General features: G+C 36.8%; 3 protein-coding genes across 5 annotated transcripts; all 3 read right to left on the minus strand.

Moving 5' to 3' along the window:
- Positions 1-6,824: 6,824 nt before the first annotated feature.
- On the minus strand, positions 6,825-95,560 carry BTBD8 (BTB domain containing 8). 2 transcript variants are annotated; one of them, XM_045847158.1, is made up of 18 exons: positions 95,249-95,560; positions 89,556-89,753; positions 75,374-75,606; positions 64,491-64,611; positions 48,206-48,295; positions 38,045-38,125; positions 36,688-36,784; positions 31,619-31,707; positions 31,077-31,179; positions 21,518-21,700; positions 20,716-20,853; positions 19,693-19,822; positions 17,174-17,235; positions 14,021-14,723; positions 13,674-13,761; positions 13,140-13,279; positions 8,941-11,223; positions 6,825-7,682 (listed from the first exon to the last, which is right to left on the minus strand). In XM_045847158.1, the coding sequence occupies exons 1-18, from the start codon at positions 95,395-95,397 to the stop codon at positions 7,216-7,218; spliced, it is 5,355 nt and encodes a 1,784-aa protein (XP_045703114.1). In that variant the 5' UTR covers positions 95,398-95,560; the 3' UTR covers positions 6,825-7,215. The 2 variants fall into 2 exon arrangements, with proteins under 2 accessions (XP_045703114.1, XP_045703115.1); XM_045847159.1 differs by lacking the exons at positions 64,491-64,611; positions 89,556-89,753; positions 95,249-95,560 and having other exon boundaries at positions 6,826-7,682; positions 75,374-75,452.
- An 11,219-nt stretch (positions 95,561-106,779) lies between these two features.
- Positions 106,780-146,184, minus strand: EPHX4 (epoxide hydrolase 4). Of its 2 annotated transcripts, none has more exons than XM_045847131.1 (7): positions 145,752-146,184; positions 143,415-143,500; positions 130,813-130,970; positions 128,491-128,619; positions 123,694-123,797; positions 120,740-120,888; positions 106,780-107,445 (listed from the first exon to the last, which is right to left on the minus strand). In XM_045847131.1, the coding sequence occupies exons 1-7, from the start codon at positions 145,968-145,970 to the stop codon at positions 107,214-107,216; spliced, it is 1,077 nt and encodes a 358-aa protein (XP_045703087.1). In that variant the 5' UTR covers positions 145,971-146,184; the 3' UTR covers positions 106,780-107,213. The 2 variants fall into 2 exon arrangements, with proteins under 2 accessions (XP_045703087.1, XP_045703086.1); XM_045847130.1 differs by having other exon boundaries at positions 145,740-146,184.
- Positions 146,185-158,746: 12,562 nt separating this feature from the next.
- BRDT (bromodomain testis associated) lies at positions 158,747-215,867 on the minus strand. Its single transcript, XM_045847127.1, has 17 exons — positions 215,679-215,867; positions 214,251-214,388; positions 212,087-212,201; positions 207,003-207,181; positions 206,027-206,380; positions 199,014-199,142; positions 197,963-198,154; positions 197,205-197,377; positions 196,771-197,060; positions 196,566-196,679; positions 196,355-196,486; positions 181,307-181,365; positions 178,881-179,052; positions 172,610-172,707; positions 168,732-168,937; positions 167,876-168,050; positions 158,747-158,815 (listed from the first exon to the last, which is right to left on the minus strand). The coding sequence occupies exons 1-17, from the start codon at positions 215,865-215,867 to the stop codon at positions 158,747-158,749; spliced, it is 2,784 nt and encodes a 927-aa protein (XP_045703083.1).
- Positions 215,868-264,985: the final 49,118 nt, after the last annotated feature.

A 264,985-nucleotide genomic window follows, 5' to 3' on the forward strand; every position in this document is an offset into this window, starting at 1 on the left:
TTCTGCTCACCTTTCAACCCATTGCAATCTAGTTGCTGCCCTTACAACTATTTAAAAATCTAAAAAATATCAATAAAACTACCAATAAAATGCTAATGTCCAAATCCAATGGACTAGTTGTGCACCTCAATTGACACCTCGAATATCATTTGACACTGTTAACCACTACTACTTATCTATAAACAAATATACCAACTCACTTATTTTTGTGCTTTGTAAACATAAAAAATGTGTTAAAAGATAAAAATAATAAGCACTGCTTAACCATAAGCATCACTAACATTTTTACTTATTTCCTTCAAGTCTCTTTTTCTATGTACCTATAAGTATAGAAAAAATGGATATTACATTTATAAATATATATTCTACTCTTTACTTATAAGTATCTTCCCTTGGCATTAAATAGATATTTGGGAAATGATCTTGATCACTACATAATGTGTTTTATAGACGGACCATAATTTACTTAGCCTTTGTCCTGTTGACATTTAGCTAGTTTTCAATTTTCATTAATATATCTAGCTCTCTTATAAACATTTTGAGAGACAAATCTTTGCCTCAGATTCTTACTTTATTTATTGATTTTAGAGAGAAAGAGGAAGGGAGAGAGATAAACATCGATTTGCTGTTCCATTTATTTATGCATTCATTGGTTGATTTTTTTGTATGTGTCCTGACCAGAGATTGAACCTGCAAGCTTGGCATATCAGGACAAAGCTCACTGAGTATGCTCAGGCTTTTCTTTTTCTGGTTATTCCACAGTATTTTTGTCCTCAGCCCCTTAAATGCCCCACAGGCATCTCAGACTCATAATGTCCTAAATTAATCTCATCCTCCATCTTAAACTTGCCTCAATTTTTGGTTAATGACATCATCAACCACCCAGGTATCCCAGTCAGAAACCTGTATCTTTTAAGATGACTTCCTCCTCTCATCTTATCAGTGACTAAGTTTTTCCAATTCACATCTTAAATCTCCCAAATATATCCACTCCTCTCTATCTCCACAACCAGTGCCCAATCTCAAGCCTTTATTATTTTAACACTCATCACCAGTCTCCCTGCCTTGTCACCCTGCTCCATTCCATCCTACATACTGCTTCCACAATGCTCTTTCTAAATTGCAAACCGGACGGTGTTACTCTTTAGACTGAACATCCCTATTCAACTTCGTCTCTTGCCCTTTCCATCCATTCCCTTCTCTTCAGTGATATGGAACGATCAGAATTCCTCACTACATCTAAACTCTTTTTCTGCCAACAGTATGCCTCTTCCTTTGTCTTGTGAATTCCTGCAAATCCTAACATAGTAAGGTAGCCTATCGGAGTGTCACTGCATCCTTTTCCTCACCTTTATCCACTGATTACACTTTATATAGAGTTTTATTATGACACATTACAGTTTTATAATTCTTGTTTAACAATCTCTCTTCTTCACCTGAGATGCTGAAGGTCAGATACTATGCCATTCATTTTTTCAATCCCCAGCACTAGCATAATCTGGAATGTATTAGGCCCTCACATGTATGGAGTAAATGTTATTTTTGATAGCAACTTAAAAATTTCTTTCCATCTTCTCCCATCATCGAATTATTCACCAAGTTCTATAATCTCAGTTCTATCTAATATCTCTGTTACTAAATCCTCCTCCATTTCCCATTTCTAAAGTTAACAAAACTATTGTAACTGCATTCTGAGATTTGGGCGCTTCTACAAAACAGGCCATCTTCAGATACTGCTGACAAGTATCTTTCTAAAAACACTTGGTTACATTATGTAACTACTTAAAGAAAAAACAACTTGGATGACTACCCACTGTGAGTTGGAGGTGGTTATTTCCCAAGAAAAAGGAAACAAATCATCCACTGAGAATTAAAAATAATTAAATGAAAGCATAATGGGAAGACATAGCACCTACCAAATCAGGGCTTTGTCTATTTAAACATAGCATTTAGTAACATTCAGAATTCAACTCCAGCTCAGCTATTTAGCCTGATATCCAACGCACATCCTGGTCACCATCCTTCAATGTGCAGTTGTGGCTAGAATGCCCCATCACCCAGCAAATTCCTATTCATACTTGAAAGCTAGTATCAGTTATTACCTGGTTGCTCCAAGAGATAGTGTAAAGGAACTTTAGGCTCTCTCCATAATGTTCATCAATCCTCCCCAAGCAACCCAAATCAAAATAAATTGAATAAGATTATATTTTGGTATGGATTTGGTATAGAATTTTTGCAATCACATCCAAACTAGTATAAAACCATCTTTTAAAAACATTTCTACTTTTATTGACTTGTAAAATACAATCTAAGTAAAAAGCAAAGTACTTTTTATACAAGTGCATCTTCAAGACAAGTCTCCTAGCCTATGCTTCCAAATAGATTGCAGCCACTAAGCCTCTTTATAGAAATTCTGAAGCAGTCATTATTACTTGCTCTAAGAAGCTTTCTGTAATCTCTGACAAGCTGTTCATAGCTCCTCTGTCTGAGCTCCCACAATTCTTACCATCTATAGCTGTTATCTTACCAAATAATAGTATAATGTTTTATTTCTCTCTTAGTTGCTTTCACTAGGGTAGTTCATCCAGGGTTAGAACACTACATCAATTTTCTCATGTGTAAAATAAAGATAATAAGAAGACATTCTCACAGAACTGCTGTGAGCATTAAATGTTATGCATATTTAAAGCACTTGGTACAGTGTCTAACATAAATGCTAAATAAATGTTAGCAATTATTTTTCAATATGTTTGTTGAATGATGAAGAACTAGCCCAAAGAGTCCCACAACAAACAAGCTGGTAGATGTACCATTTACAAAAGAGCATGGTAAGAAAACACCCATGTTCTGAAATTACCGAAGGGACCATTCCCTATAGTCTATTTGCAGATGAGAGATGAAATTGAATAGCTTTTTAATGTATAGTAGTTTTTAAAAAGTTTTAAAGACATTGATGCTGGGAAAGAGATAAAGTTTCAATTATAAATTTCGGAACTCCTGAGGTCATTTAATGAAAATAACACTTGATCTTCTGGCCAAGATGGAGGCATAGGTAGATATACTTCCTTCCTTGCACAACCAAAAGAAGGATAACAACCAATTTAAAAACAAAAACCAAACCAGAACTGCCAGAAAATAGAACTGTATGGAAGTCTGATAACCAAGGCATTAGAGAAGAAAATTTCATCCACATAGGTAGGAGGGGTGGAGAGGATAAACAGCAAGGCAGCAGCTGGCAGAATGGACAGTCCCACATTCATGTGTAGGTAAACTGGGAGAACAACTCAGGAGAAAGACAGACTGAGCAACCCAGGGTTCCAGTGCCAGGAAAAGAAAACGTAGAAACCTCTGGCTATAAAAACCTGTGGGGGTTGTGGCAGTGGGAGAAACTGCCAGTCTTATAGGAGAGTCCATTGGAGGGGCCCACAGGGTCACAGAATATACACAAGCCCACCTACCCAAGAATCAGTACCAGGGCAGCACCTGGAAGGGTGCAATTCATGTGAGGGAAGCAGGGGAAGTGACTGAATGTGGGTGAGAGATGAGCAAGCAGCATTGTCCCCTCCCTGACCCCTCTAGCACATACAGCACCACAATGCTGCAAGGTGGGTTGCCCCACCCAAGCAAATACCTACGCCTCCGCCCCTTACAATGTAACAGGTGTGCCAAGACAAAGAAATATGGCCCAAATCAAGGAACATATCAAAGCTCCAGAGAAAGAACTAAACAGTAAGGAGATAGCCAACCCATCAGATGCGAAGTTCAAAACACTGGTAATTAAGATGCTCAGAGAAATGATTGAGTGTGGCCACAAAATAAAGGGAGTGAAGGCTACAAAAAGTGAAATAAAGAAAAATATACAGGGAACCAACAGTGAAGGGAAGGAAACCGGGACTCAAGTCAACGATTTGGAGCAGAAGGAAGAAATAAACATTCAACCAGAACACAATGAAGAGACAGGATTTCAAAAAAATGAGAAGAGGTTTAGTAACCTCCAAAACAACTTTAAATGTTCCAACATCCAAATCACAGGGGTGCCAGAAGAAGAAGAAGAGTAAGAAATTGAAAACTTATCTGAAAAGTAATGAAGGAGAACTTCCCCAATTTGGCAAAGGAAATAGACACACAAGTGCAGGAAGCTCAGAGTCCCAAACAAGTTGAACCCAAATAGGTCTACACCAAGACATTTCATACTTAAACTGCCAAAGATAAAAGATAAGGTGAGAATCTTAAAAGCAACAAAAGAAAAGGAGACAGTTACCTATAAAGGAGTGCTCATAAGACTATCAGCTGATTTCTCAAAAGAAAGTTTGCAGGCAAAAAGGGGCTGAAAAGGCGTATTTGAAATCATTAAAAGCAAGTATCTACATCCAAGATTACCCTATCCAGCAAAGCTATCATTGAGAGTGGAAGGGCAGATAAAATGCTTCTCAGAGAAGGTCAAGTTAAGGAGTTCATCATCACCAAGCCCTTATTATATGAAATGTTAAAGGGATTTATCTAAGAAAAAGATGATCAAAACTATGAACAGTAAAATGACAACAAACTCACAACTATCAACAAGCAAACCTAGAAAAACAAAACAAACTAATCAAACAACTAGAAAAGGAAGAGAATCACAGAAATGGAGATCACATGGAGGGTTATCAGCAGGGAGGGGTGAGGTGGAGAATGGGGGAAAGGTACAGGGAATAAGAAACATAATTGGTAGGCACAAAATAGACAGGGGGAGGTTAAGAATAGCATAAGAAATGGAGAAGCCAAAGAACTTATATGTACAATCCATGGACATTTACTAAGGGGGAGGGAATGGTGATACCAAGCAGAGGGGGATAAAGCAGAGAAAAAAATGGGACAACTATAATAGCATAATCAGTAAAATATACTTAAAGAAAATAACACAAAATGATTTCACATTTGGAGAAAAAGAAAATGCAATATCTTGGGAATTTATGCTGTCTCTGACATCATATATTAATTCTTTATACTATAAACTATCTGTAAATGTATTTGTTCTCACATTTTATAATAAGAATCAAATGAAGTGTGTTGTGGAGTAGAAATACCATCAAACTGAAATGAGAAATACTGGATTTAGCCCACAATTTAGCTGTGGGATCTTGGGCAATCTTTTAAATCCTCTGGGATTTAGAAAGTCATCCTTTGGAATTTGAAAGGATTAGACTAATGCCTAAATCTAGCTCTAAAACACAAGTTCTTACAATAATGCATTTAACCTTTTTCTTATTTGTTTTTTAATCTTCATCTGAGGACCTGCTTATTGATTTTAGAGAGAGGGGAAGGGAGGGAGGAAGAGAAACATCAATGTGTGGTTGCCTCCTGAGTGCCCCCTCCTGGGGACCTGGCCTGCAACCCAAGCATATGCCCTGACAAGGAATTGAACTGGTAACCCCTTGGTTTGCAGGCTGGCACTCAACCCACTGACCCACGCCAGCCAGGGCCAATGCCTATTTCTTGACTCTTTGAATGAATGCCCACTGCAGAACTTTCAGTTAAAAAAGGCATAACAGATTTATGGTATAACAGGTTAGTAGCTAATATTTACATAAGTTTTTAAGAGTAACAACTGGTGTGCATTTATGATTTTTGACATTCAATATACAGATTCTCTCTATTGCTAATCATTTGAAGATTTGTTCATTTAGAAAAGAAATTCTAAACCAAAAAGTTTCTTTACGTCTGACATATTTTAGAGAAATTATCAGTTACAAAGCTTTTCAGAGAGGCTAATTCTACTAAATGTCATCATCAGAAGGGCCATGTCCACCAATATCAAATAGGCATCCAAGTGTTTACTCCCCAGTAGCATTTTTAGGAAAAAAATTTTATCTTTGCCATGCTACAAAAACTGCAGATTGAAAGACAATTTGATCAATATCTTATGGAAGCACAGTATATAGACACCTGGAGAAGACAAACATACATGTGTGCATACACAGTTTAACTGAGTAACTTGAGTGCCTCATGTATCCATTTCTGAGTTAATATTTAGTGCAGGCATTTATTGCAGGTGCAGTTCCAAAATATCTCTACCATGGAATGTAAAATGGGAGTAATTAACTAACTATAAAGGGAGTCTATATTGGTAAAACAGAGGGAGAACTTTCCCACTTCTTTTGAAAAGGGCAGATGTCTCTCTCTGGATATACCCCCAAAATTTAGAGATAAAAAGAATTCCATTTCTCTGTTTTATAACAATGTAATTGAAATTTGAGATGCATTTACTTCACAATTTCCTAGACCTGAACTATTAGGAAAGTGAAGGTTTTTTTCTTTCTTTTAAAAAATTATTTAAAAAAAATTTTTTTTCAATTACAGTTGACATTCATTTTATGTTAGTTTCAGGTGTGCACAGTATAGTGGTTAGATGATCATATACTTTATAAAGCACTCACCCTGATAAATCTAGTGTGCATTCAACACCACGCATAGTTATCACAATATTATTGACTATATTCCCTATGCTGCAATTTACACTCTTGTGACTATTCTGTAACAACCAATTTGTACTTCTTAATCCCTTCACCTTTTCACCCAGCCCCCAACCCCTGTCCCCTCTGGCAACCATTAGTTTGCTCTCTGTATCTATGAGTCTGTTTGTTTTGCTTGTTCATTTATTTTGTTCTTTAGATTCCACATATAAGTGAGATCATAGGGTATTTGACTTTTTCTGTCTGACTTATTTCACTTAGCATAATGTTCTCAAGGCTTTTTTTCTATACTCAGCCACCAGCCTCAACCACACCAATTCACCAAGCTAAGTCTGAATGTTACTCACTGGTTAACGTTACATAAACTGACACAAACACAATATATTTTTTATTGTTAAATTATTATGTTACCATATGCAGAGCAAAAAGTAAAAGAACAGATCTACTTGTGCATTCACATTTTCAGTTCTTGAATGGTAAGTGAACAAATGATCAGTTAGGAAAGGAAACTGAAGGACGGGCTTCCTTATAGTCTTCTAATTTTTCCAATAATAAAACATGCTAAAAAATTTTAGAAAAACTTGTTTTCTACATGTGATATCATATTAATAAACAAACTATGTTTACTTCAATAAACTGTAAAGACTCCCTCAATAGTAAGGGCAGTGCATCTCTAGCTAATGTAATTATCATTTGGATATAACATAAACATCCAAAAATAAAGGGGTGGTACAGTTGAGTATTTTCCAAAGTGTTAGTACTCTTAATGCTGAGTTTCCAGTTCCAGAATTGTCCATTCCCCTTGGGGTGAACAATCTTCAGAGGAAAAACTAGCCATGGTGATGCTTGCAGAGGAATCAAGTGGAGAGGTTAGTTCACTCCATCTGTTCAAAGTGTCAACATGTGCTTTACCCTGAGGTTTTGAGCTGTCTCGTGCTAAAAGTAGTGTCTGATTGATTAGATACTGTGCTAAATTTAAGTCTTCAGGAACAGAATTTGTAATATTTAAGTTTGAATCCTGTTCAGAGAGCAGTTGCTTTAATAATGTCCAATCTTGTTTTGCAAAGTGTTGATCATCTTCCAAATCCATGTCTGTGATATGTATTTCTGATTCCATTTTCTGCTCAAATGCTTCTATTACATCCATCTCGTACATTGGAGAGAGGGTTTTTGAAGGTCGATGGTCATACATGTAGGTTTGTGCCAGTGTATCACAATCATCTATGTCTCCTGAAATAATTCATAATACTACACAATGTAAAAATTGCACATGTTGGTACCCTCAGAGTTCTGTAACAATGTAATAGTTACAGTCCAAAAAAATCAACAAAAAACCCAGAATGGGAAAAAATAATATTTATACAAATTGACAAGATTTTTGAGGCATTCCTTTTTCTATCTTAAAAAAACAACTCAAGAATGTTTAGCAGCAAAATCAAAATTGGCAACTAACAATAATTTTCAATAATTTGAAAACTTGTGATACAGAAAACAACAGAAATTATTTAAACATAAGCATAGAATATGCACATATATCTAATTCACTACAATAAAAACTTAAAGAAGAAAAAAGAACATGGTTATTTGATGGTGACTTTTAGGGTAAGTCAGTTCCAAAAGGAGAATGAATACATTTTATCTAAAGCCTTATTTGTATATTGCACATGCAAAGGAGGATGCAAGCAAGGACAAACAAAAAGGTACAACTTTAAGGAGCTCCCTATTCTTGTGATTTTGCTGAACAGGGGCTATTGATCCATATTTTTCTTAGTTCTAATATACAATAGCTACTCGGTCAGTGACTATTGCATATTTTAAATTACTATACTAAGGAAGACAAACACAAAACAATTAAGACAGAAAATCATCTATACATATGAAGTAAGCCTGGTCTATTTCATATATTATCATTGCTTCTAAATATAATCTCTTTTAAGGAAATTTATCTTTTTACTTGAAAATTTTAGAATAGAATTATAGTGACCCTTAAAGTCTTGATCTTTGTAAAATGTATATAAATTGTAATAATTAATCTAGTTAAAATAGTTCAATGTTTTTAGTTACATAGTACTATAGTTATTGCACAGACTTCTTAAGATATATACTAGCATAGTCCATAAATCATATCTAATGTATAATAAAATTTCTAATAGTCAAGAATTCCTATGTTAAATTAGATAAAAATAACTAAATAATAGCAAACTAAGTTTTTCTCTTTATTCTTTTATGTAAAATCTCTTATGATTAAGTTAGCTCTAATAATCAAAATTTTTACTAGATATTGATTCTGCACTAGGATTTTAAGTGAACAATAAAGAGTAACTAGTTAATTTTAATATTAATAGGAAATTAAGTTTTCATTTAAAATTTGAATCTGTTGCTTAAATAATTATTCTAACTAAAATATAACATTCAAGGCTAAATACAACTTTAAAATTTTGTAAACTAATTTTCTTATGGATTTAACATTTCTATTTCTGTACATTACCTGCAGATAAAGCAATATTAGCTTTTTCGGTAGCTGTAGAATGGCTCTCTTTCACTTGACCTCCCTGAGGCAGAAGCTGACTCCGACAGGAGTCCAGAGATTTTGTAGAGCTGTTCTTTGGTATGTCAGAATTGGGTTCTCTTTGATGAAGCTCCAAATGACATGGTCTTTCTTGAGATTTTATATCACCATCTGAGAGTTTGCTGTGTTGCTGAAAGTCATTATCTACAGTGCTTCCATTGCTTACTTTTTTATTTTCCATAAGAAGATGCCTGCCTTCTTTGGGCAGGACATCAATGGTATACTTTTTTTCTGTGACGGACGTACTCTGTTTATCTTTTCTTGAAGGGCCAATACTACTAACACCCAAGAGAAAGCTTTCCTTTTTACATACATTGTTGCCTTTATCTTGTTTACATTCTACAATACTACCTTCATTTCCCTGTACATTTCTGGAATAGCAGGTCCTTCTAGGATGTTCATGAGAAAAGCCATCAAAAACATCAGAAGGTGAAAGAGAATCTACAGAAGGCCGAAAGGGAGTATGGACTTCCCCTTCATCAGATCCCAGTTCTTCACATTCATCTACTGAAAGTAAAACTGACCTTTTAAATTTTTTGCTTGTAGAAAACTCATGACTTTCGTTTTCAGTTGCATCTTCAAAAGCTAAGTTAATTATCCCCTGAAAATGCTGAGGAGCTGAATTAGACATAGAAAAATTTTCTGCAACATTTTCAGCTTCAGATCTTTCATCTTCTGTTTCATCTGCTGAGGAAGAAACTTGATCTACTTCCTGAGCAAACTGGACACTGCCTCGTAGAATATTTTCTTTTTCCCTAGGGTGGACTATTGTAGATCGAGACCAAATTTCTGGCCTTTTTCTAGGAATCTCATCATCACTTGTCGAATTAACTTGGAAAGGATCATTACTACTTTGCTTTTTCATTTTCACTTCAATTCTTAAGTTACTATCATATATTTTTAATTCTTCAGGAGTACTAGTATCACTGCTACTTCTTCCAAGAAAATCATGGCATAGCATAGTGCCACATTTAGAAATACCTCTGTCATTTGACCCATCATCATCCTGAGACCCTCCAGCATCATAATCTTCAGACCTGGGCTTTATGTCATCAGAGGATGTGGTAGCACTGCCACTGTCAGATTCAGGACTGTCTCTCTGATGCAGAACACTGGTACTCAAATTCCAGTCACTCGTGAATGGAGCTTCTTTATTTTTCTCTGGAATTTCTGTTGCTTCCATATCTTTAGGAGAATTTTTTCCTGATATTTGTTCTAAAAAACACTTGGAGGAACTATCTGAGTCTCCTGTAGCGTATTTGTCTTCATTCATGGCAGAGTCATCAGATAACTGACTAGGAATTGTCTGCTCTACATGAAATGTAGGTTTTCCATCAACTTGAATAGTATGTAAGTTATCCATTGTCCTTTCAGGAACACAAGGTACATCTTTCACACATTCAATGCTTGATTTTTTGTTCATGTCTTTTCTCTCTACGTGTTTCTCCTTATCTAATACTGAATGGATTTGCTCTGCATTTGTTGAATCCAAATCACAAACTGGATTAGAGTTCAAGAGGTTTTCATTTGGATTTAAAATCATGGATTTTATGGCAGTGGTGCTATAAAATTCTGGATCTATATTTTCACTTCCATTAATATGACAGTGTAGTTGAGCTGGGTTGCAGTGATCTATTTCTCTGTGACTGGACAATTTTGTTTCAATTTTTCCAGAACAAATCTGTCTTGATTCCAATTCATGTTTTATTGATTTATCCATATTTGAAATCTTTTGGCATTCTAATACCAATTTCTCTTTTTCTTGATTGTTTAATGGCTTTTGTGGGCCAGGTATGCATAATGACTGGAATGCTTCTATATCAATGATTTCAGCTGTGAGGTTAATTAGAGGTTCATGAGGCTTCTGTTCAGTAACAATGCCACTGTTGTTACTTTTTTGGACAACAGATGTTTCACTTTTTAAAGACCTTTGAGAAGAAGATTGAGCCTTCAATATGACCTGTCCAGGAACCATTTTCTGTTTTGAATCTTTATTATTTAAAGTTTCACCTTTCTTAGATTGATTTACGTTTTTAGGTATTGCCACCATTTTTGCATTAACTTTAGGCAAAGTTGTGTGCCCTTGCTTGACAATTTTTCTCTTAGGTGTTTGTTTTTCTGTTGTACTGTGGTCCAACTTCGTTACATTTCCATCAGACTGCCTTGAAGATTTCACTGAATTTGGTGAGTCTCCTTGGCATCCTATGAAAAGAAATTCAAAAGTGTAATATACCTTTCAATTTTTGAATAAAATTATTTGTTTTTCAATTATTTTAGAAGAAATAAAATAAATAAAACAATGGAATGGTAACATACCTACAATCAAATGGACAATTACAGAATAGGAGTTAGTCACATAATAAAATAAAAAAGGAAAATATTTTTTTCTTATACCAAAAGAACAGCCAGGGACTTGCCTTTGAAGTTTTTCTGGGGGGAAAAAGACTATATTCCATACAGCTAAAAAGGGGGATCAAGATTAACATAAAATAGAAATATTAAAACTGCTGCATTTTTTTCCCTCAACCATGAAGAAAACCAATTTCTTTCTCATAACCAAATCATTATTATTATTGTAGCTCATTAGGGTTAACAACTTAGATATGCAGTTGAAACTAAAACTGGTAACTGAAAAAAAAGAGGATTCATTTTGGGAATCTACTTGTTTATACTGGTTCAAGTCCTAGAGATCACATGTTGAGCCCTGTCAAACAGAATTACCAAATATTTTGAAATATTTAACTTTAACTAGAACATGAATAATTTTTCTCTGCCTTATTTTTTATTTACTTTCAGTATTATTCATTATGTAACTCAACATTGTTTTTAGGATTTTACAAACTACTAATGCATATAACAAATTAATTTTTAAAATCAGTTAGTATGTTAGCAAATTATGCAATTTGACTGGCACTCTTTTCTTTCTTAGAATGGGGAACAGATTCCAAAGGAAATATTCTCCCTCCTGTGAGGTTGTGGAGAAAAGGGAACCCTAGCGCACTGTTGGTGGGAATGCAGACTGGTGCAGCCACTGTGGAAAACAGTATGGAATTTCCTCAGAAAACTAAAAATGGAACTGCCTTTTTATCTGGAAATTCCACTGCTGGGATTATACCCTAAAAATCCTGAAATACCATTTCAAAAGAATCTATGCACCCCAATGTTCATAGCAGCAAAACTCACAATAGCGAAGTGTTGGAAGCAACGTAGGTACCCATCGGTAAATGAGTGGATCAAAAAACTGTGGTACAGTGTAAACTGTGGTACAGTTACACAATGGAATACCACACAGCAGAGAGAAAGAAGGAGCCCCTACCCTTTGCGAGAGCATGGATGGATCTAGAAAGCATTATGTTAAGTGAAATAAGCCAGGTGGTGAAAGACAAACACCATGTGATCTCACCTTTAACAGGAACCTAATCAACAAAACAAACAAACAACAAGCAAAATATAACCAGATACATTAAATTAAGAACAAACTGACAGTAACCAGAGGGGAGAAGAGAGAGGATAATGGGGAAAAGGGGAAGGGTCATTAAGGAACAGGTCTAAAGGACCCATGGACAAAGCCAAAGGGGGTTAGGATTGAGGGTGGGAGATGAGGATGTGTGGGGTGGGGGGATTGGTGGGGGGAAATGGAGACAACTGTACTTGAATAACAATAAAAAACTATAAAAAATAAAAAGAAAATTTAAAAGTAATAAAACTCAAAACAGAGAGAAAAATTCTTCCTTCTATGTATTATAGCTCTCTAGACTGCACCATTACTTTTTAAAGAAGACTTTAGTGCTGATTTTGCAGATGGAATTCCTAGTTATCAAGGAAACTTTGAAGAAACCTGGCCATAATATATAAAAGGACCAGAAATGCAGACAGTAGGGACTCCCTTAATTATTTCTCTCACAAAAGACAATAAAAACCAAACCAACACCCCAGAATACCAAAATATTGCACTTCTTTGAAATGTAAAAATATAAAATCTCATTTCTACAGCATGAAACAAATGTAAAATGAGTGAAACCATGTTATATATTGCTTTTTTGCTGCTCAAGTTCCAATCAGAGTTCTGCTTATTCAATTTAAACAAGGAAGGAACACCAGGATTATGTCAGGTTTACCTTGAGTTTTAGCAAGATTAGATGGGGCATTCTTTGTCCTCTGCTGAGCTGTAGCGCATACATTGTCATGTCCTCTTTTCTTCAAAATTGCCTGTGGTACTGGATCACTATATCCTTTGCTAGTGACCTTCTTTAGCACACTAAGAAAAATGATTTGCATTCAGTATTATATTGAAATTCCCAAACATGAGCTTTTAAAAGACCCATACACGAAATAATTTTTTCTCAAAGAAATAAAAAAATATCTCATTTTTGAAAATAAAAAGACCAGATGCCCATATGTCTTTAAGGTTATAAAACTGTAGATCAAGTATGATAAAGCAATGTATAATCAAGTATGACAAATGTAACTTATTTGCATCAATCATTTTGCATAAATATACTTTTTAGTAAATAAGAAATGTTTTAAACTGCTATGTAAATACTTTAATTTTTCTAACAAAAAAGAAGATATTTAAAAATATTTAGCTAGAAGTCAGTATATAATTAACTTTCAGAGAAAGCTAACATATATGTAAAACAATGAAGACTTACCTATTATTTATATTAGTTTCTTGTTCATGAATGCTTTTTTTATTGGAAGTTCCATTGGTAACTTTTGAAACAGGTTGAGATTTTACAGCTGTAAGTTAAGAAAAAGGAAGTCAAGAGACAGAACACTAAATATGTAACAATTATGTACAAAGTCATTGATCAGATAGATACTGTATACAAAATTAAATGGCAACATGGGAAGAACTGTTTTCTTTGTTTGCATGAATACATGTAAGTAAATACTTTTTTTTTTTGCATTGAAACTAAATAAAAGTCCCAAACAAGTCATTTTTTCTAGGAACTTTTAACTGTCATAAGGTATTAAAGATTAGAGTGCTAAAACCCACCTACAGTGGAAGTTTTGATACTTTCTACACTGTTTTTCACTGTCTGTCCTGGAGATGCACAAAAAGATAGTTTATGACCAGATGGCTTCTCTTCTGTTGATCCATTTTCTTTTGGTTCATCCAGACTTTCAGTGGAAACCAGTAATTCCATACTTGAATTTGTAGATCTGCTGGAGCGTTCTATTATGCCAAGGCATGGAGAATCTTTTCCTGTCTTCAAAGGCTTTGCTCTGGCTTGCACATTTAAGTTTCCAGTGAGTACCTTGGGTCTGGCACCTGTAACTTGTCCTTCTTGATTTCTCACTCCTTTTCCGTTTAATGTGTTTTTGTATCCATTTGCTGCTGCTGTTGCTGATCTTTCCACAACTTGTCTAGATGATATGTTTGCTGACTTTGCATTATCACTGTTTTCTGTTTTGGGTTTTATTATTGCTTTGGGCTTTCCAGAAACATTTTTCCCTGCAGATTTTAATTCTTTTGTAATCTTAGATGCTGTTTTTGTATCACCCTTCTCTTTTAAGTCATCATGCTTCGAAGTTTTATTTATAGTATTTCTATTCATACTTGATGAATGTCCAGATGCTCCTAGTCCATCAGATTTCATCTTTTGATTAGTAGAGGGACAACTCCAACACTTTTTCTTATTATTTTCTCTCAAAGATTTGTTTTTTATAACACCAGAGTCAGAAAGTTGTCTTCTTTGCTACAAAGAAGAAAAAGTACCTTGTAACTTGACTGAATTCTTTGACATACAAATACTTTACATTTTAATAAGCCCGTTTTGCAAAGAAAATGAACCCTAGCAAAGTTTGTATTATAACTTAGATCTACTCAAAACTTGAATTTTCTTTGGTCATTTTGAGCAATACTTTCAATGTGTCTTTGATCACATTATCTGAATCAAATGTAAAATACAGCACAAAATATTTAAGGTCTATACTATTTTAAAAGACATGTCACTTTATGAAGTTAAGATAGGGAATTAATACCTAACAGGGTCTAGATGCCTTGAGTGAACGATAACAATATCCAGTACTTTTAAGGGTCCAATCCCAGGTTCTGTGCTAAAAGCCTTTTCATACATCATCTCACTTAATCCTCACAACAGTACCATGAGATAGCTCCTGTTGCTATCTCTATTTCTTAGGCAAGGAACTGCGGATTAAAGCAGGTATGTGATTTATTCATGATCACATACTGATAGGGATGGAACAGGGACTTGACCCCATGATTTACTGCTTTAAGTAGGTAGTCATCCTTACGGTATAATTTGAGAGACTATCTAGATATTCACCAAAAATTCTCTCTTTAACCCAAATGCCAGAACTTTTATCCTCTGTGGTAAGAATTTTCTTGGAGTCCTCATTTAAAAAACAAACAAACAAACAAAATTCTGAGAACTATATCACATCTGAAAAGTCTGATTTTTAAGAGAAACAAGATAGTAATACAGGAAAAAAAAAGGCAGTAATAAAGGATTGGTTGTCTGGAGGAAGTGGAGGAAAAGGGGTGGCTCCTAAAAATAGGTGAAATAGGTAGAAAGGGGAAAATGGAAAGGCACTGAAGACAAATGCACCTATTTCATCATTTTGTTTAGAACCAACATTGATATGGAAGGGAACAAAAAATTTTTAAAAACTGGTAGGAATTTTATACAGAGGGTAGAGACTGATACTATTAAGTGCAATTTCTAGGATTCTGTGTAATATTTATAAAGTGTAAATAGGCTTAGGTCTCATTTTTTGTTTCCTTAATAAATCTTAGCCAAAAATATTTTTATTTAAAAAAATTCTTTATTTTATTCTTTATTTTTAGTACCTTAAACCAGGTGGACCTCTTCCCACCTATAAAACCAATCCTACTTAATCTATTTTACCATATTCTATCTATTTTAAAGTATCATGTTATGGGCAAGATCTCTATTCCACTCTTTTAGAAATTTTACATTAACATAAGTACAAAATGATGATGATTCAATGTATATGCATTTATAGGCATCCTCTAACTTAGCTCTAAAAAATTTACCTATATTACCTATACACAAATGGACAAATTATAATGGTCACCATATGCTACTGACAAATGAAGAAAAAGTAGGTAATCCCCTAAAGCAATCCTCTTGGACACCTTTTAGGTTCTAGTACTATTTCCTCTTGTTTTGATTTTTAGCTTTTTGATATAGAAAAATTTAAACAATGAAAAGAAGATAGAACATTATAATGAATCCCCATGTACCTATTACCCAGCTTTAACAATAATCAACTCTGGGTCAATTTTTTTTAATATATAACTACCCCTATTTTATTTTAAAGCAAATCCCAGACATCATATATTGGTACTAGCAATCTTTTAAAACTTTTTTCTCTGCCTTATTACCTTTACTTTTTTTGGAGAAAAAAGTATTTCACATTATAATAAATACACCAAGTAATTTATGTGTGTGATAAAAAATAAATAACAAAGTTTACCATCTTAACCACTGTTAAGTGGGTAGTACAGTACTGTTAACTATACACTCCTTGTTGCACAACAGATCTCTAGAGCTTTTTCATCTTGCAAAACTAAACCTACAGCCAATGAAAAGCAATTCTTCTTTTCCCTGTCCCTGAAGCCGCTGGCAATCACCATTCTACCTTCTGTTTCTAAGGGTTGGACAACTTTAGATACTTCATGTAAGTATACTAATTAACTTTTAAAGTAAAACACAACTTGGTACTAATTGACTTTTTCACATGAAATATTTACCACATGAATTAAAATCTTAGTGTAGAGAAAACTGGGACAACCAACATTTTTCTCTTGTAAGAAATAGGTTAATTAGAAAAATAGACATTGAATTAGGTCTAGAATTCTAGACAGTTTCTGATCTACTGGAATAGCTCCAATATGTTCATTGCCAAAAAGGTTTTCAAGGAAATAAAGAGGGTGCAGAATATTACACTTTCTATGCCAGCTGGATATCAAAAATTAACATCATTTAAAAATGTATGAAATGTTCACTTGATTAAAAAAGACTCAAAATTATTTCTATTAAGAAATAGCTTTAATTAATGTAAGAATAAATTTTAAAAATTATTTTGAAGTATAAGATAATGAAATTTAAATTATTTACTATCCTTTTTCATTTGGACCTGTAAAATTTTAAAAGTTTACCTGAGAGCTACTGAATATAGGCTTTTTACCAAGTCTTCGATTATCACCTTTGTCAAATGCAGCTGTAAAAAGAAACAGCAATATATTTTTATAGAAGGCAGTATTATGAACACAGAATTAGAGAGAAAATATATGATTAGAAAAAAGTTATCTCTCAGTAGAAAATAACTTTAAAATAGCTAAAACCAATCTAACATACAGATAATTCCCTACTCTAGTAAAACAAATATTTTTAAAGAACCACACTTTCATTCTTATTTTCTGATTCCTATGAATTTTGTTATTAAAATTAATAAATGAGAACTATAAAATCTTACAGAAAAGATTCATACATTTATAAAACAAAAATTTTCTGAAGCTGTAAAATTTTAGAAATAACTGGTTTCATTTAGTATTCCAAATTTTAAAAAATTACAGATTGTGGCAAATGTAATATTTTATAAACTATTAAATACGACAAAAATGTTTATCCTAAGTTATAAAATTATTGTTGGAATTAACCATAAATATTATCTGGTTTATAGTTATAGTGTGAGGAAGGAAGAAAGAAAAAAACATAAGGTTCTTTTAAAAGTAAAACAAGAAACAATTCTCAAACTCATATTCTTTTTAGAATTACATAAACATTCATTTTATAGATTAGGTTGAATGGCAACTATTAGAGAACTCATGTTTACATTCTTCAAATAAGAATTTGAATGACATCAGGAAAATATATAGGAATAATGGTATAAGAGCTATGAATACAGTTTAGCTAATGCATTTTTGCCTTTTGAAAGTTATGGGGCTCTAAAATATACTTTGAAGAAATACATATAATTTCCAAAAATTACTTTTTTATTAAAGCAACTGTAGAAAAATACATTAAATTATCTGTAACTCTACCATGCATCTTCTAATATTTCTATTCTATAGAATCTGTCCTATACGATAAAGCAGGATCCTAGAAATGGCACTGTCAGGACTGACTTATAGTTAGCAAATGACTTTGCACAATAATACACAGGAAGAAATTAATGTACAATTTCTCCCAAAGATCAGTAACTCAAACTAGAATAAAGAAATATTATAACAAAGACAACCTACAATCACCCTTTCCTCTGGGGTTTCTCAATACATAATTATCCATATGCCAGGAATCACTATAATTCAACACACTTAAGATTTTAAAAACATTATTTTTATACTGGTGTAAATGTAATAGATTGAAAAGTTCTCTTTGACAGTTGGATTACCAGTATTTTGTTTTAGATATGTGTATATGTGTGTATATACATACGTATTTACATGTCATTTTAATTAGCACTTTGAAAAATTAAGAAAAAATACTGAAGCTCAACTTAATTATGAAATCCTCTCAAATGAAGAAAAATAAAGTTTACTGCCAATCACAAGAGAGTTAAATGACATCTGCTCATGGAATGTTAATCTTTTTCTTCACATTGTACAGATTTCATAGTAAAGTTAAATTGTCATCTAAAATCAGTATAGAAAGAGTCACAAGGAAAAAATGTCCAGTTTCTAAAGACTTCATGATTTTCATTGTTTCATGATTTTGTTGTTTTATTTATTTATTTTTTTAATTTCTTTGAAAAGTGTTCTCAAGATCACATCTAGGTACACAGTTATGTTATACTAATAACACAAGACAGAGCAAATCATATTCTGACCAAATCAGTAAAGAATTTAATGTATCTATGAACTATCTAGAATGTATTATGCCACATATGGCTTCCATGTTTTATAATACAAAAATGTTTGCTTCATAAAATATAGTCTCTAGTCTCTCAACTTAAAATGTTTAAAAGTATACTTGCTCAGTCTGCCAATATTTTTTCTAAGGCACCTGCTTTAAGCCAAAAATAGTCATGAAGCCATTTTTAGTTCCATATCCTCAACATTTTATTTTAATGTTTTTGAAACAAATACACATTTTGAGCAATATACACCTTTTGTTTAATGCTAATGTTTCAAGTGGTACCTATCAGATGTCAAAGACCACTGTGTGGCTCCTGAGGGACACCCTGCAATAGCACACACAGTATCACTGAACCGATCAATTGTGAAATTAAGCCATCTAATGTAGGCAAAAACCACAAGAAATGGTATCATATGCAAAAGACGGAAAAGCTTTGTGGAAAAATACATTTTAAAAGGGAGAGAAAGTGTGTTTGGTGATCTGTTTTATATGGATTATATTTTCCTACACTTCTAATCTCTCTAAGTAAAACAAGAATGCTTTTAAGCAAATTTGGAACATTATTGCCAATATAAAGTAAGATAAAAAATTTATACATACATATATATGTATATATATATGAAATGAGTTTCATTTTCTACAAACAGCAAAAAAGCATGATTTATTACAACTGCCTAAACATACGATCAGTAGTTTCAATCAGGAAGCTATTATTGAACAGAAGCAAACAAACATTAATCCTACCACTTACTAGAATCCTCTCAAAATATTCCTTCTCACAAAGACTATAATATAATAAAAAATCTCAAAGGTAACATACCTGCTTGGATTTTCTGTTGATGATCTGTACTCATCAGCTTCCAGCTTTCTGTGTGACGAACAGCATAGAAAGACTGAACCAGGAAGATCCACAGCTTATCACGCAGAGCCTGGATCTTGCACGTAAAACCCTGCGTTCAAGCAACAAATCAGCAGCTGGTGAGAGCCACATTGTCATAGCAACCAGTCATTATTCCTTTCCGAATCTACTTATTCCTAAGCTAGATCAATGATGTCATACTTAGATTTTTAAGATTGTCAGGTACATGTTATTTATGAAGCCTTACTCTTCACAACAGAATTTTACAGTGAACATGAAGCTAAACCTTATTCTTTCAACCAAACATTATTTTAAACCACCAATGCCTTTACATGAATACCTTACACAGCCGTTTCAAATCCACTATGACATTACAAGGTCAAATACTCTATGCAATCGTAATAAATATGATGAAAATTTTAAAATCATTATTGTTGAATACAAAATGTCAGTAGGTTACAATTAGTTTAGTAATTACCATTATTAACTGCATTTAAAAATAAGTAATATTTTAATTTTTGCTTTTCCCCAGTCAGTCCTTTCCCCAGTCATTGCTTTATTTTAAATGTGATTATTTTAGACAGAAAGGAATTAAGAATATATTATAAAATAAAAGATACTGATGAATAAAATTTCTAAAAAATTATTTTAAATTGTTCTATATTTAGGAAGTTTAATGTAGTGATCAAGGAGAAATACTAGAGTTACACAATACCAATTAATATTGTTAACTACTAAATTATGTTTAGAATTAACCAGTAAAATTGCCAAATTCTAAACTTTCATAATATGCTCACTTGGAGGTAAATAAAAATTTAAAATGTATTATAAAAAAATTCCAAATATACACAAAAGTAGGCTATAACCAACCCTTAGGTTTCCATTGCTTAGTTTCAATAAACCATGGAACATTTAAAATGTGCATATATTTTAAAATCTTAAAAATAATTCAAATGTTTTAATGAACTATATTACATTCAATACCATTTCTTTTGTACTGTCAGAGTTCAGTAACATGTCCAGAGTCATAAGAAGAGAGGAACTATTCTCAGTGGTAATGTTTTCTTCAATTGCTTTTAAAATTTTGTCCAACAGATCAGTTGTGCTGCTCATTGCTTGTGACTATAAAACACAGAAATTGATATTTAATAGGAATACATGTAAAATGTGTAACAAATGTGAAAGTCTGGCATAAGAGCAGACCATCATAACTGGCTGTATGAAATCAACCAGAAATATTATTTCTTCTGTTAATAATAATATAGTAATTATTATAATAGTTACTATGATTATAATTCTTTTCCTTTGTTAAAAAATCTGCATACCTGCATACACACAAACTGTTATGAAGAGCCTAATCATCCTAAAAACAGAGCTTGGAAGTAAGTAATATCAGTTCTTTTTAATTACTAAATTTAGAAAAAGTGGATCCCCAGGAAAACAAAGAATTTTGCATGGACCATAATTGTATTAGCGACCAAAACAATATCTTTCTGACTTTGGTTTCTAAAATATGGCTTATGCTGATAGAGAGCTAGAGTTGGCCAGAGTTACACTGGACCTTGCCAGGGTACTCAAACATGTCCCCTCCTGCCTTCATTATCTTGTGAGCCAAAAATCCTGTCCATCACTGCTCTAAATCCTATGCAAACCTGCCATCTGCTATGGAATTTACTTAAGCCATACTAATTTAATCAAAGACAACCTGCATTTAAAAACTCTTGCATAATTATAATCAGAACACAAAGATGGAACTAAATATAGGATATAATCTTCAACATAGTACCTGTAAAAAAAGAGCAAAATTTTCACTTTGAACGATCTTCGGGAAGTTTTCTATAATAAATGCAATACATTCTTCTTGTAGCCGAGATGCCATAGTCAGTGCTGTTTCTGTCCACTTCACTCTGGGTAAACTGATGATTAGCCTGTCACTTTCCATCAGAAGAAATGCAGCATTCTTATCATTCTTACAATTTAAAAAATATTGAAAAAAGTTAGATTACTGCTCATAAAGTAATTTTCTAAGCAAATCAAATACTTCTGTTTTCTTGCAATGTTTCCTGCAAAAAAACAAAATTTCAGACAGGTAATATCTTTATCATTAGTTTCACATGTAATATTTATTCATTCATTCAAAATTACCCAAAAGGGCAAACTTTGAGCTTGTTAGAAAAGACCTTTAAAGGGTAGCTGAAACAAACCTGAAAGCAAAGTTATAACTACAAAGAAAAACTTGACTTTCCTGAGATTTTTCACTACTGAATTAATTTTTGTTCCTATAGACATCATTCATAATTGCATGGCTATACCAGCATAGCCTTAATTCTTTTATGACTGTAAAATATGTGTTACTACAAATTTAGAAAGGCTAAAAATTACTTATAATATGCAGTGATTTTTTTCCACCTCTCTAATTAGGTAAGCCCCCTCATTTTATGTTTTATTCATTTAATGATGACTCACAAATACTAATCTCTATGGAAAATGGAATGACAAATATGCAAATATCATGGGCTTCAAGGAAAAGAAAAATAGCAACTAATAAATTACTATATCTTATTCATGTTTGATTTTCTAGTTGTTTTTATCAGTAATTACTTTACTATTTATTGTATTTTTCCATTACAATTTATATTCCCCACCCTCTTCCACCTCCACCCCACCCCCTGCAATCACCACATTGTTGTCAGTGTCCATGATTGATTTCTAGTTGTTAAAACAATGCTTGCTAATAATTATTACTGAATAATTACCCAACAGAGACTGCAATAGATGGAAAAACATAGCCACAATTTTGTTGTACCTCCATCCATCAAGAGGTGAAATCTAATTCCTCATCCTTTGTGTCTAGACTGTGCCTTTTCACATGCTCACACAGAGTGGTGTTGTCCAAGTTCCAGAGCCTATGCCTCAAAAGCACTGCAGCTCCGCCTTTACCCCCCTAGATCTTCTGGGACCATGAGGCCATGGAGAAGCCTCATAAAAGAGACCACATGGAGCAGGAGGCCCAGCCTCCTACCTAGTTATCAGTTGAAAGCAGGCACAGGACTAAGTTCAGGCGAGATCAGCAAAAGAGTCACCCAGTCAAACCATAGAATTGTGAAAAATGAACTGCAGTTTTAAGCCACTTAGTTTTGAGGTGGTTTGTTACTCAGCAATAGATAACTGATACATGTGGAAACAACAGCCAGAAATCCTTAACATACGCTGTCTGATGTAAACTTTGCACACCCTCTGTAGTTTTCAGATCTCAACTCAAGCACTATTCTTTTCTTGGTTCCTGTACCTACATCAGGACCTTTTTACACATGCCATCAGAGAATCTGTCCCTTACTAATTCATTTTCAATTGTTCAATAATTAACATAACTATTTGATTAATATCCATCTCTCTCATTAGACTGTATGTTTACTGAGTGTGAAACCATGTTTTTGGCTCACTCTTGTATCCCCTGGGCCTAATATAGAAATGGGTCACAGCAGACACTCAAATATTTGTTGATCCCTTGGCATTACCAGAGACTTCAAGTCTGTAAGTGAATTCCTAAGCTAAATTAAGTTTAATTCTTGAACATCAAGACTTTAAAAATTTTAACCATTTATCAAGAATTTTTAAAAAACATATACTTCCCCTGCTTTTATTTATTAGAGTTAAAAACATACTTTGCTAATTCAAGTCTTTTTAAATCATTTTAGTACCATCATCCTTTTCTCATCTGGTGACTTCCTGAGTAACTGCAATTACTAAGAGTTTTAGGCAATAATCCCAATTTGATCTACTATAGGTATTTTCCTGGTAATAGTACCAAATATAGGGTATTCAAATAAACTTGTCAGGTATCTACAAAATGTGTACTACATACACATGTTATGTGCTCTGACAGTAGTATCTTTTTCAAAATACAGATATAGAGTACAGTTGTCACAATTTTGCTTGTAATCTATTAAAAAACTAAAATATAAATATAAGTGATAACACAGGTGGTATGTGACCTTATTCTATACTGGTCTGAATCTACAATAACATTAAATGTCAGAGTAGCGTGAGGTTCAAAGAAGAAGGAGAATGTAATACACTTCTAGACCAAACACATAAAGTTTTAATAGTTAACAGAACACATAATTAAAACTTCAAAAAATATATACCAGGTATTACCAAGAAAAGTCTTCCTCTCTCCCAAGCTACCCATTTTCCCTTGTTCCAGTCAATATTATTTATTTTCTATTTCTTTCCAGAGTTAGGTACATATAAACACAAATAGATATAATTTTTGCCTTATTTCACTCAAATGGAGGCATTTATATGCACAGTACTCTGTACCTTTCCTTTTACACTTAGCATACATCTGAAATATTTTTCTTCTCAGAATATAAGGTACTTTGTTATTGTTTTAACAACTGTGTAATACTCTATAGTATGGATGTGCCCTAAGTCCTTCAACCAGTCCTCTTATAGACATTTATGTCACTTCCATTTTTTTTGCTACTTTTAATGTAATAACATTGTAGATAACATTATTTCACATACTGTAAATATATCTATAGGATAAGTTCCTAGAAATAGAATTTCTGGGTCAATACTGCTTGTCTTAGATTGGGTCTGCCTAATAACTGAGCCTGAGAAACAGGCTTGTATGCACACAGTTTATTTTGAGAAGTGATTCTAAGAGAATCTGAGGCAATGGGAGAGGGAAACCAATGCAAGGGTATGTTTTCTAACTCCTTGCTACTCAAATATTATCTCCAGCATCAATACCACCTAAAGCTTGTTGGAGTTGAATCTCAGGCTCCATCCCTGACTTAGCGAATTAGTATCTACATTTAACCAAGATCCTGAAGTGTTTTAAATATACATTAAAGTTTGAGAAGCACTGATGTAGCAACTAGGGCTCAGTCTTTCTGGGGCCTAGTTGCTACATCAGAGTCACAGAGACTGCACTTAGATTATTCTTCCAAAAGACAGACTGGGGAACATTTAACCACCGGCTCCCATATCACACTGGTCAGGGCTTGTCCATTGGGGTGTTAATTTCCTTTTACTTCTAGGTTTACAAGGTATCAGAACTTCAGAGTTGTAGGCACCCTGTGTGGAGTAGCAGTTAAGTCTCAGGTAAGAAATAAGTGTGATGTGGCTGAAAGAAAGGGATGTCAGATTATACCCGTGTGATGATGGATGCTGCAGCAATGGCTGAAATACACATGTGGGCCGAGAGGATATGAGGAGGGGCACTTGAGTACCCAAAACATTAGCAACGTGTCCTCAATGGAGCACTGTTTTCCAAACTGTAGATTTCTTTCCTGTAAAACTGGAGAGCATTATGCTAAGTGAAATAAGCCAGGAGGTTAAAGACAAATACTGTATGATCTCACCTATAAGTGGAACCTAATCAACAAAACAAATACGCAAGCAAAATATAACCAGAAATATTGAAATAAAGAACAAAGTGACAGTAACCAGAGGGGGGGGGGGAATAGGATGGGGGAATATACGGGAAGGGCCATCAAGGAACATGTACAAAGGACACATGGACAAAGCCAAAGGAGGTAGGTTCGAGGGTGGGAGGTAGGAATGGGTGGGGCAGGGGGCTGTGGTCAGGTGAAAATGGAGACAACTGTACTTGAACAATAATAAAAATTATTTAAAAAATGAAGTAAAATAAAATGTCAGGTACATGTACTAAAAAAACCACTTTTATTTTCAAATTCAAAAAAAAAGAAATATTTTTAGTGATTCACAACCAGTGTTACAAGTAAAAAATGAGAAAGAAAAAGAGACAGAGAAAGAAGACAAAAATAGAAAATATCAATACATTATATATAATAATGGTTAGTATTCTTCTAGAAAAATTATTTCCATTCTACATGTGTGAATGTACTGGGTTACACTGTTGAAAAAAAAGAAACTACTTACTTTGGGTCACAGTCAAAAAAGTTTGAAAAACACAGCAAAAGGTGTACTAATTTATACCCTTCCCAGAAATGAATAAAAGTACTTATTCCCTACATCCTTATTAACTTAGTAAAAATTTTCTTCTTTTTTCATTCTAAAAGGTAGAAAATAGTCTGACACTGTAATTTTAATATCCATTTCTTTTTAATAAATAAAGTTGATAATTTGTTCATCAAATTAAGAGATGTTTGTATTTTCTTTATCAAATCTTACCCTATGTCTGGCTGTTTTTTTAATCAGGTTGTAGGAACTTTGTACATTAGAAAATTAGAAGCATGAGTATGATATGAACAGCCTTTTAACTTTGCTTGTGTTTTTTTTTACTATATAAAATTTTTGCATTTTCATGTAATCAAATTTTTTATGACTCCTGAATTTTGTATTACTATGCCCTACTGAAGTTATAAAATAATGCTCCCAGGACTACTGCAGTATTTTAAATGGTTTTTCTTACATTCAAATCTTTGATCCATTTGGAATACATCTTAGCATACCAGGATGTGAGGTACAGATTCAAATTAAATTTTTTACAACTAACTTCCTGATTATCCTAACACCATACACTGAATAAACCCAATGCTTCATATTATTTCTTAATCCTTATTGTGTTAATCAAATAGGACTTCAGCTATCCTTTGGTCTTAAGACTCACAGTAGTACATGAGGTCTGTCTGGAAAAAGTCCAGCCATTGTTAATACAATAAGAAGGGTTTGTGCAACACCAATGTAACCTGGCAGCCAAGGAGAATGGACTGGAATGTGCGCATGTGAACAATGATAACTTCACTATACTACTCGATGGGGGCGGTAGACACCGTTGAGTGAGTATGTGTACTGTGTGGCCCTTGTGTTCAAATTGACTGAGTGAGCAATGAATCTACATCAAATTTTGCATTAAGCTTCAACTTCCTCCACAGCAACTATATGAATAGTTCAGGAGGCTTATAGGAACGATGCAATGAGTGCAGCACAAATAAAAGTGTGGCACCAACACTTCAAAAATGGTTGAGAATATTTTGAAAGTGATCCATATTCTGGAAGGCCTAAAATAATCAGAACACCTGAGAATGTTGAACTGCATCAACAAAGATCAGCAACTGACAGTATGAGAACCAGAAATTAATCTGGGGGTTCCAAAAACCACTCTGCCCGAGATTTTGATGCATGATCTTGGCATGAAACGTTGTGGCAAAATTCATTCTACAGTGACTTGATTCAAACTGCTACCACTGAACCATATTTCCTCAAGAAGGTCATAACCAGAGATGAATCATGGATCTTAATGCTATGATTCAGAAATGAAGGCCCAATCATCCCAATGGAAGTTGCCAGGTTCTTCACACCTGAAGAAGGCATGGCAAAGTTGCAGCAAGATCAAGACCATGTTAACTGTGTTTTTTGATTGGGAAGGTGTTGTTCATCATAAATACACCTTTCCAGGCCAAACAATAAGGAGTATTACCTCAATGTTCTTCATCAACTGAGAGATGCAATACAGCAAAAATGGCCACAGCTATGAGCAACTGTTGATTGGCAGCTTCGTCATGACAATGGGCCTACTCACCTATCCCATCTCAAGCAGAATTTTTTGGTGAAACATCAAGTCACCCAGGTGACTGAGCCCCTCTACAGGCCAGGTTTGCTGCCCTGTGTCTTCTAGCTTTCCCCAAAATTGAAATCACCTTTGAAACGGAAGAGATTTCAGACTATTGATGAGATTTAGGAAAATATGACATGGCAGCTGATGGTGATTCCAACAAAGAATTTTGCAGTGTCTTAAACAGTGGAAGAGATGCGGGGAGAATGGTATGAGGTCCCCAGGTGCCTACTTTGAAGGGGACTGAGGCATCACTGTCTTATGTACAATGTTTCTTGTATCTTCTTCAATAAATGTCACTATTTTTTGTATTACATGGCTGAACACATGGCTGGATACTTTCTAGACAAACCATTATATATACAACTTTAGTTTTACCCTAGTGATCATCCCCACTTACATATAACTCTCCCAAATTTAAAAACTTCATCATTTGTCTTTTTCAGGGTTTAAAAAAAGCATTTGAAACAGAAAAATGTAATCATGTTTTGAAACAATTCAAGTAATTACATTATAAAGTCCTAACTTTTCTCTGCAGTCTCTCTCTCCCAAAAGCAATGGTTTGCACTTGGTAGAAAGGAGCAGCCACATCTCACTGAAATGTTGTATAGTGACCAAGAAAGGGAAAAACCTTAAAGTTGCTCACAATAAATTATATACATACACACACAGACACACACACACACACTCTCTCTCTCTCTCTCCCTTTTACCTCCCCCACTCCCCTCTCTCTGATAATCATCATACTGTTGTCTATATGATATATATATATGTATAATCTCTTCTTTCATTCAGTCCTCCAACCCACATTCCCTCTGACAGATAATCATCAGTCTGGTCTCTATAACTAGGAGTCTGTTTCTACTTTGTTTATTTTGTTCATTAGAGTCCACATATAAGTGAAATTATATGGCATTTGTCTTTCTCTGACTGGCTTATTTCACTTTGCATAATACTCCCCAGGTCCATCCATGCTGCACAAAAGGTAAGATTTCCTCCTTTTTTATGGTCAAGTAGTAGTTCATTGTGTAAATGCACCACAGCTTTTTTATCCACTCATCTACTGATGGACATTTGGGTGCGTCCAAATCTTGGCTATTATAAATAATTCTGCAATGGATATAGGGTTGCCTATATTCTTCTGAATTAGTATTTTGGGTTTCTTCAGATACTAACATATTCCCAGAAGTAGAACTGCTGGTTCATAAGGCAATTCCATTTTTAATTTTTGAGGAAACTCCATACTGTTTTCCACAGTGGCTGTACCAATCTGCATTCCCACCAACAGTTCACATCCTCACCAATATTTGTTTTTTGTTGATTTATTGATGATAGCCATTCTGACTGGTATGAGGTGGTATCTCACTGTGGTTTTAATTTACATTTCTCTGATGATTAGTGACACTGAGCATCTCTTCATATGTCTATTGGCCATCTGTATGTCTTCTTTGGAGAAGTATCCATTCAGGCCCTTTGCCCATTTTTAAATTTGATTGGTTTTTTTTGGTATTGAGTTTTATAAGTTCTTTATAAATTTTGGACATCAACCCCTTATCAGATGTTTCATTGGCAAATATGTTCTCCCATTCAGTGGGTGGTCTTTTCATTTTGTTGATGGTTTCCTTTGCTGTGCAAAGCCCTTTGAAGGCTGTAGGGAAGGCAGTTGAGAAGGGAAGATGGACATAAAATGAAGAGTAAGAACAAGTTGATACTCAAGAGCACAAGTGGTAATCCACAGGTTGGACTCATTTCAGCTCTTACTGACTTCAACATGCATGAAATAGGTATCCTTCACGAGATGTTGGCACTCTTCATCAAGGAGATAAACATATCCCTGGCCCGGGGAAGAGGGTACAGGGCAAAGTGAAGCAGTTGCAGGCCTGGCTGCTGTTCCATGCCAAGGTGAGCCAGTAAACATGCAAAATGTATAAGCTAAAAGAGCCTGCTCCAATCTTCCTACCAAAAAGACTGCTGCTTCACCTCTACTGTACAAATCTCATACTAAATTGTCTTTTGTGGCCACTATAACTGGAAATATACAAAGAAAGAAATTCTGAGAAGTACAGTTCATTCAATACAAGCTGATACATTACAAAACCACTAGAGTCCACCCCTTGTCAACTGGCACCCACACACATCTCTTTAAACTGTATTTAATTCCCAAATGGAGATAATAACGAAGACATGCTTTTGCCTAACATAACTATCTCCTATACAACAAACATGCTAACTCTTTCCTTAAAAGAAGATAAAAATTCTCTTGTGTTGTCTGAGTGATGTTCATTGTTCTTCAAACTGACTCACACTCCCCTTTGGTATCTTGTAACTTACATATGGAGATATAAAGTTAACTAATATTACCATGTCATATTAAATGCTAGGGGAATGGGACTGGAAAAAATATAATATTTGGTTATATATATATATATTCATATAAAAAGGGAAATGGATTAGTTTATATCATAACTATTATGGTGCTCATTTCTATACCTGATCACTTGCTCATAGGTGGTATTTATAACTATATTTTCCCACTACCACTGCATATTCCCTTAGCCCTCAGCAAGTACCTCTGCTACTTGTTGTTCTTTATCTGGGAGGGTGGCCCAAACTTTTATTCCTCAAGAATCTGGGTCATTATCAGTGCTGCCTAAAGTGGGTTGTTAGTTTTCTATTAATTTTAATCATAGGACATGGGAGTACAGCATTCCAAGTGTACTCCTCATTATCCACATTATATAGTAGCAACACAATTTCCCCTTGTTAGGCTCAATCTACCAATAATTCCCCTTCTTTGCATATTAGTTTACAAAGTGTCCAGAAGGAAGAAGTCTCAATGGAATCATTGTTGTGCCCCCAGATGGAAGGATTTTCCAGGATCCACAGAAACTAAAGTTGCAGAGGCAGGAAGCAAAAATTTTGCTACTGGGTCACTAGGAATAATGGTATGTGGAACCACTCTCGTTTCTAGTTTCCTGACCCATGTGTTCTATTATGGGAGAAACAGCAACATAAATCAAAAACTAATTTAGCATATACAACCTCCTAAAGGGCACTGCACCAACTCTAAGAGACACTGCTACCTTGCTGGTGCTGTGAGTCTTCAAAAGGCCATTCCTCTGTATTATTAAGCCAGCTGCTTCAGGATGACAGAAAACATAAGGCCAGTGAAATTGTGAGCATGAGCCCACTGCTATACTTCATATGCTGTGGAGTTCCTTAGTAAGAAATGATGCTGTGTAAAATACCATGATGGTGGAAAAAGCATTCTATTAAGTCCATGGATAGTAGCTTTGGCAGAAACACTAGGAGCAATGAAGGCAAATTCATATCCAGAGCAAATGTTATGTCTATTCCACTGAGAGCATAGTACTGCCTTTTCTATGATGGAGTAGTCCAATGTAATTAACCTGCCAGCAGGTAGATAGCTGTTTCTCCTTTCAGGAATGTTGCCATAGAGAAGTTTCAATGTTATACCCAAATCCACTTTAGTGAGTAGAAGTTCATGTTGCTGAGTCAATGCATAACCTCCACCCCGGTACCATGTATCTTTTGTTCACAAAACATTATGTGTCTCCCTGCTTCTCTGACTAAAACTTGACCAATGAATTTGGTACACAGAAACAGAATCATAAGGATAGGTCCTCAGAATTGGTTCTGGGTTACCTGGAATTGGTTCTCTAATTTTCTTTTATAATGTTTCTACATTTATATTTAAAATATTGAAAGTACCTATACAAAGCTACATAAACTTTTTGAAGACAAACACAAACAAGGGTATTCAGGTTATACTTACTAAGGACTGAATCAACATGTTAAGACAACGTTCCTGAATCTCAGGAGGTACATTTGCAAAGCTTCTCTCAGACCAAAACCTTGCAAAATGTTTTACAATCCACCTGTTATAAATCAAAGTATCACAAGTTAGAAAAGTAAAAATATTTGTATTATAATATTTCATTATAATATTCCATAATATTTGCATTTTAAATTTATACATATATGTTTTGACTAACCCTTATAGTTAATTTTGTTAGCTCTGTAATAAACTTAAGTATGCTTTCTTTTTGGTAAACATATATTTTAAATCCACTTTGGGTTCATGTGCATGGACTTTAACATAAGTAACAATGGTTAAGCTAACATAATATTGACCCCAAGCATCCTGACTAATATCTAAATCAATACTTCTTTTCAATTGTTACAACTAGTTAAGCATTACACTACATATATTGTGCCTGAGAAAATCAGCCAAGTCTAAAATTTCCCAGAAAATGAAGAGAATGGAAGAACAAAATCCCTAAATTAACAGCATCAGCACTACTTCAGATCACTTACTTCATGCAGTCAGCAAAAAGACTTTCCACTCCAACTGAATGAGTAATAGTCAGGCATTCTAGTATAGATGTCAGTCTTCTGGGGACAGGCTGAGATTGACAAAAAACATCATATTTATTCTTATTCAACCTACAGAAGCTGAAAGTATTTGGTTCATACAGATGATCTGACTTATGTACCTAAACTGCAGAATAAATATATATAATTGAAAATGTACTATTCTTTTAAAGAAAGTATCACTAATAACTTCTAGTTTTATAGAATAGCATTTCAGCTCTTTTAGCTACCAGAACGCATACAAGTTCTACTCTAATTTCATTTAGCTTAAATTTTCTAAAAAGTAAAAGTGGTACAATAATTTCTAGCACATCACATTGCAAAACAATCACTTGATTTAATCTGTATTCTAAAGTAAAACCTTAAGTACATGGGTAATGGAAGGTCCAACACTAACCTCAGATAAAATGATAGAATTTAATTACATTGTAGTTATATAACATATATTTTCAAAGCACATATATAGAAGTAATGAACTAAAATAACAAGTAAAATGTAGACACCAGTAGTGAAAACAACTCACAGCTCTTGGTGTTGAGCCTCTGGGCTACAAGTTGCCCGCGTCACATATTTTCAGTTTTTGGACTATGTTCCTAAGCACATCTATTGCCCATTAGGGTGAACAGAGTTAAACCTCTGTTTGTACACATTAATTAATTGTGATTTAGGGTTCATTCACTTAATAAATACCAGCAATCTATCTATTTGTGTGTATAGTCCCTACATGTGTTCTACTGAAGATCCCCTACTCTCAGAGAAGAGCAAAAGTTTCTTCAGAAATGTCTCCAGCAGAGTCCTAATGATGACAGTGGTTTACAACTTTTTAAATTACAAATTGCTATTAATTTGATTGTCTAATACTCTTCTCCTTAATGTGCTATAATAGTGTTTAAGAAATTTAAAATAAATAGTTTGCATTGCATATTAACAACTGAGTTGTTCCCTTTGGATAACTGGAGGTACTGTAAGTTGTCCTAAAATCAGAAATGACTATCTCAGTATATATAGATTTTACAGTGATAACTCTATAAAGTTAAATATGTTGGCTTTCTGACCCACTTCAGACAAGAATATTACACTAGTATGAGGCACTGTGGAAAGCAATATAGAGATACCTCAAAAATTTAAAAATGGATCTGCCTTTCGACCCAGCTATCCCACTTCTGGGAATATATCCAAAGGAACCCAGATCACTAATCTGAAAGAAAATAAGCACCTCTATGTTCACTGCAGCATCATTTACAAGCAGTCCAAGTATCCATCAGTATTATGAGTGGATAAAACAACTATGGGACATTTACACAATAGTATACTACTCGGACATAAAGGAGGAGAAAATTTTACTTTTTCAGACAGTATGGATGGACCTGGAGAACATTATGCTGAGTGAAACAAGACAGTCAGAGAAAGACAAATACCACCTGATTTCACTCATATGTACAATCAAATGAGTAAACTGAACAAACAAGGAAAATGGGGACCAACTCATAGATGGAGAGCAGGATGTCAGCTTGGGGGTGTGGATGTTAGGGGGTGGAGGGATTGAGCAAAAAGGAAAAAGGACTCATGGACATGGACAACAGTGTGGTAATTGCTGGGCAGGGGTATAAGGGGACTAAATGGTAATGGGAAAATACATAATAAAGATTAAATTTTTAAAAAATTAGTGTGAGGGGACAGATTACTGGTACACACGTACTTGACAACCTAAAAGCTCCCAGAAGTCTGAAAAATTGTAAAAGTAAATACAAGAGTTTAAAAGCCCAACAGTCTAATTTTATTTAGGAATGGCCAACCCTCTACAACAAAGTCTACTAACTGATACACAACTTAAGAATAATTTCCATAAAATTATTAAAATACAAAATAATTTACTGCTTAAAGCAGAGACTGGCAAACTGTAGCTTGTGGGCCAAATCTAGCCTATCTTTGTTTTTGTGAATGAAGTTTTATTGGAACACTGCTGTGTTGTTTCATTCACATACTGTCTATAGCTGCTAATGCTCTACAACAGCAGAACTGAGTACTTATGATAGAGACCATACCCACAAAGTCTAGAATATTTACTGTCTGGCCTTTTACAGAAAACGTTTACTGACCTCTGGCTTAAAGGGTTAACTTTAGCTTACTGAGAAGTTTACTTATATGAAAATGCTGATTCCCAAGTGTTTTTGTAATAGGATAACTGACATTTTGTTATTTTCAAAACCTGCAGGTAGAATGTGAAGATATATATTTAAATCATTACCTAAAAAAAAAATTTAAATTAATGGCCAAAAAATGCAAATCCCATTATAATCCTATAAAGTCCAAAAAGTCATGTAAAAGCAAGATAATAAAATTAATAAAATGACTGAAGCTAGCTTGCCATGAGTTCCAGGACCTATTAGTAAAGAGTGTGCTATTAAAGGTTTACTGTATTTAAGTTGCTGTCAAGAAACTGAGTAACTGAGATCTGGAAGGTAAAATTATATATCAAAGATATGCTCACACAAATATATACTTATTATCAAAATATGTAAAGCAAATAATTTAAAAATCAGGTCAATAAAAACAGAAATTGTTATCTCAAATATCTGTTATTACTACAGTAATATAGACTTTATTAAAATAAGAAAATGAGGTAAAAAGTTTAACAAAATACCATGTTAATAATTTTTTAAAAAATTGCTTTTCTGTTGTTTTAATGACAACTAACATGCCTTTTGTGTTTTAAGAATTAAGTGGACCTGGCTGGCGTAGCTCAGTGGATTGAGCGCGGGCTGGGAACCAAAGTGTCCCAGGTTCGATTCCCAGCCAGGGTACATTCTTGGGTTGCAGGCCATAACCCCCAGCAACCGCACATTGATGTTTCTCTCTCTCTCTATCTCCCTCCCTTCCCTCTCTAAAAAATAAATAAAATATTAAAAAAAAAAGAATTAAGTGGATTATTGAAAGCAAAATATAATAAGTTGCATATAACCTGTAAGACCATCTATAAAAGAGATTTTTTTAAAATGTTAGATTAGTTGGTCTATTATGGACTCTCAGTTCAGAAGAGATACTAACATAAAACTTATGCTCAGCTAGCATCGTTAACCATGCTGTGTCAAGGTCCCCACTTTTCCACCCCTTAATGCCACTGTATGCCGATTTCAGTACTTTGTGGTCACTGTTGTATTGACATTCAGTATAGTACTGTTACACACCTATCTCGTATCTGACTTAAATCACTGACTACCTTTATAGTGGGACATATGGAATAGGGACTACAGCATGGTCTGGTCACCTGTTCCTGCATTTTCTAGGTCTAACTCCTGTGGAAGAGGACAATGGATGGCTATGGTCACCTTACGTAACTAACGAGGGATCAACATGGTAGTAAGGAGATGTCCTTGACTGCTCTAATTCAAATGCTGGTGGCCTTTGCTGATGTGGTGGCTCTTTTAGGGACAGACTGAAGTTCACCCTAGTCTCTCAATAGACAAAGATTCTTCTGGTGGTTCATGATGTATAATGACTCCTTAGGTGGGACACAGTGTCACTTGCCCTCTATCAGTGTCCTCTAATCTTCATGAATTACTGAGATCCTCCTCCTTCCCTGTGTGTGCACTGTGTGTAACAGGTATAAGGTGAACTACCCATTCTTTCAACTATTTATAACAATAACTATTGTCCCTAACCACCAGGTGAGTGCTGGCTTACAGCAAGCCTCCTTTTCCCTTTAGAAATCTCCACACTCAAGTATACTCTCATTGGCTTCTGAGGCATATTCCAGGCTCTCCCAAGAAATCTCTTACCACTTTTTTTTTTCTTTAATAGAAGCTCTGGAGTGGGCTGGTTTTACAAATACAGCAGAAGCCCCTCTGGGGCATGAGAAGACATTATCTCCTCATTACAGATAGCCTCTGCCTTTAATCTTTATTTGGGTTATGCTTGGATCTCCCTCCTAACTTTTACTTGGCTGCAAAGATGAGAGAAGCAGATGAAAGAGAAGGGAAATCTTTCACCAGAATGCTTTACTTTCTACAAAGCTGAGGATACCACCACCAAACTGCCCTCCTTCTTCTAGACCCCTTATCTATAGAGGGTAGAATAAACACTTGAGTAAAGGTAGCTGAGAAGTCTCACTGTTTCTCAGTAAACCGTAAAGGGTGGTGGTGGTGATGGTGCAGGACCCATGATTCCTGTTTTAGTGCATGGGGTGCTTCCTTGTATACAACCTAGAGAGAACTAGGAAAAGTCTACTGAACACAAAAAAGCTAAATTCAAGTATCATTGAAATTATTAAAATTACCAAATTACAATTCATACAATGTATATTGTGACTTAGAGCACCCAGTAAGAGGGGAATATTGACATAAACAATTGTCTTTTTTTATTATAATAATAAGTAATATGTATCATTGTAGAAAATTTAGAAAATGTAGAAAAGTGTAAATAAGAAAATAAAAAAATAACCTACAGTCACAGAGTAAATTAAAACAATAAAGAATCTAAAAGTGATGTACAAAATGGCATCTATACAAATATATGGCACGGGAACTTTCTCTAGACAATAATTTAAAAGTCAGTATTTATATTATACTTGGGCACACAGGGAGCAGAAAAATATATTCCACCCCAAGCACATGGTATAAAGAGAGGTGGTAGAAAAAGAAGTACAATTTCAGGGAAAAGAATCGATGAAGCACTGTGATAAATGCACCTTGATAAATAGAGAAGGTAACCTTGGTTCCCGATTTCCTTTCTCTTAGTTCCAAACCCTGAGTACTAGCTGTACACTCCACCTTTGAAGTTATAGAGGAAACTCCTATATCCTTTTAATAACCTCCTACCTCAATTTCATATAATTTAAAATGATTTAATTTATTTTTTGTAAGTATAGCACATGAGGTTTTCTCAACTTAAGTCCTCATTAGTTAAATTAATTTAATATTCTTAAGATTTAAAGAACATTTACTACCAGAGTTAAAGTGAGTAATAATGGGTGACTTTAAGCATTGGGTAGATTTTTGAGACTCAACAATTACCTTCTGAAAGAAATTACAGTAATCTCTTCTTAAAATATAGATTGCTACTTCTTTTAATCCTTCTAGTCCATACATATCAGCCATATTGAGTATTTTACTAAAATAAAAATAAACATGGTATTAATTTTCCAGTTTTAAAACCAAGGCATAATACACAGTAATTTCCTAATAATATATAGTCTGTTTAGAAAAAAGAAAAATCTGAATTATTTTAATTTTTAACTCTCTGCCCTACATAATAAATAATCTTTAAGGATTATAAAAAGGCCAAAAGTTGAAAGCTGTCACATGATTTGAATAGTGGAGAATAACAAGAAAATTTGAAAATGTTTCAATCAAATTCCCCTCAGATTCTCTCTCTCTCTAAATACATATATACACATATATATACACATATACATACATACATACATACATACACACACACCAAAGTCCAGGGCACTACTTTGAAGGCTGTTTAAAGTTAAAAAACTCTTTGCAACAAATTTGTATAATGAAAGATTGGGAGGAGGGCAATTAACTGATGCTTATCAGATTGAAAATGTTTACAAATGATCCTAAGATTAGAGACAGCATCCAATTATTCGGAAGGTTTCCATTGCTTCTTTCACTTGGCACCCATACATACTTTAGGTACTTAGGAAGCCTACAAACCTTGACAGCATGATAAAGTTTATCTAGGTTTCCAGGAGAAGCTTCAGTACTTAATCATTGTGATTCACGATATTTTCTCCCCCAAATCACATTTATTCAGTTGCAATTAAAAGAACCAATGAATATTTAAAATTAAAAGAACAGCTTTTCATTTTGATGTAAGAATAACAATTAAAGGAGAGGACATCCAGAAAATTACAAGAGCAGGACCTCTCCAGTAGGATTTCAGCAATTTAAGTGACATTTCACTGTAGATCACTTTAGAATCACATCATTGTTGATCTTTAGGATGCTTATATTTTTTAATTAATTTTAAGGTTTTTCTTTTGCTGTTTAAAGAGGCAGCCTAAAGTTTAAAAATAAAGTAGTAAAATAATTGTTCAAAATTTGATAAAGGTTCATTCAGTTTTATTTTATAAAATCTCATCTACTTTCTCATCTACTTTCTAAAATACAAGGTTTTTCTAACATAAGTCTAATAAAGACTTTTCTTAATCTTATTACTGTTAGTTGCTAGAACATTTTTACTTCTAAAAACAGTGACACTGTTGATACAGTACTCCCAAATGCACACAAGATCAGGCAAAAGGGGCAATAAAAGTAAAGTTTCCACTTCACTGACACTTTGAAACATAGATCAACAAAGCACAAGTCAAAAATATTAATACTTTTATATTTAAAATCATTAAAAATTAATACATACCCAACATTAGCTTTGTCTGGAAAGTCCAAAGTTCCTCCATATATAAAATGCATCATAACATTCATTTCTACATGGTTTATACTGAAAAAAAAAAAAAAAGAAAACTCAAATCCAGAAATAATTAAGGCTTAACTGGTATTTATGATACATTCTATTTTCCCATAAACTTTTAGTCAAGATAAAGTCTTAATCTCATTTTTATCTAAAGGATATATTCTTCAAATACTATGCATGCAGGTATGCCATAAATTTAATATGAAGTATGATTATAGCTATGGCTTTTTATATACATTATAAAATGTTATTCATACATTATCACATCATTGATTACTTATTGAGCATCCTGTATAATAGACTAGGAGTTAGAAAGGACCTTAGAAGTCACAGTCCTACCTCTGTCTGACTAAGAAATCTTCTCCTCAGTATCTCTGACAAATGGCCTCTGGTCTTGCTTAAATCCTCAGATGGACATCTCTACTCACTAGAAAGATTCTTGTTAGGTTTGTACAGATTTCTTGATTAGTAATATTTATCCAGTGGTTCTAGCTTGACCAACATCATTATATTTTTATGTGCTACTGACTACTGGATCTCAAGCTCTGAATTCATAATCACCTTCCTTTTCCCTGAATCTCCCAACACCCCAAGCTGGCCCTATTTCTTTTATTCCTATTTGATTCATTAAGAGACTTGTTGCTTCTTGTCCTGCCCTCTATATCAGTATCAAGTGGAGCGAATCATCTGGCTTATGGACAACCACCACTGGTTGTTGGTGAAACTTGAGAAGTAATTTGGTTCCTTTTATCCTTTCTTCTCTGCTGAAGCAGTAGGAAGAGGTGTTGGGGGAAAAGTGCTTCTGCTATCCAAATTCAGACCTTCTTTTAAGTGGGCTGTTTTAGAAGGGAAATAGTTAATCAAATCAACTCTGGCTCTTGCATTAAAACACATTTTACTGCTTTAACAGCTTTTATCAGTAATAAAAAAAAGTTTTCTTATTTCATCTCCTGATTCTTTTATTTTGAACAGGAAGAAAGTATATTACTACTTATTAGGCCCCCTCAAAACTCCAACAATATCTAGGTTACTATCTAGTTACCTAAGTCAGAGCCTGAGGTTCATCTTAATCCTCTCCCTCATATTCCATCATCTATACCCTCAAAAGTTTCTTGAGTTCAGCCTCTGTTGTCTATTTCCCCTCTCACTGCCCTGGTTTAAGCTCTCATTTTTTCTCATTTGTACTATGACAATATCCTTTCATATGGGTTTCCTGCCTAAAATAATCTCCTTGCATCTCATTTCCCACATCACTATTAGAGTGACTTCGCTAAAATATAAATCTGATATAGTCCTCCACTTTGAAAACCCTTCAACAATTCTCCATAGTCCACAGAAAAAAAAGTCCAAAATCCCTTAGCTTGGTGTACAGTGTTCATTATCATCTGACCTCTGGCTCTCCCTCTCTAGTAGCTGTTCCAAGTGAATTACTAATTTCCTATACCTGAACTGCTTATTATTTCTTATATATCCATGCCTTAACAACATACTTTTCACTTGGCTTACAATGCTCTACCCCTCTGCTTACTTCATCTTTCATATACAAGACATGCAATTCTTTACCTCTGATTGTTTCCTTAATGTCCCTAAGGCAAAAAAAAAAAAATCACTGACTGTTATACACAGTAATAACTAACATCCATATTGAGCACTTATTATGAGCCAGTACTGAGCTAATAAGCATTTTGAATGCCATTAGCATATTTAATCATCTTAACAGCTCAACAGTAGATACCATTATTAGTCTCATTTTATAGATTAAAAAAAGACTAAATTAGGTAACTTGCCCCAAGTCAAATTGCTAGTGATGTACTGGAATTTAAATCCAGGCAGACTGACTCCAAAGTCTGCGTCTAAAGAAGTATGCTATATATACTTCCATTATCACATTTATCAAACTGACTTGTAATATCTTTGTTTACATATTTGTTTCTCCTTCTAGACTGAGTTCTGTGAAGGGAGGGTCTATATCATAGTTATCCTTGCATCTCTAGCACCAGTAGAATGTCAGCATTGATTCACTGTTTCCAGGATGAAAAGATTTTCCATTTCCTACACAATACTGGAGCTATACAGTGGAATTAGAATGTGGACATTGTTGTAAGACCCTCATAGTTTGTTAAGCATTGTGCCTAAACATCTGCCAAAAGAAGAAAAGGAGGAAGGCAAGAAGAAAAGAAATGGAATCCCACAGGGCAGTACTCAAAAAGGTATTTGCTTTGAGTCTATGGCCTTAAATAATACATGCTTAATAAATGTTTGAGGAATGTTTAAATAAATGGCTTACTAGGGCACTTACAGCATCTTACCAAACCTTCAGAGGAACACACTGAGTTAAAATATATAAATACTTTTCAATTAATTTTATAAATATAAACTGGCCCTTACTATGGCTTCTGGTTTCCACTAATTCAAAACTCCAGGTGTTACAAGCAAAATAATATAACCAAAGGCACTGAAATTGAGAATAGGCTGACAGTGACCAGATGGGAGAAGGGAGGGAATTTCAGGGGAAAAGGGTGAAGGGTTTGCAGGAACAATTATAAAGGACACATGGACAATACCCGGGGTGGGGGTGGAAACAGGGGAGGGAGGTCGGGAAGGCTGGGGTGTTGGGCAGGGGTGGGAAAAAAAGGCAGAAAATTGTACTTAAACAACAATAAAAAAAAATCAGTAAACTAAATGAACTTTTTAAAAATAAACTTCAAAAAACCCCACAAAACTTCAAGCTTTACTTAAACAGTAAAAAAGTCAATCTCTAAATATTCTCATTTATATACTATCAATATGACAAGGGTAATTATAACATATTATCTTTAGTCTGTTAATTTAAACACTAGCATAATTACTAGAATATATACTACTCCATACACTTTTCCTTAAATATACAGAGCCATTCTTGTCAACATTACTGAGAATTGGTCATTTTTGTTGAAAGGATAGTTCCTTTTAACATTTGACATATTTAAGCAAAAAAAATGACCAAATAAAAACAAAAGTAGTTTTATTAATAATAAAATCTAGAAATTTGGGCCTTTGTATCAGTACATATGATAACTATAAAAACAGCAAGAAACCTTTTTCCTGCTGTCCTGACAGATGTTTTACTAAACTGCATTTTCAGTATTGTGTTGTAAGTCCTTTGTATTTTTATTAAAAGCATTTTTATAAAGGCATGATCAACTAACCTAGAAAAACGAGTTACTCTAATAGCTCACAGTTTAAATGGAAAAAGTTGAAGCACTATTATCATTTAAACATAATCACAATAAAAGCTTGTAGGAGATGACAACATTACATATACTCAGAAAAAAGAAAAATGCATGAGAGGACAGAAATCTAAGATCAGAGAGCAAACACACCTCTAGTCTAGAAAGTCTGTGTGCTTCCTAAAGTTACAGGTTCCCATGTATGTGGGCTAAAGTAACATAGGGACATTCATTCATTCACTAACTTCTTCATATTCAAAATTTACTGAATAACAGGCTCTATTCTAGACCTTGAGGACACAAGAAGCTTGCATTCTAGAGGGAGGACATGGACAATACATATGTAAACAAATACATAAAGAAGATAATTTTAATAGTGAAAAGTGCCACAAAGACAATACAAAAGGATAACAGACAGTAACTGGAGATTTTGGCTGTAGCTGCTTTAGGTGGGATATTCGGGAGAAAATCCAGGGGCCAGATCATACAGGGTCTTGTAAATTATGGTAAAGGTTTGGGTTTAATTCTAATTGCAGTGAGCAGGCATCAAAGATTTTAGTCAGAAGAGAAATACGATCTGATTTATAGTTCAAAAGATCATGCTGAAGGTGCAGAGCATCCCAGGAAATCTCCCAAGGGAGATGAGTAAATCCAATTTCATGCTTCAAAGCCCCAAGCCACCACTGTAAGAATTCTATTTATATAAAATGGAAATATGTGGGGATTCTTTACAAAAATATTGTCTGCAGTTCAATTTTCAGTAGAGGAAGTGGAAAATTTCTTCCGGCTTCTACCCAAACAGGAGAACTTATTCCAGCTATACCCTTCCACCTCCCAACTATGGGGCATGGGAAGAACTAGACTGTAGGACTCTACTATTCCTACCTCAATTTATTGAAGGCCCTCCCACTTGAAAAATATTACATACATTATGTCTTGGAGTTCATTAAAAATTCATTAAAAATGCTGTGGTTCTTTTCTGTGAGGACAGACAGGCTTTCATGTTAACCTACAGCATAAAAATGTCCTGCTGATGTGCAACAGTGGCACAGTCCCAAAAGAGGCTGCTGCTGAAGCAAAGCAGGCACTGCTGTTCTGGTATTGGTAATGACCCTGACTTGAACCCACTTCTCTCTAGAAAATGAGAACAATCTAATTTAGAGAAAGAAAAACATAAAACAAATATTATTGAGCATTACATACAAGTACTATGCCAGCTTCCTTTCTTGCTGCATCTCATTTAATCTTTTCAACAACCTCAGGAAGTTCAAGGAAGGTAAGCAGTGTTCCTAGAGTTATATACAAAGCTAGGACTGGATGTAGGAGTGCCTATAAAAACACCATAGTCCACTAATTTCCTACTATACCACACCACCCCTGGAAACATCTACCCAGGTTTACAATGTAAGTTAATATGAAAACAATTTGTTTTGTAGGTTACTTTGTTACAATATAAAAATTCCTAAAAGATGCGATTTTTTTAAGTAAAATTCCTAAATCCCTTTTACTCTTCCTATGGCTTTAAATACCATGATACTAACAACATTTTAGGTAGTAATCTGAGACAGTTAGTTTGATATGTGATACAAGAGAAAAAAGAAAAACATATTGTGTAATAATAATAATAATAAAGGATGTAGAAAAAACCCAATATCTGTCAGGAGATAAATTCTTTCATTTTAGTATTAGAAAACCTTGCTTTATCAAGTAAGATAAAAGGAATGTATCTCATTTCCAACGTGCTAGCATTAGAAGTGAATAAGCTGATTAGGAGTGAGCCCCCACTGCGGATACAGCAGCTCTGGTTAAGATGAACCAGTCAGGAGCAGAGCCTTGCTCACTGCAACAGAAGTGAAGGTAAAATAACATAAGAAGAGCAAGCCTGGTCATTGGTGGCACTACTGCATGGTACAGTCTACTCATTTGGATGACACTTGAAAACAAATTTCATTACTTCTATTTGGCTTTCCCTTAAACAAGCTATTAAAGTCAGTTAGTAGTCAAGCCACATTATAAGAGGAGATATTCATTACTTCCATCATGATCAAACACAGAAATTATAGGTGAGGGAATAGAGACCAATAGTTGATTTCACTAGTTCTTTCTTGTCTACTGAACTCTTAATGAACAGACTTCATTTTTAAAAGCCTGTGTATTTTGGATGTTTAATCTGAAGGCTCATGAGGGTTGATTAAGGATTGCCTTTATTCCAATAGCTATAGTCAGAAGTCATCTTGAATATAAAACAGATAAAGGTGGAGCAGCTCTGCTTGAAGAGGTATGCCTTTCCAAAAGGCCTTTCCCTCAGATCCCAATCCCACACCTGTGTTCCCTAATATACCTACCAGGATCTTTAGGGTCCTGTGGGATAAAGTTTGAAAATCACTGATTTAAACAGCAGAGGACTATTTAGCTAGTTCAAGAATGCATGCCAAAAGGGAATTTCTAACATCTTTAGTGTCTGTGATGGAATGGAATCTGGATAAAAACATGTAATTTATATTTAGCATAAGCACTTATTTATCAAATGACCCCAGGAAGACACTGTACTTAATCTGATCTTGTTTTCATCTGTAATAGGTAAATAGACCTGCTCTCTCAATGACTGATGTTAAAAATTAAAGGGCATACTAAATGTGAAAGAAGTCTAGAAAATATATGATGTTATTATAGGGATGTTCTTACTGATGCTGAGGACAGAGTCTATTTGGAGACAGAAACAAAGCTATTTAATTGCAGGTATCATTAAATATAAAAGGATGTAAGATTTCTTCCAGGAAAAAATCGGACACGTGATTTCTGTAAATTACTTTCCCCCTCTGTGGAATAAAGTTCCATAATCATATACTTTTTTTTGAGAATTTTTAAAAATGTTTATTGCAACAAGATTTCAACTCTTTTAACAATAATTAATACAAGGCATTAATTGGCAGATGTCATCATCTTTGACTTCCAGCATAATTTTTCTTAAATTTTGTTTTTCAGTCACCATATTATTTTATATTAGTTTCAGGTATACAACACAGTAGTTAGACAATCATCTACTTTACAAAGTAGTCTACCCAGCTGGTACCATACATAATTATTACAGTATTATTGGCTATATTCCCTATGCTGTACTTTATATCCCCATGATTATTTTGTAACTATCAATCTGTACTTCTCAATTCCTGCACCTTTTTCACCCCACCCCCCAAACCCCTTCCTGTCTGGTAACCATCAGTCTGGTTCTCTGTATTTATGAGTCTGTTTCTGTTCTGTTTGTTCATTTATATTGTTCTTTAGATTTACATATAAGTGAAATCATATGGTATTTGTCTTTCTCTGATTTACTTCACTTAGCATAATACCCTCTAAGTCCATCTATGCTGTCCCAAATGGTAAGATTTCAGTTTTTTTATGAGTAATATTCCATTATATATAGGTACTACTGCTTTTTAAAATGTATTGTTATTGTTGACAGTATTACAGGTGTTCCCATTCCCCCCCACTTTGCCCACCTCCACCCAGCCCCGGCCTCCCTTCCCTAAGGCCATCACTGCACTGTTGTCTGTGTCTCTGGGTTGTACCACCACTTTTTGTATCCATTCATCTACTGATAGGTGCTTGGGTTGCTACTGTAAATAATGCTGCAATGAACATAAAGGTACATATATTCTTTTGAATTACTGCTTAGGGGTTCTTCAGCTATAGACCCAGAAGTGGAATCACTGGGTCATAGATTCCATTTCTAATTTTCTGAGGACTCTCCATACTGTTTTCCACAGTGGCTGCACGAATCTGCATTCACACCAGCAGTGCACTAGGGTTCCCTTTTCTTCAAATCCTCACCAACATATGTTTGTTAATTTATTGATGACAGCCATTCTGACAGGTGTGAGGTGATATCTTACTGTGGTTTTAATTTGCATTTCTCTGATGCATAATCATGTATTTCTTTTGACCTTTATCTTACTACACAGAAGCACGTGATTTCCAAAGAATGCATGCCAAAAAACTGCATCCTGAGTTAAGCTAGTGTTTTCTCTCCATTTACATTTTTATTGAATCCAGTTCTAATGACAGTGGATTAATAATTTTTTTAAAATGATGTCTAAAACATCTGAAACATAGTTGTCCCTGGACAAATTTCCAAAATTACACCACAGTGATTATCCCTAGGACTGGCACACTTACAGAGACTCTGATCTCTTCTAGTACTATCCTCCTTCTTATACTCAGGGGATACTTTAAATTTGTCACCAAGGAAGAGATCTTACTAGTAGGATACATATGTCTTTTAGGTTATCACTACTTCATCCATCTACACAGTACCTTTACCCACAGGATAAAAACTTTTTAGCTTGTTGTTTAAAATCTCCCATAATCAGAAGCTATGTGGTTGCCAGAGGAAGGGGGTAAAGGGGTGAACAAAATATGTAAAGGTAGTCAAAAGGTACAAACTTACCGTTACAAGAAAATTAAATCCTGGGGATGTAATGTGCATGGTGACTATAGTTAACAGTACTGTATTTTATATTTGAAAATTGCTAGGAAAATAGATCCTAAAAGTTCTCATCACAAGAAAAAGAACTATAACTCTGGGGTAATGGATGTTAACTATCATTTCACAATATATACATATATCAAATTATTTGTATCCCTGTAAATAATATGTTATATAATGCCTCAATAAATATTTTATTTTTTAAATACGTATCTTAAATATTTATTTATTTATTTTTAGAGAGAGGAGAAGGGAGGGAGAAAAAGAGGGAGAAAAACATCAGTGTGGTTGGCTCTCACATGTCCCCTACTGGGGACCTGGCCCACAACCCAGGCTTATGCCCTGATTAAGATTCAACCAAAAACCCTTTGGTTTGCAAGCTGGCACTCAGTCCAGTGAGCTACACCAGCCAGGGTTTCAATAAATATTTTTAAATGAATAAAAGAAACTCAGATACAGAGATAACAGGGTTACTTAGATGCAAACTTTTCTTAACATCATCAAGAAATTCATGTTATATTTTGATGCTATATTAGTGGGAGAAAAACAGAAGAAAAACAAACTTTCCATGTGTAAGTATTTTATGCATGCAGGGGATAGATTAGGGAAGAAGTTTATTTCAGTAGTAGTATCAACTAAAAACTTAGTGATTATATGTGTGTTGTATGTGTGTGTGTGTACACACAAGGTCTGGTAGAAGTAATGCCTGCTTGAGTGTGGTTTGTAGGGTAATAATATGGGTGTAATAATTTATAGTTTTAATTTGAACATTTCATGTAAAATGTCATATGGTATGGCTGAGTGTGATATGTTACAGAATTACATGCTTGTGATTTTGTTATAAAAAAGGGGTGTTATTTGTGCTGGACCCTGTATATTTATACCCTACATTATTTTTATTACTATTTCATTAATCTAGCATTTTTGCTTAAAAAATACACTTTAATAAAGGAATACAAGTGATTCCATGGATACATAATTGAAATCACTAACAGTGGCAGTTGCTGAACCTACACCCAAAAGTTAGGCTGCAAAATATTTCACTGTGCTTTGTGTATTGTGTTTATTGAAATTGTGGTAATATAATTAAAATGTGACCGTGGTATGAATGAAAATGGCTTGGGTTCTCTTTTATATGTGTTTCATTTTTATTATGTAAATAAAATATGAAAAAAATAAAGTAAAAACACATTACATATTTTTACAAATGTTTCAAAATTCTATGTTTTATAGAGTGAAACATTATAAAATGGGAGGCATTTGGGGCATATAAAATCTCCCATATTCAGAAACTACCTAGTTGCCAGAAGCAGGAGGTAGAGAATGAAGGTAGTCAAAAGATGCTTTTAGTTAGTAAATGGAACCAGATTGTTATAACCTAGAAGGCTCAAGATTATAGGCCTGTTTGGAAAAAGAAATGGTCAGTAAAAATTTATTAATACTTTCTATGTATCCACTGCTATGGAATTCCAAGTATCACCTCGAGCCTCTGGCTAAGTGACCCAATCAAGGAAACATCTATGGTGAAAATGATGCAGAACTGAGAAGCTCCCTCAGAACTCCCAGCAATTTTCCTATTGAGAAAGCCCTCCCCCATACTGTACACTATAGAATCTCACAGTTATTACTATGACCAAAAAATGTTCCATTTCACCATTTAAGGAAGTAGTTCATCTCTTAGTAATAGTCTTGGCAGTTTAAATAAACTGCCACTAAATGTGTAGATGCACCATTGTACTATCATAGATCACTGAAATCCATACCTATTCGAATTATACTTTAAAGAAGAAAAATAAGGGAAAAAAAGGAAACTATACTTGTTACAGACTGAATATTTGGTTCCCCCACCCACCAAAATTCATATATTGAACCCTAATTCCCCAGTGTGGCTATATTTGGAGATGGAGCTTCTAAGGAAGTAATTAAGGTTAAATGAGGTAATAAGGGTGGGGCTCTACCCTGATGTGATAAGATTAGTGCCCTCATAAGAAACACCAAAGCACTCTCTTCCTCCACTTTCCTTTCACTGCCCCCCAGACCCCCGTACACTGAGGAAAGGCCATTTGAGCACACAGTGGTAAGAGGCTGTCTGCAACCCAAGGACCCAAGGTGAGACCTCTCACTAGACACCAACCTTATTGGCATTTTGATCTTGCAGAACTGAGAAAATGAATTTCTGTTGTTTAAATCACCAGTTTGTGGTACTTCATTATTGCAGTCTGAAAAGACTAACACACTATCATATTATTACTAAATATTCCCTACTTCCTCATGTTTTCAGAAAATATACTTTGTAGGATTCTACCACATGAGAAATAGCTCACTGAACTTACAGGGAAATCAGATTGATAAAAGTGCTTGTATCATTTGCAATCATTTACAGACAAACTGTCTTGTAAAAATCATGCTTACCCTTGAAGAGGAATGTACTCTTGTGAGCTTTCAGCCCAACAGCCACTCAGCATTGCAGCAAAATAACTAGACCTGGCACTTAAAATGGCTCTAAGGGAAAAAACACAAGTAAACACTTATTTATTATGTGAAACATAATTTTAATGAAACTCTACATTTTTAAATATAATCAATTTGTTGTTTGTATTTACTGATAGCATCATTATAATAAAATTATATTTATACCTAGGCATTTTTGATTGCTTGATTATAACATTAATTCCAATGTCATCCTCATTTTTTAAATAAAATTGAAATTCTTTCCATTAAGAGTAATAAACCATCTAAAAATAGAGAAATAAAGACCAAAAGATGTTAATTTCTTGAGGAAATATTTTATCAATAAGAGAGAGATTAGCATCCTGTAGGACCTGAGTTCAAATTCAGAACTTACACTAATTATGCTCAAGAATGGCTATATTTAGATTGGTGAAAATGATAGTAAAGCCATTTTCTTTTGAATTTCAGTACTATCTTCTCAGATAAAATACCAATTCATTCATTCTTTAATTCAACAAGTATATACTGACTTCTACTCTGTGCTAGGCACTATTTTAGATGCTGGAAATACAGATATAAATGAGATACTACAAAGAACAATGTTATATACTAGTGGAAAATGGGCTCACATAGTGGAGGGGGAGAGGGAGAAGAGAAAGACACTTTTGGCAATGGCCTACTAGGTTGTCTCAGACCAACACTCCTGCTGGAAACAGCCAGGAGAATAGGCAAAATATATACCTTAAAAAGTAAAGAAATAAAGCATGATTTGAAGGCATCAAAAAGCTACTGTGGTAGCAGATTTTGAGACAAGTTATGAGAGAGAAGACAAAAGAGGTGATCCAAGTATTTGAGGTCACCTCTTTGATCGAGGTAACATTTTCCATTGAGGCAATTGCCAAATCTGAAGGCAAAAGCAATGGTCGACAGGCTAAAAGCTGAGCATGGCTTCTAACAACCTTCATAGGCGTACAGGTACACAAGTTGGAATTTGGTGTCTATCAAAGAGGGGAGGCTTTCTTTGGTGGATATCCATGATTACAGTTGGACTCTGAAGGGCTACACATTAGAAAGAAGAATACATGGGAAATAGACAAGCCCTTATTACAACTGAAGTCCTGCTTTGAGTCAGCTGAGTCCCCAACTGGATGAAAGTGATCTGCATCTAGCCTAACTGCTTGCCAGAAGCAGAATGAAATCTAGTATTCATGAAAATAACTTTACCCAGAGTGTCAAACTATTTTTATAAATTTTTGATAAAATATCTAGCAATCACCCAAAGGTAATCAGGAATAATAATCAACAAGTAGAAAATAAAGGAAATTCATTTACACTAATATCTAAAATGTCAAATAGAATAAATAAAAAAGCAATACCTCTACATTAAAAGCTATAAAACACTGTTGAGATAATTTTAAAAGACCTGAGAGCTAAACTGTACTCATGGATTTGAAGACCTAAAACTGTTAACATGTCCATTGTGCCTAAATTAATTTCTAGATTCCACACAATCTTGATCAAGTTTTTTTCATGGCAATCTTCTTATTTAGTCCTCACTTGGAGACATGTTTTTATTATATTTTGTTGACTATGCTATTACAGTTGTCCCAATTTTTCCCTCTTTGTTCCCTTCCTCTTGGTACTCCCCTTCCTACCAGCATTACCCCGTTAGTTCATGTCTACAGGTCATACATATAAGTTCTTTGGCTTCTCCATTTCCTATACTATTCTTAACACCCCCCTGTCTATTTTGTGCCTACCAATTACACCTCTTAATCCCTGTACCTTTTCACCCATTGTCCCTCTTCCCCCTCCCAGCTGATAACCCTCCATGTGATCTCCATTTCTGTAATTCTGTTCCTGTTCTAGTTGTTTGCTTAGTTTGTTTTTTTTTATGGTTCTATTTATATGATAGTCTAGAAAAGGCAAAGCTATGGAGACAATAAAAAATTGCCAGAGGTCTCGGAGGGGGAAAAGTTGAAGAGTTCAATTATAAGAATTTTTAAGTTGAAACTAGTCTGTATGATATTATAATGGTAGGCATAGGACAATATGCATTTATAAAAACCCATAAAACTTTATAGCACAAGGGAATCTTAGTGTATACAAATTAAAACAAAAATACTAAAAGAAGATCAGATCAGGGGAATCTCACGATGAAATGCAGACTGTGACAAAAGAATCTAACTGTATTCCAAATATATAATAAAATGACCTCACTGAAGGGAATGGGACAGAAAGGTGCTGGCCCAAAAAACTTTGGAAATGAGTAGAGATTATAAGAATAAAAGCAAAGGAACTTTATACAAGCCACTGTACTCTGGTTGGTAAAGTTATTTCCCATGGAAGTATGGGTCAACAATTCTGAAACTGCCATACATGAATGCTGGAACTGAACAATTAAGTTCTACATGTTGGATAATGAAAGCCAGGTTTCTCACTGCTATAGTGGAAGATTACAGACAATCAAGGGAGTAAGACTAGGATGATCCATGTGCTAATAGATTAGTGTTGGAGACATCAATATGAACTCATGTTTAGCTTAATATAAAGAAGATTCACATAGAAATATTCTTATATATGTACATATTTGAAGACTAATATATATACACATATATTTTCTTGCTCTGTCAGCTGAGAGGGCCTAAAGGAAACAACAAGCACCCCCAGTGTCCAGATATTAGTTTCTAATACCATTAGAATAAAAGTAACCAGGGTTTATCAGAGAAATGGTTGATGCTGGGACAGATAAGCCTAGACTATCTTTTAGAGTTAGGAAATAAGAAGATGCTACACAGACACACACACACACACACACACACACACACACACACACACACTGATGGGGGGGTGTATATCTAAAACCAATTGAAATGAGAACATCAGATAAATTCAAATTGGGGGACACTATACAAAATACTTGCCCAATATTCCTCAAACCATCAAGATCATCAAAAACAAAGTCTGAGAAACTGTCACAGCCAAGAAAAGCTTAAGGAGACATAACCACTAAATGTGTTATGGTATCCTCAATGAGATCTAATAATAGAAAAAGGACATTAGGCAAAAACTAAGGAAGTCTGAATAAACTATAAACGTCAGTTAATAACAATGTCTCAATATTGGTTAATTATACCAAATGCAATATACTAAGATCTATCTTTATCTCTATCCATATCTATGTTAATAGGGGAACTGAATGTGGGGCTTTATGGGAATTTTCTGGGTTCTCTTCTAAATTTTTCTGTAAATTTATAACTGTTCTAAAAATTATGTACACTAAGAAAAATTAGGGATTCTGCTCCATCCCATGAGAGAGAAGTGTGAGACTTGCCTAACCTCCATTAACAAGTAGAAAAATAAATAAAGTATGACACTAAAAAAGCAGTATAGGAACTCTGCTTCCTAAGAGAAGGAAAACTAATTAGGTAAATCCATAATCATGGTGCTTTTCTTCCTGAAAACAATTTTTACATCATGGCACAGGGAGGACAAACAAGCAGAACCAGGCTGTCTTGCTGGGTTGAAAAGACAAATACAGAAGCCCTGGGAGGATGGGTCAGTCAGAATTTATGGGGAATATTACTATAGAAGAGGGAGTTTTGAAGAAAAAGAGCTACATAAGTTAGTGGGGGGATCCCTTGAGTCTTTGTCTGGACATAATCTGAACATTGGGTGAAATTCCATGAGGCCAGGCAAAGAGTAAAGGACCAGGGAGCTATAAGCCTGATCACACAGGGCTGGCAGACATTCAAGTTCCTATTAGCCAGAATAGAATATGCGGGGCACTCAGAAAAGATCCCTGAAGGATCACGTCTCAACATTTAGAGCTATACAACATTTAGAGCAAAAGCTACTGTAAATCCACACTAATGATGTTTAAAAAACAAGTTTCATAAAGATAAAGCTGATCCACAATAACTTGTCTGCTAAAACAAAGTTCAACACTCTTATAGAAGAAAGGTAACAAAATTCAAACACTTAACAATGTAATATTCATAACATTCTGCATGTAATAAAAAATTATCAGGTATGTGCAGTAGTAGCAAAATATGAACTATAACTAGCTGAAAATAAGTCAATAGAAACAGACCCAGAAATGAAAGATGTGATGAAATTAGCAGGCAAAGAATTTTTAAAGCAATTACAGATATGCTTGAGGATTTTTAAGTAAGAAACATAATGGAGAAATAAAAGGTGTTTTTCTTAAAAAAAGAACTTTTAAGAGATGAACTACACAATATCTGAAATTTAAAAATTCATACATGAGCCTAAAAGAAGATTAGATACTAAAGAAGAAAAGATCAGTGCCTATCCACATAGCAATACAAATTATCCAAATAAAACATAGGAAAAAAATAAACTAAAAAAGAAAGAACCTTAAGTGAGGTGTGGGACTAACATATATATATAGTTGGAGTGCCACGTAGAAAGAAGAGATAAAAAGGGGACTTCAAAAAAAATTTTTTAAATGATGGTTGTAAATTTTTCAAATTTCTTATAAACTACAAACCCACAGATCCAATAGCTCAATAATTCAAAAACAGGACAAACATAAAGAAAAGCATAAATGATCAAACTGCTGAAAACCCATTATAGAGAAATAAAATTAAAAAGCAGCCATAGAAAAAAGGCACATCACACACTGACAAGCAAAGCTAGGCATGATCACAGACTTCTTATCAGAGACAATGCAAGCCAGATGACAATAAAACTACATCTTTAAGGCACTGAAAGAAATAAAAAACTGCCAACTTATAATCTTGAATCCAGCAAAATTATCTTTCAAAAATGAAAGCTAAATGAAGACTTTTCTAGTAAACAAGAGCTGAGAAAAGTCATTGCCAGCTGACCTGCATTACAGAAAGTTTTTTAAAAGTTCTTAGGCTGAAGGAAAATTATAACAGAAACCTGGAACTGCACAAAAGAGAAAATGCTAGAAATGTGGGGAAATATGAAATACGTTCTTTCTTATTTAAAAAAGAACTCAAAGATAATTACTTGAAAAAAACAATTACAATTTATAGTGGAATTAAAATATATATGTAGAAATGAGGTGACTCCCAGTCAAGATGGAAACATAGGTAAACATGCCTTGCCTCCTCCCACAACCACAGCAAAAATTACAAATACATTACAAAACAAGTATCACCCACAATTCTCAGAAAATCAGTTGTATGGAAGTCTGTCAACCAAGGACTTCAGGAAGCCACATTCATACAGATGAGTAGGAGGGCATGGAGAGGTGTGGGAGAGGTGTGGGAGAGGTGGAGAGGCACTGAGACATGGAATGAGTGGTCTCACATCCATGTGTGGTGGATAAAAATCAGGAAGAATACCTCTGAGCAAGAGATCCCAGACCAGACCACCGAGCCCAGGATTCCAGCACCAGGAAGATAAGTCCCCATAATTTCTGCCTGTAAAAACCAGTGGGGGTTGGGACTGCAGAAGAAACTGGGATGCTCAAAAGACTCCTCATAAAGGGCCTGCAACAGATGTAGGACTCATGCAGACTCACCTCCTCTGGCATTCAGCACCAGGGGAACAGCTAAAAGGGCACCAGTGGCAAACAAGGAGAAATTGAAGTGACTGGTAACAGGGCAAGTGCTAGGAGACAACTTCCTCCTGGGCAAAACTCCAGAGGCCAGGTAGCAGCCACTGTCCCTTTTCTTAGCCCTCCCACACACAGAGCCACAGAGTGGTAACAACATATCTGAGACTCCATCAACCCGGTTCACAAAGGTTGCCCCATCCTGGTAATTACTTAAGGCTCTGCCCCATCCAACTTATGGGTGTGCTTTTCTCCAATAGGCCATGCTACCGAGATAGGGAGTCAAAGAAACTCTACCTAACACTAGAAACAAACACAGGGAGGCTGCCAAAATGAGGAGACAAAAAAACATGGACCAAATGAAAGAACAGATCAAAACTCCAGAAAAAGAGCTAAATGAAATGGAGATAAGCAATCTATCAGATGCAGAGTTCAAAACACTGGTTATAAGGATATTCATAGAAATGACTGACTATGACCACAAAATAAAGAAAGAAGAGAATCCTAGAAGAAGCAAGAGATAAGGAGACAGTTACCTACAAAGGAGTTCCCATCAGGCTGTCAGCTGACTTCTCAAAAGAGACCTTGCAGGCAAGAAGGGGCTGGAAAGAAGTATTCAAAGTCATGAAAGGCAAGGACCTACATCCAAGATTTACTCTGTCCAGCAAAGCTATCATTTAGAATGGAAGGGCAGATAAAATGACTCCCAGATAAGGTAAAGTTAAAGGAGTTCATCATCACCAAGACCTTATTATATGAAATATCTAAGACAAAGAAGATCAAAACTATGAACAGTAAAATGACAACAAACTCACAACTATCAACAACTGAACCTAAGGAAAAAAAGGACAAAAACAAACTAAACAAATACCCAGAACAGGAACAGAATAATAGAGATCACACGGAGGGCTATCAGTGGGGAAGGGGAAAGGGAGGGTGGGAGAAAAGATACAGGGAATTAGAAGCATAAATGGTAGGTACAAAATAGACAGGGGGAAGTTAAGAACAGTATGGGAAATAGAGGAGACAAAGAACTTATGTGTATGACCCATGGACATGAACTAAGTGGGATGGGCCATGCTGGAGGGAATGGGATACCAGGTAAAGGGGACAAGGGGGAAAAAATGGGACAACTACAATAGTACAATCAATAAAATAAACTTAAAAAATAAATAAAACCTTCAAAAAACCTAAAAACAACCCACTTACATATATGCACACACACAATACAACTATAAACAGTATGACAAAAGTAAAAACAGCTCTGGCTAGTGTGGCTCAGCTAGAGTGGCTCTATTAATATCAAACAAAGCACTTCACAACAAAGGACATTATCTATGGTAAAGAGTGATATGTTATAATGAAAATAGAGTCAATTCAACAAAAGAAAATAGCAATCCTAAATGTATGTGTACCAAATAACAAACCTTCAAAAGACACCGAGCAAAAACTGATAAAGCTGAAGGATGAAACAGATAAATTCACAATTGTATCTGGAAACATCAACATTCTCAGTAATTAACAGAATGAGTAGACAAAAAAATCAGTTAAGGGTATGCAAGACTTGAGCAACATTATCAACCACCATAACATTTACAGTCCCTCTACCCCAGTATAGCAGAACACACATTCTTTTCAAGTACATGTGGAACAGTCACTAAGATAGATATTCTGGGTCATAAAACATGTTTCAAATTTAAGTGAACTAATATAGAATATATTCTATGACTACAATGGAATTAAATTATGAATTAATTATGGAGAAATATCTGTAAAATTTTCAAGTATTTGTAAGTAAATCATACATCTAAATAATCCATGGATCAAAGAGAAAATTATAAAATGTTTACTCGAATAAAAATAAAAATACAATATACCAAAATTTGTGGAATGTAGTTAAAACAATACCTAGAGATAATTTTTTAGCTTTTAAATGCTCATCTTAGAAAAGGAAAAGGTTTCAAATCTATGACCCAAGATGCGACCTTAAAAGACTGTAAAAAGAAACACAAATCATACCTACAATAAGCAGAAGGAAGAGAAAAAGAATCTGACAATCAAGTGCAATATTTAATTCACTAAGTTTGCTATGGAATTTTAATTTTTCTATAAGAAGACAAAGATGTTAACCTTAGAGTATGATTGAACCTATACAAAAACATAGAAAACATTAAGCAGTCTACAATTCTTTCCTCAAGCATGGAAAGCTAAAATTAAAAAAAAATTAAATTATAAAAATAATTTTTGCTTGTGATAAACTGTAATACAGAATCTTAAAAAGTAAACATTTTAAGTCTATAGAAATAACCACTATTAACAATTTATTGGATATCCTGCCAGACCCTTTTCTATGGCAGTCTCTTCTAATACATCAATTATGCTGAATTTTAATAATCTATCTGATCCTCTGCACTTCATTCTTTACTTCTGTATGGATCTCAGTCTAAGCACAAAACACAGCACCTACCATATAAGTGCTCACTAAATAATTATTTTTAGTTGAATTTATTGGGTTGACATTGGTTTGCAAAACCATACAGGTTTCAAGTATACAACTCAACAAAACATCATCTCCACACTGCTTCAGTTTCCCATCGTCCCAAGCAGTCTTTTTCCATTGCCATCCCCCCTTGCCCACCTCCACCTACTCTAAATAATTCTTAATGAGGAATACTATTAGAATTCTATCCCCCCATCTATTTACTTTATCTGACTATACCTAATGGCAAAGATATATAAATATACAGTATGTCATGATTTACACATGTGGCTAATCACAGGAATGCATCTCTTTGATCTTTGACTATATAACTGACCTATGTGGCTCAGCTACAGCACTCTGAAATCTATACCACATTGGTCCCAAGCCTACTTCTCACTGCCTGTTCCCTGCCCAGTGATTGAGCTTATCAGGGATACTGAAGTAGTCCCATTCCTGGGAGACAGAGTTGCTCTGATTGGTGACTTTGGCTTGTAAATTTTCCACCAGTCTGTTGACCTTTCCTTAGAACTACATTGCAATCTAAGATTCTTCTACCCAAGCTTCCTTCCTTTCCTTTCTCCTTCACTCAGGGTTAGATTAACATTTCAGTTTAACAGCTCTCCTAGTCATCTCTAAATTCCTTCCCATGTCCTCTCACATGCATTTACCTTAATAAATTTCTTGCAAGTCTAAACCCAAATTTGTGTCTTGCTTCTCAGAAGACTTGAACACAGCATGTTAGCTATTTCCATCGAAGTAAGAATAAAAGCTTAAACAATTACCCTCATTCTGAGACAGAAACTTAGAAAACATTCCAATTTAATCAGAACACAAGTCTAAGTTTAAAAAATAATGTTGTAGATTGCATGGTATGTTAAAAAAATTTTGCCAGATTTTTTCATTTTCCAGCATGCCAAAAACTATTTTCTCCTTTTGATTAAATTTAATTTCAACTGACAAGGCTGCTTCTGGCTCTGCTGAGATGCCCTAATTTTCCCCTTGTTCTTGCTTTAGTACATCACTATTCAATACTTCCTGGTGTTAGCTGAAGTAGATTCACTACTCCAGGCAGAACAATGGCCTGGATTACTCAGAGAAGCTCTAAAGAAGAAATTTTTACCAGGACTATTTTCTAAAGTACTCTTGCTTCCAAGAATATACTTTTCCTTTTTATTTCCACATAAATTCATAAGGATTAAACCTAGAGTAGTGAACCCAACTTTGTGGAGCTGTCACTATTACTCAGTCCACTTCTTGGCAAATATTTTAGAGAACATAAACTTTAATACAATACTTTTCCTTTAAAAAAGGAAAGTTAGCCTTCTTTGGAGACATCCACTGACTATAGCTTTCACAGGATTAGCCTTTCTAAAGTTAAACAATTATTTATCAAGTGTAGAGGATGCTGTATAATCCAAGACAGGACTGATAGTTGCTTGGGTAATCAAAAAATCTGGAAAGAATTTAAAAAATAATTTTTATATATCATAATCATTTTATTCTAATTTAAAATATAAATATGTATTCAATCACAAATCTTTCATCATAAGGCCAATCTTTTTTTAATGTGGGTTCACTAATGGGAGCCTCATATTTCTTGGAAAAACGCTAGCCATATATGCTCTCTAGGATTTCTAAACTCTTCTAAAGTGACGAAGAAAATTTAAAATTTTTTGAAGCAGTCTAAATTATAGAATCATTTTATATTTTTATAACTTCTCCTCAAACTTTTATAATCTTTCATCTATACTGAATACAACATTTTAAAAGTGCCTCTCCTTTATTAAGTCATTCCCAAGCATTCAGTTTAGTTTTCACTGGAACAGTAACTCTCCTTTCCATTGGTTTACATGCTATGTCATTAAGTTATGCCATCAAAATAATAAATTCAAATGGCATCAAACAGGTTTGGTAACCTAAGTGACCCCTGGAAGACACAAACTCAATAATAGGAATGGAAATGTGTAGTTATGCTAGAGAACAGCCTCCTCAGCCTTGAGGGCTCTGCAAACGTTGTTAGCAGGTTCTATAAAGAACATCTAAAGGTCTAGTCAAATTTAGTTAAGGAGCTTCTACAATACAGAGATGGTTTGTTTCCTTTCAGGCACCCAGTGCCTTTTGCTTTGCCCATTACAACTGCCCTCAAATACCTGTGACCAAGGAATTTCACCTGTTTCCCCCCTATTGTTCCCACGCATAATTTATTGTTATTGTAAGCCTCTCAAGTGGACAGCATTGACCATTTGTCACTAATAATTAGTATTAAGACATTAGTAACTCACTTTATTTTATGGTAATTTGGAAATTTATTAAGCTTGCTGGCAAACATAGTAAGAGAGGGGATAGCAAACTTTTTCTGTAAAGGGCCAGATAGTAAATATCTGACATAAATACAGACTCCTGTTCCATATTCTCTTTGGTTTTTGTTGTTTTTTATTTTAAAAAGGGCCACTTTTAGGATTTGGGCCATGGTTTGCCAATCCCTGCTATAAGGTAAGGTACAACAGCCAAAAATGTGCCTCCCTTCCAAATATCTAGTAAACATTCATAGCACCTAACATTCACTGAAAGTTTACAGTGTGCCAAGTACTGTGCTAAGTGTTTTGAGTGCATTATCTAAGTCAATCCTCTCAGTCATTCTATACTATTAATTACTATTGTTATTTCTTTTATAGACAAATAAATTAAGACCTGGAGAGATTAAGTAACTCTCAACCATTCCACAAACAGTGGAATCAGAATCTAAACCTAGAAAGACTGACCTCTGATTCATTACACTACATGCCTCTGAAAGCTTTCAGTTGATGTACCCCAAGAACATACAGATAATTAGTGGCATAGTCCAGACTAGAACATTGACCTCCTGACTCAGTGACGAACTACTAGTCAAAGAAATCTGCATTTTAAAGGGAGATTTAACAATGTTTTAATGCAATGAATGAATATCTCTAATGATATAATATCAGGTACTGAAAAGAAAGGTATTTTAGAAGGGGTATCAGACCTGGAGTGTCACAAAGCTAAAATTAGGAAATCATTGCCCTGCTTTTTCAATAAAAGCACAAATGAATCTTAACTATGGAACATAGAAATGCAAGAAATAAATTATCTTAAAAATCTAACAGATTCAATTCCTCTCAGAAAACACAAAAATAATATACAATAATATAAAATGGGAGAATAGCAATAGAGTAGATCAGATAGGTACTTAGGGGTAGGCTGAAGGTGACAGGAGGAAATACAAGCAGAGAGAAATGCGTAATATCCAGATGGTATTCATCTGGTGATTGAGAGCAATTCAAGCAGGAAAGTAATGTTACAGAGATCTACGACAAGGAGTATAATGTGTGGCAGTGTCCCAGGAAGTAATCCAGAAACGTAGTAACATAACAACAAATGGGATCAATGAACTCGAATAGATCCTTCTTTTATAATATCCTCCTTCCCCTCAAATAAAAAAAGCTCTCTTCATTTCTTCCTTAAACAGAAGTATTGGAGTTAAACAGCACAACAAAGATGTGGGAGGGGGTGGAGATGAATGCATCAGAGAGAGAAAGGTCTGTGTAGATGGAGAGGAATGTGATTATGTGACTTTCCCTGGAGGCCTAATGCTATCCCATTCTTTCTTGGATTAGGGGAAAAGATAAACTATTCAAATCACATTTCTCTGCTTGCCCCATATAAGTAAAGGTCATACAGGCAGTTTACAGAAAAGCTTATAGCAAAGGCCTATCATTGGGATGATGATATCAAACACTTCCATAGTAGTTACTATGTGCCAGGTACTATTTAAAAACTTTAAATGAAATAAGTAATTTAGTCTCACAATCACCCTGTGACAGAGGAACTTCTATAATACTCATGTTTGATAAGGGCCCTGAAGCACCGAATGGTTAAATGACTTGCTTAAATTCACACAGCTCAAAGATAGTGGAGCTAGAATTCAAACCCAGTTAGACAGGCTCCACATAGTCCACATACTCTTAACCACTCTGTTATAAATAACTTCTTGGGCTCAGTTGTGCCATCACAAGCAAGTGATTGGCATCAAACTGTCTTGCAGCATATAAAGGGCTCCAGGCACTGGGCTGGGGATCAAGATGATGACTGGAAAGAGCAACTAGCAATTGGAGAGAGATTCTAGGAAAAACTGGGGTATCAGGGATGTTTTCCAGGAAGGAACTTGAGCATGAGAGGAATACAATGACTCAAAGAAAAAAACACCTCATTATCATACCAATTTGAACATGTTTAACTAACAACCTAAGCTGTTCTAAAAATTGAGACCTAAACTGAATGTAAGTCTGATCTTAAATCCTGGTCTTTGTGAGTACTTGCATTGATCTTTCAATATATAAGTACATATAATTTAAAAATTAAAGCAGGCACATTACAAATGAATTTTTAGCTATACCGCTATAGTAGAATCAATGTTGACATCGATCTAGCAGAAAGTTCTATGTTGGGCTTCAGACTATATTACATGACTATGTATTTTCAAAACTATTGACATAATATTCCTTGAACTAAATAATAAAATTAATATGTATTAAACATAGAGATGTTTGAGTATGGACTACAAAGGTAATCTTGGGATTTAGAATTTGCCAATTTGCCACTGTAACTCAGGTATCTGCATTATAGGGATGCCAGAAGGAGAAGAGAGGGCACAAGAAATTGGAAGCTTATTTGAAAAAATAATGAAGGAAAACTTCCCTAACTTGGTGAAGGAAATAGACATGCAAGTCCAGGAATCACAGCGAGTCCCAAACAAGATGGACGCAAAGAGGCCCACTCTAAGACACATCATAATTAAAATGCCAAAGGTTAAATACAAAAAGAGAATCTGAAAAGGAGCAAGAGAAAAGCAGATAGTTACCTACAAAGGAGCCCCCATAAGACTGTCAGCTGATTTCTCAAAGAAACTTTGCAGGCCAGAAGGGAGTAGCACAAAATATTTAAAGTGGTAAAAAGCAAAAACTTCAACCAAGATTATTCTAGCCAGCAAAGCTATAATTTAGTGTGATGGATACTGTCCAGCAGTATCCATCAATGCTACAGATGCTCGTCGAAACACGAGAAAAACATACACACGGACAACCGAGTCCTATGGAGAAATAGGGATGAAATGGCCACTCTCTAGTGGAGAGCATGCCGTTCTCCTGCTTGAGCAGGTTTTTATTAAGAATACAGATACAGTTTGTGAATTACAGTCTGACAGGGAAGATAAAACAAGTAGGTAGTTTTCAAAGGGGCTGGCAGATCTCCTGCTGAGATTCTGGGCTGAGATTTTGGGGTTTTATCACTTAAAAAGACTATAGGACCTAAAAGGCTAGTTTCGTTTCCTGCCCGTGCCTTCATATTCTAATTCAAGAGGATCCTCCAGCAAGCAGATCTCACAGGATCTTGCATATTCTATGTCCCAGGCCTGATTATCCTGGAGGTCCGCCAACTCTGGTCTGAACTGCACTGCCTGTGTTATTTCTGCAGGCCTGAGTCAGGCAGAGGAGACAAAGGCAACTGGGAGATTTGGATTTCTCAAGGACTCAGGCCTTGACAAAGCCGAGGAGGCAGGGGTCAATGTTGATCACCCCTTCATTTCCACAGCCCCTTGAGTCTCTTCCCTGAGACCTCCACATGATCATGCCTGTCTTAGGCAATTCCCCCCTTGGGAAATCTTACCCATCATTGGCTAACTGATCAAGCATTGGGGTCAGGCACAGAACAGGCAGCATTCATGCCAGGGAAATAAGTTTTGTCTCCTTAGTGTCTCTCCTGGTTTGGAGGTCTCTTACTCAGCCTTAGCCACGGGGGGCGTTACAGCTTCCTGAGACCAGGAAGGGCAGACCTCAACAATTTAGAATTGAAGGACAGATAAAGAGCTTCCCAGATAAGAAAAAGCTAAAGGTGTTTCATTATCACCAAACCAGTATTATAAAAGAAATGTTAAAGGGTCTTCTTTCAAAAAAAGATCAAAACATGAACAATAAAATGGTAATAAAGACATATCTATCAACAATTGAATCTAAAAAACAAAATAAACAAACAAGCAGAACAGAAACAGAATCATAGATACAGAGAATGCTTTGATGGTTGCCTGATGGGATGGGGTTGGGGGAGACGGGTGAAAAAGTTGAAGGGATTAAGAAGCACAAATTGGTAGTTATGAAATAGTCATGGGGATGTAAGTACAGCATAGGAAATAGAGTAGCCAAAGAACACATATCCATGATCTATGGCCATGGACAACAGTGTGGGGATTGCCTGAGGGAGTGGGGAGGGGTTGGGTGGAAGGGCACAAAGGCGGAAAAACTGGGACTTTATTAGCATAAAGAATAAAATATGCCCTTGCTGGTGTGGCTCAGTAGATTGAGTGCCAGCCAGCAAACCAAAGGGTCACTGGTTCAATTTCCTGTCAGGGAACATGACTAGGTTGTGGGCCAGGTCCCCAATAGGGGGCAGGCAAGAGGCAACCATACACTGAGGTTTCTCTCCCTTTCTTTCTCCCTGCCTTCCTCTCTCTCTGAAAACAATTTAAATCTTTTTTTTTAATATAATTACAAAAATAATTCTCCATTGTAACTCAGATAAGGGCACTAACAAAAATGTAGGAACACTTAAACCAGATCCTCTTGAAATATATCCTTAGGAAATTGCCTAATTAATGTGTTCATTTTTTATTGGTAGATAAATAAAATAGGAATGTGAGCAAGAGATGCCCTGGAATACAAATATAATAATATTCTAGACCCAGCTCCTAAAACACAGTCCATTGTCGAGCTGCACAAAAAGAGAGGCCAAATACAGACACTGTCTGAGGACATATTGCAAATGGTCATAGGGTCCCGCTTTCCGTGTGATAACAATAGTCTTAGGACTCTATCAGTATTACTTTATTAGGATGCCCATGTTGTATCAAGAAAAACCTGGACACAGAATTAAATCTATTTTTAAAATAAAATTGTGTGGGCTCCTCCCCACCAAAAAGAAACACACACACACACACATACCATTAACTAGGAAATACACTAGTATATCCAGGACACAGAAAATATATTGATAACTCTGTATTATACTGTCTTTTATTATGTATAATACAGACCTTATAAAAATTAGGGAGGTGTATATGTGTATACATGTAATTAAAAACATATGTTCCCAGAGAGAAAAGTTCAAATTCTGAATGGTGAATAGTCTGGATCAAACTGGCAAACTTCAAGTTTAGCAGGGTACTGCTGTCGATTAACTGGCAAAACCAGTATGATTTTTGAAAGCACAGACATCACTACAGTTTGGCTTGGCGGATTCCTGAAATCTAAACCCACTGCTAATATTATTAAGGTCATGCACCCTTGAACCTTGAAGACTGCTTCTTGCCACTGCGAACAGTCTGATTCTTCCTCTTCAGGAGCACCAGAATAACTTACCAACATTCTATCTGAAACAGAGAGGGAAAGAGAAGAGCTGTCTGGTTTCCTCAGATTTCTGGTTGCAACTCTAGTCCACTGTGAGGCCCAACTATACTTCTTTCTCTTGAGTTCCAACAGAAAATCTGTATTTCTTATTAATTTTTTTTTTACTTCTTTTAAGCTGATTTTAGTTACTTGCAAAAAAGAACATGACCAAAATAGGCAGTAGGCTTTAATTTGAAATCTAAAAGCCTAGAATGTCTAAGCAACCCAATTTTAAAGGAGAATAATGTTTTTTTAGTACATTGAAATATTAGACCTCCTAATCAATGCTATTCATGAGAATCATCCATTTTGAATGAAAGACTCAGCCAAAATGCATTCAGAGAAAATACATGTCATTCATGTGGAAATAATCATTCTCAATACTACAAAGCCTGTGAAATTAAAAACTGTATTTAATTACATATCTGTGACTGTGGCTTTCAAACCTACTTTAGGCAACAGAATATTTTCTTCTAATGAAATCTTAGGTTCATGCCCAATGCAAAACATAGATCTGCTCTGGCTGAAGCATATGCATGTCTGGGTAGGGGCACGTGGACATGTGTGCACCTGCAGGCAGAAAATCCTGCCGGATGGCCGACCTCTTCCCTCTCAGAAACCCCCTGAGGCAATACCATGGAACCCGTGTGGCCTGTCTGAATCACAGCTTGAAAGCCACTGGGCTGGAAAAAAAGAGTCACCCTTTTACACTTTATACTGTCACAACCAAGACACCAAATCAATCACATGCCTATTTACCTGTGAGTTTTAAAACTTTTTCCATCAACATAAATATCAATATCTGGGCAACAATGTTTCACATAAAGTTTCAATAAGTCTTCTCCTAATTCAGATGCAGGTTCCAAGTCATAAACATCTTCTAAAAAGAAAAAAAAACTAAAAATTAGTTTAATATTAGAAATATCCTAGAAGTGTGTATTATAATATCAACAAGAGATTTTTCCACATGGTTACACTGATTAGCTATTGAAAAAGAGCAAAACTGACTGAAATATTTAAGTGGTAAATTAAAAATAAACATTTGCCCTGACTGGTGTGGTTGAGTTCGTTAGGCATCATTCCACAAAGCAAAAAGTTGTTGGATCGATTCCCAGTCAGGGCATATGCCTGGGTTGTGGGTTTGGTCCCCAGTTGGGGTGGGTGCAAGAGGCAAGTCATCGATGTTTCTCTCTCACATTGATGTTTCTCTCTGCTTCTTTCTCCCTCCCTTCCCAATTCTCTAAAAATAAATAAAATCTTTTAAAAATAAAACAACATTTAAAAATCATCTACACTTTCTGCTTTGAAATAAATATTTCTACTTACATTTAAAAATACAGTTATACATTTAAATTTAGGTAATGTTATCAAAAAATTATACACCAAAATTGAAGCCAATGCATGAACATCTGACTTAGAAAGTTAGAAAATTTTTCAATTTTGGTATTTTTCACTCTTAATCCCTTCCTATTGTTCCTATTTTCATTATAAATCCCTTCCATTTATAGCTAGAATGATGTGTGAACCAATAGAAATTCAACTGAAATTAATGTAATTTACAATACTATGAGTTTAGTACTATACACAGTATGGAGAGGTATACAAAATAAGTTATTTTACAAACTACCTCTAGTTCAAAGGATTCACAGTTTAGGTAGTGGGAAGTAAAATATAAAACATGTATATATTCATATGTAGGTATACGTTTATGTGTGTATGGAAGAAACTGTGAGGCAAGGGAAACAGCTGAGATTTAGGATTGGATAGTTTGAATAACTCTGTGTCGGGGAATGGGGGGTTATAGGCTATATAGGTGGTCTCTAGTTGTCTGGTTCCTGGCCCTGGAATGATTAAGGCAGAGAAATACAAGGTCTGTCCAGAAAGTATCTAGCCATGTATTGTGAAAAATTGGGACATTTATTGAAGAAGATACACGATACAAGAAACATTGCACATAGGACAATGGCACCTCAGTCCCCTTCAAAGTAGGCACCTTGGGACCTCACACAGTCCTCTCAATTGCCATCAGCTGCCCTGTCATATTTTCCTGAATCTCATAGATGGCCTGCAATCTCTGCCCTTTCAAAGGTAATTTTAGTTTTGGGAAAAGCCAGAAGTCACAAGGCACCAAATCTGGGCTACAGGCGGGGCTGAATCACCTGGTGATTTGATGTGTTGCCAAAACACTCTGCACAAGATGTGATGCATAAGTGGGTGTACTGTCATGATGAAGCTGCCAATCACCAGCTGCCCATAGCTGTGGCCTTCTGAATCATACAAATAGTTTCCATGGAGAATGTTCAGTTTTAATGCAAAATCTGATGCAGATTTGTTGTTCTACTCCCTCAGTCATTTTGAATGTGATGGCCACACAGTACACACACTCATTCAATACTGTCTACTACCCCCACTAACTAGTTCAGTGAGGTCGTAATTGTTCACACATGTGCATTCCAGTCCACTCTCCTTGGCTGCCAGGTTACATCAATGTCATGCAAACCTTTCTTGTTATATTAACAATGGCTGGACTTTTTCTGGGCATAATATATACATATGAAAAACACTACACTGTATATTATGGCTTTGGCAATCCAAAACTTTCATCAGTACACCTGGTAAGCACCAGTCATGTGGGACAGATTCCTACTAACCAAATTTACAAATTAAGTATTTATAAACCAGAATGCCAATATTGGCTCTACTACGAAAGGAGATCCATAATCTGACCTCTGCTCAATATCTCCACTGCTACCACCCTAGTCCAAGCCACCATCGCCACTTGCAATTTGATTTCTGCAGTAACTTCCTAATAGGTTTCCTACTCTTGACCCCAACAATCTCTTTTTTAATCTTTTATTCATTGATTTAGAGAGGAGAAGAGGAGAGAGACACACACACACATCAATTTGTTGTTCCACTTATTTATGCATTTACTGGTTGATTCTTGTATGTGCTCTAAAATAAGGGATCAAACCCACAACCTTGGTATATCAGGACAAAGCTCTAAACAACTGAGCTTCCTGGTCAGGGCCCCCCACAGACTATTTTAAACACAGCATTTAGAGGCATGTTTTAAAATGTAATTTAGATCTTGGCCCAAAACCATCCCTGTTTGAAACCATTTGGCGCTCTCCATTTCTTTTACAGTAAAGCCAACGTCTTACAATGGCTTACCCGGCTCCACAACATCTGACTCCTTATTATCTCCTTGACCTCACTGGCCACTCTTTTGCTTATTTCCACACTGAACTCTTCCTCATTCCTCTAAGTGGCAGGTTATGTTTCTATGTTAGGATATTTTCACTGCCATTTCTTCTGTCTTGAATCTCCTCTCCCAGATAACTACTTGGCTGACTTTCTTACTGAATTTGTTTTTATTTATTTTTTTAAATTTTCTTTTATCATTGTTCAATTATAGTTGTCCCCAATTTTCCTCTTATTGCCTTTAAGCTTGGTCTAAATGTCACATTTTCAATGAGCCTGACTCTGACCACCCATCTATAATTACAACTCCCATCACTAGTGCTGTGTTGGGGAGAAAAAAAATTACTCTTCCAGATTATTTCAGCTGGTCTAATAATTACATCAAGATGAGACAAATTAACAAGAGAAAATAACCAAATTTAATTACATACATACACATGGGAATACCACATACATGAGAGGTTCAGAGACAGAAAGGTAAAATGGGTTTAAACTACATTCTGAGCTAGGGAATGAGATAAAGTGCTTGGAGCTTCAGAGGAGAGAACAATAATTAAAGGGATGATAAAAAGAGCAGATGCTCAGGAATTAGATGTTTGCCCTGTAACATAGATAAGTCATAAAAAGTTATTTCTGATAACAACTCTTATTATGGGCAAGGCCCACAGTTTAAACTGTTTAAGGGAGAGGTAAAAGTTTCTCTTTACTGCACAGTCTCAGTTGCCTTCAGCTCCAAACAATCCACATGCCAAAGTGGCACATCTTGGGGATGCCTGTCCTGCACACCTTCAACCCCCCTTTCTTTGTCCTGTTTTTATCACAGCATGTCACCTTCTAATGTCCTTACTATGTTTATTGTCTATCTCCACCCCACTTTACCTTCTTTAATCAGTATGTAAGTTCCAAAAATGTTGAAAATCCATTTTAGTCACTGAAGTATCCCTCAGACCTAGAACAGTATCTGACACACAGTAGGTCCTCAATATATATGTGTTGAATAAATTATGTAGTAAATTCTACATAATGAAGATTTTTTAAGGAAAAACATAAAAGTACCACCAGAAATAGGCAGGGGAAAAGGAAAGATCCTACTATTCCTAGATATTCCTATAGAAAAATTAAAGCTCATAAATTAATGGGGTATACTTAGAAGGAATAGCCTTCATTTTGATGATTCAAAGATTGGAGTCTGACTTTTGACACAAAGGAAAAATCCAGAAACTTTTCAAAAGGAAACCAAGTGCCCTGGCCAGATGTCTCAGCTGGATGGAGCATTGCCCCTATGTGCCAAGGTTACCAGTCTAATCCCTGGTCAGGGCACATTACATGAGTCAACCAATGAATGCTTGAGTGGAAAAACAAATCAGTATTTCTCTCTCTTCCTTCCTCTCTTTCTCTAAAATCAATAAATAAAAAAAAGAAAAAAGAACAAAAAGAAAACCAAGTTAATTTGATAGACTGTTATCTATCTCAAGTGCCATTATGTATTCAAATGACCTACAGAACTTGAATATAATAAAAATATGTATTTGGTCTTCATTCTCTGGCTCCTGGCACAGAGCTCCTAAAACTCTCAGCATTTTCTAAGTTACAAGAAAACCTTTTGGTATTCATAATAAACCCCTTTCAACCACACCTGAGTTTATACTAACGAGGTGACCACTAGATGACCCCTAGATGAACTCATGATGGGGGCTGGTCACCAGAAAGACCAAACATGATTTCAAAGTGGGAATTCTCAGTGCTGATTGGTGTAGTTTATTTGGTCGGGCACATCCTGCAAATTGAAAGGTTGCCAGTGTGATTCTCAGTAAGGGCACATGCCTGGGTTGCGGGCCAGGTCCCCATTTGGGGGTGTGCAAAAGGCAGCCAATTGATGTTTCTCTCTCTCCCTTTCTCTCTCCCTTCCCCTCTGAAAATAAATAAATAAATAAATAAATTTTTTTAAGTGGGAACTTTCAGCCCCAGTGCCCCCTACCCCCCCACACTCCTGGGGATGAAAAGGGACTGGAGGTTAAGTTATAAAAACACTTGCTCAATGAGATTCAGAGAGCTACTGGGTTGCTTAGCACATTGACATGTTGGAAGGGTGGCACACATGGAGAAGGCATGGACATTTGTTCTGTACACTGTCCTTTCCCGCCCATACCTCACCGTATGCATCTTTTCCATTGGGCTGTTCCTGAGTTGCATGTTTTAAAATAAATAAACTTAATGAAATGTTTTTATGACTTCTGTTAGTCCAGCAAAGTATTAAACCTTGAAGGGAAGTTGTGGGAAATCCTGTATTTGTAATTGCTGGGCATAACTGTAGGTAGTGAATGTGTCACTCCAAAATATGTCACTTTGACTTGAGCATTTTGAGCTAAAGGCAACTGGGAACCAGCAAATGCAGGAGAAGCTCTTTATTGCACCCCACCCCCCAAAAACAAAGTATAAATTTTCCCTCTGGTAAAGAAAATTTATATTTATAAAGCAAAGTTCCATTTGTAAACATATCTCCTTACTAGGAAGAAACAATTCTCAGCACTTGGCTCATCTACATAACAACACAACCCTTATTTACCATACATTTTCTTCTCTCACCTTTCCATAATTTGCTTCAACCACCCAGTAGCTCAAAACTGTTTTTTTTTTTGTTTTTTGGTTTTTTTTTTTTTAGCCTCACTCATCTGGCCATCTCCTTGAATCTCATTTTTTTGTGAAACTCCTGGGGCAAAAATAAGTACATAATAAAAATCTTTTTTCCCCTCCAGTTAATCCATTTTATCTCAGTTTAATTCTTAGGCCCGCCACAGAACTCAAGGAGGTAAAGGGAACTTTTTTCCTGTCTTACAGTAGCCTAGGCGCCCCATTTGTGGCTTGTTGGGAACCACCCTGCCTGGTTTCAGAAGCTATAACCCTCCCCCCCCCATGGCTAAGGCTGAGTAAGAGACCTTGGGACAATAAGCCACTAAGGAGACAAAGCTTATCTCCCTAGCAGGGGCACTGCCTCTGCCCTCTTTTACTTCACCCTGCTTGGCCCCAGGTGGATGACCAGTTAGCCAATGGCAGGTATGATTCCTCAAGGGAGGGAAGACCTAAGACTGGCATGGTCGTGAAGGGGCCCTTAGGGAAAAACTTGGAGGGACGATAGAAAAAGGGGGTGATAGACCCTCGCCCCTCAGCTTTGACACAGCCTAAGTCCTCATTCTGTCTGCAAGAAGTCTCCTAATTTCTTGGCTGCCTTACTCCCCTTGCCTGACTTAAGCCTGAAACAATGACAGAGGGTGGTGCAGCCCTGGGAAGGAATGGGCAGTTCCCTGGGGAAATAGGGCCTAAGAAAGAATGCATAAAATCCTGTGAAACCTGCTTTGCTAAGAGTGTCCTCAGTTTTCTGATAAAGGTCCTAGCATGAAATGAGTTTGTTTCCCAAAGTTTTATGGCCCTTTAGCTAACTGACCCTGACTCAGAATAAGCCCTCAGAGTTCTCTGAATGTTATCTATTGTTTGATCCTTACTGCCTGACAATGATGAATGAAGACCTTCCTTGAGGGAATGCTCCCAGAAAGCAAAAAAAGCCTGTCCAGGCAGGGGTCAGGGTACTCTCACACACAGAGAGTGGCCACGCCCTCCCTTTTCTCCACAGGACTTCTGCAGTCTGTGTGAATTTGTTCATCTCATCCACAACATATGGACCCTGCTGGACGGAGTCTGCATCGGTGGCTAGCATCTGAAGTGGGCACAATCTTCTGTGAGTAAGCCCTTAATCTGTGAGGTCTGTGGTGACTCTGGATAGTTAGTATCAGAACTGGATTGTTGGGTACCTAGTTAATATCAGAGAATTGGTTGGTAACCACACACATTTGGTGTCAGGAGTGGTAGCAGGGAAAAAAGACAGAGTCATAGAAACCCAAAACTCAATGTTCTTCAATTTGAAGTCGCCAACCCACTCTACACTTAACTTACTCTGCTTATACTCTATCGGCCTGCAAAATAGTACCACCCAAACTCCTTAAAGTGGTTTATAAGTAAGGTGACCAGATGTCATGGTTAGCCTGGGACAGTCCTGTTAATGCCTGTTGCCCTGGAACATTTGTCAACAGCAATAATAATTTTCTCCCTTTCACTCTTTCAAAAGGGTCCCAGATTGGACAATAAAATATAAGGTCATCCTTTATATAAGGCTGTTGATGATCTGCCTTCTGCTTATATCTCCAGGCTCATTTCTTTTTGTGACCATTTCTATCCTCTACTCCACTCTCACAACAAACCATTTCCAATTTTCCAAATATGCTATATACTTTGATCTCTCTGCCTCCAGGCATGTTGTGTCCTTTGCCTGGAATAGTTCCCAAAACTGCTTTTTCTTTTCGGACTCAATTCAGACGTCACTTTCTCCACATAGTTTTCTCCAGAAGCCTGAGTCCAGGTAACACGTGCCCAACTTGTGTCCTCATCACACTCTGTACATAACCCACCTAGCTCCTACTAAACTACAGGACAGGAATGTTTTGTTCACTCGAAAATCTTCAAAACCTAGCACAAAGTCAATACTCAATTAATTAATGTGATGAATAATTAGAATGGTATTCCAGGAACAAATAGCAAGTGCTAAAGCAAATGGTAACTAAATATAGTTCTTTGGAGGGCAAAGCAAAGCAATTCAGTAAGACAGGAGAAGACAGGAGTTTACGAGGACTGGGAGGGTTTTGAAAACAGGGTAACATGGAGTTCTGAAAGGCAGCAGCCAGGTCACAAAATCCCTTTATACCACAGGAAAGAATTTGAGATTTATATTAAGGCTATGGGAGACCTCTAAAGAATTTTAATGAGAGGAGTGCCATGATCAGACTTGCAATGAACAGACATTGTTCAATGATATTAATGGAGGGTGGCTCAATGAGAGGCCTGGCAAGTGGCTGGCATACAAATTTTCAAGGTAAATAGCAAAGTCCTGAAATAAAGAAATGGCAAGAGAATATAAAAGAGACATATTTAAGAATACTTAGGAGATAAATCAATATATATGGTCATGAATAAAGAGAGTAAATGAGTAGAAAACAGTGATAATTCACACTACTAGAGTATTCAAACAGAGCAGGTTGGGAGAGGCAGGTGACTAAGTCAGTTTGGGAAAAATTAAATTTTGAGATATTTAAGATATACAGGGAGGAACAAAAGTAGGTTTACACTTGTGGGTACAAAGAGGTTATTCTTATATTGATAGTTGCTAATTATTTTATTATTTTCCATACAAACAACTGTAAACCAACTTTTCCCCACTCTGTATTTAGACAGGTATATCTATTTAGCAGTTAGGTATAAAGCTCAAAAAAAATTGGGAATATTAATTACTTAAAGGGCAGAAAGATGATGTGCTGGTAAAGGAGAATGAGGAGTGGCCAAGATGGGAAATAAAGAGAGCACAATGTCACTGAACACAAAGGAAGTGTTAAAAAGGGCAGCACTGACAGTATGAAAGACTGCAAAGAAATGAATGAAATACGGACATGTGTCTGTAAACTGGTAACAGGAAGGTTTCCATGGAGTGATGGAGAAAGTAGTAAAAAGGCAGGAGGTTGAGGGGTAAAAGAACTCTTTTCAGTTATACTTACACTTTGTTTGCCTGCTTTAATGGTTGTGCTGGGGCCATGGCAGAGCTCTAGACTAGAGGCAGGAAAAATGGGTATCAAAATACCAGCTCCACCAACTGGTCTGTATGTATGGCCTTGGGAATATCTCTTATACTTTGAGTCTTAGAGTCCTATTTATAAAATCAGTCTGTAACCACTTACTCTTAGGGTTATCTGAGACTAAAGGAGATAAAATATATGAATGCATTTATCTCAAGCCTAGAATAGACATATATTCATTCATTCACCATAACATAATTAGGTATGGTGAATGTATATCATAGGAATCTGAGCTTAAATCACTGTTAGTATTATTGCACTAAACTTCAGTAACAAAAGCCATTAGTTTACTGACACTTTCATATAAATACATTCAATTCTGCTGTAAAATACTTGTTTTAAAAACATAAATGTGATCTAACACAACTGATATATTAGGGAACATTCTGAGCATAAGATGGAATTTGCATTTGCTTAGGTGCAAGTTCATCCATGAGAAACACTAGGTCAATGCAGAACTGAGTCATGTAAGGATACACAAAACACACATAAACACCTAAAACATCAGACCCTTTTCATGAAGATGGTGCCCAAAGCAAAGAAGGAAGCCCTTGTCCCTCTCAAAACTGAAGCCAAGGGAAAGGTTTTGAAGGCAAAGAAAGCAGTGCTAAAAGGTGTCCATAGCCACCAAAAAAAAAAAAGAAGAAGATCCACAGGTCACCCTCCTTCCAGAGGCCTAAGACACTGAGGCTCTGAGGGCAGCCTCAATATCCTCTGAAGAGGGCCCCCAAGAGAAACAGGTTTAACCACTACGCCATCATCAAGTTCCCCCTGACTACGGAGTCAGCCATGAAGAAGATAGAAGACAACAATACACTTGTGTTCATTGAGGATGTCAAGGCCAACAAGCACCAGATCAAACAGGTTATGAAGAAGCTGTATGACATTGACATGGCCAAGTTCAACACCCTGATCAGGCCCGATGAGGGGAAGAAGGCCTATGTTTGACTGGCTCCAGACTAAGATGCTTTGGATGTTGCCAAAAAAAAGTGCGATCATCTAAACTGTGTCCAGCTGGCTAATTCTAAATATAAAAATTTTATACTAAAAAATAAAAAAAAAAACAATAAACACCTAAAACATCTACTAGATACCTCAGTTCACCGCATGTTAGGAGTCACACTCATCCATATCTGGTTTTACAAATCTCCACCTTATTTTAGATGTATTTCAACCAATATTTGGGAGATCATTTTCTATTAATATATTTGTGCTTCTGTATGGTCTGGCCTTTCAGAGAAGAGCACTGGCAAATTTAGATAAAGGATTATTAAACAGTAAACATGCCTTAGAAGCTAGAGATAATGTGATACATCCAAAAGATTTAGAGACTCTCCTCACGCCCAAACTGTAACAGAACCACTGGGTTCTATTGCCTGCTGCCAGTAAGAACCGTGACTCCCAATGCCAGAGTCTTATGAAAAGGAAAGGAACTATTTATTCAAAAGTTATACAGGTTTAGAATAGTGACGGAATTAGGCCATTAAATCCCAAAATCCCTTTAGAAACAAAAGAATACCCATAATCACACAGTCCTGCCTCTGCCTAGGTGCAGTAACCTGGGAACCTCCTCCCAGGTGCATCATGGGTTAGAATTATGCATGTCTCCCTGGCTCTAAAAGTAGCAGGCACAGCTACTTAACATTACTAAAACACTGGCCAGTTTCTCTAGATATGCAAAGTAACTCTCAATGGCCCTGCTCTGCTTATGGCCCTGCTCTGCTTCCCTTCCCCTCAGCCATGTTAGTAGGGGACTGTTGTATATTCCTGGGCACCTCAAATTCTGAATACCTGTTACAAAACCACTTATTTCCTTATACACCAGGGTAGTGAAGCTACTTTCCTCTCCCCTCACCAGAGAAAATTTATTTGCCTTCCAAAGTGAAGTTCTATCTGCTCATCTGGTCTGTCTCTTTCTCTTTTTAGGAGGATAGGCAAATCTGCCAGCAGCCTATAAAATCTTCCTAATTTCTGTGCTTCTCTTTGTGGTGTAATACCACCACATGTCAAAGATCCTCACCACATAGCCTAATGGGGGCTGGGGATTGGGAACTAGCACTAAGATGCTCTGTAAGCAATAAACAGTTTGTCTCTGATCCAGAGATCTCAGTTTCCTGTTACCATATTTAATATATCTATATATCTATACATTTCTATCTTTAGTATCTTCCTTCCATCAATTCACAATAACTCACAAGCTGCAACCCCCTGACATCCACTTCCACAAACAAACTAAAGGTCCTTTTCAAGGTCAAATACCATATTTATTCTAGTATTTATAGATTTCTTCACCTTTTAACATGTTTAAAACTAAGTTACTATTTTCATTACGTTCCTATCTTTTTAAAATGTGCCGTGACAAAATTTCCAGTAACTTTTTGTGTGTCATGACAAAAAGTAATGGTGATTTTTGTGTTGCATGGTGTTTTTTAAGAAATGCATATACTGTGGAACAGAACTGAGTCTATAGCCTGGTAAAGCTTTTATTGGCATAGATTAGAATAAGGATTATAACATGTGAAAATTTAAAAGAAGAATTGTAAATTATATATATATTAATTCATAATAACTCCATCTTCAATTATTGGTGAATGCTGAGAGTTGACCATACTATTATTTTCATTTACTCACAAAATTTACTTTCATTTACTTATTATAAAAAGAACAGTAGAGCTGGTTTTTGAAGTCTGCTTTCTCTAATGTATCAGAATATACTTTCATGTCTATAAAGTTTTATAAAAATCAACAAATAAAATGACTCACCACTGGATATAAAATTGTCCTCTCCATCACTGGTATCTGGAGTTTCATGCTTCAGAAGAGAACAACCAGGTGATTTTTCATCTAAGAACTCTATAGGTGGTCTTCCATCACTGTCCGTATACTTTTGAAAACTGAAGTCATGTTCTGTTTGTGGTACCCCACTCTCTACTCTCTTTTTCCTAAGAATTTCATTTTCATAGTTTTTTATGTTTCTGTCTGATGAGTATACAATCCTAGAAGACAAAATATAAAATATCAATTAAAATAATGGTGATTCTTATACGCTAGTTTCCCATGTGCAACCTTCATATACAACAATTACATCATTTTAAAACCATTTAAAATCTGGACCAACTGTAAAAAAGTCAATCTAAAATAGCAGAAAGTTGAAAAAGCAGTCTATAAAATTTTTTAATGTTAAAAAGGAATATATAATGCCGACACATTAGATAAGCTGGATGAAGTGGACAATTCCCGGAAAGGCACACATTACAAAATCTGACTTAAGAAGAAACAGAACACTGAATTAGTAATTGAAATATTCCACAAAGAAAGGACAAGGTGCCCTCACTGGTGAATTCTACTGAATGTTTACAGAATCAACACCAATCCATCACAAACTTACAAAGAGAATAAAGCACTTCCCAACTTATTCTGTGAGTTCTATATTATCCTGATACAAAAGCAGATGCAGACATCACAAGAAAACCCTAGACTAATATTCTTTATTAATACAGATGAAAATATTCTCAATAAAATAATAGCAAACTGAACCCAGCAACATATAAAAAGAATTATACACCATGACTAACTGGGATTTATCTTAGGAAATCAAGGGTAGTTCAACATATGAAAACCAACATTATACATCATATTCTACGATGTGAATATCTGTGTCCCACCTCCAAAATTCAAATGTTAAAACTTCATGTTCAATGTGATGGTATTAGGAGGAGAGGTAATAAGGGCAGAGCCCTCATGAGTGGGATTAGTGCCTTTAAAAAAGAAGCTCCAAAGAGATCCCTTGCCTCTCTCCACCAAGTCAGGGCACAGTGAAAAGTCAGCAGTCTGCAACCCAGAACAGGGCCTTCACCAGAACCCTACCATGCTGGCACTTAGACTTCCAGCCTCTAGAACTGTGGGAGATAAATTTCTGTTGTTGATAGCCATCTAGTCTGTGGTATTTTCTTATAGCAGCCTGAATGGACTGAGACACCACATCAGTAGGACAAAACCTACATAATCATCTTAATAAATACAATAAAATGCATTTGAAAAAACCCAATGCCATAGCATGATAAAACACTAAATGAACTAGAAGTAGAAGGGAATATGCTCAATCCGATAAAGGGCATGTTTTAAAAAATCATAGCTGCCGTGGCTGGCGTAGCTCAGTAAATTGAGTGCGGGCTGTGAACCAAAGCATCGCAGGTTCAATTCCCAGTCAGGGTACATGCCTGGGTTGCAGGCCACGGCCCCCAGCAACTGCACATTGATGTTTCTCTCCCTCTCTCTTTCTCCCTCCCTTCCCTCTCTAAAAATAAATAAATAAAATCTTTTTTAAAAATCATAGCTAACATCATACTTAATGGTGAAAGACTGAAAAGTTTTCCTTCTAAGATCAGCAAGGATGTCTGTTCTCACCACTTCTACTCAATATTTAGTTGGAGATTCTAGCTGAGGCAATTAGGCAAGAAAAAGAAATAAAAGGTATCTGGATTGGAAAGGAATACATAAAGCTATCTCTATTTACAGATGACAAACCTGTACACAGAGGTTAAATTAATTGTCAATGGTCAATGACTTGCTCATTCACGCCTCCATAAAAACCTTAGAGGATGGGGTCTATGGAGCCTTCAGGCTGCTGAACACATGAAGATACTGGGAGGGTGCTATGCCCAGAGAGGGCATGGAAGCTCTGCGTCCTTCCCCACATACCTAACTTTGTTCATCTCTCCCATTTGGATATTCCTGAGTTATACACTTTTATAATAAAATGGTAATCTAAGTAAGTAAAATATTTTCCTGAGTTGCATGAGCTGCTTTAGCAAATTAATTGACCATAAAGTAAAGAGTCATGGGAACCTCCAAGTTACAGCCAGTTGGCCAGAAGCATAGCTAACAACCTAGACCTGACATTGGCCTCTGAATAGGGGAATAGGGAGCAGACTTGCGGGAATGAGCCTTGAACCTGTGGTATATGTTGTCAGAATTTAGTTAAATCTAAAGGACAGCCAGTATCTGGAGAATCTCAGAACTGCTTGGTGTAGGGAACCCCCCCCCACACACATCTAGTGACCAGAAGCGTCAGAACTAAAGTTTTCTGTGAGTAGAGTATTAAGAGTGGAAGAGACACACAGGAGAGTGTTCTTCCTTTACAGGTATCCAGATAATCCAATGGGAAAACAACAGCCTCTTCAAAAAAAATGGTGCTGAGACAACTGAATATGCAAATGTAGAAAAATAAAGATGGACCCCAGGTTCACACTATCTACAAAAATTAACTTAGTCAAAGATCTAATGTAAGAACTAAAAGTATAAAAGTATAAATCTTTATGATCTTGGATTAGGCAATAGTTTCTTAGACACCACATCAAAAGCACAAGTAACAAAAGAGAAGGTAGATAAAATAGAAATCATAGAAATGTAAATTTTTTATGCTTTCAAGGATTCCACCAAAAAAGTTAAAAGACAACCCACGGGCCCTGGCTGGTGTGGCTCAGTGGATTGAGTGCGGGCTGTGAACCAAAGGATTGCTGGTTTGGTTCCCAGTCAGGGCACATGCCTGGGTTGTGGGCCAGGTCCCCAGTAGGGGGTGCATGAGAGGCAACCACATATTGATATTTCTGTCCCTCTCTTTCTCCTTCCTTTCCCCTCTCTTTAAAAAATAAAAAAATAACAAACTTTAAAAAAAAATTTAAAAAAGACAACCCACAGAATGGGAGAAAACTTTTGCACATAATTTATCTGATAAGAGACTTGTATATAGAATACATAAGAAAATTTGACAGTAAAAATAAAGACAAAACTCCCAATTTTAAAATAGGCAAAGAATAGATAATTCTCCAAATAAGATATATAATCAGCCAATATAGACACTAAAAGATGTTCAAAATCATTACCCACCAGTGGAATGCAAGTCAAAACCATGAGATACCACTTCATACCCACTAGGGTGGCCATAATAAAAAAGATATATAATAATTTTTGTTGAGAATATGGAACAACTGGAATCCTCAGACACGGAGGTATGAGTGTGAAATGGTGTAGCCTCTTGGGAAAACAGTCTGGCAATTCCTCAAAAGCTTACCATATGACTCAGAAATATAACATATGTTGACCCCAAAACTTGCACATAATGTTCACAGAATTTTTCATTAGGTCAAAACCACCCAAATGTCTATCAACTGATGAATGGATAAACAAAATATGGCATATACACATGTACATAAGAGTTAACATAGCAGTTCTATTATCCTCTGTAAGACTTGCAAGATCAGCCCTTGGCTGGTATCTGAAAACATGATTTTGGGGGTATTCCTAGCATTTTCTAAATGACAAGGATGGCTCATTATGCATATAAATAATTGGCTTATACTAAACATCTCCTCTCCTTCAAGGAGTCTGGAATATGGGTATGTGTTAGGCAAAGGATGCATATGTAACCAACCCCCAATAAAAACCCTGGGGTGTCGAGCCTTTAATGAGCTCCCTGGTTGGCACCATTTCAGAAATGTCACAACTCACTGCTAGGGAGATTAAGCATGTTCTGTATGACTCCACTGGGAAAGGACCCTTGGAAGCTTGTGTCTGGTTTCCTGTGGACTTCACTCTATGTGTCTTTTCTCTTTATTTTGTAATAAGTTATAGCCTAGAGTATGACTATATGCTCAGTCTTGTGAGTCCTCTTGAAATCGTCAAACCTGAGACGGTCTTGGTGATATTCTCAGCCATAAAAAGGAGTGAGGTACTGATGAACCACCACAACGTGGAGGAACCTTGAAAATATACCAAGTTTAAAAAGCCAATCATAAGAGGCCATATACTATATGACATCACTTATATGAAATGCCCAGAATAGGCAAAACCATAAAAACATATATTATTGGCTGTCAGGAATTAGAGGGGAAGAAAGAGTGGGAAGTGACTGCTCATGGGTATGGTGTTTCTTTTTAGGATGATGAAAATATTCTGGAATTAGGCAATGCTAAATTGTTGCACAACATTGTGAATACAGTAGACTCTTGAATAGCCTGGGTTTAAATTAGCGTTTAAATGGACCTGTGCTATTCAAACCTCCATTGTTCAAGGGTCAAATGTATTCTAAAACCACTGAATAATATACTTTAAAAGAGTGGATTTTATAATATGTGAATATCTCAATTTTTAAAAAGGAGAATGGAACTGGGAATGTGATAGATAACTCTTGAGATCTGATATGAGAAGGACCAGAGCATTAGGGTATTAGCTGGTAGAGTATTAGCTGGAGGGGAAGTGGGGTAAGAAGGTTTTGGTTTTTTAGGTGAGGGTATGAATACCATGTTTATATGCTAATGGTAAAATCCAAGAAAAAAGAAATTTGTTTTTTTTTTAAAGTTAAAATTGCTGAAGCAATATCTCTGAGTAGATGAAGAGGAATAGGATGAGATATAGTGGACAAGTGGAGGAATTAATTTTAAAAGCTCTGACAGCTTATCAATAGTAACATGAGGAAAGACAAAGCATGTGGTAAAGATGCAAGTGAGTAGATGTGGGAGAAATTTGTGCAAGTTCTCTGGCAATTGCCTTGATTTTCTCAATGAAGTAGAAAACAAAGTAATGAAGTGAGAATGAAGGTAAGGGAAGAGCAACTAAAAATTCAGGAAAGAGGAGGCATAAAATATCCTCAAGGATGGTGGGAGAACAAATGAAACTAGGGAAATATAATACGATTGCATGTAGTATGACCAACAGCACTAACTGCCTACTTGAGGTTCATGGTCAAGATTTAAAGAATGAATGATTAGGATGTGTTTCTCTCCTGTCTTATTCCACTATATGGATATAGGAATGGGATAGTCAAAGAGTTGCATTTAAGGTTTGTAGGTTTAACATGCAAATAAGACAAATTCAGAGGGGACAAGGGAACAGAGGCTGTATGTAAAGGAAGTGATACAGTAACAGGAATATAAGTAGAATAAGGATGGAAATGAGAACATGAGAGGATTGGAAACAATAAAAATGTGGTAAGATTAACTGCAAGTCCTGGTGGAGTTGATTAATTATTAGAATTGGAGTTTTAAGAGAGTAAGGTAGAAAGATAGAAGGTAGAAGTCAAGAGAGTGAGATGCTTGGAATCAGATTGTGCTGGGTTGCAGTTATTGATAATGACTTAATTTAGGATTTCACATGGTATTGAGTGGCTGAGGTATAACAGAAAACAAGATCACCAGAAGACAGGAATTAAAGGAACTAGAGGCCATGATAGTAAAAACACCATCTATGTGGCAAATGTGATTAGCAAAATTTGTTACAAGAGAAACTGACAACAGTCAGTTTCATTAAGTAATGAGGCTGACTGACCAGGGGTCTCTACATGACTGGCTAGTGGTATAGACTTGTTAAGATGAGATTCAAAGATGGGGGTGGGGTTCAGAAGAAGAGAGGGAAAAGGTCTGGGGACAGTATAAAGTTCACAAGCATTTTGAAATGTGCCTGGGAATTTGGTTTTATTGAGGTATGGTGAGGTCAACAGATCAGGAGATGATTGCCACTGAAAAAACAGTTACAGTTCCCAAGAGGAGTGGGGCACATCATACCAGGCAGGGCCAAATGGGGAAACAGAGTGGGTCTAGAGGCAGAAGGAACAAGGGCAAAGTGTGGGCAAAAAACTTTACTGTGGTTTGGTTGGAAAGAACCATGAAGCAAGGGAAGCAGCTAAACAGATTTAGGATTGGAGAGTTTGAATAATTGTGTGGGAGTAGGGGGTTATGGGCTATAAAGGTAGTCTCTAGTTGTCTGGTACCTGGCCCTGGAATGATTAGGGCAGAGGAATATGAGGTCTGTGCATAAAATATCCAGCCATGTAATATGAAAAACAGACATTTAATTGAAGAAGATACAAGAAACATTATACACAGGACAATGACACTTCAGTCCCCTTCCAAGTAGGCACCTTGGGACCTCACGGTTCTCCAAATGCCATCAGCTGCCCTGTCATATATTCCTGAATCTCATCGATGGCCTGAAATCCCTGCCCTTTCAAAGGTGATTTTAGTTTTGGGAAAAGTCAGAAGTCTCAGGGCACCAACTCTGGGCTTTAGGGGGACTGAGTCACCCGGGTGATTTGATGTTTCGTTGAAAAATTCTGCACAAGATGTGATGCACGAGCAGGCACACTGTCGTGATGAAGCTACCGATCACCAGTTGCCCACAGCTGTGGCCTTCTGAATCATGCGAATCATCTGAATAGTTTCCATGGAGGGATGTTAAGCTTAATGCAATATTTGATGCATATACATTGCTCTACTTGCTCAGTCATTTTGAATGTGATGGCCACATAGTACACATGCTCGTTGAATGGCATCTACAACTCCTGACTAGTACAGTGACAGCATCATTGCTCATGCATGCACCTTCCAGTTTATTCTCCTTGGCTGCCAGGTTACATCATGTGGAGCAAACTGTTCTCGTCACATTGACAATGGCTGGACTTTTTCTGGACAGACCCCATATTGCTTTCTGGAGTGTAAGAACCAGATAAAGGAGATGGGTGTCCAAGTGAACTCTGGATTGGTTGGTTTGCTGATCAAAGGCATGCTTACAGGAATTTGCTAACCCTGGGAAGAGCAATCTCTCCTCCATCAGGATCAGTATTCCAAATGCCAAAGCATCAAGCACTCAGAAAATAAAAAAAAAATCCAGTTAAATATAATTAATACAATAGTGTACCTATTCCACCCACTTCCAGCTCTAGTAGTATAAAGGATATGGGAGAGAAAATAGCTACCACCTGAGAAAACTGCAGGGGAAATGGAATTCTTTGTTTTGTGTTGTTTTGTGTTTACCTGTATTACACTTTATTCTAGCATCTCCCAGTAATTGACGTTAAACTGAAAATTCAGAGGTCTGCCCTCTTTTCTTTCCTTCATACACACACTCACACAAGTACAACAGGGGAAGTCTTATGAGAAATCAATGATTTTTATGATCCTGAGTTGAATTTTAATCACAAGGTCATAAAGCAAGCACTACTTTGCACTGTTAATTATTTGATCTACATCTGCAATTGGTGTATAAAAAACAACTTTTTGAAGACCGTATTTCCAGTCTAACTGTAGTATACACCAAAGGACTCTAAAATAAGTAGAATATTTCAAAATCTTTATTGATTATTTAAAGAGAAAGAATGTATACTGAAGACACTTAAAAGGAGTACATTTCACACAGTAAAAACTCAAAAATATATTTTATCAGACTTTTTACTAAAAAAAGATTGTAAAGATTTAAAGATTTTAATCTCATATTTTACATTATAACCCTTTACTTATGCCTTGTATTAATATAGGCAAGTTTCAATGCAAAGAGCTAAAAATGAGGGGGTACATTATGAACACTTTCTATGTGCAAGAGAGTACATGAGATACCACTGGGGTTCATATCAATGAGATTATCTAATCTCAAGGAACTTACACAACCACAGATATATGTGACTAAACAAATACAAAACAGAATGTGATCAAGTGCTTAAAAGAGACTGTGAAATGCTGTGAAGCACAAAGCCATTTACTCCAAACTCCTGTTCTAAATACATATGAAAAAAACAACTAAAAGAAATCATAAAACAAGAAAATGCACAGCCAGAAGGCAGATCTCTACCTTGTCAAGTCCAGTGCTTCCTCTACTCTACCATGCTGTCTCTCATTCCATTTTTTTCTATCAGTTTTATTTTAACTATATTATTATTATTGTTTTATTATTAAGGAATCCACTTATACAACGGTCATGAAGCCCAGGCTGGGTTAACTAACAAGTTCTGGAGGTAATTACACTCCACTCTGGACTTTCTGGTTACAACCACTATCTTCTCTATCTCAGCTGAAAGCCAGACTCAGGAAGCCTCAATCTCTGCCCTCCCATTCCTATACGATGCCAAAGGCAAATATATAGGAGGCTTTTTCAGAGGAGATTACTGTCTTCCCAGAAGACAAACCCTCTACTTTGCTTTATAAGGTAGATAGCAACCCAAACCATAGAGAGGTTAGGACCTGCAAAGATCTCAATTCCATTACTTTTAATGATAACAAATAAAAGATAACATTGATGCAATTTCTTCCTTTCTCTAATATATAAAAATTTGACCTATCCAAGCATCTTCTTATAAACATACACTTAATAGCTGAAGAAATGTATAATTTCATAGGGCCAACTACTATGAATAACACTTATTAAAATGTAGTCAGTGCTTCCAGGTCACTGTGCTAAGTGCTTTATGAGAATTATTTAACCTCACAACAACACTTTGAGGTAGGTATTATTATGTCTATTTTTCAATTGAGGAAACTAATGACAAGTGATTAGTTCAAGTTCATACAATTAGAAGTGGTAGACCTGGCTTGACTACAAACCTGCTCTTACAATGCCATACACTACCTACTAGCGGAAAAAAGTATACATTTAAAATCAGTAAGTCTATGATGTATACTAGAAAATAACAATGATTTTCTAAATTGCTCTTAAAGTATCTGTTTAAATTACATATGTCACCCTGTCTTTACACATGGAGGGACACCAAGAATAAGCAATTTTCCATTTATACTTATAGGAGCTTCAAATAACAAACTCTGAAATAAAAAAAAATAGATAATTCAAGTAACAGAGAGAGCATAAAATGAAGAAAAATAAGCTAAATCACACAAATATACTAAAAATTTTTAAATGATTTTATTTTTATTTATTTTTAGAGGGAACAGAAAGAAGGGAGAGAGGGAGAGAAACATCAATGCACAAGACTGACTGCCCTCACACATTCCCAACTGGGGATCTGGCCAGGAATCGAACCGGTGACCTTTCAGTTTGCAGGATGACACTCAATCCACTGAACCACATCAGTCAGGGCAAATATACTTACTCATATTTTTCGGACCATAAGGTGCACCTAGGTTTTAGAGGAAGAAAATAGGAAAAAAATTTTTGAAGCAAAAATTGTGGTAAAATATTTAATAACATAAATAACATAATATTTCACCAATGTAAATATAAACAGAACTCAGCAGCAGCATTAATAACCATTATTCCTCCCAAATTTTTTTTTGGGGGGGATGCATCTTATAGTCCAAAAAATATGGTAAAACTTAGTCACCCAAAAAGAATTTTCTATACTAAAGTCAATATAATTTTGATTATAGGCGAGAACTATGTCAGCAAATAGTTAAAAGACTAGCATTTAAAAGACTAGCATTTAAAAGACACCTAGGATCCAGGACATAAACACACAAAAATCCCACTAATTTCTCATAAAAGTTAAACTGGTAACTGGCACTGGCATTAAGGACAGACATTCAGACCAATGGAATAAAACTGAGAGACCAGAAATAAACCCTAACATTTATGTGTCAGCTTGGGCTGCCATAACAAAATATCATAGACTAGTGGCTTATACAACAGAAATTTACTACTCACAATTCTGAAGGTTGGAAGTCCAAGATCAAGGTGTCACAATGGTCAGGTTCTGGTGAGAACTCTCTTCATGGACTGTAGTTGGTCTCCTTCTTCTGTGTCCTCAAGTGGCAGAGAGACAGAGCAAGCTCTCTGATATCTCTTCTTATAAGGGCACAATTCCCATCATGAGGATCCCATCCTCATGACCTCATCTAAACCTAATTACCTCCCAAAGGCACAGTACAGTCTCTGAATATCTAACATACAAAGTTTGGAGTGAAACAATTCAGTCCATAGCAATGGGTGACTGATTTCCAAGAAGGATGTACAGGCAATCCATTGGGGAAAGAACAGTCTCTTAAAAAATGGTGCTGGAACAACTAGATATCACACACAAAAGAATGAAGTCTGCTCCCTTCTTTACACTATACAAAAAAAATTAACTCATAATGGATTATAATCCTAAACGTTAAGAGCTAAAAGCACAAAACCATGGACATGTTGCCTGCTCTAGCCACCTAATGCTGTTGCTTGCTGGTGGTTTAGATTTCATACCCCAGAAACTGGCCCTTTCCTGAGTAGTATATGATTTCATAAACCAGAAAGAAGGAAAGAAAGAAAGGAAGAACATAAAACCATAAAATTTTTAGAAGAAAATTAAGAATAAATCTTTGTGATCCTGGATTAGATAGTAGGTTCTTATCTACTATATATACCAAAAGCACACATGACAAAAAATTAAATAAATTAGACTACATTAAAATCTAAAACTTTTGTGCTAAAAATACTATCAAGATAATGAAAAGACAGAGAAACATTTGCAAATCATAGATCTGATAAGAGACTATATATATAAAGAACTCATAACTTAATAGTAAAGACAATCCAATTGAAAACTAGACAAAGGATGTGAACAAACAGTTGTCCAAAGAATATACACAAATTGCAAACAGGCACATGAAAATCAGCCATCTGGGAAATACAAATAAAAACCACAATGAGATACCACTTTATATTCACTATGATGACTATTATTTGTTAAAAAGGCAGAAGATAATAACTAGTGTTATGAGGATGTAAAAAACTAAAATCCTTATACACTGCTAGTAGGAATGTAAAATGGTATAGCCTCCTTAGAAAAAGAGTCTGGCAGTTCCTCAAAAAGTTAAATACAGAGTTACTATATGACCCAGCAATTCCACTCTTAAGTATAATATACCCAAGATAAATGAAAACACAGGTTCATACAAAAATCTGCATATGAATGTTCATAGCATCATGAGTTATACAGCCCCAAGGTAGAAACAACATAAATGTCCACTAACTGATAAATTAATAAACAAAATGTGGTATACCTATATAATAAAATATTATTTGGCAATAATAAATAAAGTGCTGATACATGTAACAACATGGACAAATCTTGATAACATAATGCTAAGTAAAATGTCAGTCACAAAAGACCACAAATTGTATGATTCCATTTACATGAGAAGTCCAGGATAGGTAAACTCACAGACACAGACAATAGATTCCATGCTGCCTAGGGCAGGGGTTGAGGGAATGGAGAGTGACAGATAATGGGTAGAAGGTTTCTTTCTGGGGTATCAAAAATGCTCTAAAGTTAAATTATAATCATGGATACACAACTGCAGAAATACTAAAACCATTGAATTGTACACATTAAATGGGTGAATTATATTTATGATACGTGAGTTTTTTTCAATAAAGATGTTTTTGAAGTACATTTCTAGTCAATAGATAGGATGATGCCCAATTCATGAATTACTTCAAAAGTCCAATTAGAGCTTCAAAAAAATAATAGTAAAGGTTTTTTAAAAACTGGTAACTGACAAATTTGTAGCATTATACAATGACATAACTGCCAGTATTAGCTCCAAAACTTAGTTCTTCATTTATTTATGTGGGGGGCTCAGAACAAGCCACCCAAGATTTGCCTCAGTTATATCTGGATTATTTTGAACTAAGGGCAATTTTAACTTCAGGCTCAAGAGAAACTTCTACCTCTCCCTTTAGTTACCTAGAACTTGAGGCCTTGCCCATAAAAAAATATCAGCAATAGCCTTTTTGACCCACCTATATGGCAGTGCAAACTTCAATTCAATAAACATCTGCTCTTCTTATAATCCTGTGATGACCCTTTGAGGCCCCCAAGATGTATTATCTCATCCCTAGCTCAGAATGTCTTATATATTGCAATCCTCCCTTTCTATCTTTGGACCTCTCACGTATGTGGGGTCTCTGACTCTCTCATGTATGTTGGGTTCCCATGTGCATGAGAGTAAATTTATTTTCTCTTGCCAATCTATCATCTGTTGATTTGATTATTTGGCCAGCCAAAAGAACCAGAGGAGGGAAAGGGAAAATCTTCCCTTCCTCACACTTATTATCATCAGTCATCCCCTAAATCAAAAATCACTAACCAGCCCTGGCTCATGTGGCTCAGTAGATTTAGTACTGGCCTGTGAACCAAAACATCATTGGTTCGATTCCCAGTCAGGGCATCCCCAGTTGGGGGTGGGGGGTACGAGAGGCAACCAATTGATGTATCTTTTGCACATTGATGTCTCTCTCTCTCTCTCTTGCTCCCTTCCCCTCTCTCTAAAAATAAAATCTTTAAGAAAAAAATCACTAACCAGTTCAAACCTAGCCCTTCACACAGGGCCTCACCCAAAACAGGGCACAATAAATATCTACTGAGTAAGTGTATGCAAAGGATGGTAGAACAGAAAACCACTAAAATATTATTAGAATGATATTAACTTCAATGTATTAGAGAAAGGGAAGAAATTATAGGATGGCAATATTTAAATTACCAAAATGAAATACAAATAAACACCTCAAGATTTACATGCCTAAAAAAAACTTAGTTAACAATTTTTATGGTACTTACTGTGTCATGACCGACAGCTGGATCAGTGAGGTCCCGAGGGAAGGTGATGGGGGGTTAAGAAATAAAGAGACATTTCAGGGGAATTTCAGGGGATAAGGGCAAGGGTTTATAGGAACAAGTATAAAGGACACATGAACAAAAACTAGGGGTGGGTGAAAATGGGCAGGAGGTGGGAAGGGTTGGGTGGGTGGGCCGGGATGGGAGTAAAAGACAGAAAATTGTACTTGAACAATAATTAAAATAAAAAACTTTTTAAAGAAAGAAATAAAGAGACAGAGTCAAAGCAGGGTCAGGTGGAGTCCCTTCTCTGGGATGCAGAGGAGGGAACTGTTTATTGGTGAAGTCAGGTTGTATATATGGAGCCAGCTTTGAAGCAGAGCGTGAGAAAGACAAACCACAAGGCTAGGTACATTTTATTTAAGAACATTTGCTGCTCCTTCTTGGTACAGTGATATAGCAAGCAGCCAAGTCATTCTTTCCTTACAACAATCTATCAGGCAGTCTTCTGTGCCCTAGGGCAGCTGTGCTGAACCTGAGGCCTGCTTCCAACTCACCTGGCATGCATTATCCTGCTTGGCTCTCCACATTATTGTATGGCAGGCATTTTACAATTAAAGAAAGTCCAGGCACACAGGGGTTAAGTTTAAGGCACATAGCTACCAAATGGCAGAGCGGGGAATTTGAACCTACGCATTCTAGAGTTCTTAAACACTAAGTTATTTAAGACCTCTCTAAAATAACTTAAATAGGTTTTTAAAAAAGATAATTTTGAGGAAGTACTCTAGAAAGTACTTCTCTCCTGGATACATTAGCAAAAACTAGTGTCAAATAATTACACATTTATGCAGATAACAGCAAAGCATTAAAACAGAATTCTATTCAATTAGAAATGGGAATTAATATAAATTAGTTTATCCCATTATTTAGCTAGTGACAATTCTTTAAGTTCACCAAATACCAGTTCAATGGAAGTCATTTTCAAAAATTTTGACCACATATAAGCCATGAGAATGAAAAGTTATGATCTCATATTTTTATAAACATAATTTACTTAATGCTTTATCAATATCAATAATATAGAATTCAGTATAGCAATGGTTCTCAACAGGGGGCAATTTTACATGCCTCTCCCCTTCCCACTCCCACCCAGAGGTCTTCTGGCAAGGTCTGGATTCATTTTGGTTGTCACAACCTGGGGGCGAAGGGCTCTAGGAAGGGAAGGGAGGGGAAGTGCTACTGGTATCTAGTGGCTAAAGGCCAGGGATGCTGCTAAACATCCTAAAATGCACAGCACTGCCCTCATAACAAAGAATGATCTAACCCACAATGTCAATAGTGCCACTGTTAAGAAATTCTGGCATATAGTAATTCATTCAGATTTACCAAAAGCACACTATTCATTTCTTCTATCTCAGGCTCAATCTCAAGTTAGTACTTAGTTTCTCCCAATACTAAGTTTCTAATACTTAGCCTCTACTAATACCAATTTAAGATAATTTGAATTTAAATGAATGGATTTTTCTTAGAAGTTTATAAAACAGATATAAAAATACATGAAATAAAAACACATATGTTTTACAAATAATTACATTAGACTTAAATATAAAAGAAAAGAGATAAAGCACTTACTGTAAAAATGTTCTAAATTCTGAAGCTTCAAAGTTCTCCACAGCAATAGGTTCATAATTTGTTAAATTATTTGATGTCTGTCCAATACTATGAAAATAGAAGTTAGGAACTCTCGCTAAAAGGACAGCTCTGTGCGCTTTGAATAAAGTACAACCTACAGAAAAAGTAACATCTGTATGGATTTCTTCCCTTAGAAGCCTGTCAGGAATAAAAAGAAACCCTAGTTTAATTAGTGTTTCTCATAAGTACATATGATACCTATTTTTATAAAATAAGTTTTAAAAATAACACCAAATAAAAAACACAGAGGTAACATAAAATAAATGGTAATAAAAAATGAGTATGTTCTCAGTTCATTTCAAATAATATTTAACATTGGTTTAGAATCTAATTTTCTAAAAGTTATACATGAAAACAAAAGTAATTTCACTTGAAGAGTAGGACTTCTTTTTTAAAAAAATCTTTTTCATTCCATCCCATAATTAAATTTACCTTCTGCTATTTATGTTGATTTTCTATTAGAGATTTTGAAAAAATAATACAAAATAGTTATATAGTTGACTACTGTGCAGAATCATTTTTTTTAAATCTTACTAAAATGGAAGTAACAAAAGTAAACAGTAAACAACACCAGCAAAGCAGATGTTACAACAGACAATACAGATTAGAAACCGGTACACTTTATTCTAACTATTGTTAAATACCAAGTCTGAAATGCATGCTTGGCATCAAGAACGTGATGTTTAAGTACTTTTCCATTCCCCCCACCCCAAACACAACTAACCATGTTCTAATCTATTATTAAAATGATTTGAAACCCATTCAAATCCCTTTACTAATGCGCAGACACAGTACATATGCCCACTGATTACATATATAAGAAAGTGATGGAAGAACAGAAATCAGCATCATAATCGAAACTGTCAGAATATAATCTGTCTCTGTGGTTAACTACATATTTTTTCTCTCTATATTAAATACTTCATATTACTATAACATTATCATCAGCAAGGTATGTATTCTCAGAGGACTTGTACATTGCGGAATATACTTGGCAATCACACCATTCACTCTAGGAGGTACAAGAAATGGATAAAGCTATCCATTACAATGAAAGCTTAAAATGCTGCCGTTGACACACTCCCCAAGACCAAGTTAATAGCTCCTTCCTCTGATCTCATCACACTTATTACATACCTCTATTACAGTACTTCTGTCAGTGCATCATCATTTTTATGTGTCTTTCTCCGTATTAAACCATGAACTCTCCAAAGGCAAAAACTGTGTATCTCTAGTATATAATAAGAGCTCAGTATGTGCTTGTTAAATTTTGTTGTATTTTTATACTGAACAAAAAAAATGCTTCAGAACAAAGCTTTTAGAATCTTGGAAACAATGTACAAGCAGATGCATTTTAGTCAATATTTGCATCAGTAAGTTATTTTCATAAGGGATTTTCAAAGTCATGCAAAAAAATTAATAAAAACTCAAACTGTACAAATAATTTGTTCCTCCCTTCCACCCACTTTCTTCCCATTCCCCACATCTTCTCATCTCCCACTTTTTCCCATCCCCCATCTCTTGCCAAGTAAATAAGGAAAATTGCAGCTGGTCTGTCTTGCTCATAATAGTTACTCACCAGTATTTGTTAAAAAAAGTCCGTTTAAAAATTGTTCATATGAAAATATAGTGCTTTGTTTTATAAAGCTGCTTGTATCAGTTATAAGTAACAATATCTGATTCAGACCTCTTAAACATTAAGGGAAGTTTATTGGCTCATCTAAGAAACGATAGGTTGGCCCAAAGCCTTAATGATGTCAAGGCTCAGCTTCTGTCCACATCATTTCTCCGCCAGCAACTACTGTATGACCCTATCTAAAGCATTTTAGACTGCCGACTGAACCTAGTTATCACTAAAAATTTATTGAGCAAGTACTATGTACTAACCACTAGGGACATAAAGATGCCTAAGCCATAATATCAGCCCTCATTGAGTGTATAGAATAAAAGTAGGGAGGCCGTGCCTGAAAACTGAAGAGCATGATATATTCAATAGCACAAATAAGAAAATTTTTTCAGAGACAGACATAAGAGAAGATCTTACAAAGGACATGAAAATCCAATGGTTTATTTAAAGATTGAATAAGAGTTGATCAGGCAAGCAAAGCAAGACAGCAAGGTGTCCCGGACTCCGTATTTGTTATAATGGTATACGTGAGGGTGGAGCTATAAATTGGTCAGCATGGAGTATTGAGAAGATAAGAACTGGAAGATGAAGCTGTAGGGATAAAGAATAAGAGGCAAAGAGCTAAACTCTATCTTGAAGTTGAAGAGGAATCACCAAATGGTTTGAAACATAAATTTATTTTTCAAAGTATCGCCTGTTAGTTGCGTAGAAGAGGAATTAGGGGAAAATGAGAATGAAAATTAGAAAACAACTATATAGCACAGATGAATGATATAAATTAAAGGGCTTGACCCAAGAGAAGATGAATAGTGACAGGGAATAAGGATGAAATTAATATATATTTAGGCAATAAAACTGGCAATAGTTGGTGACTGGACGTAGAAGGTGAAAAGAAAGGAAAAATCTAGGATCTCTCCAATATTTAGTTTGAACAACTGGGTGCTGGTGATGCCACCAGCCTTTAAATCTATCTGCTCTTCCAACTATGCTCCTAAACTCCAGACATATTTCCAACTGTCTCTTTGATGTGGCTTCCTGAACATTCACCATGCTCGTCCCTTTCAAATGTCCTAAGATTTGGCACCACTTTCTATGCTTTCCTTTCCTTCACCTTCCACATGTAATTGATCACCAAGCTCATCAGTTGCACATAAGAATCCCTTTTACCTTTTCCATTTCCATCATCATTATGTTTCTCTCAACTATTACAAAATCTCCTGGCTGGTTCCCTTGTTTACAATTTCTCTTTCCTCAATTTGAGACCCAAATATGTTAATCCTCTATTTAAAAACAAAAACAAACACACACAAAAAACCTAACAGGTATACCTGAAACTAATATAATACCAAGTATCAAAAAAACACAAAAAATAAAAAACCCCACCAATGGCTTTTCACTGCCTCCAAAATATATTGCAAACTCTTCACTGAAAAAAGGCCTCCATGATGTACTGTTAGCTTAGCCATTCATCCTCATCTACTGTCACTTTGACTGCCTACCATACCCACAATTCCTTCCCAAATTCATTTATTATTTATCTATGGCCCTTCTTTGTACCACATGACCCTGATGTTCTTAACCACATATGAGTGGGCAATAGACAGGGCCAAGGTTAGCCATCAGCCAACATGGTAATTAAACAAGTAAACTCTGGCAGAAATGTTCTATAGTAAATAGCGACCAACTGATCGCACTCAAAGAGTTGCAAAGCTAATCCAAGGCAGAGTAAGAAAAAGAAATGTTTAAGGAGAGAAGCAAAGATGAAGGAACAAAGTAACCAGAAGGTAAGTTTATATAACTACTGTAGAGAAGGCAGACTGGGATCAAATTCTGGTTGTGTGACCGTGCGCAAGTCACTTTAACATTCTTACTGACTCCCCACTTCTTCTCTACTGCTGTTTCCTTATTTGTTAAATGGGAAAAATAACAATACTTACCTCATAGAGGAGTAAGTAGACCATTACATGTCAGCCCAAAGTCTAGTAGGATGGCAATAAGTATTAGGTATTTTTATTTTTACTACAGTTGCCCTGAATAATGGTTCACTTTTCAATGAGGTCGGAATCCTGTACAGGTGCTGTCAAATTCCCAGCAACTTTCCAATTCTACGTCAGATCTGGCTTTTTTTATTCTGAAACTGCTTCCTGTTTTTCCTTACTTCTTCACATATCCTATTACCTCAGGTAACCCAGAGGTGTCTCTGTTCCCTACTGTTTGGAAGAATCCAATACAACTTGCCTTCCCAAACTATATCAAGCTCTTTCAAATTTCAGTGCCTTTGTAAAAGCCATTCTCCTCGTTTAGATCCCCTCTGACTTCTCCCTCCCTAACCTCTACCTAACCAATTTTAATCAGCCCCAAGAGATAATTCAAATGTGACCCAATAAAGCCTTCCACAACACACCTGGGGCCCAATGTTTTAGTTTGGTTATAATCTCGCACTGCAGTGTAAGCACAAACACCAAAGCCGTGTCTTATTAATCTTTGATTTATCAGGACCTCGTTCAGAGCTAGGTATATAGTAGGTACTAGCTATTTTATTAATGCTTGTAGAATAAAATGATGATACTGCTGTGCTTAAAGACTACTAGTATTTAAGGTTGCCGGGTGAGTATATTACATTTTTTTACAGTTAAAAAAATGCGCCCTGGCTGGCGTAGCTCAGTGGATCGAGCGCGGGCTGCGAACCAAAGCGTTGCAAGTTTGATTCCCAGTCAGGGCACATGCCTGGGTAGCAGGCCACGGTCCCCAGCAACGGCACATTGATGTTTCTCTCTCTCTTTCTCCCTCCCTTCCCTCTCTAAAAATAAATAAATAAATCTTTTAAAAAATGCTACACCTATTTTTCTTGTAATAAAAAATTGGGAGTTCAGGGTCCTAATCCTTAGTTGTTGTTAGGATGAGGATAAATAGCCCACCTGCTATACTTTAACCTCATTTTCTTTACATAAATTAGATGTGTTATCTTCCTTTTAAATCCATGACACTTTATGCTCACAATACAGCCAGAAGAATAAAGCCACTGAAGAGGAGCACCTCATCCTCAGAGGCTCACCCTAGAAACAGAACAACTTGTCTTTTTTCCATCTTTTACATTAATCCACCACTGGTGGAGACAAAGGAGCCTCTCTGGTAGACAGGCCCAAATTAAAAGGAAATATTTTTACCTTATTAAGTTCAGTTTATAGCTACTGGACCAACTGGATCAGAACTATGGCCTGGGACCCAGTAAATCTAAATTTTAACAAGCCCTCCTGGTGATTCTGATGCACACTAAAGTTCAAGAATCAATGTTTGGGTGAAAATGGAAATTAGCTAGGAAATACTTCTAAGCTTCGTTTTCTTTATAAATTGAGATGACTTTAGCTGGATTCACCATAGCCTGGGGCAAATTCCACAACAATCCTCCATCTGCTTGCATCTTCACTGAGCTAGGAGTTGCATGGAGCTCCAGGGTGTTCTAGGTGTACGTGGGAAGCCAACTCGCAATCGGAGGTATTTCTATGTAAGCGTTTCCGGTAAATTATTTAAAGAGTGAGAAGAAAGAGACCTCCAGAGCTCCAGCAATTTGTTTTTCCTCATTCCAAATAAATATTCATTTTTTTCTGCCTAGTTTTATCATTTTTCTTAAAATTGCTTAAGCTTATAAAAACTTATGTACGTTTCAGGACCTAGAAACCTGGAGGCACCTGACCTTAGGGTTAAGTCTTTGAAGATCTAAACCGTGTTAGAGTACTTTGGCATAGACTGGTGCTGCCCGTAAATACCTATAACATTGATTTTGGTTTTCTCTTTGAACCTGGTTCGTGGTTTCTGAAGTAGTAGGGGTCGGTTGTTTAGGGAGCCCAAACCCACTTCACAGGGAGGGGACTGGCGAACCTCCCGAGGCGGCCTGAGGCAAGGAGAACACGGTGGGGAGGAATAGAGAGACGGAGGAGCCACGGCTTCTGTGGCGGAGGTGGGCGCCTTAGGAACTGAAGCAGCCAGAGTTCCCGCCTCCTCCTACCTGAGCAGATCCTGGCTGAGCTGCTCCGACACCAACGCCTTCAGCCGGCGCCGCTCACACTGCCCCTTCCTTTGCAACCCCTTACTGCAATCTCCAGGGGACCCCCAAGGTACCAGCGTGGCCGCGCTACCCTCCCCACAGCGGGCCATGTGCCACAAAAGCACCGCGACGCCCTGCACGTTCCGTACTGTCTCACTCTGAGCCTTAAAAATAAATGGGCATCTCCGACGGAACGCTCGGCCCCTACCGAAAACCGCCCCCTAAAGGAAAAGGTTGACGCCTTTTGTTCGTAGTTCGTAGATGGCCCTTACAGCCGCCGAACTGCAATCCGGGAAAACCTGGGAAGAGCGGCTGCGCTGACACGTGACCCGGGAAGGCTGTGCGCAGGCGTAGTAGCTCTGTTTACTTCTGCCGGCCAGTACCCCGCCCCTCAGGGCGCCGGGGGCAAACAGTCTTCGCAGGAGTAAGGTCTCCTACCAGTTCTTTTTTCCCGTTGATCTTAGCTTTCGCTTGGTGCTAAGCATCCATTTTAGTAGGTGTTTTATTGAGAGCCAACTTTCTACACTATGTGGGATGTCAATGCTTTTTTCCCCCAGAAGAGACGGGTTCACAAGATCTTTCCAGCGGCGAGTGGCACTCCCTTAGTTACTGGCTTTCGGCAAGAAAAGTTGGGGGAAGAACATAAAATCAGAAGTCAGAACACTCCTGACTCTCCTGCAAAGGCTGTATACGGCATCTGCAGTGGTGCATATAACTGCTCTTTGCTTTCCCAGGTTTTCAAGACCTTTCCAGCAGCGAGTGGGGAAGTGGGAGGATTGATGAGTTAAGAGAATTTTGAATATTTTGGCCTGAAGAAAATAACTGGAATGGAATCATTTAAAAGGTCTTTTGTTTCTTTTAAAAAAATTTAATACTTCCACCAAAGGAAGAAAGCTCATTCATTCTACTTTATTCAGAAGCTCCGTAGAAGGTGACGAACGAAATACTAATTGCTTGGAAAACATATGGACCTTGTACCATAAGATTGGCCAAGAAGTAGCCATTTCTCCAAATAATACAGATGATGTATTATAGAATTATAGACCTTAAACCTATATAATTTTATTAACCAATGTCACCCCAATAAATTCAGTAAAAAAAATAAAGACCATGTTAAAATAAGAAAATATAAAAGTCAGAAAAGTAGTTTAATTTTGGGAAGAAGGGGAAGGTTGTAATTATGAAAGGGGATGGAAAAGTTTTACATCTTACCCAAGTGTTAAACTACTTGGAGTGCCAGAGTGTTCATCTTAATAAAGACTATATTTGTTGAATATATACTTATATATATAATTATTAGCTACAGATTGGTTTCACCTGTATTTGATTTGCAATAAAAAGGGTTTTAAGTGTTATGAATTGAAGGATTAAATAAAGTTATGTCAAACATTTTGAGGTTAAAATCTAGAATATAATAGCCCTGGCTGGTGTGGCTCAGTGGATTGAGTGCTGCCCTACAAACTGAAAGGTTGCTGGTTCAATTCCCAGCCAGGGCACATGCCTGGGTTGTGGGCCAGGTCCCCAGTTGGGGGTGTGCAAGAGGCAAGCGATCAATATATCTCTTGTACATCAATGTTTCTCTCCCTTTCTTTCTCCCTCTCTCTAAAAATAAATAGGTAAAATTTTTAAAATATAATAAATGCCTTGAAATTCGGCTTTCAGTCAGATGGAGGTGGCTTTTCTGAGGGTCACACTGATCTGAAGTGGCTTCAGGGGCATCTTTAGGAATCAGCAACACGGCAGAATATATCAAGACCAAAATCAGGAACTACCAGACTGCCTCTCTGGACAGCCTTTTCCCCAGTCAGAAGCAGACCAGGAACTGTTGGCAGAACTACCTGGACTTCCACCTCTGTCAGAAAACGATGACCCTAAAGGACGTGATGTCTTTATGTGCAAGTCCTTCTGCCCCATATCCTGGGTGTTGGCCTGGGACGGCTGCCAGGCAGAAGGCAGTTTCCTGGGAAGATATGAACTGGCTACACCCCACCTCTCCTCTGGGGGGCCTGGGTACATCCCACCCTGGAACCTGAATCATGGCTTAACTACTACCAAATACTTGTGGGAGCAGTGAAAAATCAAAAATAAAAAAAGACCCTGATTTTGTGTATAGCTCATTTTCTAATTAGAAACAATTTTAAAGTTAAGCTGATGTTTGAGTAATAGTGCCATTGTTATAGTACCAAAGATATATATAACTTGGCAAGTAATTTTAAGTAAAACTCCCTTATCTACATGACTATTTTCCAGTACATCTTAAAAATCATTGTATTTAAATTACATGCATATGCATTACTATCGTGGGAATAACAAGCTGGGTGGATGCAATAGAGTGAATATTTGTGTTCTCCCAAAATTCATATATGGAAACCTAATCCCCCATGTGATGGTATGGGGCCTTTAGGAGGTAATCGGGTCATGAGGGTGGAGCCCTCATGAATGGGATTAGCACCTTAGGAAAGACACTTCAGAAAGGTCTCACTGCCCCACTTTTACTATGTGAGGACACAGGGAAAAGATAGCCATCTGCACCCCATGAAACAGGCTTTCACTAGACACCAAATCTGCCAGTACATTGATCTTGAACATCCCAGCCTCCAGAACCATGAGAAATGAATGTTTAATCTACCCTTTTTATGGTATTTTTGCTATGGCAGCCCAAGTGGATTGAGACAGGATTATGAAATATGACTTATTCATATTGCTACAGAACAGAGCGGGGGGGATGAATGATATAAAAGACCCCCACTTTTTCTCCAGGGGTTCCTCCCCACCTACTGGGTTCCTTTTGCCTGCCGCCTGAGGAAAGATGTCTCTTAATACCAGAGATCAGCGAAAAGGAAAGGAATTTATTATTTATTTGAAATAACACAAACTAAAGTTCCCCATAAATGCACACAGTCCCCCCCCCCCTTTCCACATGACAAAAGGGAGCACTTCCAAAGCCTCGTGGTTCTGACTCCCACCCAAGCTGCATGGTCCCAACCAAGACACCAAAGCCGCCTGGTCCTAAACAGACACATAGTCCCCAAAACAGAGATGCCCAATGGCTGCCATGCCTTCGTTTAAATCCCAGCACCAATCTTCCTCTGCAGCTCCATTTCCAGCTCCTCTCACAATTGGACACAGCTGCCAGCATTCTGAGCAGGTGTGGCCCTGTGGTGTGGAGCCAATTATCTCTAAGTTCTTCTGGACCCTATTTCAAATCCCTATTTGGGGCTCTCCTCTTGGTTGCACCCTGTTACAATATCATCTCTTCGGGTGAGAAATACAGGAAATGATCTGAAAACAATATTTGACTTTTTTCTTTCCCTTTCCTTAAGCTTTCCCCATCTGCTCACCTTTCTCCCATTCATTCATCTCTTCTGCCTTTCTGCTCAAAATACCAGGAAGGTAACAAAGTTTAAGCTTTAGGGCCCCAACTTGCACAAGCCCATTATAAGTCTCTAGTAGTGTCCCTAGCAATGTGTCTACTTGGGTATGTTTTTTGTAAGTTTGCAAAAATAAGAGAGTTTGACCATAAATGATTGAGACTTTCTTTTCCCTTAGTCAAATGTCCCCTTATATCTGGTGACACTGAATGACTATAGGCATTTTGGGGATTTAGCCACAATGAAATTATAGTAGTTTGGATTAGCAAGACATATTTATTGATTCACAATAACTTCCACATCTGGATAAGTTGCTCCCCATCCTGGTTTAGAAATGGCTTCTAGGAATACTTCACTGATTCATCCCACATGGTGACATGAAGTGATAGAGCTCATGGTCACATCATTATATGAAAACATCTTATAGTGAAGGGTGCTGGAAATATATGCATAGTGAAGGGGGTACACTGATGTGGAATCCGGCCTGCAGGGTCCATATGTTGTGGCTGTGATGAACAAATTCACACGGATTGCAGAAGTCCTGTGAAGAAAAAGGGGTGGCATGGTTGCTCTCTAAGTGAGAGAGAGGGCCCCAACCCCTGCCTGGACAAGATTTTATTGCTTTTCTGGGTACATTACATCAGGGATGGTCCTCATTTACTATGCTCAGCTTCACTGTAGGTGATTACCTTTTACAGATAACAAAGGAAAGAATGTTGCTAATTACTTCAAAGACAAGGATGTTGCAGATCAAGAGGAAAAGTGGTTGAACTGGGTATACTCCATACTTGGGAGGTTTAGCACAGATTTTAGGAAGTTACTTTAGAGATATGCAGTAAACCTTTGCTGCCTCAATTCAAGGTAAGGGAGTTTTAGCAAAAGTAAGCCTCAAAACAGCCTAGGTATAATGCAGGCCTGTTTTCCCATGTGAAAGCTGATCCGTGGTTTTGGTTTCCTTGTGTGCCCACTCACACCTGTCAGTTTTCCAGTATGGCTAGGCTACATTCGCCACACCAAGCAGATTGGTTCCCTATAATATGCAACAATAAGTAGAACATTCAGTTCTCATTGGTGCCTAGTTAGAACAAAAGGAATGTTCTCAGTAATGCAGAACATGGAGTTTTCCCTTTCTTTGAGAATCATACAAAATAGAATTTGTTAGAATTCTTGTTTTTAAACTGTGTTTGTGATATTAGCTTTCCAGAAATTGTACTTGATTGTGATTTTCTTTCTCATTCTAAATAACCACTCTCATACCTAAGAAAATAATAATAAAGAGCAGCCATACCATATATAATTATTTCAGTGGTATTCCCAATACTATATCATCCTCTTGTTTATTTTTATTTGGTCTTACAAAATAACATTTGGGCTACTTTGAGAAACAGGAAAGAGGCATTTATCCAGCACATATTTTTAGAGAGAATAAAAAAAAGATAATTTAATATATTTATTTATTGCCAGTGGAGTTTTAAAATATTTTCTCTGTAAAAAAGGTGTGGTGATGGATGATAATGTTCTTCTGGCTTTACTTGAGCAAAACAAAGGCCCTAACTAGAATGATGGTGAGTGAACAAGGTTTATGACTAGAGCTCCTGTTCTTCTACCATTAAGTTCACGATATAGAACAAACATTTCAAAAATTTATATGGAACCCCAAAAGACCCCAGAGTCTCAGCAATCTTGAGAAAGAAGAACAAAGTTGAAGGGAATCACAATACCTGATATAAAACTAAACTACAAGGACACTGTAATCAAAACAGCCTAGCACTAGCATAAGAACAGATACATAGATCAGTGTAACAGAATAGAGAGCCCAGAAATAAACCCAGGTCTCTATCGTCAATTAATATTCGACAAAGGGACAGGAACATAAAATGGAGTAAAAATGGCCTCTCCAACAAATGGTGTTGGGAGATCTGGACAGCTAAATGCAAAAAAATGAAACTTGACCACCAACTTATACCATCCACCAAAATAAACTAAAGATGGATAAAAGACTTAAATATAACTCATGACACCATCAAAGTCCTAGAGAACATAGGCAGGAAAATCTCAGATTTTCCATGCAGCAATATTTTGACTGATATGTCCCCTAGGACAAGGGACATAAAGGAAAGAATAAACAAATGGGACTTCATCAAATTAAAAAGCTTCTGCACGGCTATAGAAAATATCAACAAAATGAAAAGGAAACCAACCATATGAGAATATATTTGTCAATGACACCTTGGACAGGATTTGATCTCCAAAATATATAAAGAACTCACACAACTTCACACCAGGAAGACAAACAATCCAATGAAAAAATGAGTAAAGGACTTAAATAGACACTTCTCCAAGGAGGACATACAGGGGGCCCAGACATAAGAAAGGATAATCAGCATCACTAGCCATCAGAGAGACACAAATTAAAACCACAATGATACCACTTCACACTGGTCAGAATGACTATCATAACCAAATGAAGAAGCAAGTGCTGGCTAGGTTGTGGAGAAGAGGGAACCCTAGTACTCTGTTGGTTAGAATGCAGACTGGTGCAGTCACTGTGGAAAACAGTATGGAATTTCTCAGAAAACTGAAAATGGAACTGCCTTTAAACCCAGCAATTCCACTGCTGGGATTATGTCCTAAGAATACTGAAACACCAGTTCAAAAGAACCTACACACCTCAATGTTCACAGCAGCACAATTTACAATAGCCAAGTGCAGGAGACAGCCTAAGTGCCCATCAGTAAATGAGTGGGTTAAAAAACTGTGGTACATTTACACAATGGAATACTATGCAGGAGAAAGGAGGAAGGAACTCCTACCCTTTGCAACAACATGGATGAAACTGGATAGCATTATGCTAAGTGAAGTGAGTCAGGCAGTGAAAGACAAATACCATATGATCTCACCTATAAGTGGAACCTAATCAACAAAACAAACAAGCAAGGAAAATATAACCAGAGACATGGAAATAAAGAACAGACAGTAACCAGAGGGGAGGGGCAGGGAGAGGGGGATAACAGGACAAAGAAGGGGAAGGGTCATCAAGGAACATGAGTGAAGGACCCATGGACAGAGACAAGGTAAGGGGTGGAGGATTGAATGTGGGAGGTGGCGGTAGGTAGGGCAGGGGAGAGTAATGGGGTAAAATGGGGACAACTGTAATCACACAACAATAAAAAAAGTTACATTGAAATAAGCTTATTGACCCAAGAAGTATGGCATTTGCACTGTGGAGAGTGACTCAGCACAGGGATCCTTGTGGCTGTTGCTTTGGCTTTCTTCCAAGAGCCACAGGCCCCAGTCTCTCCTCACAAGACTCCCGATGACCTTTCTCTGCCAGAGCCCAGGATGCCCAGAAGTTGTGTTGCAGCACAGCAAAGTAGATTCCATTGAACTAACCATCATACTGATAATAATTTAAAAAGCTGAATAAACAAGTGAAAAAATAAAAATTTGAATGCCCTAGAGAGGAGCCCAATTAAATAGAAACTGGTGGCTATGATCCAAGAAAGGAAGCCCATAGATGTTACAAATAGAGTCCACGTGACCAAAGGAGATGTCAACCCCATGCATGAAGAAGCGGAGAAAAGGTAACAATCCATTCCATGTACATGTGTCACAATAAACTTGTAGACTGACAGAGGGTAGGCACACACAGACTTTACATAATGGGAAGGAAACTGATGAACAACTGGTGATGCTATTGTAAGGTACTTTTCATATGGAAAAAAAGTATAAAATGGACTATAGAATTGAACAACTAACCTCACATGATAGAATTTTAAACAGACATATATTTCAAATGTCCATATACTGCTCATTTGCTCAGAGTAAAAACAAAAGTTTGCAGTTCACATGTATAACATTCCATTGGCCAGTCTGTCATTACTACTGAGAACATGTTTCCACCGTGTACATTTGTTAGGCTGTCAGTTACTGCCAACAATCCATAATGGTAGAGCATCAAAACAATCTAATTAAAAATAACTTTCATGAGAAAAAAAACTATTATCTAGAATCAATGAGCATTAGCTGTTCCGGACATATGAGAAGGGCAGAGAGCTGATGGTTGGGCAGGCTGCGAAGACGGCAATGGTTATTGAGGGTGTCAGGGTGACTCCTGACCCCTTTTCTGTGTCTGAGTGTGCCACTGTTCTGACTCTTGGTCACCAGCCTTCTCCTCAGACATGCATTTACTGCTTCTCATTGCCACACATGACACTTACCTGTACTTCTTAGATTCTAAAGTATACATTTTCTCACATTTTACACATCTAAAATAATTATTACATACCTTTTAAAACAGGTATCGAGAGTTGTTTTATAATAGGTGTACACATTTGAGGATCTCTTTCTTCTTTTCCCTAATCTTACACTTCTTAGTATCTTAAATTTTTAAAAAATGACATATTTACTAATATTGCTGCTAAAGGGGCAATTATATCTAACTTAAGTTTTACTGCTCAAGAAAAAAGAAAAGAAAAAATTAGGCACTATAAAATTTTTTATATATGTGTATATATATGCACGCACATATACATATATACACACATATATATATATGTATTCCTCAAACACATTTTAAATATCATAATTAAGTGCCCAAGCCACTAGAGTAAAAACTGTTTTGTTTTTTCTCAAATAAATATTTTTGTTTCATAGTTTCTGCCTGGACTTGCACCATTTTCAGGGCTGATTTTAACATTTAAATACAGTGATTAAACTTGTATTTGTGTTAATACATGTATATATAGGTTGCCTGGAGGTCTAAGTATGACTTAAATAATTTGGCATATTCTGCATGCTTCAAGGCAAATTTCTGAAAGTTCTTGTATGAAATGTACTCAGGGTTCCATCTAGCTATTCCCTTACAGAGTCTGGAAACATCAAGATCTGGCACTCCAACAGCTTCCTAAAGTATAACAGCTAACTCCTGTTCTGTCGTGAAACCATCCTCATCCAGATCAAAAAGCATAAAAGACATTTGCAGGATCTTTTCAGTGTCAGCAGGATTGCATAGGACAATCAGGACCTATCACATACTCTCTGAAATTTATGCTGTCATCCTTATTCCTGTCAAAACGGACAAAAGATTGTCTCGAGTGTCCTGTAATTAGGAGTTTTAAGTAATTTGAGAATTCTTCAATTTCTGTCTTCCCTCCTTTTGCGGCAACTGAGATTGCAGCATATTCATCCAAATGCTGATGGATATTAACCCAATCTAATTTCAATTTCTGGCTAAGTTTTGTAAATTCCACCAAACCAGCTTCCATGAGTAGTTGAAGGTTACCTGTGGTAATCATCAATCTGCAGTCTTCAGAAGTATGGTCTGTCACAGGCACCCCGGGGGGCATTTGCCATGTTGATCCTCACTGTATTGGCAGAAAGGATGGGTCTTTTTTTTTTCCTCCGTCAATTAGGATGTAAACAGACATGAACTCTACTTCTTCCCTGATGAAGAGTTTACTCAGGGTCCAGCGACCAGACACATGCGATGGGGTACACCCTCTTTTTAGGAAAACCAGGATCTGTGGCTACTTTGTTTTAGATGTCACTAGCTTCAGGATTTCACCCCGGGTAGTCTTCCTGGAATTGCGGTCCTCTCTAGTTACAAGCACCGGCTGTGGTGATAGCCATGGGATCTGTGTGTTTTGACTTACAGACCGCCAAGGGTAACCCTGTCCCAACACACATGACGGCGCCACAGAAAGTGGAGCGTGATGCCGTACGGAGATAGGGGCTTCGTCTCCAGACGCCCCTGCACTTTAACCTGGAACCGAGCTACAAAGAAAGTCACCTGAAACAAGCATCTGAGGGCTCTTTTCACAAATTTTCTTCTCCAACTCTTGGCAGGCTTGGCTGGGTGAGCAGAACAGCCTGTGGTAGACAGCACAACCACAGGCCAGGGGATGGTGATGCAGGCAGGACACGTGCACAGGCACCCAGCACGGTGCCCGTGAAGATGATGCAGGCCCAGCGCCATGCACTGATGTGCTTTTGCTGCACCAAGGGGTTGGCCATCGCTGGCAGGAACAAGGACTTGCTCTTCCCCAGGTGAAGGAGGACTCCCACACCTCCAACTCCCAGTTCGGGGGACCACTGGGCCATGAGGCTGACTCTTCAGCAATCTCAAGACATAGGTAGCTGGGATAGGGGGTCGACCCAAAGAGCCAACTCCTTCCAAGTGGTGCTCTTTCTATTCACACATAACTAGAACTTAGAGGCAGTTGTATATTAATAAGAAATGATGTATTACCTTTAAAAGTTGAAAAATTAAAAATGGTAAATGTTGCAGTAGGAGAATTAGAATCGTATCAATAATATACTTTGTTGCTTTTTGTAAATATCTTCCTTTTGATATATATGCTTAATAAATTATTTTCATATATATAGCAATTTCTGACACTTATATTGAGCATATAGTATATAGCTACTAGGGATATATTAAATATATGAATATTTATGACAATTTTTAAATTTAAATGCCATTATTATTACAGTTCACTTCCTGCGAGATGCTTTGGCAGCTGGTAAATCAAATTTATTTTCTCTCCCTACAAATTGATTTCTACAGAGACAGTAATATCCCTTTATGCTAAAAGGTTTAACTGATGGCACTCTCTAGCCTTTGTATCTGTTACAGACACTCTTCCACATCCATTGAGAATTAGAATATACCATTATCATAAGCCAGAATCAGCCGTGGTGTGATTGATTCACATACTTAACATTAGTCCACATGCACCAGTCAGCATTCCAAACTGACGTAAGTAACACCAAAAAAACCTTAAGATCACCTTTGTCAGTAACAGTTTTTCATTAAAATAAGTCAGGATTAATTCATCAGTTCATTGCATCAATACACACAGTCAACAGACTCTGTCCCTTCCTTTTATTGCTATACTTTGGAAATGATCAAGAGGGATGCATAATCAAAGCTGTGTGAACCTCTGTACTTTGTAGCATTTGCAACTCTGACAGTGCTGTATGGAATATTCCTGTGTTTGCTAATTGCTTATTTAAATTCCTTTTCTCAGAATTAAAAGTCAAATTGAAGGTTTCTGAGAGATGTTTCTATTTCTTGCAGCACACCAGGATAGCAATAAACAGGAAGAGCAGTGTGGACACTGGAACCAGTTAAACAGACATAATCACAGTGTAAAGATTATGGGCTTTACACCTGATGCCTCTAGGTCAGATCCTGGTTCCAACACTCAACACTGTGGGCATTGGCCAACCTCATTTTCACATCTGTAAACTGGTGATACTCCCTACCTTGCAATGTTGTTATGAGGCAAAGTATAATATACATAAAAAATGGGCTTTTATTAGTAAACACAAGCTGCTAGGTACAATGATAAGAATTCTTAGGGATATTCCCCTTTCTTCTGTCACTGTCAGAACTATATTAGTGAAGGAAACATTCCTTCGGCCAAAGAAACACAGTTGTAGTTTCTAAGGAGCCATGATTTGGCAATGTTATTGGAGTCTCCCTTGCCAAGGAGAGCAACCCAAGAGAATGAGTAACCCCTTGAGGTGGTATTGCTCTCAATTCTGTAACTCTTTCCACTCTTATTCGTATACGCACTACTATTCTTAAACCCTGTTTAACTGCATTCTGTGTATACTTTTTAAGGGAAAGTTCTATATGACCATGTCATCTTTCCTTTATCGTTCTCCCACAGTGCTTAGCAGTGCATCAGATACATTATTTATCTATTAAGCAAATATTTGAGTTCCTACAATGAGCCAGACCCTTTTGCTAGGTGCTGGGTATAAGTCAGTTAATAAAACAATAAAAAGTCTCTGCCCTGTGGAGCTTAGACTCTAGAGCACAGGGGAAGTATGGTATTCGATTCTTGTTGCACTGAGTGGGGCAAAAGGACATTTTGATGCTTTTCCTAAATCTCTGACCAACTTAGCTGGAGAACTGAGGTAAGTAATCTAATAATGGATACGCTTCCCTATTTTGCATTGTTAAAAAAAACACATGTATATATGAGAATCTTCACATTATCTCTTGTTAATCTTCCCAGTATAAGTAGTACTTATGACATATTTTAAGAGTGCATATTCATCTAGTCATATCTGGCTTCAAACCAATTAATACACTATATATCCAAGAGATTTGAAAATAGAATTTTTAATGGTTAAAAATAGTTAAAAGAACTTTTAACCAATAAAATAAAAATTTATACCATTGCAGATTTGCCTTTCAATATGGCTAAACTTTAACATGCATATGTAAAAGGCACTATATGTTAACAGGGTAAAAAACACAAGAAACCAAAACTGAGCCTTTCCCCAACTTCCTTTCTGTACAAGTGTATACATTTTAAGGAAGGTGTTTTTCTGTGTGAAATACAACAGAAGAAAATCAACATTATGTTACAAATTCATACACATTCTCAGATTTTTTTCAGTAACATTTGTCAGGGTACTTATTTATAATAAAGCATGTTAAAACAATTTTTCCTAGTGAAGGTTAAAGAAGTTGATGAACAATTTTAAAAAATCACTTAGACATTTTATTACAGACCCCTCATACAAGATATAGAAAGTCAATCTTTTTTTCTTGTTTCTTCTTTCAGAAATGTCCAGATCAATTTGTTCACTATGTCAGGTTGTTCCTGTTGAAGCCAATGGCTGGCTTCTGACAAAATAATTAGCCTGAAATAGTTTTTAACATAAGTCTTTGTGACTTCAGCCATCTCAACCTCCATAAATGTGTCTTTCTCTCCCCACAGCAGCAGTGTCGGAGTGGTCACCACGTGATGTTTGAGCGGCAGGCAGCTATAAAAACAAAACATATGGGCTTCAGATTCATTTTGAAAGTTAAAACACTTTTTTCATAATGTTCACTTAAGGCACACATTCTCAGAGGGGGATATATCATCACCAAAGATGAAAATGGGTTCTTGTGAGAGTGAAAAAACATCTTAGTCTCTCTCTGTATAAACTATAGATATATATGCATTACATAAGCAGATATTACAATTTCATGGAGTGGGGGCAACTAGGGGAAATGTCTACAAAGGCTCCTTAGAGACGTGATGGTGAAAAAATGGTTGAGAAATACTGCTTTAGACAATTGATCTACACAATGAAATATTCAAAAAGCTATTCAAGAAAGAGCCCAATAAAATTTTTAATCAGATGAGGCTAGCAAAATTTATGAGACCTATAAATTAAATATGAAATTCATCACTATGAGGAATAATTTGCTTTAAAAGGATACTAGAATTTCTCAATGGTGTGATGAAAGAGAGGTTTAAACAGTGTTATTGTTTAACTATACTTTAAATTGTTTGTTTGATAACCTAATGTATTTTGCATGAAAATTGGAACTGGAAAGTCAGAAAATATATGTTGACTGAGATTTAATATTACATAATGCTATATTTTGTAAGAAGAATCTTTTTAAAGCAAAGTTTTATTGTATATTTTCTTAAATACAGAAAAGTATAAAAAATAATATCATGCATAATTCCATCACTAAAAGATAATTTTTGTCATTTTCTATGCATATATTTAAAGCCATATGATAAATACAATGCAATAAATATACACAATATACATATGCAAATTTCACATTAAATTGTAACTTTAAAACATTCTCATTTCATAAAGTTTTTCAAAAATAACTGTAAAAGATACTATTTTATGGCATAATAATTCATAAACAACTTGACTCTTCTCTTATAATTGAATATTTAGATCACCCTGTTGTTTTAAGTGATAATATCATGATCATTCTGTGGACAAATCTTTGTTGGCATTTCAGATCATTCCTTTGGGTAGCCCTGAAAGAGGAATTTCTGAAGGAACCAGTATACATATTTTTAAAGCTTTGACACCTTCTGCTACACTATTTTTCAGAAAGGTGGGATGGTATTAATCACACTCCTATTGATAACAAAGGAATGAACATCTAAGTAGACATTCTCCAGTACTGACTTACATTTTCTCTACTTATCAAAAAGTTTGACTTGTGGCTACTTGGGGTTGCTCGGTGCTGCTGGAATGTGCAGGACCCCAAGGACTTACCTTTTGCCTCCCATGCTAGTCGTTATTATTTGGTTGTAATGCTCCTAAAAATTCTTTGTGAATGGCTAAACTGATAGAAAAATATATTCTATACTTAATTATTAAGACATGAATTACTATAAAAACTTGCAAGCCACTTAAATTCTAGAGCTCATAAAATGTTCAACGATAAAACATTTTTAACAATTGTCTGCATATTTAACAATATCTGAGCATGTTATAATTGAATCAGTAAGATGAGAGTTTAAAAAGGCTATTAGTTAAAAAACAAAGAGAAACATAAATTCCTCACCAGATCAAATTGAAATTAAAAGGGAAGGGTTTCCAGAAAACTAAAAGAAACACATATTCTCTGGTCCTGTGATTTCAAATTGCTAAATTTCACATGAAATATAAGTTACATGTAAAACAATGTATGTATAGTTTGGTGGCTACAGTTAACAATACTGTATTGCATATTTGAAAGTTGCTAAGAGAGAAGGTCTTAAAAGTTCTCATCACAAGAAAACTAAATTTTATAACTGTGTATGGTGATTAATATTAACTACTTATTTGGTAATCATTTTGCAATATACAGAAATACCAAATCATTTTGTTATATACCAAAAACTAATATAATGTAATGTCAGTTATACCTCAATAAAAATAAGCAGTAAAATAAAACAAGGTAAAACGTTAAATATTTTAATAAAGTAGCATTTAATATGTTAAACTAAAGAACATATTGGGAAACATGATAAAAATTTCTGACTAACAATGATTGATCTTAGTAAGTATAAAAACAATTTGAAAGACCTATAAAACTGTAACAAGTAGTAACAATTATTGCTATATATTATTAATCACTTAACCTGTAAAAATGTATTTTAACATATTTCTTTAAAATTAGTCTGAACTTAACATTACTCCTCCAAAGTCTGAGTAATCAGCTGATTTGTTAGTATTGAGGCAGTATTTTCCAGAGTGTTACATACTCCATCATTACTTCTGTGTGTGGAAATACTTATCTTGATTAAAAAGAAAATGTAGAAAATAGTAACACCCACCACTCAGCCCAAGAAATCAAACACTGAAAATATAATTACATCTTTCTGCTTACCTTTCCTTGAAACCATTTCTTTTCTTCATCTCATCCTAAGGCAGTGGTTCTCAGAGTGTGATCACCAGACTAACACCAACAGCATCAACTGTGACCTTGTCAGAAATGCCAGTTCTTGGGCCCCATCCCAGATCACTGAATCAGAAATTCTAAAGGTGGGGTTGAGCCATGCATGATTTAACATGCCCTCTAGGAGATCCTGATACGAGCTAGAGTGAGGAATCACTGCCTTAGGAGTAATGACTACCTTGAATTTGGTTCTTAACAATCCCCACAAATATTTTTGAACTTATATGTGTTAGGATATCTCTACCCCATTCCTTTGGTTCCTTAAGGAGAGATTTTCTTTAAACCTTCCTGGATCTTCATCCTACCTTTGATTGGTGAGTGACAGTTGCTGGTTTGGGGTTCTGGGCTAGATGGTTTGATCAAATAATATGTCCTCAGAGTAAAAGATTTAATTTCTTTCTCCTTCCCTTTCTACCTGATTGGTTAGAGGCAGTGACCTGAGAGGCAGGGGAAGTCTAGTTTGCTGCGCAAACTTTCCTACAGGCAAACTGCTCTAAAGTCTGTACTGGCAGTAGGGAGTTAGCAAGACCTTTTCAGTTCTCATATTAAGCCATAGCCTTCAACCTATCCTTGGTCAGTAATGAAGGGGATATTTTGGTTTTCATCTATTGACTCATTTGATTTCTCAACTAGTTCAGAAATTGGGCAGGAAAAGAAGGTGCTATTTGTCAGATCCCCCACATACAGTACATATGTTTCTGTAAACAATATCTGGCAGTGTTTTTGCATTTTTAAAACTTTATGAAATAGTATATTGCACATATCCTTCTACAACTTGCTTTTGTGCCCCAATGTTATACTTTTAAGATTTATTTGCTGATGATACAGGTAATTCTTCATTTTCACTCTCATGTGAAATTCCATCATATTATTGTACCACAATTGATCCATTCTCCAGTTAATGAGTATTTAAAATTTTCCAATTATTTTGATAATTCAAATAATATTGAACTCATTCCTGTACATGACCACTTGTATACATGTGGAAGAGTTTCCTTACAGTATATCGCAGAAACAGAACTGCCTCCTCAGAGAGTATGCACATCTTCAGCTTTACTTGGTATCGTCAAGTTGTTTTCCAAACTGATTGTGGGCTTCACAAGCAGCATATAAGAGTTCACTTTGCTCCACATCATTGCCAACACTTGTTCTCAAAAGTTTAATTTTTTCCCAATCAAATGAGTGTGAAACACTCTTCGTTGACCTGATGTGGTGGAGAGTGCTCTCCCCAAACTTCTTCCCTTCCACTATAGTGATAGAAAATCCAATTTGTAGCTGGACAAAGGGCTACCCAGAATAATGACTGACAACGTTGCCAGGCTTCTCGCAGCAAAGTGAGGATACATGGTTTTATCAGCAGTAATGTGTGCAATTTCTAACTTGTGCCCAATTGACCCCCCTCCTCACTTGTCCCACTTTCTACTGATTAAAATACAGATCTGGTGGTAAACCCTCTTGGACCACACAGACAAGGGCAACACCTAGGAATGGCAGAAGAACAAGACAGAAAGTGCCTGTCTCTGCCAAAGACTGATGTAACAACTTTGATAATTTCATGGAGCACAGCCTAGACTTTCACTTGTGAGAGAAATAAATTTCCTTTTTTTAATGCCACTATTGCTTTAGCTCTCTATCACAAGCAGTAAAAACTATGTTCTATATCTGACTACCAGTAAGGTTGAGCATATTTTATGTTACTGAGCATTAGATTCCTCTTCTGTGAATTATCTTTTATTGTCTTTTACCCTTTTTTTGATTGGGCTTCCTTTCTCTTACTGCTTGGAGGCATTCTTTATAAACTCTAGATATTAATTCATTATTTATTATATATTTCAAATAACATCCCTGTTTGAGGCTGCTTCATTATTTTATAATATCTTTTGATATATAGATCTTTTAAATTTTAATGTGGTCAAATTAATCAGTCTCCTTCATAATTTGAGCTGTTTGTGTCTTATTAAAGAAATCTTTACTACTTGAGGTCATGAATGTTTTCTCTTAATATTATCTTTTTGAAAAAATTTACTTACTGATTTTTTAGAGAAAGGAAGGAGGGGAAAGAGAGAGAAGTACTGATTAGTTGTTTCACTTACTGATGCATTCATTGGTGATTCTTTTGTGTGTCTTGACAGGGAATCAAACCTGCACCTTGGTGTATTGGGATGATACTCTAACCAACTGAGCCACTCAGACAGGGCTCTGAGATTATCTTCTAAACATTTAAAATTTTGCTTACCATATTCAGTTATTTTATTTTATTTTATTTTATTTTATTTTATTTTTGTTTGGTAAATGGGATCTAATTTCATTTTAATCTATATGGATATCCAATTATTTCAACAAAATGTATTGAATCCTTTCACCACTGGCTTAAAATTCTCTCTGTTACACCAAATTTCCACATACATGGTTCCATTTTTGGGCTTTCTTCTCTGTTCCACTAGTCAATTTGTCTATCTCCAAGTCAATACCTCATTATAAGTCTTATATCTAACAGGGCTAGTTATTCTCCTATTTTCTTTAAAATTATGTTGGACATTTTCAATCTTATGATTTCCCATACAATCAGCTTGTCAAGCTTCATGACAAACTGTAGTTTTGATCAAAATTGCATTAAATTTATAGATTTGAGAGAAATCAAGAACTTTATGATATTGAAGTTTTTCACTCATGAACATGATAAACTGGGGCTAATTTTCAGTAGTTTACACCAGCAAGTCTGTATCAACTATTAAAATATTAAAATACTTCTCTACTTGTTAGTAAACACCATTGCCCTGAGCCTATGTTCTTTACTGCTTCCAATAAATTTTGATAATCCATAAAGGTTACCTTTTTTAGTCATTCCTATGGATATAATATTTTTATTGTTATGTAAGCATATCAGTTTTTAAAATATATTTTCTAACTGATGGTTTATAAAATCATAATTTTTATATATTAAACTTATGTACATCAACTTTGCTGAACTATTTTTGTTTTAATAATTTTTCTATTGATTCTCCATTTTTCTAGATATATAACCACATTGTCTATAAAATATCATGGCTTTGTTTCTTCCTTTCCCAATGCTTACACTTTTTCAGTTTCTTTTTTTCTTATCCTATGTGCTGGCTAAGACTTCCAATACTGTGGTGAACAGAAGCAGTCATAGCAGCCAAGTCTATCATTACCATATTCTCCCATGTATAATGTGCACCCACATTTTTGGCCCATACTTTCAGGAAAAAATCTTTTGATTTAATTTTTTAATTCAATGTTTTAGTTATTTATATTTAGAAACAAAACTGATTATCATATTCCAGGATATTATTTTGCATACAGATGTCATTATTGTTTTCTAGAGTTACACTTTTAGTGCATAAGCACAAATAAATGAATTAAAAACACTTGTATAGATATGGAATTAGTACTACCCATGTATAACCTGCATCCTTACTTTTCCCTCAAAAATTTGTGCAAAAAAGTGCACATTATACACAGCAAGATACAGTAGTCTTTATTTTTAAAGGGAATGCTTTTAGTGTGTTTCATCACACAGTAGGATATTTGCTACAGGTTTGTGGTACACAGAGGTTCCCTTCTGCATTGTTGTCACAATGAAACCACAAGATGATAAATAGAGAGACTAACAGATCCAGAGTTTATCAAGTTTAATGGCAAAGGAAAAGGAAACTTACAAAGATGGTTTTATAAAGCAGGAGATATGTTTTTGTCTTAGAGAGAGGTAGGACTTCCCAGATCTGCCAGTTTCCCATGGAAATACAGCTATGGACAATGCCATAAAGTATTTTGCCCTTTTAATGGAGGTTTAAAAAAAAAAATCTCCATTTGTCTTCTTGTTCTTGACTCCTAAAATACCTTTTTAATGTGCCTAGCAGCTCTCCAGGAGCAAATAAGCACTGCAAAATACCTTCAATATCTAATTTTTTTTCTTGGACAATTGAGTAAAACTAAGGTCAATTTCCCAGAAATATCCCTTCAGGAGACTCAAGTTTACCTGGCCTATCTGAGGTCCACTCTTAAATCCTCTATTTCTAGATTTCTAAGAGTTGTGGCATGAGTGTCTATCCTTTACCAAATGCTTTTCTATATTTAAATGATCATATTTTCTACTCATTCATTAAATCTGTTAATGTGGTGAATTAAATTAATCCTTTATTTATTAATGTGGTGAATTAAATTAATGGCTACTTAATGCTAAATTTGGTTTAATTTGATACATGCTGGATTCAGTTTCAATTTATGGATCTATATTTATAATTTAATTTGACCAATAATTTTCCTGTTTTATACAATCTTTGTCTTGTTTTGGTATAAAAGTTATACCAGTCTTATAAAACTGAAGCCTATACTTTCTTTTTACAATATCTGAAAGAGTTCTCTTAAGAATGGGCTTTTCTGTGGTAGAACTTACCTGTTAAACCATCCAGGCCTATCTGTGTGGCTGTGTATTTGTATGTGCGTATGTTTTTCTAGACAAATAGCTTTAAATTAATAAACCAATTTCTTTAATGGCTATGTCCATTCAGGTTTTCTAATTTTTCTTGAGTCAGTTTTGGGTGTTATGTTTTTCTTAAAAACAGCTCATTTTATCAAAGTTCTCAAATTTGTTTACCTTAATTTTATATTTTAATGTCTGTTATGTTTGTAGTTAGGCTTACTTTATATCTCCTAATATTGTTTATTTGTGCCATTTTTTTACCAATATTGCCAAAAATTTACCTGTGTTAATAGTATTCAAAATATCTGTTTTTGGCTTCTTTGATTTTTCTCTACTGTATTTTTTAAATTGTATTAACTTCTGCTTTTTATCAAATTTAAATTATCTCTTTCTAATTTATTATATTTATACGTTGCTTTTCTATCTTCTTGAATTGGACTCTTAGCTCACTAATTTCAGAACATAATCTGTATGATACTGACCCTTTTTGATTGGTTAAGATTTGCTTTCTGGTCCAGTATTTAATCAATCTTTGTAAACATTTGTATGTCCTTAAATATATTGAGTATGCCCCATTTGTTGGGTACAGGACTCTAGAATTGTTCATCAGATCAAAGGTCTGATGGAGTTGTTCAAATTTTCTATACCCTTATTACCTTATTTCTGTTTGAGTAATTCAGTGAGAGGTAGACTAAAATATCCAATAGTAATTGTGGACTTTTATTTTTCCTTGTAGGTCTACCAGTTTTTGCTTCATTACTTGATGCTTTGTTATACATTTATACTTATTCATCTTTTTTGCAGGCTAGGTCCCATTGCTAGTCCAGTTCCTAGTTTATTTTGGCTCCTTAGGTTCCAATTTTGAAAAGTCTTTGATGAGGCTATAATCCTGGGGAACCCTAGTGTAATAAATAAGGGTGATTTTCACATCTGAATATAATACAGTATACTTTATTTATAATAATTATATATTGTAGAACCCTGTTTTAAGTGATGTACTTGATCTTGATTACCCTACATAAAGAAAAGTTGGAGGGAATCAGTTGAACTTGGAGAAATTCTGATATTACCTTCACCTGGCTAGATTTAACTTATAACAATCCAAGCAAAAACTGTCTTCACTTTTATAGAAAATTGTGAGTTTTGACCTTCACAGGCCTGCTTTTTTACCCCCTTTCCATGCTAATTAACAGGATTCTAGAGCTTATTCTTGGGAATGCAGGTCCTCCTAACGAACAAATTGTTAGTAAAAGAACCTCAGCGAGATGAAAATAATTTCCCTCCTTCCTGAGAGCTGCTTAAAACATATGGTTTTGCACCGCAAAGCTAGCTCTGATAAAGGGATAAACTGAGAACGTTTAAAAACTACCATTCCTGTCTCCTGTCCAAATTTAGACTTACATGAAAATGTGTCATTCTATTTTTCACTCATACTTGTCTTTACAAATGTTATTTGTAAACAACAACAACAACAACAAAACAGAACATGGACTTCAGACAGTGTTGCTATAGCCTATAAAATGTCACTGTCTGTAGACATAGACATAGACACAGACATAGAAATAGATATAGATAGATACAGATACAGATATAGACATAGACACAGAGATATATAGACATAGACAGATATAGATACAGATACATAGACATAGACACAGATATAGATACAGACATAGATATACAAGTCTTGTTGTTTGTCAAAAAAGAAAGTTTGGATTTTCCTTTTCTCCCCTCATATAATCTCATGACTCCCCTTGAATTTTATATTCAAAGACTTTGAGAGATTTATTTAAAATAGCAAGTGCTATTTTTTCCATACACTTACTTTCAACTGTGTGTGCCCTTATGCTTTAATTGTGACTAAATCCAAATGCTATTTTCTGTTTTTTAACTGGCAAGTTTAATACATTAATATTTATTAAGCATACTGATATATTAAAATTGTTGTTGTCATCTAATTTTTGCTTTCTATTTATCTCACTTGGATTCCTTCTTCTCCTTTCTTGCTTTTTTTAATTGATAGTTTTCTTGTCCTCTTCTATGAGTTTGAAAATAATATATCCTATTTCTATTATTTTATTTTGTCAGAAAAAATTATTAGTATATATGATATATATGAATGACTTCTAATTATGTACCTATAATTCTATCCTTCATGTCAAATATAACCTTTCTTTTATATTTTTCACTTCTTTATCTCTCTAAGCTACATTTTAGGTAATTTTTGGAAGATCTACCTTCCAACTCATAATTCTGTTTAGTTTGTCTGATCTGCTATTTAACTCACCTATGGAATTTTAGATTTCAATAACTGTATTTTTCATTTCTAGAAGTTCTTATGATCCTTTTTCAAATCTTTCTGGTTTGTCTTGATATTATCTTATTTTTTCTCATATTTTTTATTCTTCCATGTATTTAATGATTCAAATATGCTTTGTAGTCTCTGTTAGTTCTATTATTTGAAATTTGTAGGAGTCTGCTGCAATTAGATTCTGACTCATTAATGGTGTGCTGGTATCTTGGGTAATTTGGATTATGAACTAATCTTCAGGGAACTTTATCTTGGGGAAGAGAGGGAGTCTGAGTTGAGATGTATCTTCAAGAAAGGCTTTTTGCATGTTTGTTTGTTTCTGCCAGGCTTCTTACAGAACATTACTAACTTAAGACCATTTGTTAAAATATAGTTTTCCCCAAGAATTCCAATATTATGGAGGTAGCATAAATTCAATCTCCTAAACCTTTTTAAGGCAGGCTGTAGATTCCAATTCTTTTTTAAAATAATATATTCTACTGATTATGCTATTACACTTGTCCCATTTTCCTCCTTTTATTGTCCTCCCTGCACACCCCCTCCTACCCACATCCCCCATCCCCAAAGTTCATGTCCATGGGTCATACATATAAGTTCTTTGGCTTCTACATTTCCTATACCATTCTTAACCTCTCCCTGTCTATTTTCTACCTACCTTTTATGCTACTTATTCTCTGTACCTTTTCCCCCTCTCTCCCCCTCCCGCTCTCCTGTTGAGAGATCTCCTCCATGTGATCTCCATTTCTGTGATTCCGTTCCTATTCTAGTTGTTTGCTTAGTTTGTTTTTCATTTTGGTTTGGGTGTGTGTTAATAACTGTGACTTTGCTGTCATTTTACTGTACATATTTTTTATCTTCTTTTTCTTAGATAAGTCCCCTTAACATTTCATATAATAAGGGCTTGGTAATGATGAACTCCTTTAACTTGATCTTATCTGAGAAGCACTTTATCTGTCCTTCCATTCTAAATGAAAGCTTTGCTGGATAAAGCAATCTTGAATGTAGGTCCTTGTCTTTCATGACTTGGGATACTTCTTTCCAGCTCCTTCTTGCCTGTAAGGTCTCTTTTGAGAAATCAGCTGACAGTCTGATGGGAACTCCTTTGTAGGTAACTGTCTCCTTTTCTCTTGCTGCTTTTAAGATTATCTCCTTATCTTTAATCTTGGGTAATGTCATTATGATGCTCCTTGGTGTGTTCCTCCTTGGGTCCAACTTCTTTGGGACTCTCTGAGCTTCCTGGACTTCCTGGAAGTCTCTTTCCTTTGCCAGATTGGAAAAGTTCTCCTTTATTATTTGCTCAAATAAGTTTTCAATTTCTTGCTCTTCCTCTTTCCCTTCTGGTACCCCTATGATTTGGATGTTGGAACATGTAAAGATGTTCTGGAGGTTCCTAAGTCTCTCTGGATTTTTTTGAATTCTTGTTTCTTCATTCTGTTCTGGTTGAATGTTTCTTTCTTTCTTCTGCTCCAAACCATTGATTTGAGTCCTGGTTTCCTTCCTGTCACTGTTGGATCCCTGTACATTTTCCTTTATTTCATTCAGCGTAGCCTTCATTTTTTCATCTAATTTGCGACCAAATTCAACCAATTCTGTGAGCATCCTGATTACCAGTGTTATAAACTGTGCATCTGATAGGCTGGCTATCTCTTCCTCACTTAGTTGCATTTTTTCTGGAGCTTTGATCTCTTTCCTTTGGGCCATTTTTTTTTTTTTTTTGTCTTGGCTCATCTGAGCCACAAAAGGTTAAGTGCCTAAGGCAGGTTTCCCTGAAAGGACTGATACGCCTGACTGACTCAGAATGTGCAGGTAAAAATGCTGGAATAACTCATCCCAGTGTAAAAGGTCTATCCACATCCACACAACTGCAGTTCCTTAGAAGAAAGTAGGTTCTCGGTGGAAGGGATCACAGATCTTTTCTTTCCAAGTTTTCCTGTAGTTCCCAATTCTCAAGGGATATCCTTTTTCTCCTATCTGGAGTCCAAACCCAAACAGAGAAGCCTCCATGTCTTACATTTTACTCTATATTTTCTCCCTTGATAATACCTTCTGAAATGAAACCTTGAGTTGTTTCTGTCAGTGATTCCAAGGTTTTACATATCCCAGATTCTCTTCTGAGTTCCAGACCCTAGCATCCAACTACCTACTTGAATGTCTAAGGTACCACCTCAAATTCAATTAGTTTAAGATCAATAAAATTCATGACCTTCCCTTCAAAAGTAGTTCCCTTCTAGTGTTCTCTATTTCAGTTAATGGTGTGACTACTCATAGAGTTTGTTCATTCCACAAATCAGGAGTCATTCTTGACATCTCTCTTCTCATCACCTGACCCAACCTATCACCAACCCCTATCAATTTTACCTCTTAAATATCTCTTAAATCTACCCATTCTCCCCATCTTCACTGCTTTCAGACTAGTTTAAGCTGCCATCATCTTCACTCTGCTGGTTCCCCACATTCATTCCTCCAGTACATTCTCCATGATGAGTGAATTCAAACACAAATTGGATTGTTTCTCTTTTGCTTTACATTCATGGCTCTTAAGACTTTAATATGGTCTACTTGGCTTTGTGAGACCAAGGCTGCCTTCCTCTTGGACCCAGACTCATGCAATTCTCTTCTTCCCACTCTCACTTTCTATACTCCAGACACACTGGCCCTCACAGTGTTACTTAAAACCATAGCCCTCCATCTTCCCACATAGCTCTGATACAAGCTCTTTCTTTTTCCTGGAATGCCAATTCCCCTACCCCAAACTTGGTCTAGTCAACACTTAACTCATCCTTTATTTCTTTGTTCAAACATCATTTCTTCAGTTTTCATCCCTTCTTTCAAAGTCTTTATGTTAGTTCATAACCGCATATTCATTACTGTAAATGTTTGCTTGATGTCTGTTTCCCTCACTGTTTTATGAGATCAGGGACCTTGTCTAGTTCTGTTCAGGAGTATACCCTGAGTTTTGGGATGGCCATAACACAAAGACTGCTTAGTAAGTATTTCTCGAATGAATAAATGATCACTAAAATATATATGTATTCAAATAATCTCAAAGGAGAGATGAAGGGAACAGAATTATGGACAAAACTAGTGACAACTATATTGAGATCCATTATATTATTCTATCTACTTTTCCATACATTTGAAATTTTCCATAAAAAGATTATTCAATTTACTAAATCAAAATACTTAATTTGAGTTTAATAAGTGGTGAATTTAATATTAAAAATAGGTATCACCTCTTTAGGAAATGTTTTGGAACTGCCCTGCCCAGTTTCAGAAACTGTAACCTGCCATGGTTAAGGCTGAGTAAAAAGACCTTGGGACCATGAGCCACTTAGGGACCATAAGCCCCTTTAGAGGGGAGCCACCTCTGTCTGCTTTACTTCACCCTGCTTCGCCCCGGGCAGATGACTGGTTAGCCAATGATAGGTAAGATTCCTCAAGGGGAGATGACCCAAGACAGGCATAGTGGTAAAGGGGCCCTCAGGGAAGGACTTGAGGGGCTACAGAAAAAGGGGATGATGGACTCCTGCCCCTCAGCTTTGATATAGCCTGAGTCCTCATTCTGTCTGCAAGAAGTCTCCTAATCTCTTGGCTGCTTTACTTCCCCTGCCTGACTTAAGCCTGAAACAATGCTGGAGGTGGGTGCAGCCCTGTGCTGGAAAGGGCAGGTTTTCCCTAGGGTGATCAGACCTAAGAAAGAATGTGTAAAATCCTATGAAATCTACTTTGCTAATACTCTCAATTTAAATGATAAGGGTCCAAGCATGAAGTGAGTTTGTTCCCCAAAGTTTTATGGCCATTTAACTATCTGACCCTGACTCAGAATAAGCCCTCAGAGTTCTTTGAATGTTATCTATTGTTTAATCATTTCTGCCTGACAATGACTGATGAGTTTTACATATATGCCCTGTATTCCTATGCAAATTAAACCCAATAAAAGCCCATTGAGGAACAGGCTCTTGGCCCTACTCCTTTGAGAGATCAGCCACCTTTCCTCCCCAAGCAGATCATATCTTGGTAGACTTATTCTCATCCGTGGCAGCTGGTGGGACCCTGTGGGCAGAGCCCCCCACCACAGAAATGAATATTTTATTAACTATGAAGAAATTATACTGACCTGAAAATATTTCGGTAATGATTAATTGGACCACTTAATGCTCCAGGCTGGGAAAATACATAAATATGAGCTTCAAGATCTTCTGTTGTTAATCGAAATCCTTTTCTTCCAATGCCAGTGCTATGGCTGGTAAACAGGTGTTTCAAAGCCTAATATAAGTGAAAGAGAATAATTAAAACTTGTTTGTTACCTAATGATACACTAAATCTTTGGCTTTTGAAAGAGAATGATGGTCAATGTGCGTTGACAACTCATTCCTGTTCAGTAGAGGTTGAAGACCTCACTGGTTACAAACACATTTTACAGATTTCTGCTTTACTGGCTTTACTTCTCGTGTTCCCTTCTAATACCCCATGCACACTTCACCTTTTTGAAAAGTGTCCTGTCTTCTTGGTGCCCATTCGCATTCTACAAGGCCAACCTCAACTACTATCCCAACCCCGAAGTCTTCCTCAACACTCCAGCTAACTGTGGTTCACCCGTTTACGGACAACAAGTTCTCCCCCCAATTGTATGAACTTTTTTTTATTACCGCCCAGAGTAACAAACATATTTTACATCTTGATCCAGGTCATCCTTTTAAATATATATCTCTGAAACAAAAGTTTTAAAGAAGTATTTCTTACTCTCATTATACTGTGCACTGCTATTGTCAATTCAATTCTGTTCTACTTTATTTTTAAAAATTCAAACTGCAAGCTACTAAATTGACTTCATGACTCACTAATGGCTTCCCCATCTTCAACTTGAAAAACACTGCTCTGTACAAGCATTTCTGAAAGTATGCATCTAAACCATCTGCATCAGGATTATTGGGATTCTTGTTCAAAATGCAGATCCTTTAACCCAAAACACACTTAAAAAATATGAAATGACATATGTATGAGGTGATTAACTGTAACATTGTAGTAAAAAAAAGACTGGAAACAAATCCAATGTCCATCAATGGGAGATTAGTTGAATAAACTATGGTTTAGCCACACAGTGGTGCATTATATGTTCTTAGTACTTCAAAAAAGGGTAAAGGTAACCTAAATGCTGAAATGAAGTGATCTCCAGAAAATATTAAGAGGGAAAAAAAACAAGAGTGGGAAACAGTGTTTATAGGATATTACCTTTTGTGTAATAAGAGGGAGATAAATATATATATTAATATATAAATAATATATTAGAATTAATATAACACAATATATTATTGCTTATATATTAATAAATTAATAACCAATTGATATATTAATTGTGTTGATAATATATGAAATACATATTAAAGATTTTATTTATTTATTTTTAGAGGGGGAAAGGAGGAAGAAAGTGAGGGAGAGAAACACCAATGTGTGGTTGCCTCTGGAGTGCCCCCTACTGGGGACCTGGCACACAGCCCAGGCGTTTGTCCTAGACTGATAATCAAATCCACTGAGCCACACCAACCAGAGCATTTGCTTATATTTTAAAAAGAAAAAAGAAAAAGGTGAAACAAAAACTAATGAAATTTTTTTTTGTGAGACAGGGAAGAAATAGAGAAGACAGAGGAAATAAATACGTAAGTGGACCTCTCTGAATGTACATTGTTTTAGAGTTTTGACTTGAAACCACATCAATGTTTCATATAAAATCATAGAAGTTAAGTAATAACACTGCAGTCATAAATTTGCTTTGGAAATATGAGTAAGAACTCATGATTGTGTGTACAAATTTGGTCCAATGGAAAGATCTAGAACAATGAAAAGATCTAGTAAAATAACAATCACCTGGATACCCAGAGTATGGCCTCTAAATACCATTTTCTATTAAAAGGAGCCAAAGTTCCTTTCCTAAATGAATGGTTCCAGATGTAGGGAAGAAAATGAGAGATAAACCTAGGTCATTAAAGAAGCAATCTATCACTGACAAAAGGGCTTTTGTCAAAAGGACACAAGAGCCAACCTGAAAGAGTTTCCACTTTCCTAATATGAGATGATTTGGGCACCAAAGAGAATAATGACTGTAATTGATGAGTACATATTAAATATTAAAAAAACACTTCATGAGCTCACAATGATATGAAAAAAAAACCCTCATTTCTAAAGCACCAACTCATTACTCTGGAAAGTTGCTTAACAGAAGAAAAGAAGAAGCATTTATCCTAACATTCTTGTGTGAACTGTATTTCAGAATAACCAAATAGTACATGAGCAAAATTCTTCTTTATAGAAGAATTCCAGTTAATAAAAGCAGAAAGAATGATACAATTTGAAAATCACCATTTTGCAAACCCTAATGAAATAATGGGCCTAACCAATGATAATGAAGTTGTGCTAAAATTATTTGGTGAAAGGTTGTTAGGAAGTTTTTGGACAGGCATGCCTACTTTGTGTTAGGGTTTTGTTTACCTCCCAGGGCTTCTGCTTCTGCTGCTGTCCAACTCTCTCCCCTGGCATTCCTGTTCCCTTATCTCCCCATGGAATGTTCTCTAATAAGAGGTATGCCTGGGGGAACAGGCTCTCAAAACAACTGAACAACAGCGAGGCACTCACATATACAAACACAGATTTTAAAAATAAGTAAGCCTATAGATGAAGCCTTAGAAGCATTTATTAAGTTTTAGTATTTGTCTATTTTTCTTTCTTAAGTACGGACTTTAATTTAAAATAGTTCCTTTTTTGCATAGGAGGAAATGCCTAACACAGTGCATAGCATATAACAGATGTACAATAAATAAGTTTAGAACAAAACAAAACAAAAACATAAGTGGATCAGTTCTTTTCTTTTTTTAGTGCTTCAGTCTGTATTTTTAACTTCCTAATTTTGTCATTCTCTTGGGGCACCAGCCTTTTTTTTTTAAAATTGAGATATAACTGACTTATAACATTAGTATTAGTTTCAAGAGTTTAGCATAATGATTTGGTATTGTATACATTGCAAAATGATCACCACAATAAGTACTGGTTAACATCCATCAACTATGTTTGACTTACCTTGAAATCATTTATTGAGAACATAAATTCTGGGAACCATGGTATTTGGAAGAAGTAATAATAGCCGGATTTGAATAGCTGAGCAGGGTGTTGTAAAATGTACTCTGAAATTAAAATGCCATGTTAGACCTTATTCAAGGAGTATAAATCTTTGAAAGAAATTTTTTAAGGCAATTTCACCTTTGAGATAATTCCATAAAAGAATCTATAAACAGGATTTCTGTGTATTTCTCTTTGGAACAATTTCTATGTTCTTATAGTTTATTATGGGTATTTCTGGTATTTAGAAAATTTATAGCACTTTAAATAAACAGAAAGTTCCACTTGATGAAGTCCTGACTCAGAAAGGAAGAGGAAACCCAAACCCACTGCCATCCTTTAAGGTCTGACCTATAAGGTCTAACATTTTTCCTAGGGATACATAGGGAGATCATTTTCTCTTGTTCAAAAGATTTTCCTTATTGGTTGATTTGAATACCTTATCCATTTGACTTAAACAGAAAACAAAGTGTTTCCTATAAATTCACTCATGTATCCAGAGAATTCATTCATTCAATTAATATTTGAATATCTACTGTGTTTAAGGAGGTTTGGCAGTGAACAAGGCAAAAGATGTTCTCATTAACTTATAAAATAAATGACTAATAAATACTTAAAAGATCATCTTGATAGCAATAATACTATAAAGGAAACAAAACAAGGTAATCCGATTAAGAGTGACGGTTGGGTAGTATGAAGGGACAAGTATTTAGCAGATGTTGTCAGAATAGGCTTCTCTGGCCTGAGCCCTGAATGGTAAGAAGGAATCAGCCATGCAAAGATCTAAGAAGAGCATATTGGAACAGGAGTTCCTGGGTCTGGCACACTCAGGAAGCAGAAAGAGGCTAATGCGGCTGGTGTGTAGTGAATGAGGAGGGGAAGTGGCATGAAATGAGTCAGAAAGAAAAGCAGAAGCTTGATCAGATAGGGCCAAACGATAAGGATTTAAAGTGCCTTGGGAAGACACTCAAGTTTTAAACTGAAAAGTAATGAAATCATACATATTAAATGTGTATATTCTCAGGTAAGTGGAGCATTGTCATCATTGGGCAAGATTTTTCAGCCTGCATTAAAAAATATGCTGGCTGAAATACATATTAGAGATAAAATATAGGCACATTACTTAAAGACCCCATTTTGACCTGACTCAAGTTGAACCTATTACTGATAAAATAGTTTCAGAAATATTCCAAGTATGCTTTTGCTGAAATGACAAGCTGCAGTTTGTCCAAAATAGCATTTACTCTGTGGTCCTGATCAATTGAGCAAGCATGTAGCATGACTTCTGCTGACTAATGGAACTGAGAAAAACATGATGTTTCTCAGTGTGATATTTGAATCCTAAACATCCATCCTATTGCCTCAACAGAGATAGGTCAGATGGATATGTATCTAAAATTAAACTCTTACACTTATAATATTTAGGCATTCACAGTCCCTTTCTCCTTCAATTGCTCAATTTTGAGGAAGAAACAGTAAAATGTTGTTTTGAATTTTTTTCCCCTGCTGCTGTGGGTTGTAACAGTACCTGAACCCCAGAAAACATGACAAAGCTAGTTAAAGAGGACAAAATTATAATTTATGCCAAAACCAAATAAAAATGTTCCTGCCCATTGTTCACAGGCTTTTAATTACTTTTAAGATTTTATAAATTCCCTTTATAGAAGAGGTTCTCAAAGTATAGTCCATGTACTCCCCTGGGGATCCCAAGGACCTTTTTAAAGAATCTGTATTGTCAAAACTATTTCATAGGAAAAAATAAGACATTGTTAGCTTTTCTCATTTGTTTGACATTTGCATGGATGGCACAAAAGCAATGGTAGATAAAACCATTAGCTGCCTGGGCACAAACCAAGGCAGCAACACGAAACAATGCTGGTAGCCACCACATTCTTCACTGGTGCACACATGCACTAAACAAATACATACATCAAACTAAATACCAGTTTCACTAAATAACATCCTTGATGAGACAGCAAAAATTATGTTTATTCTATTTCAACCTTTGAGTGCAGGTCTTTTACATTGCAATGAAATAGAAAGTACACATAAAGCACTCTTGCACACTCAAAGACAATAGTTGTCTTGAGGAAAAGCACTTCTGCAATTATTTTGAGTTGATAAGTTGAATTACCTGCATTTTTTAAATGGAAAACTACTTTTAGTTGAAAGGATGACTAACAAACTATCACCAGTCCGACCTGGATATCTGGCAGATAGACTCTTGAAAATGAACAAAACAAGGGAAATAGAACTTCCAGCCAAGATGGAAGTGTAGGTAGATATGCTTCATTTCCTTGTACAACCAAAAAAAAGGATAACAACCAATTTAAAAACAAAAAACAACCAGAACTGCCAGAAAATCAAATATATGGAAACCCAACTATCAAAGTGTTGAAGAAGAAACATTCATTAGACTGGTAGGAGGGGTGGAGATGGGCAGTCAGGGTGCAGAGGACATGCAGCAAGGCAGCAAGGTGGCAATGGTGGACTAGGTGGGTGAGGAGGCAGCTGGTGGGCTGAGTGGTCCCACATTCTCATGTAGATAAAACAGGAGAAGCAATGGGGGACAGACTATGCAACCCAGGGATTCAGCTCCAGGAAATAAAGCCTCAAAACCTCTGGCTGTAAAAACCTATGGGGGTTGTGGTGGCAGGAGAAAGTGCCAGTCTCACAGGAGAGTCCTTTGGAGGGGTTCTTGGGGTCTTAGATCATACACAAGCCCACCCACTGGGGAAATCAGCATCAAGGCAGCACTTGGAGGGGTGAAAATCATTTGTGGGATGTATGAGAAGTGACTGAAAGCTGAGTGAGAGCTGAGCAAGCAGCATTGTTCCCTCTCTGACCCCTCCCCCATATACTGCACCAAAATGCTGAAAAGTAGGTGGCCCTGCCCTGGTGAGTACCAAAGGCTTTGCCCCTTACAATGTAACAGGTGCTTTGAGACAAAGAAATATGGCCCAAATGAAAGAACAGATCAAAATGCCAGAAAGAGAACTAAGCAACAAGTAGATAGCCAACCTATCAGATGCAGAGTTCAAAACACTGGTAATCAGGATGCTCAAAGAACTGATCAAGTACAGCTGTAAAATAAAGGAAGAAGTAAAGGCTATACAAAGTGAAATAAAGCAAAATATACAGGGAACCAAGAGTGTAGGGAAGGACTGGGACTCAAATCAATGATTTGGACGAGAAGGAAGAAATAAACATTCAACTGGAACAGAATGAAGGAACAAGATTTCAAAAAAATGGGGAGAGGCTTAGGAACCTGAGGGACAACTTTAAATGTTCCAACATTGGAATCACAGGGGTGCCAGAAGGAGAAGAGGAAGAACAAGAAGTTGAAAACTTATTGGAAAAATAATGAAAGAAAACGTCTCCAATTTGGCAAAGGAAACAGACATACATGTCCAGAAAGTTCATAGTCCCAAACAAGATGGACCCAAAGAGGAACACACTAAGACACATCATAATTAAATTGTCAAATATTAAAGGTAAGGAGATAATCTTGAAAGCAGCAAGAGAAAAGGAGAGTTACCTACAAAGGAGTTCCCATAAGACTATAAGCTGATTTTTCAAAAGAAACCTTGCAGGCAAGAATGGGCTGGAAGGAAGTATTCCAAGTCATGAAAGACAAGGGCCTACATCCAAGATTGCTCTATCCAGCAAAGCTATCATTTAGAATGGAAGGGCAGATAAAGTACTTCCCAGATAAGGTCAAGTTCAAGGAGTTCATCATCACCAAGCCCTTATTATATGAAATGTTAAAGAAACTTATCTTCTCCCTGGCTGGCATAGCTCAGTGGATTGAGCACAGGCTTCGAACCAAAGTGTCACAGGTTTGATTCCCAGACAGGGTACATGCCTGGGTTGCAGACCATGACCCCCAGCAACCACACATTGATGTTTTTCTCTCTCTCTCTTTCTCCCTCCCTTCCCTCTCTAAAAAAAAAATAAAAAAAATAAATAAAATTAAAAAAAGATTCCTCCCTTTTCCAATTACAAATCTTTGAAGATTTCTTCATATACTTCCATTTAAACAACATGTTGCAACAGATTGAATGCAAAAGCAGATATGAAAATTTAGCTGACTTCTATTAAGTCAAAATTAAAGAGGTTTGCAAATATTGTAGACAATGACACTATTTTCAGTAAAATTTTGTTTTGAAAGATGTATCTAGTTTTCATTAAAATGTTGTGTTAACATGTACTGAAGTTATTATTTTTTGATAAATTAATACATATATTTAAAAAATTCTCATTTAAAATTTCCAATACAGTGAATATTTATAGATATAGCTCATATAAACAAAAGCTCAATGGGTCTATAATAATTTTTAAGATATAAAGGAGTTCCAAGAGTAAAAATTTGAAACCTACTACTTTAAAAAATACTGTCATTTTTTGATAGCCAAAGCTGTCAGGCCAGAGGAAAAATTTATTTCTAGGCTGTCAAAACTTATTGCCATCAAAGTAATGTCACTGCATTTCCCCCCTTTATCCCTTTAACCCAAAGTTAACAGTAAAATGTTTTCTAAAAATAAATGAAATTATGCAAGTAAATACGAAGTGACTGTTTCTTAGACTCTTTAAATATTAAGTGTTTATAGCACACTTTCATGTGTTAATATCATATTTTAGTCATTTAATTTTAAAAATATTATGTTAATCAAATTTTGCTGTTTGTAATCCAAAGTGTCAGGAACAATAGTGAATTGTCATGTTGGCAGAGATACTTTAATGAAACTTTAAACTCACCTGTAAATACATTTGGATGAGGGAAGTTAATGACAATGAGCTTCATCACCATTTCCGGATAACAGATGGCAATCAGCCAAGCAATCATGCCGCCCCAGTCATGGCCAATAAGAACACATTTGCTATAGCCTGTAATCAAGAAATAAATGCTGACATTGAAAAGAAACAGGTGGGTACATCACTGACTCACATAAAATAGGTACACTTCTGACGCTAATCTTTCCACTCTTCTACCTTAATTATGCAGTTTGTACAGACACTGAATTTGGTATTGTTAAAACTCGTATGTCCAAATCACCTAGGTAGCTTTTTAGAAAATTCAGATGCCCAGGCTCCACTCTAGACATGCAAATTCAAAATGTGTCCCAGGAATGAATATATACTCACACATACACACACATCTGAAATAGTTTGGAAACCATGATTAAGACTGCATAAGTAGGTCATAAGCAAGAGTAATTTGAGTTATTTTTGAATGCTGGAAAATTTTTAGTTACAGTAAAATTGTAAATGTCTTATCTATGTCCAACTGGTAAATCTTTATTTCAAAAACCATCTATTTTCTCCCTAATGTCACAAATTCAATGTTACAATTCAACACAGTGAAATATCAGTAATTTTTTTTTATCCTCATCCAAGGACATTTTTTTCACTGCTTTTAGAGAGAGGAATGGAGAAAGAGAGAAAGGAGAGAGAGAGAGAGAAACATCAATGTAAGAGAAAATATTTACTAGTTTTTTTCCTGTAGGTGCCCTGACTGGGGGTTGAACCTGAAACCTAGGTATGTGCCCTGAATGAGGATCGAACCTGTACCTTTTCAGTTTATGGCATGACACTTCAACCAACTGAGCCACACTGGCCAGGAATAAAACATCACTAATTTGGAACTGTAAAGTCAAAGTGACTTAGTGGAAAGTCTTAATTACAGTACCAATTATAAACAAGTTTCATTTCATGTAATCAGTATGGTAATTTAAGTTAGGTTAAAATATTGATTAGTACTGATTCCTACAGGATTTCCTTTGTATGGATAGATAAGATTGATTTGTAATTTATTTCTACAGTACTTAAAATTAATTTTTTCAAGTAAGTATTTTTCACCATAATCCCACCACTACACACACACACACACAGAAACATCTAGTTTATATATTAATTTGCCTAGAAAATTGCATGATAAATTTAGGCCAGGTCTGGCTGAATTACCACAAAATGAAAAATGAATGAAAAATGGCTGTTGGAAATTAGTGTCACTGAGTCTATTTTATTGTAATCAGACTAAATGACAACACTGCACTGACACCCCCAGACTCATCCATTTTTTTCTCCTCTAAGAATATTGACCTGATGTATGCTTTCATTAGATTGTTATAGAAAGGGACTTTAATTTGACTTCATGGATTTCTCACTGGCTCCATTACATACCAGTGGTATAGCTGGGTTTCAGTCAGAAGGGATGTAGTGAATTAGACTGTTGTTAAAAAAGCATTTACTCTCCCCTTTTCCCCACTGCCATAGAAGGAGTGTACTTTGCTGCCCCTTTGATGTTAGCCTAGACCATGTGATTTGCTTTGCTCTTGCAATGGGTATATGACTAGATCATGGGCTCAGCCATACGACTTGCTCTGGCAAGTGGGCTGCTAGTAAAGACCTAAAACATGTGTATGCAGCTGAGCTCACACTCTTGCCATTTCTGCCACTGCCAGGAAAAGAGCTTCCCTCAGGTAGCTTCTCCCCTTTAGCTTGGGTTCTAACCCAGCTCACAGTGGGAAGCCAGTCCCAGCTACAACTACAGGCCAGCCTGAGGAAAAAACCTAGAAGTGTCCAGCCTACAGTTGGTCTGTAGATTTATGAGCATAAGAATAAATGTGTATGGCTATATGCCATTGAGTATGGGGTAGTTTGTTATCTAATATTACTGTGGCACTAACTGATCAATACAAGAAAGATAATGCAAATGCTATTGCACCTTGTAACATTTTGAAATAAATATTTAGATGTGTTTTCTGAAGACAAATTTTCTGAGTATAAGACTCAAATTTCCAATAATTAGTTCTGAAATTAATAAATAGTAACATTTGCTCTATTTTTAAAAACAAGTTTTCAAAGTCATTCTTGGCTGGTGGACTGAACAATTATTCTGGATGTATTATTTTAAATGTCCTGTATTTATTAGTATTTTGGTCTATATTCCCGAAACCATGGTGACAGAATCCAGAAAATAACTTGAGAAATGCATCCTCTCAAGAAATGTTATCAGTTCACAATGTCTTGAATGTTAGTCCTTTAAAATAATTAATATTGTTTTTTAATGTAACCTACCTAAAGAGTCTAAAATATCTCTTATATCTGTAATTAGACAGTCCAATTTATAATTCTCTCGATGAATGGGAGCATCTGTTTCGCCATAGCCTCTCAAATCCAGTGCTACAACTCGGTATTCACTTTTAAATTCCCTTAGCTGATGACGCCAAGAATACCTGCAGGATATAGGAAACATTAAAAATACCACAGTAACCAATACAAATAGCAATATTACAGATATTCTAAGTGGAAAACTATAAGAAACTCCTTGTTTTGAGAAAGGCTGTAGAGCTGAGCACAAACAGAAAAGAATTGTTTGAGAAGAGAGCACTGACATTCCTTATTAAAATTATTTTATTTCTTTTTACCAGCTCCAGTGAGGTGTAACAAAAGGCCAGTATCTACAAAAACTACAAAATATCAGGCACTAAAATCAATATATATTTTATGTACTTAATGAATCAATTTTCTATAATTTGTGCAGCTATCAGGGAATCTATATCTACAAATGCTTCTGTATTGCAGAACCATTTGATTCTCTAAAAAAAACTTATGAAATGAAAACTTATTCCCCTGAAAAAGTAGATTTGACTCATCTTACTCCACTGTCAAACAGGGTTCAGTGTTTTTTTAGTAATAACATTTTGCTTATGAATGAAAAAAATCTGTAGATTACAGAAAGGTTATGACTTAAAGAATCCAATAAAACAAATGGTTAATACAAACCCCTTCTTGCTAAAACAAAATTCTCCTGTGGGAAAGATCCTACACCATGAATACAAGCAAGCATGATAGTAAAAACACGAAACGACCAAAATGGCACTGGCGCTGACCAATTAAAATGTCCATATGCGATTCATCTCCACTCCGAGCTGACTTCTCTGGGCGGGTTTCCCCCAGCTCCTCACTTCATATATCATTCAATATTCAGCAACTCTTACAAACCGTAGGGGCATGCAGAGCACATGGTGCAGCAGCTATTCTGTAGTAGTCCATCAACTATTGGTTTATTGGTTTATAAAATAGAAGATAAGAAGGCACAACTGTAACTGCTATAATGAGGATAATGCAATGTCAGCAAGAGACACCCAGGAGGCAAAATACAGACAATGAAAGAATTAAAAGAGGTTGAAAAGGCCAAACTGCATGCCAGATTCCCAAAAATTCAAGGCAATTTGTGACTCTAAAAGAGTGGCTTAAACTGCCTTCATGCTACATAGGAAGTGAATTTTGTAAAAGGAGCAGAAACAGAGTCATGCTTTCTTTAAAACAAAACAAAACAAAACAAAAAACAAAACAAAACATCTCTACGGTCTCAGGAGGGAAATAATCCAAGTCCCAAGGAGACCAACTCTGAAGGGCACTTTTCTTCCTTGAACCTCAGTCAGGAGGTAGAAAGTAATGAGGAGCAAGATGTGGTTTTAGCAACCAAGGAGCATACACCCTGATCCTTGGCTGGTAAAAGAGGACACAAAAGAAGGTTGCTTCAGAGGAAGCCATCTGCCAGCAGGAATCATTCAGGGTGAGAACCAAGGAAGGCACTCGAGAATTTTTCTGTATCTAAGAAAAAAAGAAAAAAAGCACCTGCAATAAACTTCACTTAAGTTTTGGAGAAAAAAATGTCCATATAGCTATAGCTGAGTCCTGGAGGCCTCTGCTGGGCCAGGCTTTCCCCTTGTGTTTGATCATGGAATAGGAGATTTAATTTAGATACAGAGATCCATGAGATTTTCTTCTTCAAATAAGCAAAGTGATTTTGGATAACAAACAGAAAAAAAGACATAGCTTTTTCAAACTGATTTATTATGTTATGGAATGCAAAATATGTTGGGAACTGCCCTGCCTGGTTTCAGAAGCTGTAACCCCCCATGGCTAAGGCTGAGTAAGAGACTTTGGGATCATAAACCACTAAGGAGACAAAGCTTGTCTACCTGGGAGGGGTGCTGCCTCTGCCCTCTTTTCCTTTATCCTGCTTGGCCCCAGGTGGATGACCAGTTAGCCAATGACAGGTAAGATTCCTCAAGGGAGGGAAGACTTAAGACTGGCATGGTCATGAAGGGGCCCCTCAGGGAAGGACTTGGGGAGGGCTATAGAAAAAGGGGGTAATGGGCCCTAGTCCCTGAGCTTTGACATAGCCTGAGTCCTCATTCTGTCTGCAAGAAGTCTCCTAATCTCTTGGCTGCCTTACTCCCCCTGCCTGACTTAAGCCTGAAACAATGACAGAGGGTGGTGCAGCCCTGTGCTGAAAAGGGCAGTTCCCTGGGGAAATCAGGCCTAAGAAAGAATGCATAAAATCCTGTGAAACCTGCTTTGCTAACAATATCCTCAGTTTTCTGATAAAGGTCCTAGCATGAAATGAGTTTGTTTCCCAGAGTTTTATGGCCCTTTACTAACTGACCCTGACTCAGAATAAGCCCTCAGAGTTCTCTGAATGTTATCTATTGTTTGATCCTTACTGCCTGACAATGATGAATGAAGACCTTCCTTGAGGGAATGCTCCCAGAAAAGCAATAAAAGCCTGTCCAGTCAGGGGTCAGGACGTTCTCTGTCTCAGAGAGTGGCTATGCTCTCCTTTTTTCTCCACAGGACTTCTGTAGTCCATGTGAATTTGTTCATCTCATCCATAACACCATGGACACCGCTGGTTGGAGTTTGCATCAAAAATATGCATTAAGAATTTGTGTGCACATCTGTTCATGAATACACCATGTAAAATAATCTGACATAAGCCAAATAAGCAATTATTGTCCGAAAAGATTTTCAGAGTGCAACAGGCAAGTGAACACAGTGATCTGAGACTACAAACCAACAGTGAGAGGGGACTGCAATGCAAGATGACACAGAGCAAAAGAACCAATGAAGCAAATCAACCACTTTTCATCAACAGACATTATTAGGAAGAGTGTCAGACACAGATTTGGAATTAATAATGGATCCAAAATATTTGATATATTAGTAGGTTATCTATGATTTATGAAAATCTGCAAAATCATTACCAATTAAAATGGATTTGAATATGTTAATAAAAAGTGTCTTTCTTAGGTAGGCCATAGCAATATTGCTAGTCTTGCCTCTGGGTTGTAACAAACAAATAAAGCACTTTGTTTCCTTAAAGATACTCATCTGTCAATGCATATGATATTATTTTCTCATTAGCCTTACTTAAAATTTTGAATTGATTTTTTTATGTCTTTGTCATTGAAGCCCAACTCTTCCCTGCATATAATCCATCATGCCCAATCAATAAAGTTCTGGAGACTTAACCTCTTAAATATTTATTTAATCACTTTTCTGTCCATCTCTGCATCATTGTCTTAATTCAGGACTCCATTAATGCAGCAACCTATTGATTGGTCTATGTCCATTCCCTTCAGTTCTGCCTTCTATGAAACCAAAGTGATGTAGCAAAACCACAAACTCTCGCATGTAATTTCCTGCTTAAAATATTTTCTAAACACCTTATTACTCATAATGTGAACCCAACCTCCTTCTGGCAGACAAAACCTTCAGGATTTGAGTATTACCCAATCTTCCAGCCTGATTACTTCACTCTCAGTCATTCACTATAATAAAAAGAGTTGCATCTGTATCATTCTCACAGCGTGCCTGACACAATGCTAAGTGCTTCACATATAGTAGTGTTGATCTTCAAAACAATACTATGAAGCAGGTATTATTATCATCCCCACTTTAGAGTTGAAGAAACATAGGCACAGAGAGGTTAATTGAAGTACCAAAGTTCACAGAATTAGCAAATAGCAGAGAGCAAGATTCAAATCCTGCTGCTTCTGGGGCACTAAGTTACTTGTAGTAAAGAAACACAGCACTGGTTTTTTACTTTTATAGCTTTGTTCCTATGATCGCCTTTGTCTGAAACATTATCCCTCCCCATCATATCCCTACTCCCCCAAATCCTAACCTTCATGCTCACAGAACTCCTCTTCACACTGTACATCTCCCCTTCTAGGAGGCTTCCCAGGCTTCCTCCTTTACAGGCAGGCTGGGTTGCTCCCTTCTATCCTCTCCCACCTGTACATACAGTCTTCAGTATACTGGCCATGTGCTTTATAATGATTTGTTAGTGTCTGGTGCTTCTACTCACTTGTGAGCTCCTCAAGTTGTCTGGTGGAATATCTAGATCATGTACATGCACAACAGAGATTTGTTGAAAAAGTGAAAGAACAAACAAGTGGAAGCACTGAATCATGGTAGTACTTGAAACAAAGACAACAAAAGTCCCCAAATTCCTGTTAGGGAATTTATACTCAATTTCTGTAAAAATGTACATTTATTTTTCAATTAAAGTTTAATTTCAATATTATTTTATACTGATTTCAGGTGAACAGTATAGTGGTTAGACTATCATATACTTTATGAAGAATCCCTGCGATATTTCCAGTACCTACCTGGCACTATATATAGTTATTGTAATATTATTGACTATATTCCCTATGCTGTACTTTATATCCCCTGACTGTTTAATAACTACCAATCTGTACTTCTTAATCCCTGCCCCTTTTACCTAGTTCCTACCCCCATAAAAATGTGCATTGTTTTAATATTTTAAGTATCTGTGTCTTCATTTAGAATTCATTTAATTAGAGATTTCAAGGTAGAAGTTTGATTGAATATAATGTGTACAATCTCACAATATTTTACATTTAAAATTGTATTAGAAATTATGCAAACATAATACCTACATATTTCATTACCATAGTAATAATTTAAATTGCCTTACAAATAACTATAACATTGTCATTATCAATGAGTGGAGTCAAACAATACCTTAAGAAATAGGACAACTGTTATCTTAATACACTGCAAAAGAATAATTTTTAAATATAATCTTCCTGGAGTTCATAAATAAAGTGTATTTGATTTATACTTGAAACTGAAAAGGAAATCACACCTCTGCTAGACTGATGGGCATGTCATTCTTATGATTAAAACAAAACACCCCCTTTGATACAAGAATGAGACATATTACAAAATCAGTAACTGATAAAATATTATAAATAAACAAAACAAGCTATTTTCATCCATATTTTTTTTCAGGTAGATTTTGGTGAAACAGGGAACTCTAAAAAAGCAACCTCAGAGATTCAAGATGACAGAAGAGTAAGTGGAAGCTACACTCGCCTCCTCCCAGGACCAATCTGGAATCACAACTAAATAGTAGAGAAATCATCCTGAATAACCTACTAAACACTAGCTTGAGAGAGGTCTTATAACCAAGGACAGACAGAAGAAGCCACATCACCAAACAAGACTAGTAGGGAGTGTGGAGGAGGCATGAGAGGGCTGACTGGGCTCCCACAGGCATCAACTGAAGTGCTAGAGGGATATTTCAGAGGCCAGGGGTTCCTCCTGAGAAGTGTGGGGTCTAAATCCCAAGTGAGGCTCCTAGCCTACAGCATCACAACTAGAAAAGAGCCCAGAAACATCCAGCTGTGAAAAGCAGCAGGGTTTCTGCCTGCCAGGGAGAGATGGCTGGAGAGGGAGAGAGCCTCTTAAAGAGCCAACACACAGAATTTCATTTGCAGCCACTTACCCTGAGCTCTGGCAGAGGGAGGGCAGAATAGATTAGAGATGTTTGAGGGGATTCTGGGGTTGGTGGCTCTAGGAAGAGACCTGAAGGAATAGCCACCAGGATCCCTGTGCTGAGTCATTCCCTGTACTGCAGAAGCCATCTTCCTCAGGTGGAGTATTCCTGAGGGGAAGCAATAGCTCCACCAGCAGGAATTACTCTGCCCCACTCTGTGGAGCTTAAGCAGGGCTCCTGATTACAGCATAAGGATATTTTATTGATTAGTTTAACAACTAAGGTGTAAAATACAAAGAAGCAGCCAAAAAGGCAAGATAAAGAAATGACCCCAAATGAAAGGACAAGAGAATACTAAAAAAAAAACCCCAAAAACAAACAAACAAAAAAAACCCCTAGATGAAAGGGAGGCAAACAATTTATAAGATAGAGATTTTAGAGTAATGATTATAAAGATACTCAGCAACATGAAAAAAAGACATAGAAACCATAAAAAAGGGTTAGCAATCTCTTTCCAAGTAATTACTCAATGTAAAAAGGCTTTCTGGCTTCCCAGGCTAGCCATTTTCAGATGCAGAATATCCCTTTCCCCTTCAGTGGTGATCAGCCTCTGTGCTCAGCTGTATGAAGAGCCCTCATTTGCCTTAGCACTTGAATAATGATGAACGCATTCCATACAGCTGGTGATGAACATGACTCAAAGAAATTGCCTGCATCAGCTCAGAATATTTTTAAAAGCAATGAAAATATAGGTAGAGAGAGAGTGGTGAAAAAAGTCATCTTTTAACAGCCTTATTTTGGGTTAATTTAGGTAAAGTTCTCACAGATGTGTATCTTGTTTGATCTTTCCTTTCAATTTTAAAAACAATGACCCAGGATTTTATTGTTCCTGTATAACATCTAATAATATACATTGAATGTCACCAATTTTCAATGGCTGTTCTTAGGTCAGGACAACAAATTCGGATAATGCTTTTCTATTTAAAAAGCACTTTTACACACATTGCCAATTTATGATTACTTTGTTTTTATTATGTCAAATAGTTCGATGTACTTGATCTACAAATAAGGTTATTATTTCTTCTGTATTTAGGCCAAATGACTAATAGAGGAATAATATTTACATGTATAATGTACATTGAAATTGGTTTGAGGAAACTCCATACTGCTTTCCACAGTAGCTGCATCAATCTGCATTCCCACCAACAGCACAGCTGATGGTTCCTTTTCTTCCACATCCTCACCCACACTTGTTTGTTGATTTACTGACGATAGCCATTCTGACAGGTGTGATGTAACATTTCATCATGATTTTAACTTGTATTTTGCTGATGATTAATGACATTGAGCATCTTTTCAAGTGTCTCTTGGCCATCTGTATGTCCTCTTTGGACATATTGGACCTCTATTCAGGTCCTTTGCCCATTTTATAATTGGATTGTTCATTTTTTGGTACTTAGTTTATAAGTTCTTTATAAATTTTGGATATCAACCCCTGATCAGATGTATATTGGACCTCTATTCAGGTCCTTTGCCCATTTTATAATTGGATTGTTCATTTTTTGGTACTTAGTTTATAAGTTCTTTATAAATTTTGGATATCAACCCCTGATCAGATGTATACTTGGCAAATATGTTCTCCCATTCTGTGGGTTGTCTTTTCATTTTGTTGATGGTTTCCTTTGCTGTGAAAAGATTTTTTTAGTTGATGTAGTCCCATTTTTTAATTTTTTCTTTTGTTTCCCTTGTCTGAGGAGATACATTGTAAAAAATACTCCTATGATCAATGTCCAAGATTTTTATGCCTATGTTTTCTTTTAGGATTTTTATGGTTTCGAGTTTTACATTTAAGTCTTTAATGAATTTTGAGTTTATTCTTGTGTATGGTGTAAGAAGTTGGTCTAATTTTATTTTATTTTTGTATGTATCTGTCCATTTTTCCCAGCACTATTTACTGAATAGACTATCTTTACCCTATTGTATGTTTTTGCCTCCTTTGTCAAATATTAATTTGATCATAAAGGCATGGGTTTTTTTTTCTGGGCTCTCTGTTCTGTTCCATTAATCTATATGTGTTATCACACCAGTATCATGCTCTTTTGATTACTATGGCCTTGTAGTATAGTTTAATATCAGGTAGCATGATTCCTTCAACTTTGTTCTTCTCTCTCAAGATTGCTGTGGTCATTTCAGGTCTTTTGTGGCTCCACATAAATTTTTGGAATATTTGTCTAGTTCTGTAAAATATGTCATTAGAATCTTGATAGGCATTGCATTGAATCTATAGATTGCTTTGGGTAGTACAGACATTTTAATGGTGTTAATTCTTCCTATCCACTTCTCAGGATATATCCAAAGAAATAGGAAACACTGATTTGAAAGAATATATGTACCCTTTGTTCATTGCAGCATTATATACAATAGCCAAGATTTGGAAGCAGCCCAAGTGCCCAACAGTAGATAAGTGGCTAAAAAAGCTAAGGCACATTTACTCAATGGAATACTACTCACCTTTAAAAAAGAAGGAAATTTTGCAACAGCAAAATTTTGCAACAGCATGTATGGACCTGGAGAGTATTATACTAAGTAAAATAAGCCAGTCAGAGAAAGACAAATAGCATAGAATTTCACTTATATGTGGAATCTAATGAACAAAATAAGCTAACAAACAAAATAGAAACAGACTCACAGATACAGAGAACACACGGATAGATGTCAGAGGTCTGAGGTGTCCAGGGGCTGGGTGAAAGAAGTGAAGGGACTAGCAAAAACAAAACAAACAGAACAACTCACAGACACAGACAATGGTACACTGATCACCAGAAGGAAAGGAGTTGGGAGGAGGTAGAAGACGATAAAGGGGGTATAATCGGTGATGGAAGGAGACTTGACTTTGGGTGTTGAACACACAATACAATATACAGATAATACATTATAGAATTGTATACCAGAAACCTATATAATTTTACTAACCAATGTCACCGGATAGATTCAATAAAAATTTTTAAAACTAGATTTGTTGTAAACTCCACTTTGAGTTGACATTTTCCTGATTGGCGCTCTGAATGAAATTGACTAGAATCCATAATGGATAATAGTGGCAATTTGTTTGGAAGGAAAGACAGAGTAAGCCTTGACATAAAGGCGTTAGTTTGGGTATGACATAGTCAGAGGGTTTTCATTACCAGCAATCTCCATGTAGTTGTTTTTGGAATCTCCCTGAACAATTAGGTAGTTTTCAAACTAATGGTCAGCAAAGTTTGGTGAATTCAATATGGCGTATTTGAGTAACTGACTTATCAGGAATTTGTTTTGTTGTTTTAACTCATAGCAAGGCTCTGCTGGAGTAACAAATGGTGGTTTTGGTGACTAGAATGGACTCATTCCTGTGATCTGCTACTACTTCCTAATCTATGCTCTTCAGAGTGAAAGCATCTCTAGGAGTTTTTCAAAATTAAACCATGCCTCATAATGACCAGATCCCTTTTGGACACATCCAAGACTTGAATTTGCTGGAGCAAATGGGACTGATTGATATCCAGGAACCAGTGCTGGGCCCTTCCTAAGCTGTTTGATCCAATGAAAGTTTTAGGACAAGTACAAGAATCAAGAGGCATTTTCATTTTGTAAAAGTGCTCTCATAAAGAGTAAATAATGGGATGACACTTAAAAAAGTGCAAAAGTATAATATCTTAAAATATGAACAGCATCCACTGTTCCTGCATTAAATGGATATTGTTGCTGTTTTCTGGAACTTCTGAACACAATTACCAAGTGGCTTTAGGTTTGTTTTATCTTTGCATAGATTGTTTCACATGTAAAGAAGTGAAGTTCCAGGAGGAAAAAGATCACAGACAAGTATTAGAGTTGGTATGAGGTAGAAAGATAGAATAATCTTTAAATCTTTTCTTTCTAAAAAGTTACATATCAACCCACAATTCAGATCATGAACTGTATTCAGAATGATGATATAAAATATTATGGTAAGATACCATTATATTGTTGGCTTTTAGTACCCTTTTGGATGTTTCCATAAGGTGTGAAATTTGAAGAGTAAAAATCCATGTACCACTGTTTCTATATACTGAGAACCAACAGCAGAGGTCAGCTGTAAAGTTTAAGAACAAGGTGTGCCTTACTTTCTGGCACTGGCAATTTGGGAGGGTAGCTATGAGGCTTAAATGACATGATACATGTAAAACATGTAGAAGAGCCCCTGACAGTTCCATATTCCCATGCAGATAAACTGGGAGGAGCAACTACGGAGCGAGAAAGACTGCATGACCCAGAGTTTCAGAGCAGAGAAATAAAACTGCAAAGCCTCTGACTGAAAACACCTGTGGGAGTTGAGGCGCCAGTAGAAGAAACTCCCAGCCTCACAAAAGAGTTCCTTGGAGAGACCCACAGGGTCCTGGAACATACACAAACCCACCCACCCATGAATCAGCACCAGAAGGGCCCAATTTGCTTGTGGGTAGCCTGGGAAGTGACTGAAAACCAACAGAGAGTGGAGCAAGCACCATTGTTCCTTCTCGGATCCCTGCCCCACATACAGCATCACAATGCAGCGGCGTGGGTTGCCCCACACTGGTGAACACCTAAGGTTCCTCCCCTACTACATAACAGGAGCACTGAGACCAAAAAAAAATAATAATAAAATTTAAAAAAGGCCTAAATGAAAGAATAGATCAAAGTTCCAGAAAAAATACAACCAAGCAACAAAGAGATAGCCAAACTATCATACGCACAGTTCAAAACACTGGTTATTCGGATGCTCCAGGAACTCGCTGGGTACTTAAACAGCATAAAAAAAAAAAAAAAAGACCCAGGCAGCAATGAAGGTTGCATTATGTGAAATAAAGAAACATCTACAGGGAACCAACAGCAACAGGGAGGAAACCAGGACTCAAATCAATGGTTTGGAGCAGAAGGAAGAAAGAAACATACAGCCAGAACAGAATAAAGAAACAAGAATTAAAAAAAATCCAGAGAGGCTTAGGAACCTCCAGGACATCTTTAAACATTCCAACATCCAAATCATAGGGTAGCAGAAGAGATAGAGGAAGAGCAAAAAATCAAAAACTTATTTGAGCAAATAATGAAGAACTTTTCCAATCTGGCAAAGGAAATAGACTTCCAGGAAGTCCAGGAAGCTCAGAGAGCCCCAAAGAAGTTGGACCCAAGAAGGAACACACCAAGGCACATCATAATGACATTACTCAAGACTAAAGATAAGGTGACAATCTTAAAAGCAGCAAGAGAAAAGGAGACAGTTACCCACAAAGGGGTTCCCATTAGACTATCAGCTGATTTCTCAAAAGAAACCTTACAGACAAGAAGGGGCTGGAAAGAAGTATTCCAAGTCATGAAAGACAAGGGCCTACATCCAAGATTGCTCTATCCAGCAAAGCTATCATTTAGAATGGAAGGACAGATAAAGCGCTTCTCAGATAAGGTCAAGTTAAAGGAGTTCATCATCACCCAGCCCTTATTATAAGAATTGTTAAAGGGGCTTATCTAAGAAAAAGAAGATAAAAAATATGAACACTAAAATGACAACAAACTCACAGCTATTAACAACTGAACCTAAAACAAAAACAAAAACTAAGCAAACAACTAGAACAGGAACAGAATCACAGAAATGGAGATCACATGGAGGTTTATCAGTGGGGGCAGTGGGAGGGGGAGGGGGGAAGGTACAGAGAATAAGAAGCATAAATGGTAGGTAGAAAATAGACGGGGAGGTTAAGAATAGTATAGGAAATGTTGAAGCCAAAGAACTTATATGTATGACTCATGGACATGAACTAAAGGGTGGGGGGAATGTGGGTGGGAGGGTGTGTGCAGGGCGAAGGGGAATAAAGGGGGAAAAATGGGACAACTGTCATAGCATAATCAATAAAGTTTATTTCTTAAAAAAAAAAAGAAGAGCCCCTGGTACATAGTAAATGTTCAGTATATGTTAACTATCATCACCACCATCATCATCTTCTGCCAGAATTAGAAAATTAATTTTTAAAGGTCTCAGACAATGCCCTGTCCCCAAATTTCTCCCTTACTATTACTTTTACCACTTAGAATCCCACAATTACATATTCACCTCCTTTAGAGTTTTGAAGGTTTTTAAAATATATATTTTATTTATTTATTTTTAGAGATAGGGGAAGGGAGGGAGAAAGAGAGGGAGAGAAACATCAGTGTGTGGTTGCCTCTCACATGCCCTCCACCAGGGACCTGGCCCACACCCCAGGCATGTGCCCTGACTGGGAATTGAACCAGCAACTATTTGGTTTGCAGGCCAGCGCTGGATCCACTGAGCCACACCAGGCAGGGCAGAGTTTTAAAGGTTTTGTGCTATCCAAAGTCCTGATTTAAAATGTACCTAGCTCTGGAAAAGGCATTACCTTGATACACTCTAATATTTTATTAATAAAAGGTACTTTATTAATAAATGCATTGAGGATGTTAGTACTGGCACACGGATCTCCACACTGAATGAATGGAAATGAAGAAAAAACTGGACACTTAGTGAGTATTCACTGGGGCCATGTGAAAGGTCTTTCATATATTTTGACTTTCTTTATCCTCATGACTCTGCAAGCAACTAAGTGACTGAGCCAAAATTCACTGCCTGTGTTACTTTATGCAGATTTGACTAATGCTTCAGACTTACCTTTTGTCGTGAGCCAATTATGTCAAATACTCCACTAAAGAAGCCTATATATATATGTTGGTTTGCATGGGCTGTTTACCACCCAATTAAGTTGTTTCCAGATGAATAAAATAAAAGTTTGACATGAAAAAGACTTATGTTTATTTAAGCAGGTAAATCCAGAGTGGAGAAAAATCTTTACGTAGTAAGTATTTTCTCCGGAGAGTATCTTCTCCAGAGAGTATCTTCTCAAGAATTTGTACTCTGAAAAACTGAAGTAGATGGGTTTTTGCCATCCTCCATTCTTTTCTTTAATGCCTAGTGTACTAGCCTCCTCAATGCACTTATTACTAAAGTCTCAGTATGTATAACATTCTGATAAGCAAAGTCTTAAATGCAAATGAAAAAGTTAATTGGTGAGTTTACCAGAATTCTGGAAATCCATGAAGTAGCAGCATAAGTGGTTTGCCTCTTTCTCCAGCAGCAACATAATGAAATCTTAACCCCGAATCCTGCCGTAGCAAATAGAGGGCATACAATTTTAGTGCTGATTTGTGTTGATTGTCAAAGCAGTACATTTAGTATTTTTATTTCATTAAAAACACACTTGTATTATTTTTAATAATGAGCAATAAAATAAATATTAATTTTTTGAGAAGAAAAACCTTCATGATTTATCAGGAGGGTAAACTGACAGGTGTACTTTTGTCAACATTCCCTTTATAGTACCTGCCTTTCTTCTACGCACAAGGGCAATTTCTATATCATGAGCTTCTGAAACAATGTCACAATCTGTGACTTTTCTCTTACTGCTGTGTCACATTTCATCTCATTCAAATTCTACAGGCTGTGTAAATAATTCTGATTTGAATTAATATTCCTGCCATGTTTACCTCCTAGCTATGTATTTTCTCAGCTTGCCTGTCAAGAGCTGTGCCATCGGTTATATAATTCACACCTCCTTTCCATATTTTTAGTTCCCTCCTTCCCACATTATTTTAAGTTGATGGTTGCACATACAGTTCCCTTCGCTGCCTGCTCCTCACGTCACATCAATGTATTTGTAACAGCAGAATGCTCTGAGTGTTCAAGACTTCATCTGCATGTAGGAGACAAGACTGCCCAAGGGAAATAAAACACATGGGGATGAGTCAGGAATACAGCAGATACAAAGCAAACTGAAGGGAGGAAACTGGTGAAAAAAAGCAAGAAAGAGAAACAAAAACCCAGGGGAAAAAATGAGGAAAGAAACCAAGAACCAAAAGGTGAGCATGGACACTGGGTTTTATCTTACGTTACCCAAGCAATTGGGTATTTAGGTGTGAAAAAATCTTAAAGGTCATCTAATCCAACGCCATAATTTTTGCAGATTTAGAAACTGAGGCCAAATGTGTTAACACAGATCATGAGGTTGGTTGGGAGTAGGTCTGTGAGTAGAACCCTCATCAAGTCCCACTTCCGAAGACAATATTCTTTCCATTCCTTGGTTCTGTCTCCTGGGCAACTCTTTAGCTGACTGATGAGAAAGGCATTATGGGGAATTTCAGATGATTTTTTTAAATAGTTTTTTCTCCTCATATTGGATGAAGATAATAAATTTCACTTTGCCCTCAACTACAGAATGTCTTCCTAGTTCAATAACTTATTGGTATTATGTCTTGGAAGATAAAATACTGTGGGCACTTAATTGGATTTAGTGAACAAATTGCTTTTTTTGTACCTACTATGTGCCAGACACTGGTCTTTTTTGTTGCTGTTGTTTCACAAATATTAACTCATTTAATTCTCATATCAATCCTAAACTGAATAAAGGTAAGAAAGGCATATCCCTTGGTCTTCTGAACTTTAGCTGCTGGACAATCTAGCTCCTAATAGGAATCCCCCACTTGGCGACATAAATGTACCCTCCCGTGAGGCTCCTTTGGAAAGGCCTGTGAGTCAGACTGCAGGGTGCATCACAAAGGGCACCACCTGGAGCCTCAGGAAACAGAGTATCTGTGGGCTGTGAGGAGGCTTGGGACACAAGCATGGACAATTAAAGAATGCTTGCATGCCTGACATTTACTTTTTATTCCATTCCTTTGGTCTCTAACGTCAAAAGTCGGCTTCCTTCTCCACAAATACACACCATTTAATTACTGTTTCATGCTGCTTAGGTCATCTGTGAATGCTCCATTCTGCTGACCTAAAACTCTGGTTTGTGATGACTTACTCTCTTCACTCTCTCAATCTCTAATATTTGAGCAAGGACAGACTTCTGAGACAGTAGGGCTCACCAGGAACAATTCCCTACAGCCGATCTGAGCTCTGAAGGACAAAAAGGTGACGGGAAATAGCTTCCCCTTACATTAGAAATGGCAACAAATTACTCTGGATTGTGGTGGAGGGTGGGACACTAATATAATAGGACCCTGATTACAGAAACTCCACATAACCCTCTCTCTCTCTTCCTCTCTCTCTCTCTCCCCTTCCCTCCCTCCCTCTCTCTCTTCCCCCACCTATTCCTTCTCCTACCATCCCCCCAAAAAACGAAACGCGGAACATTAACACACAAACAGTCCGACACCTCTCCAGCCACACCGCGCCCCTCTCGCCTCCCCGCGGCATCTCAGCCGTCCCTGCCGCGCGCCCTGCAAGCCCGACACACTAGGGGCCGCCTGGCACGTGTCGTGGAAGGAGCAGCCCCGCGCCCTCTGCTCTCACTGCCGTCACGTTCCCTCCCAACCACGCAGAGGTTGCGCCGACCTTCACCTTGATCCTTACGTAGCAGTGGGTACCCAAGGAAGGGTCGTTCAAGCACGGGGGCGGGTGTTCCCGGGAGACCCTCCGGAAGGTCTGCGCAGGTCCCTTGCCGATGCTCCACAAAAGTTTAAGCAGGTAGATGGAGGTGCAGAGCCCGCAGTAGCAGTAGATCAGGGACCAGAAGAGCAGCGACCGAATCGTGACCATCAGGCGGGGCAGGCAATCCCGGAGCCTCGCCATCGGGCAGCGGAAGCGGCGGCGGAGCCCACAGCGCGACTGAGGCACTGGAGCTAGGCGGTGAGCCCGCTGGCGCCAGCCCGCCTTCCAGTCTGTCCGAGGTCGCGGGCTCCGCGCACACCTCCCCGTGGGCCGCCCGGCAGCAGCGCCCGGCCGGGGGACTGAGTCGGCCTCCGGCTCCTGCACTCACCGCGCGCGCGCTCCGGAGCTGCTGCGCCCGGGCTGCGAGGTCCGCCCGGGCTGCTGCGAGGTCCGCCCGGGACTAGACAAGGGCAAAAACCCAGTCTTCCTCTGCAAGGTGAAATCCCATCTCCAAGCTGTGAAGAAGTGAAAGCGAGACTCTCAAATCGCTCCAGTTACCGCGGAGGGAAGCGCCAGTCTTGTTTTGAACGGTGTTCAAATCCTCTCATTGTCCATTCAACTTGGAATTTCATTAGGACCATAAAATTATGGGGTGTGGAGAGGCGGGGGGAGTAACTGGTTTTCATACTATGCAACAGACATTATAATTTTACCCCTAACACTTCTAAAGGTGTTGATATTCCCCATCTAGTTCACAGCCATTATATATAGTCAAGTCTGGAAAACCCTGGTCTGTTCTCTGCCCTGTTTTTCCTTTACAAGAATATTGTATAAATGGAATCATATAGTATGTAACCTTTTGTTTTTGGCTACTTACACTTAACATTATGCTCAGATTCAACTGTGCTGTTATGTGTATTGCTCATTAATGTTTCATTGAATGGCTGTATCATACTGTTTATCTGTTCCCCACTTAAGGGACAGTTGAGTTTCTTCCAATTTTGGTGGTTATGAATAGAGCCACTATAAATATTCATATAAAGGTGTTCGTGTGTGTGTGTGTGTGTGTGTGTGTGTGTGAGAGAGAGAGAGAGAGAGAGACTCTAAGTTTTCATTTCACTTTAGTAAATACTTAGAAATGAGATTGCTGGGTCAGGTGGCAAGTCTGCATTCAGCTTTATGAGAAACTGACAAACTGGTTTCCAAATTGGATGCACAATTTTGAGTTTACATGGGCAATGTGTGAGAGTTATGGTTAAGTTATATTCTTGCAAGCACTGGGGATTGTCAAAGAAATCTTTTTAATTTTAGCCATTCTAAGAAGTATGTAGTGGTATCATTGAAATTTAAATTTCCATTTCCCTAATGACTAATGTTGAACATCTTTAGGTACTTGTGTGCCACTCAAATATATTCTTCTTTGACTGCTTTTACTTGTTACTGGTGGTAGGAAGTGCAGACAGCAGAGGGGCATTTTCTGCTGTCCTAAGGCAGTCTCATAGTCAGGCAGTATGTCCATGGATATCATAATGGAGGCTTCTTAATAATCCTTCCCTGCCCCCAGTGGCAAGGTGTCCCTGGCATTCTGCACCTGTGATGTATTTCTTGCCCCTCTCCCAGGACTAGAAGGCTTAGTATTTCTATTTCCTTCCCCCAGCTGCTGTAGGTCTTCATCAATGCCCTAAAGGTGGTAAGCTTTGCTGTTCCTGCCCCTTGAGGTTTGTATTTGTTGGGAAGATAGGGGAGAAGGAGAGGGGAGGAAGGACAGTTTTCTTTTCTTACACCTGCTGCTATTCTCCACGCCTGCATCAGGGGGATGGCCTTCTCAGAACCCTCATCCTGCACCCCAAATCCTCCTTGTAAAGCACTAGTGAGGTCTGTGGAGAAGACGCTGCGTGTGGTTTCAGATTTCTCTTGTGCTCCCCAGGGATCTATCTTCTCAAGCGAGCCCATACCCAGCCTCTAGCAATTTGATACAACTCTTAGATGATTTTTGTTGTTGTTACCAGATTATATAGCATTTGGTGGTATCTGCCTCAGGCAAGCCAGTACTTATGTCCTGTTTCTACTTGAATGTGTTTGTCTTTTCTTAGATTTCAGGTTATTCGGTTACCTTGCAATCTCAGCCCTCAGATTATTTTAAGAGAAGTGACTTTAAAGATTGTCTTGCTTTTAAATTTGTTGTAATGATGGGAGAAATGCTTTCTTCAGCTTTCGAGATTTCCAAGCAGAAGTCTGAATTCCCTAATTTTTCAGAATTGGGAGATGAAAGTGTGGGCAAAAGTAGGTTTATAGTTAGTTGTTCATATGGAAAGTAATATCATAGTGTCACCCCAATAAATTCAATAAAAATTCAATAAAATTATACACAGTGGCAGAAAAGAAAAAATACAATAATTAATAAATGATAATACAAAAATAAACTTTTACGTACTCACAACTATAAACCTACTTTTGCTCACTACTCTATTTGTATTAGTTTTTATTGGTATTTGTTTTAGGTATATGATATAATGATTTGATATATGTATATATTGTGAAATGATTACCACGATAAGTTTTGAATTTTTGTAATGTTGAGTATTACTTTTTTATATTAATTTAAAAATTAGATAATTGTAAATTTATATGCTATCATAAGAGAGGTAGTGTATACTGTGTACATTTAATCCATTCTACTTTACACTTTATAATTTTATCATACGTATAACTTTGTGTATCTGCCAACAAAGTCAAGAATACAGAATATTTCCATAATCACAAGGATCCCTCATGTTGGCATTTTGTAATCACATATACACCTGATCCCTAATTTCTGGCAACCATTCATCTGTTCTGTTTCCAAAATTTTGTCATTTCAAAAATGTTATATAAATGAAATCATATAGTTTATTGATGCGGACTCTGTCCAGCAGGGTCCATATGTTGTGGATGAGATAAACAAATTCACACGGACTACAGAAATCCTGTAGAGAAAAAGGGATAGCACAGCCACTCTCTGAGAGAGAGAGGGAGAGAGAGTGTGTGTCCTGACCCCTGCAGGGACAGGCTTTTATTGCTTTTCTGGGAGCATTCCCTCAAGGAAGGTCTTCATTCGTCATTGTCAGGCAGTAAGGATCAAACAATAGATAACATTCAAAGAACTCTGAGGGCTTATTCTGAGTCAGGGTCAGTTAGTAAAGGGCCATAAAACTTTGGGAAACAAACTCATTTCCTGCTAGGACCTTTATCAGAAAACTGAGGATATTGTTAGCAAAGCATGTTTCACAGGATTTTATTCATTCTTTCTTAGGCCTGATTTCCCCAGGGAACCACCCATTCCTGCTCAGGGCTGCACCACCCTGCAGCATTGTTTCAGGCTTAAGTCAGGCAGCGGAAGTAAGGCAGCCAAGAGATTAGGACTTCTTACAGCCAGAATGAGGACTCAGGCTTTGTCAAAGCTGAGGGGCGAGGGCCCATGACTCCTCTTTTATACAGCCCCCCAAGTTTTTCCCTGAGGGCCCCTTCATGTCCATGCCTGTCTTGGGTTGTCCCTCCCTTGAGGAATCTTACCTGTCATTGGTGAAGTAAAGGGGGCAGTTATATGGCTTTGGATGTTTTGTTTATAAGAAACTGCCAGCTAGTTTCTAGAGTGGCTGTATCATTTTACATTACCACCAGCAAGGTGTGAGTGATCCAGTTTCTCTGCATCTTTGTCAGCATTTTGTATTGTCACGATTTTTTATTTTAACCTTTCTGGTAGGTGTGCTGTGTTATCTAATTGTGGTTAAATTTACATGTCTCTTATGGCTAATGGTGGTAAACATGCTTTTATATATAAGGTCTGTCGGGAAGATGTCCAACCACATTAAAATAATGAGAATGTGTATGTGACTTCAATGTAACCTGGCACCCAAAGAGAGTGGACTGGAATGCATATGTGTAAACAATGACAACTTCACTGTGCTAGTCAGTGGGGGTGGTAAACACTGTTGAGTGAGCATGTGTACTGTGTGGACAATGCATTCAAAATGACTGAGCGAGTAGATCAATGAATCTGCGTCAAATTTTGTGTTAAGCTTGCACATTCCTCTGTGGAAACTTTTTGGATGATTCAGAAGGCTGCAGCTATGGGCAACTGGTGATTGGCAGCTTCATCATGACAATGTGCCAACTCATACATTGTATCTTGTGCAGGGTATTTGGGCAAAATATCAAATCACCCAGGTGACTCAGTCCCTCTACAGGCCAGATTTAGTGCCCTGCAACTTCTGGCTTTTCCCAAAACTAAAATCACCTTCGAAAGGGAAGAGATTTCAGACCATCAAGATTCAGGAAAATATGATGAGGCAGCTGACGGTGACTGGGAAAACTATGTGAAGTCCCTAGGTGCCTACTTTGAAGGGGACTAAGGCACTATTGTCCTGTGTACAATGTTTCTTGTATCTTCTATTTTTCATAGTACATGGTTGGATACTTTCTGGACAGACCTCAGATGTATTTGCCGTATCTATATCCTCTTTGGTGAAATTTTGTTCATTTTTTTTGCCTATTTTTTAGTTAAATAGTTTAGTTTTTACTATTGAGTTTTGATAGTTCTTTATATGTTGTATATGCTGTTTCTTTGTCAGATGAGGTTTGCAGATATTTTGTCCTAATCTGTATCTTATCTTTTCACAGAGCAAAGTTTTAATTTTGGTGAGAAATTCAGCAGCTATTCCTCAAAGCTTCATTAATTCAGAAACTGCTTAAACATTAATTATACAAAATACCATAGCCTGTGGTGAAATCCTGTAGTCATTTACTTTGGAATTGGAAATAAGAATGAATGACTTATATTGCTTTAATTATTTAACCATATCCTGGGAAATTATTGCTGATGAAATAAACAAAAATAACCAAAACCAAATATAGAGACAGTTTCCAAGCTGTGTGTCCTTTGTTTTTCTTGTTTTATTACATTGGCTAAAAGTTCTAGGACTATACTGAATAAGAGTGGTGACAGTGGACATCCTTGCCTTGTTTCCAAATGTAGGGGAAAAGCATTGAATCTTTCACAATTAAATAGAAGCTGTAGATTTTTTGTAGATAATTCTTGACAAATTAATTTTCCTGTGTTTCTAACTTGATTTTTTTTTAAATCATGAATGAGTTGGATTTTGCCAAATGCCTTTTCTCTCCATTGATATAATCATGCATTTTCCTTCTTTAGCTTGTTGATATGATGAATTATACTGATTTTCAAATTTTGAATCAGTCTCACATACATGGAATAATCACACTTAGTCATGAAGTACAATTCTTTTTATGGTATTTTGTTGAAGATAGTTTTATCTAAGTTCATTAGAGGTAATGGTTTGCAGCTTTGTTTTGGTACTGTCTTTGGTTGTAGTATCAGGGTTATACTGACCTTGTAAAATGAATTGGGAAGTGTTCCTTCTTTGTGCTGATAAAACTTACAAAACTTTTCATTTTTATCCTCTTGATAAAAAGGATACAGAATACAGAATAGACTGATTTCTGGAAGAGGCATTTCCAAGAATAGATATTCTAGAAGAGATTGTCTTAAATTGGCATTAATCCTTAACTTAAATGTTTGGTATAATTCTCTAGTGAAACCACATAACAGCACAAGGCTATTCAGATTATTTCATGTCTACCGAGTTTGGGGTGGTTTATGGGTTTTGAGGAACTGGTTTAGTTCTTCAAATTTATGAGTGTAGAACTATTCATAGTATTCCCTTCTACTTTTTTCATGGTTGTCAAATGTATGGTGATATTCACTATTTCATTGCTGCTGTTGATTTGTGTCTTATTTTTATTAGTCTTGCTAGGGTGTTATAAATGTTATATTCCCCCTCCCCCACCCCAAGAACCAGTTCTTTTTTTAAAAAGCACTGATTTTTCTCTTGTTTTCTTTTCAATTTTATTGATCTCTGCTCTGGTCCTGCTATGGGCTTATTCTTTTTCTAGGTTGAATGAGGAACTAAGATTATTGATTTGAGACCTATCCTTATTTCTAACACAAGCACTTAGGTCTTACAAATATCTCTTTCAATAGCATCCCACATATTTCAATGTTATGTGCATTTTGATATAGCTTTTAAAAAATCTTTAAGATTTTGTCTTTGACACATTATTTGTAATTATATTATTTATGTGTTTAGAGATTTTCCTATTGTGTATTATTGGTTTTTCTTCTGATACTATACAAAGGACTAGTCTATATTTCATTCTTTTAAATGCTTCAAGACCCAGATACGGTCTATTTTGGTGAATGCCAAAGATTAGTGGATAAACATAAATGCAGCACAATTACTTCAGGCCATTATTCATATTGCACACATACTAACCAATGAATGTCATCTGAAAAATGCAGTTAGCAGTGAGGTGCATACAGCTTTTCCCTTTGCACCCCCCCCCCCCAAAAAAAAGACTTAACAACACAAACTTAGAATCTAATCAACATACACTGTGACAAATGATTCAGACATGACAGTGCAATGAAACTATATGCTAACATTTTGTGCAACCTTTTGAGAACACAAACAGACATAATAATTAATATACATAGTTCCTGATAATTAGTTGTCCCCTAAGGGGCATTATTAAGAGAAATAGTGCTGCAGAGAAAACCTACATATACACGCGATGAGAAGATAAACTTCAAGATTAACATATGCATGTTTAATACTGGAAACATTACAGTCTTTCAAAGTTTCTTCACGTGTTAAGTGGGCGGTTATTTTTCTCTCAAAAATTTAAAGATTTAGTTCTACTCTTTCTGGTGGTCATTGCTGCTGGTAACTCATTATTTCTATTTGGTGGAAACTTCTTTTCTCTGGCTGCTTGCAAAAGCTTCTTTTGCTAATGGTATTGTGCAGGCCATGGAAAAATGTCATAGGTATGGATTTAAAAAAAGTTATCCTGCTTGGTAGGTTGTATTTTTAGGGTAAAAAGATTCAATTTACTTAATATTAAGAAATCACAATTATTGTCTCCTCAGATGATGACCCTCCTTGTTCTTTTTGTTGGTCCCAAGGACTCCAATCAGATATGTTAGGCCTTTTCAGCCCTGGTTAGTGTAGCTCAGTGGATTGAGTATGAGCTGCGAACCAAAGGGTTGCTGGTTCGATTCCCAGTCTGGGCACATGCCTGGGTTGTGGGCCAGGTCCCCAGTAGAGGATGTATGAGAGGCAACCACACACTGATGTTTCTCTTCCTCTCTTTCTCCCACCCTTCCCATCTCTCTAAAAATAAATAAATAAAATCTTAAAAAAAAAAAAGATATGTTAGACCTTTTCAATTTATCTTCTAGATCAGAAGTTGACAGACTTTCTCAGTAAGAGCTCAGATGGTAAGTATTTTAGGCTTTGGAGACCAGTCTGTTATGCCTACTGAATTCTTCCATTACAACACAAAAGCAACTATAGAGAGCATGTATTTAAATAAACAGCTGTGTCTGTACTCCAATAAAACCTAAAACAGGCAAGCTGGCTTTGACCTGTGGGCTGTAGTTTGCCAGCATGTTCTAGATTTCTTAATATCTCTTTTGCATTTTCATTCTCAATGTCTGTATCACATCCTGTGTTTTATTTGGATACATTTTCTAGCTAATTTTCTCTTTACTTGTGTCTAATTGTTTTAACCCAAATAAAACCCTGTTGAGGTTTTATTTCAACACTTTCCTTTCTGTAAATCTTTTTTTCCAAATTCTGTCCATTCCCAATTTTATCTCTTTAAACATTTTACAAATACCTATTATTCTACTACAGCCCTTAACAGATGAAGGAATAAGGTATCAACCTCTGTTCATTGTTTCTGCTGAGTTCCACACATCGTGGCTTGCTTTTTTTTTTTTTAATGTTCATCTTTGATCATGAGCTAATTTCTTATAGCAATCCTGCTTCTGCCTATGGCCAGCCTGGGACCTAGTCAGACTTTTGAAGACCTCCCCTCACCTTTACTACCTCACCATTGGTCTGTGGCACAATTAACATAACATGGCTCCTAGCATCTTATTTCTAAGAAGCCCCACCATCCCAACTAATTGGTTACTACTCTCCTCCCAACTAATTGTGGGGTGAAGGATTCTGAGAGAACTCATGCCTCTCTGCGACTTCCAATGCTTCTAAAAATGGGTCCTATAAAGGATACATTTATAATACTAGAAACAAAATTGCTAGGCCTCAATTCTGATCTAATTTCAGTCAAAATTCTACTGTTTTAATTTCACTCAAACTTTACAAATTAGGTAATTGATTCTAAAATAATAGTGTCACAGCTATTGTAATTCAGAGGTTCAATAAGTAACCTGTGGTAGCAAAATTGATAATTGTCTTAGAGAAAAAGAAATATGGTCCCCTACCTCATACCATATTAAAAGAACATCTTTAATCCATCTGAACTTTTAATGTAAAAATTAGTCAAAGAATATGAGGGCAGTAACATCCAGTGCTGGTGTGGATAACGGGAAAATAGAACTTTCAAACTTAGAGGAATGTGACCTGCTCTACTGTTTTTTGGAACAGTTATCTGGCACCATCTATGATAATTAAAACTACATACTCCCTTTGACTATAACTTCTGATCCAGCAACCCCATTTTAGGAGTTCTACTCTTTAGAAATGGAAGCACAATTACGTAAGACTATATAAGCAGGATATTTACTTCAGCATTGTTGTGATGGGAAGACTGACATCAACTGAATAAATATGAGATTAATTATGTGAATTACAGGATAGCTCTTCTAAGTAATGCCATAAGAATAGACTAGTCTGTATCCATCTGAAGACCTAGATAGATGCTCATGATGTATTAAAACCAGTTTTCAAACAACATGTATAAATGATCATGTTTTTAAAAAAACAAGTCTCTGAAAATCTCTACATGTCCAACATAAATGAGCAAACAAGTTTAATTTCCAAATAGTTGGGGAGAGGAAAAGGAAATTCTTATAGTCTCTACATTTTGTCTTTAAATTATATCTTAAAACTTTGTAATTTTAAAATGAGGCACTACAAAATGTATAATTAGTTATAATACTCACATATAAATCACTAGTAACATGACTTTTAGACTGACAAATTGACCTCAACTGTTGATTTCTACAATTATGTAGAAATTAACAAATGTGGCAATTAGAAATATTTATAACGAAATGTTAATATCCAGAATACGTGAAGATAAAAGCTCCCCACAAATTTCCATAGTTGACTATATTAAAAACCACTAAATTATACTTTGAAGGGTGAGTTGTATCTTAATAATTTTAAAATTCCTATAAAGAAAAAAATTGTAGATCCTAGATTGATGAAGAGAGGGTGGTATTGGTTGGAGATCTGAACACAGTGGAGACGTAAAAGAACTGACTGCCTAGGGAGAGTGAATGGACCATGGAAATCCAAAGATTTCTTGGCAGCTATAACTAAGCTGAGGTTATGCTCATGGATTTTGAAACTGGTTATTAGCTTCATTAGTGCAGAGCAGGCAGTCAGATTTAATAAGGATTTGAGTTTGGCCAAGTGACTGCAACCAGGAAAGGAGTAGTGAAATGGAGAGTATATGCAAGGGAATGATTATAAATAACAATATACTACAAACTTGGAATAAGGATTGAAGGGAGAGCAGCTGTGAGAAGGCACTAGGATATGATGGTTGGAGTCAGGGGAGTAAGCTAGAAAAAGAGGAGGTTTTAGTGAGAGACTAGGGTGTTTGACATTGAGACTAAGAAAGGGTGTTAGGTATTTATTGGTAATGACAAAGGAGTTGCTAAGGTTGATTGATATAAAGGTCATTAGTAGAGAAATCAAGAGTTTCAGAAGTGTTTAAAGAGTGACAGTGAAACAGACTAAAATCTCTGGAGAACAAGTAGTGAAACAGGGATGGCAAATGACTACAGGTGATATAGTCCTGTGATCATGAAAACCATAAAATTGGAGTATTTAGGGAGGAGGGAGAATGGTCTGTAAGTGGTACTCCAAGAGTAAGAAAAACATTCCTGAAAACCAGGCACTCAAGGAAAGTCTGCTGGAGAGAGCCGGTTTCGTTATAGCAGTGGCTCTCAACCTTGAGGGGCTTGTTCAGCTATACAGACTGCTAGACTCCATACCCCAGAGTTTCTGATTTACTAAGTCTAGAGTTTGAGAATTTGCATTTCTAAAGCATCCCCACATGATACTGAGACAGATGTTCCAGGGACCACACTTCCAGAACAACAAACGAACAAAAAGAAGGAAGAAACAAGCAAAAAAGGGTGATTGTGTGGGAAATTGATGGGGACAGAAAGGGATCTGTGGTAAACCAGGCTTTGGTTGAAGGCTAATTTGCATTCAATATTTCATGCATGAAGTTAACAAAAGTAAACTCCACTGTAAGAAGTTAAGAGAAGCCAAACTATCTTTACTGAAAAATAATGCATCAGTTATACATTGACATTTTTCTCTGCTGAACTGACTTTAACCACCTACCAAAAGTTTGTTGAGCATCTATGGTGATCCCTCACCTATCGCAGGAGTTACGTTCCAGAGATCCCGCGATAGGTGAAAATCTGTGATGTAGCGGTGTTATATTTATTTATTTATATTTTAAGGCTTTATAAACCCTTCCCACACTCCTATAAACCTTTCCCATTCTCTTATTAATCTTGCCCACACTCTATTATAAATACTTTATATGTTCTTAAACACTTTCTACACTCTTAAACCTACATAATTTTAACACCATATAAATTTCTATATGGGTACTCACCAGTGAAGTATACAAAATCCCGTGATATAGTGAAAACTCCACAATACAGAATTAGATATATATTTTTTTGAAAAACCCTCAATACAGTGAAGCCGCAATAAGTGAACTGCGATATAGCGAGGGATGACTGTACTGTGTCAGGCCCCTTCAGACTGAGCAATGGTTGAAATTGGTTAAAGTAAATGCTAATAACCATATCATAGCTCTCTAAGGGCTACTCCAAGTGTTTATATGAAAACCTCAAGAAAGCAATTATTTTTAAATATAAAAGGATATATTAATAAAGCTAAAGTTTCTTGTTTAAGCTGTAGAGGACAAAGATAACTTACTAATCAATTTTATTAATTAAAGACAATTGAAAGGCTGAGTATGTGCATTTGACAGAAGTAAATTCTTATTTACTATCCTAATTTTTCTCTTCAAAATGGAAAATTTCCCAGATATTAAAAGTATAACATAGTTGATATTAAAGAACCATAAAATGCTGAAAAATGTAAAGAAAATGAAATAAAAACCTGTAATTCCATTAACTAGAGGTAACCACTATTTTGATGTATCTTTCTTTCCTGCGTTTTTTTTTTTTTTTTGGTCTTCCCCGTGGAACTCCACCATAGCTTCTCAGTCAAATTTGTCTTCTGGAAAGACTCCATGTTGGATTGCTTCTTCAAATTTAGTGGCTTAAAACAACAGGAACCTATTTTCTCATAGTTCTAGAGGTCAGAAGTCCAAAATGATTCTCACTAGATTAAACAGAAGGTGTTGGCAGGGCTGTGTTCTTTTCTGGAGGCTTTGAGAACATCTGTTTTCTTGCTTTTTCCAGTTTCTAGGGGTCTCCTGCACCCCCCTTTCCATCTTGAAAGCCAACAATGGCCTGTCCAGTCTTTCTTACATCAAATCCCTCTGACCTGTAGTATCTTTCTAATCTGTATACACACACACACACACACACAGAGATTATATATAGATATACCTCATCTATATATCTATGTGATCTTTTAGAAAAAACATAATTATACTATTAGTATATACATATTAATTTCGTGGTTAAATATGGGTATAGTTGAATAGGTATGACTATTACTTTAATACTGGCTATTTTGTGAAGGTATCACCATGATTTTAGCCACTAGTTAATTGTGTTTATTAAATGGGCAATGGTTTAAAGATGTTTCCAAAAATATACTGATTATTTAAAAAATGAACAAGGAAACTCTTTTTCTTTCTATGATACATGCATATTTTTAATCAGGGTGTCCAACCTATGGCCTCAGGGCCGCTTTTAGCCCAGGATGGCTGTGAATGCAGCCCAACAGAAAATCTTAAATTTGCTTAAAAAATTATGAGATTTTGTGATTATGTGTCAAAATGTATTTAATGTGTGGTCCAAGACAACTCTTTTTTCCAGTGTGGTGCAGAGATGCCAAAAGGTTGCACACCCCTGCTTTATATGGTATCAGAGTAGTGCCTGAATTGTGTTACTCTTCAAGGGTCAAAAATTTTAAAATACATGGAGCTGAAACACATGATTTATACATAACAGCAACTCAAGAATGATGAAAACTATTTTACAGATTTAAATTTTAAAAACTATGAGATTTAAACATTCATTGCTATCACATATATATGTTAAGAAATGCTCTATACATTCTTATAGAGACTTATATACATAATTCATATCTACTGTTATTTTGCCTCCAATTTAACATCTTTCAAACCATAGGTAATATTTTCTTTAAACTAAATTTCAATATAAATTTTGAATATATAATCAGCAGCAAATCTTATGTAACCTGGCAATGAAAGAAACCAAGAATTATTTGTTAGAGGTTCTAAATATTTTTGAAGGCAGACAATATTTGTTTTAAAAGTTAAAACTCCATATAAACTATATTTTTCATACACCTTTATATGTCCTTCATTTTTAAACAAACAGAGACTTTTTATTTTTGGATTTTCATTGCTAAGAAAAGGCCTATAATACATACAGACAATTACTAGTAAAATAAATAACACCTGGGAGTTTTAATTTTAGGAATCTAATATTATAAAATTTCCTATAATTATGCCATTAAAAAAAGGAACATATACCTATTAAGAAATTTAAGCGCAAATTGTTTAATCATTTTAGAGCAATCAAAATACAACATTAAGATTGGTATCTTGGTGTCTGAAAGCAATCATTTTACCATATGCATTTTAATATTTTATATCATTCATTTTTAAGTTGATGGTTAATTTAAAACTGAGTTTTAATCAAAGTTGTTTTCAAACATTGTCATAATGTCGCTCTGAAGAGTCATATCAATGGTACCAGCCATCTATAAAAAAAGAAAAGTTTAAATGTTACCTTAAAAATTTATCCCTTCATTACATCTATTAAACATTATGCAACATTTAGAACACATCATACAATATGAATACAACTTATTTAACATAATTAATTCATATAATTTTAATTTCTATTTACATACTAATTTGTTAAAATATTGCGCATGTGATAAATAAAAATCAAAACTTACAACAACACGAAGAACAAGTTTAACCTTTCTTGCCAAGTGAGAGAAAACTCTCAGTGTTGGCAAAGTTGGTATTAATAAGAACAGGAACTGAGATTACATTATTTCATGCATCTCTGTAACCAACATAGTGCTAGACACATCAAATTACTGGTATTTTCTGAATGAACCAGTATGTTACCTATGTAAAAACACTATATGTTAAAGCTATAGACTTTCCTTGATTCTGCTAGTTAATAACTATATAATGTAAGGTAAAATATTTAACCAAGTTTATTTTATATGTAAGTATTTATGAAGATCAAACCAGATTGCATGTAGAACACTCAGTATATATTTTTTTAAATTAAATGATAAGGAGCCATTAAAAATAAGCTAAAGCAAAGAAAAGGCTAATTAAGACAAAAGCAACAAATGCTTACTATATTTTGGAGCCTTCTCTAAATGCCCCTGTGATACAGGTTAAATATTCTCTGGCATCTGAAATGATACCAACTATGAAAGTTAAAAAATATTTTTTATCAGTAAACTGTAACAGCCCAGAGTAGTGGGTAAAATCATCAATTTTGCAACTGGTTGGTTGACTTCCCAGGTGGGAATCAGTGTTCTCATTGGCTATCTGGGAAAAGATTTGGAATTCTTACTTATCTACCAAAAGTGTATTAAAAAGGTATGTGTTGGACTTCTGGCATGATGAAGGCATAGGTGGACGCACCGTACCTCCACGCATAAGCAAGATTAGAACAACAACAATTTAGAGGCAGAATAACACCCAGAACTGATAGAGAATTTATCTGAATGGAAGTTGGACAGCCAAGAAGTTGAAGTGGATCCGTTCATCCAGACTGGTAGGAGGGGCGGAGACGAGCAGCCTGGTGAGGGTCGCGGCACTTGGAGAACAGGGAGAACTGGGCGCATAAGGCAACTGGGAGCACGTAAGGCATCCGGGGCGCACAGATTCGCAGTGGGTGGACCCTGAGTACGCAAGCGGCAGCTGGCGGACCCATTGAGGCACCTATTGTGGACCAGGGCAGAGCGCGCAACCCAGGATCCCAGAGAAGGGACTGAGGTCCCAGGAGAACAGAGCTACTGCCATTGTGCCCTCCCACCCCCGCCCCCACATACAACGTCACACTCTAGCGACTGGGGTGCCCAGCCCTGGTGAACACCTAAGGCTCCGCCCCTCACCGTAACAGGAGCGACCAGACCAAAAAAAAAAAAAAAAGAGAGAGAGAGAGAGACATGTCTCAAACAGAAGAACAATCTATCAGATGCACAGTTCAAAACACTGGTGATCCGGAAGGTCATAGAATTGGTTGATTTTGGGCTCAAATTAGATGAAAAAAAAATGCAGGTTACTATAAAAGAGATGAAGGAAGATGCACAGAGAACCAATAGTGATGGGAAGGAAACTGGGACTCAAAACAATAGAGTGGACCAGAAGGAAGAAAAAAAAAAACCCAAACAGGAAATAATGAAGAAATAAGAATTCAAAAAAATGAGGAGAAGCTTAGGAACCTCCAGGACATCTTTAAACGTTCCAACATCTGAATTATAGGGGTACCAGAAGGGGAAGAGGAAAAGCAACAGATTGAACACATATTTGAACAAATAATAAAGGAGAACTTCCCCAATCTGGCAAAGGAAATAGACTTCCAGGAAATCCAGGAAGCTCGGAGAGCCCCAAAGAAGTTGGACCCAAGAAGAAACACACCAAGGCACATCATAATTACATTAGCCAAGGTAAAAATGAAGGAGAGAATCCTAGAAGCAGCAAGAGATAAGGGGACAGTCACCTACAAAGGAGTTCCCATCAGACTGTCAGCTGATTTCTCAAAAGAGACCTTACAGGCAAGAAGGAGCTGGAAAGAAGTATTCCAAGTCATGAAAAACAAGGACCTACATCCCAGATTACTCTATCCAGCAAAGCTCTCATTTAGAATGGAAGGGAAGATAAAGTGCTTCTCAGATAAGGTCAAGTTAAAGGAGTTCATCATCACCAAGCCCTTATTTTATGAAATGTTAAAGGGACTTATCTAAGAAAAGAAGATAAAGAAAAAACATGTATAGTAGAAGGACAGCAAACTCACAATTATTAACAACCTCACCTAAAGCAAAACCAAAGGAAACTAAGCAAACAACTAGAACAGGAACAGAACCACAGAAATGGAGATCACATGGAGGCTTAGCAACAGGGGAGTGGGAGGAGGAGAGAGGGGGAAATGGTACAGAGAATAAGTAGCATAGATTGTAGGTTGAAAATAGATAGGGGGAGGGTAAGAATAGTATGGGAAATGTAGAAGCTAAAGAACTTATAAGTATGACACATGGACATGACTAAGGGTGGGACATGGGTGGGAGAGGGTGTACAGGGTGGAGGGGAGTGAAGGGGGGAAATGGGACAACTGTAATACTATAGTCGATAAAATATATTTTAAAGTTATATGTTGACTCATAAACTGCAAAAATGTCTTTAAATATGCCTTAGAGACAAAAAAAAAAAGAAAGATAATTTCTTACACTTGAACTCAGGCTACTTTCTTAATGCCAGCTCTTAGAATGCCACACGTCTGCCCAGATCCAGACAGTCCCTAAAGCTCTGTTTTAGCCTCCCACATGAGAGCTGGATATGTTGCCCTAGTTGAAATACTATGTGATACCCCTATAAGTATCCAAACATAATGCAAACATCCAAGAATATTGTAATGCAACTTATTTTTAAAGATACTTTATTTTAGATTCTCTCCCAACTTGACTAAAATCTTCAATTGTGAAATAATTATTGATATGGAACTGGTTAGTCTCTACACCAATTAGCAGATACCATGATTTGAATACTAGCACTCCTGCAGCTGACACTATAACCTAGATCTTCCTTTCTCAGTGGTCCCAATATACACTTCAACCATTCAAAATTAAGATAAAAAACTTGGTCAAAGGAACTGGCAAGTGGAGAGCTCTGCTAGGGTTCAAGTTATTGCAGGTTTTTAGAGTGTGAATCTGTCAGGTAGCAGCAACATAAGAGTCCAGGTTGCCAAGAATGATAGTTATCAAGCTGCTACGTATGGCATAATTAGTCAAGTTTCAGTGGGTTTCAGGTCTAGTCGACTTCCAGAAAGGTGTCTAGGATATTAGAAATTGTATCAGGTTACCTTAGTTGGGTTTTAGGTAATAAGTTGGTTGCTGAGAAATCACTACAGGTGACTGAAATCAGGCCATGTGAGTACCAACAGGAAAGACCCTGGATCACTAGAGAAAGACTTCTAGTAAAGAACTAGTGCACTTTACATAAAGAGCTTTGAAAAACCATAAAAAACACAATGTAAAATTTTGCTGTTTAAATTCATTAAAATTAAGTAAAATTTATTAGCTAGTCTCTATTATATTTAATTGCACAGGTAAAGTATATTTCTATCATCATAAGAATTCTATAATACCACACTACTTTAAGGTAAGCTCCATCATATGCTACAACATTGCTAAATGCAATTTGTTCCTGCCTTAGTATTATAAAATGAGAAGCTGACAAAACTTTTGTGCATTCTTTCCTATGAACTTAATTTGTATTATAATGAGTAGTTCAGCCAAAGCCAATGGCTCTTTTCTTCTCAAACTAATATTCCTGTATGTCCTAGGAATTCACAAGTATTTCCCAGGATTACAAAAATATTTAGTACTCAGCAAGTTAAAATTCACATCTGGCATCAATGATTACCAGGTAAGGAAGGAAGCAGAAAAATATTATCCATAAGAGGAGACTAATCACTCTCAATCAATTGAAACTAACTGGAACTGACACAGGTGTCAGAATTAGCAGAGAAGCCCATTAAAACAATTTTGATAACTGTTTCCCATATGATCAGAAGTTTAATAGATACAAAAAAAATATTTAGAAGGTCCAAATCAAACTTCTGGAGATAATTACAGTGTCTGAGAAGAAAAATATACTGAATAGAATCTACAGCAGATTAGATATCAAATAAAAGATTAATGAATTTATCCAAATTAATCTCAGAGGTAAAAAAAATAATTTAAACATGAAAAGAGCATCCTTGAGCAACAGACAACTTGAAGTGGTCTAATGAGTAACAAGTCACTACAAGTAGAAAAAGATGGAAAAAAAACTAATAGAAATAATCCCAGCAATTTTTCCAAGCTTGATGAAAACTATAAACATACATCTCCAATATGATCAACAAAGGACAAGACACACGAAGAAAACAATTGCTGAAAACAGTAATAAATAAAACTGTTAAAAAGTAGCTATCTGGAGGCATGTTTTATACAGAGGAACAAACATATCAAATTTCTCATTGGAAACAAAGCAAACAACACAATGAAGGAATATCTTTAAAGCACTGACAAAAAAAATCTAGAATATTATATCCAACAAAAACATAGTTACAAAACTGAAGGCAAATTGAAAATGTGTCCCTACTAAAACCTGCATACCAGTGTTCAAAGCAGCTTTATTATAATTGCTATAAGCAATGAAGCTCATGGCATCTTAGAAGCAACGAAGGTATTCTTTGGGTGAACAGATAAACCATGGTACATCCATACAGTGGATTTTCATTACTAAAAGGAAATGAGCTATCATTCTATAATAAGACATCGAGGAATCTTAAGTGCAAATTACTAAGTGAAAGAAGCCAATGTGAAAAAGCTATCTACTGCATGATTCCAACTATATGACATTCTGGAAAAGGCAAAAAAAAGTATGGAGACAGTAAAAATATCAGTGATTAGCAGGGGTTCTGGAAGGAGAGATGAGTAGGAGGAGCACAGGGGACTTTTAGGAAAGCGAAATTATTCTGATGGTTGTCAAAACGCATAAAGTATAACATAAAGAGTAAAAAATAATTTAACAGAAAAATTAGGGTAAAACATAAAAAAGAGAATGAGCTCTGATGGAAAATGTGAACTTTGTTTGATAAGCTAGAGTTGACAACCATGTGCCAATAAGCCAATGTTGGTTCAGTGACTGTGTGTGCCTAATGCGGGATTGCTGACATGAGGGAAGTCGTGTTGATGGGGGGAGGGGAGGAGTTTATGGGAACTCTTTGTGCTTTTGGTTCAATATTACTGTGAATCTAAAATGCTCTAAAAATAAAGTCTAATAGATTTTATTTTTGAAAAAAAGGTCAAATAAAGATATTCTCAGATATACAAAAGCTGAAAGAACTCATCACCAGCTGATTCACATTACAAGAAATATTACGAGGAAGTCCTTCAGAGAAAAGAAAAATTATACCATTTGGAAATCTGGATCTAAAATGAATGAAGAGCACTAGAAGTGATAACTACATAGGTAAATATAGTATTTTTTCGTATCAAAATTTTTAGAGATAATTTGACTGCTTTAAACAACAGCATAAAGGCTGGGAGGGAAGAAATAAAAGTACACTGTTGAAACTATTATACTAAATATGAAGTGGTAGAACTCAAAGGAGACTGTGATAGGCTGAGGTTTATAGAATAAAACCTAAAGCAACCACTAAAATAACAAAAGAAAGCATTACTGATAATAAACCAATGAAGGAAATAAAATGGAATAATAAAAAATCTAAAAGAATGCAGAAAAAAGATAAGAACAGATGAGACAAACAGAAAAGAAATAGTAAGATGATGGATTGAAACCCAACCATTTTAATAATCATTTTGAATTTAATTGGTCTAAATACTCCTGTAAAAAGCAGAAATTGGACTTAACAAAAAAGCAAGACCTCACTACACATTGCCTGCAAAGAACTCACTTTAAATATAAAAATATGGGTTATAAGTAAAAGGATAGAAAAATTTTTATGCCATACAAGCACTAGTGATAAAAAAGGGAAAGTAGTTATATTTCAGGGTAAATAATATTACCAGGAATAAGGGCGATCATTTTGTAAGGGGTCAATTAATCAAGAGCACATAATACTAAATGTTTAGATACCTAATAACAGAACTTCAAAATACACAAAATAAGCCCTGGTTGGGGTGGCTCAGTGGATTGAGTACCAGCCTGCAAACTGAAAGGTAGCTGGTTCCATTCCTGGTCAGGGCACATGCCTGGTTTATGGGCCAGGTTCCCCAGGTGGGGTGTGCAAGAGAGGCAACAGATCGATGTTCCCCTCCCCCTCTCTCCCTCCCTTTAAAAATAAATAAAATAAAATCTTTAAAAAATACATGAAATAAACCTGATAGAATTATAAGGATATTACAAACAGGTAGAAAATCAGCAAGAACATAGTAGACTTAAATAACATTAGTAACTAACTTGGCATGTTTAATTCTCTAACCATCAGCAACAGAATACACATTCTTCTTAAATGTACACAGAATATTTACCAAGGCAGACCATGATCTGGGCCATACAACAAGTCTCAATGAATTTAAAAAATTTCAAGACAGACCTTGTATGTTGTCTGACCACAGTCACTAACAGAAATCACTAGCCAGAATATTCCCAAATTTTGGAGAACTATTTAGTTTAGTGTATGTGCTGCTGAAGAGAGCATGAGAACTATTTAGTTTAAATAACACACTTTTACTTTAGTTCTAAGTAATCCATGGAAAAAAGAAGGAAATCAATTTCAGTTTTTAAAACATCATGTTCTGTATATTAGGACTCATAAACACAAGTTAACTTATTTTTTCTTTCCAGGCTTATTAAAATATAATTGACCTAATAATACAAGCCACCTTCTCCATTTAGTGTTCAGCTAAAGAAACAGAAACTGGGACACATGGCATAAATTTTTCAAGAGCAATAACAGTTCAGAGTTCTGGCCAAGATGGAGGCATAGGTAGAAACCCTTCGCTTCCTCTCACAACCAAAAGGAGGATAACAACCAATCTAAAATCAATAAGCAACCAGAAGCACAAGAAAATCAAACTGCATGGAACTCTGACAACCAATGAATTAAAGAAAAAATAAATTAGAACAATCAGATCAATGCATTAAGACAAAGAAATATGGCCCAAATGAAAGCACACAGCAAAACCTCAGAACTAAGCGATGAGGACATTGCCAACCTAACTGATGGAGAATTTAAAACCCTGGTAATCAAAATGCTCACAGATCTGATTGAACTTGGTTAGAAAAATGAAAGAACAAATGAAAGATACCTAAAATTCAGGGAACCAACAGTGACAGGAAGGACATCAGTATTCAAAGCAATGATTTGGAACAAAAGGAAGAAATAACATCCAACTAGATCAGAATGAAGAAACAAGAATCCCCCCAAAATGAAGAGAGGCTGAGGACTCTCTGGGACAACCTGAAACATTCCAATAGCCAAATTATAGGGGTTCCAGAAGGAGAAGTGCAACAGCAAGAAATTAAAAACTTATTTGAATAATGAAAGAAAACTTCCCCAATCTGGTCAAGAAAATAGACTTCCAGGAAGTCCAAGAAGTCCAGAGACTCCCAAAGAAGTTGTACCCAAAGAGGAACACACCAAGGCACAGCATCATTATATTATCCAAGATTAAAGACAAAGAGGAAATCCTAAGAGCAGCAGGAGAAAAGAAGACAGTTATCTACAAAGGAGTTCCCATAAGACTCTCAGATGATTTCTCAAAAGAAACCTTACAGGCAAGAAGGGGCTGGAAAGAAGTATTTGAAATCATGAAAGGCAAGGACCTATATCTGAGATTATTCTATCTAGCAAAGCTTTCATTTAGAATGGAAGGGCAGATAAAGTGCTTCCCAGATAAGGTCAAGTTAAAAGAGTTTATCATCACCAAGTCCTTACTATATGAAAGGTTAAAGGGGTTTATCTAAGAAAAAAGAAGATAAAAAATATGAACAATAAACAAATAAAATCTTAAAAAAAATATGAACAATAAAATGACAACAAACTATTAACTATCAACAAATGAACCTAAAAGAAAAGAAAAACAATGAAAACAAAAACTAAGCAAACAGCCAGAACATGAACAGAATCAGAGAAATGGACATCACACAGAGGGAGTTCAGTGGGGAGGAGGAAGGGAGGAATAGAGGGGAAAAGGTACAGGGAAGAAGAAGCATAATTAGTAGGCATAAAATAGACGGGGAAAGATAAAAAATGGTATAGGAAACAGAGGACTCAAATAACTTATATGTACAACTCATGGACATGAACTAAGGGGGGTGGGGAATGCTGGAGGGTTGGGGGGGCAGGGTGGAGGTGGGATAAGGGGGAAAAATTGGGGAAACTGTAATAGCATAATCAATAAAAAATACTTAAAAAAAATAAGAGAAGCAACAGTTAAGTGATAAGTCACTTTACCTATGTGCCAGGTATTTTCCTACATCTTTAATACATTTAAATTCATTTTATTTTCACAATAGACATTATTCTTCTCATTTCACAGATGAGGAAATTGAGGCACACAGAGGTTAAATAGCTAGCACAGACCAAAAAGTCTAGTAAATGACAAAACCAGGTTTTCGACTGTATGGTGTAGTAGCTCCAGGATGTCTTGAGTTTGAAAATTTTATTTAAAAAGGCCTTGATTTTAGAACCTGATCCTCAATAAAAAGGTTTAACTCCACTGGAAAAGCACCTCAAATACATCTTTATTTCATTTTTAGGTTTTTAAATTCTTATTTTTAAATATTTTATTTATTTATTTTTTAGAGAGAGGGCAAGGGAAGGAGAAAGAGACGGAGAGAAACATCGGTTGGTTGCCACTTGCATGCCCCCAGCCTGCAACCTAAGCATATACCCTGACTGGGAATCAAACTGGCAACCTTTTGGTTTGCAGGCCAGCACTTAGTCCACTGAGCCATGCCAGCCAGGGCTCAAATACATCTTTTAACATGTGAAGACACTGCTCTGTAATAGCTTTCCTTTATTAGTTAGATTTAGTAAACTAAATTTCACTTACTGCTTCTCTCCTTCTCCGCTCTTGCTCTTTCTCTCTTGCTAAATTGCGGTCTTTGAGAAGCCAGAGTTTACTCTTATCTTGAACTTCCAATGACTGCTGACGCTCTTTATTCTCTTCTCCAAGGCATTTATTTTGCATCTTATTTGAAAAAGATTCTAGACTGAAGGCAGGGTCCCTAAAAGAAACAGTAGAGCTCAAAGTAGGTTTCAAGTTCTTTAAAAGTTATTATAAAGATGTTATTAAATGATAAATATAAAAAAATGTTCTAGATTCCCCTTCTCATATATTATAACATTACTTTTAATTTTAGTTTTTTATATCTAACAAAGAGAAGGTTTTGGAAAACTGTGACCAAGGTATACTACTATTTTCTTATGCACAGAATGGAAACAATATTAAGACATTTCTGAAAAACTATATATAAACTGTATATATTTATCATTTAGAAATATTAGTATCTTATTAACTTAATGAATAACTTGATTATTTCTATCCCTTTCAAAGCAGATCATTACTTATCAACAAAAGTCAATACAAATTCACTCTTTTGCAATTATAATTTTTTGTGTTCTGCTAAATAGCTGAATCAGTCACTTGACAAAACAGAAATTTAATATATTTTATTTTAAATTTACTGATTTATTTTGAGAAAGAGAAACATCAATTTGTTGTTCCATTTGTTTATGCATTCATTTGTTGATTCTTGTATGTACTTTGGGGATCAAACCCACAACTGCGGCATATCAGTATGACACTCTAACCAACTCAGCTACCTGGCCAGGGCTTAGAAATTTAATACACTTTAAATACATGTCTAGATCTCCCAAGGCCTCCTTTAATTCAATAAATTACAAACCTCCGATTTTCTTGAAATACATTTTTTTCCTTTGTATTGTGTTCCAGATGTTTCCGTATCAGTTCCTGTGTTCGAGCTTTTATTTCCTTTTCTATTGCTGCTTTTCTAAATTGGTTGAAGAGTTCATCTGAGGATTTCCGTACACTTGAAGTTTTGACTGGTTTGCCCAAACTTTTCCAGGAGTCTGCATTCTTGATTTTTATATCCTAAAACAAATATTTGATTCAGTCTATGTCTACAGATGTCAACCATATTTTGGAAGGAAAACAGTATTTTTTGATATAGTAGTAGATCAAATTAAAACTCCAAAGCCTTCATGTAATTTTACTAAACTTCTAAAGTAAAAGGTTACTACAGTAAAAAAAAAAAAAAGAAAAAGAAAACAAGCTACACTCAATTACTCATCTAAAACCAAATTAAAATAATGTGCTTGACAATTATTTCGGTTTAATGTAAAACATATATATTAAGGGTTATAAACATCTGCAAAATATATTTAAAAAACTGTCACCATAATGATAATATTTATGATCCTACAAGAAAAATAAAGCAAATATATACAAAGGATTAATAAGAGACAAAATAAGATGATGCCATAAGTAAGGCACATAATTTGTTCAGAACCTTCTGGCACAGCTATTTCTCCTCTCCTTGGTATGAGGAATAAATGAACCGACTGTGACCACCATTCTGAAACGAGCTATGCCATGTGCTAGATCAGTGCTGCCCAACAGAAATACATGGAGCTTAAAATTTCCCAGTGTCACATTAAAAAGTTTTTTTAAAAAGTAAAATTTTAATGATATATTTTATTTACTTAACCAAATATACCCAAAGCATTATTATTAGCATGCAATTAATATGAAAGACTGAAGAGATGAGAAGGAGGGAAGGAAGGGGTGAATAGGCAGAACAAAGATTTTTCCAGCAGTAAAAATATTCTGTAGCACACTATAATACTGGATACATGCCATCATGTATTTACCCACAGAATGTACAACACCAAAAGCACACCTTAATGTAAATTATGAGTTTTTGGTGATAATGATGTGTCAGTGTAGGTTCATCAGTTGTAACAAATGCAATACTCTGGTGGGGTATGTTGACGATGGAGGAGCCTATGCATATGTTGGGGTAGGGGCATAAGGGAAATCTCTGTACCTTCCTCTCAATTTCATTATGTATCTAAAACTGCACACACAAAAAACTTTTAAATAAAAATCACACAAAAGAAAATATGTAACTCTAAAAAAAGACTGAGGATATTGTTTTTTTCATATTACATCTTTGAAATTGATGTGTATTTCAACATATAGCACATCTCAATTCAAATGCTAAGTTTTGATTAGAAACAATTATCTGTAATCAGGTTTTATAAAATTTACAATTGAAAAAGTAAGTATGTATAATCAAGCTGTTCAAAACATATCTAAGTTTCCCAGTAACTGAGTTGAGTATCAGTTTTTAAATTTACTTTAAAAAACAAGTTTTAAAACTTAGTTCCTTAGTTGCACTATACACATTTCAAGGGCTCAATAACCATATGTGGCTCAGTGGCTACAATATTGAACATTGGATATTACAAGACTAGACAGCCTTTCACTGAGTTTACCTGCCATGTTATCCAGGATAGATTACATGTTATGCCAATAAAGAAGTTATAATAGATTTAAGACTGAAATCATATCAAGTATCTTCCCTGACCACAATGGTATAAAACTAGAAATTATAAGAAGAAAACTGGAGAATCCACAACTCTGTGGAAATTAAACATGCTACTGAACAACCAATGGGTAAAAGAAGAAATCAAAAGAGAAATAAAGTACATTGAGATAAATGGTAATGGGAATACAACATACTAAAATGCATGAGATGTGGCAAAACCAGTTTTAAGAGAGACATTCATAGTGATAAATGCCTACATATCAAAAAACTAAAAATCTCACATAGACAACCTAACTTTATACCTCAAGAAACTAGAAAAAGAACAAATGAAGCCCAAGGTTAGTAGAAGGAAATAAAAAGATCAGAGTGGAAATAAAGCAGAGACTAAAAAGACAACAGAAAAGATTGATGAAACTAAAAGTTGCCTTTTTTTAAAAAAAAAAAAGATTTATTTATTTATTTTTAGAGAGGGAAGGGAGGGAGAAAGAGAGAGAGAAACATGAATGTGCGGTTGCTGGGGGCTGTGGCCTGCAACCCTGGCTGGGAATTGAACTTGTGACACTTTTGGTTCGCAGCCTGCGCTCAATCTACTGAGCTACACCAGCCAGGGCTCAAAAAGTTGCTTTTAAAAAAATATGAAAAATAGACAAACTTTTAGCTAGATTCACCAAGAACAAAAGAGGAGACTCAAATAAAATAAAAGAAGACACAACTGAAGAGGAACTGTGCCACAGAAACAAAAAGGATCATAAGAGTCTGCTATGAACAATTATATGCCAAAAATGTGGGCAACCCAGAAGAAATGGATAATGCCTAGAAACATACAACCTTGCCAAACTGAATCATGAAGAAATAGAACATTTGGACAGGCTGATCACTAGTGAGGACATTGAGTCAGTAATCAAGCAAACAAAAGTCCAGGACCAGATGGCTTCACTGGTGAATTCTACCAAATATTTTAAAAATTAATACCAATCTTTCTTAACATATTTCAAAAAAGTAGAAGAAGAGGGAACTTTCAAATTTGTTTTACAAAACCAGCATTACCCTGGTACCAAAAACATAGAGATACCACAAGAAAAGAAAATTACAGACTAATGTCCCAGGATGAACATAAGTGCAAAAATCCTCAACAAAATATTTGTAAGCCAAATTTAGCAATATGTTATAATCAAGCTGGATTTAATCCAGGGATGCAAGGATAGTTTAACATCCTCAAATCAGTCAATATTATATATCACATTAGCAAAATGAAGGATAAAAATCATATGATCATGTGAATATATCCAGAAAAAGCATGACAAAATTCGACACCCATATATAATAAAAACTCTCAACAAAATGGGTATAGAGGGAATGTATATAATAAAGACCACATATGACAAACCCACATATAATATCATGCTCAAAAATGAAAGGCTGAAAGCTTTTCCTTTAAAATCAGGAACAAGACAAGGATATCACTTTCACCATTTCTTTTCAACACCCTTAAACAATAGGGGACAGATGACACTTCCATTGTTAAAACAAAAAGACCCAATAAATTAAATTAATAGCAGTTATCAGAAAAGGCACTTTATAAATGTTTCTTATCAATAACAAAATACTCGAACAGTTAATCTTTTCTTTGATAGTAATTATTACTAGAGTATCTGTTGAAAGAATGATCAGTGTGTGGTGTGACATGAAGTGTACAAAAGACTCTTGTAGGAAATTCCCCACAACAGATTCTAAAAGATAGTTGTTCATTTTTTAAAAGGGTTTATTTATTTTCAGAAAGAAGGGAAGGGAAAGAGAAAGAGAGGGAGAGAAACATCAGTGTGCGGTTGCCTCTTGCTCACCCCCAACTGGGGACCTGGCTAGTAAGCCAGGCATGTGCCCTCATAAGGAATCAAACCAATGACCTATCAGTTTGCTTGCTAGTGCTCAATCCACTAAGCTACACCAGCTAGAGCTAAAAGATAGTTTTATAACATGCTCCAAGATCAGGATATCTGGCAAATACCAGCATTATAGAATGTATAATTAAATACAATCATGAGAACTAAGGGTAGGAAGGGGTTCACATATAACAAAAATATTGGCAAAATTAGGTTTAGGAATCCAATATCTCATTCAAGTTAGGTTTTAAAATACTTTTTTGTAACACTTCTATATTAAAGTTTAAATCCCTTCAATATTTGTAAGTAAAAAAACCCAAACATTACTTTTACCTTCTGCTCAGGAACTCGACCTTCAGATTCCAAAACCACTGCGTTATCACCAGACTGACGTATCCCCGTTAGGCCATTCAAGCATTTTTCAGAATCACCTAGATGCACACATTTTTAGAATAATATAATCAAGATATTTCATCTTACTTGTCCAGAATTTGACTTTTTCCCGCTCTCTAGGTCAGGCACTATGAAAACAAAATGATTTTTTTATGCTTCTCAACTTTGGAGTACCTAGCCGGGAATCATCACACTATAAAATACACATTTTTCACTTAAAATTCACCATGTCTATTTCTGTATCTCTTTTTGGGGGGTCACCATAAAGTATAGCTGACATTGGGGTTCACCCACCAAAATCTATGTTATCTGTCCCAACAGGACAGCATCCTCCAGTCTGTAGAGTGACCTCAGCTCCAGAGACGGGCCTTCACTAGCCAAGCAGTGAATCATTTAGGAAAGAGAAGGCCTAAGCCAAGGCAGGGCTTCCAGGGAAAGACACTTCCTGGTGGCCAAATTGAGAACAAAGAAACACAAAGAATAGAAGAAATAAGACACCAGAAACCTGTAACAGCTAACAAGGAGATGGGAATAAGAAATGCAAAAGGTTGGTTTGACTCTGAGGTGAACAGAACAAACTATGAAATCCTTTAATGGTCAGGCTTTCATACAAATGTTTCATTTATTAAGGGTGAAGATATCTAGAGAGAGAGACAGGTTGAGCCTTGGTTAAACCATGCCTCAACAACTGACCTACATTTTGACTATTGGTTATGTATATTATTAACAAAATTCCTTATTATTTAAGACAGTTTGAGCTGAGTTTTCTGTCATTTCTTACCAAATGCATCCTGATACATGAAACTTAATTGGGTCATTCTGTTTTAATTCTCTTTAGTTATTGTCTACAGGTCCTAACTAGTGGCAGAAGGATAGAGGGAACAAAGAAAAACTGAATGAATTGTTATCTTTGTTAACTGACTGAAGCACACAAAATCCTGGCCACTTACACAGTGTAGTAACTTATATCTAAGTTTCCACCACCCATCAACCCCTTGACAGATCCCCTGGCTAAATCACACTGGTTGAAATTGAGGCTTGCAGAAGAGAGGAACATTAAGGGATAGGAGTGAGCAAAGGAGGATGAGACATAACACTGTCAAAGAATGTATGAATGAAGGAACAAAGTTTAAAGGTATATGTTCCTATATGGCCCAATGTACCTATGTTTTCTCAGTTCAACAAGTAATGGAAAAAAATTAGAGAGGAAAGATGTAAGTACAAAACTACATTCCTTCTCTGCTTGAAGCCAGATCTTATTAAGTAGAAAGAGCATATATGTCAGACACAGTAAAAGTAAATTTTAAATGACTCTGCTAGCCCTAAATTAGTAAGTGGTGGACAGTGCCATTATCAATAATTAAAGAAGAAAGATTTTTAAATGTAGGGATTCAAAAGGGGAAATTAGGTTTTGAGATGCTGGTTGACACACTTCTGTTATGTTTGAGATGTTTAGTAGAGTTGTATAAACATGCCTGGTGCTTGGATGCCTGAATTGTGAAACTGAGACTAGAAGTCACAGACACCAAGGCAATCACCCAGGAAGTATATGTACAGGTCACTGCATCCTGGAGTAAATGGAAGTCTGCTCCAAGCCTACTGCTACGACAGCGGATCCCTAGCTAAGTAAGCCTATGCTTTGGAACATGACTGAAAAGCCCTGCGGGTGTAAAACGACACGAATTTTAAGAATGTAACTCAGAGTATTACCAATGTTTAAAGGTAGGCAGATAGAGATGTCTGTAGGGAATATTCAGGTATGGTATGGTCAAGAGAATAGTGTCACAGAAGCCTAGCAAGTGTGTCGAAAGTCCAACTCTGAAAAACGTTTTCATCTGGATGACCTCTGGTACTTCAGAATACTACAAAACTCATCTTTCCTTACACATCTATGTTCCAGTTTTATCAGTCTGGACCAGTATCCAGCTAGCATCCTCTGAGCCACCAAAGCTATATTCTTCTGTTATTAAAACTTAGCATGTATTCATCTTTTGCAGACCCGCTCACTTTACCTTTGTACTTTCTTTCAACTTTCCCCTTTTGTGTCCTTCCATCACTTACTTTAATTGCCCCCTCCTGTTCCAACAGTCCAGTTGGTCCCTTCCTCCTCTGGTCTCTATGCCCCATTCCTCCAAAGACATGCATAATATCGGCAGATTAAGTACCTTGATGCATACCCTTCTGCTCAAAAAACCTTCATTGGCTACCCACTGACTATACCATTTCTATCATGTCCAAAGTCTCTAGACAGCAAAGTTCTTTATGATCTGAACATGATCTACATTTCAAAATTAATTTCCTTGTACTTCTATTTATCCAACCAAAGCTTTAATCATATAGAATTATTGATTTCCCAAATACCTTCATTCTTGTTGTGTCCACCATACAAAATACCTTCCAATCCTAGATATACATAAATATGTATTATTTTTTCTCCAGTATCCAGCTCAAATCATATTTATTTATTCTGTAAAACATATATCTAGCAAAGAGATAAAGTTATTCTGCCTTCCCACCTCCTCAAATTTCATTTTTGCTTCTTTTAGGGCATATTATTTTACTTTATTTTTTAATCCTCACTCAAAGATGTTTGTTGATTTTACAGAAAGAAGGGAGAGAAAGAGAGAGAGAGAAACATTGATATGAGGGAAGAACATCTATCAGCTGCCTCCTGTACACTCCCCAACCAGGGATTGAACAACCTTTTTGGTGCGCAAGATGATACTTCGACCAACTGGGCCCCTTGGCCAGGGCACGTTATTTTTTTAGTTTATATTCCAGTTGTTTATTTCTAGACATCTATATCTAGATGTCTAGATATTTCTAGTTGTTTATTACTAGATGAAAAACTGTTTGATTTACATGTTCATTTGCCATGCTCATCCACATTGATATGACAACATAAGTATTGGTTTTTTTAAAAGCTCTTAATAAAGCCTTGGCTGGTGTAGCTCAGTGGATCGAGTGCCAGCCTGCAAACAAAAGGGTTGCTGTTCAATTTCCAGTCAGGGTACATGTCTGGGTTGTGGGCCAGGTCCCTGGTAGAGGGTGTGTGAGAGGCAACTGATTGATGCATCTCTTACACAGTGATGTTTCTCTCCTTCTCTTTTTCCCTCCCTTCTCCTACTCTAAAAGTAAATAAATAGTCTTTTTCTTTTAAAGAAAGCTTCAGTAAATTTTTCTTTTACTTTCATTGTGTAAAGGTTTAAACCAAAATTTCTTTCAATGGAGATTAAACTCCAGAGAAGTAAAATTCTAAATACATTTTATAGTTTATAAATATTTGCAGTTTCTCTTGGGCATAGTGCCACCTTCAGTTGGCAAATGCAAAAACCATGTTGCTTCTGAAAAATTGGTTAAGTGCAACAGAATAGCCAGCCATTCTAACATCATGCACACTTTCCCTTCATACGTTATGTTACACTCACATATAAATAGAAATTGAAGTAATACAATAACTGATTCCAACTGAAGACATATATTTAAAGGCTAACTTTTCATAGATAGAATTTTTTTAAAAACCATCTTGACTGCATTTTTCCACTGTTTCTCATTCTTTCTTTCTTCAAAACTATCCCTACCTTTCTTCTATTGTAATGAAAACAGCAACTTTTCCCTACTCTGATTCTTTCTGACCAAACTTCAAATATGTTCAAATATCTCTGATTCAAAAACTAAAAATAAAACAACCTATCCCAGTCTTACCAAAAAAAAAAAAATCTACTATTAAAGCCACAGGCATCTTCCCTTCCTGTCTGCTTCACCAACACACTTCTTGAAAGGCTGGTTTATTATATTCAGATTCCATTATTTCTCAATTTATAATTATGTGGTTTTGAGTCCCAATTACAATGACCACTAAAAGAACTTTTGCAAAAGCAAAATAAGCTCATATTGCCAGTTTCAATCCTCTCTCATTCCATATCCTACTTTAATGCTTTGTAGTCTGTGATATTTTTGGTGATATTTGCCTTCTAAACACCCCTATTATACCACTTTCCCATTTCTTCTACCTTTGATTACCTCTTCTTTGAATTATTTTTTTCTACTTTTTAAATAGATTTTATTTATTTATTTTTAGAGAGAGGGAAAGGGAGGAATAAAAAGAGGGAGAGAAACATCTATGTGCAAGAGATACATTAATAGGTTGCCTCTCACACACCCCCAGCTGGGGATCTAGCTCACAACCCAAGTTGTGCCCTAACCAGGATTCGAACTAGCAACCTTTCAGTTTTCAGGTCAGCACTCAGTTCACTGAGCCACACCAGCCAGGGCAAATTTTTTTTCTACTTTTACTGAGGAAATTCTGTTTCCTAAAATTTTGTCCTTGATCTTTCTCCTCCAGCTCTGCACACTTCCCTGGGTATCTTGATGCATTCATTCTCATGGCTTCAAGTAGCTTCTACATACTAATAATTCTTAAAAAAAAAAAAAGATTTTATTTATTCATTTTTAGAGAGAAGGAAAGAGAAGGAAAAGAAAGGAGAAAGGTAGACAAACATTGATGTACGGTTGCCTCTTACACACCCCCTACTTGGGACCTGGCCCACAACCCAAGCATGTGCCCTGACTGGGAATTGAACCAGCAACCTCTTGGTCCACAGACTGGCACTCAGTCCACTGAGCCACACCAGCCAGGGACATACTAATAATTCTTATATTATAGTTCCCACCTATTTCTGGTTGTATATTTCCAATTATTAGATATTCTGTAGTATCTCACATGTCCAAAATGAGCACTTCCTGTTATTTTCATCCCAGCTGTTGTATAAAACCCTGGTAAGGCATTAATTCTAACAAAGCCTATCAATTCTGTCATAAAAATATATTGCTAATTATCTACATCTTGTTTTGCAGATAATACTTACTACCTTAGTTTTGGTCTTCATAATTTCTTTCTTAAGCTATAGCACTCAGATTTCCTACTTGGTCCCAACTATGTCAGAGCATCTTTATCTCAATCCACTCTCCATAGTAAGCAGCAATCTCTTCCTAAATATAAAATCTGATTTTGTTGTTTCTGATTGAAGTTACTTGTTTACAAAATAAAACAGCCACATGTAGCACTGGTATTCAAGATAATTCATGATCTAGAACCACTACAACTTCAGTAATTCTCCTGAGTATCTTGAAAACCTTTTTTCAGACAAAAATAAATATCTTATACTTTAGATCTTTTGTTATTCTTCTTCCTAGGATGCCCTCCAGTGTTGCCTTAGGTATTTTCTCTCTTGACTCCCTTCTCCACAATGAGACTATAACTCAAGTTAAATACACATAAAATGGAATACTTAAATACAGAATTTGTAGGGAGCTTTTACTGGAATCAATAAAGGAGGATCAAAACTCTGTTCCACCTAATCTGTGCTGCAGAAAAAATAGCTTAGAAATTTTTGGTTTGGAGAAACCTTTGCCCTCAGAAGGCCAAGTGGAAACCCAGGAGCAGCCTAGAGGAATGGAGACATGCATAAGGAATACCCACACCTGCCTCTAGTTCCAGCCCCAATACATTAGAATCTCAAGGTTTAGGGCCTCCCTAGACTGGGCTCATCACTGTTGGAGAAGTATCCTTTGTGCCATATATCCCCAGGAGAACCATGCTGAGACAGGCAATACCTCCACTTCTGACAACCTAATAGGATATTTATAAAGTCAAATGAATCTACCAACATAAAAGGTGAGGCAGTTTTGGAAGATGTTCCTGGTAAATAAGAACCATCATTATGCAAATATTTCTAGCCCAAGCTTCCTAACTGTAAACTATTTCTAATGTATATAATTTTATTTCTCTATCTATGGAATAGATATCTTTTCCTTATTCCATCCTACCTTTCCAAACTATATAGAGTATAAGTGTCATAGAAATTAAAAGCAGCATTTCCCAAGTCTGTTCAGAACTTGGTAGTCCAGGCTCTGGCAGTGACAGGTTTTTATACTCATATATGGCACACATGCTAATGTATATAATGTATATGAAAGTAAGTTGCATGTGAAGTGCACATATAATTTTTCATTCAAATATGATGAATACCCTTAGGTATGAGCCAGGTAATTTCTAACAATGTGTTTCAGTGATTATCTCTAACCTAAAATTTAATAGTCACAATTTTCAGTATCCCAGATTTGTACCAGTTAAGACATCTTTAGCATTTCACATGCAGATTTAGAAGTCAGTTTCTCATTTGCAGTCATTTACTTCCTAATTTGTTACCTGAGGGAGGCTGGATTTGTAAAGGTGGAATATTTTTCACACTTTGTTTATGTTCTAATTCCCGATGATTAAATGCTAACTGGTGGTGATTTGGTGGTATTCCACTTGACTGCATAGTCTGATGAACAAGGGTAGTAGAACCAGAGATAGCACCTTGCATAGAAGATTGTATCTGTTAAGACAAAGTTAAATAAAATTACCTTCAGAGTTTTAATCACACAAGAAATATAACTAAGAATATAGAAACATAAGGAAAATATAATTTAATACTATCTTTGAATATGATAAATGATATGAATGATATTTTAAGTCATACAAATTTTTAAGGTTTAATTATTCCTATCTTACAAATGAGAAAGCTAAGGTTTTAAAAGATTAAATATCTTGGCCATCTTATAGCTTATAAGTAGAGTTGCTCAAAGCTTAAAATCTTAGTTTGATAATATACACATAGACTTGCATGTATATTATCAAGTAGTGCTGCTTATCTTCAAGTGCTTTCCTGTGATCTACTGCAAATAAAAACTTGGCTTTTAAACCAAACCTAGAGATAAATCCTCTTTTTATTTACTGAATTATAGACCTAAAGGCAGGTGGGTTAAAATTTCATGCTGCTTGACCCATAAGACTATCAACAAATTCTGATTCAGTATTCAGTTAACTATCACGTAAAAACTGTATTATAATAGCTAACACTTATATAATGCTTACAATATGCAAGGCACCAGGCTAAGCCCTTTACATAGTTCTTTAATTCTCACAATAATCCTATGAGTTCGTAAAATTAGTTTCTCATTTACAGTTTACAATAAGACTTAGATATAATAAAAGCAACTTACCTAAAATCTCACATCTAATTCAGTGGCAAGCTAAGTTATGATACCAAAGAGCCCAGGTACCTTATCTACTAAGTTTTGAGTTGTAGGTAATACAGAGATTAATATGACAGTCTTTGTCCTTCTTCTAAAGGTTAGAGTAGTGAGTAGACACGGTAAGAGTTTGAATACCTATGTTAATTTAACTTGAACAAAACTAATGCCATAGGGATGTTTATCCCCACATAGTAGACCCAAACTTAAAGTCAAACGCTAAGGTTTAAATCAGCAAAAAATCATGTTCTCAAACACACACACGCACACTTATTTATTTATTTATTAAGAATCCTAACTATATTCCTTCTTTTATCATAAATGGGTATCTTGTTCCTCAGTGAGTGACACTAGAAAATTTTGGCCACAAACAGATCATAAAGGTAGTGTTCTACATGCTATGTATTGAGGCTTACAAAGTTTGTTCATAACTCTATATAATTTTCTAATTTCACTAGTGCCTATGCCAGGGCTGACCATCTGTATCTTTCTCCTACTCAAAAGCCTTTGAGAGCTCACTTCTGCCTACCAAGTTAAGTAGGATTAACACTTCACCTAGGTGTTCAAAGCCCTCCCTGTTATATTTCCCAAAACAACTAATCCCTTACAAACACCCTGTGCTGCCTATTTACAAACACCTGGTGCTGAACACACCTCCTGTGCATTCGCTTCTCTTCAGGCTACTTACTTCCTCTTTTAAAAATAGGCCCCTCATCTGTATGTTAACATACTAACCATTTTGCCCCTTTCCCTGTAATTTAAAACCCATTTTAAGCATTCCCTTCTTCAAGTAGTAGGAATATATATTCCTACTTCATATATTCCAGTAGAAAGGATATATATTCCTTCTTCATTTTCTTAATAAATTATGAATATAAATTACTGTAGCCCTAATCATACAATCTCTCAACTGTTTGACTAGATCACTTTTCACAACTACCAGTTCCTTCAAGACAGTGTGATTTATATTGTATTCCACAACCTAGTTAGGTACTGTTAAATGTTTATAATTTAATAAAGGCATATACCTGTAATTCCATATTTGGGGGTAGGTACACAGGGTTATAAATTTTATGATAACAACCTGAATTAGTAAAAGATAAAATCACTTCTATACTTTTCAAAACATGTCAACCACTAACCAAACATGGAGGTGCTAAAATAGCTGGTAACTGTAAGCTTTATCTTTAGAAACCCAACTACCATTCTCCTCCTATGTCTTTTTCTGAGAAATTTCACCTTACGGTGCATACCCTACTGTGGGGAAGGTTGCCCTCTGTATTTAGACTCACAATACTAAGCTCAAAATTCTATAATTTGTTCTACTTATCTGTTTCACTTATATAATAGTTTTATCTTATTAGAAAAATGTACCAAGTACTTTCTCTATTCACTCTTTCTTAGTGAGAAATCTTTAAACATTTAGTTGACAAATGAAGAGTGACAACTCTTCACATAAATCAAATAAAAGGCAATTGTAAAGAAAGCTACTATTATATTAGTGAATTATAACATACATAATTTTTTAAATTCTAAGGTAAAAATGAATTAACTTACTTTTACTTGCTTTTTAGGAGAATCATTCCATTTCACTTCAGTAAATTTAGGTGACATTTCTGCAAATATATAAATAAACATTTCAATGTTTGCCAGCTTAAAATTATCACCTAAATTACAAAATTTTTTTCATACTAGAAAATGGCAATCTCAAGAAAAGGGCTTTCACACCAGCTTCTTAAATCAAGAGGCTCTTATAGTTTCCAGGGGTTTGCTTTTAAAAGGGACATTTTCTTTCCCACATAATGGAATAAATATCCACTCACAAATTTCAGTTTGTATTATTTAGGCAAAAAAGGACAGTGTTACTTCGCAGTTAAGAGCTTGAATTCATGATAGTTTAAAAAGGAGCAAGTCACAAAAGAGAGAGGTTTTAATTAAACATACAGTACTAATTATACTAAATCATCATTTACCAAGTAGCCATAAATATAGCAATAAGGGGTTTAATTAAAATAAAAATTTACTATAAGAGTATATTATGAAAGGATACAGCCTTTCATTAAAAGTGAAGCTATTTGATTTCATAGTAAAGTCTACTCTGCTTGCTAATAAGTATTATAATAAAGATCCCATCTAATTAACACTCTAGTTACATCTAAGCTATTTGGCAGCCTCAACTATATTGGCAACAAATACCTTTGATAGTAACTCATTTACCTTTACAAATACCTTTACAGCTGACATTGACTGTAGAGCTCTCTCTGTTACGGTACCCATAGGTTCCTCTCTCTTTAGCCTAAAATTGAATCTGGTGCTATCCTCCCCAGTCACAAGTGTAGGCTCGGGTGGAAAAGCACCAGACTGGTGGTAAATGCCTTGACCCACTCTTCAAGTCAGCTTTCATGAGCAACCTGATCATTATTTGCTTCAGGTTCCAGAGTACTAAGGCTGGTGAACACCAAATCTTACTCAAACTTAAGACATTCTAATTTTAATGTTTTCTGCCTCCTGAAATGCCATTAGTTTCCATTAGATATGTTAGTGTTCTTTCCTTTCCTTCAATGTTTGATGCTAAACATAGTTAAAATTGCTAAAATGCCATCAATTACGTGTTTTTCTTTTTAGTTATCAACATAAAGTTTATTAAGTAAACTGCAATTAAGTACAAATAAGGTAAAAGTATAAAGAAACATGAACTTAAAAATAAGCAATTGCCTATGTAAAAAGAAATATTAGTTAATAAACTCTCTTAGGGGAATATAATGTACTCATATTTTATGTTAGAAAACTGTTGTGTAAACAAGTAACACCAATAATGGTTGACAGTCTAGCTTCAAAAATTCATAGGACAAAAGGAATATTCCCAGGGAAGATCAGTGTTTTTATGCCTGAAAAGCTTAATGGCCTTTTCTCTTTGAGTGATGGGGGTGTTCTCTTTTGTTCTCGAAAAGCATAACCATACATACTGATCTGAAATCACTGAGATTAGTGGCTGTGTCCATGGTGAAAGCCTGAAGCCAACAATAGATGTTAATATATTGAAAGCCAAGCATGTTTTGAAAGAGTGTGGTGGGTTCATGAAGTGTGGACACTGACAATACTCTAAGGCAAGTGAGCAAAATCCCCAAAGGAAAAAGAAATGGCTTTATTTTTTACATATCCTATCAAATACCAATTTTGTGGCTATCAAGCAAATCAAAATGATTAGAGCTGCTGCAGAGATGTTATGAGTGTGTGCATGCATGTGTAAGCAAGCAAGACCTTTCTCTTTCCAAGAGGAAAAGTATTTCTATATTCACTTAAACGAAAGACTTCTGATTACAATCCAATTGGGAAGGTTCTCTTTTTCCATGTGACCACAGACACAGAAAAGGCCTGAAGGAGGGTGATTCAGGCAGGGGTTGAGGCCTGATTTTTATCTCCTCGGTGCCTGACTTCCTGGACCTGGCCTGGTGCATGGTTGCTATTATACCTCTGAAGTACTTTGTGTTTGAGTTGGTACAGCCAGGTTACATGCTATGGCCTCCAGCTGTTCATGAGGTCTGTCCCAGAGCTCTGAAACCTATGAGCTGGTGAATAATGTGCTTTTATTTAAAGAATTCAAGTATTTAAAATGATATGAACCATATCAATGTCACTTCACTAAGTATTATTTAAGTATTGGGTATTTGGTGGAAGGAGAAGGGAAGATGACAGACTGCAAAGATTGAGAATATAGATCCAGGCAGCTTTTACATTTAGAGGACAAATTATGGTTTCATCTTTGAACAAAACCAGACTCTGTTAATATAATCATAATATATGCCATCCATACACTTGTCTGAATTGTTCAGATATATACCTAAACTATATTATTCTATTATATAAACTCAAGTATAATAAAAATGACACCACACTAATATTCTACTAAAAATTCAAGGGCAGTATCTTGGTTTTCTGACATAAGAAACTCAAGTTCTGAATTATTATAAAAATCAGCACCTCAAAATCCAAAGACACTAGCAAAAGGCATTGAAGAATTTCAGTTTTAAAAAATCAAAGGCAGGAGCACTCCTCTTTGAGCATGCCCACACCCTTTTCTCAGGCGTGTACCTTTGCTTCCTCTCTCCTGAGCTCTAAGGGCTCCAATGAGACTTGCAACCAGGAAAGCAGTGGGCAGCGGCAGCTTGTCCTAGTCTTTACCCCCTGATTCTGTCTCCAAAGACCCTTCTTTTGCCTCACTATCCTTCAATGTCTGTTTATTTATGAGTTCCCGGTCTTTGGAGTTCAAAGATAAACATATACATTTTCACTCTCAAACAAGATCACATTTTAATTAGCAAAGAAGCCCACTGGGTCTTGTGAACACAAATAAAATAGTGTTATAATGACAACAGGTACACTGCCAACTAATTTCTCCAGAGAAGTGTGATAACATCCATACCTACCTTTATGAGGATCAAATTAGATAATATATGTAGTACAGTACTAAACAAATCCATAATATACATGTCATGTAATGTGTTCTGTTTTCATTTCTCCCCCAAAACTCAATATAAAAGTTTCACTGGGAAGTTTTCATTTTAAAGTAAGGCAAAAAACAAACAAAAAAATTAACCATAGGAAAAAAGGGAGCTAGAATGAGATATTTGATTAAAGGATTTGTTTAATACCCACCACCTATCAGGCTCTGAGATAAATGCTCCAGAATTACTATATATTATTATCAGCAAGCCAATACACACTTAAAAATGTGGTAAGTTGAATACAGATATTGATATTAATATCACAATGCAAAACCAGAATGTAATGCCATATACAGTAGAAATAATTACTGAAGGTTTTTAAATTAGAAAAACAAATCACACTCCTGTTACATATGACAGGGACAGAAAAATGATGGGAAGTAGCTACCTTGTTCTGCTACCTTATTTTACAGGAAAGAAGGCATGTTCGGAGATGCTAATCACCTAGCTTATCACCTAAACCATGTTCCTATTGATAAAAATCAAGCAATGTGTTTTTGAACTGAAAACATTTGTTCCCTTTAAAGAATGTTTTGGCAGTTTTCACTGAATTGCTTGGTACTTACTTTAATATAGAAGAACAAACTGATTATAAACTGTCTGTTCCTTTTACCCAGGTCATTTTAATGAAAATTAGAAAGTGTAAACAAGACAAATAAACCTAGATTGATATTAGAAAACTTTCCATTCAGTTCAGATTTGGACACTTTTCAAAAAAAAGTGTTTTACAGGTGTTTCTAATGGACTACCAAGGATGAGAAACACTATTTCTACACAATCCGTTTATTCAAAGGTCCAGGTAGAACAGAAAAAAACAAAATATCCAAGACAAAATTTATCACAATTTATTAGACTCAAGGCTCAAGTATGGATCTCAATATATGCAAATTTTTCATTAAGCCTGAGTCCTTAAATTTATCCTTTTGGTACTTTATTTTTTTTAAAGATTTTATTATTTATTTTTAGAGAGAGGGGTAGGGAGGGAGAGAGACGAGACAGAGAAACGCCTCTCCCATGCCCCCAACTAGGGATCTGGCCCTCAACCCAGTCAGGTGCTCTGACTAGGAATTGAACCCGAGACTCTTTGGTTCGCAGGCCAGCACTCCACTGAGCCACACCAGCCAGGGCCTTTTGGTACTTTAAAAAACACTTCGAGCCCCGGCTGGTGTGGTTCTAGACTGAGTGCCCTCCAACCAACTGAAAGGTCACTGATTAGATTCCCTGTCAAGGCACATGCCTGGGTTGCTGGTCAGGTCCCCAGTTAGGAGCATTCGAGAGGCAACTGATTGATGTTTCTCTCCCTCTCATTGTCCCTTCCTTCCCCTCTCTCTGAAAATAAATAAAAATCTTTTTAAAAATTACTCTGATGAGAACCTAATACGTTTTAAAAATTTAAACTATGAACTCTTATCATTTCTCTTAAACTTTCTAGATTGAATGGCAAGGATTACTCCAAAGCTGTTATTCTGTACTTCCTACATTTACTAAACCTCCTCCCTAAAAAAGTAACATGTTTGCCCCTTTTCCCTTGTATTAAAAAAAATCACATCCTTGCTACTTCTACAGAAGACCAAGGCTGTACTACTAAAAAGAAATCTTACTTTACTCTTTCTTTTATTTTCTCACCTATAACTAAAAAAGCCATTTTTAAAAGAAACCATTGTTAATTAAAGAACATAACACAAAACCAATAAATAAAAAGTTCATGAAGTGGCACATTCACTTTGTCTTAACCAGATAAAGAATTGACACCAAAAGCTTTAAGTTTCTTTATGTATACTGTTTGGCAATTGAAATTATAAACATTCCTGAAAATTGTTCTATGCCACACTAATCAAATATCTGAGCTCACAGTTGACAATTCCTGAAGTTATTTCCTATTGGGTGTCAATCAAAAGCACTATTACCAGTGAGCTGCTTCATTTGATCATTTCACAATAATATTAGATACAAGATTAGATCTAGTAATTATATTCCTCCCTATTTTATCATTCACAAAAGCCCAGGTTATTGAACATTAGAAAACTCTCAATAGCTAATGTGAGCATACAAGCACAGCCTATCTTACATAGGATATATGCATCTGTAATTCATTTTATTGTCAAGCCTCCTTTACATCTTTGATCTGACATTTAATGAGATTTCATGGTGAGGAAAAATAGTTTAAAAAGGTTTTATATTTATACCAATGTTTAATAAATTATCTTCACTTATCTGCACACGATAATTTGTATATACTTATGTCAGTCAAGAATATAATTTAAATAAAGTTAAATCACATTGAAGTTTGCAATTAAGTACTGCTTCTAGTTACAGATTTCTGATTTACATGTTTCAAAGATCTGGGATTTCATCACAACTCTATCTTACAACTGACTTAATATCTTGTTTGAAATGAGAATTAAAGAATTTTTTCAAGTAAAATTTTTTTTGGAAATCACCGCTCTGCCATTAATGTATCCTACTTAACAAATCAGAATTAAGTCCATATTTTTCAAAAGTGTATAAAATAATATCTGAGAAGACAGAGAAGATAATTATTTAGGCAGTGGGGATAAACAGCTCTAACACTATTTACTTCACTTAAATGTCTTTTACAGATGTTACGCATAAAATATTTGGTACACCTAAACAGAATGATATTGCAATAAAGGGACCAACTTATAATACAGGATAACTATAAGAAGAACCTTGAGAATTAATGTTAAGGAATTAAAAAATCTTAATTTAGAGGCTTGTTCCTGATAACCAAAATTGTAAAAACTGTGACTTAAGAAAACTGCATAAAATTAAATTGCTATAAAAATCCAGAAAAGGTATTAAAAAGATTAATAAAAATTACTAAAGATCAGTATCTTCCTATTAAAAAATAATTTTTTCACAGAGGCTGTTAGAAGTTCCCGCTAATAAAATGTGAAGAAATGAAATTATATTCATATCTCTTATGAATAATCAAAAGCCTTGTAAACTAGAGTTTTAGGAGTTAAGATATTACAACTGTAAGTTTCAGTTTTGGACAAATCACAGTAAATTTTAAACCTATAAAATCCTGGTGCTCTCTCTCTCTCTCTCTTCCTCTCTCTGCCCCCCATGCCATTCCCTTCTTCCTACCCTACTAAGGGCATTACTTTTGCCTTTATCTCTCTTAACATCCAGGGGTCCTTTTCTTTTGCTTTTGTTAACTCATTTCCTGAGCCTACACAGCCCAGCTGGTTCATTTCTACTACCTCTATGACTTTCTAAATAAACATTCTCTTACAATTTGATAAAAACTACAAAATCTTATTGGTATTTTCAGTTAATTTTTACTTATGTAACAAAGCTTTTGCTAATATACCTCATTTTCAAAAATTATATTTTCTCAGCAAATAGTCCCATTTCCCCCCACCTTTAAACTCAGACTTGAGATTTGCCGTTTGTGCCTTGAAAATATCACGTCATAATTGGTAGATGATTTACTTATTTTAAAAATAGGTATTGTTATTGATATAGTCTGACAATTATTCTTCATTATTTACAATCCCTTTATTTATAGTTTCTGTTCTCAGGAAAACTAAAAAATGTTCTTAATTTACATACTACAATTTAAGGGTCTTACAGTATTTAAATGAGTACAACTGAAGTTAAAATTTAGGACAAAAGGCCCTATTTCTTTCATTTACTAATTTATTAAGCAAAAATATAATTGTTTTTCCAATAAAGTACATAGTTTGAATGTTCACAAAACAATCAAAATTTCAAAGATGATAACTCATACTATCACATTAAAAGTCAAACTGACCTTTATGTCACCGACCTACACACGATCATAACGTAGGATGAAATATAAAACTTTGCTAATTTGATCTTAAAATACACTGCCAAATAAAATAGGACTGGAGGCATGGGTACATGGAAAAGACTTGATAGACCTCAGAGGGAAAGGTGGGAGAGAACTGCAAGAGATTAGCCACAGAACATATATGTATAGCCCATGGGCACTGACAACAATGTGGTGAAGGCCAAGAGCAGAGTAGAGGCGGGTGGGAATGGGTAAAATCTGTAATAGTGTCAGCAATGAAAAAATGAATAAAAATTAAAAAGCCCCTGTTACTTGAAAATGATGACATTAAACAAGAATGTCATAAAATGAAAATTCAATCCAGTATTTTAAAATTAGAATTCTGAGGCTGAGTTATCCTGGTAGGAAGTTAGGAAAACATAATAAATATTATACCAGAGGGAAGGGGGAAGATAATAAAAAGTAAAGGGGGTCAAATATAGGGTAATGGAAGAATATTTGACTTTGGATAGTGAACACACAATACAATATACAGATGATGTATCACAGAAATGTACCTTTGAATGTATAATTTTAACCAATGTCTCCCTAATAAATTTAATAAAAATATATTAAAAACTTTGTGTAAAGTTAAAGTTCATCATTACCAAGCCCTTATTAGATGAAATGTTAAAGGGATTTATCTAAGAAAGAGATAAAAAACTATGAACAGAAACTAGGGGGAGGGTGGTAATGGGAGGGAAGTGGGGAGGGCTGGGACGGTGGGCTGGATTGGGAGTAAAAGGGAGAAAACTGTACTTGAACAATGATTAAAATAAAATTAAAAAAAAAAACTATGAACAGTAAAGTGACAACAAACTCATAACTATCAACAACTGAACCAAAAACAAACACACGAAAAACTAAAACTAAGCAAACAACTACAACAGGAACAGAATTAGAGAAGTGGACATCACATGGAGGGTTTTCAGTGGGGAAGGGGAGGGGAAGAATGTGGGGGGGAGGTACAGGGAAGAAGAAGCATAATTGGTAGGCATTAAATAGATGGAGAAAGGGAAAAACTGGTATAGGAACCAGAGAAATCAAAGAACTTATATGTACAACCCATGGACATGAACTAAGGGGCGGGGAACTGGAGGGTTGGGGGTGCAGGGTGGAGGGGAGATAAAGGGGAAAAAATGGGAAAACTGTAATAGCGTAATCAATAAAATATACTTAAAAATAAAATAAAATGTCAAATTTGCTTCAATTAAAAAACTTGGCAAAAGAAAAAATATCTGAGAATATCATTTAAGAACACAAAGTGGGTGATAAACATTTTTTCTTTCATATAATATATTGAAAGACTATCAGAAACTGATAATTCAAATCAGAATTAAGTTACTTTATTGAAGCACTCTGTATATACTACTTTTCCTCTAATACTGAAGGCATTTACTGATCAGAAGTCAATATATAAATAGATAATTCAAACAGTTTCAATGTAAGCTTTATCCTACAAATAAAAGATAAAGTACAACCTCTGGCCAAGAGGGAGGTGTAGGTAGATACACTTTGCCTCCTTGCACAACCAAAAGAAGGACAACAACAAATTTATAAGCAAAAAATAACCAGAACTGCCAGAAAATCTAACTGTATGGAAGTCCTACCACCAAGGAGTCAAAGAAGAAACACTCATCCAGACCAGTAGGAGGCACACCTGCTGTGGAGAGGACTTGTGTCCAGGTGGTAGCTGGTGGACGGGGTGGTCCCACATTTGTGTGCAGATAAACCAGGAGGAACAACTGGGGAGTGAGACAGACCACCCAATCCATGGTTCCAGCACGGGGGAAAGAAAGTCAAAACCTCTGACTGAAAAAACCTGTAGGGGTTGTGGCAGCAGGAGAAACTCCCAGCCTCTCAGGAGAGTTCATTGGAGAGACCCACAGGGTCCTAGAACTTACATAAAACCACCCACATGGGAATCAGCACCAGAAGGGCCCAGTTTGCTTGTGGGTGGCAGAGGGGGTAACTGAAAGCTGGCTAAGAGACCAGCAAGTGGCATTGTTCCCTTTTGGACCCTTCCCCACATACAGTGCCACAATGCAGCAGAGGGGGTTGCTGTATCCTGGCGATTACCTTAGGCTCCACCCTTTACAACCTAACAGGCACACCAAGACAAACAGATATGGCCCAAATGAAAGAACACATCAAGCTCCAAAAATAGAACTAAGCAGTGAAGAGATAGCCAACCTATCAGACACAGAGTTCAAAGCACTGGTAATCAGGATGCTCTCAGAAATTGTTGAGTATGGTCACAAAATAGAAGACAATGTGAAGGCTATGCAAAGTTGAAATAAAGGAAAATGTACACGGAACCAACAGTGATAGTAAGCAAACCAGGACTCAAATCAACCAGATTTGGACCAGAAAGAAGAAATAAACAACCAAAACAGAATGAAGAAACAAGAACTCAAAAAATAAAAAATAAATAAATAGATAAAATGAGGAGAAGCTTAGGAACCCCCAAAACAACTCTAAACATTACAACATTCGAATCATAGGGGTGCCAGAAGAAGAAGATGAAGGAGCAAGAAAATGAAACCTTATTTGAAAAAAATAATGAAGGAGAACTTCCCCTATCTGGCAAAGGAAATAGACTTCCAGGAAGTCCAGGAAGCTCAGAGAGCCCCAAAGAAGTGGGACCCAAGGAAGAACTCACCAATGCACATCACAATTGCATTACCCAAGATTAAAGGTAAGGAGAGAATCTTAAAAGCAGCAAGAGAAAAGGAGACAGTTACCTACAGAGGAGTGCCCATAAGACTATCAGCTGATTTATCCAAAGAAACCTTACAAGGCAAGAAGTGGCTGGAATGAAGTATTCGAAGTCACTAAAGGCAAGCAAGGACCTACATCCAAGATTACTCTATCCAGCAAAGCTATCATTTAAAACGGAAGGGCAGATAAAGTGCTTCCCAGATAAGGTCAAATTCAAGGAGTTCATCATCACCAACCCCTTATTATATGAAATGTTAAGGGAATTATCTAAGAAAAATGATAAAAAGATGATGAAAAAAATATCTTCTAAGAAGATGATAAAAAATATGAACAGTAAAATGACAACAAACTTACAACTACCAACAACTGAACCTAACCCCCCCCCAACAAAAACAAAACAAACTAAGCAAACAACTAGAGTAGGAACAGAATCACAGAAATGGAGATCACATGGAGGGTTATCAGCAGGGAGGTGGTTGGGGGAGAATGGGGGTAAAGGTAAAGGAATAAGAAGTATAAATAGTAGGTACAAAATGGACAGGGGGAGGGTAAGAATAGTATAGGAAATGGAGAAGCCAAAGAACTTTTATGTATGATCCATGGACATGAACTAAGGGGGGGGGGGGAGGGCGGATGCTGGTGGGAGGAGGGTGCAGGGTGAAGGGGAAGAAAAGGGAGAAAAAAATGGGACAACTGTAATAGCATAATCAACAAAATACATTTAAAAAAGACAAAGTGCTCTAACTAATTAGGCCACAGATGCTTTAGTAGATGAAATTATAAATGCTAATTATAATTATTTTATTTTTTATTTTTAATTGTTGTTCAAGCACAGTTTTCTGTCTTTTACTCCCATCCCAGCCAACCCCCCTCCAGAGCTCTCCACCTCTCTCCCATTTCCAGCCCCCTTAGTTTTTGTCCATATGTCCTTTATACTTGTTCCTGTAATTACAATTAAAATACTAAATACAATGTGAGAATTTCTCTAGCATTGTTTTATGCTTAAAGTCAAATATAAGGAAATAATGTATAATCTGAGCCCTAAATTGAAATTGTTTTTTTATATGACAAATTCCAACACAATTAAAAGTCTTTATTCTAACAAAAATGTTTACCACTATGTACTTTAGAAATGTAAAAACAAAATACAGGAATAAGCACCATAGAAATGTAAATTAAATAGAACCAAAACTGAAAACCGAATGTAGTGCAAGCCAGCAGACCCTTACTACCAGACTAAAATAATAGGGATGTCTTTTTTTTTTTAAATGTTTGCATCATTTTTATTTTATCTTTTGCCTTTATTGTTTTTTAATTTTTAAATTAAATTTCTTGGGATGACAATGGTTAATAAAATTATGTGTTTTAAGCATACAATCCTATAACACATCATCTGTATATTGAGTTGTGTCTAATTTCCTTCTGCCACCTTGACTTTGACCCCCTCTCCCCTTTGCTCCCCTCTCCCCACTTTCTTCCTAGTAACCACCATAGTGTTACAGAACAGAACAAGGGGGGCCTGGGACAATATACTATTATTGAAAGAAGGCCCCGGGTCCGTTATGTCCGCCGCCAGAGGAAAGACATCTCTCAATGCCAGAGATTCGTGAAAAGGAAAGGAAATGTTTATTTAATGCTATACAAACTTAAAGTAGTGACCTAATGTCTTTATCAAAATCCCAAAGTCCCTTAAAACACCCACAAACACAGTCAGTCCTTCCTTCCTCCTTCCCCCTTTGCCCAGTCCAAAGTACCGTATCTCAGGAAAGGAAATAGAAGTCCACGGCCCAGGCAGTCCTCTGGTTCTTCCCAGTTAGTCCTCCCTCTCGACTGGGAGACCTCCCTGGGTTCCCGGCACCCTCGACTGAGTCACCAGGATCTCTGCTAAAACCAGGTGGTGGTTCCCCCTTCTAAAGCTGCAGGGGTCCCCACTCTGGCACAGGCACGTGGTCCTCTCTCCCAGGGCCACGGGAGTCTCCACTCTGCTAAAGCCGTGTGGTTCTCTCTCCTAAAGCAGCACGGTTCTCTCTGGGATGCAGGAGTCTCCACTCCGTCAAAGCCGCGTGGTTCTCTTTCCTATGGCTGCGGGAAGGGAGAGTCCTCACTCTGCCAAAGCCGCGTGGTTCTCTTTCCTAAAGCAGCACAGTTCTCCTTCTCAGGGCTGCGCGTGGTTCTCCCTCAATGGCTGAGGTCCTCCCTATTCTGCTAAAGCCGCATGGCTCTCCTTCCTAAAGCAGCACGGTTCTCTCTCTCAGGGCTGTGGGAAGGGGAGAGCCCCCCTCTGCCAAAGCCGCGTGGTTCTCCCTCCTAATGGCCGCCGAGTCTGGGTTTTAAATCCCCGCAGCCAATTTTCCTCTGCAGCCTCATTTCCGACTCCTCCCACACTCGGCTTCACATGCCGGAACTCGTATCCTTCCAGCTTTACTGGGCTGCCATCTTGAGTCTGGGCAGGTGTGGCCCCCATGTCCTGGAGCCAATCTTCTCCGAGCTCCCACGCAGGCGCTGTAGCTTGGGGGAATCTGCCCCAGTCACGTGTTGGTGGGGAAGTTATTTCCATTCCCCTGGCTCAGAGATGATCACAGCTATTTAACATATCTAAGCGACCAGCCAAAGGCTATAGATATGTTAAATTACCACGCCAGAGGGTAGCTGCAAGGCTGTTGCTATGCAAAACAGATCTCAATGGCCTTGCTCCATTTGTCCCTTCCCCCAACCCACACCCTGGGTGGGGGGATGGAGACATCTTAAAATCTCCTGGACACCTTAAGTTCTGGACCCCATTTCAAATGCCCACTTGGGGTCCCCCCTCTTGGCTACACCCTGTAACAATAGTATTATCTGTGTCTATGAGTTTTTGTTTGTTTTACTTGTTCACTTGTTGATTTCAGTTTTCTTTTTTCTTTTTTTTTAAATATATTTTATTGATTATGCTATTCCATTTGTCCCATTTCCCCCCTTCCCTCCCCTCCACCCTGTACTCCCTCTCCCACCCACGTTCCCCCCCTTTAGTTCACGGCCATGTGTCATTCTTATGAGTTCTTTAGCTTCTACATTTCCCGTACTATTCTTGCCCCCCGTCTATTTTCAACCTACATTCTATGCTACTTATTCTCTATACCTTTTCCCCCCCTCCCCTCCTCCCACCCCCCTGCTGCTAGCCCTCCATGTGCCCTCCATTTCTGTGGTTCTGTTCCTGTTCTAGTTGTTTACTCAGTTTCTTTTGGTTTTGCTTTAGGTGTGGTTGTTAATAATTGTGAGTTTGCTGTCCTTTTACTATACATGTCTTTTTCTTTATCTTCTTTTTCTTAGATAAGTCCCTTTAGCATTTCATAAAATAAGGGCTTGGTGATAATGAACTCCTTTAATTTGACCTTATCTGAAAAGCACTTTATCTTCCCTTCCATTCTAAATGAGAGCTTTGCTGGATAGAGTAATCTGGGATGTAGGTCCTTGTTTTTCATGACTTGGAATATTTCTTTCCAGCCCCTTCTTGCCTGTAAGGTCTCTTTGGAGAAATCAGCTGACAGTCTGATGGGAACTCCTTTGTAGGTTACTGTCCCCTTATCTCTTGCTGCTTCTAGGATTCTCTCCTTCATTTTTACCTTGGCTAATGTAATTATGATGTGCCTTGGTGTGTTTCTTCTTGGGTCCAACTTCTTTGGGGCTCTCTGAGCTTCTTGGATTTCTTGGAAGACTGTTCCCTTTGCCAGATTGGGGAAGTTCTCCTTTATTATTTGTTCAAATAACTTTTCCACTTGTTGCTCCTCCCTTTCTGGTACCCCTATAATTTGAATGTTGGAACGTTTAAAGGTGTCCTGGATGCTCCCAAGGCTCTCCTCGATTTTTTGAATTCTTACTTCATCATGCTTTCCTGCTTGGTTGATTCTATCTTCCTTCTGGTCCACTGTATTGTTTTGAGACTCAGATTCCTTCCTTTCTCTATTGGCTCTCCTCCGCGTATCTTCCTGCATCTCTTTTATGGTAACCTGTATCCTTTCATCTAAATTGCACCCAAAATCAACCAATTCTGTGAGCTTTCTGATCACCAGCGTTTTGAACTGTGCATCTGATAGATTGGCTATTTCTTGGTCGCTCAAAAGGATGAGTTCTGGGGGACTGATCTGTTCTGTTGGAAACATGTCTTATGTCTTTCCCTGTCTCTCCTATTTTTTTTTTTTCCAGTCTGGTCGCTCTTGTTACGGTGGGGGGCGGAGCCTTAGGTGTTCACCAGGGCTGAGCGCCCCAGTCGCTAGATTGTGACGTTATATGTGGGGGCAGGGGCGGGAGCGGGGACAGGAGGGAATCAATGGCGGCAGTTCAGTTCTCCTGGGCTGCGAGCTCTGCCCTGGTCCACAATCGCTGCCCCACTGGGTCCGGCAGCCACAGCTTGCGTACTCAGGGATCACCGCTGCGTTCTTGGGCCCCGGATGGCTGTTGCGCTGATTCCGCGTCAAACTTTCCCCAACTTCCGCGCGCTGCCGACCTGCGCCAGCCCCGCGCCCGCCCGGGTCATCGTCTCCTACCAGTCTGGATGTACAGGTCTACTTCAACTTCTTGGCTGTCCGACTTCCATTCAGATAAATCCTCTATCAGTTCTGAGTGATATTCTGTCTCTAAATTATTGTTTTTCTAATCTTGGTTGTGCGAGGAGGCACGGTGTGTCCACCTATTCCTCCATCTTGCCGGAAGTCCGGGATGTCTTAAAATGGCTAGGAATGCCTGAGGTGACAATGTTCTGTGTAGGATGTCTTTAAAAAAGAGAACTAAATTTCATAACAAACAAATATCTGTAAAATAAAGCAAAATTTTAGGCACAAAAGTGTTCTATATTCTGAATTTGTCTTTTGGTGAACAATGAAGGAATGACAGAGCCAGGTCTGGGTCATTGGGGCAGAGATTACTTTTCAACTACATAACCATCAATGAAGGAGAATGAAGAAAACATGAATGAGGTAATTTTGGTATAGCTGACAAACTATAGAAAGTAATATGGTAGTTTAGTATAACTAGTATGAATTTAAAGTACAATTCTTTATAAATAGAATATAATATTCTATAGTAAAGAAAATATGTAAGTGAAAAAAACCACGTTACAGTTTCTAGGATGACTGGTTTCTTAATTCAAAATGATTATTTGATTCAGAATATAGTGTCACAACAGGACATGCTTTGCAACATCAGAGTGATCTGATATAGAGAGTAAAGTGAAAGATGTCCTCAAATAATCTTTTATCTTATTAAAAAAGATCAGCATTTTATTATGTGATACTTTCTGGTATTAATGATCTGATCTGGTATTATATACTAAGAGGCTATCCAACTTTTAGTAATATTACTTTCAACATTACAAGCCTGTAAGTCACATAAATATAATATGAAGTTTCATTTTACATAGTATCACTTAAGGAAAATAGTGAGATCATCAATATGCAATTAGGTAGTAAGTATGGCTTTAAGCCATTTGTTCTGGATAAGTAACAGAAGTTTTTTAAAACGTGTCAATATTACAAGAAAATTTTTTTTCCCACAACCAGAGGCGCATTTACGGGGACAGCTAACCTGATTCGGAGTCACTGCTGTGTGAAGAGCTTGAATCACTGCTACTACTTTCAGGCTCTGATGAGCTACTGCTGCTTTCACTCAGTCGGGAACCAATTCCAACAATGGCCATGGATGATGGAGTTTTCTCAGCTACAAAACAGGGAAACACATTAAAATGACAGTAGATTTTGTTAAAGAGTCACAGGAAGATTTGAAAACTGCCACCTACATTTTGTTTGACATTTTCTGGAATTTAATGGATTACTGACATCCAGAAATCGCTTTTCCAACTCCTGTTTTTTCTGTGAATGAAGTTCTTCTTTGGACTTCATAATTTTCTTACCTGTGTGATTTAGGACACACACACAAAAAAGTGAGCATAACTCAAAACTAATGAATGCCAGACTGATAGCTACTAATACAGAATTACATACCATGAGGTTTTAGTGGTCTTTTTCTTAGACATGCAGAAACATATTTTTCGAGTTCTCTCAGTGTTGTTGTTTTCAGTGTTTCAAAGTCTATCTCTATCTCATCAGGGTTAGAATTTCTCATTGAAGGCTCTCTTGATTGTATTATCTGAACAATTTTCCCAAGTTTATCTCCAGGGATTTTGTTTATATCCAAACTTAACCGCCTTTTCTCATCATAGCTCATAGGTTTAGTATTATCTGCATCCTCAGATTTCAGAGCCAACATTGGTTGTTTCTTTTTCTTTGGCTGACTGCAATGAAAATGAAATTTTGTCAAATTAATTTTAGATAATATTATTTATTTTTATTTTTATTTTTTTAAATCAAGCTGTTTTTATTTTAATTGTTGTTAGATAATATTATTTTTTAAATAAGCCATCATACAAGATACTTACTTGCTCTTGGACTTTTCCTTTAATTTCATTTGCTTAAACTTTTTTCTTGGATTTTCATCTCTGTTATTAACCTTTTCTTTTTTCTTTTCTGCTTTTGACTTCTCATTCTTTTTCTTTACCTTATGGAAAGGTACTTGTGATAGAACCTGTAGTTGTTGATGAACAGCTTTAAGCTGATAAAGGAAAAAATTCTTTAAACATCAGGGCTCTAAATAATTAAAGACACAGAAAAAATGCACTCAAAAGTCAAGAGTATTCTTCACATTACATTTTAAATTCATTTCACATAACATTTTCTTCAGGTTCTTATTTCATTTCACAAATTCATTATTTTAAATGGTATAGATTTGCTGAACCCATTAACTTAAATATTCTTCTAAAATCAGATCAAGAATAATTAACATTTCCAGGTAGTGTTAAGTTTTTAATCATTGATTTTTCAGGTTTCAGATTATAGTAGGTTAATATTTTATTATAAAAGATATCAAATATTATATAAATATCTCACCCATAAAATATCTCATAACATGTCATATAAATCATTTCAATGTAAACCAACTCATTGTGATTAAGAATATAAATAACAGAATTTCAAGATACAGATATTTTAGCAGGAAAGACTATTAAATGTTACAAATATGTCAAGAGGTAAAGCTAAATGATCTAAATATAATACCTTTCAATCTATAAGAAGTATTTTATAATAGATCAGCAGCAACAACTCATAGAAAGAACCTAAAAACTTCTATCAATACAACCTGCTCCTGAAGCTTTGCAAGACACTGAACTTGTTCATCTTCAGAATCATGAGAAGAGCTATCTTCTTCAGAGGAAGCTTCACTACTGCTTTTTCTTCCATGAGTTTTTGTGGTGTCTGTTTGACTGTTACATATAGGCACAATCTCAACAGGTTCATCTGGGATCTTGGCAAAATGCATTTCAAAAACATCCTATAATGGAAAATTAGTAGTTAATGTTTTTTTGAATTTTTAATGTAATGCAGAAAACAAAAAGTACATTTTGGTATCATATTTTGATGACAATGCAGTTTTTCCTTATGATCATTTTATAATATATACATTTATCAAATTATGTTGTGTACCTTAAACTCATATAATGTTAAATGTCACATCACTATAAAACTAGATAAAAATTACCAGAAGAAGAAATATAAGACTCATGCTTCCCTGCCTGACAAACTTAGCAACTTTTCTCACTTGTTCCAGGTAATACAGACCTCTGAAGTTATTTGGGGGACCTTCTTTCAAGGATCCCCTGCCCTGTGGTTGGTATACCACTCTACTACCTCTCAATGGCTCAGCCTCAAAAGGCCTTAAGCCTTCCCTTCAGTGGAACACGGGCTCCAGTCAAACCTCTTTCAGATATCTACTGTACCCTCTTCACTAATATTTTCCCCAATATCTTCTATGTGCAGGGCAGCTTCATTAAAAGATGTTTTAATTTTTTAATTAATTATTTTATTGTTGTTCAAGTAGTTGCTGCATTTACCCACCACTCCCCCCATCCCAGCCATTCCCTCTTCCCCTCCCATTTCCACCTCCACTTGGTTTTGTCCATGTGCCCTTTATAGCTGTTCCTGAAAACCCTCTCCCTTCCCCCCCATTATACTAAAGAATGCTATACCTCCAAAAACAAATAAATAATCCTGCCAATTTTAAGAGTATAATTTATAAATTGTGGCTTACTACTTGGGAATGGGTATTATTCTTTATCTCTTGACTTACGGTTCTAAAATTTCTAAACCATGTTCAGGTGAAAATCACTTTTAGAGCACATGTAACAACTCACCTGGAGTGTTCTTGCCATCGTCACTACTTCATGATCTGGAGGATTGTATCTGTAGCAATTCATGAACATCAATCTAACATCTGCAGCAAATTCATATGCATCCTTATATTCTTGGTTGTCCATTTTCCTCTAAATAAAGAAAAAAGTTACAGGATTCACAAACAACATAGTTCAATAATTATTCAAGCACCTATGTTAAGTGTTTATATTATGAATTCAAACATACAGAGTAATACAGATAATGCCAAAACAAATGCCCATCATCTAGATTTATAAATGTAAAAATTCTGCTTTATCTGTTTTATATTATTAGACTTTGAAAAAAAATCCAATGAATTTTGACAAGTGGAGATAAGGAAGGAAGGCATTTCAAGTAAAGACAAAAAAAGAACTGGAACAAAATCACAAAAGCAGGAAAACAGGGTGTGTTCAGATAATCTTGGATATACAAGTTTGATCACAGAACAGCAGTGAAAAGATAACTCCTTAAACCAACCTTGAGTATCTAAAGGTAAGATTTATATTAAAATTTCCTATGAATGAACAGACATTTAAAAATGAACAGAAAAAAATTATTCAGCATAGGCTACATTTTTTAGGTAGTTGCATTTATAAAGTATATAGAAGAATAGGGATATAGAGTAGCCAGTTAGGCAGACACTACAAAACTATAAAAACAACCAAAGAGAAAAGAAAATCCTTTTAGACTTCTGGGCAAAACATGTGTGTGTTAATAAATAATTCGTAAAGAAATACAAAAGTCCAATAAATAAATGCAACGTGCCAGACCTCATTTGTAATTAAAAAATGCAAAACTAAAACATGAAACAATTTTCTACCAATTAGATTACTGGAGATTGGAAGGATTTTAGAGAATTAAAATGAAGTCATACTCTTCTTACCCTTGGAATCCTAAATAGCCTCCTAACCAATCTTCACACTGCTGCTACAGAAATCATTCTATGAATCAAGTATGAAGACATAGTTCTCATGTTTAATGGCAATTCTTGGCCTCTACCATGAAGGTCTTTGGTGTTCAAGCTCTTTCCCCTCTGGTTTCATTTTTCCCTAGCTATTGTTTCCTATTCTTCATGTTCCATGTTGTCCTGTATACAGCATTCTGAATATGCTTTTCTCACCTCAGTGCCTTCCAAGTTGATCCCCTAATGCCTTATAATTTACTAAGTCCTATTTATCCTTTAAGGTTTAGCTCAGGTTTACGTAGTTTAGGTAATATTTCATGACATATTATTAATGTACTATTGTAGCATACTTGGAGAAATAAAAGCATATTTTGAAAAGATAATGGTTACCGTATTTTGCCATGTATAACACACTCCTCTGTATTATGCACACACATATTTTGGTTCCAAACTTTGAGAAAAAAACCTTTCATTTTAATTTTTTAATTTAATATTTTATTTATTTATATTTAGATACTTGTTTTTTATATTATAAAGGAATTTTGGGATTCATTTTGAACATACTATGGTACAAGAAATTTTATGTAACAAATAATTACAAAACAGAGGAACAGATACAAGGTATTTCAGGTACTACCCATGTATAATGCACATCCTTACTTTCCCCTCAAAAATATGGGCAAAAAGTGCACATTACACATGGCAAAGTATGTTAAATGTTCTTTTCAAAACTGAAAACATGAGCTTCAGATCGAAAGTTAATTTCCAATCGGGATGAATAAAACTTACTATACAACTAGAGAAAGGAAGACAGATTACCTCCAGAAGGACAAGCACATGGACAGCAGATTTCTTATCAGCAACAATAGAGGCCAGAAGATAACTTCCTAATACTGAGGGAAATAATTGTCATCCTAGAAATCCATAGTCATTTAAAGAATCATTCAAGAATAAAGACAAAAATAGGGCTTCTGGTCAAAATAGTAGAGTAGGTAAATGCAATGCTCACATCCTCCTTCAAGCACATGAAAATTACAACTAAACTGCAGAGCAACCATCATGCAGAATGGCATGAAATCTAGGTGAACAGAAGTCCCATAACTAAGGATATAAAGAGTAAGCCATATCGAGACTAGTAGAAGGGATAGAGACGTAGACCTGACTGGTCCTGCACCCATGTATAGTGGTTAAAAATCAAGAAGGACATATCGCTTGCAGAGGTCCCCCCAGGGGAGTGAGGGGTCCCAGCTCCACAACAGGACCCATGGTTCCAGTGCTGGGAAGTCCCCATAACTTGTGGCTGTGAAAATAAACAAGTAATGTGGCTGAATAAAACAGAGGGCTGCTGGAGCTCCAGGTGTTCTTCTGAAACAGCCTGTGCATGAACTGACTTGGATGTACTTGCTCTGAGTTCCAGTGCTGGGACAGCAGCTCATAAGGTGCCTGGGACATATGTGGAGGAACTGAGTCATCTGGCATCAAGACAAGGGCTAGAGTAGCAGCTTTCTCCCAGGCAGAAGTACTGGCAAAAGCTATTGTTCCTTTGCTGAGAATGAGAACTCCCTCCACAGAGTGGCAGACAGGTGTCATGTCTGAATCTCCATCAACCTGGCTAACATGGTTCACTCCACCTGACACCCAGTGAAGCCACTTCCAGTGACCTTTCCACACAAATGGCTTGTCTTGACTCAATCTCTAGACTTCCCTAAAATTTCTCAAAAAAGCAGTATGTGGCCTTGGCATGCCCAGTACCTCTTCCTACATGGTCCCATGCCTGCCACCAGCAGTAGTGAGGTTGGTTTGCAACTTGGCCTCTCCAGGACATCCCCTAAACCTAGTACCAGTAGGAACCAACAGCAGACCACTTTGTATCTCATACCAGGTGGCCCCTGGGCAGGTCACAGATAGCAGCAAACTTTGACCTGCACCTCCTAAAAGGACCCAGAGTCAGCATACCTGGTGGACAGCTTCAGACCATGCCAAAGCACCACCCAACCACCTCCATGAGTGACACATTCAAGGGGTGGACTCAGTGAAAACAAGGCCCCACTAAAGTGCATCCTGCTCCTTAGGGTTAGCCTCTGCACAACAGATTCTCCACTTGGGTATTAGCCAGTGCTTGCAACTGATCAGCCTGGGAGTAAATCCCTCCCATTAGCATATCAACAACAATCAAGTCCCAACTACAACAGGAGGGTGCACACAGTCCATACATGGGTTATACTTGGAGTGCCCAGGAGATGCTGAATCACTGAGCACTATAGGACATTTTTACATAAGGCAACTCTACCAAGACCAGGAGACATAGCAGCTCTACCTAATATATAGAAACAAACACAGGGAGGCTGACAAAATGAGAAGACAAAGAAACATGGTCCAAAAGAAAGAACAGATCAAAACTCTAGAAAAAGTACTAAACAAAATGGAGAAGAGCAATCTAGCTGATGCAGAGCTCAAAACATTGGCTATAAGGATGCTCAAAAAACTTAATGAGGACCTCAGCAGCATAAAAAAGATCCAGTCAGAAATGAAGGATACACTAATTGAAATACAGAACATTTATAGGGAAACAACAGTAGTGTGGATGAAGCTGAGAATCAAATCAATGATTTGGAAAAGAAGAAAGCAAAAAAACCACCAATCAAAACAATAAAAAGAAAAAAGTTTCCAAAAAAATGAGGATAGTATAAGGAGCCTCTGGGAGAAATTCAAGAGGTCCAACATTTGCATAATAGGGGTGCCAGAAGGGTAAGAGAAAGAGCAAGAAATTGGAAATTTATTTGAAAAAATCATCAAAGAAAAATCCCCAAATTTGGAGAAGGAAATAGACAAGCAAGTCCAGGAAGCACAGAGAGTCCCAAACAAGATGGATGCAAAGAGGCCCACACCAAGACACATCATAATTAAAATGCCAAAAGTTAAAGATAAAATCTTAAAGTAGCAAGAGAAAAGCAGTTAGTTACCTACAGGTGAGTTCCCATAAGACTGTCAGTTGATTTCTCAAAAGATACTTTGCAGGCTAGAAGGGATTGGCAAGAAATATTCAAAGTCATGAAAAGCAAGGACCTACAGCCAAGATTGCTCTACCCAGCAGAGCTAACATTTGGAATTGAACGGCAGATAAAGAACTTCCCAGACAAGAAAAAAACTAAAGGAGTTCATCATCACCACACCATTATTAGATGAAATGTTAAAGGAAGTTATTTAAGAAAAAGATCAAAACTATGAACAATAAAATGGCAAAATACAAATCTATCAACAATTGAATCTAAAAAACAAATTAAGCAAACAAAAAGAAGAGAGACAGAATTATGGATATGGAGAGCATTTTGATGGTTGCCAGACTGTTGGGGGTGGCGGGGGTGGGGGGAGGTAATGCATGAAGAGGTGAAGAGATTAAGAAGCACAAATAAGTAGTTACAGAATAGCCATGGGGATATAAAGTACAATATAGGAGATAGAGTAGGCAAAGAAATGATAACACATGACCAATGGACATGAACAAGGTATGAGGACTGCCTGAGGGAGTGGGGGTGCTGGGTATAGGGAGGCAAGGGGGAAAAATGGGGATGACTGTAATAGCTTAATCAATAAAATATAATTAAAAACAAACAAACAAAAAGAACTAGTCAGAAATAAAGGAGACATTAACTGAAATGAAGAATAATATATAGGGAATTAACAGTAGAGTAGATAAAGGAGAAAATCAAATCAGCAATTAATTTGGGAGAGAAGGAAGCAGAAAACACCCAATCAGAACAGCAAAAGAACCCAAAAATGTAATGACAGTTTAAGGACCCTCTGGGACAACTTCACGCATATCAATATTCACATCACATGGGTGCCAGAAGGGGACAAGAAAGAACAAAAAATTGAAAACCTATTTGAAAAAATAACGGTAGAAAAATTATCTAACCTAGTAAACACACATGCAAGTACGGTATATTCTGAGAATCCCAAACAAAATGAACTCAAACAGGCCCACACCGAGACACATCATAATTAAAATGCCAAATGTCAAAGAAAAAGAGAGATCTTAAAAGCAAGAGAAAAGCAGTTACCTACAAGGGAGCTCCCAGAAGACTGTCAGCTGATTCCTCAACAGAAACTTTGCAGGCCAGAAGGGAATGGCAAGAAATACTTAAAGTAATAAAAAGCAAGAACCTATAATCAAGATTACTCTGAGACCCAGAAAGGCTATCATTTAGAACTGATGGACAGATAAAGAGCTTCCCAGACATGAAACAGCTAAAGGAGTTCAACATCACCAAACCAGTATTACAAGAAATGTTAAAGGGTCTTTTTAAAGAAGAATGGGGTGGGGGGAGTTTGAATAATAAAATGGCAATAAATACATACCTATCAACAATGAATTTAAATGCAAATGAATTAAATGTGCCAATCAAAAGACATAGGGTGGCTGGATGGATAACAACACCCTTACAAATGCTGTCTACAAGAGTCTCACTTCAGATCAAAAGATACACAATGACTGAAAATAAATGGATAGAAAAGGATATTTCATGAAAATGGAAACAAACAATGAAAACAGCTGGGGTAGGAGTAATACTTATACCAGACAAAACAGACTTTAAAACAAAAGTTATAAGGAGAGACAAAGAAGGGTCCAGCAATTTCACTTCTGGGTATTTATCTAATGAAATCCAAAACACTAAATCGAAGACATATACATCCATATGTTCACTGCAACATTATTTACTTATAGCATTATCTACTATAGCCAAAATATGGAAGGATCCTAAGTGTCCATCAGTAGATGAATGGATGAAAAACTGGTGCATATATACAATGGAATATGACTCAACCATAAAAGAATGAAATCTTGACATCTACAACATAGATGAACCTGGAGGGTTGTACTGAGTGAAATAAGTCAGACAGAGAAAGACAAAAATCATGTGAAACAGACTCATACAGAGAACATTTTGACAGTTGCCAGATGGGAGAGGGGTAGGGCTGGGTGAAAAGGTGGATTATAAAGTACAACTTGATAGTTACAGAATAGTCATGGTGATATAAATTTAGGATAGGGAATATAATGATATTGTAATAACTATGCATAAAAAGTATTTTTAAAAAATGACGACAAAATACTGACACCTAAGTGCTCATGGAAGAAACAGAGTATGCAATTTGGCAAACCCAGAGTGAAAGATTTAGGTGACAAAAATGAGGGTGAGCACAAAAATTAGTAACATGTTACTAAACTTAATGTTCATGATAAAAATTAAAAACAACAACTGTGTTTAGAAGAACCAAACCGCTAGACGAGTGATTCTCAACTGATGTTCCACAGCACAGTGTGCTGCAAGAATTTCTAAAACACGCAACACCTGACTATTTAGACAGAGGCACTGACCTCTTTTTCCTCCAATTGTCAAATTAAAAAAATGATAGCATCTAATACAACAATAGCCATCTGGTATAAATGAATCAAAATCATATTTTCTTTTGTCAGATTGGCAAAATATATATACTTCAGTGTGCCATGGAATATTAGTAATTAGTTTGTGTACCATGAGATGAAAAAGGATGAAAATCACTGTTCTAGACAATAAATATGGAATACAATGAGTAGTCATTCATGAGGAAGACTGATAATTTTGTAAATGCTACAGTTCTGTTCTCTTAGTAATTTCCCTTAAAATTAACAAATATAAATTTTGCCAATAATTTAAAGCTTCCAAATCAGCAATAAAAAAAAAAGCTTACCATGAAGAGAGGGTTAGAAACTATATAAATGGTTTACCAAAAACATTTTTGCATTAGAATTATGCATTTATTAAAGTCTTGAATATATATTTGAGACAATGTCCAAAATATAGTAAGTGAAAATTCAGGGTACAGTTACATACTGTAACTCAAATATTGTTGTAAAGAACCATGGTTATATTTGAATAGGAGAAAAATAAAAGATACATTTTAAATGTTCCCATGATTCACTCCAGGTGATGTGACTACTGGTGATTTTATTTTCTTTTTTATTATTTTCTAAATTTTAAATTTCTTTACAAGGACAAAATCACTTTGCTAATCAGGAATAGAAGTCCCTCCTATTAAGACACTTACCTTGATAGTTCCAAGATCCATTGGATTCTTCACAACATCATAATAATTATGGAGTCCCAGTCCATTAACATCAACAGGGTTGTAAAAGGGCCATGCATATGAATAGTGTTTCTTTGCAAGCATTTCTCTAAGAATCTCACTACAGTGTCTTAATTGTTCGGTTACTGTAACATTTTTTACAAGTTTATATTGTTGCTGAGAGTCTGCCAAAACATTGTTCCACACAGTTTCTTTTACAGGTGGCATTTTGGCTGGTCTTTTTTCTGTAAGTATTGGGGAAGATTCACCACTTGCTCTAACTACTGAAGATGTAGGAGTTGTTGTATCCGCTTTCCTCTTCACACCCCTTGTAACCTAAAACAGAACAATTCAAAACAATAACAACAAAAACCTATAAGGTGATATTCAGAATGAGTTTTCTTAAACAAACAAACAAAAAAACCCCAGAAGATTACTAGTAACAAGTCTTACATATGTTAAATATTAGTAAAAGTTAATTTCTCTTTTACAGGCAAAATAAATAGCTCACATATTTTCCTAATATGACAAGGTTGTGTGTTTGATCCCCAGTTAGGGCACATACAGGAATCAAATAATGAATGCATAAATAAGTGGAACAACAAATTGATGTCCCTCTCTGTCTCTCTCAAATCAATAAATAATTAAAAAAAATTTTAATTAAAAAAAGGTAGGGCCCTGGCTGGTATAGTTCAGTGGAATGAGCACTGGCCTGTGAACCAAAAGGTCACTGGTTTGAGTTCCAGTCAGGGCACATGCCTAGGTTGTAGGCCAGGTCCCCAGTTGGGGGTGTGCGAGAGGCAACCGATTAATGTATCTCTCACACACTAATGTCTCTCTCCCTATCTTCCTTCCTCTCTTCCCCTCTCTAAAAGTAAATAAATAAAATCTTTTTTAAAAAAAGTATAGGCATCAATGAAACTTACATTGAAATATTTTAAAGCTACAGTAAACTTACCTGAGCAACTGTTTGTGAGGTAGAGTTGGGTGGCCATATTTCTCCTTGTGCCATATTTGAAGGAGAAACAGAGGTTTCAGAAAATACAGAGGGACTCACTTGCTGCTTCAATACTTTTTCCAGTGCTTTAGGAGACTGTTTTTCCTTAACAGAAGAAACTGCTACATTCTGTCGAGTGCCTAGTCAAGTGTGAAACAGAGTTAATATTTGAGTAAAATATAAAACATTTTTCTCTTAGTATTCTATTTTAATCCATTTAGTTCAGCTTTTTAAAAATATAAACATAGTGCATTCCCATTCCCCTTTGAAAACCTCCCACACACCTACATGTAGTGCTAGACCAGTTTAGATATAATATCAAAGACTTGAAAATCTGTTAGTAATGAGAGGTTTATCAATTTTACTCCAAAAGATGTCTGACATAAACTCAGACTAATAAGTAGTTGTAAACACAAGCAAAAACTTCAGATGTCTTGGAGACAACTATATAATACTATGTAAGGCCTTCAGAATGCTCTGCGTAAATATCTAAGGACTTCAAAATTGTTACAGATAATCTATCACTGGTTGACACAGAACAACAGATGTGGACATGATTCTCTTATCATCAATATATCGTCTAGATGATTCTGGCAAAGGAACAAGTGTACATGTTCTTCTGCCCTGTATGTTCCCACAGAATGCTATGACCTAAGACATTAGGATGACATCATTCTGAAATTTATTATTTCAAAATTCCATCTGCCTATCAAGGCAACTCCATTCCTCTAATTGCTCAAGCCAAAAAATCTTGTAGTCAATCATCTTTGATTCCACTCTCTCAAACCCAATAGCCAATCTATCAGCAAACCCTTTTGGTTCTATCTTCATATCCAAAATCCAACTATATACTTTTCACAAATGGTAATCACTCTGGGACAAGGCATCATCAATTCTCAACTGGATTAGTATACTAGCATCCTAACAGGCTTTTCTTCTTCTGTGTTTATATCCTATATTCTCAAAATAGCAATCAGATCAAAGAGATCTTTTAAATTTTAAATATTATGATAACTTATGCTCAACGCAAATGACTTGTAGTTTTCTCTCCAAGAGCCAAAGTCCTCACAATGGCTTGTAAGCACATGCACAATCCCTTTGCCTTCTCACTACATCTGCCCTTTTTCTAACCTCACTTCCATCACTCCCCCCATCACTTATTTCACTCCATCTACTGGCTCACTGTCCTCAAATTTGTTAAGCATAAGCAGACTATCTATCTGCTCTGCCTGGAAGGGCATATCCTCATGGCTCACTTCAAAAATCTTTTCAGGCCTCCCTTACTTGAATGTTCCATTCTCAAGCCAGCTTACATAAAACAACTCTCTCACTCTACCCTCACCACTCTCCAGTTCTCTTACCCCTACCAAGCTCTCATCACATGTGAAATACAACTCGTAGGTGTTCCTGACTCTCCAAATTATTGCTAACCAAGCTCAGGAATCAAATAGATTTGAACATATTTTAAGATAGGGCTGGTATTCCTCAATCTCTGAGTTCTCACTAGTCACTAAAACTTAGGAATCAATAAGATTCAGATGGTCTAATATCCTTTGATATCTTCCCAACTGTTGTTCTTTGACCTCTGGAGCTAAACAGGTATGTGTAATGAGGAATACTTATATTTATTTAATTTTATCTATTTCCTCAAGCAAGACAAAAAGTTCTGTGAGGGGAAGGAGACTTTGTGTTGGTCTTCATTGTATCTCTTGTGCCTAATCCAGTACTTGGAACACAAGAGGGATCAATAAATATTTATTGCTTGCCTATTATGTGTCAGGCCACCATTCTAGTTGCTGGACACAAAAATGAACAAGACTTCATTCTTCCATGGGAAGCCAAGGGCAGCCCAAGACAGATGAATGGCATGTTTTAGTTTATTTTTAACAGATCGCTTTTGTTATCATATACAGAAGAGACCAGCCAGGAAAATCAGGACCACTAAAAGTAGATGGTAGCCTGTCCTCTGATAGTTGCAAGGGCAATTTGGAGGCTGAATCCAAATGACTTACTAATTAACCGAGTATGACAAAGAATCAAAACAAGGAAGGAGTCAAGGACAGCTTCTAGTAATTTGGCTTGAACACCTGTGTATTGGTACCATTTTCTGTTACAAGGAATGATTGCAGAAAGATCAGTGCTGAAATGAGCATGTCAAGAGAGATGTGTATAAGACATCCAAGTGAACATGGCTGGTGGCTGGGAGATAAGAATTGGTTGCTCAGAGAAGGCTATCTAGGAGACATAAATTTGGAGATTAATAACACAAAGATGGAATTTAGGAAGAATATCTAATATCAGGCACTGAAAACAAACCCATATACAGAGTGAAAGAAGATGATAAGGTCAAAAGGACAGTGTGGGAAGCAAATTCACACAACTGGAGTAGGCACCAAGAACTAAAGGCACTTCGAGAAAGAGACAATAAGCTTCTTAAGCAAATACTGATAGAGGTCAACTAAATGAAGGGAGAAAAGTTTTAATTAAATTTAGCGACATGAAGATAACAAATGACCCTGACTGTCAAGAACCTTTTCATTGGTGCAGTAAAGCTACAGCCTGTGCTGAAGTGAGTTCATGAGTGTATAACAGGAAAGCAAAAGGGTATGAGGGGGGACCCCCAAAATTGGAATTTATTTATAAAAAGTTGTGTATTTATTTTTATGTTTTTAAACTTCAGTCACCTTCAAACTATTCTCCATTTGATGCAATACACTTATTGAGATGCTTTTCCCACCATTCAAAGCAGTTTTTGAACTTGATTTTGATGCCTTTCAGTGTTTCTGCCATTTTTTGTTTCATCTCTTCCACACTGACAAAATGTTTCCCTTTGAGGACCTTTTTCATCCAAGGAACCAAAAAAAAAGGTCACTCTGGGTGAGACCACGTAAATAGGGAGGGTGGAGCATATAGCGGTCATGCTGTTTTGGTCAAAAACTGCTGATCACTGAGTATGGTGTGGGCAGGTGCACTCATAAATAACCCAACAAGAAATGGGCAAATGTAGGGTAGATGGAGGTGGTACACTGATACAGATGGGTTCCTAGAACACTCACCTAGTGGGGAAAGCCAGAAGAACTACAAGGGGCCTGCCCTCTAGAACATAATTCTGATTTTATTTTTTATTGAACTTATTGGGGTGACATTTATTCACAAAACCAGATAGGTTTCAAGTGTACAATTCAACAAAACATCATCTGCCCAATCAATCTGTGCATATTGCTCAAAGGAAAGTCTCTTACCATTCCCATTTATCCCTTCTTTGCCCACCTCCATCTACCCCACACCCCCTTCCCTCTATCACCACACTATTGTCTGTGTTACACATATGTTCTTTGACTAGTGATCTCTCCACCTGCTTTCATCCAGCCTTCCAATTCTCCCTCCCCTCTGACAGCTGTCAGTCTGTTCTCTATATATGACTGTTTCTACTGTGTTCATCTGTTTATTTTGTTCATCAGATTCCACATATAAGTGAGATCATATGGTATTTGTCTTTCTCTGACTAGCTTATTTCACTGTCACAAATGATAAGATTCCCTTCTTTTTATGGCTGGGGAGCATTCAGTTGTGGAAATGTACCAAAGCTTTTTTATCCACTCATCTATTGATGGGCACTTGGGCTGTTTCCAGATCTTGGCTACTGTAAATAATGCTAAAATGAACATAGGGGTGCATATATTCTTTCAATTTAGTGTTTTGGACTTACTCAGATATATTTCCAGAAGTGGAATTGTTAGGTCAAAGGCAGTTCCATTTTTAGTTTTTTGACATACTACATACTGTTTTCCACAGTGGCTGCACCAGTCTGCATTCCCATCAAAAGTGCACAAGGGTTCCCTTTTCTCTACATTCTCTTAAACACTTGTTTGTTGATTTATTGATTATGGCCATTCAGATAGGAGTGGGGTGATATCTCATTGTAGTTTTAATCTGCACCTCTCTTATGATTAGTGATGCTGAGCATTTTTCATATTTCTTTATGTCCTCTTTAGAGAAATGTCTATTCATATAATTTGCCCATTTTTAAATTGGGTTGTCTTCTTGGTGTTCAGTTACATGAGTTCTCTATATATTTTGAGAATTAGCCCTTTATCAGGTGTATCATTGGTGAATATGTTGTCCCATTCAAGTAGACTGTCTTTTCATTTTGTTGATGATTTCCTTTGCCGGGCAAAACCTTTTTAGTTTGATATAGTCTCATTTGTTTATTTTTGTTTCCCTTGCTATAGGAGATATGTCAGAAAAGAAATCACTTGAGAAATATCTGACATTTTACTGCCTATGTTTTCTTCTAGGATTTTATGATTTTGAGTTTTACATTTAAGTCTTTAATCCATTTTGAGTTTATTGTTGTATATGGTGTAATAAGGTGGTCTAGTTTCTTTCTTTTTTTTTTCGTGCATGCATCTGTCCAATTTTCCCAACACCATTTATTGAATAGACTGTCTTTATTTACCCCATTGTAAGTTCTTGCCTCCTTTGTCAACTATTAATTGACCATAAAGGTGTGGGTTTATTTCTGGGCTCTGTATTCTGTTCTATTGATCTATATGCCTGTTCTTATGTAAAAGGTAAATTTTATTTTAATTTTTTATTTATTGATTTAAGAGAGAGAGAGACAGAGACAGAGAAACAGATAGATTTCTTGTTCCACTTACTTATTAATTCATTGGTTGCTTCTTGTGTGTGCCCTGACTGGAGATTGGACCCATAACCTTGGTGTATGGGGACAATGCTTTAAGCAACTGAGCTATCTGGCCAGGGCTAAAAGGTCAATTGTGAAGATCAGATACTAGGGCATACTTATGCATATTTATAGAGTAATGAGACTAACCCCATAGAGGGGATGTTAATGATGCACAAAACAAAAGGTTAACAAAAAATAAAATAAAATTTTTCAGAAAGTAAGGAGGGAAGCAAGATTCAGGTTACAAATAAAGGCAATAGCCCAGAGTAACAGAGGAGGAAAGAATCTTATTATAGGTTCTTGCTCTATATATATGAAAGAGAGAGAAAGGGAACATAAATCTTTTCTGGCTTACCTTTCCTTATTCTTCCCTTACCACTCACAACTTTCTCTTCTCGTGGCATGTGTAATATTTTCTGTTTAAACAACTTCTCTAGAGCTTGTGCCATAAGAACAATGTCATCTCCAGGCTAGAAAATATATAAAATACAACCATAAAGTTACACAATATGGTCACTATACCAAGCACTTCTTAATTGTACTTAAATTCACTGTTTTTTTTTTTTGATAATGGTATATTAATCTTATGGTTTTCAAGAAGACATTATGTTAGTACTAAATTTCTATAAGTCAGGCTATTTTATAGAAGGCAGTAACATAATACATTTATTCAATGGTATTGGGTTGACCAAAAAGTCTATATGTCTTTTTTTCTGTAAAATAAAGAAAGTTTTCATTTTCATTAATAACTTTATTGATTTGCATATTTTGATTATGTCAGCTATCTCCTGCATGGTATAATGTTGATTGTTCTCAATAATGTCTCAATTTGATCGCTATCAACTTCAACTGGTCTACCCAATGGTAGACCACCATCCAGTGAGAAATCTCCAGCACAAAACTTCACAAACCACCTTATATCAGTCACAGCACCTTCTTTATACACCGTACAAATCTTTTTCTGCATTTCAGCTGCATTTTTACTTTCCTTGAAATAATAAAGCATAGTGTGCTAAAAATGTACCATATTTTCTTTCATCTTCAATATTAAAATGACTATACAAAAACTCACCAATTTTGATAAGTTTTTTTAAAAAATACATACTGATATGACAGCTGTCACAATACAATCTAAAAAATTGTTTTGAGTGAAGTTAAAGGCAACTGTGTGCTACTATAGCCATCTTACTGGAAAAAAATTAACTTTTTGGCCAACCCAATATTTATTAAACAGTATTTATCACTTCTAAATTAATTTTAGAAAAGTGTAGGGGCTCATATTTTAAATTCTAACACCTTCCCCTTTAACTTCTAAAAAGGACCCAGGATGCCCTGAGCATTAGAGAGTTGCGATTCAACCAATACCACTAATACAAAGGCATTAGAAATTGAAACTTCTACCTCACAAATGGGTTAAAACAAAACTTATTCCTGGCTATCAAAGTTCTTCATGATTTGACTTGTCCCAATTCAGTTTCCAATGAACTAAATGATAAAATGACATCAAAGAACTTAATTTTTAAATCTTAACGACCTGCTTAGAAATCTTCCTTTGCTTTACTTTGCTATTGAGGGGGAAAAAAAACTAAATTATAAAGCAAAAGCCTAAAGCAGAAAACACTTATTTCTAAGTTAGGTAGTTCAGGAGAATTGCTGAACTTTAGTATTAAATGTTAAAATGTGAAAGGACCCTTTAGAATTGTTAAATTAAAGTTGCCAGTGTTACTTTGAGAGTATCATTGGTTCTGATTTTTTTTTTAATGACATCAGCTAACAGTCAAATATTTTATACATATATGGTGGCACTGATAGTTCTTGGGAAGCGAATCAAAATTTCTATTACATGTCAGTGTTACTTGTGATTCTGAATAAATGAGGTATAAATTTTAAAATGTTTAGATATTATACAAGAGTTTGAAAATGATGCAGTATTCTTGGAAATGGGAATACTATATGGAGAAAAAAACAAAATACGCAAGTGCAATTTTTTTAATGAAAGCAAATGTGAAGATTACGTTAAAATGCTCACATACACTATCAAACAAGCTAATGAATTAACAGAGATGCAAATACTACTACTGAAATATAACAAAGAATGTGTCTGATCTTAAATGTGTCGTGTAGTATAGATGTATGTAATTTGGTTTCCTAGGTTATGGCCAAGGATTCATACCATGAAAATCTAAGCCAAGATTAGTATATAATAAGGTTTATCATCTTACAGCTGAAATGGTAGAAGTGCAAGAGAGAATATTTTGAAACAATGCTTTATTCACAGAAACAAGCTATTATTGACATTTCATTTTTTTAAAGCATAGTAAGTCATTACAGCTCTTTAGGCAGAAATAGAGCAAATACACTACACTAATATTGATAGATGAAAATTTTAAAAACTGATAAAAAATCATTATTCTCAAAAGTATGTAAAATATTCCAAAGCAAGTCTTGAAATCTGAAATGAGTGCACATCTCCTATATGTAACAGCATGGAATTAGCAAGTATAGTAAGGCTTACATACCTTGTTGTATGAATAGCAATTTGAGAACATCGTATTGAAGTCTTCTATGCATTCTGAAGCCTGCACATAATACTTATGTTCCAAGCGCTTCTTAATTGTACTTAAATCCATTGGGTTTTTAATAAGGGTATAATAATCCTATGGTTTTCAAGAAGACATTGTAAGTGTTAGTATTAAGAATGAACGAATTACAATTCACAAATAAGGAAATTTAAGAAACTGTACTGTAACAAGGGAGAAGTGATTACCTTTAAAAAAGCATATTCTAGAAAGCAAAACCATCAGTAATGAGAAAGAAAGCTAACTAGAGAGAACTCATCATCTTTTAAAAGGCAAAATCTGCCCTGGCTGGTGTGGCTCAGTGGGTTGAGTGCTGGCCTGTGAACCAAAAGGTTACCAGTTCAATTCCCAGTCAGGGCACATGCCTGGGGTGTGGGCCAGGTCCCCAGTTAGGGGTGTGCAAGAGGCAACCAACTGATGTATCTCTCAAACATTGTTTCTCTCCTCTCTTTCTCCCTCTCTCCAAAAACAAATAAATAAACTTTTTTTTAAAAAAAGGTATAATCTAGAAACCAAAACCATCAGTAATGAGAAAAAAAAAGCTGATTTCCATGGCATTATTTTTCAGAAGGAAAAAAGCCAATAAATAAAGAATAACAAACACAAGAATGTAAAAGAACAATTCTGGAAAATAAAAAGTAAAGGCCATAAAGAAAAATAAACTAGTATTTATCAAATATTACAGATCCAAGGTATAATCCCAGTTCCATGGTTTACTAGCTTACACAATACTTAGCTGTTCTGTTATTAGATAACTAGCTAAAAATTCTTAAGACCTACAGTTGAATTCTGTGTGTGACACAACAGTTTGCCAGGAACTATCAAGAGAGACTTCAAGGCCCTGGCCGGGTGTTCAGTTGATTGGAACATCATCCTGTACACCAAAAGGTTGCAGGCAATTCCTGGTCAGGGCATATAGCTAGGTTGCTGGTTCAGCCCCTGATAGTACAGGAGGCAAGAGACCGATGTTTCCCTTTCACAGCGATGTTTCTCTCTCACTTTCCCTTCCTCTCTCTATCAAATATATATATATATATATATATATATATATATATATATATATATATATATCCCCAGGTGAGTATTAAAAAAGAGAGAGACTTTATGGAGGTAACATTTGCAAAAACTCTGTATTAAAAGGTCAAGTGACATATATGATATATAACAAGAAAACATGTACTATAATTTAACACAAAATGTTACAATAAGAATCTTAATATTCAGAAAAAAGAGCTTTGTCATTTAGGGAAAAATACTCACTGGTGCTTAATAAATCAAGTTTTTATTAATGACATTTTATAATACTACAGACTAGTTTATTTCTTTCAAACATTTACAGGGCTTTCTTTCTCTTTTTTAAATACTTACAGGCAAATTTAGTTTCACAGCATCCACAGGTTGCTGAAAAGGCCAGGAAAAACTATGCCTCCATAAAGCCTTCAGGACAATTCTTTGTAGATATTGCAGTTGATTTGTCAATTGCCCATTTCCCTTAGCATTTATATATTCTGGTGGTGGAGGGTTAACAATAGTTGTTTGTCTACTTGGCAGAGACATTTCTTAACTGCTTCAAATCCTGATATTCTAAGGTCTACCAGCAGATATCCTAAAAAAAGGAAAAACTGAGTTACCTTCAAAGTATTTTTAAAATGTTCTATAAGAACTGAAAAGTGCCCTGCTGGTGTGGCTCAGTGGATTGAGTGCTCGCTGGTGAACTAAAGGGTTGCCAGTTCGATTCCCAGTCAGGGCAGATATGCCTGGGTTGCAGGCCACATCCCCAATAGTGGGTGTGTGAGAGGCAATCACACATTAATGTTTCCCTCCCTCTTTCTCCTTTCCTTCCCCTCTCTTAAAAACAAACAAACCAACAAACAAACAAACAATCTTTAAGAACTGAAAGTATTATTCAAGAGAAACAAATATATTTCATTTTAAAGCACATTGTTACTTTTAAAAAGCCAAACGATAAATGAATTTTTAAACAAATACAAACCTTTTTCTATACAAGTACTAAAAGTTGTTTCATTATGTATGCCTTAATTTTAGATGATTTAGCTTATTTCAGTCTTTCACAGTATTTCTTTCTGCTTTTCTAAAACACAAATTGAGGTCTTAGCAGGAAAAGTCTGTAAGTTCCTGGAAAAATAAAACAACAGAGAATGTTAAAGACAATATTAGCATACAGTTATTCCACTGCAATTACTTCAAAGAAGGGAGAAAGGCAAAATAAAGAATTTTTCTGGCTAATTTGAATATAATGATTTATTTTAAAACAATTACTAGGCCCTGGCCAGGTAGCTCAGTTGGCTGGAGCACTGTCCTGACTCTCCAACATCGGGGGTTCAGTCTTTGGTCAGGGTAGATACAAGAAGAAACCGATGAATGAATGGATAAGTGGGACAACAAATATGTTCCTCTCTCTTGCTCACTCTTTCTCAAATCAATTAGAAAAAAATGACAAGTGTTAGAATGCTACTCCAGTGCACATTACTACACCTAAAAAGAAAATACTTTAAAATTTCACAACTATTTCAGAAAGACAGTATCTAACATACTAGATCACATCTTTGTTACTTTAAGGATCAGAGAGCAAAGGTACTATCAAGTATGACAGCAAAGAGGAAAGTATGATTATCAAGAAACCATCCTTTAGAGATCAGTGTTACATTTAGCCAATATCTTTGTTGCATTAAAGCAGCATTGGGTCCTGACAAGTGTGGTTCAGTGGAATGTGTGGCGACTTGTGAACCAAAAGGTCACTGGTTTGATTCACAGTCAGGGCACATGTCTGGGTTGTGGGCTGGTCCCTCTCCAGTTAGGCATGTGGAAGAGCCAGTTTCCCTCCTCTTCTTTCTCCCTCCCTTCCCTTTTCTCTAAAGATAAATAAAACCTTTTAAAAAATAAAAGTGTTTGTTCTCAACATTTAAAAAAATTATAATACATATAAAATGTACCATCCGAACCATTTAAAAATGTTACATGCTACATTTAAACAAAAGATTATTTACTGATATGAGAAGGAGCAATGAAGAGAGAGACCAAGACAGGGGGAGAGATTTGTTGTTCCACTTATTTATGCATTCATTGGTTGATTCTTGTATGTGCCCTGACTGGGGATCAAAACTATAAACTTGGTGTATAGAGACGAAGCTCTAAGTGACAGAGCTACCCAGCCAGGGCCTGAACCATTTTTAAGTATACAGTTCAGTAGTGTTTAGTATATTCATATTTTTGGGTAACTAATTTCCAGACCTTTTTAATCTCACAAAACAAACTCTAAACCTATTAAACAACTCCTCATACTCCCCACTCCCCAACTCCTTGTGGCCACATCCTACTTGCTGCTTCTATGAATTTGACTCCAGGTATCTCATAAATGGAATCATAGTGTATTTCTTTCTGTGACTGCCTTACTGATCTTAGCATGATGCTCTCAAGGTTCATCCATAGTGTAGCATATGTCAGAATGTCCTTTGTTTTATAAAGTTCAATAATATTCCAGTATATGTTTGAACCACATTTTGTTAATCATTTCACCGATAGACACTTTGCCTACTGTGAAGTGTCATGAACATGAGTATGTAAATATTTCTTCAAGACTTTGCTTTCAGAAATGTGTAAGTGGAATTGCTAGATCATATGGCAATTCTATTTGGCTTTTTTTTTTTTTTTAGGATCACTGTTTTTTGTAGTGGCAGCACCATTTTACCTTCCTACCAACATTCTACAGGGTTCCAGTTCCTCCACATCTGCACTGTTTTCTAGGTGTTTATTTTTGTTTGTTTAAAAGTAGCCATCCTAATGGGTGTGATGTTTTGTCAATCATTTAAAAAATAATAGCAGTGCTCAGGGCTGCTCAGGCCCCAAACTCTGGAGCAGGCACTTGGCAATCAGTTTTGTTTGTTTGCTTTTTCAAGTTCCTTGGTGTTTCTGATGTGTAGCCAGGATTACGAATCTTTACATTAAAATAAATTAACTTGGAAGTGGTTACCTATCTTATAATTTATTTCATCTCATGATTTCACTTTTCTTATGTTATGCATATATGAACTAGAACTCTTAAGTCATCGAGAACAAAGGAGATATTCTAGAATGTCCCAACTAAAAATGGCCCTTATCCTGGCATTCTGGTTACTTAAAGCTAGACTACTTTTTTGAGTGTCCCAATTATTACACCTTCCCTTCTCCACAAGACAACCACTATAACTTCTATCATCATAGAAAGTGACTGTTTTTGAAATTTGTTGTTTTACTATGTATTACATCGTATCTGGCTTCCTTTCACTAATGTTTGTGAGATTTAGCTACTTTATTACCAATGTTGTTCTTTATTGTGTGGTATTCTACTATAGAATTAAACCATAATTTAACCATTCCTCTTGGGATCTTTGTGTTGTTTCCACCTAATTGACTGTGACAATTAGTGCTGTTATGAATGGGTATGTTGTGTATGTGTCATGTTGGGTATAAACCCAGAGGTAAAATTACTGAATCATGGGTGATATTATATCCAACTAAGGAGAAACTGCTCTAAATTAAGACATAACCAAACTCATCGTTGTATATCAATCTTTGCAATAAGCTACTAAATACATGATTAGGACTAGGGAAACTTAGGGACTTGTTCATTTTGATAGATGTGAGGACAATATGGTGACTATGTTGGAAAAATGTTTAAATGTATGGTCAAAAAAATTGATGTGAATAGTCACACCTGTATATGTTAAATGGTTTGGGAATAAAACCTATACAGAGAAGCAAACATGGCAAAATGTTGACAATTGTTGGTAGGTAGTCTCCTTGTATATACCGTGTTCGGCACAAAAAACACCCCTTTTTTATTACAAAATCATAACCCTGTAATTCTGTAACATAACAATATCACACCCAAGCACACCATGACATTTTTAAGTGAAATGTTCAAATTGCTGTCCATCCTGTGGGAGACATGCACATACCCTGGCAACCACAGTCAAGTAGGCGTTACTTCTGCTGGACCCTGTATATATGCATATATATTACTCTTTGTACTATTCTTTATACTGTTTTTCTATATGTTAAAAATAATAATAATAAAAAACTTAAAGTGCACTGTGGTTGAGGGCTACAGATGGACTGACCTTGAACAACCGCTCTGATAATTATCACTGGGCAAAAGAATAGTCAATATTGACAATCTGATGATCTTCTCAAGTGATCTGCACAGCCTGGCTGGAAGTCCTGGTTTCTAGTGTAAGGTAAAGCTCTCTGTCCAGCAACAGGGGAGTATCTTGTTCCCTTTACAAAATATTCTTTGTGATTATCCTAGTCTTACTGTTCAAAGTATTTTAATTTTTTATTCACAAAGTTTTTAAAAAATGGCTTATGTGTCTTTTTATGATACTTGGCAATTTCTGAGTTAGCTGTTAATTCACTTTTTACTTTCTCTAAGGCCTTTCTTTCATTATTATTCTTATTAATAGAAAACAGAAAATGCCGACATAATGGCTCAGCAACACAGCCTAAGAGATTTGCACCTTATTTTGACATAATGGTGGTTCCACAAGCAGTTGTAAGGTATCAGAAATATTTGTTATTGATTTAAATAGATTGGTTATTTCAAGTTTTTCTCTAAAATCACTCACACTCCAACGTAGTAAAGTATGGCGTTACAAATACTGGCCACTATGTATATATATCCTGTGTATATGAAATTCCACTGTTGTTTCTAGTGTTTATGGTGACTTGTCATTTGATTGTTATTTCTGCATTCAAAAGTTTTTACCAATGGATACATTTCTAAAAAGAAAGATGGCATGGGCAGATAAAATCTCATGTCAATAAGAACTGAATATTATGTTAACAATCACCAGTTACAGCTGCTCAAACAATGTATCATAAATGATTGCTTAAAGTTCTGCTTTACTTTGATAAAAATGATCACATAATAACAGCTTGTCAAATCATTCTTGAACCTGGAAGGCTCAATTTTAGACATAGTTGCATGTCTTGAGGCTTTGAGTAAGGATCGTTTAAAAAATATTTTCCACCCATTTCAATAAAAGGCAGAGAATAAGTTACTCTGCTGTGCGGTGGCACTTCTGGCTGGACTTCACAGCAGATCTTCCTCGTGCAGGGCAACAGTATAGCCCAGAGCTGAAGAGTCTGGGTTTTGGGTATCAGATGGCTCCAGGCCTCAGAAACATCAAAAGTAATATGCCCTGTGATGAACTCAAACACTCTAAATCCAGCATCATCATACAAGCTGTCTCCAATTCAACGGAGAAAATGGCGTCTTCAAATAAAATCAGGCTTTAGTTTAGGTCAAAAAAGTAATCTAGAAAATGCACATTCTTCACAATGACTCAATCTTCTCATTTGCTCCTCTCTACAGTTTAATAATGAGGCATCCTTCCTGTCCAGATCTCTTCTCAGGTCTCTAGTTAATGACCCCCTCTGGAAGGTCCCTGCTATTTCTTGACGTATCTTCAACATTTCTGTCCTAGCTTACCCTTCAACATAAACTTTCTCGTGTCCCTAAAATTCTTCTCTTGATCCTATTGTTTTCTCACAGCCTCAATCTTCTCTCTTCTGTACCCCACACCAGAGCATCCTTAAAAATGACATTGTCCTTACTTCCCACCTCACACTCAACTTTTCACCATTTCTCTAAAACTCTCTTAAAGTTAATGCCATACTTAGTTGTTAAATCCATGGACTTTTTTCTGAATCTTGTGTTACTTTACCTCTCAGCAACATCTGCTGCTAAACTATTGTGACTCTGTCGAAACTCTCCTCTAGTTTCCAGGATACATTTTTTCCCCCAGATTCTATTTGTTGATTTATTAAATGTTTATAAAGCACCTGCGATAGTGCCAAGCCCTGAATTGGAATTTAGAGATACAATCTCTTTACAGAAACTGATAGGCAACTGCAACATCATACCTGTACTTACTTACTGCTATGACCAAGATAAGAACTGTTGTTTAAACAAAGAAAAAGAACAGGGTTTTAAGGAAACAGATAAAGGAGGGTCAGAGTGGAATTCCAGATGTTACCTCCCTCATAATCCCATCTCCTGCTAATCCATTAACCTTCCCCTGTTCTTTCTTTGCCGTTTTTTAAAAACACTCCCTCTACAAACTCCCCTAATGGGGTGGCAGTCACTGCAGGATATCAAATACCTCTACACAAATGACAGAACATAAATTTACATCTTCTGAATACTCACTGTGTTTCTATCCCCGTCCCCCAAACCATTTGTTTCGTTCACTCCCTCGTCATTTCCCACCTGAATTAATACAATCATTTGATTTTTGTTCCGTGACTTAAGATCATACTGTTCAGTCCACGGCACAGCATGACACACAAACGCACAAACCCTTCCACCGCCCGCTGTCCGGCTCAGCAGACGCGCCTCCTGCTCCCCCCGACCCCGGGGTCCCCCCGCCCCGCGCCCCGCCCCCGCGGCCGCCCCGGGCCTCCTCCTCGCCCGTCAGGCCGCGCCCGGGCTCCCACCTGTTTCTCGAGGCGCGGGCGTCGTCGGGCCCCGAAGCGGCGCCGCACACACCTCGGCCTCGCCCCGCGCACCGGCCCGAGCCCGCGGGGACCCGGCGTCCCTCGGACGGGCCGGCGACTCCCGGGCGACTCCCGGGCGGGACGCCCCGTCCCGAAGGCGGACGTCGGGGCACCACGACGAACACACCCCGGGCGCCCGCCCGTCTGTCCGTCCGTCCGTCCGTCCGTTCAGGTGGCGCAGGCGGCCGCCCGACGGGCCTCCCTCGACCTGCTGCTCCCGCCCCGTCCTCCGGGAACCCACGACAGGCAGGCAGACAGGCAGACAGACGGACGGCCATAACGGTTCAGGGAAAAGGCGCCCCCAAAGCACATTCCTGAGGGGCCCTCGGGGAGCCAGCCGCGCCGGGCAGGGAGGCCCGACGGCGGGGAGGCCCGAGGACGCGAGCGCCGGCCCCGACGGACGGCCAACTGCCCCGGCCGCCGACGGGAGCGGGCGGAGGGGCAGACGGGTCCGCCGGGCCCCACGCTCGGCGGAGACCCCAGGACAGTGCTCCCCGAAGAAGGTCTCTTACCTCCTACAAAAAGGATCGTCCCCTTGAGCTTGCACACGATGAAATGGTGCAGGGCGGCGGTTCTCCACCAACCGTCGCCGCCAGCTCTTGCCCGAATGGCGGCTCCTGGAGGGCAGCGACTGGCGCCTTTATAGGCGACCGCCTGCAGGCGGCCTGCTCATTGGCCCCAGCGAGTCACGTGGCCACGCCACGCCCCCGCCGCAGAGGTGCGAGAGGTCTGCACTCGGTGACCACCGGGCCTGGAGTGCCGGTTGCACAGTTGTTGAGCACCTACTGAATGCAAGGCCCAGTGCAGAGAGCTGGGGGATTGTGAGTAGGAGCGCCGCCCTGGAGGCATTCACCATTAAAATAGCATCACTAAGCTGTTATTTTGGAGGTTCATGAGTTTGGCTTGAGGTGTTTTCATCATTCTCATACCTTTCTCCAGCCCACCCCAAAGCTTTTGTCTGTTATATGCTACTATTGAGTAGCAGCTGTGGTTGGATCCAACATGAGCTCATGAGGTTTTAAATGGCAGTTACAAGCTATTTCACAACAGCTGCCTGAGGAAAGTGAGTTAAAATTTTGAGAGTCCTGATGACTACTTCCTCATAATTTGTAGACATGTACTAGATGGGTGTAAATATTTAGCACAGTAGTTGCCTTTTGGAGCCAATGGCGGTGTTTCTAAATTCTTAATATAGGCATTCTTAGACGGCTGACTGGATGGGAGAATGAATGGGGCAGGGCGGACAAAAACAGCTGAGGAGCTGCCAGGTAAACCGTGGAAGCCAATCAATCTCCAGTTTCCTGAAGCACAAATCTGGAGATCATTACAGACCTTGGCACATCCTAATTCGGTCACTTTTATTTGAGAGTAAAGGTCCCTGGGACCAAGTATTCACAAGAAAGCAACACACTAGTAGAGGTTACATAAGTAACTGGAACTGTAGGCATTTTTTACATTAGAATGGGTCTTCATATTCAAAACCCTGAAAAATGGCTTTCTTTAGTAAAAGAACGGATTAGAAGGCCTTATTTCTAACTAACTCAAAGGCAAAAAAAATGTCAAATTTAAGCAAATGATGGAAAAGTCCATACCATAGTATCTACTTTATTTAGATTTAATACTTGTGTTCTTGTTTCTGTTGTTTAAAATCTCATTATGCAGGGGAAAGGAAAAAATGTAGGGTGTGACTGAGGCACAGGGCTAGGTGTGGCCCTCTCTCCACGAAAGGTCTAAGGTAGGTCAAAGAAAGTGAAAGCCAGCAATGACTTGGTAAAAATGCAAATTTCTCCAAACAGTCAACTTTTCGGCTCTCCTCCTAAAGACCAATAGAAGGGAAAAGTGCATGGTCCACAGAATAGCCTGAGTGGTCTTTAAAAAAGCTAAATCTCATCTTTGTTAAGACCCTTAAAACAGTTTAATTACTTTTCATTACTCTTAAGATAATAAAGATTAAAACCCTTGTGGTGAAATGATTTATCTATCTTCAGTTCCCAGCACCCTTCCAGCCATACCCCATCTCCAGCCAAACCCCCATCTCCAGCCACACCTACCTGTCAGGTTTCCCAGTTTCCCAATGCTCTGCCTTCTCCCAAGGCTCTTATAATGGGCTTTTCCCTTTCCTTTCATCCCACACCCAGGTGTCAGTGTAAAGTCATTGCCTCAAGTAGGCCTCCACTAGATTAGGTCTTCCTGTTACGCACTCTCATTACAACCTATTAGGAAGCACTTATTACAACTGCAATTATACAGCCAAAGTTATATTTAACATCTATTCTCCCCACTCGGTAGTAAGCACTGTAAATGCAAAGTATCAAAAGCCTATAAAAGTGAATAACATTATCATTGAGTACAACGTCCTTTAATCTTGTCAGGTGTTAAAGATGGAGGAATCAGACTTAATTAAGGGTGTGGATGAGTAGGGTGGGGGAGAGTGACAAAACCAGATTTGAGTTAAAAATAAAACACTTAAAATGGTTGTAAAATAAAGTGTATGAAGGAGGGGTTTATTTGGCATTAGAGTAAATGGGAAGTTTATTTGGGTTCTATGGCTTGAGCCCCTGAAGGAGAGCACTACTACTGGTAAGGAAGTTGTAGGAGGCAGGCAAGTTGGAAGGAAGGGGAAAGATCACTAGTTCAGTTTTGAACAGAATGAATTCTGGATGCCTGTGAGATATTTGGGTGGAGATTGTATTTATTTTTTTTATTGATTGATTTTAGAGACAGAGAGGAAGAAAGAGAGAGAGAAACATCAGTTTATTGTTACACTCATCTACGCATTCATTGGTTGATTCTTATATGAGTCCTGACCAGGACTGAACCCAAAACCTTGGCATGTCAGGACAATGCTTACTCTAGTCAACTGAGCTACCTGGTCAGGGCTGGGTGGAGATTTTAAATAGAGAGTTTATTATACAGTTCTAAAGAGTCTAGGTTGGAGATGGGAAAAGATAGCAGGAAGGAGGGTAGGAGAGTGAAAAAGGTTTAGAGTATTATGGGAAAATGTCAAAGGTGTTGATAAGACATATATTTGAGACAGTTAAGAATGAGAAATTGCTGACTGTTCATGGGGAAGTATAGTTTCTTTTATCCAACACTGAGATTTACCAAGGATGTATTATACAAAGATGAGTGAGAAAAGTAGCTTCTAAAATATTGAGCCCTGGCAGGGTAGCTCAGTTGGTTAGGGTGTCCTTCATATGGGCCAAGGTTGTGGATTTGATCCCTGGCCAAAGCACATACAAGAATCAACCAATGAGTGCATAAATTAGTGGGACAACAAATCTCTCTCTCTCATACACACGCACACAAATCAGTCAATAAAAATATATGTATACTGAAAAGAAAGTGGCTGAAGACCAGGATAGTAAGGCTAGGATATTACAGAGCTATTCTTTGTAATGTGGAAATAGTTGTAATTGTGGTTAAATTATTTTTTCTTTTATTCATTCCAGAGACAGGAAGGGAGAGAGACAGAGCATCAATTGATTGCCTCTTGCATGTGCCCCACCTGGGAACTGAACACAAAACCCAGGCCTGTGCCCTGACTTGGGACTCAAACCCACAGCCTTTCAGTCTGCTGGATAATGCCCAACCAACTGAGCCACACCAGCCAGGACCATAATTATGTTTTAGTTTAAGCATCAAACATAGGTACATTGAAGTATGCATTTTTGTCAAAATCAAGATATCACATGAATATAGCTGAAAGACATTTTAAAGTTTTCATCATTCTAACATCAGACTCAACAAGAGGAAGTCCATTTTTCTTGTCTCCTATAGATTTTCATGTCCCCGGAACTCAGTTAAAGAATTTAACTTTGTAAACAGTTTTGTATAGGAATTAGGAGGCAAATAATACATTTAACATAGGAGATGATTTATTGCTAAAAACAAAAGTATCTGTTACCTCTGTGTTGCTAAATCCAAAAGTCAGTTCTTGCCAGTTCCTTCTTAATCTTCCATTCTCAGTGTTCGAAGGCTCCCGTGCTCAGTCCTTGGACCTTCTCCTTACTGGGACATGCTTAGGAGCACATCCAGTCTCAAGGCGTATCTGCTATTGGCTCCTAAATATGTATGTCTATCCTCAACCTTTTTCCTGAACCTGAACTCCAGGCTTACACATCCAACTGTCTATTGGATATCTCCATATGAAAAGTCTAACGAGCAGCTCTCTGAAACTTAGCTTGTCCAAATTTGAACACCAGATATCTCTCTTCAAACTGCTCCACCTACATTCTTCCCCATTTTAGTAAATGGCAACTCCAATCCTAAACTCGCACAGACCAAAAACTTTCCAGTCATCCTGTGTCACATCTTTCAGTCAATCAAGCCCAGTAAATCTTTTATGGCTACTTTTAAAAAAAAATCCTCACCTGAGGATATGTATTTATTGATTTGAGAGAGAGAGGAGAGGGGAGGAGGGAGGGATGGGGGAGGGAGAAAGGGAGAGACTTGAACATCACAGATTTTGGTGTCTATGAGGGGTCTTGCAAACAATCCCCTGTGGATACTGATGGAAAACTGTAGTTAAGTTTTGGAGGAGTCAGAAGTTATACTCAGATTTTTCAACAGGGGTAGGGGTGTTGTTTCAAGGGTTAACAACAACAACAACAACAACAACAACAACAATAACAGAATAGCTGAAGGAGTTTCTAAACATTTGCTGGGATTGTCTAGCAATTTAAATAGGTTACCAACGTTCAGATATTGTTGAAATTACCAAAATTCTGTGCACCTAACCACCTAGTAATTGGCTGGAAGTTCGCAAATATATGCTCTATCGCACTGAAAAAGCAAACTAACCAAAGGAAAACTTATGCATGGAACAATGACCTAGTCTTTTGTCTGGCTTCGACAATTATAATCCATGTCAGGGGACTGAAGAAGATACCATCAGTGATCCAGTGGGTCTTTCCCATAACTAAATTCTTTGATCAGGACTAAAATTAGCGGTTTATAAGGAGGGAAGTCTCTGACAGAATCAGAGAAAAGAGCCATGGTAGCAAAATTAGTTACAATGTTTAAAACAAATTCAAAGGAAAACAAACCAATTTGTCAAAATAAAATTATTTTATTGCATATTCATTTATTTCTTATGAGCCTATTAATTTTAGTGAATTCTGGCCCCTTGTCCAGACTTAATAAATTCTAAAGGTATGTTTCTGTTAGAGAATTACACGTAACTCAGCCACCCCTTACATTATGATTGACATATAGGTAACTTTTACAGCATACACAGACTCCGGAGGTACATATAAGCATTAGAAGAATTTTATTTTTACAAATTGGAGTACAGGTCAAGAAAGGGGCCCTGACTGGTGTGGTTCAGTGGATTGAGTGCTGGCCTGTGAACCAAAGGGTTGCCAGTTCGATTCCCAGTCAGGGCACGTGCCTGGTTGCCAGCCAGGTCCCCAGTGCAGGGCACACCAGAGGCAACCACACATTGATGTTTCTCTCCCTCTCTTTCTCTCTTCCTTCCCCCTGTCTAAAAAAATAAAGTAAATGAAATCTTAAAAAAAAAAGAAAGGGGAAAAAATTCTTATTTGTTTTGGTTTGTATTCCTTTAAATTTATTTTATTGTACTTTTGAGAGATAACTTTTGACATTTTTAAATATAATTAGTGGTTAAAAAAGATTTTGGCTATATTTAAATTAAAAAAATTATGTAGCTACAGTCTCAAACATATAGGCTTTATGTATTTATTTACCTAGAGATGTTGATTGAGATTCTCAGCTAAGTCAGAATGAATATGCTTATATTTCTTAATCCTAAATTTTACCAGAAAGTGAAGCAATTCACACTATAAGTGAGTTTTATTGCTTATTAATATGTTTCTTAGGCTAATAGAATAAACAAGTCATCTCTCAAAAGTACAATTAGATAACATAGTATTCAGAGAAGTAATTATTAATGCCATTAATTTGGAAACATGTGCCTTTCAGTCTGTTTTAATCAGTGTTGTTGATGTCTATTTTATAAAAGAAAACCGTGGAGATTTCTGTGAGTTTATTTGAGCCACAATAAACAACAGACGCTGGGGGAGCAAGATCTCCAATGCTCCCAAGAATAGCAGTTTTTCAGCTTGTTTTATGCATTTGAACCCAAAGAAGATTACTTGGAGGTGGGGAAAAGCAAGGCAGGGACTGGATTCCAGGATGGCGAACAGTTTACATGCTCTCTTGAGGGTGATTATGGCTTATTTCAAAGGTGTATTAACCTCAATAAACAGAAACAATGGACAGGGCTTCCTTAAGGCAAAGAAACCTTTTAATGAAAAGTTATATGCCAAATAAATAAATAAAAAGTTATATGGCTGGGGTGTGACTACCCACCATTAACTGCCCAGTTAGGAATTTATGACCAGATCACCCTATGAAGTTAATTTCATTGAACTCCTTTTTTAAAAATCCACATTTCTATGCAATAATTGTTGAAAAATAGTTTTGTTATTTTTCACCATAATTTATGTAACAAATACCTGAGTATAGAACCTAATTGGTGAACCTACCTTTTTTTAACTTTTAAGTAATTACCTTTTATTACATTTAAGAATTAAGTTACTTAAATGGGTGACATTTAAGTAACTTATTAAGGTCAATTAAAAAAACAACTTAGTATCCCAGGTGGGAGGTTTAGAGTGTTGGATCACATCCCCTGGCTGTGCCCATGCCAAAATGCCCATCCTGGGAAGGCAGGAAACCTCTCTCCACCCAGGCCCTGCAGGGCATTTGGTGTAAAATGATGAGATCAGTAGTGCAAAGGTCTCTGAAGCAGCTGAAACAGGGTTCTGTCACCTTTTCCAAGAATTAGTTCCCTTTTCAGGCTAAGGGTCAGAGACAGAGAAACTAGAAATGAGGTTGCCCAGCTGGGAGGACAAGAGAAAGGCAAGGGATATAGAAGTTATGAGAGGGAAGAACGGTTCAACACACTGGAGGGAGTGAGGGAAGGAGAGGGCTGTGATTGGAGAAGCTTCCCTTGAGATCCTGGAGGTCAGGCAGCTCTGCATGAGGACCAAGTGTCCAAGGTGGGTGGTTGAACAGCAGTGGAAGTGAAAGTCTCTGGAGTTTAGGAGATTGAGAAACTGGGAAGCAAGAGTATCCTGTGAGAACGTCCATCTCTGAGGTTCTCCTTCTAAACATATTCATCCATTTTCTTCCATCCTCGTCTTCTCTGTCTCTAGTTTTCCTTTAGTTCAAAAACACTTAACTAAAGTAACTGATGGCATAAAGTCAGGTTTTGAATTGAAATCTAGATTGAAATTGCTGCAAATTAATAGATCAACTTGCAGAAAGTGTTTCACCAGTGATTTGAGATAGTTCATACACAACAGCATTAAATAACAGGGAATCAAATTATTCTAATGCTTGGTTCTCTTTCAACCTCTCTTGTTAAACCCAGGAGAATATCTCAGTTTGGGACTGGTATGTCTTGAACACAAGATTCAGGAAAGAACATTATTATTTTTTTTCTTTTTGTAAAGATTTTTTATTGTTTATTTTTTAGAGAGAGGGTAAATGAGGGAGAAAGAAGGGGAAAACATCTGTATGTGAGATACATCAGTAGGTTGCGTCTTGCACATCCCCAACTGGGGGACCTGGCTCCCAGCCCTGACTGGAAATAGAACTGGCTACCTTTTGGTTTGCAGGACCAATCTGCTGAGCCACACCAGTCAGGGCAGGAAATAGCATTCTGGTGTAGAAATCCATAGACAGCACTTTGGCCTAGACCAATCCAAAATTTTGACCAACTACCTGATTAGCATATACCCACAATGTTTATGTAATGAGTGATATGGTTGAGGCAGTGCTTTTACACATGATTATTATTTTTTAAAAATCTTGTTTAACAATTTGTGATATGACAATTTAAGTTTATTCAGTTTATTTTAGTATTTAGTTTTAATGGAGTCCTAGCTAATAAAGATACTCACCAAGCTAGACAGATTCAAATAGAAATACATTGTTGTCCATAGTTACTAAATTTTGATACTCATTTGGTAACTCAATTTGCCGATTTTGCAAAGTTTCTGTTAATTCTGGCTGGTAGATTTCCTTCTTTCCTGGTGTGTCAATAAATGTTTTGTGAACTAACTGGAAGGTTATGCATTTTTTTTTATGTTTTAACAAATAGTTTCAGAACCCACTGAAACTTCTAAACAAATGATAAATGTCTCCAAGTGTTTTTACTATGCGGGTGAGACTTTAGAGGTAACAAGTTACATCATTTTAGGTTAAAAAATTACCAAAAATTAAAAATAGTTTTATACACCAATTTTCAAAATGTTCTTTTCACAGCATGAGTTCTTTCTTTCTTTCTTTCTTTCTTTCCTTCTTTCTTTCTTTCTTTCATTATTGTTTGGGAGGATGAGTTTCTTTTTAAAAGCAGATACTTTCTTATTCATTAGATGATTGTACTATATTATGAGATTATCATACTGTTTTTACTTGGCTGGTGAAAAGCTTCTGTCAGTTTTGTCATTTGGAAGCCACATGGAAGAGACACACAGGGAGAGATAGGGGCAGTGGTGAGGGGCTGACTCTTGGCGACCCCACCTCAGCACCAGTGCTGACCAGTGGGGAGCACTCTGAATGTCCTTCTTTATGAGTTTTTATGAGTTTAATTTAATCTCTAGAACCCCTGCCCCTCACTGGAAGTCAAGGTGGGGCTGAAAATTCCAACCCTCTAATCAAGAGTTTGGCCTTTTGGGAACAGACTCTTAATCTGAGTCTGTCTAAGTGACCTCACCCTCCTCTACCTTGTTAGCATAAACTCAGGTGTGGTTGCCAGGGGCTTTTAATTAACAAAAGCCATTCCTAACATTCCCATCACTCAGGAAATTCCTAGGGTCTCAGAAGCTCTGTGCTAGGAAGAAGAAAAAGTCCAAATGGTTATATTTTTATTACACTACGTAATATTCTATATGGGTCTTAACCAGGCCCAGTATAAACTGAAACTGCGATGTGCTTACAGTGAATGACTGAGTATGGGTGCCACGGTTAGCTTCCATTTACCACCAAGACACTTCACTGCTTCAGCTAGGTTTTTAATTGCAAAGCACAGAATCCACCCTAGTTCATTTCAATAGTGAAAGGGTTTTGTTTTTTGCTTTTTTTTGTTTTTGCTCTTAAAGGGTATTAGGGAGCTGACGGAGTTGTTGAGAAGCTTAGGGAAAACAGACTCCAAGAGCATAGATTTTAAAGGCTTTCTTCAGAAGAAAAAATTTTGTAGCCGCATGAGGGGATGGATGTTAACTAAACTTATTGGGGTGATCATTTTGCAGGACACAGACTATATCAACTCATTAGCTGTACACTTATACAATGTTATATGTCAATTATATCTCAATAAAATGGGAAGAAAATAAAAGCAAAAACAATTTCTAGATCAAAAGTGACGTGTATACCTTCTTAGATATAAAGATGATACATCTTTCTGGCCCCAAATAGTGTAGCTGCATCTTCTTTGTGCCAGCACTGTCCATGCATGCATTGTGTGTCACCCAAAAGGGGTATGTTTTAAAGAGAGAAAACGAAGACCAAAGCATATCAATTTCTGCTCCCCCTCCCTGCAAAGACCTTCCCATCACTCCTGCTCTGGGATTCCCCACTGGATATCTCTTCCTGAGCTCCTCCCTGCCTGTCAGCATAGTTGGAATCTCAGTGTCTGCCTCTGTGGGCCTCCTGCTCAGGTGTGCAAGGCCAGGCCTCCTCGCCTTTGCCAGTGTTGGGCCCATGTTATTGTTGCTTCCAACTACTGGCCAGTGTCTCTCCCGAGGGCTGGTTACTATATGGGTTCTGTACCCAATTTTCTAAATCAGTAAGCAATTCTTGGCCACTAGCAAGGTGTCTGAGAATTTAACTCAATTCTGGACACTGTCTACCCAGAGCTAGCATCAGATTCCACAGGTTGGGAGCTGAGTCCTCCCAGACCCACTTCAGGTGCTAGTCGAAAGCCCAGGTCATTCCTTGTGCTTCTGACCAACTGGCTATAAATCAGAGCTTCCCACACACCCTCTTTACATTTGATCAATTTGCTAGAGTGATTCACAGAACTTAGGGAAAAAAATTTACTTACATGTACTGTTTAATTACAAAAAGATATGATAAAGGACACAGATGAACATCCGGGCAGAAGAGATGCATGGTGCAAGGTGTGAGGGGAGGGACTCAGAGCTTCCGTGCCCTCTCCCAGCACACCACCCTCCCAGCACCTCCATATGTTCATCAACCTGGGACTTACCTGAACTTTGGGATTTTTAAGGAGTCTTCATCCATAGGCATAATTGATCATTAACTCCATTTTTAAGCCCCATTTCCTTCTCAAGAGAATTTGGAGCGGGGTTGAAAATTCCAAGCTTCTAATCATGGCTTGGTTTTCCCTGTGACCAGCCCTTATCCAGGAGCCTCATTAGAACAAAAGTGTTCCTATCACCCAGGAAATTATGAAGGTTTCAGGAGGCCTGGATCAGGAACTAGTGTTAAAAAATAATTTTAGAACAAAGGGTTTCAGGAGCTCTGTGGCAGGGACTGGGGACAGAGACCAGCTTCCATGATCTCACACCTGTTTACTTGCTTCCTTCTCATTGACCACACAGCTGCTAGGCCTGTGTCCCAACCGAGGCTCCATTCCAACCTGCTCAATAATGCCGAGAATTCCGTAGGCTCACTGTCACCTTCCTGACGTGGATGTGCAAAGGCAATGGGCTCAAACCCAGGCCCCTTTGCTGTAGGTTCAGCTCTGTGGTGGACCAGTGGGATTTCGGTTGATTTCATTTTCCTCTTTTGTAAAACAAGAGCGCTGAACTTAACCTTCAATTTTTTTTAAGTATTATTCTTTTTTTAAGATTTTATTTATTTATTTTTAGAGAGGGAAGGGAGGGAGATAGAGAGAGAGAGAGAAACATCAATGTGCGGTTGCTGGGGGTTATAGCCTGCAACCCAGGCATGTACCCTGGCTGGGAATCAAACCTGCGACACTTTGGTTCGCAGCCCGCGCTCAATCCACTGAGCTACGCCAGCCAGGACTTTAACCTTCAATTTTACTTTCAGTTCTTTCCTTTTATTTTTAAATTGAGGTACAATTGACATATAACGTTGTATTAGTTTCAGGTATACAACATAATGACTCAATATTTGTACGTATTGCAAAATGACCACCACAATAAGTCCACACAGCATTTGTCACCACACATAGTTACAAATATTTCTTTTGTAGTGTTGAGTTTCTTCCAGTTCTAAAATTCTGTGAGTCTGTAATCCTAGCCACAGCATCGTGACTTTCTGGATTTTGTCCTAGACCCAGGCCACCTGTCCTGCTCCCTCCTCTGTCCTGTTTTCCCTGCCTTAGCCCCGCCCAGCGTGCACCCCTGAGGCTCATTCCTCAGCACAGCCCCCTCCTTCTAAATGCGGTGTGGCCTGTCCTTTGGCATTTATGTTATGTTATCTTTTGTGTGCACGTGTTTTATCCCCTTGAATGTATTTCCATGTGAGAGCCCTGCCTTGTAACCCTTACTGACCTTTCCAGTAAATGGACTGTTAGGAAATCTGGACTGTTAGCAAATATTAATTTCCTCATTGAAGAGTGTCTTGAGAATATATGCACCATTGTTATGAATGCTTTAAAAACAAACAAACAAGCAACTAAATGCTGAGTAAAAATAGCTTTGGCTTGCCTGACTGCACTTGTTTCAGTGTACAGATACTATGCATTCTTCCTTTATCATCCTCTCTGTGAGTTCCCTTCAAAGAGCTGTTTCTATAAACCTTTCAAAAAATTTGTATTCTTATGGGAACTACTCCTCCCCAAGCATCCCATTAAACCTGTCTGTTAGGTTATTTGGTATTTTATTTTGTTAGAGCACTACTCAGAATTGTTAGGTCATTCATTGCCCTACTCAAAACCCTCCAGTGCCTCCCCCACCCCCTCCCTCTCAGAGCCTCCAGTGCCAAGTGTGAGTCTCTAACGCTGACCTGCACCGAACTGGACCCCCCCCCCACCTCTCTGACCTTGTCACCCCCTTGTTCTCTGCTGCCCTAGCCTCCTGGCTGCTCTTCAATGATGCCAAACATATTTCTCCTTCTGTTCCCTTGGCCTGAAATACTCTTGGCCCCCAAATATCAGCATGATCTGTCCCTTCACTTCAGGCCTTTTATTGAGAGGCCTTCCCTGATAACTCCCTGTGAAGAGGGACACACACCACCTTGCCAGTCACTCTCCATCATCCCTGCTCTGCTCTGTCTCTCTCCATAGAATTCATTATCAACTATCTCATTTCACGTTGACTCACTGTCTCCCAACCAGTACAACGTCCATTGAAAACAGGAGCTTTGCTTGTTTCTTTTTCTATTCTTGGCACAAATTAGCAACCAATAATTACTCTCATGTTAAATGACTATATGATGAGAAAAATTGTCTTAAAAAATATTGTGCTAAGGAAGGTCATACATTTTAGTTTAATAAGGTAAACTAAATTTATTTCAGTAAGTATGTCTCTGTTGTTAGTTTTTCTGCTGCATTAGTGATATAATATTGATAGAATGAGTAAAGGTTAATAAAAATTGGATAAATTGAGAGAATTGGTTCAAAGTTCTAAAAATATCGTTTCATTTCATTGATTTTAATACCAGAAGTGGTTAAAAATGACTTCTCCATGTGGCCACTAGGTGACAGGATAAGCACACATACTTAGCAAAGGGGCGGTTATCTGAAGTTCACCAAGAGCTGGCAATAACAGTAATATTAATCTCTTCTATTTGAATGGTACTTTCTAGTAGACAAAATACTTTCACAAGCAATGTCTCATGATGCTCCTGTGAAGCAGGGAATACAGGTGTTTTTATCTGTTTATTTTTAAACTATTTTCTATTAAACAGGTTAAACTGAGGCTCAGAGTTCAAGGGCTTTGCCCAAGGAAGTGAACAGCAGAGCTGGATCTAGAGCCCGTGTCCTGGGCTCCTCCTCCAGGGCTCTTTTCACAACTCACTCATGGGGGGAAAGGCGACCTTTCAGAAAATGTGATTTTGGCTCTAAACTTGCCCACATGAAATAGTCTGAAAATAACAATCCTTTTTAGCTTAAAAACAAAACAAACCTAAACCATTAAATATTTCCAAACTCCCCTTTGGGTTTGGAATGGATCCTGAAATGCATCTCCTTTCAGATCTCCTCGAACATCAGGGGTTTGGGGGAGTTAGTGTAAGTTATGAAGCTTCCACAGAATGTCAGCAGACAGTCGCAGTGGGTAGCAGTGTGTCTAGTCATGTGACAACATGGATTTCTGCCTCTTACACGGTTGAGGGCTGTGGGTGTAATTTTGTGTGAAAAACAGGGGTGTGCAATTCCCATTAGCATTAATGGGAACTGCAGTGAGCCTTGGATGGTTTTGGAACATTAAAGTGGAATAGCAGCAAAATCACCTACATGTAAAAAATATCATTAAATCCATTAAATGTTGCTGTTAGGTTTCCTAAGTTTATGACAAGCAACTTACTGGTGCATTTTTAAGCACAGGTTTCCATTGACAGAAATGTGATTTAACAAAATTTACTTCATCAGTTGTTCTTGCTGTAGTGTTGTATTGCATATTAAAAATAACTTAGGTTTTGAGGCAGAATTCTGGGGTGTGGTCCTGGTTTAGCTACTTACTGGCTGCATGACCTTCCGCACAAAGATCTAACTCCTCTGAGGCTCACTTTCCTTGTGTGCAAAACTGGTATAACACTACCTGCTTTACAGAGTTGGTATGAAGATGCAATGAGATAATAGTTATAAAAAACAGTTTATAAATGAAAATCCCTGTAGGTAAGGTGATTGTTATTATCACAGAGGTGGGGAAAAAAAAATTTTTAAGTTGGAGGACCTCAGCTTTGTCGTTACTTGCTTTTGTCCTTGGGTTACTTCATTCAAATTGCTGGACCTCAGTGTTCTTGCTGGGGAAAAAAATGAATTAATCAACAACTCATTTACTGAGTTATTTTCTAAGTGCTAGAGACTTAGATCTTTATTATATATGAGTTCTTTATGTAACAACTAACTTAATTTCTATAAACCTTTCTGAAGTAGATTTGTTAAAACTGATTGATTATTAAAAATCCCAGCATTTTAGAGTTAGAAGGGCCTTACAAATAATATAGTGTAAGCACTTTATTTTACACACTAAGAAAATAAACTCCAGAGGCTAGGTAAAGTGCTTGAAGCCACACGCTGGTTGTGGGCAGCACCAGTGGCCAGGCTCCAGGATATCTCACTGTCTCAACTCCTGTAATGATCAATTCAGAGAAGCGTGAAGCAGAGAGGGACTCTTAGACCTTTCAGTCCAGTTGGAGGGATAAGTGAAGACGGCCTGAGGTAGCGACACTGTGGTACATGCAGCTCAGCAGAGAGCAGAGAGGTGGGAAAGAATAACGCAGGTGGAGTGACAACAGAGGGCTTCCTGGAAGAGAAGAGATTTGAACTGGGCCCAGAAAAGCAACTGTGCTGGAGGAAGCAAAAAGAGAGAGTAGATAATCCAACAGGAGAAAATGGCTTACATCAAAGAGGGGAGGAAGGTAAGAAGAGGGAATTCGCACGAGTTAAACTTCCTGTGAAGGAGATATGGCAAATGGGGCAGGATAAGTGGTAGGCAGAGACTGGAGGCCAGGGACCTGGAATACCAGGCAAGGTTTCTTCTTAATTCTACAATCCACAGGAACTATTGATTAATTAATCCAATCATGTGTTTAACACAGATTTATTGGGCATCTACCGTGTGCTCAGCCAGGCACTGGATATGTAATGCTAATAAAAGGGGCTTTGTCCCTACTTTTAGGCAGGTTCAATCTAGTGTGGAGAGATGGATGATAAACTGGTAAATGAATTACATATTGAGAAATGCTTTAGAAGTCATGGACAGGGTACTATGTTAGAGAGTAGCAAAGAATGCCTTCTTACACAGGTCAGCCAGAGACAACTTCTCTGAACAATTAATAGGAGGTCCGTGTAGCTAGAACTCTATGAGCATGAGGGACTGGAGGAAAGGCTGGGAAGAGAGCTGGGGCTGAATAATGCCTGGCTGCATTGCAAGTGCGAATGAACTAAGTGCACTGGAGGTTTTGAAGCAGGTAGGTGATATGGTCTGATGTGTATCTATCTATATTATATATATATATATATATATATACTTCTATATATAGACTCTTCTTGGCTGCATGGTAGGGAATGAACTGTGGAGAGAGAGTGCTAAAAATGGAAGCAGGGGGCCATGGTAGAAATTCCCAAGAGAGACAAATGTATCTTGAATCAGTATCATAGCAATGGAGCATAGCATCTTGATAGCAATGAGTGTGGATAAGTTGGCTGAGAGATAACATTTAAAGGTAACTTCTCTAGGGTTTATGTATGAATTGGCTGTGAGAGGTATTGGAGAGTACAGTGGATTGAATGATGGCCCCCCAAAAGGTATGTCCATGTCTTAAACCCCAGAGCCTGAGAATGTGACCTAATTTGGAAAATGAAAGGTCTTTGCAGATGTAATTAAGTTAAGGATCTCTGAATAAGATCATTCTGGGCTATCTACATAAACCCCAATTCTATGATGAGTATCCTCATACAGAGGAGAGACACAGAGAAAAGTGGAGAAGCCCAAGGGAAGACAGGTGCAGAGGTTGGAGTGAGGTAGCACCGGAACTCCCAGAGCCTCAGGAAGCTGGACAAGACAAGGAAGGGTTCTCCCCAAGAGCCCCACAGCCCTGCTGACACCTTATTTTCAGATTTCTGGCCTCCAGGACAGTGAGAAAATGAATGTCTGTTGTTTTAAGCCGCCAAGTTTGTGGGGCCAAGTTATGGCATCCACAGGAAACTACTACAGAGAGGGAGAGATACTGCCACTACCAGGATAGCCCCAGGTCTCTGGGTGTTTGGTGTCGCTATTACCATGTTGGGGAGGTCTGGGTTTGGAGGGTGGTTGGTGGTGCGGAGATCAACAGTTAGAGTTTCATGCCCTGACCAGGTAGGCCAGTTGGCTAGAGCATCGTCCTGATACTCCAAGGTTTCAGCTTTGATCCCCTGTCAAGGCCCATACAAAAATCAACCAATGAATGCATAAATAAGTGGAATCAATGAACTGATGTTTCTCTCTCTTTCTCTCTCAAACCAATCAATAAAATTAAAAAAAACATTTAGAGTTTAAACATGTAAAGTTTAAATGCTTGTGAAATGTTCAGGCAGAGAAGGTCGGTAAATAGCTGGATGGAAGAGTCTGGATGTCAGGGGAGGGTCAGGAGAAAAGAGACAAATTCAGAATCATCAGTGTACAGATTACATTTAAACCTCAGAAATCGAGAACTCTCCTAGAAGGAGGGTGTAGAGTAGAGCTGTGGAAGATCTATGAACTGAGGCATGAGCTTTTCAGCCCATTTGTGGGAAACTGGTCAATCCTTCGCTTTCTGTTTTTGTTTTTATTTTTTTTCCCCTTTTTCCCACTTCCGCTGTCTGCCTACTGCAAGAGAGGCAGAAAGAGCATGGCTAACTGGTAAGGCAGTGTAATTTCAGGGCAAAACTATGTGATTCTGCCTTCCCAAAGACTTTCTCCATCTGCCAACTGATGCCTGGCTTACCATGATTAGAGATTCATTCCTTTAGGCATTAAAACCTACATATTCTTTGGGAGAAGCCCGTCATAACCTTTTCCTTCTCATTTTAGTGAGAATTTGTTTATCAGATGCTTTCCTCAGAGCATGCTATGATGCAGTGGGCGATAGGAGTGTGGGGGAACAAAAGCATGAAGTTTGGGGCATACGCTGGGCAGGCTGAGTAGGAAAGGGCAACCCCAAGAATGTGGGGACACTGAAGCCAGACCATGTCTGCTCTGCAGCTTCGCATGGGAGGGAAAAGCCCACGGTAAAAAGATTTCTCTCTTCCTTGCTGTGGCCTGAAAACTCAGCTGCAAACTCCTTCCCTCACCCACTGTGCACCACTGATGGAATCTAAGCTGAAATGCCCTTCTCCAGAACGAGAAGTGAAAGGAGCACCGGTGACATACAACAGATGGCTTCGCAATATTCAAGAGGAAATCTATCACACGGACTCTGCAGTGTTTTAAGGGCCATTCTGAAGTTTCTGCTTTCTTTAAGGGGACGGTTGTTTTTATTGGCCTGTGGATGTTACCTCCTCTTGTCTCCACTGCTACCATCATCGGTCTAGCAACCAGCCCTGCTGTGCCTCCTCGCCAGGCTCCCCGAACCCCCAGACCTGCTCCCAGACCATTCTGGGAGGATTTCAAAATGCTCTCAGAGTGAGGATTTCAAAATGCAAACACGTTTCTCACCCTTCAGTGTCTTCCTGCTGCTCCTTGGATAAAAAACTATAAAGCTCGTGGGGAAGTAAACTTTAGGACAAGGAATATAGTCAATAGCACATGTGGTGTCAGGTGGGTATGAGACTTATTGAGGGCATTATTTTGTAAGTTATGTAAATATCTAACCACTATGCTAAAACTAATAATATGTTAACTGTAACTGAAATAAAAGAAATTATTTAATAAAAATTTTAGCCCTGGCTGGTGTAGCTCAGTGGATTGAGTGTGGGCTGCGAACCAAAGGGTCACTGGTTCAATTCCCAGTCAGGGCACATGCTTGGGTTGCCAGGCCAGGTCTCCAGTGGGGCCCACATGAGAGGCAACCACACATTGATGTTTCTCTCCCTCTCTTTCTCCTTCCCTTCCCCTCTCCCTCTCTAAAAATAAATAAATAAAATCTTAAAAACATTTTTTAAACTATAAAGCCTTTCTTTACCTGATTATTGCCATTATTTTCAGCTTCATCTCATCCCTAGCCTTATTTGCTTTGCTCTCTGAGGTCCAAGTGTACTTATATTCACTCAGTTTTTCCACCTCCACAAGCCCTCTCTTTGCTGCTCCCTGGGTCTGGAGTGCTCTCCCTGCCCCCACCCCTCTCCCCCACTCCTTCCCTGCATCTTGTCACCCCTCCACCCCCAGTACACAGAATCACACACTTTGTTAGGGTCATTGTCCTGACTTCTCCCCCTCTCCTCCATCAAACCCTTCTATGTTCACACTGTCTGCCTTGTCTGCCTAGTCCTTGTGAGAGCTGTAAATACGTGTGTGTGTGATTAATGTCTCTCCTTACCAGACTTCGCTCTTCATGAGGACAGGTGTCTTGCTCGTGGTGGCATCCCTGGTGTCCAGCTGCCCTTGGCCTGTTACAGGGTTTCATTGAATGTTGGCTGAATAGATAAAATGAATGGACATATATTGCCACTAATTATTGGATTACCAAATGAATTCTAAGACCTCTCAGCATGAGTCTCTTCAATGTGACTCTTTTAAGTTTTGAAAAGCAATCAATTAGTAATAATGCTTGTCTGATTCTCCCCTCCTGGCAAGGGGCTGTTCCTGGAGCACAGTAAGGAGAATAATGTTGCTTATCAGTATCCACTTATGAGCATCAATTTCTTTTTTTTATCAAAATTTATTTTTAAAATTTATCTATTGTATTTTATTTATTTTTAATTTAAATTATTTTATTGTTGTTCAATTACAGTTATCTGTATATCTATTGCATTTTTTCCATTACTATTTAACCCCCTCATACCACCACCCCCTGCAATCACTGTACTGTTGTCTGTGTCCATGAGGCCTGAGCATCAATTTCTACCCCCAAATGGGAGGAGAGAAATGCTCGCATGCCCCAGGGGAAATGATGCTGACTTTGTATGGCAACTGGCAGGCCAGATATCTCTATGGCTGTCACTTCTGAATGAAGAGAAAGCCCGTGGAAGGTGATGTGCCCCCTACCCTTACAGAGCCCCTCCCAGCCCCTCACTCACACCTAATAATGTGCACTGGTTGTTTGAGAATGTGTTTGGCCTCCCTGAAATTAAAAAAAAAAAGATATTAAACACAATCACTTTAAATAAAAAGAACACAGGGGCTAAGCTTGATAAAATTACCACAAAACTTTAATTTAGGGAAAAAGTCAGTGACAGGTCTCAAATGCAGTTCAAATGGTGTTTCTTTTGGATATTAAGTTTTCAATTTGCAGCTCTAGCCCTCAGAGTGATGAAAATATGGTGCACATCTGTACGTTTGTTTTCTCATGGCTTGTGTTTAATTACCCACAAAGAGAAAAAAATTTACAAAATGTTTCATGTTCTCTTTTAACTGTTAAAACAGGAACTTCTGAGGCTTTGACAGGATTGGTTACCACTCCTTTGAAAGTTTTATTAATGCAGAGGGAGTATGTTTTTAATCATTTGTATTTTGATCACTAAAATGTATTTTCTATGATTCATTCATGCTTGTTTCTATCATATTTTAAGTAAACAAGGAGTTAGCAGCTTTTACCTTGTAAAATATATTGGGCTATTTTTTTCAATTTTTAAAATGATTTTTATTATGGTACATTTCTCATAGAAATACATAAAAGACATAATGAATATCTAGTATATCCAGCACTATCTGGAGCAAATGAAATCTTTACAGTTTTCCGCATTTCCTTCAGATTTTTTTGGAGAATGTTGCCAGCACACCTGAGGGCTTTCTGTGTATCCTTTCCCCAGTCTCCTCCTCTTTCTTCTCCTCCAGAAATAGCCACGATCATGAGGTCAGCATTGGTCATTCTTGTACATGTTTTATGCTTTTACTACATGTTCATGTATCTATAAACAATACATGGTACAGTTTTGCAGGGTTTTGAACTATTTAAATGGTATCACACTCTACATACCCTGCAATTAGATTTTCTGTATTTTGTTTTAATTTAATCTTTATTGTATTTCTTTTCCATTACTTTTAGTCCCCTTATACCCTCACTTCCTTTGGCTTTGTTTTTTCTCAGATGCAGAGTGATGATGATTAATGCACAAACTAAATATTAAATCAGAGAATGTTGGGAACTGCCCTGCCTGGTTTCAGAAGCTGTAATCCCTGGTGGCTAAGACTGAGAAAGAGATCTTGGGACCATAAGCTACTTAGGAGACAAAGCTTATCTTCCTTGTAGGGGCATCACCTCTGCCCCTTTCATCTCACCCTGCTTGGCCCCAGGCAGATGACTGGTTAGCCAATGGCGGGTAAGATTCCTCAAAGGAGGGATGATCTAAGATAGGCACAGTCATGAAGGGGCCCTCAGGGAAGGACTTGGGAGACTATAGAGAAAGGGGGTGATGGACTGTCACCCTTCAGCTTTGACATAGCCTGAGTCCTCATTCTATATGCAAGAAGTCTCCTAATCTCTTGGCTGCCTGACTTCCCCTGCCTAATTTAAGCCTGAAGCAAAACTGGAGGTGGGTGTGGTCCTGTGCTGAAAAGGGTGGGTTCCCTAGGGCAATCAGGCCTAAGAAAGAATGCATAAAGTCTTATGAAACCTGCTTTGCTAATACCCTCAATTTAAATGATAAGTTTCTAAGCATGAAGTGAGTTTGTTCCCCAAAGTTTTATGGCCCTTTAACTATGTGACCCTGACTCAGAATAATCCCTCAGAGTTCTTTGAATATTATCTATTGTTTCATTATTACTGCCTGACAATCATCGATGAACTTTATACCCTGTATTCCTGTGCAAATTGAACCCAATAAAAGCTTGTCAAGGCAAGAGTTGGGGTGCTCTCCCCTTGAGAGGGTGGCTGGGCTGTCCCTTTTTCTCCACAGGACTCAGTAGTCTGAGTAAATTTGTCTTGTCTCATCCATAATGCCAAGGACACCGCGGGCCGGTGTCTGCATCAAGAATATCTTTCCTCTAAAAAAATCTGTATATCGATGTTATACTTTCTATGTATCTATGGATGTAGAAATATAAATAAATGAAAGTGATTACTTTTTTTGGTCTCAATTGATATTTTGAGTCAGCAGTTGAAAGTTAAAGAAAGAAGTGTATTTTGGTCTTGGCCAGGTAGCTCAGCTGGTTAGAGCATCGTCCTGATATACCAAAGTTGTGGGTTTGATCCCTGGTCAGGGCACATACAAGAAGCAACCAATGAGTGCATAAATGAGTGGAACAACAAATTCATTTCTCTCTTTCTAAAATAATTTCTTTTAAAAAAGTACTCTGGTCCCTTCCTCATTTCTGTGCTATTAAAAAAAGGTGTTTTTTATAGAGTACTTTTTTTTAAGATTTTTTTGTCTACAACACGTGTTCTTTATTTTTTTAATTTTATTTTAATAATTGTTCAAATACAGTTTTCTCCCTTTTACTCCCAATCCAGCCCCCCTCCCAACCCTCCCCACTTCCCTCCCATTACCACCCTCCCCCTAGTTTTTGTCCATGTGTCCTTTAAGTTTGTTCCCATGAACCCTTCCCAATGTCCCCTGAAATTCCCTCTTCTCTCCCCTGTGGTCACTGTCAGCCTGTCCTCTATTTCAGTGTCTTTGGTTATATTTTGCTTGTTTCTTTGTTTTGTTGTTTAGGTTCCTGTTAAAGGTGAGATCATATGGTATTTGTCTTTCACTGCCTGGCTTGTTTCGCTTAGCATAATGCTTTCCAGCTCCATCCAAGCTGTTGCAAAGGGTAGGAGCTCCTTCTTTCTTTCTGCTGCATAGAATTCCATTGTGTAAATGTACCATAGTTTTTTGATCCATTCATTTACTGATGGGCATCTTGGTTGCTTCCAGCATCTAGCTATTGTAAATTGTGCTGCTATGAACATTGAGATGCATAGGTTCTTTTGGATTGGTGTTTTAGTATTCTTAGGATAGAGTCCCAGCAGTGGAATTGCAGGGTCAAAAGGCAGATCCATTTTTAGTTTTCTGAGGTAGTTCCATACTGCTTTCCATAGTGGTTGTACCAGTCTGCAGTCCCACCAACAGTGCACTAGGGACCCCTTTTCTCCACAACCTCTCCATCACTTGTTGTTTGTTGCTTTGTTTATAATGGCCATTCTGACTGGTGTGAAGTGGTATCTCATTGTGGCTTTAATTTGCATCTCTCTGATAGCTAGCGATATTGAACATCATTCCATGTGTCTTTGGATTTTCTGTATGTCCTCCTTGGAGATTTTTAAAGATTTTATTTATTTATTTTTAGAGAGGGAAGGGAGGGAGGAAGAGAGAGAGAGAGAAACATCAATGTGAGTTGCTGGGGGCCGTGGCCTGCAACCCAGAGATGTGCCCTGACTGGGAATCAAACCTGTGACACTTTGGTTCACAGCCCGAGCTCAATCCACTGAGCTATACCAGCAAGGGCCCATATTTTTCAAAGTTTTATTCCAGTTTTGTTTGGGGTCTCATTGTTTGGGGTCTATTTAAAGTGTTTGGAGCATAAATAACTGGCTACTCTATTAGTAGTTGCCTGAACAGAAAAACAAGATGTCCTGTTTTCTAGATGAATCTGTAAAAAGAGTTTATTTCAAACAAAACAGAATTCTTGGGTTAAGTCTCAAAATAGGTGTAACCAAGATAGTTTTAATGCAATGCCCAAATAAGAAAGCACTTTCATTAAAAAAAAAAAAAGGTCAAGACATATTACTGAAATAAGGTAAAAGTATGTTTTTTTAAACTAAAGTTTATTTTTAGGTATATTGACCTTGTACAGTCAAAGCCTTAGATCTTAGTTTCTTTCTTATTGTTATTAAATTACACTATAATCTGTAATATATGTTTATTTTTTAAAAGATGTATTTGAACAGATCTTACCTGTGTTAGCCTAGATCTACACATCATTGAAAGATTAAAAAAAAATACCAAGAAATGGAAAATTAACAGCTTCTGAACATCAGGTGATCTGCAATAGGAGCCCTGGTAGCATGGCATGGAGAACCGTTTTCCATTGTTCTTTCGTTCACCAGGGGAGCAGGCATTTAAGTGCCTCCCACATACCAGGCACTGTCCAAGGTGTTGAGGCTACAAAAATGAACTAAAAGAGATCAAAAGGAGCATCTGTTCTGGTAGGTGGAAGTAAGATGCTTAAAATTTAACCACATCTTTTCCTTAATCAAGAATAAGTCACATGCTATTAAAATAATCTCTAGATGTTCATCACAGATTGAGTTTCAAGAACACTTATGGAATAAATGTTATACCACAGTATATTATTTTTCTTGATTTAAACAAGTATGAAAGTTCATCTTATTGGCTCACTTGACTTTCTACTGAATAAGTGGTTGCTTTCTCCATGATTAAATTTGTATACACCTCCTCAGAAAATTATGCTTTTCTCTGTATTTTTTGAAGGAGAGCCAAAAAGTATTAGGTTACCAGCTAGTTATTGACAGAACTGGTAATAGATCTTGGTGTTTTATCTGCATCTGATCTTATCACTCACTTTATTTTAAACTTAGAATGTTCTTAGAGTGATCTATTCTGAACTGGAGAGTAGGAACTTCCATGTATTAAATCCTTACTATGAGCCAGGTACTTGAGAATTATGGAGAGGCAGGGATGATCAGACATTATTCACAAAGAAGAAGACTTTTCTGAATGCAAATAAATAATAAGTAACAAGACTGAAGTTTGGACATTGGTCTTTAGCTATCTACTATGCAAAGCTACAGCTAACTGAGAACAGTACATCTGTTTAAATTTAGATTGTCACTTAGATCCAAAATGGAGATAAATAATCAACATCTAAATTCATGTCTAATAACAGGGTTTAATGACTACTGATATTTAATAAGCACTTACTGTGCTAGGTACTTGATATGAAGTGTATCATTTAATCTTCATAGTAACAGTTATTAACCCTATTTTATGGATGAGGAAACTGAGGTTTTGAGAAGTGGCCCTTGATCACACAGAGTCAGGATTCAAATTTGAGATTGTTGCATGCTAGAGCCCAGACTTCCAACCCATTTCTGTAATAAATGTCACCAAAAGGTGACTCAGGGAACACTGATATCTCGGGGAAAATGTCACACATGCTAGGACAACCTCTTCCCTTGGAGGAAGGTCCCAAGTAGGATGCCCAATGAGGTGGGCTGTTCTCTTTTCAACCCCTGATTCACAGATCTGATGCAAGGGAATCTAAAGAAAGGAACCTTCACCTGGAGAGTTGCTGCTGTAGGTGAGGCAAGGCTCTCCAATGGGTTTGCCTGGAAGGTAATAGAGAGTAGTCCTCTGCTGGAGTCATGAGCACTTCCTAGATGCTCCATTGAAAGTAAAAGAAATGCTTTCCCCACATTGGCACAGCAAAGTGAGAGTTGATGGCAGTGTAGATGCTGACTAAAAGCATGTCTTGGGGACAGTATCTTCTCTTTCTTGTAATGCTTCAGGGCTTTTAGACATTCATTGAGGGAATAGTTTCTGAACACCTAATGTATAAGGGGCTCTGTGCTAGGCAAAGTGAGGTTTATGATGCAGAAAATTGGAAGTGCAAAGAGAAGGCTACAATAAGTTGAATCTTAATCTAAACCTAAATGGATTTTAAAATCTAAATTAAAAAAGGGAGTTTACAATGAAATTAGAATGTTTAGAGAAGAAACTTGATAATTCAAACAAATCAAGCAGAAAATTATTCAGAGTACAACAAATGTCTATCGTGGGACTTTTGGCTGAGGGAGAGGCGTAGGTAGACACACTTTGCCTCCTTGTACAACCAAAAGAAGGACAACAACCAATTTAAAAACAAAAAATAACAAGAACTGCCAGAAAATCAAATTGTATGGAAATCTGACAACCAAGCAGTTAAAGAAGAAACATTCATTCAGACTGGTAGTGGGGAGCAGAGATGGGCAACAGGGGTGGAGAGGAACTGGGAGGAACAACTGGGGAGCAAGATAGACCCTGTAACCCAAGGTTTCAGCACAGGGAAAATAAGCCTTAAAACCTCTGGCTGTAAAAACGTATGGGGGTTGCGGCAGTTGGAGAAACTCCCAGCCTCACGGAGAGACCGACAGGGTCCTAGAATGTATGCAAGCCCACTCACCTGGGAATCAACACCAGAAGGGCCCAATTTGCTTGTGGGCAGCAGGGGAAGTGACTGAAAGACAGCAGAGAACCAAGCAGGGGGCATTGTTCCCTATCTGATGCCTCCCTCCAGCATACAGCACCACAACCCAGCTAAGTGTGTGGCCCCACCCTGGCAAATACCTAAAGCTATGCCTCATACAAGGTAACAGGGGCCAAGACAAAAAAATCACGGCCTAAATGAAAGCTCAAATCAAAGCCCCAAAAATAGAACTAAGCACTGAAGAGACAGCCAACCTATCAGATACAGAGTTCAAAAAATAGAGGAAAAAGTGACGGCTATGCAAAATGAGATAAAGAAAAATGTACAGGGAAACAACAGTGAAGGGAAGAAAATCAGGACTCAAATCAATGATCTGAAGCAGAAGGAAGAAATAAACATTCAGCCAGAATAGAATGAAGAAAATAGAATTAAAAAAAAAATGAGGAGAGGCTTAGGAACCTCCAGGACAACTTTAAACATTTCAACATTCCAATCATAGGGATGCCAGAAAAAGAAGAGGAAGAGCAAGAAATTGAAAATGTATTTGAAAAAGTAATGAAGGAGAACTTCTCCAATCTGGCAAAGGAAATAGACTTCCAGGTAGTCCAGCAAGCCCAGAGAGTCCCAAAGAAGTTGGGCCCAAGGAAGTACACACCAAGGCAGATCATAATTACATTACCCAAGATTCAAGATAAGGAAAGAATCTTAAAAGCAGCAAGAGAAAAGGAGAGTTACTTACAAAGGAGTTCCCATAAGACTCTCAGATGATTTCTCAAAAGAAACCTTGCAGGCAAGAAAGGGCTGGAAAGAAGTACTCAAAGTCTGAAAGTCAAGGACCTACATCCAAGATTACTCTATTCAGCAAAGCTATCATTTAGAATGGCAGGGAAGATAAAGTGCTTCCCAGATAAGATCAAGTTAAAGGAGTTCATCATTACCAAGCCCTTATTACATGAAATGTTAAAGGGACTTATCTAAGAAAAAAAGATAAAAAATACAACAGTAGTAAAATGACAAACTCACAACTATCAACAAATGAACCTAATAAAAATAAATAAATAAATAAATAAAAACTAAGCAAACAACTAGAACAGGAACAGAATCACAGAAATGGAGATCACATGGAGGGTTATCAGCAGGGAGGGGGAGAGTAGAGAATGGGGGGAAGTACAAGGAATAAGAAGCATAAATGGTAGGTGCAAAATAGATGGGAGGCGGTTAAAAATAGTATAGGAGATGAAGAAGTCAAAGAACTTATGTGTATAGCCTATGGACACAAATTAAAGTGGGGGGGATGCTGGTGGGATGGGGGATGTAGGGCAGACGGGAATAAAGGAGAGAAAAAATGGGACAACTGTAATAGCATAATTAATAAAATAGGTTTAATAAATAAATAAATAAATAGCTAATATGAGACAATAATATGTACTATGGTTATCTCCAAAACTTCTAAAACAAAGAAGAAAAATAAAGAAATAAGTACCTCAATTTTATTTACCAAATACCATCACTAAAGGACAGTGTTGTTACATTCATAACCTATTTAGCTAAATTGAATGGTACAGGTTAGATACTGAAACTTTAGTAAATATTTTAAGAATATTAGAGAAACAAATTAATTTTTATAAAGTAGTTCTAGTTATTTACTATGTATAATAGGGAACACAACATCCACTCTCCTTCGAAAGAGCTCTGGAGATATAGCAAAAATGTCTTGATGTTCAGTCACCAGCGCAAAAGCTGCCCTGATTGCAATATTTCATTTCTAGGATGCCTTTTTGTTGCATATTAATTAATGAGTTAATGTTTGAATTTGATGCCAGATGAGTTTTTTAAATGCAATATTTTGGTGATTTAGGAAGAAACTCTAGTGTTATCAGCAGTAAGTTTTCAAATTTAGGATGTGTCACTCATGGGAAGATATCTTCAGATGGCTCATCTCATTCTTTTTTGTTTTGTGTATTTTATTTGCCCCACCCCGACTTTGCCTCCCCCACCCTCAAACCCTGTCATCTCATTCTTTGTTGTGTTTCCATTGCAAAGGACGACTTTGCCTTTTTTCCCCACCTTCTTCCCCATGTTCTCCCACTATTCCCTATTTGGGAATGTGTACTCCCATTTACTAAGTTCATAGAGTTTATATACATAGCATGGATTTTGTTTGGTTTTTAAAAAAGTTGTATTATGGAGCTTATATAAATATTTTCCTTTTTTTCTTCCCTGATCATAAACATGCCCTCACTCCTGGATTTGGAACATGACCAGGCTGAAAGATGAGATCATGTTTGCAGAGCACAATGAGGTCTCAGCAAGGATTGTCTAATTTGAAAGCCATCAGTATTTTATGCACTTGTATGCTAAAATATTGAAGAATAAAATCAGGAGTTTAAAAGTTATTTTCAGCATTGGGACTAAATAAAAGAGATAGTGTTTTCTTTTTTGCATCTTTAATATTCAAAATAAGTTATTTTTCCCTGGAAATATAATACTGTTTCACTTAAAAAATGGAATCAATAGTCATTTGCTCATGCAATAATGCTAATGTTTTATTTTGGCATTATGTATAATGTTAACTCTTTTGTTCTTCTTTTGAAATTGGCAAAATTTTAGGTTTTAGTTTTTAATTGCCTGACTTCCATTTTTAATATGGAGAGATTTTTCTTGTTTTTCTTTTATGTAATCATAATTAATGGTCTTATTTGCATATTATTAATTGTTTTATTTGCTTATTCAATACGGAGAGATAATTTTCCCCTTTTTTCATATAATTACACACATACTATCCTGCTTAAAATGCAGAACAGATGAGGATAACTGTACTTTTTTATTTGCAGATTTTTACCACATGTGAAAGTTTAGCATGAAAAATAAGCATGAGTCAAGAATATCGACCCTGATGACCCTTTGAAACATTTTTATGTGGTTCCATGAAATAGTGCATATATTAATAGATGCCATGACACAATGGCCTTGCTAAGGTCTTTGTTTTCAGACGATCTAATTCAAAGTATCTGCTATGAGCATCTGTTGTTTTTACCTGCTCACTCTACTATCCTTCTTTGTTGGGAGTCAGATTTTGATCTTCTGGGAGTCATCTTTCTCCAGGCCGTGTCATTCTAGCGAGATGACTACAATCCCCCATCTACTCTGACCTGATAAGAATCTTCTCTAAAATTGTTTCTCTAAGATTTATAGCTGCTAGGAAAGAGAGGAACTCATCTTTGGGGGTTCTCAAGCTAAAACCACGTAAGCCTGAGGCTCATGGTCCTAACCCCAAGCTTCATGGAAGGCCTCTGATAATGATGCCAACACGCAGAGGGAACCAGAGCTCTGGCAATGTTTAGCAACATCTGAAGCTAGATCAACTCTTCAAGTTCCCAGTTACTGGAGCCAACACATGCCCTTTCGTTTAAGCTAATTTGATCTGCATTTCTATTACTTTCAACCAAAAGAGCTTTGGATATTACTTTCCACCTAGATGCGAGAATGATAAAGTTGGTGCAAGCAAAAATAACTTGTCAACACTTCTGAGTACTAGAAAAATCTAATCAAAATCTTTTTGGATGAGTAGTAAGTTTTTGTTGGTTTGGAATCCTAAATTTAGAAAGCTCAAATAACTAACATATTCCTGTACCCTGGGGACAACTGTTAAATACACTAACTGATCCCAAGGATTATTCGAAGACGTAATTCCAGGTTATGTCAGAGTGTCATTGTAGATTCAACCCAATGGCCTGTATTTTCAACATTAGTAGGATTATCCTATAGGAAGTGATGCCAAGAAAAAATGGTGTCCAGGCTCTGTGCTAATAATCACTTCAACATATCGGCACCTCTGTGTGCCAGGACGTTTGCAAAGCCTGTCATTTTTTAACACTTAATTCTCACAAAAGTCCTAAAAGGTAGGTGTTATTATATTATTCCCCTTTTACAGACAAGAAATCTAAGGGAGGTTCAGAAATGTGCTCTAGTTCACAGACATGACAAATAGAAGAACAAAATCCAAGCCCGGGACTTTCTAATTTGAAAGCCCAGGCTTTTACTGCTTTCTCTTTAAGTTCCCAAAGTTCATAAGAATTTGTGCAATTATCAAATTTTTCAACATATTTGGGAAATATACCTGTCTCAGTAGATACACTATATCTATATGTAAATGTAGATATAATAAATATAGTATTAAATATATAGTAAATATAAGTTCTTATGAACTTATAAATAGAAATACATAAATACACAAACATTAATGTATAAATGTATACAAATTAATATATAAATATAAATATATAAATATTTTATAACTTATGAGCTAGGTATAAAAATTTCTAATTCATACAGACAATAATTGAACAATAAAATAATAAAAAATAAATTAAAAAATTTCTAATTCACAAGGCAATTTCATTTTAAAACTCTTGTGGATAAACCAGAATTTGCCATCCCAAATTTAATATCTACATTTTAAATTCTTTCTCTTACAAGAGAAATCAGCCTAGACTGGCACTAAAAGAAAAAGAAGTTTAGTAACCACTCCTGCAAGCTGCTAGCAGAACCTGGGGTCACTGCTTTTTCCAAAAATGCACAAACACATGGTGGTTTTGGAGGGCTTGGACGGCATCTCAGCCAGTTGACTGAGATCCTAGGCATAGCAAGCACGGGGCCAGATCCACAACCTTCTCCTTTCCTAAGCCAAGTCTCTTGCGTGGATGTATGCTCCTGACGCCCATCATCTGGATTGGTGGGGATGCCTTGTTTTCATGTTGACTTCCCACAGCTGGGAGCTGTATTGGCATTACATGTTTGTCTTAACTTTCCACAGAGGAACAGCTTCCAAACTGTAATTAATTGAGTCTTTATTTGGGAAGAAAACAGATGTATTTTGTATATTTAAAGACCCCACAAAGATGTGAAAAAAAATATTTTCAAAACTAAACTAATTCAAATTGTTTTCTAATGGAGGAGTGAGAAGAGATAGGGATTTGAGCAGAGACTACCTTCCTTTGAGTTTCAACTAACCACTTCTTACATAGATTGGGCAGATTGTTCACATCTCAGTTTTTCAATAATAATATTTAGCCCATAATAATATTGGGAAGATTAAGTAAAATAATGTGCATGCTAGTACTTTGCATGATTTAAAGCATCAATATTATTATAAATTAATAGACACTCTTAATATTGTTAGGAAAACTTCCTAGAAATCCCTTGGGTACCAGGGAACATATATCATTCATTCTGATATGTTTATTTTAATAAAATTTTAAGAACAGTTGAAAAAGCCTGCTTAATATCTTTAAACATTATAATGCAGCATACAATAGTGTTTGTAATGTTTAAATGTGAAGTGCCATTATTTAAACAAATAGCTTAGTTTTAAATCAGATTTAAATCTTTGTCATCTTGCTCACATAAATGATTAAGCAGTTGAAAAAAAAATTAACTTATTTTGTTTTGATTTTAGGATGTAATTTCCCTTAATTGCATATTTGTAGATATTGGTTATTACTGTGGTTTCTTTTCATGCTGAATAAACTACTTATTTTTCTTTGGAGACCATTTACATGTATTTCAGGTAATTAAATGTTTGGATTAATGAAGAGTTGTTACATACTTTTCAAATTAGAATTAGAACCAATAAAAACGCACCTATTAAAACTATGTATGACTGTCAAACAATAACCCAGAGAACAAGTGTCGTGAGGATGCAGAATAACTGGAAGCTCTGTGCACTGCTGTTGAAAATGTAAGATGGTGTAGTCACTACAGAAAACAACATGAATTTTTTTAATCAAAAAATAATAAATAAAATTACCATATGATCCAGCAACCCCACTCTGGGTATTTAAACAAAAGAATTGAAAGTAAGATCACAAAGGGATAGTTGCACCCTCATGTTCACTACAGTATTATTCACAGTAGCTAAGAAGCGGAAGCAATTCAAATGTCCATCAATGGGCGAATGAATGAACAATGTGCTATATACACACAATGAAATATTATTTGGCCTTAAAAAAGAAGGAACTCTTGTCACATACTACAACATGGATGGACCTGAGGACATTATGCTAAGTGAAATAAGCCAATCACAAAAAGACAAGTATTATATGATTCCATTTCTCAAATCCACACTGGAGTGGAGGAGAAGCAGCTCAGATACTTGGCTCAGATCACAAGGGCCCTCAAATCCAGGTGGAAATGGGGGTAGGTCTCAGGTCAGAGAGTTTCTGTCCAGTTTATAAGGACTAAATCCAAGGCTATTTGGTGAGGGGGTGTGGAACACAGTGGGAGGAAAGGGTCTGAATTTTGGTCCAGAACTCTTTCTCTAACATATTGGTCAGTGATACTGTTCCAGAACCTCAGTTAGTAGATGTCAGTCACCAGTAAAGGAAATATTTGTTGATTAAATGCATTGTGTAAATCAAATAATAAATCATATTTCTTATCCTATATCAGAATTTTTCGAACTGTTCTGTTTTAGTCCTAAGAGTATTACATTCTAAAAGAGGATTCTGGGGTCAAATACTTTGGAAAATGTAGGGTTTAAATGAGTTAAAACTGGGATTGTTTACTCCAGAAGTTCTCAGAGACTTTACTGTGCTAATATTAATGTTACTGCCCTGGCTGGTGTTGCTCAGTGGGGTGAGCACCAGCCTGCTCACTGAAAGGTCACTGGTTATATTCCCAGTCAGGGCACATGCCTGGTTGCAGGCCAGGTCCCTGGTTAGGGGCAGCTGATGGACGTTTCTCTCTTGCACATTGATGTTTTTCTCCCTCTCTCCCTTCCTTTCCCTCTCTCTAGAAATGAATAAGTAGAATCTTTAAGAAATGTTAATGTTACCATGCCAAAATTAAAATCAGACATTAATATCTAATGTTAAATATATTGATATTAATGTTAATGTTCAACAAGCCTACTAATAACATCATTCTGTTCAATATTGTTTTGTTATAACATTGATAAAATATCCTAGGAACTTAAATCTATATCAATTAGCCTATGGTAAAATTGGTTTCCTTATATCCATTGTTCTGCTGTAATTCCAAGCACCTATCAATGACATTAAGTGTGGATTTACTGAATTAATATTCATGTAACTATATTAATATTTTTTTCCTAATCCTATTTGACCAAGGAAGTGGGCCTTGGCACCCTGGTGTGAAAATGCTGCCCTGTATCATAAAAGGCATGATATTTTTGTCAGCTGCTTTCCTTAAGACAGGAACAAACTTTCACTTCTCTTGAGTTTGCTGTGAAGCCCTTCTCTTTCACCATAAGCACCAATAGAACAATATCCAGAGAGTAGGGCAGTAGCAGTTTAGTATTTGTTAGTTAGCATTTGTAAAGCTGTATGGTGATTCGACTTTGCTATACTCCTAACTATTTTCTAAACAGAGAGCCTAAATAATGGACCACCCAATCGATTTTGCAAGGGTATCAACAGAAAAAAGGGAGTCAAGAACACACATTACAAGGTGAAATGGTCAACCTGTGGATGTTCTTACATGGGGTACTTTTCTCTTTTGTTTTTTTTAAATATATATAGGAAAAAGCTAAGTAACAAAGCAAACAAATAAGCAAAACAGAACCAGAGACATGAAATTAAGGAACAAAATGACAGTGACCAGAGGGGCAAGGGCAGGGGGACAACTGGGGAGAGAAGGGGAAGGAACTAGTCAGGGAACATGTAAAGGACCCATGGACATGGACAACAGGGTGGGGACTGACTGTGGGAGGCAGGGGATGGGTGGGGCAGGAGAGAGCAATGAAAGAAAATTAGGACAACTGTAACTGAACAATAATTAAAAAAGAGAAAAAGCTAGGCAGTGTATTAGGGAATTACAGATGGCATATTTTGAATTCACATGGAGATTTTAAATGTTACAGTTACTAAAAATGACAATAGCACAGAATTGGCCCATTTTCGAGCTAAAAGATTAGATTTAAATAATTGAGCTTAATAAGAATGGAGAATGATATCTAGGAGGAGTATATTATGGAATCTTAAAAGAAAAAGCAACTACAAGAGGTATCTGCACCCAAAAGTCAAGTCAACAGAGCAAACACAGAGTCAAAGCATTTATTGACATTTAGAATCCTTATGCTACTTTTTTAGCTGAAAACTCAGAGTTGCTGTAACTATAACTCAATTAATGATCTTTGTTTTATTTGTAGTCAAAACCAGAATACAACATGTGAGGGAGAGCAGGGAAGTCTTGTGTGTAGACCTTTGATGGTGAGTCTCTGCTGAAAGTCACTCTGTCTAAGACATTAGCATTAAAGGCATTTGATTTTGAACCTGAAAGTGGAATCATCATCTAAGTCATTACAGACACAATGTGATTAGTAGAAAGTATTGAGTTTAATTTTAAAGCTGTTTACTGTATAATTTTATCTTTAGCAGAGCACTATTTCTGAAATGTCCCTTCTGAAATTACCTCTTGCCCTACCCTTTTTATTAATTCATTCAACAGGAATTTATTGAGTACCTACTATTTCCTCAAACACTGGGTTGTACTCTGAAGATATTTATTTTGCTATTATATCTAAGAGGCATATTTTTGTCTGCATTAAGAATAATAGCCCTGGCTGGTGTGACTCAGTGGATTGAGCACTGGCCTGCAAACAGAAAGGTTGTCAGTTCAATCCCCAGTCAGGACACTTGCCTGGGTTTGCTGGCCAGGTCCCTGGTTGGGAGCGTGTGAGAGGCAACAGATGGACGTTTCTCTCTTGCACGTCAGTGTTTCTCTCCCTCTCTTTCCATCTCTCTAAAAATAAATAAATAAAATCTAAAAAAATTCATTAAAAAAGAATAATTAAAACAGCTTATTCCCTGTGATGCACAAAACTGAAAAAACATTTTAAGATACCAGTTTAAATATTAGCTGTCCTTTGACATATATATGTCAAAATTTTAGTATGATCACTTTTTGATAACTGGTTTTTAAATTTCTTTTAAGATTTGCTCTAGTCTAGGAACCACACACATAACTGAAAACTGAGCGACTAATAGACACATGGAGCCATGTTTGACTTTTACGAGGAATCGAGGCAAAGCAAACCACTTTCTAAATTAAAAAAACTAGAAAGTCTGACAGTATCAGCTGTTGATGAGGGTGTGGACAAGTAGAGAGCTCATTCTGCCAGTGGGAATCTAAATGAATACATCACCCCATGGCACGCACAGTGACGATACCTGTAAATTTTAGTTGTTTATGCCCTTCAACCCAACAATTCCACTTCTAGTTACACTTTTAGAATAGAGAAACTGATGCACATGTAAACTGGGAAGTAGGTACAAGAAACTTTTGGTTATTGAAACATTGTTTGTAATAATAGAAAGTAGAAGCAATTCAAGTGATTATCTTTAAGGGAACTAACAAATATAATGGTATATTAATACCGTGGAATGGTATTATCTAGCAGTTAAGAGAAATGAACTAACATCATATATATAGCAGATTGATTTAAAAATCATAATGTTGAGTGAAAACAGAGAGTTGTAGATTATGTTCTACTTATGTAACATTTTAAAATGGACATATACATTCATATGATAAAGCATTACTCTCTCTATATGTTTCTATGCATACATATATGCAAATACACACACACATACATGTATATATAAAAGTAAAACAAAAAACAATGTAAGGATTTACACTAAATTCATGAAAGTGGTTACCTCTGAAGAGACTGAGAGGATAATTGGGCTGGATTGGAGTTAAGAAGGCCAAGACTACTTTAATTTTATCTGTAATATTTTATTTCTTATACAGAAAGACAAATAATCTGTCAAAATATTAACAGTTATCAATTCTGTTTGTTAGATTTATTGCATTTTTCTGAAAAATTCTTGTAAACTAGATCTGTTGATTTTTTTGGACATCGGTGTTCTACTTTGTGCCTAGGTTTGGTGAGTTGTGCCATTTCAGCCCACAAAATAGTGATAAATGAGTCTTGGAACAAAACATGCATAATCCTCTGCCTAGCTGCATGACACGCTCTCACCAAGCCAGCTTAAAAACAACTGGAGAGTAAAAGTGTTATTGGACAGAAGGCCCCTCAGCTGACCTTCAGGACTTTTGGATTGTCTGTTCGGTTAATCTTGTCACAATCATGTAATTATGAGGTCGGTTTGAGCTCAGTGAACCCGATATATACAAGGATGATACGCTGTGACTGGACTCGTGCCACATCAAAGCCTTTGGGACGTGATGCTTTTCTAACATTTCTATGTGAGGTTTTCCTAAAGATAACAAAGCCTTTGAAAATGTGCTTTTCAGGCACATCACCCTTTTCAACAAATAGTCCTCTTTCTCAGATCAAGTTGTATATTCCCCAAAGTATGCTGATGCTGCACATCTACCACAGAAACACACAAATGCCACACTGTACCCCAGTGGGCTACTGCTTGACAGTATAACACCTACAAAAGCAGTGGAACTGTAGATTCCTTTTGAAAGGACCATGATATCCTCCTCTGAAAGAGAATCTCAAAGCCGAAATACCAATTAGTAAAAAAGTACAGGAAAGAGAAAAGCTACGAGGCCTAGATAGCTTTTCTGCAAAAGCAGTACAAGTGCACTCAAGTGACACTCAAAATTCCAGCTGAGTTTAACTTGGAGTTAGAACCTGTTTGGGAGCTTTGGTCTGTCTTTTTTTTTTTTTTTTTTTTAAATACATACCACTTAGCTCTCTGGGAAAAAAATATGTTGAAAGGGACTTCTATCCCACAGAATGAAATCTGAGACTATCCTAGGTCAAATACAAAGTTCAGCATTCCCAGTGAAGTTTTGAAGTTTCCTTCCATCCAAACTTAGTTTGTACTTCGAAAATTTTCAGGCCTTAGAAAAATTGAAAGAATACTAGTGATGTTTTAAAGATATTTGGCACAATAGAAGACTGAAAAGTAATTCATGAGAAAAAGATCTATATAATTCACTAATTCATATGCTCATTTTTATAATGTGCACAAACCCTACAAATGTATGTGGTTTGCTTAAGGAAAAGCAGGAAAAAATTTGGTAAAGAGAAAAGAGCAGAAAAAGGAGAGGAGAGCACAAAGCCATACAGAACGCACAAAACCCTATGAAGTTTTCGATTTTTAAACAGGGTGTGAACAATTGGCTTGCTTGATTTTAGAGCAGTAGAAGTTAACATTCTACATGGAAAACTGAAGGGGATGCTAGTGGTATTGTATAGTGTAGGGGACCAAAGGCAAAAAAGGAAGTATGTCGTCCTTTCTCAAAGGGAAAGGGTGATGGGAAGGGACGAAACTGTTTAAATTAATGAACGCTTCCTTCCTTTCTCTCACATTCAGGATATAGCAAAACCCCTTTAAGATCTGTTTCTCCTTTAGTGTCAGTGCCATTAGCATTTCAAGATGGCCAGCATTTTTCAGCAATGATAGTTGTAGTGTGAACATGATTTTTATCCCTATCGACAAAGTACAAACTAAGAGTGACATCTAAGGCATGACACATTATTTCCAGTCTTAGTGTCACCTGACTCTTTTTCTCACCTTTCAGCTAATTTTAGTCAGCAGCTTTATTTGCTCTGGGCTTGGTTTGTCTGTACTATGTAACAGGTCTGGCTGAGATCAGGAAGCTTCTTGCTCATGCTACAATCTCTGGTTTCCAGGTCAAGCTTTATTCATTCTGTTAATACTTGCTTCCTGTCTGGACAGACTGGTGCCAGTTCTTCCAGGTCAGATGTATTCTGCTGCCTCTCAAGTTGTGGTCTTTACAGCACCTGAAGTGCCTGGGTTAGTCTCTTTTTGAGCCTCTAGAGGTGCATCTCTCTCAAATGCTTGTTGTGAAATTTCACTATTCTTTTCAGTCTCTCAACTGTGGGTATCTATCTTTGGAATAAAAGCATTCGTTTATTCAGTGTTTATTGGATAGTTAGATGTAAGACATTCTGCTAAGAGCTGGGAATACAATGCTGATTAAGATAGCCAAGGTCCCTGCCCTCATTGTGCTTGTAGTCTGATGTGAATTTACACAGGAAGCCTGCTCCAAGGAGGGGCCAGGTTTTATTTACTAATGTGAACCGTACATAGAAAGTACTGAACAAGTATGTGTGCATGCATATGTGTGCATTGGTCAGTGGGAAGAAAGATTAGAAGCAGGGAGACTAGAGCTATCTCAATTGTACAGATGAAAGAATTGTATAGGTTAGAGATTATGATATTTCTGCAAGGGAAATAGTGAGAAGTAATTATTTGAAGGCAGAGCAAACAGGACTGGCTGACGGGTTTGTTATGGGGTGTGAGAGACATAGAGGAAGCAATGAAGACCTATAAGGTTTTGACATGAACCACTGGATGAATAGCAGGAATACTGACTGAGATAAGAAAAGGGAAGATGTGTGTGTAGGAACCAGGAGTTCAGTTTTTGACACCTGATATTTGGTTTTCCTATTGAACAAATCGAGTGGAGATGTCAACTAAATATTTGAGTTTGGAGTACAGGGGAGAGGTCCTGAATGGAGATAAACATTTGAGAATCATAAATGTGTAGTTACATTCAAAGAGATGGGTCTGGATGATAGCCTTGAAGGTGAGGTGCAATAGAGAAGCAAACCAAAGACACAGCCTTGGGGTAAACATTTAGATCCTGGGTATAGGATGAAAAGCCAGCACCCAGGTGACTTGGAAGGGCCAGTCAGTGAGGTAGCAGGGAAACCACTAATGCCGATTAACATGTCTCAGGACAGAGACAGTGAGCTCCTGGGTTATAAGCTGGCAGATAAGCAACATGAACACTGAGGATTGGCTACTAGTCTGGCCACATGGTAACCTTGACAAGTGCGGCGGGATAGGGTACGGGTGAGGAGGAACTGGTGGATGCCGAAGCCTGGGCAACAAATACAGAGTTCTACTACAAGGGAGCAGAGAAATGGGAGTGTGATGGGCATGTGGGGTCACGTAAGAGCTTTTAAAATAAGAAATGTTACAGTATGTTTATAAATTGATGGAATAATCTGAGAGAGAGAGAGAGAGAGAGAGAGAGAGAGAGAGAGAGAGAGAGAGAGAGAGAAATCTGAGGGTACAGGTGAAAGAGGAATTACTACAGATCACTGCAGGATGAGAGTCCTTTTGTAGTTGAAGGGGTGGAATCCAGGGCACAGATGGAGGGAACAGGCCAATTCATCCAGGGTAAAAGACAGAAATTGGAACAGAGAAGAATAGACACATACATTGGTGGATCTGGTGGTAGGAAGCGGAGGATATTTTCTTCTGAGAGCTTCAATATTCTTAAGTAAAATAAAAAGCAAGGTTATCAGCTGAGTTTAAGTAGGAGGTAGAAGGTACTGAAGATTTGAGGAAAGAGGAAAAGTAAAATAAATGTCTTAGAGAATAAGAAACTGAGCTGATAAGGAAAATACAGCAGGATTGCTGAGTAGTACTAAAAGCCCTTTGAAGATTGTGGTCATAAATTTAGAGTGAGACTAGTTATGGCTGTGGGTGGGAAAAAGCAGTAGGGACAACGGATTGGAGATCTTGTTGGGGTCGAAGAACTGTTGGAATCAAGATACTAAGGCAATGAGTTGGAACAATAGAGATTGGTGGTCAGAGAAGAATGTTCCCAAGACGGGGGAGAGCAGAGGCTCTGTCACAGCCCCTCCAGAACGAGACCACAGGAGTCTCAGGGGGTTTTGCTGGTACTTTGAAATGGTGTGAGGTTTCCTGCTTTGTCAGAAGCCCCGCTGAGGGGGAAATTGAAGGTGCATTGTGGAAACCTCCATCGGAGCACAGGAAATGACAAGTTTGCACGAACTCATGGTTAATGTTAGGAAATTTTTTTTTTTTTGGATTTTATTTCCAAGTTCTGTGAAGAATTCCCCAGGCTTGAATCAGGTGTCTGTTTTGGGCTCTGCATACAGATTCATCTGATAGTATTTTTCCTCATTAATTTGAAATTTGCCAGCTGCAAATTTTACCAGTGAGAACCAAATTTTAATCTAGGATATAGATACAGAAAATATGGTTTTAGATTATGGCAATATATAAAACACCTCTAGGCATGAACTGAAATCTTTATGGGCAAATTTTAGAAGTAAAACAGTAAGTCTGTCTGTAATAACAGGTCAACCAAGCAGAAAGTAGGAGAACATGCTGTCGTTTGTAGACCAGGGTCCTGTCACAACAGTTTTGGAACATTTGGCTCATGTTCTGTCACACATTCTTAAGAGAAGTTATGCAATTGCCTCCAAGATGTTGGCTGTTTCAGACAAACTTTAAAGTTGGTATCTCTTCTCCCCTCTTTACTGGGAGGATGGAATCTATATTTATGTGGCAGTGGTTGGGGCTGGGTAATATTTCTCCTAAACAAACTTTGTTTTTTATCTTTTGAAACTTTTAAAGAATTGAGCTTTAAAAAGTAAGACTCTGTGAGTGGAAGGGGCTCCCTTTCACCTGTTGGCAGCACGAAGCACAGGTTCACAGTAGACTCTGGAGCCAGAGCACCTGGCTCTACCACTTGTGTGACTTTGGGCAAGTTACTTAACCTCTATTTTTATTAGAAAAATTTTATTGTTGTTTAATTGTAGTTGTCCCCTTCCCCCATTACTCTCTCTTGCCCTGTGCACTTGCCCCTCCTCCTGCCACCTGCTGCAGCTGTCCTTGTCCATGTGTCCTTTATACAGGTTCCTTGACAACACTTCCCCTTCTTTTCCCATTATCACCCTCCCCCTCCCCTCTGGTCACTGTCAGTTTGTCCTTTATTTCCATGTCTCTGGTTCTATTTTGCTCCCTTGTTTGTTTTGCTGCTTAGGTTCCACTTATAGGTGAGATCATATGGTATTTGTCTTTCACTGCTTGACTTATGTCATTTAGCATAATACTCTCTGGTTCCATCCATGCTATCTCGAAGGGTAGGAGCTCCTTCTTTCTTTCTGTTGCATAATATTCCATTGTATAAATGTACCAAAGTTTTTTGGTCCACTCATTTACTGATGGGCACTTAGGCTGTTTCCTGCACTTGGCTATTGTAAATAATGCTGCTGGGAACAGTGGGCTGCACAGGTTCTTTTGAATTGGTGTTTCAGGATTCTTAGGGTATATTCGCAGCAGTGGAATTGCTGGGTCAAAAGGAAGTTCCATTTTTAATTTTTTAGGGAAATTCCATACTGTTTTCCACAGTGGCTCTACCAGTCTGAATTCCCACCAATAGGGCACCAGGGTTCCATTTTCCCCACAACCTCTCCAACACTTGTTTGTTGATTTGTTTATGATGGCCATTCTCATCAGTGTGAAGTGGTATCTCATTGTGGTTTTAATTTGCATCTCTCTGATAGCTAGTGATATGGACCCTCTGTATGTCCTCCTTGGAAAAGTGTCTGTTCAAGTCCTTTGTCTATTTATTTTTAAAAGACTTTTATTTATTTTTAGAGAGAGAGAAAGGGAGGGAGAAAGAGAGGGAGAGAAACGTGTGTGTGTGAGAGATAGCTGCCTTTCCCTCACAACACAGGCATGTGCTCTGACTGGGAATCCAACCTTCAAGCTTTTGGTCTCAGGCTGACCAGAAGCCTAATTGAGCCACACCAGTTAGGCTTTGCCCATTTTTTAATTGGTACTTAACTTTGTACATCATTTTCTAATCTGTAAAACTGAAACTGAGGGTCCTTATGACTTTGATTAAATTTAGCTTTAAGTCCTGGCCTTAGAAATCACCACTGTGTGTGTGTGTGTGTGTGTGTGTGTGTGTGTCCCTCAGAGACCTAGCCTTCACCCTTTCCTCTGTAATCAGCAACCCTTGAGGCAGCAAAAGACAATAGCCCAGGCCTGACTAATGGTCACCAGGTCTGGACCCCTGGCAGGCTAAAAATATCTTGACCTAAGTTATGTTTCAGCTCCTGAGTTCCAAGGTAGACTGAGCTCCTGGCTACTTTCCCATGAGATCAGATGCCAGAGCAGACTTCAGAATTGTCCTAAGAGCTGAAGAAATGATTTATTACCCGTACCTCACCTCTGACCCAGCATGATCCTGAACCCTCTAATCCATGTGGACTTGTGATTTGCCCTATGTATTCTGTAACCCACACACCATTGGGGAGCTGTATTTAGGGCATAGCTCCTGTTTCTGGATCGGCCAATTCAATATTAAACTATTTTTCTTTCTATACTGCGAACTCCTGCTCCTGTATTTCTTTGGGTCAGTGCAAGCAGGCAGATGGACTCTAACATGGGGGTCCTGGTAACAAAATGAGGATGATAGAACTGTTACAAGGATTTAATGAGTTAGAATTTGTAAAGAGCAAAGCATGTGCTAAGTATCATATAAGGACTTGTTCAGAAGAAAAACAATGGAATGGTTTTCTGGTGATACAGTCTTTTAGAAACTTGAGGTATTTGCTTCTGTCAGGAACATAAACAAGTTATGAACTAGTTCAGTTGTGTGCTAACGAACAGAATCAGGAGGCCTGCCAGTAAATCTGAGTCATAGTAAAGGAGCAGGTCCATACCTACAGGAGGGATGAGACTCTCTTCTGTCAAATGTTTTTATGTAAGTGAGATAAAGTGCACCTCTTTATTTACTACACCACCCCCCAGCCAAGCTTAGAATTCTTTTTGAAATAATTTGGAACGAATGACCAAGACACCACCCACCATGGACCAAAGGAAGCTTGCGTCTCACAGTAATAAATACTGTAACTTACGCATAGTCCCCCTTTGTGAGAAACCAAGAGAAAGGACAGGATTCATCCCCATGGACATGAGTTAATAAAAGGCAGGAGAACCCTGTTTCCAAAGTTTGTCTGGAGAATCAAAAATTTAAGTTTATTTTGAGCCTTTGCTCTATGCTTCAGGTGCCTGGATTTCTGCAAGTAATTGAATTATTAGTGTAAAGATTTTTTAAAAAGAGAAAAGGCCTCTGTAGACATTGTTAGTTTTGTAAAAACTGACAAATTCTCATTTTTTCATATCATTTACAGAAACTAATTAAATAGCCGCGAATTTTAAAAATGTTAAAAAAAAAATCCAGGTCAACCAACCAGTTCCCCCTTCCCCATCCTTGAATCTTTCATGTTGCCAGTATGTAAAGATTTTGTGGTACAGCCTGGTTGTCAAAGACTTGGGCTCAGAGCTGAATGGGTGTGGGTTTGAACCCTGGCCCTCCTACTTGTGAGTGATTCCCCCTCAGCTAGTTGTGAGTCCTCAGCACGTGGGGATAGCCTTATGGGGCTGTGAGAAGTGAATCTGTTCATGTGTATAGAGTGTTTAGGACTCTGCCTGGCACAGAGTAATTAATTGTCCAATAGATGCTGATGGTCATACTGTGAGAAGCTGGCTCCATGGTGGACAGTCACTTCATTCTTTAAAGACAAGGTGCTGTTAAGTTATTTAGGACTTGTTTTTTTTCTCTGCTTCTACTATGCCATTTGATTTAGAAATTAGAAAGCCTTACTTAACATGATTGATACATTTAAATGCAGAATTAAATAGTCACACCCAGTTCAAGTGTTCATGTCTGCACTTGAAACTAAAACAAAAATTTGAGGCATGAATACTATGTAATTTGAGTGTATGAGAAATTAAACACCTTAAATCTAAAAATGTATATCAAAAAGATGAGGCTAACTCCACCTAGACCATTGGCTCCTTTAGGGTGTCATACCTTTGCGTATCTCCAAGGCCTAGCTCAAGCCTCACAGTAGATGCTCTCAATAAGCATGGGTTAGGAATGAACAGTTCATCGAGGAGGCTTTTGCAGTAAATACAGGTGATCAGTGACAATTTGATCTTTGTGAAAGTTTCTCCAGTTGGGTGAGTAGAGATAAAACAAAAAGGATGAAAAATACTTCCTCTTCTCTCAAAGTAGAGAAATCTAAAAACTTTCCAAATAATAATATAAGCAATAATACAAGATACCCTCCCCCAATTCCATTTGCCAACATATCAAAGGTTTAGGCCATAATACTTTAAAACTGAAAGAGGTCTCCTAGGCCAATCTCCTCATTTTACAAGGAAGAAAGGAGAGGTGGAGGGTTTAAGCCCTTTGTCCAAGGTCACACAGCTAGTCCAAGGGCGGTCAGCAGTCAGAACTGGAAGTTGGGTCTCGGAAACCTTTCAGAGACTATGGTCATTTAACCAGACTTCTGGTAAAAATGTGCTATAATTTAAGTGTATCTTTTAAGAGAAAAAATTGGAGTGTAAATGAGAGTATCAAAGTGGTGTTCTGACCACTTCACTCATCAACCCTTGCCGGGTAGTTCACAGGCACATGTCCTCTGGAAGACGCAAT

The sequence above is a fragment of the Phyllostomus hastatus genome, unplaced genomic scaffold (assembly GCF_019186645.2).
Source record: "Phyllostomus hastatus isolate PE091 unplaced genomic scaffold, TTU_PhHast_1.1 phas_contig_524, whole genome shotgun sequence".
NCBI classification, from domain to species: domain Eukaryota; kingdom Metazoa; phylum Chordata; class Mammalia; order Chiroptera; family Phyllostomidae; genus Phyllostomus; species Phyllostomus hastatus.

What these genes read in the sequence shown, in the direction of transcription:
- BTBD8 (XM_045847158.1), bottom strand. Translation starts at nt 95,397, where the DNA reads ATGGCCCGCTGTGGGGAGGGTAGCGCGGCCACGCTGGTACCTTGGGGG. An exon ending in CTGACAGTACAAAAGAAATG is followed by an intron (nt 19,823 to 20,715) that starts GTATTGAATGTA and finishes GCTTGAACGCAG; the next exon opens with GGTTTTACGTGCAAGATCCA. An exon ending in TATCAAAACTTCCACTGTAG is followed by an intron (nt 13,762 to 14,020) that starts GTGGGTTTTAGC and finishes CTTAACTTACAG; the next exon opens with CTGTAAAATCTCAACCTGTT.
- EPHX4 (XM_045847130.1), bottom strand. Translation starts at nt 145,970, where the DNA reads ATGGCGAGGCTCCGGGATTGCCTGCCCCGCCTGATGGTCACGATTCGG. An exon ending in ACTGCTACGTAAGGATCAAG is followed by an intron (nt 143,501 to 145,739) that starts GTGAAGGTCGGC and finishes TTGCTACGGCAG; the next exon opens with GATTCGGGGTTAAGATTTCA. An exon ending in TCTCAATAAATGATTTCAAG is followed by an intron (nt 120,889 to 123,693) that starts GTAAGTCAAACA and finishes CACTTATATTAG; the next exon opens with GCTTTGAAACACCTGTTTAC.
- BRDT (XM_045847127.1), bottom strand. Translation starts at nt 215,867, where the DNA reads ATGTCTCTGCCAAGTAGACAAACAACTATTGTTAACCCTCCACCACCA. An exon ending in TGGATCTTGGAACTATCAAG is followed by an intron (nt 199,143 to 206,026) that starts GTAAGTGTCTTA and finishes TTCTTTATTTAG; the next exon opens with AGGAAAATGGACAACCAAGA. An exon ending in CAGAAAATGTCAAACAAAAT is followed by an intron (nt 196,487 to 196,565) that starts GTAGGTGGCAGT and finishes CCTGTTTTGTAG; the next exon opens with CTGAGAAAACTCCATCATCC.